This window comes from Acomys russatus, chromosome 4 (assembly GCF_903995435.1).
Source record: "Acomys russatus chromosome 4, mAcoRus1.1, whole genome shotgun sequence".
Lineage (NCBI taxonomy): Eukaryota > Metazoa > Chordata > Mammalia > Rodentia > Muridae > Acomys > Acomys russatus.
The window spans coordinates 7174794-7463151 of record NC_067140.1 but is presented as its reverse complement, the minus strand read 5'-3'; the positions used below and the strand labels follow the sequence as shown (position 1 = coordinate 7463151).

At 49.1% G+C, this 288358-nt stretch overlaps 2 protein-coding genes and 2 pseudogenes across 2 annotated transcripts; 2 read left to right on the top strand and 2 right to left on the bottom strand.

Annotated features, from left to right (window-relative positions):
• Window positions 1–17768: 17768 nt before the first annotated feature.
• On the bottom strand, window positions 17769–46210 carry Vstm2l (V-set and transmembrane domain containing 2 like). The gene is made up of 4 exons (XM_051143682.1): window positions 46033–46210; window positions 27428–27597; window positions 25760–25810; window positions 17769–18618 (listed from the first exon to the last, which is right to left on the bottom strand). The coding sequence occupies exons 1-4, from the start codon at window positions 46151–46153 to the stop codon at window positions 18352–18354; spliced, it is 609 nt and encodes a 202-aa protein (XP_050999639.1). The 5' UTR covers window positions 46154–46210; the 3' UTR covers window positions 17769–18351.
• A 23519-nt stretch (window positions 46211–69729) lies between these two features.
• Ctnnbl1 (catenin beta like 1) lies at window positions 69730–228542 on the bottom strand. Its single transcript, XM_051143681.1, has 16 exons — window positions 228418–228542; window positions 190213–190401; window positions 185601–185707; window positions 176746–176885; window positions 166192–166289; window positions 159063–159156; window positions 156359–156450; window positions 147907–147979; window positions 147623–147681; window positions 146088–146236; window positions 122239–122420; window positions 92738–92835; window positions 89949–90029; window positions 76857–76994; window positions 76625–76697; window positions 69730–69928 (listed from the first exon to the last, which is right to left on the bottom strand). Exons 1-16 carry the CDS (start codon window positions 228445–228447, stop codon window positions 69840–69842), a joined length of 1692 nt encoding a protein of 563 aa, XP_050999638.1. The 5' UTR covers window positions 228448–228542; the 3' UTR covers window positions 69730–69839.
• LOC127188307 (60S ribosomal protein L10-like) lies at window positions 134151–134790 on the top strand (annotated as a pseudogene).
• Window positions 228543–277150: 48608 nt separating the features above from the next.
• On the top strand, window positions 277151–277471 carry LOC127188352 (60S ribosomal protein L36-like; annotated as a pseudogene).
• Window positions 277472–288358: the final 10887 nt, after the last annotated feature.

Below are 288358 nucleotides of genomic sequence, written 5' to 3'. Positions count from 1 at the left end.
CAGCCAAGGCTATCACAGAGAAACCCTGTCTCAAAAAGCAGAAAAGAAAAACAAATAAATAAATAAAAATTAAAAACTGTCACAGAGAGATAGGAATAAGGGATAGATGGACAGACAGACACATATACACACAAATAAATATTTGTCACACACATAAACAAAAAAAAAATTCTTTTTTTCCAAGACAGGGTTTCTCTAGCCTTGGATATCCTGAAACTCGCTCTGTAGACCAGACTAGCTTTGAACCCAGAGATCTACCTGCATCTGCCTCCCAAATGCTGGGATTAAAGGTGTGTGCCACTATGTCTGACAACAAATTAATTTGGGGCGGGGGTGTCGAAACAGGGTTTCTCTGTGTAGCCTTGGCTGTTCTGGACTCTTTGTAGACCAGGCTGGCCTCAAACTCACAGTGATCCACCTGCCTCTGCCTCCCAAGTGCTAGGATTAAAGGCATGTGTCACCACACCTGGCTTTAAAATATTATTTTTAATATTTTTTAAAGATTTATTTATTTTTATGTGCATTGGTGTTTTGCCTGCATATGTGTCTGCATGAGGGTGCTGATCCCCTGGAACTGGAATTACAGACAGTAACCTGGGTCTCCTGAAAGAGCAGTCAGTGCTCTTAACCACTGAGCCATCTCTCCAGCCCCTAGATTCTGAGTTCTTAAGAAAACTTTCTCTGGGTAGTAGTGGTGCACGTCTTTAATCCCAGTATTCTGGAGGCAGCAGCAAGTGAATCTCTGAGTTTGAGGCCAGCATGGTCTATAAAGCAACTTCCAGGATGGCCAGGGCTGCACAGAGAAACCCTGTCTCAAACAAGCCCTTAAAGGAAGGAAATACTGCTGAATGTGGTGGCACACACCTCCAAACCTGTAATTCCTGAACGCAGGAGGCAGAGGCAAGCCAGTCTCTATATAGAGTTCAGGACGGCCAGAGCTATAGAGTAAGACCTTGTTGTGAAAAATCAAAACAGTCATGGGTCTGGTTGGAGGCCTACACTATCGTTACTGGATCCTCACTGGGACTACTGTCGGAAATCCTATTGTTGCCGTGTGTCGAGGAGATTCTTAATCTTTGAATCTGCAGGTCTGGCCCCTTCAGGTGTCCCAGCAGGTCATACATGGGGTAGATGTTGGGGTGAGGTCCACTCAGAGCCCTGGATCAGGGCCCACTCCCTTGTCCTCAGGGCAGGGCCCGCTCTCTCTCTCTCCCATGTCATCGAGCCATTGTGGCAGGGCCAGCTCTCCCACTCTCATGTGTCGTCAGGGCAGGACCCACTCTCCCATTCCCTGTCCTCAGGGCAGGGCCAGCTTACCTGCTCAGGTGTCATCATGGCAGGAATGAACATTTGAAAGTAAACGTATGTGAGCCGGGCGCTGGTGGTGCATGCCTTTAATCCCAGCACTCGGGACACAGAGGCAGGTGGATCGCTGTGAGTTCAAGACCAGCCTGGTCTACAAAGTGAGTCCAGGATGGCCAAGGCTACACAGAGAAACCCTGTCTCGAAAAAACAAAACAAAAAAGAAAGTAAACATGTGGACAAAAGGCTGTACTGCGTGAAACACTACAGCTTCTGTGACAAGGTTTTTTTGTTTGTTTTATTTTACTGAGGGGAGGAGAGGAATTTTGGTGCATGACATGTAAATCATAGACAGTCAATAAAAGTAAAACAAAAATAAATAAAATAAGAAAAGAAAAATCAAAACAGGGCCAGGCGTTGTGGCACATGCCTTTAATCCCAGCACTCAGGAGGCAGAGGTAGGTAGATTGCTGTGAGTTTCAGGCTAGCCTGGGCTACAAAGCGAGTCCAGGACAGCCAAGGCTACCCAGAGAAACCCTGTCTAGGAAAGGAAAAAAAAAAAAAGAAAGAAAGAAAGAGAAAAAGAAAAAGAAAAAAAGAAAAATCAAAACAAGCCAGGCCATGTGCTACATGCCTTTAATCCTAGCACTTGGGAGGCAGAGGCAGGTGGATCTCTGAGTTTGAGACCAGCCTGGTCTACAAAGCAAGTCCAGGACAGCCAAGGCACCTTCACACATACATACATGCAGGGAAATCATTAATGCATATAAAAAGTAATAAATATTTTTTAAAAACTCAGAATCTAGCTGAAAATCGCATATAAGGTATACCCAACATACTGATGGAGCCAAAATTGAAAACAGGCATAAACAATACCCTGGGCCATGGTCTGCAGGGAGAATTACAAGCATCCAGGGCTACTACACACACAACGCTAATGTTAAAAACCAATCTGAGGGGGCTGGAGAGATGGCTCAGAGGGTAAGAGCACTGGCTGCTCTTCCAGAGTCCTGAGTTCAACTCCCAGCAACCACATGGTGGCTCACAACCATCTACAATGAAATCTGATGCCCTCTTCTGGCCTGCAGGTGTACATGCAGATAGGGCACTCATACACTTAATAAATAAATAAATCTTAAAAAACAAAAACAAAAACAAAAACAAAAAAAACCAACCAAACAAACAAAAAGCAATCTAAGAGCTGGGAGTGGTGTCACACGTCTTTAGTTCCAGCACTTGAGAGGCAAAGGCAGGTAGATCTCTGTGAGTTCAAGGCTAACCTGGTCTACAGAGCTAGTTCCAGGACAGCCAGGCCTCTATTACACAAGGAAACTCTGTCTCAAAAAAACAAAGAAAATTGGGGCTGGAGAGATGGCTCAGTGGTTGAGAGCGCCACCTGCTCTTCCAAAGGTCCTGAGTTCAATTCCCAGCCAACACATGGTGGTTCACAGCCATCTGTAATGTGATCTGATGCCCTCTTCTGGCCTACAGATGTATGTGCAGGCAGAATGCTGAATACCTAATAATAAATAAATCTGAAAAAAAAAAAAAAAAAACAATTGAACAAACAAAAAACAATCTGGTCTGCTGATGATAATATCCGGCAAAGTAGATTATATAACAGAAAGTAGGAATTGGGTTAAAGTAAGTCATTATATTTACAATGAGAGCAACAATCCCACAATGATGGCGGCAGACCCACAACTGAACAGCTCCCCAGCATTTAGATGGAGTTCTTCTCCAAGAATTGTTTGTTCATAAAACAAAACTTCATGCAGGCCCGAGTCCCTTAATGTGGAGAAGGATGAGACGCGAGGACCAAGGAGATTAGAAAATAAGGTTGCTTACTAAATTATTAACCATCAAGCCATGGGCTAAATCAACGTAACTGCAACTCGAAGAGTACAGGCCCAGTGCACCCGGAATCACCAGCAGCGCATTTGCATATTAAATTGGAACATTTATATAGACATAGCCTAGAAAAAGGCCTTTATTAAAACCTGCCCAGAGTTAACGCTTTCAGATACCGCTGCCGCTGAGCAAGCAAAGCCTCCTGCAGGCAGAGTGAAGGACAGAGGCGAAGTGGGCTCAGAAACCCAGGGTGTGGGGCAAAAACCATAGGTAATGACCTTGCTGCCAAGAGAGAGAAAAGAGCGAGGGGGGTGGGGTGGGGGCTGGGGGGCTGGGGAGCTGGGGGGCTGGGGGGCGGGGTTTCCTGAGCCTTGAAGGCAGTTTAGCAAGAGTGCTGAGAGCCAGACCCCAATCCTAGCTCTGTAATTATTTTCTCACTGGATGACCTTGATAAGGCCTTGCCTATCTATCTTAAAAACAAAAACCTTTATGCTAATCTATTTATTGGGTGTATGTACCTGTGTGGACACACAAGCTACAATGCGCATGTGGGAGTCAGGAGACAACTTGCAGCTGTGGATTTCAGGGCTCAAGCTCAGATCACCAAGCTTGACAGCAAGCTTGAGCCATAGCGATGGCTTTATCTTTATATAGATCTTATATGTGTGGGTGCACACAAGCATGTGTGTGTACATGTGTGTGTAATACATGGATGCACGTGTGAAGCATGAATGTATGTGAATCATTTTATGGATGTATGCATGTGTGTGTGTGCCCATGTAGGCAAGTGTGAGCATGCATGTGCCATGGCACACGTGTGGAAATCGGAGGACAGCCTTGGGTGTGAGTCCTTACCTTCCTTCCTCCCTCTTTGTTGCTCGCCACTGTGACCACGCTAGCTGGATGCCAAGCTTCCTGTCCCTGCCTGCCGTCCTGCCACATAAGCTCTGAGGCTACACACACAGATTTTTGTAGGTGCTGGGATCCAAATTCAGGTGTCCTGCTCACATGGCAGGCACCTTACCCACTGAACCATCTACCCAGCCCTTTTCCGTTTTACTACTTTTTGTTTTGTTTTGTTGTTTTGTTTTTTTGAGACAGGGTTTCTCTGTGTAGCCCTGGCTGTTCTGGACTTGCTTTGTAGTTCAGGCTGTGGCCTGAACTCACAGCAATCCATTTGCCTCTGCCTCCCGAGTGCTGGGATTAAAGACGTGCACCACCACTCCCGCCCTGCCTGTTTTACTATTCCTTATTCGTCTGGCCATCCATCAGTCTCTCTGGAAAGAGGCGGTTGCCTAATTCAAGGCAGCGTGTGGATTAAGTGACATCCATCGCCCAGGCACTCTGCAAGCTGTGAGCACCAAGGGCGGCATCTGCTTCCCACTTCCCACTATGAAAACAGGAAGAGTGCTCAGGAGCCACAGGGCGGAAACGGAATTTACAGTTCTGGTTGAGATAGAGTGCAACAGTATGAGAGCTGTCTGCGCTTTGGAGCCGTGGTAATAGGCGCATGCTGTCGAAGTCGAGAGAGACTAGATAGTTCAGCTTACCTCGAGCTGTGATTGCAGTTTTAGAAGCTGTGAATATACATGCGTTTGCGACCATCTTAGACCCAAGACCACTGATTCAGGAATCACAGTAGCCATAGCCAGCACCAGGACCAGCAGCAACAATGGGGAATTTTTAAAGAAATGCAAATTTTTATGACCTGCTCCAATCCTGCTGGATAGGGCCCAGTAATTTGCATTTTAACAAGCTACTGTTCACCAGTGTTCCAATGATTCTGACACATGCTGTAATTTGAGAACCAGTGACCTAGCATGACACACCACAGGGAGGGATCAAAGCTTCAAGCCGGGTCTACCGAGTTCACTGCGGGCGAGATCAGACTAACCCAAATGGCAGAAGGGCTGGCTTGTTTCTTTCACCATAGCGATAGTGAGGACCACACATGGGAAAAGTATGGTGGATGCCTTAGAAACAGTGGAGTGGCCAAGGCAGGAAGGAGATGCTGAGAGACCAAGGACAGAGGGGAAACAATCCAGGATGGCAGTGAAATACTACAGATGATATAACAAGTGCACATTTTACAGTGGGAGGAAGGAGTTTGTATGCTTAAGCAGACAAAGGCAAGCCCTGGCCAATCAGAATGTTCCTGGGCTTCCTGTAAACCATGAATATGTCAACCGCCAGCTAGGAATGGGTCTAGTACTTGGCTAGGAATAGGAAGCTGAGACTCTCAGCTGATTTTCTTAATGATTTTGTTTGGCCTGGTTGGAATGTGTGCCAGGGTCAACTGGGCAAAGAGGCTGTCACAATCAAGATGGTGGTCAGAGCTGGAGAGATGGCTCAGGGATTAACGATACTTGTCATCTCACAGAAGATCCAGGTTGGGTTCTCAGAACCCACATGGTTCACAACCACCCATGACGCCATGTGATGGCTGTTCTTCGTTGTCAACTTGACTACATCTGGAGTTAACTAAACCCCAAGTGGCTGGGTACAACTCTGAGGGATGTTTTCTGAATTGAATCATTTGAAGTAAGAACACCCATTTTGTTTTGGTTTGCTTTGGTTTTGGTTTTTGGTTTTTTTGAGACAGGGTCTCTCTGTGTAGCTTTGGCTGTCCTGGACTCGCTTTGTAGACCAGGCTGGCCTCGAACTCACAGAGATCTGCCTGCCTCTGCCTCTCAAGTGCTGGGATTAAAGACATGCACCACCACCACCCGGGTTTAAGTTACATTAAAAAAAAAAAAAAGATTTATTTATTATCATATATACAGTGCTCTGCCAGCATATACACCCACAGACCAGAAGAGGGCATCAGATCACATTATAGATGACTGAGTCACCACATGGTTGCTAGGAATTGGACTAGGGACCTCTAGAAGAGCAGTCACTGCTCTTAACCTGTGAACCATCTCACCAGCCCCTTAAATTACATTTTTTTAAATGGCAAAAGAAGGGCTGGGCATGGTGACACATGCTTTTAATCCCAGCACACGGGAGGCAGAGACAGGTGGATAGCTGTGAGTTCAAGGCCAGCCTGATCTACAGAGTGAGTCTAGGACAGCCAGGGTGACACAAAGAAACTCTGTCTCAGAAAAAAAAAAAAAATGGCAAAAGAAAACCCATTTATACTGAAATGCAGTTCCTAAAAATGTCTTTTTTTGGGGGGGGGGAGGGAGGGAGAGAGAGAGAGAGAGAGAGAGAGAGAGAGAGAGAGAGAGAGAGAGAGAGAGAGAGAGAGAAAGAGAAAGAAAGAGCTAAAAATATCTTTTTATAGCATGGTATAGGAATAAATATGCTTTGATGGGTTTTGTTTGTTTGGTGCTGATGGAACCAGGCCTCACACATGGGGGCCCTGGTGTGTTCTATAGGAGTGTAGTCACTTTCTTGTTATGTGACAAGATACCCTGAAAAGCAATTATCTTAGTTAGGGTTTCATTGCTGTGAAGAGACACCATGACCAAGGCGACACTTACAAAGGAAACATTTAATTGGGGATGGCTCACAGTTCCGAGGTTTGAACCATCCTCATCATGGCAGGACGCATGGAGGCGTGCAGGCAGACATGGTGCTGGAGAAGGAGCTGAGAGTTCCACATCTTCATCCACAGGCACCAAGGAAGAGACTGTGTGCCACACTGAGTGTAGAGTGAACATGGGAGACCTCAAAAGCCCACCCCTACGGTGACAGGATTCCTCCAACAAGGCCACACCCACTCCAACAAGGCCACACCCACTCCAACAAGGCCACACCCACTCCAACAAGGCCACACCCACTCCAACAAGGCCACACCTCCTAATAGTGCCACTCCCATGGGCCAAGCATTCAAACACACGAGTCTAGAGGGCCCAGTCCTATCCAAACCACCACAGCAATCTAAGGGAGAAGAGGTTTATTTTGGCTTGCAGTTCTAAGGGACACAGCCCATCATGGCATAGAAGACATGGCAAGAGGCAGGAAAGCATTGAGACAGGAGCAGGAGACTGGCTGATCACATTGCACCCACATTCAGGAAGCAGAAAGATAGAACAGGAAGTGGGATTGGCTTAGTAAAGCCTGAAGCCCCACCCCCAGTAACCCACTTCCTCTGCATCTTGGTTAAGGTTTCTTCTATTGCTACAATGAAGAAACCATGACCAAAGCAAATCGGGGATAAAATGGTTTATTTGGCTCACACTTTCACATTGTAGTCCACAATTGAAAGAAGTCAGGACAGGAACTCAAACCGGGCAGGAACTTGGGAGCCAGGAGTTGATTCAGAAGCCATGGAGGGAGCTGGGCGGTGGTGGCGCACAGCTTTTATCCCAGCACTTGGGAGGCAGAGGCAGAGGCAGGTGGATCTCTGTGAGTTCGAGGCCAGCATGGTCTACAGAGTGAGTTCCAGGACAGCCAAGGCTTCACAGAGAAACTCTGACTTGAAAAACCAAAAACCACCACCACCACCAACAACAACAAAAACCCAAAGCCATGGAGGGATGCTGCTTACTGGCTTGCTCCTTGTGGCTTGCTCGATGACTTTCTTTCTTTAAAAAATAATTTATTTAATTTTATTTTTATTTATTTATTTTTTAAAGATTTATTTATTATTATGTATAGTGTTCTGCCTGCATGTACACCTGAAGGCCAGAAGAGGGCACCAGATATCATTATAGATGGTTGTGAGCCACCATGTGGTTGCTGGGAATTGAACTCCAGACCTTTGGAAGAGCAGGTGGTGTTCTTAACCATTGAGCCATCTCTTCAGCCCCTATTTAATTTTATTTATTGTGCATTGGTGTGGGGTATCAGATCCCTTTGGACTGGAATTACAGACAGTTGTGAGCTGCTATGTGGGTACTGGGAATTGAACCCGGGTCCTTTGGAAGAGCAGACAGTGCTCCTAACCACTGAGCCATCTCTCTAGCCTCAACGACTTTCGTACAGAACCCAGGCCCACCAAGCCAGGGATGGCACCCCTCACAATGGTCTGGGCCCTCCCACGTCAATCACTAATTAATAAAATGCCCTACAGGCTTGCCTACAGCTTAATCTGATGATGACATTTTCTCAAGTGAAGTGCCCTCCCTTCCAGTAACTCTAGCTTGTGTCAAGTTGTCATAAAAATGTTCAGCACATCCAGCAAGGCTCTACTTCCTAAAGGTTCACGCAACCTTCCCAAACGGTGCCACCAGCTAGGGGGACCAGCTGTCTAAATTCGTGGGACCATGGAGGACAGTTCCGATCCAAACCACAAGGCCCACTTCTGTACTCGCACAATAAGTTAGGGAATATAGCATCGGGCTTGGTAATAACCAGTTTTAAAGCAGCAGTGCCAGCGCGTGTGTGCGAAGTGTTCTGGGCCACCTGCAGAAAGCACTTAAGGATGATAGGAAGTCTCTCTGCGGTTCCCATAGTGACAAAGTCACAAGCTGCTGATGGGACAGTGACAGCTAACACGCATTTCTTTTGTTCCGCGGAGAAGGAGGCGCTGAGTTTTATACAAGGTTAGCAAGAATAAAGGTGCTAAGACTTTCCCACCTGATGTGGGGCTTTCCCACGCCCGTGTGCGAACCTTGTGTTCTAGCCACAGAGCACTTGGATGTCATAGTAAGAGCTCCCAACTGAGCCAGGTCTGGTGGCACAGGCTGAGTCAGAATGTCCACAGGTTCAAGACCTGCCTGGTCTATAGAGTTGAAGTCCAGCTGGGCCAACTTAGTAAGATTGTGTCTCAAAGTGAAAAGGAAAGAAAGCTGGGAATGTTGCAGCTCACAAGAGGTTGAGCACTCGCCTGCTGTGTGCAAGGTTGTGAAGACAATCTCTCCTGCTGGGGAGAACCACCCCACCCCCCCTCCAAGTCTAATCAAGACCTACATGCAGAGACTCCGCAAGTCTTTTTCTGAGACAAGTGATTTAAAAGGAGTGTAGAAAATGAAACCAAATCAGGACTAAATCAAGAAAAGAAAAAAAAAACTGTAGGATGAGGGAGAGGGTGGTAGCAGCTGGGGGAGGTGTGGGAGGACATGGCCCCAGGGGCTGCCTCAGTAGTGACAGCAAAGGCTTCTTTGGGAAGAGCACTGCTCAGCACGTGGGGAAAGGGATGTTGTCAAGGGGACTCAGACACCAGATGGTGCACAGCCTAGGATGCTTGCCAACCATGGCATTCCTTCATCCCCCCCCCCCACCACCACTTTATTTACTCCTGCGCCCTGATTGGTTTTCTTCAAATATTGATCTTTGTTTCAGGTGCAGATGTAATACAAGCAGCCAGCATCCGAGCTCCATCTTTTCTCTCCTGCTTATGAGAAATGACGGAGGCTCTCACCTCATCTGTCTGCTCAAACTCCTCACTCTGCACAAGGGATACCCCAGCAACTCACCAACCCAGTCAGGCAGAGAGGCAGGCTAGCAATGCAGAGTCCCAGGTCCCACCTTATCACCACCCAATGCTTGTGAATGAGAACAGTCTCACTGGACCAGATGCCAACATCAGGGCCTGCATGAATTTTCTGAGAAAACTTGGAAGTTCAAGGAGAGGAGGTGGGCTAAGCCTCTGAAGCTGTAAGCCAGCCCCCAATTAAATGCCTTATAGGAGTCGCCTTAGTCATAGTGTCTCTCTTTGCAACAATAGAACAGTGACTAAGACAGCTACAGGACCCTGGACAGTTCTGGGGGGAAAGTAAACATTCACAATAATTAAAAGCACAAGCTGGGCGTGGCGGTGCACACTTTTAATCCCAGCACTTGGGAGGCAGACGCAGATGGAGCTCTGTGAGTTCAAGGCTATCCTGGTCTACAGAGTGAGTCCAGGACAGGCCAGACTACAAGAGAAACCCTGTCTCAAAAAAAAAAAAAAAAAAAAAAAAAAAAAAGTAAAAATAAATAAATAAAAAGCACAATAAAGCCAGGCACAGTGGTAGACACCTTAAATCCCAGGATAATTCTAAAACAAAACAAAAACACAAAAACAAAAACAAAAAACAAATTGACTAGCATTCTCATTTAGCAGAAGACACTGGGCCAATACTATTAGATAAGAGAAAAGAATAAGTGAGTGTTTTCAGAAGAAATGCAGTTGTCATTTGCATGGCTGGGAGATGGATGGGGCAACCAAAGGGGAAAACACTGCAAATATTAAAAATTCAATATAGGGGCTGGGTACAAAAGGGAAAAATATAGAAGCCAGGCTGGAGGTGTAGTCAGTGGTGGAGAGTGTTTTGCAGGCACAAGACTTTGGGTTCAAACCCCAGCATAAAAAATACAAAATATAGAAGCTGGTAGCCTTCACATTTATACAAATACTGATACATTAGAAGATAGCAAAAGACTTTGTTGCAATGGTAACAGCAAAGAGGCGGGCGTGGTGGTGCACGTCTTTAATCCCAGCACTCGGGAGGCAGAGGTAGGAGGATCTCTGCGAGTTCGAAGCCAGTCTGGTCTATAAAATGAGTCCAGAGCAACCAAGACTACACAGAGAAACCCTGTCTCAAAAAAAGCCAAAAACAAACAAAAAAAAAAGCAATGGTAACAGCAAGAAAAGTGGCAAGTAATCCATTAAAAACTGTGGAAACTTAGAAAGACAACATCTTTTCTGTGGGATGAGGTTGTTGCCCATGATGACCTCAAACTCCTGGCCTCAAGCAATCCTCCTGTGTCAGCCTTCCAAGTGGTCAAGGAGGACAGGCCTTTGCCACTGTGCCAGGCTCAAAAGAAGATCTAAATGTTCTCTCAGCCATCAGCATCTCTTCTGAGAAGGATTTATTTTTAATTTTATTTTTGGTTTTTCAAGACAGGGGTTGTTTGTGTGTAGCCTTGGGTGTCCTAGACTCGATTTTGTAGACCAGGCTGGCCTCAAACTCACAGAGATCTGCCTCCCTTTGCCTCCCAAGTGCTGGGATTAAAGGCTAAAATATTTCAATATGTATAAAAGTTGTGCTAATAGTACAGAACACACCCACACACCTACCACCTTGATTCCCCAGTTAGTGTTTTTCTATATTTCACAATGCTATTTATATCAATCTAAATAACTAGAACACATATTTCTATTCCTCTGGTCATCATATTCTTTTTTTAAGAAAGATTTAGTTATTGTGTATATAGGCCAGAAGAGGGCATTAGATCTCATTATAGATGGTTGTGAGCCACCATGTGGTTGCTGGGAATTGAACTCAGGACCTCTGGAAGAGCAGTCAGTGCTCTTAACCTCTGAGCCATCTCTTCAGTCCCTGGTCATTATATTCTTAAAATACTTTTTGGAGAGGTACAGAAAAGCATCCTAAATGAGGAGGCAGAACAACAGGGTGGGAATGCTTAGACACACACACACACACACACACACACACACACACACACACACACACACACACACACACACAGCTATGCAAGCATTTGCTGTGCTAATTCATGAATTTAACAGAATCCCAAATGTGCTGGTTTGACCGAGATTGGCCTCCGTAGCCTCCTGTAACTGAATGTTTGATCTCTAGTTAGTGGAACTGTTTTGGTAAGGGTTGGTAGGTATGGCCTTGTTAAAGAAGGTGTGTCAGTAGGGGGTGCTTTGAGGTTTCAAAAGTTCTTGCCAGGCTTCTCTCTCTCTCTCTCTCTCTCTCTCTCTCTCTCTCTCTCTCTCTCTCTCTCTCTCTCTCTCTCTCCTCTCTCTCTGTCTGTGTGTGTGTGTGTGTGTGTGTCTCTCTGTCTCTGTCTCTGTCTCTATCTCTATCTCTCTGTATCTCTGTATCTCTTTTCTCTCTGTCTCTGTCTCTGTCTCTTTCTCTCAGTCTCTTGGTTGCTCTTGGTTTCTCTCTCTCTCTTTCTCAATCATCTGTTTGTATCTATCTATCTATCTACCTTTCTCTCTCTCTCTCTCTCTCTCTCTCTCTCTCTCTCTCTCTCTCTCTCTCCCTGTCTTCTCCCCTCTCCCCCTTTTCTCCTGCTTGTGGGTAGATGTAAGCTCTCAGCTACTGCTCCAGCCACACGCCTGCCTGGTGCCATGCTCCTTTCCATGACGGTCATGGTCTCACCATCTGGAGCTGTAAGCAAGTCCCTAATTAAATGCTTTAAAAAATATTTTTCATAAGTGGCCTTGGTCATGGTGTCTCATCACAGCCACAGAACGGTAACTAAGACACCAACTAAAACGACAATTGAATTTTGTCTGAACTGAGGATTAGATGGAGGGCCTTGTGCATTTGGAGGGAGGGCTTTCTAACTCCACAATTCTAGTTCTAAGAGAATACGCCACTAGGTTCTGGAGACAAAATGTCACACTTGAGCCGGGTGGCACAGTGGTGCACTCCTTTAATACCAGTACTCAGGAGGCAGGGGCATGAAGATCATTCTTGAGTTTGTGGCTAGCCTGGTCTACGTATGAGTTTTAGGCCAGCCATGGCTATGTAGCAAAATCCTGTTTCAAAAACAAAACAAAACAAAACATTATCAGAGAGGGGAGTAGAAAAACCACAGAACACATTGCAATGTGTCATGAAACAGTAATAACTGAAACAGTATGAAACTGACCCATCAGGTGGAGGAAGAGACCATGGATGTGGGAGCAAGCTTGGTGCTCACGGCCTCTTGGACCAGTGGGGGAATACAGGTGCTGCTGACAATCTAGAAGTATTAAAAAGCTAAGGGAAAAGTGAATTAGAGACACCAGCTCATACCTTAAGACAATTTAAGCTCCCAGAGACTTAAATTTATGTTTATATAATGAAAGCTAACTCAGAAATGATAAAGCAATAGAGAGACTGAAACTACTTAACAATACAAAATATTTGTCAAACAAGAAGTCAAGAGGAAAAGCAAGACAAAACCAAATTGGAAATTCGCTTCACAGAGATGCCACGAGTCAGCCGGGTGACAGCCACCCACTTGGTCAATAGTGAGACAGCCGAGACTGAGCTGTCAGTTTCCAGAGAGGGAGAGCAGCGGGGCTCTTAGACCATCAAAGAGCTGCTGGGTCAGGCTCACAGGAGTCAGTGAGGGGAGAGGACCCCCATCTTACCCGTAGATCACCCAGATCGATGCATTTGATTTTAAATTTGTGGGTGCACATTCACATACCATTTATAGCAATATAAATTGCTCCCACTTCTATGGAAAGTAATTAGCAGGAATTAAAACAGCGTCGGCGCTTTGACCCTGCAGTTCTAAGATATAGAGACACCTTACAGAAGCGCTCCTCTGCCTGTGCTCTGGCTCACACCAGATGGGATGCTCCAAGCAAGCTTGATCCTGGAGGCAGGAGGACCTGGCCTTTGGGAACCCTCTGGATAAATCATTCTCCATCCAACAATGGCATAGCCTACATCCACTTAAACTCCTGGGGAGGCTCCATGGCTAGCCTGTGGTTGCTCAGTACCTGTAGATGCTGGTGAGGTCTGAAAGCCATGGATTTAGAACAAATCCCACACTGAGTTCTCTTTGTGGTGTGTGTGTGTGTTTCCAGCCTTGAATTCCTGGGTTTACCAGGTGGTAATCCCAGAACTTGGGAGGCAGAAGAGGGCAGATCTCTGAATTCAAGGTCAGCCTGGTCTACAGAGTTCCAGGACAGCCAGGGCTACACAGAGAAACTCTGTATCCAAACCAAACAAAGCCAAACCAAAAACCAAATCAACAACAACAGCAAAACAAAACAAAAAAGTCTTGGGTTCAAGCAAGCCTCCTGCTTCAGCAGCCAGAGTGGCTAGAGGTCCACGCTTCTACCACCATCCTTAATGTCCAGATTACTCTTTGTGGCGTGTACATATGTGTGTGGATGCATGTGGACACCAGACATCTCAGTGTCCTTTCCTCAACTGGCAGGGGCTCGCCAACGGACTGGAATCTATTGATCAGGCCAAGTCAACTGGCCAGGGGCTCGGGGATCCTGTGTCTGCACCTCCCCAGCCTTGGCATTATAAGTGTGATCGTGCCCCAGTGTGGTTCTGGGGCTGGAGAGATGGCTCAGAGGTTAAGAGCACTGTCTGTTCTTCCAGAGGTCCTGAGTTCAATTCCCAGCAAACACATGGCGGCTCACAACCATCTATAATGAGATCTGGTGTCCTCTTCTGGCCTGCTGGCATACCTGCAGGCAGAATACTTTATGAATAATAAATAAATAAATAAACCTTGAAAAAAAATGTTGGTTCTGGGGCTCAAACTCAGACCTTCATGCTTGCACAGGAAGCAATTTACCAACTGGGCCATCTCCTCAGCCCAGGCTGTTCCTATGTTGGGCACAAAAAGCAAAGTGACTTGCAACTCCCCTCAGGGAATGTTGGGGTTCTTCTGAGCCTTCAGGACAGGCCTGGGCACCACCTTAGGGACTTGTCTCCAAGCCTCATTATCGCCATCCTGCCAGCCGCCACCACCAGCTGTGCCTAACCCTCTCTAGTTTTCGCCTAAAAATCACAGTGATGAATAGATAGGAGCCATAATTTCCCAAGCGCCTGCCGTGTGCTGGGTTTTGGCATGTGGGCACGGTGCTGCGGTTAAGACTATCCTGTTTCCTTTAACAGCTTTATTGAGAAACCCACACACCATATATTCATCCGCTTAAAATATCCTCTTCAGTGATTCAGCAAATCCACATAGTTGTTCAACTACCAGGACAACCGGTTTTAGAGTATTTCTATCAAACTATGTATCACGGTGTCCTCAGAGTTCCTGCATGATGTACTGTGCCTGAAAATGTTCCTTTTTCATTCCCAAGTAATATTTCACTGCCTGGCTAGACCACACCCTCTTCATCAGCCTCTCGGGGGGGGGGGGGGGAGGGTAGTTGTGCTGATGAGTGCATAGGTTGTTTCCCTTGGTGACTGCCATGAATATTTGTCCACAGGATTTTGTGCAGACATGTGTTTCTGGTTCTCTTGGGAGTGGGCCTGGGCCTGCTGGGAGATGTGGAGACTGACACCCAAAAGCTGCCTCATTTCCCCACCCTGACCCTCCCAACGGTGTGGGTGGTCTGTGTTCTGCACATCTCCCCAACATTCTTCTTCAGTCCTTTTGATGTCAGCCCCCCTTGTATGTGTGAGGGCAGCTCACTGTGGTTTGGGTTTCACTTTTCCAGACCCATTATACAGAAAGGGAAACTGAGGTCCTTGCTGGAGGCCTTGCAGCAAAGATGGGCAGGGGCAAGAGTCAAGTCTAGACATTTTCCTCCCCCTGAGATCTCCCAATGGAGCTGGAGCAAGGACTACAAATTTTCCTGTGGGAGAAGGGGGCTTTGAGAGGTGCAGATTTTGCTGTGACAAGCCCTGCACCAGTGCCAGGCACAGCGCGTTTGACTACAGCTAGTGGGTACTGCCATCACTAACACCAACAAGTCCCTTCTCCCTCACAGAGGGCCCTAGGCCTTCCAAGGCCAATATTGCTTTTGGACATTTCTGAGATGGATCATATTCTTGAATAAATGCTGGACACTGGCCAGATGACCACAGGACATGTCTCCCCAGCATTCCTCATCTGGGGAATAGACCTTGGATACCCAGATTCTGCAACAGGTGCAGGCCCTGCTGACTCCACAGCTGGCTAGTTATGTCTGAAGCCACCATTCATCCACCATCATACTTACCCGCCCCCCCCCACACCCACAGCCAGCCACCAATCCTTTCACACATACACACATACATCAGTCCTTCCAAAATCAGTCCATCCACCCACTGATCCATCCATCAGTCCATCCATCCACTGACCACTCACCTATCCATCATCTACCCACCCATCATCCATGCATTCTCCAGTCCATACAGTGTCTATCCATACACCTACCATTTACCTAGCCATCCATCCATCCATCTGTTCATCCATCCTGCCTGCCTGCCTTTAGCTGCCCTCCTCTGAACTGTGTTCTCATTTGAAAATTGAAGAGTAAATGAGATGTAATATGAATGATTTCATTTTTCAATTAAAAAAAAAGGAAAAAAAGAAAAAAAAAAGAAAAGAAAATTGAAGAGACAGGGCCCATCCTGGGGGTGCTGTGGTGATTCAAAGGTCTTGGGCCCCATTTTATCCAGGTAGTGCTATGGTTTTTTTCTGAAGATGCAAAGAAAAGGACCTGCTGGCCATACTGGCTTGAGAGGTCCATGTCAACACATCCTCAGCTAAATTCTCAGTGGAACCATGGCAGTTGGGATGCCTCCAGGCAGGCACGATAAGGGAGAAGGGGTTTGGAGGGGTCCAGTCATGCTAGGGCCAAGCACTCAAACTTTTAGGCTAATTAAGGCTCAACTACTGCTTTTTTTTTTTTTTTTTTTTTTTCCGAGACAGGGTCTCTCTGTGTATCCTTAGCTGTCCTGGACTGGCTTTGTAGACCAGGCTGGCCTCGAACTCACAGCGATCCACCTGCCTCTGCCTCCCAAGTGCTGGGATTAAAGGCGTGCGCCACCACACCCGGCTCTCAACTACTGCTTGCAATAGGGCGAACTGTGTATCCTCCCTGTCCCTGATTTCCTCTTGTGTAAACAGGGAGATGGAGATGATGGGCCTAGAAGAACGTGAGATCCTAAAGCGGACAGCCTGCAGCACTGGCCTGGCCAATGTTCCCAAGGCTCTCACTCTCCCTTGCTCCGGAGTCATGGAGCAGGTGCTCATAGCAGGAGCCCCAGATAAAGTACTCAGACGAAACACACTTCATCACACCCTGTAAACCCAGGGCTGGAGAAGTGGAGGCAGGAGGATCAGGAACTCGGGGTCGCCCTTGTCTACGCAAAGGGTTTGAGGCCATCCCGAGCTACACAAGACCACATTTCAAAACAAAACTCAAATATGTAGGTGCTGAGATATAGCTCCACCGGAGAGGATTTACCCAGCATGTGCAAGGAACCCCATTCCCAGCACTCAAAATAAGTAAATAAATAAATAAAATAAAACAAAATAAAATAAAATATTTTGTTTAAAGGGACAAGCACAGTGGGTGAGACAGTTCAGCAGGTAAAGGCAGCTGCTTCCAAATCTGACGCCCTGAGTTCCATCCTCCGGACCCATATGGTGGAAGGAGACAACTGACATCCTTCGGTTGTTCTCTGACCTCTGCACATAAGCCCCCTCCCAATAAAGATGGACGTAATAAAAAAGAAAGTAATAAGGTTACTTACCTGTAGGTTTTAAAACTAAAAAACAAGCCTCCTAAACTAGGGATAGTGCCCACTTCTGTAATCCCAGCCGCTGGGAGATTGAAACAACAGGACTGAGGCTGTCTGAGGCTCTATCTCCAAATCTGATGATGATGACAAAGATGACGACGACTATGATATTAGTGGAAGAGTCACCACTGGGCTCGCTCTAAGAGAGGGAATGGTGGAGGAGACCGAGGGCCGAGGTAAGGCTCTGCTCTGGGGTGATAAGTTTGCTGGATGGAAGCTACAGAGATGTTTACCCACATGCAAACATCCTTCACAGGTTCTTACGTATGCGTGATTGCCGCAGAATGCAGGACTAATTCCGGTGCTGGTATTCGCAGTGGGGTCGACAAAGTCTGCTTCCCTCACCCTTTGGGGACCTCTCTCCACAGCCGGCAGCAGCTCCAGCTCTGGGCAAAGCTGCCAGGCTCCTCTCAGCACCAGGACACCGATGCTTAGTGTTGTGACCCGATACTCCCGCCCCCCAAAGGCTCCCCTCCCAGCCCCAGCAAAAACACTGTTGGTTTAAACCGCTTTATTGGAGTTGGCTGGTACTCACAGGTTGGGTCATATACACAGGGCCCGCTCACCCCTAGGCAAAGCCCTGGGCCTCCCACCTCCCCTCCATCACCGAGGGTGGCCAGAGGTTTGAGCCAGTTCCGGGGCGGGGTGGGCCCAATAGAAATATTTACAAATCACCAGGGTGGGTGTCCCCTGATCGGGAATGGGGAGTGGGGTGTCAGTGGAGGGGGGTCCAGTGGAGGGGGAAGGGGCTGGGAGTGGGGGTGCCGGCAGAGGGGGGCTCCGGGAGAGCCTCGGGGGCCCTGAGCGAGCCTGCTGGTGCTAACTCTGCCTGGCGGGGCAGCCTCCCGCGTGGGGCTGGTGGGGCTCCGCCTCCCTGGAGGCCCCCCGCCCCCGACCCGGTTCCAGGTAGAAAGACGTGGAACAGGAGCGTGGGGCCCCCGGCGTGGCTCCTCACCAGGGGGCTGGTCGCGAGGACGGGGTGCACGAGGCGGAGCCGGGAGGGGGATAAGCAAGCAAAGCACACGCGGGACTCCTCTGCCGCCGTCGCTGCAGGGCCGGGAGGACTGCATGCGGGGCGGGAGGGCTACAGGCTGCAGGCCTCGGGCAGAGAGCGCTTGCGCAGCTCCCGGCCGGGCTTGGGCGGTGGCGCGGGCGCTGCAGGGGGCGCGTCAGGCAGCTGCAGCACCGAGTTCTCCCCGGGCTGCACCCGCAGGTAGGCTTTGACCTTGTGGTGCCGGGCCTTGCCGTCGCTGAAGTCGATCACGCGGCACTCGTAGGTGCCTTCGTCCGTGGGCTTCACCCGCGACAGCCGAAGCTTGTGGGAGATGTTGCTGCCCACCACCTTGACCACCTGAGGGCGACAGAGGCACCGTGAGGACCGGCCGGGGTCGTGAGGCCAAGCTGCCAGGCTAACCCTATCCTAGATACAGCCAGGGAGGGGACCCAAGGTCAGCGTCCCATCAGTTGAGCGGCAGGCTTTTGGACAAACGGAAGCAGTGCTAATGCCCACCCACAGGGTGGTGCGTGCAGCCAGTGGAATACTCCCCGGCAGTGAAGAAGGGTGACCCAGAACCTGTCCTGTAAGAGTTCCACACGGAAGCAGAGCACAAACCTGGCAAAGTTCCCAGGCTGTCCCAGTGCTTTTGAATGAACTGGAAATCCCTGCATAGGACGAAAGCCTCACAGCAGAGCTTGGGTGGACCTTGGGAGACTTGGCGGGGGTGAGGTGTGTGTGTGTGTGTGTGTGTGTGTGTGTGTGTGTGTGTGTGTGTGTGTGGTGTTCTACAGTGAATGTTTGGGCCGAGGAAAATCTGCAGGGGTGACCTCTCATTTCACCATCTGGATCCTAAGGATCAAACATGTGTTTGGCTTCGTGGCCAGCACCCTGCTGAGCCACCCCACCAGGCCAAGGTTCTAGTTCTTTAAGATAGAGGCTGGAGCCGGAGCCGGGCGGTGGGTGCCGCACACCTTTAGTCTCGAGGCAAAGGCAGGTGGATCTCTGTGAATTCGAGGACAGCCTGGTTTACAAAGCAAGTCCAGGACAGGCAAGCCTACACCCAGAGAAACCCTATCTCGAAAAACAAAGACAAAAAATAAACAAATGAAGATCAAGGCAGCAAGGTGGAAAGAAGATTCAGTGCTTGAGTGCACTGGTTACTCTTGCAGAGAACCGGAGTTCGATTCCCAGCACCCACATAGCAGCTCTAGCGTCCATGGGCGCCAGGCTTCAGGCAAACACATAGAATAATAATAATTAAACCTAAGGGAGGGGGGCTGGAGAGCTGGCTCAGTGGTTAAGAGCACTGCCTGCTCTTCCAAAGGACCCTGGTTCAATTCCCAGCATCCATATGGCAGCTCACAACTGTCTGTAACTCCAAGATCTGACACCCTCACACCAATGCATATAAATTAAAAATTGAGTAGAAAAACAAAAACTGAGGGGGGGGGGGCGGGAAAAGACTCAAGTGGACAACCGGAACACTACAGTTGGATACTCCTGGAGATGAAATGAGTGTTAGCTTGTAATGTTTTAGCTTTTTTATTGATTTGATTTTTTTTTTCTTTTTAAGATAGGATCTCACTATGTTGTCCAGGCTGGTCTCCAAGTCAGGATCCTTCTGCCTTAGCCTTCTGAACACTAGATTGTAACACCTCACCTAACTCCTGACCCGGTTTTTAAGTTTCATTCTACAATTGGGGCCCTACTGTCCTGGGTCAGGTACCGGCCCGGGAGACAGCCTATTCATGCCTGTGGGTCAGCCACACAGACTTTCTAAAACTCTGGGTCCCTCCTGTGCCAGTACTTACTCCCCACCAGGGCTACCTTTTCATTTCTGTCATCATGGTTTAGCCATATTCCAGAACTCTCTACGGGGGTGGTGGGGTGTGTGCCAACTCTGACTTTCTTTCACACAGTGCAGTATCAGCTGGCTCTGTTCCTTGCTGTGTGGTACCCATCGGATGGCCACACTGCGGCTTGTCTACGGCTTCCTGTTGGCTGGTATTCTGGCAGTCTCCAGATTGGCACTCTTGTGAATAAACGTGCTGTGAATGTAACTGCTGGCAACTTTGTCTTCCATGACAAGAGAAAAGGCAGTTGGGGTGAAATGCATCATTTGTGAGACTGGGTGATGGGTATGGGGGCTCTGATCTATTTTTGAAATTTTTCTACATGCCTATAAGTTAAAAAACAAAATGTTAAAGAGGAAGGAGGTTGGGGGTGTAAGGACCCTTCTTAGCCCTATTCCAGTAGAACTCAATCCCCAGCCATCATCCGGCGAAACTCACCCTTTGGATATCACACTAGCAGGCTGCTCAGCCACCCAGTCCCCTCCCTGAATATAATGTCCCACTTCTAAATGGCATCAGCTGCCTTGTGCCTGCCAATCCCAAAGTTTTGCTTTAGGACCCTAGTGGGTTCCCAGCTGGTCTTCCCCAAAGTGAGGGACCCTAGGGTCCCTGAGAGGGTGGGTATGGCCTGTAGACATATTTCCCAACCTGCACTGGGACACATAGCTGGGAATACACAAGAAGATAGAAAACTCACAAAGAGCAGCCAGTGCTGGACTCACCCCATCTCCTTTTTCCAACTGGAGTGGAGCCCTACTGCCATCCTCTTGTCTTAGTGTGCTTATAAACAAGGTAACCATGTTACTGGTGGGGAAACCGAGAGTCCAAAAGGAGTCTTGGCCTGGTCAGGAGCCCAAGTCAGTATGCAGCAGGGCTGGGAACTGACATTGTGACAGACCCACAGAGGCATCACAGGCCCAGTAAGCACCCCCTGGTGAAGAGCCCATCCTCCAGGAAGCAGGAAAACACGGGCTTATGGTACACGAAGCATTGGGGTGGGATACAGACAGAATGTCCCAAAGAAAAACAGGCACCAGAGTCAATGGTCAGGTGCTTCCTCCCAGTGTGGGGCTCAGCTGGAGTTCACTGTGCCCCGCTCACTCTATCACCCTGACCAAGGGCACAGAAAGACACCCGCGGTCCTGCCATGCTCTCTGGTGAGTTAGGAGAAGCCATTGCAAATGTGCAGCGGGAGTGAATTACCTCAACATCTGTTTCCCTCACGGATATTAATTATCCTTCATTTGTCAACCCTACAAGGCGCTAATGGAGTAATAATGCGCAGCGCTGGGAGCAGCCGCTCCTGGGGAGGGAGGCCTACGCCCTGCCTTCGAGACGCAGGCGACACTGGCACTGAGACCTCTGGCCCTGGCTGTCTGCCCCCTCAGCAACCTCCCAGAGGCCAACAGACAGTGGTGTCCTTCAAAAGAGTGACGTTTCCGTCAAGGGGTGGTGGGACAGGTGTTACAGTGCAGGATAATCACGGGCGCCCTCTCCATCCAAGGCAGAAGCCAGAAAGAGGCAAGGCTACAGTCCCGACTTTGCCCTCAGCACAGGCAAGGACCCAAACAGCAAACAACCGAGCGCTTCACCTTCGCAACACAATGTCTCCGAACCTCCCCAGGATCCCCGAGGGAGAAAACCAAGGCTCCCAAGATCAGGGGTGCTTGGCCACCCCCGGGGCGTGGCCTATGGGCAGAAGCCCCTCCCACTCCACTCACCAGCCCCCAGCACTCCGTATCCCAGGGGATCCTGCCCTAAGCCTTAGCAGCGGAGGCTCCCTTGGAAGGGCTATTTTGCCTCAGTCGATTGGGATGATGCAAGAGCCTGCAAGGTCCTTCTCATACTGGAATCGTGCGACTAGAGAGGCCAAATGACACACCGGCAGGGCAGGCTGGCTGTAAATCATAATCACAGCCCACATCGACAGGCTTCAGCGATTAAGCACCTAATCACGCCGAAAGAGCCTGACCAGGCCAGCCCTAACCGGCCGCCAGCCTCCTGCTGGCCACAACCACACACCCCAGGCGCTGTCCTCTTAGCTGGGCCAGGAGGAAAAGACAGGCCATCGGTGTCCATGGTGTGACCCTTGCCTCTGTGTGGCTCCAAAGAGCGACCTTGGAGGAACTTGGGGAGGGAGGGAGGTGTTGGTTGATCTAGCCAGGGCCAGGCTCTTCTCCACCTGGCCACTTTACCAGCCCTTGGGCAGGTTCAAAGCCCAGGGTGGGACCCTATGGGTCTGAGTACTTCCAGTTGGCCCTACTGTGGTCACCTTGCTCCACGAAGCCAATCCAGCCCAGACTCCCATTGCTCCTGCCCCCAAACATGTGAGATACCACCCTTGTATCCAGACCCCACCGTCTGCAGGAGTCGGGGACAGCCTCTGACCCTGCCTGCTGGGTCTTCAACAGAGCCTCCTCCAGCGTCTTTCCAAAGCCCACCCACGCCCACCCCCCTTCGTTTTCTCTTCCTTGACTGGCTGCAACCCTACCCATAGCTGACACAGCACAGACAGCCCTGAAAGCCTCAGCCTTCCTCTCCAGGGAGCCCCCAGGCCAGTGTCACCTCAGGCCACAGGCTCTCAGAGACCAACCATCCTCCTCCCGTGGCGGTGGCAGCTGTCATGTTTGCTTTTATCCCCCAAGAGTAGTGGATGTGCCCTTTTCCACTTGGGCCTGGGGACTGGGCATCCATGACTGGTCTTCTTGGAAGCATTCCTTGCCTACTGTGAATGCAGCCATCACCTGACAGGCTCAGAGAAGAAGGGCCATTTTTTTTTTTTTTTCTTTTTAAACTAATTGTTGTGAGTGTGTGAATGCATGGGTACATGCCTGTTTTGACATGTATGTGGAGGTCAGAGGGTAACTTGTGGGGGTTGGTTCTATTATATGGGCCCCAGGGGTCAACATCTGGTCCTTAGGCTTGGGGCAAGCAGCACCTTTACCCACTGAGTCATGCTTCCTGCCCCATAGGGAACATCTTAAGTCAGGATGCCAGCACCATCTCTACCTGCCAGACACTAGTGAGTGATCAGCTTTAAGGCACGGAGCTTTCCCTAGATCACAGCAACCCTTCCAGACCTCGGACATGGCTGACAACACAGGTACCCTAAGCTTTGCAGGGATCTGCAGGCCATAGGTGAGTCCTGGAGGCTGGGCCCCTCAGCCCAAGCTAATTCCAGTTTCTAGTGTTTTCTTACACCATCTTATTACAGAAACAGAGCTAGAAAGGAGGCAAAGCCAGACCCAGAGCTCAGCAACTGGTGCGCTACTTGTCAGCCCATGGTGTCCTCAGGATACTCAACTGTCAGTCAGAATAGCTGACCCTGAGTCTGGACCTCTGTAGCCCCGTAGGTTCAGAAGTGTCCCTCACTAACTGCTGGCCTGTAGTTTACCTAGTGGTTCATCAAAGGCCCAAAGATGGCCCAACAGCTAAAGCTTGGGATCCAGTCTAGCAAATTTAGCTTTTAGGTGGTGTAGGAATATGAGATCTGGGTCCTCTGGGCCCTGTGGTCCTCCACTCACTGCATGGTAACACCCATGTGTACAGACATGTTTGCATATGCATTGGTCTGAGTGTGTGGGACAGAGATAGTAATCAGTGACTAGTAACTGGGCACCTAATATGTGCCAGGCTCAGTATTGGGCCTCGAAATGCAACAGTGAACCAGGCCCATCCTAGGCCTACTATCTCTGGCGGAGACTGACATGAAAGCAATACAGGGGTAGATAATGACAGGTGAAACACACCCAGCAGGAAAGGGAAAGGGTACCTCCCTCGGCTGAGCAATGAAGGGAGAGACAGGAATAGGTTTCTAGGCAGAGGGCCTGGCCCATGCAAAGGCCCAGGGGTTGGGAGGGACCAGATGGCCTTAGGCATGGCAGAACGGTCACAGAGCCTTGAAGGCTAAGAAGAAGAGTTTGTACCATTTCCTAAGACAATAAGAACCTAGGCTGGCTGTCTTCCTCTGTCTGTCTGTCTGTCTGTCTGTCTGTCTTTCTTTCCTTCTCTCTCTCTCTCCCCCTCACTCTCTGGGGTACCCCTCCCCCTTTCCTTCTCTCCCCATGCTCATTTAATAAACCTCATATATCTTTAAACAAACAAACAAACAAACAAACAAACACCTAGGCTGTGGGTGTGCCTTTGGGTGTGGTCTGCTCTGCTTCTGTGTTTAAGAAGGCTGGCTTGTGTGGCTGTGTGACATGCTGGGCCTGGTACCAGACCCTGAAGCCTCAGCTCGTATGAGGATTATGGGGATGGCTGGGGGTGACTTCTCACTCCCATGGAGAACATTTATTTTATTTAACTAATTAGCATTGCATTCCCCTCTCATGAGGCTAGCAGCCTGGAATTAGAATCCTCTCAGTCAATTAGATAATTCTTTCTTTGCCAGAGCCCAGAGAAGCTCATGACATGGGACATGATCAAGGTGGAGGGTGTGTCCTCGAAGGCGCTGTTGGTCTATATGGAGACCTCTGCCTGAGAGTATGAAACAGGGGCAAGCCCTTGGCTGAGGGCAGGAGGGCAGGGCTGGCTGCAGTTCCAGTGCCCCATCAGAAGGTACCAGGGATGCCTTGACCATTCGGTCTCTCACTTGCTAGCCCCTCCCCTAAGTGGCTGCAGGAGCCTCCTTCCTGGCCTCTTGGCCACAGTGCCCTTACTTGTCCCTATGGCCACCATGCTGCAACCCCAGGGCAGGAGTACAGTTTCTGGTGTGCCGGTGTGCCGTACCTAACTGGCCTCAGAGCCCTGAGTTCCCCTATAATCCCTAAGAAGCTGTAGGAGACCCAGCCAAAGGGGAAGTGAAAAGGTTGCCCCAGGACACTTGGGTACCTGCACCCTGGGTGTGTTGCTGGTGAACTAGCAGTCCGGTCCAGTCTTGTGGCCACACACATGCCCAGCCAGAACAGTCCCCTCTACTCTATGCTGTTTTCCCATCTTATCGTCTTTCTCGACAATTCCTATATCTTCCAAGTTGGGCTTTCAGTTCTCCAACTCCACAATCACTGTCGCATGCTAGCTCCCTGGCGTCCCTGGTTTCCATGGGCTCTGGCAGCGGGCAAGAGGTTCAGCAATACTAGCTACGTTTCCAGTACTGTCCGGCCTCAGCTGCCCAGCCAGTAAAATGGACAAATGCAAAAAAGATCGGATGCCTAAGGCAGGTCAGTCCTGGGGTCCCTGCTCCTGGAAGTCACACCCAGGGACACTGAGATGCTCCAGCATCAGTCATGATGGGCCAAAAAAGAGCCCACTCAGCCTCTGGAGACCTTGTCACTTCCTAATGACAAATGGAGCTGAGTCAGGCATGGAACACCACGGAGGCACACCTGGCCTTGGCCCGCCAGGGGAGAATTCGTCTTCTCTCTCCTGTCATTTTTCCTGCCTGCTATTCAATGAACGAAAAATATCTGGCAAAAAGACCCAGAAAAAACATACAAAAAAAAACAAAAACAAAAACAAAAACAAAAAACAACCCACCAAGCTGGGGCACCTCTCAGGGCCCCTCCTACTTCCTCCATCTTTTTGCTCAAGTTCCTTGCTGAAATGGACCAAAACAAACAACAACAACAACAACAAAAATCTTTTTGTTACAGCTGCATCTTCCATTAGACCATTTGTGAAGCGTCATTATCAAAACTCACACTTATTTTGGTGGCGTCCTTCCCCGAGTCCTCCTGCTGAGAAGCTTTTAGCTGTTGGGAGAGAGAGAGGGAGGAACAGAGAGCAGAGACAGGTGTTAGGCAGGGGTGGGGGTGGGGGGAGAAACACCATGGAGCCAGAGGACAGGGAGGATCATGGTCAAGGGGGCTGGACTTCATCCATCACAGTGTGTACAGCTGTGGAAATGTCACCTTGAATCCCGATCACAGAGACACATAAACATTCTAGTCAAAATTTAAAACGAGAATAAAACTAAAGGCTGGAGTGATGGCTGAGCAGATAAGAACACTTGCTGCTCTTCCAGAGGACCTGAGCTTAGTGCCCAGTGCCCAGTGCCCAGCTCCGAGGGATCCAGCACCCTCTTCTGGCTTCCACAGGTACTTGCAACCACGTGGTGCACATACATACACTTGGGCACACACATGCACTTAAAATAATAAATAAACCCTAGGAAAAACAAGATTCTAGCTAGGGGTCATGAGGTCTGGAATTGGGGTCCCTCAGCTCTGTGTTTACTGGCAATGCACGGGAGGGGAGCCAGCTGTCTGGACCCATGAGCGTGTTTGGCTATAAAGGAGGTGTCTCCATGTGTACAGTCAATTGAAAAAGAAAAATGTGCGTGGCATGTCCCTAGAAGTCTGTGCCCGCTCTCCATCTGGGACTATGCTGGGACTTTCAGTTCACATACCTGAACCTGTATGCTTGTAGCAGATCCAATTGGATCCCCGGCCGTGTCTTGGATGCCTGTACCCCAAAATACCCCCAGAATACTCCAAAATACCCAAAAATCCTTTCCTAAGGGCTACCTCTGGACACAAGGATCTTCTACACCTGTGTGTGATAGACTGACGTATTAGGGACTTGTTAGCCCCATAATCAAGACAGACTTTGCCACGGACTTGTACGCAGGGTGTGCGTGTGTGCACATGAAGATGGTACACATGGGTATGTATACATCAGTGTGCTGCTGTACACTGATATATGTGTGGGTTGCCATTGTCTCAGGCGTCCCTGAAAGCAGACCTGACGGAAGTGTACTTGACTTACTTGGGAGGGAAGGCCCGGAAACACTGAAGGGGAGCTAGGGAGCCAGACACCTGAGCTGCCAGGAATTTTGGGGACATGGGTCTTAGCAACATCGACTCAGTCATAAGGAGAAGAGGCAGGCTGCTTATTTGCCACGCCCTCCTATCTCTGGGCCAAGGCTGCCCCCATCTGATTTACACACAGCAAGTGCAGCTCTTAAGAGAAAACTCTTAGAGTGGCAGGGGTGATGCTGGGCAGGTGGTTGGGGCTGTGGCAGTGTGAACTCAGGAGACTGCATGTGGAGAGCTGAGTGTGTATGCTGTGACCCAGTGCAGGGAGCCTGTCCGCATGGAATCATGGATGCTTAGGATGAACCGTGTGACCACGTGGGTAAGGCCCTCTACAAACTACTGCCAGTGTGATGTGGAGAAACAGTAAGGAGGGTACTGAGACCTACACTACCTATACTCTGAAGGAGGCTCCACGCCTCTGGCCTCCAACTCTCTGACACTAGGGGATGGCCTAGAAAGCAGCAAGGTGTTGTGGAGGACAGGGATGCTAGGCACAGAGTTCCTCAAGGCCCCCTGCAGCATCCCCCAGGGACGCATGTCCCAAGGTCTTACCTGGTTGGAGGCCCATGTCTGCTTGTCGGTCCAGTCCCGGTGGCTGCGCAGGTACCACCATTGGATCTCCAGTGAGTAGGACGGGGAGCCACTTCCTCGGAAGGAGCAGGCCATCTCCACATCCTCGCCTGTTCGTGCTGTCATGTCATGGGGTGTCTCTGTGAACAGTGCTGTGCGAGGGAACAAGCAGATGAAGGCTCAGAAACAGAAGCCTGCCCCCAGGGCGGCTGTAAGTGGGAAGACACTGTCCTGGGGGGACATGGACAGAAGGGTGATGAAGGAAGAGATGACTTAAAAGTGAGCCAGGAAGCCAATGTTAATTCTTCTAGATTTTTCCATTCACTCCTACCCAGTGCCCAACCCTGTGAGCCTTACTCTAGGGTATGGCAGCCCCCACTACCTTCTAAACTCAAACCCAGCCATAAGGCTCCCAATTCCTCTGGGGTACACCCAGACACCCAGGTCCTCCTGGGGTGGGGGTGGGGAGCCTGTCAGGCTCTTGTTCCTCTGCCTGGGGTCCTGCAGCTTCCCTTGGCTCGGTTTACTCCTCACCTCCTGCCTCGCTCCTCCTGTGGCTCATCAAAGCTCAGTTTCAAGTCACCCTTTGTGGGGCCCTACAATTCTTTGTTCCCTGGTCACCAGCTTGGCTGCTCCAGATGTGATGAGCAGGGAGCAGAGGAGAAAGGCAGCCACCCTGCCTGGCATTCCTGCAGGACCCAGCTCCCACCAAGTCTCAGAACAAGCAGTTGGAGAAGCCAGCAGTACCCCCACCCCCTCCCCACCCAGGTTACTATGCTGCACCCACCCCCACCTCACAGGCCCAGCACCCCTCCCCTCCATATGCTCTGGCTCTTCCCACCCCCCCACCCCACCCCCCCGCAAAGAAACTGTCTGAGATGCAATTAGCATGCCTTCCTCCTCTCAGGAGAGATTATCTCACGCAGAAGAAAGGTGGTAGATGCCTAGCAACTGCAGGTCACCTCAGGAATGTGATGTCTGTCAGCCCCCACCTCTGAACTATGCAGTCCCCAGGCCTAGCTCAGAGGGACAGACACTAGCCCCAGAGGGTCTCCTGTCCCTAGAAAGAGGGAGCCTCACTGCCCCCTGCCCTCCACAGGACAGTGGAGTTTTGTGTGATCAGGTTTGACAACTGCACCCATCTGGAAGCTTCTCTGTCTCTGCTCTGCACAAGGTACCCATGTGGAGCTTTGCTCCCAGCAACATCTCTGGGCTGAGAGAAAGCCTGGAAGGCCAAGGCTTATAAAGCTTCTAGAGAAAGAAAGAAAAAGCCTTCCTGTTTCTCTGTGGACTGGAAGGGTTGGCTAGGCCTGGGTACATAAACAAGACCTGCTTGAAACACGGGGGTGGGGGGGTGGACTGCTGTGTCATTGGTACACAGGCCTGGAAAGGCCATGGAGGCAGCTTGCTCAGTCGGAGGCAATTGGGGAAACTTCCCTGAGGCGGTGTCCCCTGGTCTCAACCCCAGTGCACAGACCATCCTGAGCAGAGTAGAGAGGGGCTTTAGGTGGGAGGTGGAAGCGAAACTACAAACCCATTATGCAGGGCGTGGTGGCACACGCCTTTAATCTCAGCGCTCGGGAGGCAGAGGCAGGCGGATCTTTGTGAGTTCGAGGCCAGCCTGGTCTACAAGGTGAGTCTAGGACAGCCAAGGCTACACAGAGAAACCCTGTCTCGAAAAACCAAAAACAAAGCAAATAAACAACAACAAACAAACAAACAAAAACCCACAAGCCCATTGCTGTAGCTACTACGGCCAGCTCCCCTCCCCCACAAGGGCTCTGGTCCAGCAACTCTCTGGTCCCCCTCAGACTCATCAGAAGCACCAAGGTGAGATGTGGTAGTGGGGCCTCCTTAGGGTCCCTCAGTTTCAGCCTCACAGTGAAGAGTCAGTGTGACAGATAGGGAAGCAGGCTCTGTGCATGTGACAGGGCATCCATGTTTCCCTGTCCACACAGTCAGCCACACAGAGCCGGGGGGTGGGGTGGGGGTCCAGTGTGCTTGGGAAATTCTGAGCTCACTGGGCCAGGAGGCAGGCTGCCCGTTCTGCTCTCACCTCAGAATGTCTCCCTAGTCTCCCCCCCTTTTTTTTAAACAACCTGACCAAATCCAATTCTGACCAAATCCAATTTTATTTTATTTTATTTTTTTAAAGATTTATTTATTATGTATACAGATTTTGTTATAGATGGTTGTGACCCACCATGTGGTTGCTGGGAATTGAACTCATGACCTTTGGAAGAGCAATCAGTGCTCTTAACCTCTGAGCCATCTCTCCAGCACCCAGTCTCCCCATCTTGAGCGGCAGTTTATCTTTCTGTAAGATAGGCTGAGACCCTGGGACATCCCAAGGAGTAGAATGTGGCGTGTGTGTCCTAAGGCTGTGCTCCGCCCTTAGGAAGGAAGCAATCTGGAAGAGCTTCCAGGAGGAGGTGAGCTGGGTGCAGTCTGATGGCAAGGGTGGAACTTAGGAGAGCAAGCTAGCTGTGGGAGCAAATGCAGACGGGGGGGGGGGGGGAGTGGAGGGGTGGGGAGAGGGAAGAGGGCAGGGAAGGGGGGGTGGGTCCGTCTGGGCTCTGCAGAATCACGACTGCAGGCTACATACTGCCATCCACCATGAGCCCAGAGCTGCACAGAACTCAACTCCAACACTCATCTGCTCCACCTGGCTACAGAAAGGAGCTGAGGAACGTGAGGAAGCTGACCACATCCACACAGAACTGCGCTCACCACCTAAATCTGGCCAGCCCACGTACCCAAGGTGGCTGTCCCGTACAGGGCAGCTGCCATGCTAATTGTCCCCATTTTTCAGATGAGGCTGAGGCTCAGGGAGGTTAAGGAATTTGCCCAAGGTCACAGAGTGAGTCACTGGTTAAACTGAACCCAATTTTAGAGGACTTCAAAATAGGAGCCGGGTCTAGACCATCTCTGAACACCCCCTTCCAAGCCCCCAGCCGTTCCTCTCCGTCCTGCCAGGCCTCAGCCTCCCAGGGGCTCTCCTCTTTAACCACCCCCAGGTTTCTTCCAGGTCAGGTGTCTCCTGAGGCCACAGTCGGTCTCCAGAACTGGTGTAATTATAGATTTTGGAGGGAAGATATTTGTGTTCCCCAGCCCCAGGACCTGTGCCCGCCTGGCTGACTCTCAGGGAAACTCAGGAAAGACAATTAAAACCAGTGTCCACAAATTAGGATTCTGTTGGAGAAGGAACAGGGGCTTGATTGAGCGTGACATCAGCTGCCTCTCTGCTGTTAATTGGGGCAGCGATACACTCATTAACCCTAGGCCCTATCGGGCATCAGCTGCAGGGACTGGTGCTGAGGCCTGGCTGAGACAGCCTTCGGCTTCGGGTAGACAGGAGTGAGCTGAGGCGGTCCTGTCCTTCAGCATCAGGCCCTTCCAGTCTGGGCCTAACCCCTCCACATAGCTCTGGCTTTGTCTCCAATCCTGTCAGCTTGGCCCTCACTGTGCAACCTGGGCCAGCCCCTTTCCTTCTCCGAGCCTGTTTCTTGGTCTGCACAGAGTGCAGGGGCTGCTGAGAAGACAGCGCAGGCAGCACGTGTGTAGTAGGTGTTCACTCAATAACACCACCAGTTGTGGCCTCTTTGCCCCAAAGGTCCACCTTCCAGAAGCTACTGGGTTCTTGCCCATCTTAGGGAATCATCCACCCATGAATGGGTGACCCAGCTTGTGTCCCTGCTGCTCTGAGCTCAGATTGCTCACACACACACACACACACACTCACGCATGCACGCATACACGCACGCACACACAGCCTTTAGCTCCTCTTGCAAGGCTGTGCTCAGTAGAAAATGTACTGTCGTCATGGTGGAGCTTCTGCCTGCACTGAGAAAATTTCTACATAAGTCCTGACAACAGCTCAGCAGACTGAACACACTTTGACTGTGCCACTACACACTTAACAATAGTCAAGGTGACAAGTGTGTGCTCTGAATATTTGGCTTCATTTTCCTTTTTTTTAATTAATTAATTTATTTATTTATTTTTATTTTTCAAGACAGGGTTTCTCTGTGTAGCTTTGGCTGTCCTAGACCCGCTTTATTATAAAACAGTCTGACCTCGAATTCACAGAGATCCACCTGCCTCTGCTTCCCGAGTGCTGGGATTAAAGGCATGCGCCACCACGCCTGGCTGCCTTCATTTTTCAAAGCCTTCAGTGGCTTCCCTGAGTCTTAGCAGCTGCCCCTAAGTGGACATTTCACAGCTTGTATCTGGACCACGCCTCCACACAAAACTTCCTGCTCCTGGGGTGTTCACTTCCTGCCACCTCCCCAGTGAGGTCCCCTCCATCACAGCTTTCCTGACCTCTTCACTCACTAGCCTGTTGTCTTTGGGCTTGTCTCTGAAGCTTGGGTCCCAGCCACCAGAATGGGGCCAGGCACACAGCGGGTGCTCAGTGGACCCACCATGCTTGTGTATATACTGGTCACAGTTCTAGTGACAGTCTGGGAAGAGTCTACGCAGTCTTTTCAAACTGCCCAAAAAAGCAAGGCTCAGAGGGCCCAGGGATACAGAAGGCAGGAAGCCCATTTTACACCCCAGTTCTTGTACAAGAGACCCTACTTCCTTCAGGCCCACTTAGGTGGACTCTCATCAGTCTATTTCATCAGGGAGTCCTGGTCCTCAGAGAGGGAGCAAGAAGGCACAAAGTCAGTTCACAGCCCCAGAGCTAGCTAGGAAATTCCCCCACCAGAGCTGGCATTTTATCTAAGCCCCCTCTTTTTTCAGTGTGACACTTGGAGGTCATTCTAGGAAGCCTGCTGGGTGCACAACCCAGAGCCGTATTCCCTTCCCCCCACCCTGGGTGGGGATAGGTGCTTTCCTGGTTTGATTAGTTGTCCTGTCTAACCCTCTCACTTAACACTGCTTAGAAAAGGAAACCGGAAGACAGGCAAAGAGGGCAACAGGGGCAGCCCCAGCCAGAGCCCCTCCTCCCTGGAGACAGGACAGTGCCTCTGGGCTCCACTCAGGGGAGACTTCTTCCTGGGCCACTCTTGGCCTGACGGAATGCCCACACCTAAAGAGGGAAGGAGTATAAAGCAAGAGGGCTGTCTCAGGTAGGACCGACTTAGCTGTGTGTTCCTTGTGAGAGACAAACAGGAGGAATCCTGTCCTAAGGCTGACGGAACATGCAGTGTGCTCTAGTGGGAAGATGGCTGCCTGAGCTTGTAATCAGACCAACTCTGATCTACCCCCACCCCCTCCTCAAAGAAAGGCTGTCTCAGAAAGGTCCTGGCCTTCAAGGAGTCCACGGGAGACTTCAGACACATACACCAGAGACTACTGGGTATGGGTGTTGTTCGGGGCATGCCCTGTTACTTCCGCCATGAAGCATAGCCTCCCCTCACCTCTCCAGGCTTGTCAGACTGTATGTGGAAACTCAGGAAAAGGCATAGAGTGTGGAGATCCTGAGGAAACGTAGGCATCCATCAGCATGGAGAGCCAGAGAAGGCTCGTAGCAGAGGGGACAAGCTTGGATTGCCAAACCAACAAGGCTGCGCAGTGATGAGAGACTCAGAGCAGCAAACGGCCTGTCACAGGCAGGTTCCTACACCCAGCTTTCGCGGGCGGTCTCCACTCCTCCACAGGGCGCCTGTACCACCGGCGCTATTATTTACTTAATATTTATTTTTCAAAGCATCTTTCCCATTTTACTTGAATAAATTCAGCTTAAAAGGAGACTTTTATTACAGCCATAAATGGAAAATCAGCACTGCTTGCCATCAGTAGAGGGAAACTGTAAAAAACCAACAGTGTGTGCGAAGCAGCCAGCGAGGCTGCCTGCCTCTGCCTCCAGTTTGCTCCAGAAACGGAGGTGGGTGAAGGGAAGGTGAGCCAAGAGGAGGTTTGCTACTAAATCCAGAGACATTCTTTCCCAAGCAAAGGGGCTTGGGATATAGGTCCCTCTGAAGAGTTGGGTACCCCTGGGAACTCCCAGCTTCCCAGGCTGTTCCAGTTTACTGGTACCACAATTCACACTTAGACCTCCAAAGCCTGGCTGGCACTGTGCCACAGACCCGAGCCTTCGCCTGCCACTGCCGTCAGTTTCCCCTCCACTTTGTGATAGCTGCGGTGCTTGGAACAAATGAAACAAAAACCAAGGTAGGAGACCCTTTGGTCTGTTCTGCTCCAAGCTGCTGCTCAAGGCGCTGGCTTCCCTCCAGAACAGAAGAACGCCGTGTGTGAGTTTAACAGACACAGGAGGGAGCAGAACACAGAATTTATGAATTTTGAATGAAACGGAGACTCTCAAGGCGGGATCTGTCCCTGTGGTAGCTGGCTGCTCTCCTGCACAGGAGCAATACCCACCCCAGTGGCTGTCCCCCATCCCATCTGATCCAAGGCCAAGGGCATCCCCATAGCCTGAGGTTCCTCAGCTCCTGTCCTCACAAGTATGGGTTGCACTGGCCTCTGTGGGAAGAGGAGCAGGAGGGAAGGGGAGGGGCCAGGGTGGAGGGGCCAGGACTCACAGGTCAGGGTCTGGGCTACAGCCTGATGTATGGCCATCTCTGAGCTCCGGTTCCTACCCACTTCATTGGCTGAGGGGCTTATTTTGATGAGGCGACAGATTAATGAAAGCAAAAGAGCTGTGTGATGTGTGGGACACGGTAGGTCCCCAACACTCACTGGTAGAATTACTCATTGATGAGGGTTAGACAGGAGCATGTTGACCCAAGTGGGGTCTCTGCCCACCCTGGTGTGTGTGTGTGTGTGTGTGTGTGTGTGTGTGTGTGTGTGTGTGTGTGTGAAGGTTGCCACAACCAATACAAATACATTGAATATTTAACTGTATGCCAGGTGCCCGGTGACGCTGCGTCTCAGTTTTCTGAGTCCCCAAATGAGAGCGATGACAGCGTCTACCTTAAAAGCTTTCTGTGAGATATAACACGGCCACTGTCTGATAAGGTGGTCTGCTTCCACGCACGAGGGCTATTTCCTTCTCCTTCCCCAGTGCTGGCTGGGATCAAAGGCATGGTGCCACTATGCCCAGCAGCCCTAGTTATTTTCAACCGGAGTGAACTTTACTTAAAATTCACCAACCCCAAAGTGAAGGATGAAGAGTCGTCGGGAGCCGTACAGTTTTGTACAACCCTCATTAGCTAGTCCCCGCACGGTCTCACCACACCAAAGGAAACCTTAACCAGGAAGCTATCTCCCTGCCCCGGCAGCTGCCCTTCTGTATGGCCGCTTTAGATTGATCTCTGCTGGATATGCCTGCATGGTAAGACGTAAGCTGTGGGCTTCTTTCACTGAGGACAGTGGCTTAGAGGGGAGTGGCAGTGTTCCTTCATACTGTGGGTTTTTGTGTTTGTTGTTTGCTTGCTTTTTTACATTTTTATCTATTTTACTTTGTATGAAGCGTCAGAGTAGGGCTTATGCCAAAGCATTGAAGCATCAGGGTAGGGCTTGGGCCAAAGCACGTGTGTGGTGGGAAGACAGCCTTTGGGAGTTGGTTCTTTCCTTCCAGCTGAGCTCAGGTGACCAGGCCTGGCAGCTTTACCCACTAAGCAATCTCACTGGCCCTTATTACACAAGTCAGTCCTTCCTTCTTTCCTTCCTTCCTTCTTTTCCAAGAGAGGTTTTTTTTTTTTTTTTTTTAAGATTTATTTTATTTATTACAAATACAGTTTCTGCCTGCATGTATACCTGCACAGATCTCATTATAGATGGTTGTGAGCTATCATGTGGTTGCTGGGAATTGAACTCAGGACCTCTGGGAGAGCAGACAGTGCCCTTAACCACCAAGCCATCTCTCCAGCCCCCAAGAGAGGGTTTCCTCTGTCCCAGGCAGACCTCCAACTTGCTGTGCAGCCAGAGATGATGACCTTTAACTTTTGATCCTCCTACCTCTGCCTCCCAAGGCCTGAGACTGCAGATGTGGGCCACCATGCTCAATTATGTGGTCCCGGGAACAAAACCTGGGGCTTTGTATATGCTAGGCCAGCACTCTATCATGCGGGCTATGTCCCCAACTACAAGTGTTTCTTGTTTTTTTGTTTGCTTGCTTGAAACAGGGTCTCACTTTGTAGCCCAGCTTGGCATGGAACTTTCTTTGTAGACCAGGCTGGAGACTCGAACTCTCGGAGATCCATCTGCCTCTGCTTCCCAAGTGCTGGGACTAACGGTGTGTGCCACCACTGCCCAACTTACAAGTGTGCCTTTAATGCAATAGGAATTGTCACCCGATTCCCATTACAACTGGAAAAGTGGCCCTTCTCACTCTCCTCTCCTTACTTATGGGGAAACTGAGGCACAGAGAAGGAAGGAGCCTGTTTATGTTTCCTGCCAGGCCACTCAGCCACTATGGATGCACCCACTGAGCAGGCAGTGCTGTCACCCAGCAGCTGGAGGCAAGGTTCCTCCCAAGGCCACCAGCACACATTAAGGGAGATGGCAGCAGAATTACAAATCTAGGGAGATTTAAGGAGAGCAAAAATATTCTGGCACTTGCAGGATTGTGGGAGTTGATCAGGCTTCCCCCGGTGGAATTCCTACCTCCTCCTCCCACACAGGCCAGAGGGAGGGAGAGGCAGGCAGGTGTGGGAGGCTCAGGGAGGAATGCCAGGGCCAGCAGAAGGGAGCCAAGGAGGCCAGAGTCCTTTTGGACTACAGACACTGTTTTCTTCTTTATCTGGCTGTCTTGCAGAGCCAGTAGAGCCTCCTTGTCCTGATGGCTAGCGGGGCTGGCTGTTGTGGATGAGGGCCGAGATCTGAGCCCCGTGGTGTGACGTCAAAGCCCAGGCATATGCCTACCTGCTGCCAAACAGGCAGAAAGGGGCAAGAGCAAGGAGGAAGGATGGTGCCTTCACTAAGTCATAGGAAGGGGCACCGTAGAAGCAGCCAAGAGAAGAAAAAAGAGCTGTGGGGAGACCAGAAGGATCCCCGGAGAGTCTGGGGCAGGAAACTGGGGGGGGGAGGGGAATGGAGGCAGTGGGGGGGAATGGGGGGCAGAGAGGAGGTGGCAAAAGAGTGAGCTGGGAAAGCATACAACCAAGGTGCTCCCAAGCAAAGCTCTTGGGCGGCTCAGCTGGCAGGGGCAGAGCAAGGACTGATTTGGGGCCACCCCTGCTCCCCACCCAGAGCCTTGAGTCTGTCAAGTCACAACCCCTGCTCAGCCTGCCCATCCGCATTTGGGAACCCTAAGGTGGCATCCGACGAGGGTTCTGAAGACAGAGGTGGAACTCCCACTACACTCTCTCACCACAGCCGACTCCTTGTTTCTTCATCTGTACAATGGGTGTGAGAGGCTCACACCAGCTCCAAGGAGTCCTGAAAACACTGGCGGTGACTTTTTTTTAACCGTTCACACGCCGACACAGAGCAGGTTCCTCATGGTTCCTCCCTCTCCAAGGCTCTGGTCTTCTCTTCTTTCAGAGAGGACTGGCCTAGCCTGGCTTCTCCAAACCTAAGGACAATTCCAGAATCAAGAATTTTGAGCAGAAGGGGTTCTGCCCCACCCCAGGGCCTTTGCACTTACCCAGGCCAGAGGCACACAGCACCAGAAAGCAGAGAAGAGAGGGAGGGGGAGGGGCATGCAGGACTAGGCTAGCGACGGGGGACCCCTGCCTGTCCCTCCCTCTCTGGGAATGCATACCCAGAGACCATTAGTGTGGCTTTGTTTTGAGTGCTGATTCCACTACCAAGAGCTCTGGCCTCAGGGCCTCCATTAGGGACCCTTTCCCGGGGCGATGACAGGCGGCAAACAGCTCCCCAGCGAGCCGGCAGTAATTGCTGCTGTCTCCAAGGCCGGAAATGATTTTTTTAAAGCCTCACAAAGCAAAACAGACACCCGACTGCATGCTTTCTGCCTTCCCACCTCAACCAGGAAACCAGCCTGAAGGTCTAAGCATTGAGCCCCACTTGAGACTCCTAAAGGCCAAGAATACGCTAAGGAAACCAGGCTGGGTGGGGACCAGGCCAACCATGCCTGTCGGAGCCTCAGTTTCTTCCTCTACAACCTAAGCGTGCAGAATGATGTCAGCCTGTGGCTTGGAGCACAGGAGACCTAGAGGACAGCCAGGAGGGAAGCAAGCCAGGCAGAGAAGGGCATAGGGACACGTCTGCAATGGGAGAGGAGCCTGGCACAGGCATGAACTGGAGAAGGACACACACTCCATGCACAAATGCATGTGTGCACACGCACCAGTTCCCACCTCCTTCCCAGACGATATTGCTGTCCTCCCCTGATGCCAGTGCCGGGATCACACAAAGCCACACTCAGTGAGCCTCTAACTATCCTCAGGGTCTTCTTGGCAGGTGGCATTTCCTCCAGTCTCCCACACCAGCCTGAGCTCCTATTCCACAGACTGCACCAGCCTAACCGAAGCCTTCCCCACTCTCCACCAGGGTGTGTGGAGACACCACTCAGTGCATGCTTTGCAAGCACAATGACTTGAGTTTGATTCCCAATGTCATAAAGTTGGGGGGGGGGCATGGTGCTTGTAATTGCAGTGCTGGGGAGGCAGAGAGGTAGACCCCTGGGGCTTGCTGGCTAGCCAGTGAGGCCTAATCAGTAAGTCTCAGGCCAATGAGAGACCCCTGTCTCAAAAAAACTAAGATGAGCTGTGTCTGAGGAGAGACACCTCAGGTTGTTCTTGGGCCTCCTGTACATGTGCACACTGGCATACAACTCCACATACATGCATCATGTATGCATGTATTCATACATGCATACACACATTTACTTGTGAGACCCAGGGTTAGATTCCCCAATGACACAAGGGGAAAAAAATACAGCTCACTCCAGGGACCAGCACGCAGGTCCTAGCATGCTCTCTAGACCCTGGCCATTGCTGGCCTTTCCAGACAGGTTGTACAACTCTCAGTTTCCTTACTAGAGTGATGAGGCTATTTCTCCTGAGAGCCAGGGATGGAATTCGGGGTCTCCCACAAGCTCCTTGGAAGTCTAAGCAAACCAGGTTGGGTTTGCGAGGCAGCGGTGGGTGGTTCTCATTAGAGTCAGAGGCTCGATCACTGAGGAAAGTAGGAGCCACTGGTCTGGGTAAGCTGTGGCCTTCCAAGCTTCAACATTTCGTTACTTAGTCATTCATCCATTACTCCTCATTCTCCTTCAGCTGACGTTTATTGAATACCTACTCTGTGTGGGCATTTCTGAAGAAGGTAATATATGTTTGTGGTTATGAGATGTCATTTGATGAGGGGAGTGTGTGTGTGTGTGTGTGTGTGTGTGTGTGTGTGTGTGTGTTCTAAGAGGGCATGTACAGTCAGAGAACAGAGGTGAGGGGCATGCAGAGAAAAGATAGGTATAGCAGACACAGAGAATGGGATAAGGAGACAGAGGCAGAGACGAGGGGGAAAAAACGGGAGGAAAAGTGACTGAGAACATCAGGGGAAAATGGGTCTTGGGAGAAAACAGGCAGATGGCAGCCACAGCACCTGGCAGGTGGCACTGCTGACCCCAAGCTGGTAGTTCCCCAAGGCCCCTTTCAGCTCCTGAGCTGACATCCCAAGGGTACCATGGAAAGTAGAAGAGGCTGACCCTGAAGCAAGGGCCACAGAACGGAGGGTCCCAGGCTGGCCTCTTGGGCAAGGAGGCTGAAGAATGGATAGGCTCCCTCCTAGCCTGCCCACACTCCCGCGACAGCCATCCAAATACACATTCCAGGCACGCCTTTAAGCTAAATCATTACTCCCTATGCTGGGGTCCCCAGATGGAGACACACAAGCAGCACACATGTTCACGGGCCCCAGCATTCTCCCTGACAAAGGCCTGCCAGAGTGCCTTGTGGGTTCTTTCAGGCAGAACACAGCACCCCCAGTTCCCTGGCATTCCATCCCCAATGACAGTCTCACAAGCCAGGGCAGGGAGCCAGGGCACTGTGGGGTTCAGAACCAGGGGCTGCCTGCACACACTGCTGGCAGGCAAGCAAGCAACAGAAAGCGCAGGAGCTTGGCTCTGTGCTCCTCGCCCAGGCTAAGCCTGGCTGTGCCCTGCCACAGCTCTGTGTCTCCAGGTAAATCACATCCGACCTCCTCTCATCATCCTGATGTGAGAAACCAGGTTGCCCTTGACTTTGTGGTGATGACGATGACCCACAGGGTGAGAGGAGAGCAGGGAAGTCTACAGAGAAAACACTGCATGAGTCTTGGGCTCAGAACCCCAAGACTCAGGCTGTGAGGGACCACAGCCCCCACCCCCAATTCTACTCACATCTGCAAAGCCTGGGCTCCGGAGGGATTTTTAAAAAAGAAGTCTAGCCTTTAGAGGCAAACTCAGCTTTGTTCAGGTGGGGAAACTAAGGCCAGCAGAGAGGCAGGCAAGTCACCTAGCAAGGCAGAGGCAAAGGGGAGCTGGGCAAAGCCACTAGGGTCTGCCCGCCCCTCTCCCACTCCAGTGTTTTCACTCTGATCTGGAAGAGAGGCATCAGACCAATGTCCCCACCCCAACACAGTGGTCTGGGAAGGCTCACCCCTCCTGTGTTCCTGAGGTGTGAGCAAGCACTCTCCCCAGTGGGAGCTCTCTGTCTCCTCTTCCACCTACTCCTAATCAGCCCGTGTGGCTACGTCAGATCTTTATGAACACCTGCTGAGTTCTGGCTCCCCCACCCACCACTGACTCAGAGTTGGGACATTCGGGAAATAAAACAGGATCCCCTTCCATGACATCCCCGTTTTTAGAAGTGGCTGGGTCCTGCTTGCACACCTGCTTGTGCTGGGGGCGCATTCTAGGCACTGATGTTGCCTACAGGTCAGGGCCCTTCCCTGGCTCCCTGCTCCCTAAACAGCCTCACAAAGTATACTGAAATAGTCCTTATGGGTACGGTTGTCTGACTCCCTCACAGACCCGAGAACTGCCCATGGCAAGAACCTTATCTTTCCACTTCACTAATAGTTTCCAGGAGCTAAATGTCCTGACACGAGGCAGGTGCTCAATTGATATCTGTCGAGCAAATGAATGAACAGTTTCTCACACTTGGCAGCATCCCCCATCACGGTATAGCCCTGGCATGCCCCCCAAAGCTGCCCATTCCCACTCTGGGGCCCGGGTACCGTCTGTACTATGATGCTCTTAATGGTTTCCTATAAACAAACCCACCATTTTTTTTTTTACTCTCATCCTAAGCAATCATATCTGTGAAATCACAGTTTTGATGTGCCGGCTATATTTTCCGGCCCACATTAAAATAAATGCATAGCTATTAAAATGTAAGAGGTTTGTCTGGGCTCTGCCTAAGTCCATCATCTCTCAGGGAGGGCCCAGGCTCACGGAGGCCCTGGGGAGACCTTGGGAGGGATGGAAACATCAGTTGGCGGGTGGGGTGTGAAGTAGAGCTGAGCGCAGCCCCCAGAGATCCCACTGGTGGCATCCAGGAAGAGGGGAGGTACTCAGTTGTGGGAGGGATAGGCTTGGCCTCCCACCGTCCTTCCCCCCCCCCCCCATTACTAGGGCGCCACAGGGAACCATCAGGAGGGTACTAATCCTATATCACAGATGGTCACCCGGTGGTGGCTTCCCTGTGTTTAACACTCTGCCGCTTCTTTGGCTATACCACTGGATCAGGGAGGAAGCCCACTTGCACCCCCCTCACCCACCTGGCAAACACGCTCCATAAGAAACCCAGTGGCTGGGCCCAGACTATGCACTGAAACGTGAAGTCAGCCTTACCCACCCCCCACCCCATGCTTGCTGTGGCCAGGAGCCTTGAGGAAACTCCAGTTTCATGAGATTGTTTTTTTTTTTTTACTGTAAACCATGGATTCCTTGTGCAATTTAAATTATTTCAGTGTTTTTAAAAATATACTAATGTGGATGGAGAAAGTGTGAGAATTTGGATCTCAAGCCTTTACCTTGCCATCCATCCACGCACCCATCCACCCATCCATCATTTTCTGCATCTCCCTGAGATGGCTTAAGATGCTTTTTCCACCACCACATCAACCCTAAAGTCTCAGACAGAAGCTGTGGAAGTGGGCTTGAATCAGGTTACCACTCTTTCTCTTGCCTTTCTTTCTTTCTTTCTTAAAGATATTTTGGCTACTTTTTAAAAAATTTTTAGGCTGTCTTGCTATGTAACCCTGCAGACCACAAGGAAACTGCCTATCGTCTTTGCTATCCTTGGTATGCAGCAAGGAGCAGAGTCCAAGAGGCCACCTGTAGCTCCCGTTTTGGAGGGGAAAAAAAAAAAAAAAAAAAAAAAAAAACCAGCCCCAGGAGTCTGTTTGCTGACAGGCAAGGTGTCAAAAGCAACTGGTGTAAAGGCCTTGAGGTAAACCATTTCTGAGGGCCTTTTCCCATAGGAGGCTGCGAGCCCTCAGCCCGGGCGGAGTGTTTATGAGAGTAATTGATGCATAATCACCAGTGCAGGGGACAAAGGAGAAGATACACATTTTTAACAACGTAACCTTCAGGAGACAGGGACTCAATTTTCTTCAGCAGTCCAGCTACCAAACCAGCCGGCTTATTGATGGCAAAATACCAACAGTTAGGTAAGGAACCCTGGGAGGTCGGAACATGAGCCGCATGTCAAATGGCCCGGAGCCCCTCCTCCAGGGCACCCCACAGCTTCTTCCCGGCGTCGCAGACCACCTCAGACCAGCAATCGCTCACTGGACTAAGAGCCAGGCCAAGCTGAGGGCTTTGTCTGCACTGGGGGGCATTAATAATTGACGGTGCTGGGCTGGGTCAGGGCGGCTTGCTGCAGTGGGTTTTCAAGGCTTCTCTGTTTAGATGACTCTTCCTTAGGAAACCAAAGCCAAAGCCCAAGCGCTTGGTGATTTCTACTGTATATCCCCCCCCCTCCCCAGCAGATATTGGTGACTAAGGCAGGCTTTCCCACCTCAGAGACCAAGGAGCTCATTAAAATGCAGATTGGGGGGGCGGGGACTGAGGTGTAGCTCAGTGGGATAGCTCCTGCCAGGCAAGTACAAGGCCCCCCCACCCACCCACCCCCACCTTGATCCCCCCCAGCACCGTTAAAAAAAGGGTGCGGCAGGTAAAGGTGCTTGTCATCACGCCTGACAACCCGAGTTCAAACTCCAGGACTCATATGGTGGAGGGAGAAAACCAATTCTAGGATGTTTCCTCTGATCTCCACAGCACACCTCAACAAAATAAACAAATGGAAAAACATAAAAGGAAGAAAGAAAGGTCAATGGTGGTGGTGGTGGGGGGGGCATATACATAACACACATACCCTGGTGGACTCCAACGAGGGCCTTCCTGTCCCCACCCAGAAAAATCACAGGACGCTCAGATGTGGACTCCAGAAAGATCTGCCACCTTCTTGAGCTTCTGGTCTCTCTTGGTGAAACACACTGTTTTACCAGTTCCCTGAGCAACTAGGGGGTGGAGGGTGGGGTGGCCCTTGGAATGAGGGCTATGCCAAGAAAGAAGTTCATTACAGGATTGGGCCGAGTCTGCCAAAGGCTGGCCTCAAGATGACAGGGCCACCAGAGCCACCTGCATGCCTTCACTCTGAATCTGGCCCTCTAGGCTTTGTACAGACTTGGTGACCTTGGGTAAGTCGTTGGCTCTGTCAGAACTCAGTTTCCTTGAGTTTCTAATGCCAGCCTCACACAAACGATGCTGGCCTGCATGAGTTCACAGAGGCAAGAGGTCTGAGGGGGCCGTATCTGGAACACGCAGTCAGCATTTCAAACACTATAGCTCCCTTGCCTCCCACCCCTGCTGGGAGCATAGCAGTGAGCTGGTCCTTTCTTATAAGGAAAATCAGAGCAGATGTGAGTTTCCCTATCCTGCCTCCAGTACTGGGGTTCAGGGTGCCTTCTTAGAGCCATGCACTATGCATTCTGTGAGCTTTTGCAATGCTTCCTTTGAAGGGGGGGTGTTGGGTGAATGCGGGAGGGGGCTCGGGAGTAAACAGACATCCTTGCTGACCTGCCAGGCCACCGGCAATCCGTGTGACAACCCCAGGGACAGACAGGTACAAGGCGATAGCTGATGGCTGGGCAGGACCGGATGGAGCTGAAGCCACTAGCTGACACCAAGCTAAGCAGTTGTGGCTCACAGGCTCGTCCCCAGGTATCCCCACTTTTATCTCCAACCTTTCATCCCGAACCCAGAGACACCATCCTGACCTGGCCATATTCCCTGAATCAGCTGAGGACACGTGGAGCCCAGGAATAATGAAACGACCAGGCTCCAATCTGCTAAACGGCAATTTCGGGCTTTTTTTCAGCACACACAGCTTTTATCAAATTGGTATTCTCCTCCTGAACACAAATGGCTTATTAGACATGACCCACTTATTCGCCGCGTCTCACTATCATTAATAACTGTTTCTTTTTGTGATTAAGTGAGTGGCTCCAGACCCTTCCTGTGGTGACAGGGTGCTGGGCCCGGCAGAGGGGCAGCTGTGGTGCTCCTTTGCAGCCACGACTTGGTGACTTTGAACCCCGGCAATGTCGAGAAGGCAGCCTGGCTCCCACAGAGCAGCCAGGCCATTTCTTGAGGGACAGAGCAGGAGGTCCCAAGGGGTGACCCGTTTACCCAGAGGCACAGTCAGGAGGGGGTCAGATTTCCAGCAGCAGGTCCTGTCTCCATCTGCCTCCAGCACCTCCCCCTGGGCCTTCAGGGATTGGTCCAGAGTGGGGATGGGGAGAGCACAGTGGGGGCCGTGGCCCCTCCGCACAGCAGGCACCAGAGGGCTGGAGGAGACTGTCACACAAAGGGAAGAGCCTGTTTGCTCAAGAATGACCCAAGTCCTGGGGTCTGGTGCCCCAAAGACAGAATTACTGTAAGCCTCAGAGCTCCATGTTCGTACCTCAGGGGATCTGAAACTCAGAAAGGGAAGTCCTTCTCAAAGAAGCCACCTAGTGTAAGTTTTGACAGTGCCAAGGAACTGGGCGAGCAGCGGGAGGAAAAAAGACAGGAGGAATTCCCAGTTTCCCCTGAATGGGAAGGAATGTGACAGAGAGATGAATGTCCTGGACCAAGTGTGGCTTCGCCTGACAGACCCTGGAGCCAGCCTTGGCTCAGCCACTATCTCCCTGTGTGACCTTGGACACCTCCCTTCGCCTCTCTGAGCCTTGATTTCCCATCTGCAAGTAGAGCATCAAAATAGTCTTCATTTACCGCCTCTCCAGCCAGGTCAGCAGAAATCAGGATGGACACAAAGGTATGTAAATGAAGCACTGAGCGAGGTTTCTGTCAAACAAAGTGGAGTGTAGATGCAGGGATCCTGAGAGTGGCTTTGCAAACCCCTCCCCCCTGAAGCAACCCCACATGCAGCACACCCTTAAAAGGCCTTCCCTGGGTTTCTAGCCTCCCGCACACCCACCTCACTCATTCCCATCAGAATAAATCATCTGGCCCTCAGCCCTTTGTTCAAACCTCCAAGCCTGGGCACAGAGAGCACAGCATGGGTGCTGCACAGCATGGGTGCTGCAGCCTCCCCTGGGGGACAGGACGGATGGGAGCAGGGTCTCCTCTGGTTTCATCTGTCCCTGCCCCATAATACTGCGTGGTTCAGGGGCAGGGGGCCTCCTCAGAGCTGCCTGCCTCATACCACTCAACTCTGCTGCTGCCAACTTGGGTTCCTGTGGGGAGAGGAGAAGCTTCAGGCAGTTGGGCAGGCAGTACTGGAAACACTTGCTTGCTCCCTGGTCCCACAATGCTAGAGTTGAGGGGTCAACATTTCAGTCCTCTGGGGGCAAAGGTGAGATGGGGTGCTCAAGATAAGGGTGCCCTGTAGAATTCAGGGGTTTTCTGTTCACCCCCAGAGACAAACAAAGCACCCTAAATTCCTCTTTACTCCCTGTCTCTGCCTGGAAGAAGTGACCTCAACTACTCCAGTGTATCCCAGTTGTCCGTCCCTACCTCCTCACCCCCCACATTGACCTTATCCCTGGGATGCCACCCACATGGCAAAGGAAGATGCCACCCAGGCTAGCAGGTCTCAAGCAACAGCGTCTGGCGCCCACCAGGACCATTTCCAGCGGTAGGAGGGATGGATCCCGATGAAGCGGACAAGGGCAGCTTCAGCATTAAGCCCACAAAGGAGAAAGGCATTCAGAGAGGAGTGGGTGGGCAAAGTGCGTGCACAAGTGTGTGCGTGCATGTGTATCCGTGTCTGCAGGCAGACAGACAAGAGTTGTGGAGAAGCGAAGCGTGTGTGCCCGGGTGCCAGCTGGCAGGGTGAGCCACTAGCCAGTGTCTGATGTGTATGCGTAGTGGGCACAAGTGTATTTACCAGCGAGGAGAGGCTCGGAGGGGGTGTGCGGAGTTGTGAGTGTGGGATGCAGTGAGCGTGGCTGAGGGTGTCCGCGGCTGGAGACATCTGTATGGTCGCGGAGGTGTGTGTATCCGCGTGAGCGTGTGCGCGCGTGAAGGAGGTCTTCTGAGAGCTGGGGCGAGAGCTAGTGTGTGTGTGTGTTGGGGGCGGGGGTTGCGCTTGCAAACCCTCCTCTCAAAGCTGTCCAGAATGGGGGCCAGGGTGGGTCCTCAGTACCAGCAGGGGGCGCCCCAGGACTCCGGGCCGCGGTCTGAGCCAGAGCAGGTTCAAGCCCAGCAACCACCAAGTTGGAGCGGCTGCGGCCGGGGTGGGGTTCGGTGGGGGGAAGTCCGTGGGGGCAGCGCGCGAACTCACCGTGTCCAGAGACGTGGTTGTCCCAGGGCGCATGGCTCGCGGGCCGCGTGGCGCCACCGAGTTGCAGGAAAAGTGCCAGGTAGTGGAGGGCGCCCAGCGCCGCGGCCAGCGGGGCCCCCATGCTGCGCGCTCCGGACGTGGGGCGCCGCCGCCTCACATCTGGGCTCCGCAGCCTGCAGAGCCTGCGCCCGCCGTGTCCTGCCTTGCGCCGCCGCCGCCCTCTCCCGCTGGCCCCGGCCCGGCCCCGGCTGCAGGCAGCGAGCGCACGCCCAGCCCGCCGCCTCCGACTGCGGGACTCTTCGCTTGCGCGGAAGGCCACTTCGTGCCGCCGCGCACCCGCCCTCCCCCTCGCTCCCCGCCCTGAGCCGGCGGCGGCGGAGGGATCCGCAGCTTGATTTATCATCAAAGTTTTGCCCAGGCTGGGATTTTTAAAGCGGTACTCGCAACTGGCTTCCCGCGCGGGAGCGGGGGTGGGGCGGGTCCGGGCGCGGGAGACCACCTAGGGGCCCGCCTTCCCCCCCGCGGGGCACAATGCTAGGGTGTTTGGAGCAAGAATCCGATGGTCTGGAAATAAGGGGCAAAGCATCCCACTTGCCGCTAGACCCGCGGGCTGGAGGGACCGCTCAACTTTGCCAGCTAGGCAGTGCCGAGGTCAGGGCCTGGCGGCGTGCAGGCCAGATGGATGGGGCCAGAGGTCGCATCCAAGATGAGATACGGGTGAGCTAGTTAAAGCTCTGGCAGCCTTGGGCTCCCCGCGTGATCAGGCAGGTCCCCACCGTCTGCTCCTCAAGGTCTTCGTCTGAGAAGTAGGGACAGACGCCACCTCCAGGAGCAGTAGTGAGGGTCTTTGGAGTTAGGTGTGTAAAACGGGGAGCGCCGCGGCGTCCACATGCCCCCTCTGTGGTTATCATTTATGGTTCACCTCTCTGGGACTCAGCAGTTAGTGGGGCTCCTAGTTTAGAGCTATTGGGGCTCCACGCAGTGAACTGGATCGCCCCCTTCTGGACTGTAAGGCTCTCCCTAGACGAAAGGTCTAAACGGAGCGTGTGTGTGTGTGTGTGTGTGTGTGTGTGTGTGTGTGTGTGTGTGTGTGTGAAGCATGAAGCCTCTTCCATTCCCAAGAGCGGCAGTCCAATTCCGATTTCTTCCCTGACCCTTTCACCGGGGTTGTTGCGACGGGAAAGGAGAGTTTGGGCTCATTTTAAAGAAGAGCCCATTGCTTCAGACTGCCTTCTCTGAGGTCCTGCGAAGATCTGGCCAAGGCCTCTGACCCCAGGAAGGGTCCCTCCTGCCGTCATTTCTCCTTCGCTTTCGCTCGAGTTCTTTCAGCACTGCGAAGGACAGTACCGTTCTTCATCCATCTTATAAGTACCATGGACAGCGCCCCGGGCATTTAGATGCCATGGTTCAGCACCGTGGACACCGCTCCCCACGCAGCACCAAGGGGATCCAGCCGCCAGCACAGCTCCCAGTACCTAAACTTTGGGAGACCCAAGAAGCGGAGGGACACACTGTGCTCGCTGCCTTTATTCTACCTTCCCATCCCTCTTTCCGATGTAATGGTGGATAGCACACTATGGTCACCAGGAACAGTCCAGTTTACTCAAAACCGTGCCCCATTCCCTGTCAGGTGATGTACTTAGAAGCACTATTTCAGCACCACGCCAAAAGTTCTTTCAGCACCACAGACAGGTCGCCTTCGGGATCACCTGGCAGTGCAGAGGGCTCTTTAAACAGCTCCAGAATTGGGCTCGAACCTGGGCTTTCTCAAAACACAGACTGGAGACAAATAAATACATTCCAAAATACAAAGAGAAGCAGACAGACACAGAGACTGAGTGAGGCTGGAGGGAAGGGATAAGTCATAGCCTCTCAGGTTCACCAAAGGACAGCCTCTAGGTACTAGATTTTAAATTTTTATTCGTTCACCAGTTGGTTAGCTTTTTTTCCCCTTTGAGAATGTTTCATGTAACCCAGGCTGGCCTTGAACTCACTACGTAGCTGAAGCTGGTCTGGAACTCAGTCTTCTTCCTGCCTTTATGTACCCAGTCCTGGGTTTACAGGTGGCATGTATCATCATGTCCAGCGCCTAGGAAAGATTTGACTTGAAAGGCTCATGATGGAATGACCACATAGCTGTCCAGGCCACATGCTCACTTCGGAATCCTGACTTGTCTGTGGTCGGACCACTTCTCCATCCTGAGTATGCTTTCTCTCTGTTGAGTTCTGGCCCGTCCCATTGCCCCCCATATGTGTACATGCCAAGGTCCCCTATGCTACTGAGTCCCTCATGAGCCAACATCTAGCCAATGTTCCCAAGAAATACCTGCTAGCTTCTCCCAGTCCCCAGCCCCTGTTGTACCACAGTGGGCCTGACACTGTGTCAAATAATCTAGTCACCCCCACTTGCCTTTGAGAAAATTAGGCCACATGGGCAGAAGAGTGGATTCTAGCAACTGGGGCAATGGTTAAGTGGGTAAGACACTTGCTGCACAGGAGGACATAAGTCGAGATCCCTGGAGCCCATGTAAAACGATTGGCAGTGTGCACCTGCCACCCCAGCATTCCTACATCTGGGGGCAGGGGACAAGATAACCCCGTAAAGCTCAGGGGCCAGCTAGCCTGGTGTGCACAGTTCAACAAGAGACCCTGTTTCAAACAAGGTACAAGGCGTGACTGGCACCCGATACTTGCCCTCTGACCGCCACCCAAGGGCACACGCATGCATATGAGCCCAGCTACTTGCTAGCCCTGATATCATAGAAAAGTTACTTCTTTTTTCTGCCTCAGTTTCTCCCTCTGTAATATAACAATGATAGTACCTCCTTGCACAGTCATCTACAGATGAGGAGGAAGCTGAGGCTCAGAAAGGTTGAACTTGCTACCCAAAGCAAGGCGATGCTTGAAGGCTGCTGGTCTAGGCTGCGGAGACCGTGCTCTCAGGCACTCTGAGCAGCCTTAACTCAACAACTCTCATTGCGGCTTACAAAAGTAAGAACCAGGTCCCCAAACAAGGTCCAAGTCCTTGGTCTCCCACATCAGGGGCCCTCCCATTGCATCACATCACTCCATTTGCATTGTCTACAACACCTCCTTAAACAGCAATTTAAGATTACAAATCATATTCATGTCTGTGACCCCTGAGGCAGGAAACTCGAAGTGTCTCCATTTCTCCCACTTTAATTAAAGTTCCAAAGTTTTGCATAAAGAGAACGAATGGCTTTACAGCTCCAGTAATGACCATCTAGGCCTCTGGAGCATCACTGGAGGGACCCCTGTCCCCAGCCACACCAGGTTCCACCATCCGTGACCCCTGAGGCTAATGTTCTCCTTTCATGGTCAAGGAGACTGAAAGTCAAGGAGATGAAGTCACTTGTGCAAGATGCACGGATGACTGGCAGAGCCAGATGCGGAGAACAAACTCCCAGGCTACATGCCTTCCTTGTGTAATTGTCTCTTGTCTGAATCCCTGGTCCAGATCCAAGTCACAGACCCTGTAACGACTGAGTTTCCTGAGGTAGCAGGTAGCCACACACCATCCCAGGAAAGTCTCCAGGAATCCAGCAGGGAAGAGCACCTTACTCACACACGAGGCTCTGGAATGCTCCAGGAGAGAGTAAACCTGCTGTCTCTGGAGACAACTAAGCAAGCATCTCGCAGTCACGTGGATGACGTGAGGCAAATATCACTGCTATTTCTCCTACGCAAATGAGGCTTGGGAGGTGAGCAAGTCCTTTAGTCAGGAAAGGTGCTCATCTCAAAGTTGCTCCAAGCAGGGGACCCTGTGCCAAGTCAGCAGAGCTCACTGGAGAGTCTCCACCCTCCCCTTGACTCCGGGAGGCCATCCTCCCTCCCCTCCTTGAAAGGTGTCACTTGAGCACTGTGGCTCTGTCAGTGGTAACAGCCGTAAGATTTGTCCTTTTAATCCAGAATCAATAACAAATTTCATTTAAAAATAAATTAAACCAGGCATTGGAAATCATTCACCGTGTGGGCCAGGGCCCTATAGAGCGCCGTCTAAATGGCTTCCTCTCGCTCATCTATCAATGTCACAGGGGGGGAAATACCTGAGCTGCCTGATTCATGGGGAAACGACTTAAATGTATCAGGACCTAACAATGAGCAATGCAAGCCGGAGCCGCGCCTTGCACACACCAATAACATGAGAGCGAGGCTTCACGGGAGCTTATCAAGACCCCATGGTCACTGGCTTTGAGGGAGCCCATTTGTAAGGGGGAACAATGGCTTTAGGATATAGCTGCCTAATTTCTAGAATGCATTACTGAGCTCAGAGGAGCAATGGAATTCTATTAAAGCCTTATCTGCCACAGGAGGGTATAAAACCGGCAGGGAAATCCAGACTTGGCACCAACATGCCTAAGACAGCAGCAGGGCTGACCTGGGAGACGGGTGAAAGAACGCAGAGATGGGGGCAGGGCAGGCGGGGCCCCGGGTATGTGGAAATATGTGCATTAATAGAACTCCAGTTGCCAGCGATTACGTTTACATCAGCGAATAAAACTTGGCAATAAAACATCAGAGCTGCGTCTCCGACAGCACCTCCATTTATAGCCTGTGTATTTCACTCATTCTAACAGGAGGCAGGGAACTCAAGGTGTCCCCATTTCTCCCCCTTTAATTAAATTTCCTAAATTGCTGCCTAAGATTTGAATAAAGAGAATGACTTATAGCTCCAGGAATGGCTATCGAGGCTCCTGGCCCATCACTGGAGTGGCCCCGGCTGTACCAGGTTCCATTATTGTTAAGGTGAAATATAGAAAGCCTTGCCTTCCGGGGCTCTGTAGAAGCCCGGGGCTTTGTAGAAGATGACACAGCCTCTTCTTGAGATGCAGGCCCAGGCCCGGGCCCAGGTCAGCTTTGGTTATCATCTCCCTGTGTGAGCTTGGATAAATTTTTAGACTTCTCTGAGCTTCACAGCTCCCCTTCCTCCATAAACACCACCATCCGCATCCTCATCCACCTGAAGTCTTTGATAATCGATCAGAGGCTAAAGTGACCCCCTCAGGTACATATCACACAAACTTGTAGTGCCCAGGCCACAACCAGAAATGTTGACATTAGTGTCCCAAATTACTCCAGTGCACAGCCACAGCTAAGCACCACTGGCTTAGATGGATTTAAAACAAAAACAAAAACAAACAACAACAACTCTGGCTGGCAGGGAACCCACTATATTCCTCCTCTGCCTCTCCCTGCCCCCCCACCCCCAGACAGGGTTTCTCTGTGTAGCCTTGGCTGTTCTGGACTCACTGTGTAGACCAGGCTGGCCTCAAACTCACAGCAATCCACCTGCCTCTGTCTCCAGAGTGTTGGGATTAAACGCGTGCACCACCATGCCCAGCTTCTCCTCTGTCTCTTAAGAGCAGGATTAAACCACACCACACACACCAACTGCTGCGTTTTGCTTTCTTGTGTTCTTTGAGACCAAGTCTCACTATGTAGCCCTAGCTGTCCTGGAACACACTCTATAGGTCAGGCTGGCCTTGAACTCAAAGATCTGTCTACCTCTGCTTCCCAAGCACTAAAATTAAAAGGGTGCACCACCACGCCCGGCCAGAGATTTCCTATTTTCTAAGATTCATTTTTTATTTTTAAATTACGTGTGTCTGTGTGGGTACCTGCACGCAGTACCGTGGAGACTAGAAGTGGGCATAGGATCATCCCTGAGAGCTGGATAAGCTGGCCCTTGTGGCTTCTGAGAACTGAACGTGGGTCCTCTGCACTGCTCTTAGCTGCTGAGCCCTTAGAGTTTTGAGATGTCTGTAGCTTTGGAATCTCTGGGAAGGCTGGCTGTGCCCATTGAAGCCTGCGGTTCACCCTGGGGAGAGTCTGTACAGCTTAGATGCTGGTGGGGGAGATATTTGACAATCTGCCAACTTACCAGTCTCCCCAGTGTGCCCAACATGTGTCTTAGGGCACATGTTAGGGTAAAGGGTGCTTGTCTTCTGCCCCTGACTTGTGATAATGGCCTTGCCTGCTCTTGGGTTCCTGGAGGGCAGCATAGGGGCTGCACTGTGACCAGCTCTTCTCTGATGACAGCTGTCCTTCCCTGATCCGTCAGAAGCTGGCATGAGCCCTGGAAGCCTCCACAGAGAGACCACGCACCTGTCACGTGAGCCTTCAGGCTTGTGGCCTTCTGCCTGCATGGCACCCTGGGGCAGACCCAGCCCTCCCACCAGAATGGAGCCTACCTTTATGAGTACTCTGCCTCCCCCAGGGTTCCTGGCCACCTAGGAAAGCTATGTTCATCTCCGAGCTTACTGTCAGGGCCAGGCAGGGGTGGGTGGAGAGAGATTGTCCAATATGGCTTCTGCCTTGCCAAGCTGGAAGCCCCACAAAGACCCCAGCTCCTAACTGAAAGAGACAGTTACTAAAACTGAAATAAAACCCATCTCCACTTGAACCTTGTATAGACTGGGAAACTGAGGCCCAGAGAGAAGAGGTGCCCATGGGCGTGGCACCTGCCAGCAGGGAACCAGAGCCAGGCTGGAAGCCAAGGCCTCCTGGTTGCATTCCAGGTTCTTTCCTCCATGTCACTGCCTGACCAGGAAGACAATTAATCCCTTGCCACCTCTGCAGCCAGGCAGCTCATCCAAACACACACAACTCTGTGACTTCCCAAGAGCCACCTGTAAAGCTCCTGGGACCCTCTGTTTTAGTGTCCCATAACAAAAATGCCACAGACAGGGTGGCTTAGAGCACAAGCCTTGAGTCCAAACTCACTGTGCTGGCTTGTTCTCTGGAAATGGTGTCCTTCCTGCCGTGTTCTCAGATAGCCTCTGCTTTCTGCATGCAGACAGGGAGTGAGAAAGAGAAGGGGGCAGGGGGAGGGGAGGTGGGGGGACTCCAGCTCAGCTCCAGGGATCTACCACCCCCTTTTTCTGGCCCCCTTGTGTGCATGTGTGCATGTGTGCACGTGTGTGTGTGTGTGTGCGCACATACAAAATACTGCAATTTCAACATATAATCATACACATCGCCTAATGAGGTGTGTCACACTAGTTCACTCACACAAGCATGTCTCACACTCAACACATCTCAGCTTGGATTGCCCTATGTAGGGGACAATAGTCATGTGTGACTTTTGATTTTCCTAATGGACAATGCAAGGTAGACTTTGGGGCTAGAAGGGACTAGAAGGCCAGGGTCTCCATATACTCACACAGGAAGAGAAGGAGCAACTGTCGAGCTCTGTGTGCCAGGTGCAGGACTTATCACTTTCAACTCTCATGCCATGGTGTGGCTGTTAACCTCGTTTGGTTGTGTCTATTGAGTTTCAGAAAGGTGGCCAGGGTCTACTGCCCCAAGTTCCTGTGCCCAGAACCCTCAGGTGGAAGCCAGGAGAAAATAGGGTCTCAGCCTTGCGGGACAGAGAGGAACAAATAAACTCTGTGAGTCAAGAAGGAAGTTATTCACACTAAGGATTGCTCCCTCATCTGGGGACAATTTATTTTGTGACTTTCTACTGCAGAGCAAAGGGTCTTAGACAAGCTGTAGAACCCCAGCCAGAGCATCCACAGAAACCAAGACTACCTCTGTCACTATTCTTATGAAGTCATGGGTTGTACAGTCAGCAGACACATGACACCCCCTCCCACCATGCCACCAAACTGTAGGCTTTGTTAGGGCAAAATGATGCTCCTCTCATTCCCAATGGCATCGTAAGGCCAGATGGAGCCCCTGCCCAGTCAGATCCAGCCTCCAGTAAAGGAGCAGAGCACCTCAGAGCAGTTTCTTCTACCTGACCTGAACTTGGGACCCGATGTAGAGTAAGCTGTGGTGCATGCCTGCCTGGATGGTTATTTTTGGATCATCACAGCTGTGGCTCACCAAGGGTGCAAAATACACCAGGCTTCGTGCCACATGGACATTGTGGTATTCCACTTAATCCTCCGGGGACTTGGTATGCAAATACTATCTTGCAGCTGGGGGAAACTGAGGCCCAAGGAGGTGCCCTAAAGCCTGTCTGATGGCAGATCCTGGGTCCAAGGTGGGTCTTCCTGAAGCAAACAATGAACAGTGTGCCTCAGAGGCTGGGTGCTGCCACTGAGGAGAGCACTTGGTATATCCTGCCCCACCTGATGCCAGGGCCTTGCAGGGCACTGCTCACCCCACCTCCCCTTTTGCACAAAATGAGCCTGGAACCTAGAGGCACAGAGCCGTGCATAGATGACAGACTTGATGCTTTGTGGGTCTTTTCATTGAAGCAGGGAGAATCTTTCTGTTCAAAGGGAAGGTTTGAGGTTAAGACCTCAGCTTGGTGGTGAAGGAAGTCAGGTTGGCCTCCTCCAGTGCTGGGAGTCAGTCCTCCTTCCTCGGTGGACCTCGGATCCATCAGGTGCAGGCCCTGTCTCCACTTCCTCTGAGCTCCAAGTCCCCCGTGCAGGTGTCAGCAATGGTCCCGGAAGGTTCCAAGCCAGTGTCCTCTCATCCCGTCTTGTACCTCAAGGCTGGAAAGGGCCCTCAGTCATCCAGCAAGCATCCCATTCCGTGTTAGAGACACAGATACTGTGTCCCAGTGACGAGATGGTTGGAACAGGTTCCAGTCTTTGCCAGCACCCACAATGAAATTAAGCTGCGGCAGAAGAAGAGCAGACAAGCTACCCTCTGATCCTGACGGTCTCAGTCCTTTGTTTTTGTAACCAGAAACAGCCCTGGCCATGCCTCCTGTACTCGTGGCAGTCTGCGGCCCCCTCCCCTGTAATTTGGATGATCTCAAGTAATGGTTCCCAAGCTTTGCAGAGGATGTTTCTGAATCTCTTGCCCCCAAGAGGCCCTTCAAGATGCCAGGCCAAGAGCGTCGGGGCAGTTTGGAGAACGGTCTTCAGAGCTACACGCACACCTTCATTTTTCTTTCTGTCATCTGTGGCCCAAAGTTGCCACCACTGCTCTGCCACTGTGGTGAGTGACAGGGCACACCACTGGCATAGCTCGTCTCCTTGCCTCAGTTTCCTAGTCTAGGAGATGCACCCCTTTCCCTGTCCCTCCTGAGCTGTTTAGAGAAGCAGACACAGTTGGTTGGAGGTCCACAGCAAGCAAGCAAGCAAGGCTGCGCCCTTGGCTTCAGATGCACTGACACCTCCTGAGGGGCCTGTGATCACTCCCATCTCCCTGATGGACAAACTGAGGCTGGAAAGGGGAGAAGCTTGGCCAGACCTATACAAGGGGTTCTTGCTGTGCGTACCCTGTTGTCCTCCCGTGCATCTCATCCTCAACAGTCACCTGCTTGCCCACCCTAGAGGAGTGCAACTCCAATTGCACATTTCCCCACACATGTACCAGAATTCTGCCTCAGACCAGCCCTGCTGTGCTACACGGAGACCGTCGCTCGCCTCTCTGAGCCTTCCTGTTTCTCCTTTTCTCAAGTGAAGACAATGACTCTTGTCTTAGGCTTTGCAAGAATTGAGATGCTCATGAGAAATGTGGTTCAGCCTTAGCACACGAGAGACCCAAAACATCAGCCATTGATTTGCCTGTTGTCCTTGCTAGCTCTAGGTCATTCTTTAGATGAGGCACTCTGATGGTTAGTGGGCTACTGCGTTGTACAAGTGAGGAAACCAAGGCCCACGGAAGGGCAGGGACTTCTGAGGTCACATTTACCTAGACAGGCCTGGATCTTGGGAGTCTCACTCCCCTTTGCCACCGTCCTCCATTTTGAGCTCCAACCGGCACTGCTGAGGAGCCCTGCCCCCACCCAGCTGCAAGTTCAAGTGTGTTCTCCTCGTGTCCTGTAATGGGCACTTAGAGTGAAATCCACATGGCCCCCCACCATGCTTTGAGCTCTTTCCTAGGTCATTACTGATCATTTTTCACCCCCATTCTCCCAGTCTTTGTCCTTCTGGTGGCTTCTAGATTGTTCCATGCCCTTTCTAGCTCAGCTCCATGTCCCTGAGGCACCACTTCCTGGAGGGCAGGCTCTCTTGCAAAGCCTCCTTGCCCCCTGGTCTCCCCTCTGCAGGATCCTGGGCCCCAGGATCTGGACTTCAGGGTCCCGCCTTCGAGGTCCCCAGGTGTGCCCAGGTGCTCACACTCTTGCCCAGAGCTTTGCCCACACCCAGGCCTCAGTAAGCCCCATTGAATGAAGAAGCAGAATGCTAGGCCTGGTGTCTGGTGCTAGGCATGATGGGCCTGATCCTAGACCCTGACTTCAGGGAGGTCCAGTCCCACATCGCTCTGAATTTCTGAACCTTGTTTTCCCTGAAAGAACAAAGGAGTTGGTAGGATGGCCTCTTACTTGCCATGGGATGGGAAGGAGGAAGGCTGGTGGCAGATCTGGGGCCCAGAGGTGGCCAAAGAGGGTTAAGCTAAAACAAGGACAAAGATTCCCATGGGCAGGGTGAGCTGGCCCTGTAGCTGGAGGTGGGTGAGTGGGATGCAGTCAGGAGGAGCCTGGAGGTCAGGCCTAAGACCAGCTGCAGATGGAGCTGGAGACACAGTCTACGGGATGCCTTAGTACTGTTTTGCTGGCCCTGTGGCTCTGAGTTGGCTCAGCTCCAAATATCCACAATCAAGTCTGGAAATGGAGGTGCAGGGTTGACCTGGCCTCAGTGCTCAGAGCTTGGGGCAGGTGTACATGTCTGTGGGCACTGTGTCTTCCAGGCAGGGTACACACCAGGATGACCATTCCCAGGATGGCTGCAGCATACCAAGGCCAGGGAGCCTCAGCCTCAGTTACCAGGTTTTATGGAGTACTGTGCCTGGGCCCTCACAGTCTGGGGTCCTGCCTTGAACCCTGAGGCCTAGAAGACAGAAAACTTAAGTGACCCCCCCACTGCACCTGCCTCTGCAGAATCTCCTGTGACCTTTCCCCTAACTCTCCCTCATCCCCCCTCCTTCATCCTCCCTCCTTCATCCCCCTCCCTCATCCCTTGCCTCCACACAGGGAGCCCCATCCTTTCCACGCCTCCCAATCACAGCCAACGGCCTCATCAATCATGTTCTCTCTAATTAACTTCTAATTTACCTCTTTAGTCAAATCTGTTTACAATCGGAGACAAGAAAACACGCAGCAGCCTGCGGTACGGATGAGGGGACCCAGCTCCAGGGACCATGAAGGATCAATCAGCCTTTGACCACGCAGCAGCCCTGAGGTTCCGCCTCCTTCTGAGGGCAGTAAAGGGCAGGAGTGGGGCCGCTGCTCAGTGCCCTTACACCCCCAAAGCAGGCATTCGGAGTCCCTATGTGCCTGGCCTCCCCATCCCCGGATACCCCTTGCTGGTCCTCTCCCTATCCATGGAGGGGCTCAGTGTAGCAGGGTTCCTGCTCCAATGGCTGTGTGGTCTCAGAAATGGACACCTCTGTGTTTCAGCTCCCCTGCCCCCTTGCAGAGTGAGGGAAAATACCACCCACTTCACAGGGCCACTCTGTCACCTGAGGCCCAGTCTCTACCTGGCCCAGCCTATGACCCCCCAGAGGGTGGGGGCGGCAATAAATAAATGCCTTCTTTGTTTTCTTTTTTTTTTTAAGATTTATTTTATTATTATGTATACAGTGTTGTCTGTTTGCCTGCAGGCCAGAAGAGGACACCAGGTTACATTATAGATGGTTGTGAGCCACCACGTGGTTGCTGGGACTTGAACTCAGGACCTTTAGAAGAGCAAGTGGTGCTCTTAACCACTGAGCCATCTCTCCAGCCCCAATCCTTCTTTGTTTTTATAGTTTGGAACTTTGAACTAATTTCAAACTCAGGGGAAAGGTCAGTGTGTAGCCAGCCAAACGCACTCTGTATTTTCTAAAACACAGTAGCCAGAATTGGGACATCTAGATTTGAAGTTACGTCCACACCATCTCAGTGAGAGCCTAAGGTCATGGGTTTGTTTTGTTTTTCATGTGTATGTGTGTGTTCATGCTTATGGGTGCACATGTGTGGCGTGTGGAGGCCAAAGGCAGACGTCGGGTGTCTTCCTTGCTTGAGCTACATATACATTTTATCTTTTGAGACAGGGTCTCTCGCTGAGCCTGGAATTCACCAAGTTGGCTCTGCTGCTGGCCAACCAGCGGGCCCCTGAGAGCCTCCTGTCTTCGGTTCCCTCCACCAGCATCTCGCTCAGCTGCTTTCTCAGAGCTCCAAACCCAGGTCTTGGTGCTCGCTCGCTTGGCACCCTACTGACTGAGCCATTGCCCCAGCCCCTGGGCTTGTTTTAGATTTCTGCATCAGCTCCTTGTCTGACCTGGACCTCACCACCCTCCCGCTCTGTCTCTGGGTCTAGAACGAGGGTTCTAGGTAGCATCCTATCCTCTGCCTGCCCTGTACCCGAAGTGCCTGCGTATGGAAACGACCATGGTGCCACCGGGGCCCACAGCTGGCTCCAGGACAACACATGAAGTCTGGGGCTTTGAAAAAGAGAAACCCTGAGATTTGGGGGGGGGGGTGGGGGGTATTTCACATGATCCAGTCAATGGGAGGATCCAGAAGAGCAGGAGACATTTTCTTGGGCCTGTGTCCAATGTCAAGGGACAAACAAGAGGTAGAAGGTAAAAAGCAAGGAGGAGGGATGATTATTAATGGCACAGCAATAATTCAAGCATTGAAGGAGGCCATCGGTGGGGTGCAAGAGCTCAAAGAACAGAGAGAGGCACCAGGGGCTAGGGAGACGATGGGCTCTGCTGGGGAGCAAGGGCCCCTGTGTGACCTTGGTCCTGCGGGGCTTCCGTTCCCTGCTTGCTGGTCATCAGTCCATCATTCATCGCCTGCAGTTTGCACCATCTCTTCCCTTTCCACATCATTGTTCCAGTTCTTCCCATGGTTGCTCCTACAAATCTCAGCTTTCTCGCTCTAGAACCATCTGGAAACCCTCCAACCACAGCACACATACATACATACATGCACACCCACACACATATGCATGCACACACAGATACATGCACATTCACACATACACACATATGCATGCACACACAGATACATGCACATTCACACATACACAGATATGCGTGCACACACATTCATACATGCAAGTCACACACACACATGCACGCACACTCACACATACACACACATGTACACGCACACATTCATACATGCATATTCATAAATACATACATGCATACATGTACACACATACACACATATGTATGCACACACATTCATACACTCACAAATACATACATGCATACATGCACACAACTCTCTTAAACACACACGTTCTCACACACTCGTTTGCTCTTTATCGCATTACTTTGCTTGTTTTCTTCTATAAGCAGTTCGTCAGGGACTGCTTTGGAGCAGTTTCTTCATTTTCTTAGTGTCTTCCTTTTCACGAGTTCCTTGTGGTGGGCCATGCCACCTGTTAGGTTAGATTTCGTCTCCCAGAGTCCAAGTTTGCACCCCACATTTGTTTGGACTTTAAGTCGCCCATCCAGCAGCGTCTACCTTGGCACAGCCAATGTGGAGATAGGGACCGTGACCAGCAAGGGCTCTGCTGTCCTGCCAGCGTGTCGTCACAGAGCCTCATGGTGGATGGGCCAGCAGGGTCAACCTCTGACCAGGACACTGCTAAGAAAAACCAAACTAACTGGGTGCGGTGGCGCACGCCTTTAATCTCAGCACTCAGGGAGGCAGAGGCAGGTGGATCTCTGTGAGTTTTAGGCCAGCCTGGTGGTCTACAGAATGAGTCCAGGACAGCCAAGAAACAGGGTTTACAGAGAAACCCTGTAAAACAAAAACAAAAACAAAATAATAATGATGATAATAATAATAATAGTGATAATGATGATGATGATGATGATGCTGGAGAGATGGCTCAGAGGTTAAGAGCACTGCCTGCTCTTCCAGAGGTCCTGAGTTCAACTCCCAGCAACCACATGGTGGCTCACAACCATCTATAATGGGATCCGATGCCCTCTTCTGGCCTGCAGGTGTACATGCAGACAGAGCACTGTTCACATAATAAATAAATAAATCTTTAAAGAAAAAATAATAACAAGAAAGAAAGAAAGAAAGAAAGAAAAGAAAGAAAGAAAGAAAGAAAGAAAAAACAAACTTCTGGAGAAAGGGCCTTGAGTGCCAGGCCAGAAGAACACTGCCCGACTGAGTCTCCCAAGAGTGTGTGACGAGCCATGTTGTGCCCACTCCTGCCAAGCCCTGACCTCCAGCTGTCAGCCTAAATGGCCCCTGCCTACCATGAAGTTCCTGGAAGGTTCTGGGAGCCCAGCCTTGTGCCCACACAGATGGCCACTGTCAGGTCCACGGCTTCTCCATGGCCTCTTGGAGCCTGGCTGGCTGCTGAGGGTTCTCATGTTAGAGACAGCAGGATCTTTTTTGGTGACCAGGGTGCCCATCTTGCCCAGAGGTCTCCACACAACAGCTCCAGTGGTGATTAGTGCTAGGAGGGGTGGATACTGGCTCAGTGCTGTTTGATCATAGTCCTCTCTCCCAGCTCTCTTCTCTCACCAGCCTGTGTAATTAGTGTCCAGGCCGCGCCACCTCAGTTCTGATAGAATTTGCCTTGTTTAATCGGGAACAGCATGGCTGGTCCTGATGGCTGCTTCCCGCCACCCCCCCAGAAAGAAAATAAGCATTTCCCTTCCCAGGCCCCAGGGTGCCCATCTACAGACCAAGGAGTTGCATTTTGCTATCTCAGAGCGGTAGCTTTGGATACAGGGCTGGCTGCACACCTACTGGGCGCAGCACGATACATTAAGCTGGGGCACCCCTCGCTCTGGGGTTGGAGGCAGAGGCGCTTCAATCCAAGGTGGCGTTTTTATTGCCATGTTCTTAATTGTAATTAGCATTTAATTAGTTTAATGATAATTAATAACACTAATAGTGTACTACTGTCCTTTGTCTGCGATGATGACATTGCTGGGTGACTATCTTGAGGAGCTGGGCAGCAGTGAGCCCTCCTCCTCTCCCCCCCCCTCCCCCCCGCCAGCTTCCTTCTCAACGTCATCTTCTGGTCATGTGTCCTTGTTGCCTGAGTCATAATCATCATTGTCATAATGGCCTCCCCTATTAGGGCAGCTCAGGGACAGTTCCGTCATTCCTATGTCACCGGACACACAGCACGGGGCTGGCCTGACGGACAGGCTGGTTGAGAAAAAGAATGCATAGTCAGACAGATGGATGGTGGGAGGCATGGATGAAGGCCAGCTTATGTTTCTGGGGACACAGCAGTCACCCCATCTTGCAGGGGTGTGTGGTGGCTCTGTCCTCTGGAATACAGGTAGAATTTGACAGTGAAGACCCACAAAAGAGGCTCTAGGGCCCAGTGAAGTCTGCGGCTTTGGAGAAAAGGGACCCTGAGATTTGGGGTGGGCATCACGTGCTCCGTTTAGAGGGAGGATTCTATGGATTTGGGGTGGGCATCACGTGCTCCGTTTAGAGGGAGGATTCTATGGACACTGTGACACGATGTGGTCTACAGATGTGTTGGGCCACATTCCCAGACGTCCTAGGTTATATGCAGCACTCTTAAAGGCTGGACATGTCTGAAGAGGGTCTAACCTACCAACAGCTTGGCTCAAAACAGCCCTCAGTATGTCCTCTGCCTCTTTGTCCCTGAGGTCACTGCCCCTCTGGAAGCCACCACCATGGCAGGACTTTCATACTGGCTTTCCTGAGCGGTAGCCAGCTTCCATCCACCTCCCAGGTGACTTTTTGTCCCTCTTACCCTCCCTGGCCATGGCCCTGGACTCTGCCCTACACTCTAGGGTGGCCCCCTGTCTTCCATGGCTTCCTTTTTGCCATCCAGTTTGGATCGGAATAGTTCCCAGTTAGCTGCTCCTGCCCTCCATGGCTGTGTCAGTGTTTCTTCCTCTGAGAAGCCCCGCCTGATGTCCAGGAAGGAAGGACCACTGCCCACACCTGCATTTCTGTGCTTGCTGCTGCAACAGGAAACAGAATGCCGGGATATATTCTGTCGGCCACTGCCTCCGGCCTCACTTGGAGCAGCTGAGCACGCCCTAGCGTCTTCCCTGAACTAAGGCTTCCAGAAGGATAGGCTGATGAGTCTGAGAGGGCCCAGCTCTGACAGGACCCTTCGAACCCTGCCCTGGCCCTCCCCCCCACCCGTGGTCCCTCAGGAAGCCCGTGCTGTCCTCAAGCCCAAGACAGCATGCTTGCCCTTCAGTCCCAGTCCAGGCAAGAGCAGGGACCCTCCAGCCATCATAGGCTGTTCCAGGAACCTCTGTGTCCAACTTCAGGTGTTTTTGTGTTTATTGCTCGGAGCACTTTAAGGATCATTGGAGACAAAAGCCAGAGGGACCCACAGTGGCATTTCAGTCTCTCCTCTCCCTCCTTGCTTGCACTTACCCCTCACACAAACCCTTCGTGGCCATTTTGCCCCTGTTTAATAGTGTCCAGTGAGCCCCCTTTGCAGGCGGAAGGTGATCCGACTCCTTCCTGGCCAACAAAACTCCACCAGCCCGGCCCCTCACTGCTGCATCCATCTCGCCTTCTCAACCACACCACATCTGTCTGCTGAGTGTGTGCAGCACACTCCTGCCACAAGGCCTGTGTACTCACTGCTTCCTTTGCCAGGAACACTCCCACCTTCCCAACAACCCCCACTATGTCAGTCTCAGCTCTGACCCTCTTCCCTGGGTCTTCTCTGATAATTCACAGCCGTGGTGACCCTTCCTTTCAGCCACTCTCATCTCCCCTCGACGAAGATCCTGCCCGGCCACCCTGTCTTCCACAGCCAGTGAAGTTGGCTGGTGGCCTCTCCTGAGGACAGTGTGGAGGGTTGGGATCACAGCTCACTGCTCTAGGATGGCTCTGTTTGCTTCTGTCTACGCCTCTGCCAAAGAGGGGGGAGAGGCTGTAGTGAGTCCAGAACCAGCTGCAGCAGAGATGGGGGGACAGGTCAGAGGTGTGGGTGGAGGCCTGTGATGCTGGGTACTGAGCTTGGCTTTGTGCAGGCATGCTGAACGGACACTCTGCTTCCAGCTCAGTCCGAAGAGGAAGGCAGCCAGGAAACAGCAGATGATGTTTGGTAAGGAGGTATAACATGGCTCAGCACTGAGTGGGTCTGTTCCATGTGTGCTAGTTCAGTGCCCTCAGCGGGAGCATGCGGAGCAGACCATTGCTGCAGAGTGCAGATGAGGAAACTGAGGCTTGGGGAGGTGAAAGGACTTGTTCAGAGTCACACAACGGGGGAGCGCCAGGGCTGGAATTTGAAAGGGCTGGCCAGTGCAGGCTCTGTGCTGTGTGGTCACTCCCCAGGCGGCCACCTGCAGACTCTGTGTGGAATCCTTTGAGTGGCACCTGCTCTATGCACCTTTCACTCTCCCCACCCCCCAGCCCCCGCCCCCCAGTTCCTGACCAACTTTCTCTTGCAGCGGCTAGGCCAGGAGCCTGTCCTCTGGCTCCCAGAGAGTTGGGGTGACAAGGAGGGAAGACATCTGGCTGGGTTGTGGATGGCCACTTAGTGGGCTTAACTGATGACTGGATGTCCAGGCATGTTGCCAGCTGAGTCTGTTCGCTTGGCTAGTCTTTCCGGCCCTACAGCCATTGGCAGTGGGCTCAACAGAGAGCCCAGAAGATCCCCCCAGCTAGCGTTACAAGGAGACCTGTGTGACCTTGTGCAAATCCTTGACTTCTCTGTTGCGAGTTTTATTTGTAAGGCTGGTGAGGAACCTTATAAGATATCATGGTCCCAGGGATGCGCAGTTCACAGACTTTCCGCTGGTGTTTGCTCTCACTCAGGGGATGTTTCCCACCCCAGCCTTTCCGTAGACTCCTAGTTTAAAGCTGGGCGTGGTTGACTCCCACTTATCAGAGAGACCGAGGCAGGAGATTTGCTGTGAATTTGAGGCCAGGCTGGGCTACAGGGTGTCAGGCTGGGGCTGAGGCGAAAGAAGACACAACCCCGGGCCCAGCACACATGAGAACACGGGGAAAGGGCTACTTAGAGACGCAGGTGTGCTGCAGGCTCACCACTGCTGGGGCTCAGTGCTTGCATCTACAAAATGGGTCAGCTCCGAGACAGGGAGGTGGTGCCTGATGAGGGATTGGCCCGGTGAACATTTAGTTGGTACTAAAGAGTGTAGCAATTGTGCGGTAGCTTGAGTGCTGTGTTTGCTCATCCAGAGTGACCTTAGCATAGCCACTTGCTCCTGGGTGGGTGGGTGGGGGGTCTATCTCTTCACTTGGAAAGCTGAGATTCCCTCAGCTCCTTTGTGTTGAAAGCTGCTGCCCCTGAATTCAGCTCCAGTAACCTAAAGGGGAGGCTACAGGGTTCTGGGTTCCCAGGGAGCCGACTATCAGTGACAAGTCAAGTCCCTGCCCACTGTGGCCTCATGCTTGTTCAGGTGTGGGAAGGAAGGACCAAGGGCCCAGGACAGAGTATACAAGGGTGGAACAATGGGCTCGGACTGGTCACCTGGGAGCCAGGCAGGGCCAGGGGTGGGTGGGTGGATTTATGGCAGCTGGCTGTCCCCTACAGCGCCTGCTTCTAATGAAATTTTATGGCAGGTGGAAATGATGGGACTTGGCAGCCTTAAAAGCACTTCTATTTATTCATTAAAGATATTTATATACTGAGCCAGCCTCTCCACCGCTCCACCTGGCTCCTGAGGGCCCATTGCTGTGGATGCCGCTGGGCAGAGCCTCCTGTGCAGAGACTGGCTGGTTCTGCCGCCGTCTCCCCACCCCAATCTTCAATGGCCACACACTCCCACCCCCACTCGTAAGACCAGGGCTGCCTCACTGGCCTGGGCTACACTGGTCCTAGGTGCTCCTTCTGTCATGTCACCTCCCACAGCACAGCCTGCATAGAGCTCCTAAGGGCATGTTGCTTTTGTTTTTTCAAGACAGGGTTTCTCTGTGTAGTCTTGGCTGTCCCAGACTCGCTTTGTAGACCAGGCGGGGCTCGAACTCACAGCGATCTGCCTGCCTGCCTCTCCCTCCTGAGTCCTGGGATTAAAGGCTAGGTAGGCCTCACCAGCTTCCAAACTCGGAACTCTGCTCATCTGTCTGCCGCTGTGGCCCATCCTGATTGGCCCCTACCTCTCAGTGAATCTGCTTTGGCCCATCCTGATTGGCCCCTACCTCTCCGTGAGTTCAATCTTCGGTGCTTTTTGGAGAGAGATGTGTCTTCTTTCTGCTTAGGACTTTTGCACCCGTGTCTGTACTTGAACCCTTCTGCTCTCGTTTTTCTATGCCCTGTCTCTTTGACATCGTTTGGAGCTCAGCTCGGGTCCTGAAGGGAGATCACACAGAGGCAAAGCCTGGCCACACCCCTGCTCTGCAGTCCCACCACTGGCACACCTTGCTTGCTTTTTTGACTCTCAGAAATTGTCCTGTGCATTGTTTACAAGTTTTACTGACTTCCAATTTGTCTTCCGGGTCAGAGATCCCTCAAGGTGGTGATAATACCTGCTTTGTTCCCATGTGGCACGTGGTGGCTGTTCAGTAGAAGGTGGCAGGATGGGTGGAGAAGGTACCATGTAGGGACACAAGATTAGTGTGTGGGGGATTCCCAAAGCTATCCGCTTGGTGAGGCTGATAGTGGGCGGGTATCTCAGGGGGCTGGGCTGAGCGCCTGGGTTTCCTGGGTGGGCTGGTTGGAGGCTGTGGTGAGGCACACAGTAAGGTTCCCTTACAGTCTGTTCCAGTGGCTTCTCCCCACCTGCCCAGGTCCAAGGCAGCTATGGACAGTCTGGGCTGACTGAGATTGGAGCTGCTGGAGCTGCTGGAGCTGCTTTCCCTTGGTCCCCACCCTAGGTGACTTTGTGAGGCTGGCTTTTGCCTAAGGATCAGAACTCAGCATCCTGGACTACAGTGGGCTGTTTCTTCTTTCTATAGGGATTGAAAGGGCCACAGGAAGAGGAGACAAGGCTTTAGCGACCCCCTCCCCGCCCCCCCCCCACCTTGTTCCCATGAGGACTGGCCACAGGAAAGGCTCATGTGACCATCACTGTAGGTGCAGGGAGGCAGGGGACCCACAGGGGCTGCAGGTGCCAGGTGCAGGAGGGGCTCTTCTGAGCCTCCTGAGCATCTAGCAAGGCTTCTGCTTCTGGTATGTTCTGCGCTACCCTTTAAAAATTTTTTATTTATTTATTTATTATGTATACAGTATTCTGCCTGCATGTATACCTACATGCCAGAAGAGGGCACCAGATCTCATTGTGGATGGTTGTGAGCCACTATGTGGTTGCTGGGAATTGAACTCAGGACCTCTGGAAGAGCAGGCAGTGCTCTTAACTGCTGAGCCATCTACTTTCTTTACTTTTTCAAAATCCCTTCCTTCAGGTGGAGAACTGTGGCTTTGGGATCAGGAGCGTGGTGGCTGAATGATTCCGTTTTCAGCTCTGCCCTCTACACCAAGGTTGCCCTAGGCCCGGCTGAAATGTGGATGGTGATAACACAGGGGCCTCAGAGAGGCCTGTGGCTTCTGGATAGAAATTGGGGCTACCAGCTAATAATACACCACACACCCTGCAAAGGCATTCTAAAACTCTGAATGGAGTGACTCACAAGAGAGTTGCAGGCCAAGTGCCACCAGAGCCCCACTGACCCACAGAACCACCTGTTCTCCAGGCAGGAGGTCACCATACATGCTGCTGGTGGACATGTCCATACAGGTGACAATGACAAATGCCCTCTCTTCTTTGCCTTTACAGCTCTCCTTTAGAATTTAAACACATGTACGGAGTGACGGTCTGCACTGCATGCTCACATGTTGGTGCCTTAGCCAAAGATCAGCAGCAAACAATGCGCCCATTAACCCGGCGGCTACATCAGGGCCCAGCTCTGCAATGAGGCTCGGCTGTTTGGCTGTTCAAGTGGGCAAGTGTGAGCCCTGTGGCAGATGTCAAACAGAAAGCAAGGGGAGGAGCAAGATGGACCTGGAGGGGACGCCTGGTCTAGTCAGCAGGGGCTGCTTCCAGGGAGGGGGCCGAGTGGTCAGGAGATGCATCTGGAGGGGAGATTGGCACAGGGCACCCTTATACGGCAGGCCTCTACCAAGGGCACGTTAGCTGATGAAGGTGAAGGTAAGTGGAAGACGCTTGCTGTTTTCCCTGGCACCGATAACTAAGGCCCACTGCTGTGATTCAGCCACTTTCCATGTGCACCGAAGAACACAGCAGATTGGAAATGGGGGCCTGCCTTTACCTCTGCTGCTGGGTAAGAAATCTCATCAAGAAGCCTTGCCTCTAGGAAAGCGAGTCTTGTCTCCCTGCTGACACTAAATTGACGCTTGTGGTAATGGCAGAAGGTGCCACCTGGGCACTGGCACTACTATGGGTGACTGAGGGATGCTTTCCAGCGCCTGGCCACGGTCCCCCCACAGAAAGGAATGCAGCCCGCATGTAAATCTCTCAATTAGACTCGCCCCTCTTGCTGCCACTAGACTCAGGCTTGCAGACCCCGCCACCAAGCAGCGGGCGAAGGAGGCAGACATGACCTCCCCCTCAGGAGGACTTTCTAGCTAAGGTTTCTTAGATCCTATCTAGACTGGAAAGGAAATACTGCCTTTGTGATGCTTTGCTCTGTGCTCTGGGACCACTCAGCCGTGGACACAGGATGGCCAAAAAAGGAGAGCTTTGGACTTTACCTCAGGAGCTGGCACCTCAGCCCATGAGTCCAGGGTTCTTAGCAGGAGGACAGGGGTCCAAGTTGCATTTAAAGGTCTCGGCTTTATGCAGTGAAGTATAGTTAGGGTAGACGTTATCCAGTTGGCCTCACAGTCCCTGGGGCTGTGCACTCTCCGGACACAGGGATTAGACTTTGTACTCCCTCTTCTCTCATACCCAACAGAAAGGGCCCACTCCTTACCTGTGAAACTCTGTGTGTGTGTGTGTGTGTGTGTGTGTGTGTGTGTGTGTGTGTGTGTGTGTGTAGGGATGGGGGACTGGGGGACTGAACCTAGGGCCTTGCACAGGGTAGGCAAGTGTTTTCATTTGAGAGACTAAGGGGGCTGGGTTCTGACTTATTTTTGGCAGAGGGGCTTTTAGAGCAAGGAGGATCTCAGGCAGCTTATGATAGGCAGGCAGGGCCTGATGGAGGGCTGGTGTCTGGAGGTCTATGAAGCCTGGCTCCCTGCGCTGGTAGACCTGAATACAGGTAATGTGTGACCTTTGGAAGCTCATGACTGGGCAGTGCTGTCCACATGTTGGGAAGATGGCTGGATGAAGGAGCAGCTCAAGGAACAAGGAGGCTCCTTATTCAATTTTTTTTTTAAACTAAAATTTGAACTCTGATACCATGTGTAAGGACTACCTGACTAAAAACCCAATACGGTTTAAAAAAAAAAAAACGAGAAGTATTGAACAAGCAATGATCAAAGGGGAACCAACTTTAGCTGGAAAAATCTGTGATTCCATAGGTCGCCCATACACATGCTTTGTTCTGTGGACTCATTAAAGCTCACATTGACAGAGAGACAACACACTGACAGATCGAGACCGTGCCAGCCAGTGCACTGGGACTGGAGGAGTGCAGCAGCAGGTTGTGGCTCACTGGCCACAGGACCTGAGCTCGGTATCGCCGGGAGACCTCAGTATTGGCTTCCCACAGCTGGGGATGGCTGGGCAAAACAGGGCTGCTGCTGTGAGAGAGCTACAAGTTCCAAGCAGGGGGCATGACATAGGGGCGGTGTGTGTGACTACGATGGCCACAGAGGTGATATAAGCAGTAACTGCTGTGTAACTTACTTCAGCCATGAGGACTCCCCTCTGAGGCTGACTGGGATGTTTGTGGGGGTGGGGTGGGGGTAAAGCTTTCACTTCACCTCAGCCAGAAGTAAGACCACACTTCCCGAGCCATAGCCATACAAGATGGAACAGCATCAAGGGTGTTCACCACATCTGTCATCTCTTCATTCCCATGAGCACTAGGGTACTGCCAGCCTGTTCTGGAGATGTCACAAGAGGTCAAAACCACACATCCAAAGGGTCACGGTTGAGGAAGGCAAGGGTCATCTGCTGACCTTACCCACACCCCTGGACCCTTATGCTTAAACCTCTCAGGAGCTTAAAACACCAGCACCGTGGTCATGCCCAGATTATTATTTTATCATTTGGTGTTTTTGAGACAAGATTTCTCTGTGTGACCCTGGCTATCCTGGAACTCACTCTGTTGACCAGGCTAGCTTTGAACTCAGAGATCTGCCTGCCTCTGCCTCCCAAGTGCTGGGATTAAGGCGTGTGCCCCTATATCCAGTCAAGAATAAAATCTTACGTTACACACGGTAATGTTCAAATTCCCATGTGAAGTGTTCTGGTGATTCTGTGGGAAATGCGTTGGAAGACCAGAGAAGCAGGTCAAACAGAGCGGTATCGGGTCCACATCTGCTTTGCCCACTTAACATGTGCAACTCAATGGTATTAGTGTGTGCGCCCAACATGTGACCACCCCACAACCGACGGCAAAGCCCTTCCACTACCCTGTGAGAAGACTACCCACTCTTTGACTGTTCCTCACCTGCATTCCCCGGCTCCTGGGCTCCAGGCAGCCACAGATCTAAGCTGTGTCTACAGACTTGCCTGAAGCGCTGTGGCCAGACCTCTCACCCTGCAGCCCAAAGCCCTGAGAATGTGCAGTGCTGGCTTCAGAGGGTTGTACACGGCTCCTACAGGTGCCACCACCAGCAGGTGCCTCCTGTCATCACCAGCCCCTCAGTGACAAATCTGGCTAGCCCACTGTCTACACCCTCCTCACTTGCCATGTCGTGAGTCAGGGTGTCTGTGGCCTCTGTGGTAGATTGGGACAGGGTTGGTGGGAGGCTTTTACACACATCAGCCCAAGAGTACCAAAACTAGCTTTAATTTGTTCAAGCCATACAACTGTAAAAATGATTTCCAGGAGGGAGCCAGGGGTCCACAGCACGCTCTGCCCAGTTCTAGAAGTTCTCCAACAAGCCCAGGATGCGCTTCTGCTCCGTCTCCCGGAACTCGGGGCTCCGACCATCCCCAATGTTCTCTGCGTACTCTGGGGGAAAAGGACAGGGGAGTTAGGCTGGACCACGGGTATGGTTCCCCGGAGCTGTATCTTTCCACACTGTCCCCAAATCTCAGTGTGCGACAGTGAGTCTGAGGCTTGAGAGTCACTGAGCATCAGCCCTCCATGGCAGCTACAGCCACGACTATTGAGGCTCTCTGTGGAAGGGTCTCGTCTTCTAACCCATCTGTCCTCACCTGCAGTCAACACAAACCTAACGGGTCCTGATGTGCTTCACTATCTGTGTCCCACCAGCCCCTGCTGTGGCCCTGACCCCTGTATGGACGGGGTGTGACTCTTACAGAAAGGCCCTGGGGAACAAGTGAGGCCTTTTGTTCTGCCACATGGGGTCAGATGACATTCTTGGCCTGTCTCTCATATGCCAAAGGCCAATTCTGACCTTAGATTTGCCAGCCTCCAGAACTTCAAGGATATGATTTCCTCCTTTCTAATAAAGTATCCAGTCTTAGGTATTTTGTTATAACACGAATATGCAAGAGAGATGCCTGTCATGCAAGCTCTGCCCTAGTTTGTGTTTTGCAGGGTGTAGACATGATCAGCAGCATGGTATCATGGGAGAATATTCTAGAAATGCAAGGTTTGAGGCCCACTCTGCTGCCTTCAGTAGCTGTGGTGTGTCTTGGCGCTAGACTGCCTGGCCGGCATGAGCAAGGCACCACATTCAATCCCTAGTCAAGCAAGCAGAAAAGAGGAAGAGGTGTGGATTGCCTTCTGCAATGCCTACTTTCCAGGAGGGTGAGAGGGCAAAATGTAAACAAAATACATGGTGGCTTCCGGAAGCTGTGAGGGGAAGGGAGGCCGGTGGAGGGCTGCCCAGGCTTGAGGCTGTGAGCAGCAGCTCCTGCTTGGTCGTCTGTGGGTCAGTGAGGCGCTCTTGGGGCGGTAACCAGGCCCTTGTACTCTGCTGTCTTGTGTGATCATTCTTTTTCAAGTCTCAGTAGATGCTCCAAGCCACTGCCCTGGAGGGACTTTATCCCAGACGCACAGGTCATAGCAGCAGCAACTGTGCCAAGCCCCTTGCTGAGCTATCTCTGTGCTATTCAAGGCTGTGAATGCCATGTCCCCAAGGCCACCTTAGCAGGTTTTCCAATCAGGCTGTTGCGGGAGGCAAGGCCAGCCCATGCATGGCAACGGTCAGCAATGGTCACACTTACTGGGTGCCAGGTTCTACAGACGTGGCTGATGTAACCCCTGCAATCACAGGCAGGCCGAAGGGCCAGTCCTGGAATTTACCCAGAATCAGTCTAAACAGTGCAAAGAAATAGGGGTGAATTGGTCCCCAAAGTGGCATTTGCAGACCTAAGCAATACCCTACCCTTGCCTGCTGCTAACCTCTGGGGAAAAAACCTGCTCCTGCAGCTTCTGAAAGCTGCTCCACAGGGCAGCCCTGGACAGGCTGCAGTGGTGAGGGCCTAGGTGGCTGGCACAGGTGTGGGTGGACTGGGGCTCTCAGAAACACATGCAAGCCAAGGGCAGGGACTGGACAGAGTCCCACAGGGAGCTGGCCACCCCCAGAAAGCAGGCAAATGGCCCAGCTCAGGCTCCTTCACTGTCTCCTCCGTCTGGCAGTTTGTATCCACAGCACAGTGGGGCCATCGCCTAGGCTCCCAGCCTCCATCTTTGTTTCTGGAGTTCTGGCTGGAGCAGATCTTGGTGCTGGTTACTGCCGGTTATTTCAGCTGCTGCAGCAGATGATAAATATTGAACAGATTCCTCCCAAAGGTCTTGGGGAGAGTTCTCTCTGCTGTGTGTGGAGGAAAAAAGAGAGATGCTAGCTGAAGGGAGCACTCTGGGGTGGGGAGGAGAGAGTGATGGAGGACCAGGGGAAGGGAAGGAGGGGTGGGCTAGACAGAGGGAGATGGCAGACATCAACTCCCTTCCCTACTTCCACAGCATCTGAAATGCTCTTAGAATAAGGGCTTTGATGGAGCTCTAACCCAGGCAGCAGTGCTGAACGCATAAATATTAAAGCAAACTTTAGACAGCAGGTTTACCACACAGACATGGAATACAAGCTGTTCTGTTTATGTTGAGAGGGAAAGGGAGGGGGCAGGGAGGGCAAAGGGAAAGCTGTTTTCCAGGCAGGGGCCTGGACCAGTGCACACAGCTTACTCAGAGCTCCTTATGAGATGCAGGATGAAGGAGACGGGAGGGACAGGCAGGCTAGCATGTTCATTCTGGAGACCTCAGTGACACACACCAAGTATGAGGTAGAAACTGCCAAGGCAGGTCCCTCAGGTCCATAGTGCCTGCTTGACAACCCTGGGGTTGGGGACGTGCTTTAGCAGGACATTTTGCTGGACCATGTGGCCATTTTGGCTGGTGGGTGAAGCACCCACTCGTCACTACATGGAAGCTGGACTGTACTGGCCACAGCTTTACTGCTGATTCCTCAGTCCAGGTTGCTGCTAGCTCCAGGTCCAGGAGGGAAGAGTTCTACCAATAAGCCCATCCTTGCTCCTAGATGCCCAATACATCTCAACCTTACAAGAGGTACCCTAGTGACATGTGACTCACTCATGTGCTGGGTGAAACCACTTAACCCCGGCAGCCTTGGTGTCCTTATGTGCTCATCTGGCACTCTATGTGGATCATCCTGCATTCTTGGGCTTCTGGAAGACCAGAGGTAACACATGGCAAAAGTGTGGCTACACCTGGCCTGGTGTCATGGTCCTGTAATCACAGCTGCTCAGGAGGCTGAGGCAGGAGGATTACAAGTTCAAGATCTGCCAGGGCTACAGAGGGAGACCATGTCTAAAAAAGGAAAGAGGAAGAGGAGGAAGAGGAAGCAAAATAAGCCCTAAAACTAAAACAACCAAGTCTAAGAAATGTGGCTAAGATAAGAGGGCATGTATGCATGTGCCTGTGTGCGCTCACAAGTGTGGGTGCTTGCACACGTGCGTGCAAGCGTGCGTGAACGTGTGTGTGTGTGTGTGTGTGTGTGTGTGTGTGTGTGTGTGTGTGTAGGGGACTGCTCTTACTTTGGGGCTGGATTTCTGTTGCAAAGAGGCCTGAAGACCCACATTGGTGCACGGCTCACTCAGGAGTGAACACACTCTGCTCTGAGGGAGCATCAAGGATGGAGGCAGGAGGCCACCACTCTCCTTGAGGAGCCGCAGTGGGCACTGCCCTTCTCTGTTCCTTCAAGGGCCTGTGGTCTTCAGGCCTGTCCGCCTGTTTGGGGATGGTTAGACCTGGGAGCGCCGAGTAAGCAGTCTGCAGAAAGCAGGGCTTTAATGAGCCATCAATTATTCCCGTATTCTTGGCACCCCCCCCCCCCAACAGAAAGGAGGGAGGAACACTATGAAAAAGGGACTGAAAACCCTGGGAAAAGTCCCCTGCTGGGCTTGCCTCATCAGCGGTTTCCTGAGACCTCAAGGGATATATCAGCTGTCATCCTGCCAGCAAAACTTAGGAAATATGTAGGCCATAAAATCAAAGAAAAAAAAGCTCTCATCTAATTAGTATGTTAAAAGAAAAAAAAAAAAAAAAAAAAAAAAGGAAGCAACCCAAACTGAAAAACAAAATTAAAATCAAAGCGGACAGAGTGATGAGCTGGCTGTGTTTATGAGGCTTTGTTTCTTCACTCATTTTCATGGTGACGGGGTAGGGGAGCGGCAGGGTCGGGAAGGAGGGCGGGCTTTGTGGGGTAGCCTGCACAGAGCCAGCCCTCATTCACAGGTGTGTCCTCTGATCTCAACACTGACCTCACACTGAGGGTCCTTCTGCACCTTGTGAGGGGTGTTCACAGATGCAGCATGGGCTCTTGGTCACAGAGCACTCACTGGGAGAGGCTCTCCCCGGCACGTGCGAGGCAGAGCTGGCCTGCAGGAAGGGGCTGAGACCCTTTTATTATAATAAGGCCTTCTCAACCAAGCAGTGGTGCCCAGTTCCCTGCCTTTAACTGTCGCCTGCACACTACTGGCTGTTGGCGAACAGGGCGACACAGTTACCAAACTTGCCATGCACCCAAAGAGTTAATAGCCTGCGACAACACCCACCCACCTGCTGGGATCTAGTCCAGATCACTGAAGCCTGGCAGGTCTCTGGCCGCCCCTCTTCTGCCTGGGTAACCTTGGGCCATTCACTGCCCCCCTACCTGTGTGCTGCCCCTTAGCTCTACAGTTACTACTCTTGGGTGGCACTTAGTACGTTATGATCACCAGACTGTGAACACCAAGGAGGAGCACACTGTCTCTCTTGCACTGGAGGCAGATCTGGGCCACAGCAGTGTCCACTGAGTGACTGAATTGTAATTGGTCATTGACCCATCTGTGCCGCTCAGATCTGCATACTCCATGGGGGTAGGTGCTGGGGACACAGTACCTAGCTAGCCAGGAGGGATCTTAGGAGACAGCAGCTCCATTAATCCCTAACAGAGAAACACTGTTTCTATTGGGAGCGGAGCGCCCCGCCCGGGAGCTAGGAGACACGGCGAATAAGGCAGCTACACGCCTTACATCACCGAGTTTCCATTTTAGTGCACGAGACAGATCAAATCAGTAAACAAACACATAAATAAAAACAACCACTGACTGTGGTCAAGGGCTTGGGAGGAACAGAGATGGAGAGGAGTCAAGAGATTCAGGACAGAGTATGAAGGCAGAGTGGACGGGACTTCCTGCAGGGCTGGGTGAGGAGAGAGCTGGGCTTGGAAGGAGGCGGTGAGATCGACTCAGAGGTGGGGGGAAGAAGCCACAGCAGAGAGCCCTGCCCAGACCCTCGGAGAACACACAGCCAGCACAGAAGCTGGCTTGACTGGATGTTTTGAATGACCGCAGAACAGTTCAGAAAGGAAAACATCCACCTACTACGTTTCAAGCTGCTACCAACACTTTTTCCTTCTTGGAAGCTTGCTGTTTTGACTAAAGGGATGGAGGTGCAGGGGGGGGGGGGGGGGGGGGGGGGGGAGGAGAGCCTAGAAGCAAGACAGCAGAGCAATCAAAAGCTCTAATTGAACACTTGGGCGTTGGAAGTAAATGGCATTTACAGACTGGAGGTGCAGTCGCCACGGCCCCACCCTCAGAGGAGGCTGGCTCACACTAGCAAATTCATGAGGCTCTGATACTGAAGGGAACACTCGGATTCCACACAGGGTTAGAGCCAACCCCCCGCGCCCCCCCCCCCCCCGTCTTCTCTTTGGAGAAAAGAGCAGATGCCCAGGCCTCATAGAAGCTGTCCATCATCAGATGGACACAATGGGTACCATGCCCACAGCCTGGCAGGGCTGCGCCAACCATATGGCTGGACACCCCATGCTTCCATTCACACTGTTCCTTCCTCCTGGAACGTCACTGTGTCAGCCCCACAGACCAGCTTCACGCCACTTCTCTGTTGAGGCCTCCCACAGGCCTTCAGCCGAGCCTTACTGACGGCAATGATGAACATAATTACCTAACGTTTTATGACCCTCATTTATTGAGACTCAAATAGCTCCCACAAACACCACAGCCACCTCCTTCAACCCCCACGGTACATGGAGCCTGCGTCTCCTGCTGAGGGAGCACACCCATTGCAGAGCCGGGAGGCAGGCAGAGAGCTGGCCCCACAGCCTTCTCATCCTCTCGCCTGCAAGGGGGGCGACTGAGCGGAAAAGCTTCTGAGTCAATGTAGTTCAACCCCTCATCTCAGCAGTCGGCAGATCAAGGTTCAGAGGGGGAAGTGGCTCCACCAACCCACCAGGACCCTGAACTGTGGAGTTACCATATCGAACATCTAAGGCCACCATGTCCCACTTAGCACAGAGCCGGAGCGGCCCACTGAGGTACTGCAGGCTGAGCTCAGTGTAGACAGTCCTGTCTTGTGACTGAGGCTCATCGGGTGACTGGAGGCCTCTCCAGAGCTACTCTAGGCTGGTCAGGTCCAGACAAAGACCCAAGGGCACTTGGGAGATGTCACAGAGAATGGGGGAAGGCGGGGTGCTCACCCTGAGTGCCCACTGCAAAGCGAGCAGCGCCCTGCTCAGCCTTCCTGGTCTTCTTGAGGGTGAGCAGAGCAAAGGGATGGTGCCGGCACAGGGCGAGAGGCAAGCCTTGCAAAGCGACCCCCTCAGAGGCTCCGCTCTGGCCCCTAGAACTCTAGCTGCTTCGTACCATGTCTTTCTTCTCTGCCCTACTTACTATATGCGGTTAAGAACCTGCCCTTGTTTTCTGCTTTGTTTTGGTTTTAGTGTGTGGGTGCAATGTGTGAGTACATGTTTGTGTGGGCGTGCATGTAGGGGCCAGAGGTGGAACTTGAACACCTTTCTCAGTGAACCTGAACTGACAGATTCAGGAAGACTGGCTGGTCAGCAAGCTCCAGGGAATCCTCCTGTCCCTACCTCCCGATGCGTGCCAGGCCTTGCACATGGGTGGTGGGGCTCTGAGCTCAAGTCCTCATGCTGTGTGAGGCGAGCACTGCATTAGCTATGCTGCCTTCCCATCCTGTGTGCATTTTAAAAGCCGCCGTCTCTTAGGCCTAGTGCTGGAGCTGGAAGAAGGGGAGAGACAGAGCGGCAGGCAGACCATCTGTGCTCGACACAGGTGACTTGGCATGGTGAAGTGGAGGAGAGCTTCTTGCTGCTTTCAGCCCAGAACATTCGGGGCACCAGTTGCTGGGGACACCAATGGGGTCCAGCAAGCCCGAGTGACCCCCCCTAGAGATGCAACCCAGGGGCACCCAACTCACCCTTGATGATGTGCCTGACGATCTTGATGGAGCTGCCGCGCATGTTCAGGATCTGATGAACCCGCTGGCGAATCTAGCAAGATGGCAAAGAGTGGGACGGGGAAAGAGAACGCCGGGGTACAGTGTCATCCTCACTCCACCCGGAAGAGAGGAGCTACACGTGAGGGGACTCCAGGAAGCAATGTGCTTCTCCCCACACAGGTGGCCAGGCAGACGGCAGGAGCCCTCCTACCTGGGGCACGTTGGCGTTGCAGACCTCGGCCATGATGTAGCAGATGTGCTGGAGGATGAAGAGGCCGGCATCCAGGCGCCGCAGGTAGAACTCGTCCTCCATGTCGCTGTCTATGATCTCCCCGCGTTGCACTATGTCCTGGAAGCAAACGGGCGCCGGGTAAAGGCTGGGTAGTGTGTGGAGAGGCAAAGGGCGAGCCTCCCCTCTGGTCACACTGACTGGCCACCACATAGCGGGGAAAGCCGTCGTCTCCACCTGCCCCCCTCCCTCTGTCCTGGAGCACCATTCTGGTACCCCTCGTCTATCTATGTGGACCATGGAGGCCACACAGGCAAGTTCAAAGCTTGTTTTTCCTGTCTGAGGACTTGGGGGGGGGGGCAACATGATCTCACTCACCTGCATATTCAACCCCAGGAAAACTGAAGAGACACAGCCTAAGCAAGCATCAGTTTTTCTCTTCTAAAATTGGGGGATTTTTGTTGTTCGAGATGGGGGTCTCTCTCTATTCTGGATTTCATTAGGTAGACCAGGCTGGCTTTAAACTCACAGAATTCCATCAGCCTCTGCCTCCCAATTCCAGGGGTGAAAGGCATGTTCCACCACACCTGACTAAAATTTAGTTTGCTTAAAAACATGCCTGACTGGAGCCTGGGAGGCGGCTTAGTGGGCGAAGGGTCTGCCACACAAGCACAAGGGCCTGAGCTCGGCCCTCCAGTACCCACGGGAAAAGCTGGCATGTGGGTGTATACTTGTAATCAGAGCTGGGGTGTAGGGGTATAGACACAGGAGGTGCCCTGGAGTCCACTGGTCAGACAGGCCAAGCTGACTGGTAAGCTCCTTGTCTCAGGAAAAAAGGTACAGAGTAATTACCTCTGACTTCCACATACATGTGCACACACGTGCAAATGCATTTGCACATACACATACTCACACAAAAATTAAAAATTAAGTGTTTGACACACCATGCTTGTACATTAGTCTGGGGCACAGTAGCACAGCGCAATGACCACATGAAGGAAATTAGTGGTTCTTTTCTTTTCTTTTTCTTTTTTTTAAAGATTTATTTATTTATTATTTATACAGTGCTCTGCCTGCATGTACACTTGCACACCAGAAGAGGACACCAGATCTCTTTGTAGATGGTTATGAGCCACCATGTGGTTGCTGGGAATTGAACTCAAGACCTTTTGGAAGAGTAGATGGTGCTCTTAACCTCTGAGTCACCTCTCCAGCCCAGTGGTTCTTTTCTTACTCCGCCATCATTTCTCTGTATCAGTTCTTTATAAAATCTTCTGGTCTACCTTGACCCTCCCCCCCTGCCCTCACCCGACTCCAGGAAATGAGCTGCTTCCACCTACCCACTCCTTACTCTCCCAATTGGGCCTTCACACACGACTTCTCTGTGAAACACACGCTCCTTCATTCTGAATCACAAGAACCTAGTCCCTTTCACCCGATCCTGCCTCAGTGTCCAGATGACAGCACTGGCACACGTGCCCCCTAGTGTCCCTGACGTCTGAGAGCTGTTTCGCACAGGTCTACCACCCCTCTATGCCTGCTCAGTGATGACAGGCTCTCTCTAAGATCTGCCAGACTGCCTGCACCCCTCTTCCTTTGCAGCCACTTCTTATTTTAAAAAACAAATCCCCAATGAAACGGGCTTCTAGAGATGCTATGCGCACACCACACCATTGTCCCGTTTATGGCGTTCCACTCAGCAGCTTTCACCGTTCACGTGCGCATCACTGTAGCACTTCTAGAATTCCACCCTTGCCACTCTGACCAACTGTGGACAAGCAGCACTGACTGCTGGGAGAATTCTTGCCCCCACATTGGCCTCATGTTTCCCAACATGGGCCCTGAGTGTCTCTCAGGCCCTATACAGTTGTTAAGCAACCTTTTCCATAGTCTTTCCTGATTACTTAAGGCTAGCACCTGTTCCTTCCTCCAAATCCCCTGAGCACCCGAGACAACATGGCCTCTCCCTGTGCATCTCTGCCACGGACTCTGTCATCATCCATGTTGATAGTGGACATCATAGTGGACTGTGAGCTCCAGGAAGCTGGGGGGGGAGAGCATGTGAGTATACTAAAAAGCTGCTGGGCTGTGAGCCCGGGAACGGAGAACAGAGGACACACGAGCCTGCTGCAAGCGTGGAGCAGTCTAAGATGCAGGCGCTGGGGCCTACGCTTGTGATGACAATGGCCCATTTCCTAATTCCCTGGCTATTTTTATGGCCATGGCTCCTTCTGACAGCACAGGTTCCTGTCACTGACGGAGCCCTGGGGACATGGGAACTGGAAGGCTTAGCACATGGCCGTCAATCTCCAGCAGGAGCCCTTCAGAGACCACTTAGTTGCAGATAATGCACTTCTTTATTTACCCGGGGGGCCAGCCTGCAGCAAGGCAAGGCTACTTTTCATCTCGGCCCCAAAGGCCTGTCCACAAGGCACAGAGGGCTGCAGGCTGCAGGCCCACTCTGCCGGGGATCACCAGCATTAATCCTCAGCCTCATTTAGTAGCCAGTTCCTTGGTAATCTGGTAATCGTTGATGTTCACAGGGCAGTCACAGCGCCGCTGGTGTCACAGCTTATAAAGAGCCTCACTCTCTTCTCACTCAGATCCTCACTTCCCGCTCTAAGAGGAGGCACAGGAATCAACCCTGACTTCCATTCACAAAGGTACTTGGTGCCCAGACCATGCATTTTTCTACATCGCCATAGAGGTTGAAGCCTTATTACACACACATGTCCTTATGAGAAAAATTAAAGGGGAGAGGGAAGGGATTACTAGTCCCACTGTAGAAGGCACACAGAGGGGAAATTGCTCATTATTACACAATTGCCTGTTAGCAGACTAGAAACTCCCTGAGGAGGGGATACTTGTCTGAACCACATGTGTGGAAATAAGTGACAGCAGAGGGTTCAGAACCTGGCCTTACTAGGTGTCTAGTAGCAAGGATATTGCCCCAAGGTAGGGAAGAAAGAAAGAAAAATAAAAAGGGGTGGGGGAGAGGAAAGGGAGGGAAGGAAGATTCTGGAGGGACTGGGACCCCTGCATCTGTCCACCCCACACCTAACTGTGCTGGGCACTGTGTGCTGAGCTGGGACTGTGGAGGTGGACATGTCAGTACACATTTCTCAGGTGCTTATAGCGTCAGGAGCCTAACGCACAGGACTGAACCATTTCTGAAGATGCCATGGATACAGGACTTACATACTGTGTGAACCCTGTGGGAACCCAGAGGCTGGACAAGGCCTGAGAGAGGCAGGAGAGGCTGAGCCTTTGAGCTGGGATCTGACAGGGTCTCAGCACATTCTGGACACAGGACAGGGTGGATCCCTGTGGTTTCCATGAGGCCAGCCTGGTCTACATAATGAGACCTTTTCTCAAAAAACAAAACAAAACAAAACAAACAAACAACAACAACAACAAAAAAACCAAAACCAAGACAAAGCAACAACAAAAACAGCCGGCTACAAAACAAACAGAAAGAATGGTGATGAGAGGTCACCCTGGCTTGCCTCGGAGGGCACAGCGGTGGAGTGCCATGCATGGAGAGAACAGAGGGATGGAACAGGGGAGTGGCTTTGTTTATGAGTTCCCAGTAAGCAGCAGCGCATATTAGTTCTGATGGCAGGAACACAGGAGGGGGTCTGAGCAATGACCACTGCGGCATCACCCACCCACTGAAGGGAGCAGGTGGGCCCCTGAAGGTGGCCTTTGGTGTCAGACAGTCACTCCTTACTCCTCACGGGCTCTCACACCAGCTCAAGCCAGGCCACCTCCAAGATCAGGCTGGCAGTGCTGGGACGCAGACCTACAACTGCACTCACTCTATGACCACACCAGTGACCAGCAGGCAGCGATTTCAGAATGACAAACGAAGATGCGATGGGGCACAGGGCTCCAGGATGAGGCTGGGCCATCTGCTTGTGTTCCCCTCAATGGCCCAGCACCCCGGCAATGCTTCCTGCCACGCTTTCCCTACCTACAACCTGCCCTTTTCACTGGATAGGACACTGTGCCCCAGGCTTTTCCACGCTGTTTTCTGGAAAGCACAGACCCGAGAGCGACACCAGCTCCACGTGCCCCTCGTCCCCTTTCCTTGGAGCACCTCCAACACCTGTCCAGTCAATGTTCAACTCCAGGCATACAGGCTTGGGACTGGAAAGTAGAAATTTCAAATGCAGTCTGAGAGAAGACGATATCTCATTTCCACGAAAGGCATCGCCATCACCATGCTGACTGTGCAGAGCCGAGGCTGAGGCTGGCTTCTGAAGGCCAGGTGTCCACCTTAGCAGCTTCAGAAGTGCCACAGAAAGTGGTGTGGAAAGAGGCGGAGCCCTTGGGATGGAGTCTTATTTAGCCTGCTACAATTCTGGGCTGTGGGTTTGGGAACACACAACACAAACATGTCCTCACTGCTTAAGGGGAAAAAAAAGAAACAGGAGTTTATACGCCATCCCAGTGGGAAGCAAGTAAGGTCGGCACAGTTCTTTCCAGGGCATCATCTCCAGTTCTGCTCTGTTTGCACGAGACAGCACATTGCTGCCTTTCTCTACCCAGGTCTTGCTATGGATGGACACGGGCGACCTAGGGAAGATTAACGAACTCTGATTTGGTTCCCCAGTATTTTAGTACCATGAAGTCAAACTAGACACGTGATAAGACACTTGAAGGGTGCCCGAGACTCCCAGATGACTGTCAGCACAGCGCTGGGACTTGTGTCTGAGGATTATAAAAGCTTAAGGATTAAAAGAGTTCACTGTGAGCTTCTCCATCCTGTTTCTTTCCTGGTGAATGATGCCTACGTGATGCCGGGTCTCAAGTATGGCAGTGACCATGCTCTACGGTCAGACAAGCAAACCAGCAGGGTGGTAGGGATGCACTGAAAACAGGTGGAGCAGGTTTCAAGCGTGACTGGATAAAAAAAGAGAATGCGGTGAGTGGTCTTCGCAGAGCCCAGCCTGCAGCCCAGCCTCCCTTCAGCACCCTGACACAGATACTCAGCTAACAGATCATCCACGGTTGAAGCACCTTCCCAGCCAGGCGTCAAGCTTTCTGACTGACTGAGGTGTGTGGATGGAGCTCGGCTGACAGCTGGCAGTGGTCAGGACAGCCAGTTCAAGAAATGGCTGGTGGCAGAGCCATACACTGCTACGTGAGCAGGGCATGAGAGCCAACCACTCAGTATCATCTTCCTGTCAGTAAATTAAACCTCCCTACAACAAACACACAGCCCCCGGGTCTGCTGCTGCCCCCAGGTCTGCTGCTGCCCCCGGGCAGGTAATTCACAAACAACCTGGGTATACAAACCAAGTGCTCTTTAGATGGGACTCTTTATCATTCAAGGGGTTAAGGAGACACTCCAAGAGTCTGGGTGCACATGCCACGCCCTTTCTCTATACATGTTGGACTACATATGGAACACGACAGGGGAGTTAAGATTTAAAGCCTTGTGCATGGGAAGTGAGAGTGGCTGCCTTCCGCTGCAGCAGGAAGTGCATTCTCTGCAAAGCCTTCCTTCCTGTGTGGCCCCCATGTAGCGGATGTCGCCTTCAGATTCCAGATGGGAAAGATCTGAGACACATCACATCACGTGACCATCGCAGACCTCCCGGTGGGAGAGAGAGCTTCATGCTTCTCTAGTGTCTTCCGCTAGTGTTCTCACTTCCAGCAAAAGTGACACAACTTCCCGGGTGCCAGGCACTGCCCTGGATGAGTTGCACTTCTTCCTCTGAGCCCCAAGAGGCGAGAAGAACTAGGGCTATATCTACATTCCACACTGGAAGCTTGGGTGCAGTGAGGGAGAGGTGGAGCCAGGCGAGGAGGCCACAAACTGGCTCCCCAGCTTGTACTTCCTGGCACAGTGCAGAAGAACAGACATCTTAGTAGCATGGACCCCCTCCAGCATTAGTGGATGAGCATCCGAGCACCGAGTTTGTTATGTGGGAGTTAGTGGGGAGTAGGAGCATTAAGCATGGGGATTCCTGGCCTGCCTTTCTCCCAGTAAAGAAGAAACTTAAAAGTGAGAAGAGGATGTTTTGTAGCCCAGCAGGAGAGTGCTTGTCTCCTGCCTCATGCTCATGAAGCCCTTGGGGTACAGCTTCAGCAACCCCATCATGGTGGCATACACCTGGAATCCCAGCACTTGGGAGGTACAGGTGGGGGGGGGGGCAGAAACTGAGGACCATCCTTGGCTACCCAGTTGAGTTTATTGTTAGGCTGGCATCCTGTAAAAGAAGGATGGGGGAGGGAGGAGAAAGTATATAGCTAGACCCGAAAATTCCCTATCAATTTGAGAGACAGAGAGAGAGAGAGAGAGGAGACACTCTGATAGGGTTTGTTTGTTCACTCAGTACAGGAGGGCTGGGATAAAATCTTAGATGGTAATTGAGTGAATGGCGCATTGTAAGTGGAACAGATTGTAGTTCCCAGCAGCATAAGCCTGTCGGAGGGTTGCTAAAATAAACAGATTCATCGCCAAAGATACCACGGAGGTGGAATGTGGAGCGGCAAGGTGCTATGACTGCAGCGGGCTGGTGTGGCTTCTCCTTCGGCTGCGGCTGCGTCTCCACTTTAAATGTTAATCTGTCTTTGGGAGCACAACAGACTCACTAGCTCCCCCCATGCCTCTCGCTGGTCACAAGCCCTCGAAATGCTCTGAGGCTGCCATTTCTAATCTGCCCTGATAGGCAGTGAGCTGTCTCTGGCTGATGGAAGGGGACAGTCATAAAGAGGCGCCTGTGAAGGCAATACAGACCCCTCTGAGCCTCAACACGCAGCCCCAACTGGAGAGGTGCAAATGCCCCCCAGGCAAGCCCTTCCTCCAAAAGCTTCTAAAATAGGGCATCCTGGAAGCCGTGTCTTCCTAGGTTGGGAAATAGTCTAGGAGTGTGTGTGTGTGTGTGTGTGTGTGTGTGTGTGTGTGTGTGTGAGCTCCAGGGCTCTCAGGCCAGGGTCCTCTCACAAGGAAGAGACTTACTACACATAGCACACTTGTATGAACCAGGTTCCCACAAGTAGCCTCACCCATCTTACAACACAGGACACTTTCCTATCTGTGTGTGGCAGAGCTCCTGCTTAGCCTGGGTTATACCAGGCTCCTCAGTACCATGGTGCCTTCCTTTCCCTAAAAACAAACAAAACCCCAACACCAACTGCTCATTTTGACAATGGCAAGCAAAGCAACCATTACTGAGAAGCAGAGTCCCCACCATAGCAGATGTTACTGGAGAACGCCGATTCTATGGGGGGGTGGGGGGGGAGTACACATGAGCAAATTCTACCAGTGAAGACTCCATCAGTTTAGAGGAAAGATGGACCAGCACCACTTGTGACAAGAGTTCTGACAAGCAGCCTCCTCTCATAAGCCAAGGACTATTGGTGCTGAGGCCCCACAGCATAGGACCAGCACTCTCACACTCACGCTCTCGCCAATGAGCAAACCAAAGCAGGGAGGTACCATGATGCCCAGGTGGCCTCTGATCTCTACCCCGAGACTGCTGTGCAGGACTGTGCTTGGACACCAAGGAGAAGCTCCAGGCATTCTCGGGGATGGGCTCTCCTAAGAACCGAGAGAGACTACCACTGTAGCTGCTTGCTATGTGACAGGCCTCCACACGCATCTAATGACTGTCTGTATACCCAAGCCCAGAAGGCTATCTATTGAGGGGTAGCAAGCTGCAGCAGGGGAGGGTGCAGACAAGTGTTCTGGGCAGATGAGACACAGTGGGTGTTTGTTTTAGCCTCACATTTGAGGGTCTTCTGCCCCAGTCTCCAGAATGCTGGGATTATAGGTGTGCACCACCATGCCTGGCTCCTGAAGATTTGAGACAGCATGGTCCAGGGAGGCACAACCGGCTTCTTCATGCAGTGATGGGTGAGAGATGTGGCAGGGTCTGGTACAGGTCCATCTATAAGCAGATGGTTTGTCTGTGTGTGAGTGTGAGTGTGTTGGGGCGGGGGTGTCTAAGTGAATATCTACTTAGTCTCTCGGTAAGGTTGAGAAAGGACCACAGAGCATATTCCTAGACCTAGGAAGACTAGTCAGGTGGGTGCTGTGTAAAAGCAAAAAGAAAGGCGGGTAGTCGCCTGCGATGAAACCCTTGGCAGTGAGAAGGGCGTTGGGGGATGCCACTGCAGGTAGAGCTTGCCTGATGCATGTGTGGCAGGAATAAGCAAATGACTTCCGAGGCCTGATTGCTTACATTTGTGGATGGCCCTGGAGTGTTCCCACTCTAGGGACCCCAGGGTCTGGGTTTGCACTTAAGGAGTCAGAAAAATCTAGGGGTGACATCCAAGGATGGCTGGCTGTTAGCCTGCAGAGTGTGGGAGGCTTTGGCACAGCCCTGATACTATCAAACCCTAAAGCTGGCCTGGGAGGGGGAGGCAGGCGGGGGAGGGCTTAGCTTCACTGGGTGAGGACTGAGGGTGAGGAAGGTGAACGGCACTGTAAGGCTAGGGGCAGAGGTGTAGATCCAGAATCAGATCCACTGACTTCTCTTGCAGTGACTGACTGGAAATGAGTGTCAGAAGCTGGTGGCACCAAAGGGGCTGCCATTGTGGGCGCCCAACAGAGGGAAGTAGGAGAGAGGAAAAGACACTATGAAGCCCTCCCCTCCTCACCAGCTTCTACTGGCAAATTCACTGGCTGACAAAGTCTGTGAGGCAGAGGCACTGGTTTAAAGATGAGCTGAGGGGAACTCTCAGCAGGATGCTCTCTCTCCTTTAAAGCTGCTTCCAAAGAAGCTTCCAGCATAGTTAGTATAATAGTGGCAGCCAGACTCACACTGTCTGCATCTTCACCGGGCGCTCAGGGTCACGCACCCCACACATTCACTCTACCCTTCACCCCCGTTTGCCCATATCTTTAAGTGAGTTCTGGATGCTGAAGAAACAGTTGGTCTGCTTAAGATATCAAGTCCCGCGGATACTGTTTCATTACAGAGTCCATCTTTTTCTTTGCAGGATAAAGCCTGGAATGATTTAACTGTGGCAAAATTAGCATGCAATTTGTAAGTCATTACGGTGCAAAGTATGTGGTGAGAACACTTTATTGAATAAACCTGCTGAGTATAATTTTCCCAGGAACTAAGAAAGAAAAACCTCTCTCGAAGGCTCTCCTCCCTCTTTCAGAGATCCCTGCCAGCACCTATCTAATTATGTCTTGCTCTGACGGCAGCTTCTGCACATTGAACCCACAGGGATCCTGGTCTTTTCTGGGCTTCAGCCTGTTTGGGGAGCCCAGTAAAATCTGCTGAGACAAGCGGCCGGGATATTTACTGATCACGAGGGCTGCTGCTTGCTGGAAGAGTTGGAAGCATTACATGGCCTTTAAAAGTTCAAATCTTGTTAACCAGGAGCTCCTGGGGTATGTCCAACCTCACGCTGGATCTCAAGGACACTGAGTGCGGCCGGAACACACTGGGCACCAGCCCAAGGCATGGATGGCTCTCTCTTCTAGTTACACACTGTCATAGTAAGGCAATGTGAGCTGACAAGGCACAAAAGTATCTAGTGCTGGAAGAGTCTGGAACACGCTTCCAAGCACACGTGTATTTCCTTAGTGCATACAGTGACAGGGCCATTGCTCCAGGGAGAGAGAGAGAGTATTTGCTCAGCATGCGCAAGGCCCTGGTTTCCGTTCCTAGCTCTGTAAGCAACAAGACAAGACATGTTTCCCCACCAGCCAAACCCCACGCTACTGCTGCAGTTACATCAGAAAGTACATGTGTATACTGAAGTGTTTCCAATGGTGGGGGAGTGTGTGGGTTTGTTGTTGTTTTTTAAAACTAAGTATTAGGGGCAAAAATGAAAATTAAGAAGAGATATGGAGGTAGGGAGATCCCCCCATCCTCCTTAACACCCAAGGTAGACACCCAACTCCCTCAGGAAGTGGTTCTTTCCACAGGCTTGGGGTGCAAAATGTTAAGACTAGGAAGGAGAACATGCTAGGCGGTGGCGGCGCACGCCTTTAATCCCAGCACTCGGGAGGCAGAGGCAGGTGGATCTCTGTGAGTTTGAGGCCAGCCTGGTCTACAAAGTGAGTCCAGGATAGCCAGGGCTACATAGAGAAACCCTGTCTCGAAAAACAAAAACAAAAACAAACAAACAAAAAAAGGGGGGGGGGGACCTCCTATAGAAAAGGAAACAAAAGGCTCCCTGCCTGCCTCCTGGGTTCTGGGCGTGGGCTGTGGCTTTCCTATTTGGCATTACTTTTACTATACTGCTACCCACCCAATTTCTCTAAGTACAAAAATTCAAACACCTTAAAAAATAGACTGGGGTAGTGAAATTATGTGTCCTCAGCCAGGAAGGGAGGGAAAGGCCTGGCTCTGGGCCCAGCTCCCTGCCTCTCCTCTTTCTCTCCCAGGGTCTGGCAGCAGACTGGAAACACCCCATCCCCACTGGGTGTGTGTGTGTAAGAACCACAGGGTTGCTAAGTTGCTCTCTGGATCCCTAGCCCGCCACAGCAGCACACCACTCCTGGGGCTTTAGTTGGCACATGGGCCTCTCATCCTTGGCCAGTGCCTGGTCCAGCATGGCCGGGAACAGGAGTCTGATCGACATTTGCCAAATGACTGTTTTCTCTCCACTGAATCTTGGTCAAGTGCAAACCACACACAAGTGCACTGCACTCAGAGCAACGGAGGTTTTTAGGGAAAGGTGGCGTAGACACACTGAAAAGCCAGCATTGGACTCTGTCATCTAGAGCAGTTAACCTTGCAGGCTTGGTGAAGTAATAGACACCCATTTCTTACTAATCTGAGGGTCACTGTCATCCAAATGTCTTAGAAATATTGTTCACACCAGCAGTGTTTGCGGGGTTCCCACTTGGTGGTAGGGTGTCTGTAATGGGAGTAGAGAAACCAGTTGCTTATGACTTAAGAGAGGGGACAGCAGGAGGAAGGAGTGGAAGGGAGACTGTGTTGCTCTACAACACGACACCCATGAGGCGGCTTCATCTGCCAAGACAGAGCCTAAGTGCTGGCAGCAAACGGCACTCACGGACGTGCCCCTCCTGCCTTGGCTCTTGGAGCAGCAAGAGGCTGCTGAGCACGAACGGTCTCGGAATGTTTGCCAGTGCCCAGCAAAACGGCCTTGGCACCAAGGAGACAGCTGTTTGTCAGGGCATGGCAGGGCCTGAGTCGATGGCACACAGCAGCCTGCTGGAGGCTGGGGGAGCGGCTGCAGCCGTCACTCTCCATCAGTGCTAATCAATTTCATCCCCTCTTCCATGCAGATAATGGATAATCTTTTGGGAAACACGCCAAGGACCTAAACAGCAACATGCAAGCTGCCTCCAATGCCCAAGTGCCTACTGGTCTTCCTTGGAGCGTCTACGGCTACCTCAAACAAAGCTCCTGGTTGTGCCAGCATACCATTCTGCTGAGGTGGTTTCTCTGGGACAACAGGCAAGAAGGGGGCTCAGGGAGAGGGATGCTGGCTTGCTGCGGTAACACAGAGACCCCATGGAAGACAGGATGCATGGCAGCAGCTTCTCCTCACTGAGTTTGCACTCAGCTTTCAGTCACTGTGAGGAGGCGTTATCCTCCTTTACAGATGTGATGGCAAGTTAGCTGCCCACATGTATTTCTGTCATTCTAATAGGTCTGCCCTCTCCTCTCTTCTCCCTTCCCAGAGGACAACTTCCTCTTAGATAGTTTTTTGTTGTTGTTGTTGTTGCTGTTTTTCCAGACAGGGTCTCATGTAGCCCAGGCTAGCCTCAAAATCACTATGTAGCTGAGGATAGCCCTGAAGTTCTTGTGTCATCCTGCCTCTGCCACTTAAGTGCTGGGATTAAATGCAAATGCCATCACACCCAGTTTACGTGGTGCTGGGGACTGAGCCCAGGGTTTCCTGCATGCAAGCTCTCTACCAACTGAGCTGTATCCCCAGGCCTTCTCTGTAGGCCTAAAATCCATTCCATTGTCAGAAACAGCAGTTACCAAAGGATGGCCCACTGAACTTGAGTGAAACATTAAGCTAAAAGGGACCTAGAAGCCACACAAGAACAGGGACAAGCCATGACTGGCTGTAACTTCAAAGTGGTGAATCTCCCTGCCAGGCTTTCTTCTGCCACTTAAAATCTGCTGCAGCAGGTTCTATCAATGGGCTGAGGCGGGGCTGGAGTTCCAGTGCTGTCATGGCTGCTCCCACACAGCCCTAGAGAATCTTCATTTGTGTCTGGTTGTCACTTACATAAAGAAAGGCTACTTTACTGTGGCACCCTATCAGTCACTCAGTGCCCTCAGGTACCGGATGGAATGAAGGCGTGGGCGCGGAGCGTGCCTCGGTCTCCAAGGCCAGCCCAGTGTCTAGAGACCCTGCCTTTATCTTACAGCCCTATCTCTGTGTGAAGAACAAAGTCTCTATTAATCAATCCGATCGATCGGCAAACATCTGAGCACTGACTAGGCTTAGAGATGCCAGGGAAGACACAGAGTGAAAAACAGTTCCGGGCTTCGGCTCTGCCTGGCGGAACTGTGCTTTGTGGGAGAGTGGAAGTGGCAAAGAAGCAGGTCACGGGGGCCACATTCGCCCAGCTCCCCTGGGGTGGGCGCCGAGCACTCCTGATAACAGGGCTCCAGAGCCTCAAGTGTCTCTTCGATGTGAGAAGTGAGAGATCCAAAAAACTAAGATCACATGGAAACTTAGGGTTCCTGCAGACTGTGAAAAGCAGGAAGGGCTCATACCGTACGGCGGCCACACACTGGGGAGTGTGTCAGAACACAGACAAATGTAAAAACTTGCCCTAATCAAGATATATGCTCTAGAGCCGAGTGTGGTAGTGCACGCCTTTAATCCTAGCACTGCATGCTTCTGCTGCCACCCTGCAGAGGGACAGACTGCATAGCTTCAAACTGTGAGCCAAAACCAACTCTTTCCTTAACTCGTCAGGCATTTGATCAAAACAACAACAACAACAACAACAACTGTAAGGGCTGCATATGCACACTGTAGTGGTCTTTGGCCTCTGGCCACAGCTATGCCTCTGCCCTGTCTGTCCTGTGTACAGAGGAGGCGCAAGAGGGGCCGAATGGAGTGGGAGTCAGGCATTGGCGAGAAGTGGGCGGGAATACGTACATGTTTCTCCCCTTCAATCTTCTTGTCGGCCACCTGCATTGCACCTAGATATTTAAAATGCAGCTCCATTAGTCTGTCAACCTGAAAGAGAGCCACAGGCAGGAGTGAGAAGGGAAAAGCACACTCCCACTTCACGCCCGCACTACCACTTCTGACACGGGGATGGACACGAGGGACACACCCAGAGCGGAGGAGGTGCTGGCGAGGACACAGCACACTCGCAGCATGCATCAGCTTGGACACATGCTTCTGCACAGAGGAGTGTCGGCCCCTCTGGGCCGCCTGAGAATCCAAGTTGTTACCAGCAAATAAATAAGTAAACACGTGAGTCCCTTCTTGCAAAGAGAAGGCGCTTGAAGTTACATACTTGATATTCACTTAGAACTTAGATTTCTTTCCTCCAACCGAAACCTTTCATGTTCAGATCTGCCCCAGAGCTCATCACCCCCCCCCCCCCCCGGCCTTTTTCTTTTTTTAAAATGCCGGAGTAAAATCTTTTTAGTTGCTTTTGAGTTGGAAGAGAGTGCCAGAAAAACTCCTTCAGAAACTTGAAAAAAAGACTTTGACGTCTGTTCAGAAATAACTTGAGTCAGTTTTCAGCTTAGCGGAGCCATTCTGGAACATGGCCTGGGGACACTGAGTGGGTTTGGAAAGGCTCACTTTCCCCAAGGTCCTTCAAAGGACAAAAGAGTGCCGCCAGGAGTCCGGCCAGACTTCTGACCTACCCGCCAGGCTGGCACCACCACGGCTCTTGGCAAGCAGCATTTTTCTGCACAAGAGCTGATATCATGTTGCTCCAACATAGCCAGAGGCAGTCTAGGCACATAGCACGCCAGCCCCACCCCTTGGCTGGTGACTCGTGACGTCATGCGCGTCCCTTCACATATTTCTATGGCCATGATTCCTTTACATCAGGTGAAAGGGAAGTGATGTCACTCTTACTACAAAGGTGTGGAGCCTGGAGCACAGATCTTCAAGTGATGTCCAGCGTGGACACTCTGGGACGCCCTGTGCTACAGTACATTGCTACTGGGCAGAACAAACAGCTGAAGGTGGGCCGGAAGAGGCAGAGCATGACCCCTCTGAAGGCTGTGCCCAGCCCTACCATGGATACCAAAAAGAATGCAATTACTGTGTGTTAAAAGGGGACTCCAAGCCTTCCTTCTCTACCTCTGGAGCTGCCTATTACATACAGTGTGAAGAGGTGCATGTGCTTTTGTACTCAGCAACCTGGGTTCAAGTGCCGTGATGTCTCTTAAGCTTCAATTCCCACTCAAAACCAAGTGGCGTGGACACTAGGACGTGGATACTAGGATAACCTGTAGTCTCACACAGCACGGTGTGGTTCCCTACTCTACAGCACTTAATAATGGTAGCTACTGCTGTTGTGTGGTCCTTCTGGGTTGGGATGTGAGCTGACGACATGAAGTGTGGTCACTCTCAATTAGAGTAGTGATCACCAGCAGCTTCCACGGGCCACCTGGGGCTGCTCAGCATTTTCTTGCAAGACCTATCTCTCCTCACCACCACCTAGAGCAGTGGTTTTCAGCCTGTTCGGTTGCAACCCCGTGGTGGTGGTGGTGGTGGTGATGGTGGTGGTGGTGGTGGTGGTGGTGGTGGTGGTGGTGGTGGTGGTGGTGGTGGTGGTGGGGGTGGTGGTGGTGGTGGTGATGGTGGTGGTGGTGGTGGTGGGGGTGGTGGTGTGGTGGTGGTGGTGGTGGGGGGGGTGGGGGTGGTGGTGGGTGCTGAATGACCCTTCCACAGGGTACATCTCAGATGTTTACATTACAATTCATCACAGTAAGCTGGGCGTGGTGGCACACTCCTTTACTCCCAGCACTCAGGCAGATCTCTGTGAGTTTGAGGCCAGCCTAGTCTATAAAGTGAGTCCAGGACAGCCAAGGTAAACAGAAAAACCCTGTCTCAAAAAAAAAAAAAAAAAAAATCATAACAATTGCAAAAACTACAGTTATGAAGTAGCAATGAAATCATTTTATGGTTGGGGTCAGCACAGCATGAAAAACTGTATCAAAGGTCACAGCATTAGGAAGGCTGAGAACCACTGCCCTAGTGAGAGCTAGGACTCCCACGGAGTCTTCTAGAGAAACACTACCGTCTCCAGTTTACAGCTGGGGAAAGTGAGGCTTAGAGTGGCACACGCCTTTTCTTTCCTGTGTGTGTGCGTGCGTGTGTGTGTGTATGTGTAGGCCCGAGGCTGTTGCTGTGTCTTCTTTGCTGGCTCTCCACTTTGATTATTGAAGCAAAGCCTCTTCCTGAGCTCACTGACCCCAGCTAGCCTTCAGGAGCCAGCCAGCTTGCTCTGGGGATCTCTTGTCTTTGCCTTTTGAGTGCTGGGATGACAGGTGGCTGCTGCCATACCTGTCCAGCCTTTACATGGGGCTCTGGCTATCTGAACTCTGGTCTCTGTGCTTGCATGGCCACGTCTGCAGTCCACGTATCTTGAAAGTAGCAAAACCAGCGTCAACTGCAGATGCTCTGAGTCCGAAGTCTGAGTTCTCAATCGCCAGGCTGTGCAGTGCACATACCACCCCTGACCTAAATGCTTTTATAATCTCCTCTTTCCCCAAGTGTTCACTGTTGTCATCCCAGAGGTATTGCATACCAAGGGGAGCACACTGAACAAAAGAATGGAACCTTCGAGGTACAATGCAATGGACCCAAATGCATGTTAGGGCAGAAGATCTGGCACTGGCACCCTTCAGGTATGGAGCTGTCTCCCCACCACTCTGCTCCTGGCACCATTCGTCTTCACTGTCAGAGTTACCCACCTTCTCGCTGTCATTCTCGGTAAATTTATTCAGAAGCCGGGTCCGCTGCTGCCCTCTCAGGTTGCGCAGGAGGGAAGCCAGGATCGAACAGACATGCTCTGGGATGGGAAGGAGAGGAGAGAACACACTGAGATCAGAGCAGTAATTATTACCTCTTCAGGCCAGTCTGGTCTATCTGAGGAGGCGAGGAGGCATCACTGAGGGAGGCTATTGATTACCACAAACTCAATGGTGTCATCAGGAGACAGAACTCATCTGGGCATGCCGCAGAGCTCCACGACCAGAAGGGATGACATCCTCAAGGACAGAGGGAGCAAGGAGACCAAAAGGAGGTGAGAATTTCTATCTTGTCTGGAATTAATTGACTTGTATTGTCCACAACAAAACCTCAAACTAATCCCCCACTTACAGAAATGAGCCGTGAGCAGAATACAGACCCCAGCCAGGGCGTGAGTGAGTGATGAATAAGAGATGGTCTGTCACTTCTCAGATTGCTTTGTAACTTTCCCTGGCAACTGCCCTGGAATGAAATATAAAGTGTGGTAGTGCCTGAACTCAGCTGCACCAACCCCCCAGCCCCACTTGATGCTGAGGGGACCTGGGAGGTAAGCATTCACACTGTGTCAGCCTCCTGAACCCCTGCAGCCCAGCGGCTCCCTCAGAAACTGCTATCCCATCCTTACAAAAGAGGGCAAGCACAGGACATGGCACAGGCTCCAGCTGTGAAGACAGCAAAGGCCCCTGAGAGACGGCTCAGAGGGTAAAGGACGTCTGTGCAAGCATGAGGACCTGAGTTCATATCCCTAGAAGCCACAGAGAAGCTCCGCATGTCTGTAACCCTGGGGCTTCTGCAGCGAGATAGGAGCAAGGGACAGGAGGGCTACTTGCCACACGCAGTGGCATAGCTCGGCTGGAAGGTGTGAGCACAAGGTAGTGTGCTGTTGCACATGCACAATAAATGGGGGCGAGAGACCACACCTACTCTCAAACAGGACTGGGGAGAAGGGTACTAGGAGCCAAGCCCGTGGCCTTATGCCTGTCATAGAATCATTCTGCCAGCTGAGCTGGGCGTCCAGCCCTCAGGCCTTTGGACTTGTGGTGGGACTGTTCCTCTCGCGTCCTAGGACTTCAGCTTGCAGGTGCCAAGGATAAGAATCAGAGTCACCCGAGCCAAACCCTCATCACAGGTCTCTATTGTAGGGTGTCACGTATTACATTATTAAGAATAGACCATAAGGAAAAAAAACCACGCAAATGTATGCCAGAGTAGGTGAATTTTGTTCACCATCTCTCTTCACTTAGAATATACACTGCCTGAATGAAGGCAAGGGCTCCAGTCTGCTTTGGTCACTGCTTACCACCAGCCCCATGCAGTCTGCATACCCAGCAGGTATTTTGGGAAGCCCTGGTGAATGAATGGAGAGGAAGCAGGCTGTCTGTATGAAGTAGAGCTGGTGCTGGGGGTAGGCCCCTGACAGACCATGCTAAGTTCTGGGGGTCTTTTTGATGCCTTCGGACCTCTAGACACAGCACCCAGCCCAGGTTCAGAGCCGTGCTGCCTGGCACGCTGAACACAAAGAACTAGCTTTTATGCGAGCCACAAAGTCCCTGCTCTAGAGAGCATCTGCGGGATAGCTTTGAAGGCACAGTTGGGGGGAGAATAAGGCCTCTGGGTGAGCCAAGAAAAAAAAGACCAGAAGGTGGAGTGTGGGAACACCCACAATTTCGTTATTCAAAGTTGAGTTGAGCAGGTTGGGGGCTCTGCTCCCTTCAGCTGATGGACAGGTGTGAGACAAGCCATAAGGAATGCAGTGACTCTCACATACTCAGGCTCGGAAGTTGGGAATTACTTACTGCAGCACCTGGGAATGACCTCCATGCACACACAGAAGGCAGCTGGCAGCCACAGAAGCAGAGAACGCCACTGAGAATGCCAGTTTTCAGACAGTATCTGAGACAATGCTCTCTCTGCACGGGTGGAAAAACCCAGGCCCAGAGCAAGGTGGCCCACCCCAAGCCAGCTGATGACAGAGGTCTGTATGGCGCCAACCTCAGATGACAGACGTGCCTGCTGCTCACCACTTAGCTCTGCGTGTGCAGGACGTGAGTGCTTGGCGACACAGTACCCTAACCCGAAGGAGTTCCTTAAGGGTAGAGAGAGCAAATCAACTATCACAGTGCAGTAGTGTGACAGGGCCGGTGACTTGGTAGGCACGTGACACTGGGGAGCAGAGGACATCTGCCTAATGCTTCCCACAGGAAGAAACAAAATTGAAAATCCTAAACCCTGGTAGCCATGTATAGAAGAGGGAAGGACAGGGACCGACTATGCAGAGGCCACTGGGTGGGGTGTTAAGCGCACGTGGGGAACAGTGATCCACCGTGACCACAGGTAGAGCGGGGCTGCAGAAAGACACGATCACATTAAGGGTTAGCCATCTCAGCAGCTCCGTTCCTCCCATGGACCAACACTAGGAACAGATTTCTTTCCTGATGATGATTATTATTTTTTCCTTATCAAGGTTCCCTCTGTTTTAGCTATTGGGAAGTTGAAAGAGGAACTCAGGGCAATCAAAGGAAGCAGCTTCCTTATTACTTTATTGCAGAAAGCAATGGATGCATGCGGTGAAAATTAAACTACAAAATGGCATAAATGTATCTAATATTTACAAGTATCTACATTAATAGTTTTCTTTTCCCATTATCCTCTCACTACCCTGCCCTCCCAAGAAAAAACTAAAAAGTACCTTGTTTAACATTCTCTAGAGGAAATTTAAATTATACACATATCTCCCCAAATATACCTACCCTTACTAGCACAGACTTATTTGTTAAATGGCTACCTAGAATGCCACTGAACTTAACTAGTGAGACATTCCTGGGCATTTTTGGCAGACTCCAGTTTGAGATTTTTTTTTCTTTCTGTTATTAAGGGCAATGCTATTCACATACTCTGGCATACTTTTGCATGTTTTTTCCTTATAGGATATTCTTAATAATGTAATATGTGACTCAACAGGTGACGACAGCATTGGCTATGCAAGCCCGGAGACCTGAGCTCAATCCCTGGAACCCACATAAAAGTGGAAGGAGAGACCTGACTTCCCAAAGCTGGCCTTACTCCACGTGCTGGCCTGACTTCCACGTGTGTGCTGGCTGTGGCACATGTGCCACCCCCAACATACTATATGTACACATACACAAATAATAAGGACTGACAAGCTGCCTTTTAAAAAGAGCACACCAAATGTACTGTTTCTCCAGACACACTGTTAAGTATCTGTCTCCCTACATCCTTCCCAAAAGGGTCCACTGCCCAAGAGAAACGATGACACCCAGGCAGGGAGAACCAGGCTGTCTCTTTGATTAACACAGTCTTATTATACACTCCTTTCCTGTGTATATGAAGCGGGTTCTGCAGGACACCCTACAATACTGAGACCTGTGATGAGGGTTTGGCTTGGGTGACTCAGAATCTTTTCCTTGGCACCTGCAAGCTAAAGACCTAGGACGCAACAGGGGCAGTCCCGCTACAAGCCCAAAGGCCTGAGGCTGCTGACCAAACACTAAGCCCCACTTTGTCCAGAGGCTAAGCACTATGTCTGAGGGCAGGGAAAGATGGCGGTCTGGCCCCCTTCTCTTTATTCAATAGATGGGGCGATGCCCATCCACACTGGTGAGGATAATCTTTACTCAGCCATGTGATTCAAATGCTAATCTGTGCCCCCAAAGCCCCTTCTAGGCACACTCAGATGTTTCCTCAGCTACCAGGGCTTCCTTTGGCATAGTCACGGGAACAAATGAGCCTTGTTTACTAACGTTTGGATGACCTTCCTGTGAACTTTTGTAATTTTGAGTTCTAAGAGATCTTTGTAAGTTATAGGGAAACTGCCTTCTTTGCGTAAGTTGAGAATATTTTCCTTAGTTTGCCATCTGTCTTTTGAAAAGTCTTAGAGTCAGGCTTAGCAGCAGGGTGTGTGTGTGTGTGTGTGTGTGTGTGTGTGTGTGTGTGTGTGTGTGTGTGTGTGTGTGTGTGTGTGTGTGTGTTTTCTACCTACCCCTGCCTCAGACGCTGATCTGAGGGCTGGATGCCCAGCTCAGCTGGCAGAATGCTTACATAACACGCATGAGGCCACGGGCTTGGCTCCCAGTACCCTTCTCCCCAATCCTATTTATCGTACATGTGCGGCGGCACCCTATTTTGTCTACATACTTTACAGGCAAGCTATGCGAAAGGTGCCATTTTTATCTTAGTCTTAGTAATCTGGAGCTGATGGCCCAGAGAGGTCACCTTGCGACCCCAAGCTTGAACGAGTAGAGTCCATATTATCTGACTCCAAACTGTAAGTTTCCCCTACCAGCCATGTTTCCCATAAACAAAGCCAACCCTCGGCTGTTAAAAGAGGAGACCACAGACCAAACCAGCCCGAAAAAAGGCCCCACAGGCGCTCACTGTGCCCAAAGGACAGGCACTAGGCAAACGTGGATTTATAAAAACCTACTAAAATGAAGCAAAAGGCAGTACGGAGGAAGGCATGAATAACAACCCGTCTTCCCTACTTTACTGAACTAGTCTTTCCAGAAGCAATTTCTTTCAGAGTCTAAATAAAGAAGAGACTTTGGGGTTTACGTAGTTTTGCAAATACTGAACTAGAGCTTCACTCTGCAGCCATTTTCCCCTTGAACCTGCCGACTAGTAGACTAAAAAGGTGCAAGGGAGTGTTCTCTATGTACCTTACCAAGCGGGCAGGGCTTACTGGGGCCTAGGGAGGGCGTCTGGAGCAGTGTGTTTCAAGTAGGGAAATACGGTTTATGGAAGGATCATTTTTGGCACCAAACCCTTTGGTACCAAACCCTTTTAGCATGCGTGCTCCCAGCTCAGCCCATCTAGGCAGGAGAAACCTTGACCATCGGCACAGTTCACTAAGCAAGCTGTCACCTGCCTGATTGATAGGGCTTTAAGCCAAGCCAACCCGAAGCTGCCCGTGCCCCTTGTACCTCTGTAAGCTCCGGCCTGTCACATGTCACAGCGAAACACTCCAGCCACTCCAAGTTTCAGTACACAGGTTTCATTAGCTACTAATAAATGTAGCTTCCCTAAGAACAGATTTCAGCCCAAGGTGGTGTCAATTTTTCATACACCAAGGAGATGGGGGGAGCTGCTGGCACGGAGAGCAGAGGAGATAACAGGTTTATCTGCTGGCCAGCACCGCTCGGCTGCTCTGTCATTTCGACAGGATAAAATGGAGGTGAGGGATGGCTATGGAGCTGTCAATGTGGACGTGCAGACGCGGCAGCTCCATGCAGAGGAAAGCACACACACAGACACCTCCTACCACGCACACCCACTCTGCACATACACGTGCCACACACACGTGCCACACACACCACACTACATCTATACACCCCACACCCTACACCTGGAATCCACAGTGGGGAAGGTCAGATAGATCTACATTTTTCAGTTCACTGGTGAGAGAAATGGGCACCTTGGTATCCTGGTGGAGTGTCAGAGCCAGCACTGACACTGTGCCTGTGTAACTCCCTGCCTGCTGGGCACCCTGCTCAACAGTCAGACAATTGGCTGCCTCCTTCACTAATTACTGAAATTGCCTGGAGGGGTGGCTCTGGTCCACCCTTCCCCCAGCTTCACTCTCCTCAGGGCCTCTCCAGGGCGATTAGCAATGAGCTATCTATGTAAAGGGCTAAAAGTTTGATTTTCCAGGGCAGTTAGAGAGTTGTATGATTTTTTCAGAGCTGGAAGGAGGTGGTGCTCTCTAGCCCACCTCCCCTGGGATTCTGCATATAGAAACAATGGCCTAGGGAAGGGTGTGACTTGCCTCGGGTTAGATGCACATTTGGAAGGGCACAGGACTCTAAAACTTGCAGCCTCCCTCCCCCAATCAGTCTACTGCACGGACTCTGAGTGCCCTCCTCTCTTAGACACGGCTCCTCGCTTCTCAACACCCAAGCCAGGGCTTTCCAGAATAGTACAACTGAGAGAGCCATTCCAAGTGGCTTTCTGTGTACACCATTTTGCAAAGAATTTAATGGATCAGTGTTTCTTAAACGTAAGTGAGGTCCAAAGCCCAACACACATTTGGTTAGCAACACCTCACTCAGCGAGAGGGGCTCCTGTACATCTTCCCTCCTGGGAGGCCTGCTCACAAGGGAGGGTGTGGGGTCTGCCCCAGACAGAGACAAGTGAATTCAGGTTTTTGTGTTGCTTGAAGGCCATCAAGACTCAGGTTCAAATCCTGTCCCCAGTACTCCCTAGCTGTGAAACCTCAGAGTGGGTGGGTGTTTTGTCTGCCTCAGTTTTCTTCTTTGTGAAATGAGGGTGGTCCATCCACCTATTCACTCTGTTGTCTCAAGGGAAAGGTACCCACTCATCAGATGGCAACCTGAGATGTGCCACACCACAAAGAGCACTGTGGGATCTCTCAGCTGTGCACCTGCAGAGAGCTCGGCTCTCTCTTTGCATACTAATCTGGGTCCACATCCCCTGCAGTGTGTTTGCCTGCCTGGGTCCTGGTGAGAGGATGTTTCCAAAACTAAAATGGAACAAGAGCAACCTCATTTTTGTCTTTTAATCCTACAACAAATTAAAACAAAGTGCTGGGGTGTGGGTATAAAGCCAAATAACACATGGTTCTAGAGGCCTGTAGACATCCTTGAGGCGGGCAGTCGCTGTCTTCAGGAAGCTGAAGGACACAGCACATCTAGGGAGACATGGACTTACCTTTCAGTAAGATGAACACATTTAGCCACAATAACCATTTATCAAAAAGAGAATATATAATTTGCAGAACTATAAAAATAACTTCTCCTTCTTGAGGTGTGCAAGAATGTACAGACCAATGACAGAGCATAGAGCATTATGGGTAGCTTCTATTTGCCAGGCACCATAGCAAACAGTGAACCATGGAGACGGAAGGTAGTTGGCTCTGAGGCAGTGTGCTGTCCTGTGAGCAAGGCTGAGGAATAACAGCAGAGCACGCCATTGCCTGACATGTAGGGGACACAGGGAACATGAGGAGGGGCCCTTAGCTCTGCTGGGGCAGGAATGAGAGGGTACAGTGTTCCAAAGAGCAGGTCAGAACTGGGCCTGGAGAAGCAGATCTCTACAGACGTGTGGGAGAGATCAGGGTCAGGTGTGTTCAATTGGCAACTGGGTAGTCTGAGCTCATTATTCGAAGCCGTTTGCTGGTAGGCTGACAGAGGCAGGAGAACAGTTTTATGGGCACATCTCATTTCTGAAGTAGAGATCTGGGCACACTGCTGAAGTCTGTGACGAGAGAGATATTCCTCACAGCAGCATGTCTCCCACAATAGTGTGTGTGTGTGTGTGTGTGTGTGTGTGTGTGTGTGTGTGTGTGTGTTACACAGCAGTTCCTAATTTCAATGTCCTCATATTCCTGTGCCTCCAGATCCAGGTGGGTGTGCTAGAATCTCTGGTAAGTTCCAGTGTGAATGGCAGGACAGGTCCAGGCTCACAAGAAAGGAAGGCGAGGCTCTGGCAACACAGCTGGCTAGAAGGGGAAGACTCTGGTGTAAAACAGAGACAGGAATTCCACCATGTGCAAGGTAGTGTCTGGGGACGGAGGTGACACACAGTCACCCTGCCCTTCAGATGCCTCTGAGTGACAGGACAGACAACAGAAATGACGGGAACCGATGGACAAGCCGTGACAGACAGACACTGGGCATATCAGTAACAATGGGACACCCACACCCAGTGCCTATATACATCAAAACACCAAGCTCTACCCCATCCAAGGTGCAATATGTTTTTGATAAGGCCATTAAAAACAAAAACAAAAGGAGGGGGAGGGAAATCACATTCAAAGTTTGAGAGGGTAGAAAATAGGCAGAAAGAATAGTGGAGCAAATCCTGCCCACCAGCGGCCTGGGAGGAATCCTGGGGAAAGGCTGCACTGATGCAGAGCCCTGAAGGGCAACGAGCGACTGAAGCCAAGGACCTGCGCAGGGAAGGACAGGCTAGACAAAGAGCAGAAGACACCAGGGTGGCTAGTGAGCAACGCGTGAGGGAGAGGCTGAGGCTGAGGCTGAGAAAGCCTGTGCAGAGCAGCAGTCAACCTGAACGTGGAACTATGAATAGTAAAGCTATGTCCTGAAGGGGTGTGTGTGTGTGTGTGTGTGTGTGAATATGTGTATGTGTGTGAGTATGAGTCTATGTGGGGGTGTGTGTTTGAGTGTATGCATGTGTGTGTGTGTGTGTGTATGTGTGTGACGCATGCGCATGCCTGGGTGTATATATGTGTGTGTATGTGTATCTGCATTGGAGGTCAGAGGAGTTTGGCTTTCTCCTTCTATTATGTGGGTCCCAGGGACTCGAGTAAGGATGTCAGGCTTGGCAGCAAGTGCCTTTACCTGCTGAGCCATCCATCTCAACAGGCCTGGCTGGCCACTCTGCAGCCTCAGAACCTCCACCTGCCTTCCAGCCGCTCAAATGGTTGGCCAAAGACAGACACACATGGGTCAGCCAGGGTTCTAACAGGATGGAAAACGCCCCCGTGCTCCACACATCAGGCCCACATCCCGTCAGATCCAGCCGGACTTCTTTAAAATTCAAGGCCACACTGCAGCGCTGCCTTTGTTTCTACTCCACACCCAAAGCCCTCAGTGCCTTGGTTTTAAGGAAACCAAACACAGTGCTGTTTTCATACACTAAATTTACAGCCATCCAGTTTTAGTACCGAGCCTGCTGCCCACCTCCCTTCAGCTACCCAGATGGACAGACATCCTGGTTTCCGCTAAGATCCTAGATGCAAACAGGATGTTCAAAATACCCTAATTAGATCGATCCCAGCCTCAGCAGTGGTGTGCTGGATGCAGATTAATCTGCTGTGTGGCCGGCACTGGCGCTGAAGCAGCAGGAAGCCCTGTCAGATCGAGCCACAGCAGTCCATCTTCTGCAGTTATTATTATTATTTTTTTCCCCTCTTCTTACATTTCACAATAATGGACACCTGCCTAGTCAGAGATGTGGCAAGGCATACAGAGTCACATGTGTGTGCTCAGTCCCTCTAGCTGAATATTGATGCCAGTCAGATCAAACTCTCTTGGAAAGACAGATGGGTCTGTGTAAGCGTCTATACATAGTCTCTTTAACACACACATAAAATACATGGATTCCTATTCTTATTGAACTTTTCCTGAATATTCAACACATGACAGGCATATGTGGGGGACTTAAGATGGTACCACACATGCAAATCTACCATGCATCTGTGAGCATTCTGCATGTCTCATGTCATTTCACTTTCACAATGACCTAGGTCACTGTGACCAGTGTCCCCGTTTCCCGACAAGGAATGAGTGACCCTGTCAGTTCTACAGTCATCAAACTCAGTCCTCTCCCCTAAGTGTTGAAGAGCCCCAACCCTGCTAGTGAGGCAAATAAAACCACAAGCTACTTGCACTTGACGAAGTTCTTGAAGTGGGGTGCCAGGGAGGATGTGGGGGTGCTCTCCACCCTGCTGTCTCTCAGAGTCTGTCACACTAAACACGGGACTTCCCAGACGGAGAGTAAGCTCCTCAAGCGTGGTGAGCTTCAGCCCTGTCTGTCCCTAGTCCTGCACTCACAGGCCAGTGACTGAATCCCTGGGAAGGAAAGAGGAGGAGATGACTCTCCGAGAGGCTCAGGACAAACAAAATCCTGCAACTTTGAAGCAACGGACCACAGTGGCGAAGGAAAAGGGCAAGCCAGACAAAGCACAAGAGGCTGGGGCACAGAGACAGGAAGGGCAGGCCGCTCACTGGGGGTGGGAGAGGGGTGGGGGTGAGGCGAACAGGCAAGTCTAAGAGGCATCAGCAAGGACCTGCACAGTGGCAGAGTAGAAATCTGGGCTTTGTCTCACGGGACACATGGTAGACAGCAGAAAAAAGCAGCGCTCAGATCTGTGTTCAAGAAGGCTCACCCTGGGAAGGGGCAGGGAGGCATCTTACAGAAACACAGGCAACAAACACAGCTCACTCCATTCAGATGTCCCTAAGAGTAAACTGTCTCTCTGCAAAATATGAAATAGCCAATGACCTTGCAGAGACTCTCAGACCCTGCCTTCTTTCTCAGGGAGGGGAAGAAATGTCGAAGGAGCTAGAAGAATAGCCTCCTAGTCCGCACCTCGAGAAAAGCTCTCTACAGGTCTCTTTTCCCACCCACATCCCACCCACAGCCTGGGGACCTTTTTCTTGACTATGGGGGGAGGGTGACTTAGATAACCTGAGAGTCTAGTTATCAAAAAGATGCAAACAAGTGGATGACCCAGCAAGAGGTCACAGAAACAAATGACCACAGAGACTTGGACACAAATGAACCTGGCAGCTCTATTCCCCATGGTCCAATTCTGGAACAGCCTATTAACAGAAAGAACGGAAAAGTTCATCCATATAACAGAATTCCACACAGCAGACTCTCGCACAGGGCACACAGAGGGAACGCCTTACCCAAATAACAAGGCGCTGTGTGAGCCCCAAGTGAGGATCTAGTTGAGGTTAACCTGGTTATGGTGGGAAATAAAAAGGAATAGTCTCTGAGGGGGCAGGGAGAAGGGTGAAAGGGGTTTTCTGGGATACTAGAATGTTCTGTATCTTGATTTGCCCAAACTCCTCACAGGAGCCTCTCAAGCTCTGTGCATCTTGGTCACATCTAAGCAATGACAACGTGAGGCTAATGACAAACACGCTGGAGTGTAACATATGCTGTTGTCTGCATCAAAAATAAAACAGATGACAGAGAAGCAGAAAAGTAACACACAGTGATTAAAAAAACAAAAACAAAACAACAAAAGAACCCCAAAACCAGAGCGTTAGCTAGCCCCGTGCCAGGTATGGCAGGGTGCACTGCACCTTTCTTTCACCTTTTCTATGTCTGAATTTTTTTAAGAAAATGTTGAGAAGGAGGCAGGAAAAGTGAGAGCAGCGTGAACCTGGGATATAAGTGAAGAGACTTCCAAAGGTGATTTTCCAAAAAGGAGTTTTTGTATGTGTTATTTGAAACTGTGAACGCCTTTCCCACTGAAGCCCGCTCTACCTGAAACATAACTAAAATTAACTAATATTCTCACTTCTGGGTTGTGACGAGACTCCACAGACACGGAGCGCCCACTGGGTGCAGGGTGCAGGCATTGGGGGCTGGCTCCCCTACCACCACCCTTCCCCTGGGACTCCCATCAACAGCCTAGCAGCACGTGGATTGGGGAAGCACTTAAGTGCTGCCTTGGTAAAACTGGAGCCGAGAATGGCAGAAACTGCTTCTTTGTGCTGCACTGCCTGGCTCCCAGAGCCCAGGGAGGGGCTGAACGGTGCGGCTTCTTATAGGCTCCCTAGGAGCCGTGCTCTGGAGGCAGTGTGGTACAGACTTCAGGAGAGATGGAGGAGCTACATGCAAGACCTACCATGTGGACACAGTGACCTGCTGGGGGTGGGGACTCTTCACCTGTAGTTTTCTCTGGCTCCTGCAGTGTGATCTGTCAGGGACACCAACCCTATATCTAAAGCAGCAGCAGTGTGACCTTATGACAAAGGCTCTGGGGGGTACTATTTGACTTCTGAACTCCAGTGCAGGCTTGGCCAAACTGCCATAAGAGGCCATCTACAAAGAACAGCAAGCAGAAGGGCACCCGCACTGGCCCACCTCAGGTTTCTTAGGACTAGAGTCCATTTCTTTCTTTCTTTCTTTCTTTCTTTTTTTTTTTTTGTTTTTTGAGACAGGGTTTCTCTGTGTAGCCTTGACTATCTTGGACTCACTTTGTAGTCCAGGCTGGCCTCGAACTCACAGCGATCCGCCTGCCTCTGCCTCCCAAGTGCTGGGATTAAAGGCATGCGCCACCACGCCTGGCTTAGAGTCCATTTTAACTATAGAGACTTATAGATTCCTTACAGGAGGACTACATGACTAAGTTTACATCAGTGATTTAGGCTAGATTGGCATTTGGGGCCTTTAGGAAAGGACATGCCCTCTCTGCTCTCCCTTTTCCTGCTCTTTGGAATATAGGAGTTGTAACCAGAGCACTAGCAGCCACCTGGGACCATAAAAGCAATCTTGGAAAGAGTAGCGCTTGGGGGGCACACTGAGAGGCAACAAACACTTCTGGCCTTGAGATAAGACCGGCAGGAAGCTGTCAGAACGGCCCTGCTGGCCTCTGGGCTTGTCTTACCTGGGAGAGACATCCACACCTCTGCATCCTTTTTGTTAGTGTTTGTGTTTCTAGTTCTCAGCAGTAACCCTCATCTTCTAACTGACCCCTCAACCTTAACTTCTTTCTTAGGACTCTCAAAGCAAAAGGAAAGACCACATGTCCTGAGCATCCTGAGGTTGGCCCTAAGCCAAGGGATGAGCACATAGGCGCTACTATTCACAGAAAGGAGCTCCACATCCCTACAGGGGGAGCCTCGGGAGCAGGTCAACTGCTGGTGAAAGGAATGATTCTCCTCAGGACACCTCCCATGGTTATACACAGACCCTGGTAGGAAGGACCAGTAAGCTTTTGCCTGGAGTTCAACACCTTCATTTTACAGCAGCTGTGGAGCTGAGTGCTACTGGAGACCAGTATCTCTGGCCTCATGGAGGCTTGGGCGAAGTCTCTGATGAGGACAGCCGTCGGCAGCCAGAGCTCAGCTCAGTTCCTTTTACTTTCAGAGTACTTCATCTATATGAAAGTGCACTGTGGCCTACGAGCTCTTTCAGAGTTTGGGAAGCGACTTATCTAGTTACTGTCGCTCTTTGCAATGAAGCACATAAAAACATCTTTAGATCCTAAAATGAGACAAACCGGCTAGGATATTTGTACTGTGACATTTTTCTTTTGTAAAGTGTCCTTGATGGTCAGCTTAATGCATTGTCAAGTAGCTCTATAGGGTTGATGAGGCACAGTGTACTTGCTTGGAATACATGCTTGGCCTGGACTGGTACCCAGAGACTAGGCACAGATGTCAGCAAACTCCCACCCTCCATCAGCAGACCTGCTCTTCCCTACTTGTACACCACAAGTACGGGGTTGCCTGGGGCAGCAGAGCTGATCATCACATTCCCAAGACATGGGAGCTGTTTTCATACTCCTGGACCCCCATTCCCTTCTCAGGAAGAGAGGACTCAATGTATCCTAAGCCATACTGTGGGGGGAGGGTTCCATGCTGTTATTAGAAACAGGCTGTGGGCTTGATGTCAAAGATTTCTCCCATGTACCGGACCAACCCTCTCACAGGTGCATAATGAAGAACCAGGGGGCAGCAGGGCCTGGGAGTTCAAGGGCAGTCTGGTTTGTCTACACAGTGAGATCCTGCTGAGAAAAAGAAGACAAAGGAGGGAGGAGGAGGAAAGGGAAGAAGCAGAGGAGGAGCAGGAGGAGGAGGAGAGAAAGGATGATCTGGGGATGGGCTGGGGAGGGAGGATGTACCTGTCTTTCTAAAGCTAGTCAGTTCTTACTTCTCCTCTTTCCTTCCTTTCTTTTCCTTTTCCTTACTTCCTCCTTATTTTAGGGGGATGCTTGGGCATAACCCAGGGCCTCACACAAACCAAGAAAGTGCTCTGTGCCCCCACCTCTTACTATTTGTAGCCACTTCTGTGTGAATTACTCTCCCTATACAGATGAAAACAAGTAAGGCTCAGAACGGCTCAGAAAGGTGGCAGAGCTAGCAAGAGCTTCCCCTTCTCCAATCCGCCTGTATAGGGGATGGGATTTCCTAGTTCGCAACTTCCTAGGGTCTGTCTAGTGAGCTGACTTGTAGGAACTAAGCGGAGGGCCCATTCTGAAGAGACCCATACAATGAATCACTGTGTCCCTTTGCGTCATACAAAGCAGATGGTTTCTAGCAAAAACGGACTTCAAAGTAATTTCTGTGAAACAAATGCTCCTTGCTCTGCTTTGGAATCCAAGATGCATTCCCCAGGAGAGTTCCCCAGCCAGCACCAGCATAAATATTGGTGAAGAGCGTGCTGACCAGCCTGGCAGATGAGGGCACGGGGGCTGATCTGGATCAGCATATTTGCCGCTACGGCTGCTTTTCTAGACTGCCCATAGCTGGCCAAGTGGCTGTCCTGTTCAGTGAGTCACCTCCATGAGGAGCATAGGACTTCTGCCCACGTCTAGGAAGCCTGTGCCCGCACCCCAGTGGCTCTGAGTGGCATGAGTGAATATGGTACAGGGGACAGCAGACTTTACTCTCCACTATACTAAAAGGCACAATTATAATCAGAAGTATATGTTTCCCTCCAGGACTCAGTTGCCCTGCCTACTCACTGAACTGTTCTTCCATTCCCTTTCTCTGTGTGGGTAGTTCTCAAGGTGTTGGGGGGGGGGGCGGGTGTTGCTAAGGGGGAGGAGCTCACAGTGGGAGATACTTGGCAGTTTTGCTTTGTGTTATCTGTGATGGAGGTGTTACTGGGCTCTGGTAAGTGGAGGACAGACATGTTGTCCAATGCCTTACACATGCAAGACAGCCCCTCACATCAAAGCGTCAACAGCGACATGCCTGAGATGTCCTGAGCTAGGCTATTTCTGACATCTAACTGTTCAACTATTAGTGGGCCTCAATGTTAACAAACACATTCCAGCTAGAAAAACAGCTCAATTCAGAGATCTCATTTTTAGTAGTTACTGATTTGATAAATATTCCATCATGTCTAGGGATGCCTTAAAATATTTCAGGGGAAAAAAAGGAGGGGGTAAGGAGCAGGGGCTGGAACCAGACTGGCAAAATACTCATCATCAGAATTGACTGATGGGCAAGCTCAGCAGATATGCCTTTTATACCTCTGCATATCTTGAAAATCCCCACAGTCTACGTAAAGAGCTACAGCAGATAAAGAGTTCCTAGTCACCCCACCCCTGGCCTAGTGCATGCCTGGCAGAGCTCAGTCCACTGGGATGCTGCTGGGGATAAGCTGGGGTAGAGTGGGGAGAGGGGAGGTGGTGAGGAAGAGGAGGCCGTGGAGAGGCAGGACAGGTGCAAGGAGGAACAGGATGGGGAGTGCCCAAAGCACAGGCAGTCAGTCCCAGAGGAGGGGGCAGGAAGCAAGGGAGGAAAAGGCATGCTGAGGCATGCTGGGAGGCACTGTGCAGCTCTGACATGTCTTGAGGGAGGGCAAGATGCTGCTGGGGAAGGCAACAGGGGCTGGTCGCCATGCTATGCCAGGGTTTAGGTTTCTAGTTTGTTTTTTCAAAACAAGGTTTCTCCATGTAGCCTTGGCTGTCCTGGAACCCACTCTGTAGACCAGGCTGGCCTCAAACTCAGAGACCCACCTGCCTCTGCCTCTGCCTCCTCAGCATCGGGACTAAAGACATGCCTTCTCTGCCTCTTTACTCTAGACCTGTAGTGAGAAGGCTTTAAAGGCTTAAGCAGGAGTGTGGCCAAATTCCTGTTTTAGAGGCACTGGAGGCAGTTCACTTGTCTTTTCTCTGGGACCCTGGAAGGAGCAAAGGACAGTTTGGAAAGAGGCAGGGATTCCCTGAGTAAACCAGTGACAGAAAAGGGTTGCTATCATTTGAGAAAGATGCTGAGGTGCACAGGGATAGTGTGCAGTTAGAGCCAAGACTGCACTCAAAAGGTGCCTGTATTATAGCGTTATTCGTAACTGGCATCACAAGTGGGCTCCAGAGTGGAGGGAAAATGAAAGGTCTGCCTTAAGGAGACCAACAAAGTAAAATCTACAAGTGATCTTGAAAAGGAAAATGAATTTAGTAGCATGCAGGTGACAACCACCATAATGATTTGTGGCTCCTTCCTTTCCAAAAGAGCCACACACGGTGACCAGAAAGAAGTGTCTGGCCCCTGCCCTTCTGGTCACCAGTGTGATCTTGAGGAGGACAGGAGGCGCTATGGTTTGTTGCACCGGCAACTCCTAGAACTGCACACTGGAATCCTGGCCTTTCTAGAGTCCCATGGCGATCTCTGTGCCTTTGTATCTGCTATTCCTTTTGCTTAAAAGCTCTTCCAGGTCTTGTCCATGTGGGAGGTTCCTATTCTCTTTCAATCTTGCAAGTTTTCTTGGGAATGATTTGTGGGTCTCTCCCCAGGCAGACCAGATATCTAGTTCTTCCTTTGGTGCTTACAGTTGTCATGAACTGGAACTTCAACTCCAGGTTCTAACAAAAGGCTATGCTTTCCCTACTACATTGTAGCTGAGACCCCTGCCAAGTGTAGAACTTTGAAAGGTACACCTAATTTAATATGAAATATGCAGAAAGAACCTGTTCAGAACATGGCTCATTATTCTAAAAATTAAAGCAAAGTTATAAAAGAATTTAACATCCAACATTAGCCAGTACCAAAAACCTGGTAGTGGCTTCCTGCCCTGCCACGCCAGTATCATTCAGTTTCCCTCTGCTGTCTCCAGAAATAGCTGGTTACTGCACTGTTGCCTTGGAGATTAGAAGTCATTTAACTTTTTGGTCTTGGGATATCTCCTCGAGAGGCTGGAACACAGTGTTAAGAACTGTGGCTTTAGCTTCTTGCTGCTAATTTAAGCTGTGTGCACAATTGAGGAAGTGCTTAACTTTTTGGGGTGGGGGCTGTTTTCTCAATAATAAAACAAATTAATGACACCCCACGCAAAGCTGGTGGTAGATATAGCATCTTGCGTATTACTGGAACACGGCAATACTCAATAAACCTGAGTCACCATGCACTGTCATAAGCAGCTGACACCTCAGGCCAGTCAGCCTGCTAACCAGCTAGAACATCGTCATTCCCAAAGCTAGCCAGCCAGCCAGCCAGCCAGCAGGCACACTTACTGTAACATGATTTATCACTAATCAATACATTTAAGGAAGTTGTAAACATGTTTTTACTGATTATCAAAATCATGCGCCTAATTTATTTTATGGTACCTTGCAGCAAATAAGGAACAAATTAACAATCATTTTCTTTCTACTTTGGAAATCAGGGACAAAGAAAAAGTGTTACAAAGAGGTGTAAAGAGTGTAGAAGAAATGAAGGAACCGGGGCTGGCAATCCTTATCAGCTGCAGCCACCACTGTGCCACACAAACACACTCCAGTCTCCTGAACCTAGTGGCCAGAGTCCCTTTCCTCTGGACCACTCTGGAATTTAAAGTGACTCTTCACAAAGAAGCACTCAGCTGGAAAAAAAAAAAAAAAATCAACCTTTACCAGGTCCAGGGGTCTCCAAAACCATCCCAGTGCTCATATGCACAGAGCCAGAACTAAGAGGAAAATGTTGCCTCAGGTGCGCCTGATACCAGAAAATAACCTCTGTTTGGGGATCTATTGTTTGGCTACTGGGAAAGAATGCTCAACATCTTTCTAGCCTCCTTCTTATGCTAATTACAGCCCATCAGCATCTGGACACCCACAAGCAAAATCAATCTGGCACCAGAAGCCAGCCAAAGACATTTTCCTACTATAAAAAAAACAAACACGGCTGAAACATGATTAAACTCACTGAGCATTTCCCCAGTAACCTGCAGGCTGCTGCACATAAAAAGTACATCTGATTCTACAAGGGTCCAGGAGGAAGGACTAACAAACACCTCACACCGGCAACCGCATTCTTTATGGGTACTGAACCGTATACACGTTGATTTTCTGTGCTTACCTTCCATATTCTATCTTCCAACACATTCAAGTGTTTCCACATTGAAAGAAGCCAGCAGAAAGACATCTTCTGTCTCTTAGGCCTTCAGCTCACTCCCTGACCCTTGCAGCCCCAGGACTTCCACTATATATAGAAGAGCCACCTTGCCAGGCAAACTCCCCACCAAACCAAATCACCTCCAAAGCGGCCACTCAATCTAAATTTTTCTTGCCTTCTAAAGACAGTAACACTCTTGCAAAAATAACCCCCAAGACTCTAGTAAAAACAGCAGTTACAAACCAGTATACACCAGATTCCATCTCTATAAAATCACACACACACACACACACACACACACACACACACACACACACACACACACACACACGATCCCCATCCCAATATGTATATCTGCGTATCTGAGTGAATTCTGTCCATTGGCTGTGACTAATTCTGGATGGAGGCTTGATTTTAACCTTTTCTCTATCCTTTTCCTAAATTTTCTTTACCATATTCAGAAACGGCAGCAGGATTTTTTTTTTTTTTTTTAAAGCACCTGGCATGTCAGGCAGCTTCTCTGGGCAGAGAGGGAATGTAAAGAGGATGCTCAGCGTGGCTGGGTGTTTCGGCCAGTGTCCTCAACACTGGCTGAGCAACAGGACCCTGAGCTTTAAAAAACGCTGACGCTTGGGGCTGGAGAGACGGCTTGGTGGTTAAGATGGTTGCTTCCCAACCATCAGGATCAGAGTTCAGATTCTAAAGCCTATATAACAAGCCCCCAGCTCAGGGAGAGAATCCACTTCAAAGGAACTGGTGGGGAGCGAGAGAGTGACACCCAATACCCTCTTCACAGGCTCAGGTATCCACCCAAACACATGAACATGAGGCCCATACAGATGCGGACATAATTAATTAGAACCTTTAATGAAATACTGATGCTCCAAGGCTCATGCCTCAGGACTTCTGGAGACGAGAGCCAGGTCCAAGCATTTTGTCAAAGCTCTTCAAGTGATACCAACCTATGGGGGTTGAAAGCTGTAAGTTGATGCCAATTTTGAAGAGGGGTCAACAGAGGGACAGAGCAAGGTTACAGAGTATCCCTAGGAGCCAAGTCAGCATGGAGCACCATGTGGCATGGAACACCAGCTCTGGAAAGCCCCAGGTAGGGAAGATATGGTGGGCAGATACATCTTGGGTCTGAAACCAAGAGGCAGAAAAAGTGAGACAGGCCAAAAAAGTTAGCACTGAGACACAGAGACTATTTATGTGGGAGTACAGAAAATAGGCACAGCAGGAAATGGCACCAAGCAGTTTAAATCAAGCTCTCTATAGGCGAGGGGTCTTTGCTTATGATTAAAAACAAGGCTGTCACAGTCTTTGAGTTCATACATGAATCAGTTCCGTTGAGTAAGAATCCCCAGCCTTAACCAAGAAGCTATTTGGAATTGATACCTGCTGGGGAAGGAAAAATTTGTTTTCTCTGATGGAGTGCCACTGGGTGTACCAAGCACTCGCTGGGACAGGACCTGTGTCTGGGAATAGCTGGTCAACATAAAACAGGCTCCACGTTTTTGTTTTTAATTGTGTGTGTGTGTGTGTGTGTGTGATGTTTTGTCTTATTGACTTTTTTTTTTTTTTTTTTGGTCTGTTTCAATTTTTTGTTTGTTTTTTTTTTTTAGAAAGACACAAGAGAGAACAGAGAAGAGAGAAAGCATGAAGTTGAGTGGGTAGGGGAGATGGGCGGAGCCAGAAGGAGCTGGGGGAGGGAAGGAATATGATCAAAATATATTGTCTGAAAACAAGACAAAACAAAAAACCAAGGCCAAACAAAAGCCAGCAAGACAGTTTTGAAACCACAGAAAAATGCTAAGTTCAGTTCCTAATAGGCTATGTGCAGCTCTGTGACCTTCTAAACTGACGGGTTCCCACACTTGTGTTCTCACCCATGAAGTGTGGGTAATAAGAATATGTGGTGAGGATTAGGCCAAGTGGGATGTGTATTACAGTGTACTAAGAATAAAACAGCCCTCGAATGGTGATGCCAGGAACAGCATCCCAGCAGAGATCGTGTTGATTTTAATAAACCATCGCTCACAGTTTCTAAGTAGTTTCTGCTGTTCCTTTATTTTGGGACTCCTTAAAACACTACAGAAGTAACCTATAATAGTCTGGCTATCCTTCTCAGTTGATGCTGGTATTTGATTCTATAAAGGGCATAATTACATACTAAACCATTATATAAAATTTAAGCGAGATCATAAACGTACACTGTCACATTCCTATTAATAACACTACAAATACATCAGAAAACATTCTATTTCCAGAATGAGAATTCACCTAATGCTACAAAAGGGCACAATGAGACGTGCAAAGGGAACAGGAGAAGTGTGCTCTACCCTCCCCTCTGGATCCAACACGGAATTTGTGATAAATTAGCTTAAAAGTCCAAGATAATGGAAATTAATGCTATACCTGTGACCTGTGAAAATTTGGGAGGTTCTTTTTGGTATGAAATAATAAAATTACTATCATAGCAGCAACAAGAGCTAACTCTAATGAGCACTTACTTGCGCCAGGAAGGTCTTGTGTCCTGTCCCTGGTGAACTCAGACCTCACACAGCTCTGCCTCCTGTATAATGCCCTAATTTCCCCTCTAAGTGCTACTCATCAGACTGGGATCAGAACGGAATCAGAGCACACTCCAGGGTGCAGGCACGGGGCTCTATAAGGTGCTGATGGTGGCCAGGCTGCCATCTGAGTCTTTACATCTGTCCCTTCTGTCTTTTCTATATGTGGCTTTCCCCGACATTACTACTCAGCTTCTCCCAAAGTGTGTGACTCAGGAGGCCACACTTCTAAGTTGAGGCTGTTGCCACCTGTTCTCTCCACCTGTTCCCATCAGGTGAGATGTGGAGCCCTCCTTCCCCCGTGTGTCCATCTTTATACCTCTCACCTTGCCATTGTAAATGTCTGTTTTTTTCGGTGGGCTGTGATGTGCTCCTCTCCCATTTTCCCCTTGTAACATAAATGCAGGTTTCTGTCTTGCTAGCTGCACTGTGGGTTTCTCCCATCTAGAACACCTGCCTGGCACAAAGAGGAACTATTGGCTTCCCTACATGAAAGAGCACGTGAAGCCTTGGTGACCTACTTTGGGGCATCACCCCTAGTGAAGGCAGGCGAGAGTGGGAGCTTGAGGCTGGGGCAGAGCAGGTCTGGCCTGTCAATCAGGCAGGGATGACTGTCTCTGAAGGAAGCCAACCCTGGCACCTGCTCCCCGAGGCTGGGGACCGCATGCAGGGCATTCCCAGTCAGTACTTTGCACAGTTTAAGGGAGAATTTACCAGTCCTGCTTGACTAAGGGGGGGATTTCAAGTTCAGACAAAAGAGATAACATGCCCAAGGCCATTAGGCAGCCTGTGTGTAGAGCTGGGGTCTAGACGCTGCCTGCAAAAGCAATCCTCCTTCTCAACCCTGTGCGGCTCCTGGACAGCCAACAGAGGATCCCCTCCCCCACCGCCCACCCTGGTGCTAGAAGAGGGTTTGAAGCTGACTTCAGCTCAACTTCTGCATCTGTCACTTAAAAGGTGCTTGGTAACTGATGTGACAAAGAGAAGAAAGAAACGGCTAATTGCTAGAGCATGGCGCATGTCTGTTAGAGGATAGCTTGCCTCCTCCCTTCCCTCAGAGGCAGCCTCCATTACCGTGGGGCGCTGTGCACACCGTGCGTGCAGCCTCTCTGTCTTCTAGGGGCAAACAAAAGAGTGTTGCACTCTACTTGGGAGACACCTGTGTGTAAATCCTGAAGGACTTGAGCCAGGGAGCAAGCCATGTCCCTCATGCCAGATGAGAGGAGCCCCAACCCAAGCCTGTGGCTGGCTTCAGCACCCCTGCATCCTGCCAACCGTGGTGGGGGCTGAGACAAGCTGCTGGAGGGAGAGAAAGGGAATTGATTCAGAAAGTGTTTGGTGACAAGGTTTCAAACACAACACAAGACAACAGAATAGCGGTCAGTCACGCTTAACGTCCTCAGACTTCCCTTCTCATTGTTCTGTTATGAACATGTAACTTGTGACTTCTAAGTTTGGGGAGAAGAGTTGAGCTTGCAAGCTCCCGCATGGGTTCTATGGAAAAGGTGGGGACCTGGGGCTTCCTGGTAAATCCTCTCTGGGAAGGTTTTTGTTTGATGTTCCACACAGGACTGACAGCCCAGCTCCAGGACCGGCAGGGTAGAGAAACCAAGCAAAGTCTGTCAGGCGCATACCTTAACTACTGAGATAGCAGCCGAGTATAAGCGAGAAGCCACCCTCGCAGCAGCAGCAGCACCACTAATGAAATTGGGAGCACATATAGTACTCTGTGCTTTTGAATGGGCAACAAGTCAAACTCCAACAAGGAAGGAATCCAAAGTGTTTCTGGCATGACTTTCCCAGGAGGCATCGTGTGTGTGGCCTCACAGCAGACTTTGGTTCTGAACACACCTTTGAGCACTTTGCTCATCCTCATACCAGAGGACGCTGCCTAGAATGCCTTGGTGCAGATTTGAGACACTGTGCTATGAGCCAGTGTTTTCAACCACACACTAAGCTTTCTGCTCTGATGGAAACATAACGGTTTAGTTATGGAAAACAAAGATTGCTAATATTTCCTACTACTCTTTCTCAGCATCTAAGTATTATTGATTTAATGTCTCTTTTGATTGTATTGTGTTAGAGTGTTTGATATTAAAAACTGCTGCTTGAGCCGGGTGTGTTGGTGCACGCCTTTAATCCCAGCACTCGGGAGGCAGAGGCAGGCAGATCTCTGTGAGCTCGAGGCCAGCCTGGTCTACAAAGCAAGTCCAGGACAGCCAAGGCTACACAGAGAAACCCTGTCCCGAAAAAACCAAAAACCAAAAACCAGACCAAACCAAACCAAAGCCCTGCTGCTTGAGTTGCTGTCTTGAGCATCATGCCAAGTCTTACATGTACTGTGGCTTGGGATTAGGAGAGACTTCCCAAGGCTTTCTGAGGTCGTCTTAAACACTCTTCTGCCACTGTGTACTGTGCACTCAAAAAAGTGGTATTTTCAGCCTAAACTCTGGAAAACACTGAATATGCTCTACTATCAAATATTCAGACAAGATTCACATCCATCTTTGTTAGTATACCAATTTGTTTTTGTCTTTAATAAATGATAAAACTATATATATACACACACAATTGTTTTAAAGTAACTTTATGATTTATTATCAGTGAATGTTGACATTTATTTATTGATCTATGTATCTATGTGTGTGTGTGTGTGCATGGGAATGCGGTACCTGTGGAGGGTGTGTGTGTGTGGGTGTGTGTGCGCACACGTGCTTGTGTGTAAAGAGCAAGTAAGAGTCCCTACCAGCATGACAACTGTCAAAGCACCGAACTACAACAAATCAAGGTTTTCTGACTGAGAACTCTTGTAACTACCCCAACAAAACAAATGGGGAATGGGCTGGAGTGATGGCTCAGAGGTTGAGAGCATTGGTTGCTCCTCCAAAGGTCCTGAGTTCAATTCCCAGCAACCACATGGTGGCTCACAACCATCTATAATGAGATTTGGTGCCCTCTTCTGGCCTGCAGGTGTACATGAAGGCAGAGCACTGTATACATAAATAAATAAATCTTAAAAACAAACAAACAAACAAATCAAACAAATGGGGAAGGCAGTTCAGGCTCCTGCGAGCAAAGACAAAGAGCAGTGACTTTGGGAAATGAGACTTGGATGAGAAGTAGAGAGAGCGTGAGTCCTCCTTCAGTTACCCACCCACTGGATGCCTGCTCACGATTTCATCAAGGCGCAGCAGCTCTGCATCCTTAGGATGGGAAATAACCCTGACCTGGAGGGGCTGTCAGCTGAGCAGCCGAGCAGATGCCTTCCTGTGGATGCTTCACACTGGGATGACTAGTGGGCTTGCTGGTGGTCCTGGCCCGTGTCACTATCTCCCTTCCTCCAGAAGTGCTCTCTTCTCTGAGGCATTTGCTCTGGTATCTTTAATAATAAAGTCTTCTTGTCTGGCGGGCCTTTGTAATTGCTAATGGAATTCTGTGGTTGATACCTGCACCTGCCGGGCTGTCTTTACTCCCATGTCTACTTCCTCCCTTCCTAAAACTACAAATTTGTTGAAGGCTGGGAGTGTCTGGCTCACTTATCACCTTTACACTCAGAGAGGACTCAAGAACTGGGTTCAAAGCGGGAGCTATTAGGGCTGCAGAGCAGTTCAGGGAGGTGACATGGGCAAACGATGCTGCACCGGAGAGGGCTGGGCGGAGACTTTCATGAGGTGATATTCAGCTTAGGATCAACGGGCACATGGGGACCGCAGAGGTAAGCATGGAATGTTGGTTTCTGCAGGGGCTGACAGGTGGAGTGTGGGGCTATCTGTGGGCAGCAGGAACAGAGAGAGTTGAGACAGGGAAGGAACAGGCCTGCTGAACATGTGGGTGCCATTAACCACGACAACTGGGGATTGGGAGACCTAAGAGGTGGGAGCCAAGGACAAATGGAGGTCAAAGCCTTGAGGGGGAACAGCCAGGCCAGTGCTGTGAGTGACAGACAGGTGATCAGAGCAAGCAGTAGGGCTGAGTGCAAGGCAGAAGCGGGGAATGTAGAGAGAGAGCCTGAAAGAGCAGACAGGCTCCACAAGACTGGCACCTCGCTATCTTTCCTGTGCACACAGGACCCGCCCCAGCCCACGTCTCTGCTCTATTCTAAGCACAGCTTTAATTCCAAACGAAGTTTGCACCAAAGGACGGCGTGCCATCTCGTGCCTCCCAAGGAGTCTTTAACAGTGCTTCCTCTTCCTCTGGGCTGGCCAAGGCCCCCTCTTGTCTGACTACAGAGAAGCTATGCCCTTTCTGTTCTGACCCTGGCAGGATCGGAGGAGTGCCATGGGAGCCTGGCCTGCTCTTCTGTTGTGTTAGAAGTCCAGGAGGCCTGGGGCATCAGCGTGTTTCCTGACACGTGAAGTCTACTAGAATCACTTAAGGCCGATCACTGACAACGGGAAAGCCTTCTTCAAAGCCTGACCTGTTATCAACCACTGTCACTGTGGATGAGGTGGAAATGCACGCACGCACATGCCCAGGAAGCGTGCCACACACCTACACTGCTTGGGAGCTCACCCCCTCAAAGCTCTTAACAGCCTCCAGGGGAACCGTGTTAAAACAGCGCAATTAACTAGAACGGCTACAAACTCAATAACTCACCTACCTAATGAGGCAATACAAGGAAAATTGGGCCCATTTTAATAAGAATTTAAAAGAGAGCTGGGAAGTAAAGGTCAGATGACATTTCTGAATCCCAGCTCTTTTCTCCTCCCTGCCTATGCCGAAGCAGTTAATACCAAGGAGACAATACACACTGTGCCATTCTTTATAAATCCAAGGAGGCAGCCAGTCACATTATTGCAGCCAAGGGCAAGTGATTCTTTCTGACCCATCCCCCACACTAAGTGCCTCCCCAGATCTATTTCTGAAGGTTTTATTATGCAAACCTGAATGGATTTCAATTACAATAATTCTTTACCTTCTCCACCCAGACTCATGAAAGGGGAACTCAATTACCAGCAATTTGAGGTTATAAGGGCAGTTTTGTGTCCCCCTCCCTTCTGGAGTCACTGCCACAGAAGCTCTCCTTCCTCATCTCCTCCTACTGGCTGCGGGGCCACAGCTGATTTAGGACACCACGATGTTCAGCATGGCCTCTCCATCAAGAAGGAGCTTTCCTAGGGGCCAGGGAGGTGGCTCATTTGGTCAAGTGCCCGTCATGCCCATGGATCCTAGAGTGAATCCCCAACATTCAGGGAAACTGCCCAGCAGGCGGTGCTTACCTACACTCCCAGTGATGGGGAGGCAGACCGGCTGGCTAAAGAGGCAAACTGCTGGTTTAGTGGAAATTTAGGTGGACAGCAACCAAGACCCCTGGCCTCTACATGCACCTGCACACACACAAACATGTATGCACACATACCATTCAGCCCTCCCATTGTCAAGCTCTTCCCATGGTTTCTAGAAAGGACTGGGTTATGTGGCCAAGGCAAGAGTACACAAAACGGCTGACAGTTTTGTTATGAGACAGAATTAACACTTTTCAAAGCTGACTGTTTAATTGTGGGATCTATGAGAGACATATAAATCCATCTCTCAGTATCTGGGAAGAGATTAGGCCCAGGATCCACCATAGATACCAAAATCTGCAGCTGCCAAACAAAGTCCCTTAAATAAAAGGGCAGCCTTTAATCTCAGTGCTCAGGAGGCAGAGGCAGGCGGTTCACTGAGTTCAAGGCCAGCCTGGTCTACAAAGCGAGTTCAGGATGGCTAAGATAACAGAGAAACCCTGTCTCGAAAAACCAAAAATAAATAAATAAGTAAATAAACAATTAAGTAAATAAATAAAAATAAAATAAAATGGGATGATATTTGCATATAACCCACCAACAGCCTCCCATATTTTTTAATTTATCAAGCCACACATAGCACATAGTACATAGCGCTGAGGAAGAGGTAGATGGATCTCTATGAGTTCATAGCCAGCCTCATCTACACAGCAGATCCAAGCCAGCCAAGGAAACCTGCCTCCAATCACTCAATCAATCAATCAATCAATCAACCACCCAATCATCTCTAGATCACCATAATATCTGCTGTAATGTAAATGCTATATAAGAAAGTGTTAGACTATATTGCTTCAGGAATAACACCACACACTGGAAAGAGTCTGCGCATGCTCACTACAGACAGTTCTTGTTTCTTACACTCCCAACCCACAGTTGGTGGAACTAGCCCACGGAGGCAGAGGCCATCAGAATGGCAGCCTCACTAAGTGTCATTCCCACCAGAGTGGGAGAGTCTAAATTCACTGTTTTATAGACGGGGCAGCTGAGGCTCAGCGAGAGGATTTAGGAATGTGCCCAAGATCACACGTGATTAGCAGTGAGCCACCTGTACCACACCAGGCTAAACTGCCACTGCAGCTGCTCGGGGGAGGTTCTGAGGTGACAAGCTGAGATGGTACCAGAACAGACTCAAGCCAACCAAGATGCGTGACAAGCCCAGAACTTGCTAAGAAAGAAAAGGGGGAATTCTGGGCGGTTTCCAGACCGGGGAACTAGCTCCCTGCCCATGATGCTTAATTCGGAGTCTGATCCTGCAAGAAGCTTGTGCTGGGTGGGGCCTTACCTATGATGAAGCTCTGCACATGCAGGGCCCTCCAGGGTACAGCTACTACCATCTCCAAGCCAGTGTGACAAAAATCCAACGTGCCCAGCAAAGCTCTTATTTCCACTTGAGAAGAAGCTGGATGGCAGGCCCCTGCTCCGGGCACACGTCACTGGCAGCCACCACTGTGGACTGCAGTCGGCTGTATGAGAGCCGCTCAAGCCTATGCCTGGCCTCAATGAAGTCTTCCAGGGGAGTTGTTCATTTTAGCAGGCACCAAACACTTACTGTGCACTTATTACGCATTAAACACCAAAGGCAGCGGTGCCCTCAGGTGACAGCGCACTGACTTAGGGGGCCAAGTCCTAGAACCAAGATCCATTAAGGAAGAGGATCTGCCTGAGTGCAGGGGTGCCTACTCTTCCTTGAGAAAGAGACATCTAACTAGGGATGACTAACCAACAGGTAGCCAGGCCAATTGATGAGAGCCAAGCAGTGGAAGAAGGGGCACGGTGGAAGCCTGAGAGAAGCCAAGCATCCCTAATGGCGGGAGGCTACGTGCTGGCGTGGCACACAAACCTGGTGCACTTGCATCAGAAGGGAGGGCATGGGCAGCAATTACAGCACAGGACTTACGCACAGGACAAGGCAGGGCAAGGAGACCTGGCAATGACATGCCCTGTCTAGTCCTCCTCCTCCCACTCAAAGCTTAGGGGCCAGTTTGCCAGGACACAGCAGCTGGCGGCTGGAGAAGGCACAGAGTGGTGCTTCGTCCTTGGGCCTCCCTTCTACTTCTGGGTGCTGCTGGGTAGGATGCACAGCTCATCCTCACCAGACATTACAGCCAAACATGCCTTCTAGGAGCTGTCTTACCAAGCCATTGCCCCCACTAATATAATGTTATCAGATTCCTGATGTGGGTGCTCTAAAGGCAATGTACTGTCACCAGCACACCACCGGGCACATTTTACAGCGGGAAAACAGCTGCTCACTGAATCTGTCATTTCTTCCTCTTTTCAGATCCCTGCACATCAACAAGAGCTGGCTCAGGGCTGTTTTCCTTTGCCTTCTCTTCACGCATGCTCAGAGCATGGTGTCAGGTCTCTCAATAGCAAGCCAGCAGGCTGGCCACAGCAGTGTGAAGGAAGAGCCGCTGCCTTATGAAGCAGCTTGGACAACTAGGGCGCAGACCTCTGAAGCTGAAGGCACAAACAGCTCAGCTTTTAGTTCACTAATCTCACTCCCTTGCTTTTTAGGTCTGGGTAGGGTGGGGTGGGGCAGGGCCAGGAGGAGGTGGCTCAGTTGGTAAGCGCTTGCCCTGCAAGCGTGAGGTCCTGAGACTGACCCCCAGAACCCATGTACGAAGCCGGGTTGTGCTGACATCAGAGATAGGAGGATCCCTGTGGCCTACTGGCCACGCTGGCTTAGCCCCAGGCCAAAGACAGACTGTGTCTCAAAAATCAAGGTAGACAGCTGCTGAGGAACAGCATCTGACGTTCCCTGACAACCACAAGTATGCATACACACACATACACACACACATAAAACCACGCAAAACTCACGCACTGATCCCTGTGCAAGCTGCTTTTTCATGAGAATGAACAAGGACACCACCATCACTTCCACCGGCTGTGAGGCCTAAAGGAGTATGTGAGTAACAGCCAACGAGAGCCTGGCAGGGCAGTGAACAGTGCCTGCGACAGAGCTGTCTAGATTCCCAGGGACCCTCATTCCTTCTTCCAGGGCCTTTTCCAGCTGAGTTCCACCAGGGAAAGAAAAAAGGCTGGCAGCAGGGTTAACTCGTTTACAGCTAGCTTGGTCAATAGCCGGCTGGAATCAGATGAGGTCTCTAACTCGCTCTCCTCTGCGTCACCTCTCTGCTGCCTCCAGAGAGTTCATCTGATCACTGGGGTGATGTCCAAGCTTGGCAGACAAAGCCAGGTCAACCAAGACACAGACAGGAGCGTGTGGGACACAACAGATATACCAGGTGTCTAGGCCAACTCTACCAAACACTGAGGGAAAAGTCACCCGAGCTACGGGACAGCCGTTCCTCTTGACAAGACCCAATGAGTTTTCCTAGCAGCTCAGGTTTCCCCCCTCTTTCGCACACACCGCTTCCTGTCTCTCTGTACCCTCCTTCACTTTAAAATAGCCATCCAACCATGTAAATTCTCGGGTGCAAGTGTCTGCTAGCCTCCAGCGGAGCTGTCAATGCCCATAAATCGCAGGCCTTCCAGACTGCACTGCAGCTATTTACTGGGGGAGGCACGCAGCAGGCCACCAGACAATACCAGGAAGACACTGGCCTGGCGGTAACTACCCTGGTTACAGCCTCACAATTCACAGCAGCATTTTGCCAGGAGTATGCTCCATCAGGGAGGAGAGACATAAAAAGGGGAACCTGGGCTGTAAATAGTTTATTCCAGCAATTCCTGATGTTGGCTGAATCATACTTTAATACAGAAATACATGAAAGCACCACTCTGGAGGTGACATGTGTTGCCACCTCATTACTCTTTTCAAAAGGGTCTTCCATCAGAGAGACACCGCACCACAAATTACAGTGGGGACCACAAAACCTTCTCACATGTGTACAGGCCAGACGGAGCAGAACTTCCAGGATTCAAACAAACACACAACAGAACCAACACTCTTGGTCTCTGGGCTGCTTTGCCACGCAGGGAGTGGGAGACAGAGACATAAACAGGTGCTCTTCCTCGGTGTGAGCCGCCCACCTCTCCCAGTGGCCCTCACAGTGAACGCTACCTTCATGCTCCTTCTCTGTGGTTCCCACTTTCTTGATCTTCCGGGGAGACTTCATAAAGAGTGGAAAGATGGTCCGTAAGCCAAGGATGTCAACAAACTTGTGGCAGTTCTCCGTGCCTTCCGGCCCAATCATGGCATGGTCCAGCACCTTCAGGGCACTGCTCCGGGAAATCTTCTTCTCCCTGCAAGTCAAAGGCATTCCATAAGAAGATATGTGTACACACACACACACTTTTTCCCTTTAAAGTGTACTCATTCTACCAGGGGAAAAAAATCCTCAATAAAAACAGAACAATTAGCCAGGTGCAATGGCTGGTGTGCGCCTTTAATCCATACTTGTGGAGGCAGAGGCAGGGGGATCGCTGTAAGATTGAGGCCAGTCTGGTCTACAAACAGAGTCCAGGACAGTCAAGACTATACAGAAAACCCATGTCTCTTAAAAAAAAAAAAAACAAAAAACAAAAAACAAAAAAAACAAAACCCAACCCAACAACAACAATAAAAAAAAAAAAAAAGAATGATTATGTGCTCACGGTAAAAAAAAAAAAATGGTTGCCTTATGATCTATCTAAACAGATTACTACTATATACGTTAATAGGGGGATCTGGAATAGGAAGACTTATTTTTTTTCTTTTTTTAAAGACAGGGTCTCTCCATGCAGCCCTGGCTGTCCTGGAACTCACACTGTAGATCAGTCTGGGCTCGAACTCAGAGATCTGCCTGCCTCTGCCTCCCAAGTGCTGGGATTAAGGCGTGTGCCCCTATATCCACTGGAGAATAAAATCCTATGTTACACAGGGTAATGTTCAAATTCCCACGTGAAGTGTTCTGGCAATTCTGTGGGAAATGCATCGGAAGACCAAAGAAGCAGGCCAAACGGAGCGGTGTCGGGTTCACACCTGCTTTGCCCACTTAACATGTGCAACTCAATGGTATCAGTGTGTGCGCGAAACATGTGACCACCCCACAACCGACCACAGAGCCACACGATGGACAGTGACAAGGATTTCACTTTCTCCACACCTTGAACACTTTTGAATTTTGGGTTCTAGTTATCCTAGTTGATGTAACTGTCTCAGAGTGTGTATGTCCGGGAGCAAACATGCCATGGTATGTGTGGGAGCCAGTTCTCCACTTCCATTATGTGGGTTCTAGAGACCCAACTCAGGTCTCCAGGCTTGGTAGAAAGTGCCTGTCCCCACTGAGGCCCATCACTGTCGTTCTGATCTACATTTCTGATAGAGTTGAGCATTTAATATGTTTGGGCATTTGTTTTTGGGAAAATGCTCACTTAGATGCTTTGCTCACCTTTTATTTGTTTGTTTGTTTGATCATTTTTTTTTTTTTTTTTTTTTGAGACAGCATCTCAATTGTATAGCTCTGGCTGTCCTGGAACTTACTCTGTAGACCAGGCTGGCCTTGAACTCACAGAGATCCACTTGCTTCTACCTCCTGAGTGCTGGGATTAATAGAGGCATGTGCCACCATGCCTGGCTTTCCTTACTTTCTTTTCTTTTTCTTTCTTTCTTTTTTTTTTAAGGTTTATTTATTATTATGTATACAGTGATCTATCTGCATGTATACCTACCTGTAGGCCAGCAGAGGGTATCAGATCACATCACAGATAGTTGTGAACCACTATGTGGTTGCTGGGAATTAACTCAGGATCTTTGGAAGAGCAGGCGGTGCTCTTAACCACTGAGCCATCTTACTTTCTTAATACTATCATTTGAAGAATAAAACTTTCAAATTTTGGTAGAGGTCAATGTATCTAATTTTGTCTTTTGCTGTGATATAAGGAACCACTGCCATATCCAATGTCATAAATGTTTACCCTGTATTTTCCTCCTGGAGTTCCTACAATTAGGCCGCTGATCTTTTTGAGTTAGTTTTGAATGTGAAATCAGACCCAGCTTTAATCTTTCACATCAGAATATGGGACTGTCCCAATATCATTCAGATGTGAGACTTTAAAACTGATGGTCTTTCCTTTTTGAGACGGGGCCTCATGTAGCCCAGGCTGGCCCCAAACTCCTCAAGGGCTGGGATTATAGGCACACACCACCACATCAAGTTGATTTAAAATCTGTGTTTCTTGCAGGGAGCAGTGTGACACATTCCTTTAATCCTAGTTCTCAGGAGGCAGCTATCTTGGAGTTGAGGCCAATTTGTATTCCGTAGTGACCTACAGGTCAGCCAGGGCTACACTGTGAGACTGTGTCTCAAAAAGTAAACAAAGAAGACGAGTATAGGGGTGCACACTTTTAATCCCATCACCCAGGAGGCAGAGGCAGGCAAATCTCTATGATGGCAAAGACAGCCTGGTCTACATAGTGAGTTCCAGGTCAGCCAAAGCTACATAGTAAGACCCCATCTCAAGAAATCCCCAATAAAATAAAACAATGTATTTCTGCTAAATTTACTTCTAGGTATTTTGTTATTAATATTGTTATAAATGGATTCCTTAGTTTTATCCGTTGGCTGTTCATTACAAGAAATACAGTTAATTTTTCTGTACTGATGTTATAATTTATATGTATCCTAAGTGCATGTTACAAACAGGTAACTCCTTTCTAGCTTGGATGTCATTTATTTCACAGCATTGCTCCACTCCCCTGTCTGGAACGCCAGTTCAGTGCCCATGACATTAACTCTTGCTACTGACTTCCATGGCTGGAGCACCCTCTCCATCATCTTTAGGTTCGGTGTTAGCTGTGGGTGGTCTGCAGAGTCTGTTACCGATGGTTACAGAGTCCCCTTCTATTCGCCACTGATGTTATCTCCATCATGAAACTATGCTGGACTTTCAAGTGCCTTTTCTGCATCTTTGTATTCCTTTTCCCTCTTTCTTTCTTTTAAAGATTTATTTACTTATTACATATACAGTGCTCTGCCTGCATGTACACCTGCACACTAGAAGAGGGTACCAGATCACAATATAGATGGCTGTGAGCCACCATGTCGTTGCTGGGAATTGAACTCAGGACCTCTGGAGGAGCAGTCGGTGCTCTTGACCTCTGAGCCATCTCTCCAGCCTTTCCCCATTTCTTGGTGCCTTTCTTTTTCCCACAGTGAACATTTGATTTGTAAAATTAGAAATGTTAAACAAATTTTAGGAAAATACCAAACTAAACCAAACCAAACCAAAGGTGATATTACCCCGGAAACCAAAGGCCTCAAAGCCATCCTGTTAGTGGCTATTGCTTTTGCAGATTTCTCCAGGGAGTCTGACTGTGGCAAAACGCCAGAGACAACTTACAAGGAGGAAAGGTTTATTTTGGTTCCATGCTTCAGAGGTTTTTCTGAACCTCTCATGGACCCACACAGCACAGTATGTCACCATGGGGCTGTGGCAATGGGGCTGCTCACCTTATGGTGGCCAGGAAGCAGGTGGGGGTGGTGCTGAAAGGCCCTCTACGCTCTTCAAGGACACACCCTCAGTGGCCTGACTCCTTTCTATGAGACCCTAGCACATCATGGTTCCGTCATCTCCCGACAGCACGCAGGCTGGCAACCACACCTTCAGTAAACCGGGCTCTAGAGACCTTTTTCCTTCTTCCTTTCTTCTTTTTTTTTTTTTTTCTTTCTTTCTTTTTTTTTTTTTTTTTGAGACAGGGTTTCTCTGTGTAGCCTTGGCTGTCCTGGACTCACTTTGTAGACCAGGCTGGCTTTGAACTCACTGAGCTCAGCCTGCCTCTGCCTCCCTAGTGCTGGGATTAAAGGTGTGTGCCATGCGCCTGGCTTGGAGACTTTTAAGATCTAAAAGTAACAGAAGCATAACTCCTTCAAATCTTACATGATTTTCTTTAGCACCCTGAGAGGTACAGAGAAACAAATCACTTGGTTCTTACGGAGGAAGGCCACTGTAGAACTGAGGCAGGGGGACAGGAGGAAGGCCAGTGTAGAACTGACAGCGAATCAACTACCCAGTGCACAGTGTTTACTGAGCACTTGCTCAGCACTGTGGTAGACACAAAGACATGACTTCTGCTCCCAAAAGTGGAGTCCATCTGAGGAGACCAAAGGAATGTGAAGTTATCAGGAAAAGTGCCCCTGTGTTAGGTTCTCTACAATACCTGCGCGGACACCTTTCCTGTCAAAGATGAAAGATGTCACTGTTCCCTAAAGCTTACATTCTGCAGGAAGCCAGGGGACATGGAGGTGTTCAGAGAAAAGCAACAGGAAAAACCAGGGTATGCAACAACTATTCCCATCTCGATTCTCCTCACCACAGGTAATCAGTCAGCAGCTCCTTAGAGATGACCTTCAGCCCAGCTACTGAGCAGGGGGACAGGAGGAAGGCCACTGTAGAACTGAGGCAGGGGAACAGGAGGAAGGCCACTGTAAAACTGAGACAGAGGGACAGGAAGAAGGCCACCGTAAAACTGAGACAGAGGGACAGGAGGAAGGCCACTGAAGAACTGAGGCAGGGGGACAGGAGGAAGGCCACTGAAGAACTGAGGCAGGGGGACAGGAGGAAGGCCACTGAAGAACTGAGGCAGGGGGACAGGAGGAAGGCCACCGTAGAACTGAGACAGGGGGACAGGAGGAAGGCCACTGAAGAACTGAGGCAGGGGGAAAGGAGGAAGGCCACCGTAGAACTGAGGCAGGGGGACAGGAGGAAGGCCACTGAAGAACTGAGGCAGGGGGACAGGAGGAAGGCCACTGAAGAACTGAGGCAGGGGGACAGGAGGAAGGCCACTGAAGAACTGAGGCAGGGGGAAAGGAGGAAGGCCACTGAAGAACTGAGGCAGGGGGAAAGGAGGAAGGCCACTGAAGAACTGAGGCAGAGGGACAGGAGGAAGGCCACTGAAGAACTGAGGCAGGGGGACAGGAGGAAGGCCACTGAAGAACTGAGGCAGGGGGACAGGAGGAAGGCCACCGTAGAACTGAGGCAGGGGGCCAGGAGGAAGACCACTGTAGAACTGAGGCCTGTTCAGACACTGCTCTGGCTATTGGAAACCAGAGGTTTATTGTTCTTAAGAGATTTGAGGAAAGGAGAGTAAAAATATTTTTAAATGCCTGAAGCAACGGGAATTACGTTCAACATGTTAAGAGGAAGAAAACACAAACAAAACAATGACAACAAAACAAAACTTCCCCCCCAACAAAACAAACCAAAAAGAGAAAGAAAACAGCAGCTTCATCTGGGAGAAGCCAGTGAGGGCATCAGACAGCCGTGGATGCCTGTCAGCAAAGGGGTGAGCAGCTGCCCTGGTAGCTGCTCTGAGGAACACAAGGTGGGCATACCAGGCCCTCCTGCTGTGATGCTGGTACCCACAGTCCCACCCACAGTTACTGAGAAGGTAAACACTAAAAAGGGCACATTTTAGAAGGCGGTGCATAAGCCGTGAGATGAGCAGGCTGGGGTGGCAGATCTTGTGGGCTGGAAGGACAGTTCAAAGACTATGACAGTAGCGTAAATAGGAAACAGAGAGAGGCCTGACTGCAGCAGGGCAGTGGGAAGGCCTACTTAAGAGAAATATAAAATTATAAACATCAGGAGGACGCAAACAGGGTTTGACATCCACTGGGAAGAACTTCCTGCCTCAAGATGAAATTCCAGCAGGAGGCTACACAAATAACATACTACTCCTTCTTGCTGCAGTTAGACTTCTGCGCTCTGCGTTACAGGCTGGGATTCACAGAGGTTACGGCCAGGGTACATAATCATGCGGGCAGAAATTAGGAGACAGAGCTACAGATGCGCACTGTTTAGCCAGGAGAAGGCATCCTGACTGCTGACCAGGGCACCTTCAGCTTCTGTTGAGCAATACACTGAGACCATTTCACAAATGACACGGGACTGCCTGAAATACTGAAGGCAAAGGAGCTGGCTGAGCCGAGGCCCCCTTTTTTCCCCTGCCTAAGCAAATTCAAGAAACAAAAGACTTTAAAAGCAAAGCCCTTTGTTGGGTAGGCAGCGCGGCAGTGCAGGACACGTTTAGAGGGGGCAGTAATTGCGTATTGATCACCATTTAGGCAAGCTGCATGGAGGTGAACTTTGGAATATTCATTGGGCTCAAGTTCAGGCTTTTAGCAATCAATAGCTGTTTGGCCTGACTTTCTTGGGTTGGCTTTATTTGAAATATTTATTCTACTGGAGGACAAGTAGTTTATCTTAGTCTTGTCTGGGTTCATCGGGTTGTCGATCATGCCAGGACCAATGTGAAGACCGGCCCCCTCAAGCTGGGTGCCTCTGGCCAATGGCTGGGGTCGTCTGCTGCCTATCTGCACGTGTGTGCCTCGGATGCTGAAGCAGTGTCTCCAGTTTGTAGTTTTAATGAGCTTGTTCTTTATCACACCCAAACACTTCATAGTGAACACAGATTCAGAGTATTATTTTCTTTGCTCATTTTCTCTTTCCTCAAATATTTATGAGACACCTAACAGGTGCCAGACATCTAGTGAAGAGCACAGAGGCAAAGCTCAGCTCGGGGCTTCTGGGGAGGTCGGTCTACACGGCCTGGAAACAAGTCGATGAGGGGTGAGGGTAGCCTGAGAAAGGTTGATCCTGCAGCCGGGAGGCCTGGCCAGGAAGGTGAAGCTGAAACTGCATCTCCCAGACAGGTAAAGAGTGAGCAGAAGGAAACAGAGCCTCGTGCAGGGGTAAGAGCAGGTGGACATCTGAGGAGGGGTGAGTGGGCTGCACCCCAGGGGAAGCCAGGCGACTGTGTGCCTTAGAAGGTTGAATTGCTCACATACAGGAGATAGAGAGGGGACAGGAGAGAGAGGGGACAGCGGAGGCAGAGAGCGGGGTGTGGAGGGTTAGACCAGAATGGTCTCTATAGGCTCACATATTTGAATGCTTAGTCAGCAGGGAGTGGCACTGTTTGAAAGGATTAGAAGGAGTAGGAGGTGTGGCCTTGTTGGAGGAAGTGTGTCAGTAGAGGTGGGCTTTGAGCTTTCAAAAGGCCATGTCAGGCCCAGGCTCACCTTCTCCTGGCCTGCAGAGATCAGGATACCATGAGTGCTGCCATGCTGTCATTCTCCTCGCCATGATGAGAAGGGACTAAACCTCCAAAACTGTAAATACTCCTCCATGAATTTATTTTATGGTCTTGGTGTCTCTTTAAAGAAATAGACAGTAGGCACAAAGAAAAAGGCACAGGGCAGATAAGCAGAAGGCAGGGATGAAAGGCACCAAGAGTTTTGCTTAAATCCAAGGCCACTCTGGGACAGGACAGTGATGTTCAGCTAGGACTTAATTGCATTTAAAATTCAGGAATCAGGGGAAATGTGAGAGAATCATGAAACTGATAGGCTATGAGTGAATCTCCTACGCAAGACGACCCTGAGGTAGTCTTTTTAAAGGTAGAGAAGAACAGTAGAACCCAGAAGGAAATGATCTGAGGACAAGCTAAGGAAGTAAAGTCCTTTCTCCAGAACTCTGGCTAGCTGGGATGAATTAAAGAGGTAACTGGGACTCTTTAAACTATGAAGCTGGTAACCGTGAGCTGATCCTGGCAAGAAATCTGGCTATCCGGGCAAGATCACTTCTGTTTGCTTTGGAATGCACATGACCAAAGTTCATTTCCTATAGAGCTCCCCAAACAGAAGACCATTTCGTGGGACAGAGCATTTGGCATTAATTAGATAGCCAGATCAAGACGCCTTTATAACTATAACAAAATGCCTAATGCAAGAATTAACTTCTAGGAAAAAGGTTTATTTAGTTCATGATTTTAGAGGTTCCAGCTCACTGCTTTGGGCTTCTTGTGGGGGCACCAGAGGGCAAAAGGTAAGAATATATAACTGCCTAAGTCCAGGGAGGCAGGAGGAAGAAGCTAGAAAGCCACACTCACTTTCAATAAACTAAGATCTTCCCATTAGACCCCACCATCTCTAATTAGCAGCACCCTGATGACCAAATCCATCACCACTGGGGGACACTCATCCAGATCATTATCCATGACCAGGGTGGTTTCAGGATATCAACACAATGTCCTTAAACACCGTCCGTAGTCAATTCACATGAGTTCGTACAGAACTGCTAAAACACATTTCTTCCCACTAGAGCCTAGGGACGGTCATGTGACTCTCTATAGCCAATAAGATATGGGTATGCCATATGCATCTTCAGGGGAGAAACTGAAAGATGTACTGTATCTCTCAGGCTTTCCCCTTTTACCTAGTGAACGGCACCTTGTGAACAGTGTGTCCCATTAAGCTTTGCCTCTTCCGCCAAAGATCCTGAATAAGGCAGACAGCAGAACTCTCAGGAGCCGGCCGCAGAGTGCCCTCTGCCCTGTACGCTGTCATGCACAGATTGCCACCCACCGTCATGTACACACACACAGTAGTAATATATTCAAAGAATGAAAAGACAAAGGAGAAGATCAACGGAAAAAGGACGATGCCTGATATCATCCTGGGCCCCTTCATGCACGTGCGCATGTGTCACACATGCTAACACCGACACCACCACCACCGTATACCACACCACATGCACATAAGTAAGGGGGGGTGAGGGTCTGTTCTGAGGGTGTTATATTATGGGATAGCTCAATGTTAGACTGCTAGCTCAACAGGCACAGGGTCTTGAGTTCAGGCCTCAGTACCACCAATATGTAAATAAGCAAACCAACGAAACTAACAAAGAGATGCAGATGACAAGGGAAAAGCCACAATACTTGAAACTCAATAAATACCCCCATAAAATAGCACCTAAAATGCCCCATGACAGAATCAGGAGATAAGGACATTAGAACAGCTCTTATCATGACATAGCGATAATGCAAACGGGAGAGCACCAACAGCGTCTTGTACTAACCAAAACTAATTCGAATAACTAGAGGGAAATGCAGTATCTGATAGACGGCAGCAGGGGGTGGCTGAAGCTGCACACTGCAGAAGAAGCTTGACCAGAGCAGCTCAAGAACTCAGGGTGTGATATAGGAAGAAACACATGGGCGTGAGCATCACTGAAAAATGATACTGGACAACCGTGAACAGTGGATGCACATGTAGTTACGTTTTTAATACTCAACTGTATGACTTTATTATTACACTTTATTATTTTATGATTATAAAACATAATCATAATCACGCATGTGGAATTATAAGCCCCTTGAAAGGCAGACGGGGGAGCAGCATTGTTTGTTTTTTTTTAAACTCTCATGGTCAAAATAATTATCTTCTTTGTTTGAAGGTACTGTCTCACTACTTACTACCCAACCTCAAAGTCATGATCCTCCTGCCTTGGTCACGAAGAGCACAAGCAACAACAAATACGTAGATACAACACTGCTCCTCCAGACCCACACCCCAGGGTTGACCCTTGCACTGTAACAGAACAACATTGTCCCCTCTCCTCGCCTCTGTACATGCCTCTTGTGTGTCCTTCTCCAGCTGTGTCCCAGCCCCCAGTTTGAACAGACGTCCCCCGCTCAACCATAGGCCATGCCTGGCAGGTGGCCAGGTGGGCCGCCCATGGGTCTTCTTCGTTCCCCCTGTTCTCAGGGTTGACCCTAGCACTGAGACAGACACCCCCACCCCTAGCTTCCCCTTCCTCCAACCTCCAGCAGCAGCAGGCATTTCCTGGGAACACACCAACTAAGCAGGCCAGTGAAACAGGCAACACACGGCAGAATACTCTCTGAAAATCCAGAGAAGAAACAGAAACCAAGGAACAAAACCCCCACCCAACAAAGACAAAGCCAGAACTCAGCACCTAGACCCATAATCACCCCAAGCCAGATGCCTAACAGCCAAGCACTATGACTCCACCAGAGCCCAGCTGTCCTGCCACAGCAGGCCCTGAATATTCCAGCAGAGCTGAAGCACAAGAAAAAGACCCCAAAAAACAACATTATGACGATGATAGAGGTCTTTAAAGAAGAAGTGAATAAATCCAGGAAAACACAAACAAACAGCTGAAAGAAAAGAATAAAACCATTCAAGGCCTAAAAATGGAACTAGAAGCAATGAAGAAAATACAAACAGAGAAAATGACAGAAATGAAAACATGTAGGAATGTGAACAGGGGCTATGGCAGCAAGCTTCACTAACAGAATATGAGAATCTGAGGACTTGAAGATGCGATAGAAGAAGAAATGGGTACATAGATTAAAAATCTAAAAAAATCCTGACATAAAACATCCAGGAAATCTGGGACATCATAAAAAGACTAATCCTAAGATCAGTAAGAATAGAAGGAGAAGAATCCAAGCTCAAAGGGTCAGAAAATACTCAACAAAATCACGGGGAGGCGGGGGGGGGGAATCTAACTTAAAGGATTTGCCTATAAAGGTACAGAACACCAAATAGATTGGACTGGAAAAGGAAGTCCCCTCACCACATAATAATCAAAACATCAAACATAAGAACAAAGAAAGACTATTAAAACCTGCAAGAGAAAAAAGACTAAGTAACATATAAAAGCAGACCTATTAGAATTACACCTGACTTCTCCACGGAGACTCTAATCTAGAAGGGCCTGGTCAGATGTCTTGCAGACTCTAAGAGAGCATGGATGCCAGCCCAGATTACCATACCCAGCAAAACCTTCAATCACTATAGTTGGAAAAATCAAGATACCATCTTCCACAACAAAGTCAAGTTTAGACAATATCTATCCACAAATCCAGCCCTACAGAGGTACTAGAAGGAAACTAAACCAAGGAGGTTAACTATGTCCATCAAAACACAGGAAATAAATATCGCACAGCAGGAAAACCAAAAGAAGGGAAACACACAGCAACACACACACACACACACACACACACACCCTCCACCCCCCAACAAAATAACAGGAATTAACAATCATTGGTCATTGATATCTCTCAATATCAACGGTCTCCATTTCCCAATAAAAAGACACAGGCTAACAGAATGGATGCACAAACAGAATCTACCCTTTGACTGCATACAAGAAAGGCATCTCAGTATCAAGGGTAGACAGACATCACCTCAGGGTAAAGGGTTGGAAAAAAAACTTTCCAAGCAAATGAACCTAAGAAGCAAGCTAATGTAGACATTGTAATATGTAACAAAATAGGCTACAAACCACAATTAATCAAAAGAGATGCGAAGGACAATGTTTACTCATCAAAGGACGTTTAAATTGTGTACCTAATCTTGATTCAACTTTGGTAAGCAATATCTAGTGAGAAAATTATTCATTTCTCTTAGAGTTTCCAATTTGGTGGTGTACAGATTTTTAAGTATGTTCTTATGAGCTTCTGGGTTTCCTCGGTGTCTGTTGTTATGTCTTCCTTTTGTTAATTTGGATATTCTCTCTCCTCTTTTAGTTAGTTTGGATAAGGGTTTATAGCATTTAAATTTATAGCATTTAAGATGACACTTCAATTCGTAATATCTATGCCCTAAACACAAAGGCACTCACATTTGTAAAGGAAACACTAGTACAGCTGGATTCACATACTGACCCTCACACACTGATAGTGGAAACTCACTATCCCATTCTCACCACAGGGCAGGGCACCCAGACAAAGACTAAATGGAGAAATGTTGGCACTAACAGACATTATAAAGCAAATGAACTTAACAGATATTAACAGTATTCCACCCAAACACAAGAATATACCTTCTGAGCACCTCATGGAACTTTCTCCAACATTAAGCATATATTCAGACTCAAGGCAAGTCTCAGTAGATACAAAAACACTGAAATACTCCTTTACCAGATCATCATGGATTAAAGCTGCATATCAACAACACAGAAACAACAGAAAGTCTATAAACTCATGGAATCGGAACACCTCTCCACTGAACGAAAAATGGGTCAAGACAGAAATAGACTTTCTAGAATTCAATGAAAATGAATACCCAAATTTATGGGACACAATGAAAGTGGTGCCAAGAACGTTTATAGCACTGACATAAAAAAAACCCCCAAACCAGTGATCTCATGCTCTTTTCCTCCAGTGCCACCGATCCTATTGTCATTATGGACCACAGCCCCGCCTGGTGTTACTGCTTATATGAACACGCTGTACCCAAAGTCTCCTTTTGCCAGGGTGTCCCTGATGCTAGAATCTGCATCTTTGACTTGAGACAGAAGAAGGCAAAAGTTGATGGACTCCCATTTTGTGGCCACATGGTGTCAGATGAATACGAACAACTCTATTCTGAAGCGCTGGAGGCTGCCTGCATTTGTGCCAACAAATACATCGTGAAGAGTTGTGCCAAGGATGGCGTTCATATTCGAGTGAGGCTCCACCCTTTCTGTGTCACCTGAGTCACCAAGATGTTGTCCTGTGCTGGGGCTGACAGGCTCTAGACAGGCATGTGTGGTGCCTTTGGGAAACCCCAGGGCACAGTGGCCAGGGCTCACATTGGCCAGGTCATTATGTCCATGCACGCCAAGCGGCAGAATAAGAGGCATGCGATTGAGGCTCTTTATAGAGCCAAGTTCAAGTTCCCTGGCCGCCAGAAGACCCACATCTCAGAGAAGTGGGGCTTCACCAAGTTTAATGCAGATGGATTTGAAGACATGGTTGCTGAGAAGTGGCTCATCCCTGATGGCTGTGGGGTCAAATATATCTCGTCATGGTCCCCTGGACCAGTGGAGAGCCCTGCATTCCTGAGGAGCTTCCACTGTGATGTTCTTCTGTACCCTAAAATCACGTTCAGTAATAAATCTCACATCAAGTTAAAAAAAAAAGTGATTTCATACTAGCAACTTAACAGCACACCTGAAAGCTCTAGAGCAGAAAGAAGTAAGCACACCCAAGAGGAGTGGATGGCAAGAAAGACTCAATTGGATGGCTGAACTCAATAAGATAGGAACAAAAGGAACAATACCAAAAGAATCAACGAAAGAATTGGTTCTTTGAGAAAGTCAATAAAACAGACAAAGTCTTATCCAAATTAACTTAGGGAGAGAGAAGATCCAAACTAATGAAAAGGGACATGACAACAGACATGGAAAAAACCCAGGGACTCCTAAGGACATACTTTAAAAACCTGTACTCCACCAAATGGGAAAATCTAAGAGAAATGGATACTTGTCTCAATAGATACTGCTTACCAAATTAAAACAAGATTATAGAAACAATTTAAACAGACCTATAACCCCTAATGAAATAGAAGCAGTCATTAAAAGTCTCCCAACCAAAACAAAAAACAAGACCCAGGCTCAGATGATTTTAGAGAAGAATTCTATCAGACTTTCTTTCTTTTTCTTTTTTAAAAGATTTATTTATTTATTTATTATGTATTCAGAGCTCTGCCGGCATGTATAGATGGTTGTGAGCCACCAAGTGGTTGCTGGGAATTGAACTAAGGACTTCTGGAAGAACAGTCAGTGCTCCTGACCTCTAAGTCATCTCTCCAGCCCACCTCTATCAGACTTTCAAAGAAGAGTTAACACCAATACTCCTCAAATTATTTCAAAAATGGAAACAGAAGAACATTGCCCAGTTCATTTTATGATGCCACAGTAACTCTGATAATCAAACTACATAAAGACTCAACAAAGACAGAGAATTACAGACCAATTTCCCTTATGAACATAGATGCAAAAATACTCAATAAAATACCTGCAAACCAAATCTAAGAACACATTAAAAAAACAAAAAAACCAAAAAAAAACTCACTCCATGATCAGGTAGGCTTCATCCCAGAGATACAGGATGGTCCAACATATGAAAATCAGTCAAAGCAATCAACCATATAAACAAACTGAAAGAAAGACCCCACATGCTTATCTCATTAGATGCTGAAAACCCCTGTGACAAATTCCAACACCCCTTCATGATAAAAGTCCTGGTGAGATTAAGGATACAAGGGGCACACCTAAACACAATAAAGGCAACTTACAGCAAGCCTATAGCCAACATCAAATTAAACGTAGAAAAACTCGAAAGCAATTCCACTAAAATCAGAAATAAGAGAAGGCTGTGGTCAAGATGTCTTATATGAGGGAAGAATCTATCCTCAATTTTAAAAATGTACATATATATGTATATATACATATATATTACATACACATATAGAATAGAAATATATTTAATAGAAAAAGACAACTTTTCTATTAAAAATCTATTAAAAAGATAACTGTGGTTTAAACAAAAAGAACACTCTGCAGTGGGATTTCCACCATATCCTGACATCAAATGTGTAACTGCAGCAGCAGGAAGGACAGAGAGAAGTGTTCCTGTGGGCTCGACAGCGCAGCTGGAGGGGCATTCGTGTGGGGGACCTCCTATTGTGGGAGAAGAGTCTTGTTGGGTTTTGAGGTTCATCCCTACACCCCCATTTAACCATAACCAAGTTCTTTCTCCAAATCTACTGGGGTGTGGCGGTGGGGGGCTAACTGGGGCTTCCACACATATGTTTGGTGTGAGAAGAGGGCAAGGCAGCAGACAGCACACAACTTATTCAAGGACAGACGGCAAAAGACCCTTGATGCTAACACTCAGACAAGGTTGTGGTGGTGATAGCACTAGGAGTCAAGTTTCAGGTCAAAGAGTAATCCTAGGTATAAAGAAAGTAATGTCTTAGTAATAAAAGGGCCAGTTACACAAAAGAGCATATCATCTGAAATGTTTTTAACTTTTTGTTCATTTGTTTTTGGGGACAAAGCTTTTCTGTGTAGCCCTGGTTGTCCTGGAATCCGCTCTGTAGACCAGGCTGGCCTCAGAATCCAAATTCAGAGATCCATCTGCCTCTGCTTTGCAAGTGCTGGGATTAAGGGTGGACGTTATCACACCTGAAGTAATCCTTAATGTTTAAGCACCTAAAATAACTTCAAAACGCAGGACCCAAAAGTGTACAGCAGTGAAAGTACAAAGGGCAACACCCACGAGACCTGCAAGCAACATGACACCAACTGTCCCCACCTGCCACAGCAAAGCACCCTGCCCCAGGCAGCAGAAGGCTCTTCAGACACACGGCGGACGAGGACTTGGCAGCATGACTGATCTGGACCCCACAAGGCTTTATAAATCCAGAAGGCTCTAGGTCACACAGTGTCCCTTCCCAAACCACAGCGTGATTGAAGCAGAAGTGAGGGCAGACAGTTGGAAAAGCACCAAATATTTGGGAACTTAACAACACATTTCTAAGCACTTCATGAAAAATGAAATCAAAATAGCATTTTGGATGAAATAAAAGTGAAAACACATTACAACAAGAGTGCATATGGCTGCCCTGATGTGTAGTTAGAGGAGAGTACAGCAGTGTACACATTAGAAAAATAACACAGCCCTCAAATGAGCAACCTCACATTTGCACCCTGAAAAGCCATGAAAAGAGCAGAGAAGTAGTCCTCCCAAGGTTACCGAAAGAAGAAAAGACCAGAACAGAAAGCTCCAAAACAAAAACAGAAAAAGGGTCGGGAAAAATTGTTAAACAAAAGCTGGTTCTTCGAGATCATTAAAATTGATAACACCAGCCGCACTGATCAGAAGAAAAAACAAAACAGAAAACCAAAAGCACAAGTTCTCAGACTGAGGAGTAAGCAAGCCTGTCACGACCAAGTATACAGACTCCAAGGAGGAGAGAGGGAAGACTTAACACACAACGGGTTTGTCAACAGACAAAAGCGGTGAATTCCTTGAACGACACAGGCTATTTAATTTACGCGGACAAAAACAGGTCACTGGAAGAGATAAATCACCATCAGAATTAAAATGTTTTCAGAGACTACTGTGGAAATGAAAAAGCAGAGCATAGGACAAAATACAATGCCGAAGCCACACGCCTGACAGGAGCCCATATTGATGATGGATAAGGACTGCTAGAGTTGTCATAACTGTTACAGCTTCCTACCACCAAACGGGCAAAGGATTTGAAGAGACCTGACCAGCAGAGACATGTGGAGATCAAACCATGCATTCAGACACCCAACACTGCTAGTCTTAGGAAAAGCAAATTCCAATTGTATGAAACATCCCGCACCACACACACCGTGTACACACTAGCACAGCTCCACTGAGAAGTTGACTAAGACGCCAAAGAGAAAGCAGGGCTCCTGGAGCTTGCACCCCGCCATGGGATTCAAAACGGCATCATTTTGCAAGCCGTCCGACAGCACCTTAAAAACCAAAGTACGCACCAGTTACATGACGGAAGCACTCAACTTCCCAGTATTGACCCAAGAGCAATGAGGGATATGCATGCCTGAAGCTTGCGTGTAATGTTCATTTCAGCCTCACTCCTAAGGCCTAAAGACTAGATACAAATGTACATCAGTAAGTGAGTCAACAACCTGTGGCTTATTCACATGATAAAATACTATTTGGTGGTGAAAAAGGATTAAACTACTGATACTTAGCAAGGATAAATCTCCAAACATTTATATTAGGTGCAATTGGTCAGCTGAGCGACCACTCTGCAGCAAAGGCACATACTGCATTACTCCATTTAAATTGAATTCTATAAAATGAAATCTAATAAATAATGGCCAGAGAGCAAATCGATTGTTACCTAGAAACAATGAGTCAGAGAGGAGGATTTATGGAGTGAAAGTGTACAGGGAGACACATGGGTGTGATAAAGACAGTTGCCATTATGCTGGTGGCAAGGGTGTGAAGGGCGGGTCTACGCATAGCAGTACTCATCAAATAGACACCGCAAATATGCGCCATCTACCCTGGACTGAAGAAGAGCTATCAAGTCAGACCGAAGGGCTTGGACAGGTCTGCCACCACTTCCTGTCAGCTAACCTGCTTTTACCATAGCACTCTCCGGTTATGAAGTGGTACCGTCAGCCTGCAGGGCTCGGGGAAAGATTGCTTTGTGCCAGTGAAGCATTTGTCTGGCTCCCAGAGAACAGGTGCAAACTGCTGGGATCCATCTAGGGCAGAACAGCGCTATTTGGCCTGTGGGAAAGGATGAACAAGTCGGCTGTGTGTATGTACAGCGTCTTCAGCCCGCGGCGGCAGCTGCCTCCAGACCTGCACGCATCTTCTGCCTGATCCTGAGAGACGGATCTTCTGCCTGATCCTGAGAGACTGGAGCTTAGTGGAGGCGCTAGCTTTTAAAACATGTGAAGGACAAGACTGAAAGCACAAAGTGGTCCAGATCTGCACATGCTCATCAAGAAGAAAACCATTGGAGAGCAGGGAAAAGACCAGGATCAAACCTGCAGGAGCCCCAGGCTGCCCTCTCTACCCATGTACCTGGCCAGAAGCCCTGTTCAGAATGGGGCCCACCGAGCTCCACTCTGCAGATGGCATGTCATCACCCCCTCTGTCACATTCCTGAGTACGGTAAATCTTACTGAAAAATCTCAGAGCAAAAATTAAACAAACAAGGATTGGTGATTCCTGGACGGATGGTCTTCTTTTTACCTGCACGGTTAATAACCGAGATGGGCTTGCCTTGCTCCTGCTGCACAACCCAGGCTGCACTGAGCACATCTCTGGGGAGCATGGTGGTCGCTTTTCCTTCTAACTGGAACAGGGTTTACAACAAAAGTAATAACCCTCACGTCAACGTCTTCAAGGAAAGTGACAATGTAATTCTTCCTGTCCCACCGGCTTTGCAGTTCTTAAAGAGCACCGAGCTACTCACATACAAGGACACACTGGTAAAAAAGTGCCTGGGGGTGCTGCCAGGAAGGCTGTTTGGAGCACAGACTAAAATTAGCTCAGATCTATTGGAATCTTCTATTTGTAGCAACCCTCTCACTAGAGAGAGAAATCTGTGGGGACTAAGGAGGAAATGGCAGATCCGTCTCATTTAGGGCATCTGGGGCAGCTGCAGTCCCACCCTCTTTTCTTGCCACATTTTAAACTGCATATCATTCTGCGGACTAGCCCCTCTGAATTTGATCATCATCTCTTTTGTTTGTTTGTTTTTATGCCTTTTTTTTTTTTTTTTTTTTTTGTCCTGAAACTTGCTCTATAAACCAGGCTGCCCTTGAACTCAGGGTCTCTGACTCCCAAGGCATTTGCCACCACACCCAGCCTTGAATCTTAGTTTCCACTCAACCATCTCTGATGGTAAAAATACCAGTTGCCTTGTGCTCCTACCTTAATTACTCTGCTGTCCACCAAAGGCCACCCCACACCCTCTCTGCTCACCAAAGGCCACCCCACACCCTCTCTGCTCACCAAAGGGCCACCCCACACCCTCTCTGCTCACCAAAGGCCACCTCACCAAGGCCACCCCACACCTCTCTGCTCACCAAAGGCCACCCCACACCCTCTCTGCTCACCAAAGGCCACCCTACACCCTCTCTGCTCACCAAAGGCCACCCTCACACCCTCTCTGCTCACCAAGGCCACCCCACACCCTCTCTGCTCATCAAAGGCCACCCCACACCCTCTCTGCTCACCAAAGGCCACCCCACACCCTCTCTGCTCACCAAAGGCCACCTCACACCCTCTCTGCTCACCAAAGGCCACCTCACACCCTCTCTGCTCATCAAAGGCCACCCTACACCCTCTCTGCTCACCAAAGGCCACCTCACACCCTCTCTGCTCATCAAAGGCCACCCCACACCCTCTCTGCTCACCAAGGCCACCTCACACCCTCTTTGCTCATCAAAGGCCACCTCACACCCTCTCTGCTCACCAAAGGCCACCTCACACCCTCTCTGCTCACCAAAGGCCACCCCACACCCTCTCTGCTCATCAAAGGCCACCCTACACCCTCTCTGCTCACCAAAGGCCACCCCACACCCCTCTCTGCTCACCAAAGGGCCACCCCACACCCTCTCTGCTCATCAAAGGCCACCCCACACCCTCTCTGCTCATCAAAGGCCACCTCACACCCTCTCTGCTCACCAAAGGCCACCTCACACCCTCTCTGCTCATCAAAGGCCACCCTACACCCTCTCTGCTCACCAAGGCCACCTCACACCCTCTCTGCTCACCAAAGGCCACCTCACACCCTCTCTGCTCACCAAAGGCCACCTCACACCCTCTCTGCTCACCAAAGGCCACCCTACACCCCTCTCTGCTCACCAAAGGCCACCTCACACCCTCTCTGCTCATCAAAGGCCACCTCACACCCTCTCTGCTCACCAAGGCCACCCCACACCCTCTCTGCTCACCAAAGGCCACCCCACACCCTCTCTGCTCAACCAAAGGCCACCCCACACCCTCTCTGCTCACCAAAGGCCACCTCACGCCCTCTCTGCTCATCAAAGGCCACCCCACACCCTCTCTGCTCACCAAGGCCCACCCCACGCCCTCTCTGCTCACCAAAGGCCACCCCACACCCTCTCTGCTCACCAAGGCCACCCCACACCCTCTCTGCTCACCAAAGGCCACCCTACACCCTCTCTGCTCACCAAAGGCCACCTCACACCCTCTCTGCTCACCAAGGCCACCTCACACCCTCTTTGCTCATCAAAGGCCACCCCACACCCTCTCTGCTCACCAAAGGCCACCTCACACCCTCTCTGCTCATCAAAGGCCACCCACACCCTCTCTGCTCACCAAGGCCACCCCACACCGTCTCTGCTCACCAAGGCCACCTCACACCCCTCTCTGCTCACCAAAGGCCACCCCACCCCTCTCTGCTCATCAAAAGCCATCCTATATCCTCTGCAATTGCCCTAAATCCACACACCACAATGGAGGTCAGGCACAGCACATCTCCACATCAGAACCACTTCTCTCTCCCTGTCAGTGTCTAAGCACTGCCCAGAGCCTCTGCACCTTTTGCCTTACATCATTTTTGTGCTCTGCCAACAGCTATGGGAGCACATGGGAAACTGGTTTTCTTTCTTTCACTGTGGCTCCTAGAGGGTAAGATAGGATGGCTGCCTGCTGCGTCTATCACAGCATGAGACTCACTCTCCAATATGGCAACAATCTTCTTCTTTTCCAAGATGTCTTCATTTGTTCTTTGGCGGTGAGAGAATCACAAAACTCCCCCACACCCCCAACAATTGATTCTGTCAAGACTATGAAATCCAGACAGCACCAGAATGAGGAGGGAAAGTCACCTGAGCACTCAACTGGCCCCAGCTGGTAGGAAGATGAAGACAAAGGCCTGAGAGGTGAGCACGGGGTGGCGTAGGAGTGAGAGGCCAGTCCAGGTAATATGTGCTGAAGGCTGCCTTGAACCTGGAGCAGAAGGAGGCAGGGAATGCCACTCAAACCAGAGCCCGGGCAGGCTCAGGAGGATGAAGGAAGATAGCTGAAGAGTTCAAGGTCAGAAGAGGACAACACTGGAGCATGGGACCTGTGCTAGCTTTATGGGCATGGGCAGAGCCTGGAGCCGCCTTGCATCTAGGTCTCCCTGACTTTGAGCATCAGTATCATAAATACTGGGAAAACCAGGACTAAACCTCTCAGGTAAGGGGCTGAGTGCTCACTCCACAGTCTTTAAGCAACTCTCTCTCCTCCCTGTGGCCTGTCCGTGGGATGAGCTAGACATCCTGCGTCAACGGTTCTAAACAGCAAGAGCATCCTCAGATTTTCTGGCTCATGTGGAAAAGATGGACTGAAAGCCAATGGTATCTATTGTTGTACACAAGAAGATTAGGTCCCTGCTCTCCGAAGCTCACAGTCCAAGCTGGGTATGGTGGCGCACATCTTAAACCCCAGAGCTTGGGAGGCAGAAGCAGGCAGATGTCTGTGAGTTCCAGACCTGCCAGGGCTACAGAGTCGCAACAACAACAAGAACAAAGCCTTTAAGATTAGTTGGAGACTCAGACAAACATGTCGGCTAGCCACCATCCGCTGGTGTCTGACACAGCAAACAAAGGTTTCCAAATCTAGAATTTAAGAGGGTGGATAGAAGACCAGGTTGGAGAGGTGACATGGACAGAAGGCTGCATCACCAGGTTCAATCATAAACATCAAGGGTGTTATCGGAGGAAATCAAATTTTACAGCATCTAAAACAGTCTGGGTTAGAGCAGAAAAGTGTGTGTGTGTGTGTGTGTGTGTGTGTGTGTGTGTGTGTGTGTGTGTGAGAGAGAGTGAGAGAGCATGTGGGCATATTCATGTGCATAAATAACTACCTCACTGGTGGTCCTTGATTATCTATAACCAGAAACTTAAAACTTTCTTAGGCATGTGTGAACAACTGCCAACTAGGTCATATTTGTTATTCAATGTCTGCCTTTTTCCGTAGCTTTTAACTTTCTTTCTTTTTTTTTTTTTTTTTTTTTTATAATTTATTTTATTTTATGTGCATTGGTATGGGGACAAGGGTGTCAGATCCCTTGGAACCGGAATTACAGACAATTGTGAGCTGCCATGTGGGTGCTGGGAATTGAACCCGGGTCCTTTGGAAGAGCAGACAGTGCTCTTAACCACTGAGCCATCTCTCCAGCCCCGCTTTTAACTTTCTTAAAGGCAATAATTCTGTCCTGTTTTCCATACAGGCCTAGACCGTATAGTTAGCAGAGTAGCTGTCACAACACTGTACCTTATCAACGTGTTGGCGCTATAGAATGATCCAACTTTATAAAATTTGGTTCCCCCTAAATCCTCGAAAATTCAGCACTATTTCCCTTAGTTTTATAAAAACAAGTAAGTAAGTAAAGTCAGAGGCATAAATGTAAAGCAACTCAACAAGTGTCCAGAGCCTGGGGATGAGAGCCAGTGGGTGTCCCAAGTCCACATCACCTCAGCTGGAAAGCCCATCCTCCCTCCCTCCCGCCTACCCGCCCGCCGGCTTGCCTGCTCCCATGCAGTGCTTTCTCTGCAAAACAGGAAAGTCCAGGAGCCCAGAGACTGAAGGAATCAGAGCGAAAAGGCATACTTAGGGGCAATGAAACCACAGAAACTGCCCTGGCCTTCTACTGTTCAGCATCCTAGTTTTGAATGGGTGTTCTCTAGACGGAGAACAACTTAAAAATAATAGAGAAAAAATTCCTTCCCAGTCAAACTTTCCATTTGGGAGTCTGAAGGAGAAAAACAATGAGAAACAAAGAACGTGGAAAAGAGACGAAAGGAAATGCTGAGTCTGTGAATGCTGCTAATTAGTTCAAAAGATGGAATCACAGCAACTTTAGCACTGAAAGCTGAGAGGTGGATCTGAGAGGCGCAGGCTCTGGCTCCCAAGTCCTTCGGAGCTCTTTAATTAGCCTCCCAGAACCTCAGCATTCCGGTTTGAATAATCCATATTTCTGGTTATTTATTCAGTTCCCCACTGCTACACATTATGGAGCCATATGCTGCAGGAATTCATCACTTCATGTCTGCACTCAGCCATCCAGACCCTGCCAGTTCAGGCCTGTAAGCAGCTTGGGGGAAAGTCCCTGGAGAGTGCAGCTTTAAGGTTAGAACATCCCAAAAGACAAATTCTTTCCATGCTGTCTGCCGGGAAGATGGTGGTCATTTCAACAAAGGGTGGGCAATTAGCAGGGGAAGAGATGGACTCTCAAGAAAGGAGAGCCAGAGTCCACAAACAGTGAATGTCTCTGAGCAAGTTCCCATCGCTCTCTCGGCACTTTAAAAAACAATTTGCTTTTAAAAACAGTTTCTCAAAAGAAGATTTTTAATCAATCCAATGTCTAGGATACACTAGACGACAGCCACACCTTAGCCCATCACAAACCTTTGACAGAAAAGGAATTTTAGAAATACGTCGTACACTGCTGATCCCCAAATCATTTAAAACACAAAACTAGTCATGTGTAGTTTGTCATGATAGTGAAACACTGGAAACAACCTCAGTGTCAACAACAGAAGAGTAAGTATGTCCCCTGTGTCCTGCAAGTGGTTATTGCAGTCTCATGGAGATTATGTCACAGAATGACAAATGTCATGTTAAGTTAAAAACAAAACTATGAAACAGTGTGACAGGACTAAAATGTTAAAATCAAACAAACAAAACACCCACCAAGATGATGATGATGATAATACAAAGAGACAATATCCACCAAAAGATAGGTTATGCTTGGGTGGCAGAGTGGGCCATTTTAGCTTCAGGGAGGAGTCCTCCCTTGGTTATTTCTTTGTCAGCCTGACATTAAACAAAAACAGTATCTAATAATATTCTAATAGAACAGGCTGAATGTCTACAATCTAGATTACACTTAATACATATATGCTAAATTTGTAAGAGATTTTCAGAGACATGTCTGCTCAGAGCTGTGACTGAGTGTGATTAGAGGTTTCAAGATGGCCGACCCTGCCTCAGTTCCATGAATTCTTTAGTGGCTAGAAAATTCCAAATGTAGTTTGCAAGCACCACCCAGAGCCTCTCAGTTTCAAAACGCTGTCCCTTACTGGTACTCCACTCTGGTCACCTCCTCAGCAACTCTATTTTCCTTTCCAGACACATTCCTCAATAAAAGTCATCAAAACAAGCCATTGCCCCTTTTCATTTCCAAATTTAAGATTTTATAGAGTAACTGAGAAGTTGAAGCAGTGTTGTCTTTAAATAAAGCAAAAATAAAAAAGATATATTAAAGGAAGTACTAAATCCAAAGTTCTAGAACCATCATTCACTTTCTCATATTTCTTGTGCTTAGGTACACACCATATACAGAATTCATTACTGAATGAATAAATAGGAATATTTTGCTGTCAATGGTGGAAATATAAACAGAGAGGTCTATGGAAGATACAGAGAAAACTGAGCTAAGTTTAGAGACAAACAAACCTAAGTTTAGAATGTATCGATTAGCTTTCCCCAAAACCAACAAAACAGAAGGAACAAAGCACAGCCCTCAAGGTGGTGGCCACATTACCAACTGACTCCCAGCACACAGACAATACACGCCTTTATTTGCCACCCCTCATTTCAGAAAAGATCAGACACATTTAGACCACATTCCCAAATGAGCATCATTATGGATGAATCAGGAACCCGAGTGACTAAAGGACCACAGCTACCCATCCTAACCCAGGCTGCCAAGGAGAGGCAGACACAGGCCCCAGTGAGGAAAAGGACCACAGCTACCCATCCTAACCCAGGCTGGCAGGGAGAGGCAGACATAGGCGACAGGGAGAACTGGGACAGACCTGAGCATGAGGTTCATGAGCTGAAGGCCCTCTCCCTTCAGGAAGCGCTCTCGATTGGAGCTGAGCATGAGGCAGGAGCAGAGCGCATCGAACAGGTTCTCCATCATCTCCTGCTCCTCGGCTGTGCTGGGGTTGTGTCTTTTAAACACCTGCCAGGTAAGGAGAGTAGAAAGAGCCATCAAAAAGAACACTGTTGTATCCACCACCATCCTACAATTTCCAAAGCCTGTGTCTCATGAAAACCCCACCAAAGAAACAGAATGCTACAAATGAAGAAGCTCTTGTCAGTTTCCAGTTTAGAGACTTTGTTTTCTGACCTGTGGGCACTAAATAACTACATATTAGTTCACATAAAAACAGTAAACACTTAGCCAAGCACCAGGCCCACGAGTGACTGACAGCTTCAAGGAGGCAGATCAGCAAAACAAAACAGCACCCCTCAATCCTCTTCCACTGTGGAATGACAGGAACAGACAAATCCATGACGGACGCGCACAGTGAAAGAAACAGAGAGGGAACACCTCTGAAACCACAGTTCAGGCCCAAAACCAACTCCGGGCAGAGAACCCTGCATTCTTGATCCCGCACAGTCCAAGCTCACCAGCTCCCCTCCCCTTCTTAATGCACCCACAGCCCAGAGCAGCCACTCCCATCTCAATGTGAAGAGGTAACCTTCACAACATGGCTGCTGAACCCCCTCATTCAAGCAGGGGCTCAAAGTCCCAGGAAGGGATCTGGGCAGTTCTGCAAGCTAGGGCTAAGCAAGGGGTGGGAGAGCCTCGGAGCTGGGCAGACGGCCCCACAGGGCTGCAACCAGCGGCTGCTCAGGATGAGGCCTGGGTACCTCATGGGGACAGCAGACAGCAAACTACCACAAAGCTCGAATTTTAGGGTGGAGGCCAAGCCACTCGGTGGCTGGCACTGCAGGGAAGCTGTACGCAAACTGCCATCTCAGACACTCAACACTCTTCAGCCTGTATCCAAATGATCTATTTTCAGTGCTGTTTTGGAATACACAGATAAGGCTTGTTAGGAGAAATCTTGACGGCATTTCCAGAATGCCAGCAGGGTAACATTTCAACTGCATTTACATTCCTTTCATCCAGCAAATGGCAGTTTCCAGTTTCCAAGGCACTCCTTGCCTGCAGTGCCACAGCCATCCCTACTGTCCCCGTGACCACAAGCCCGCGGCGCCACTGTGGCAGAAATGGCTCTCCTTGAGCTCAGCTGGAGCCCAAATGAACAGACTCCCGTAGGGATGGACCAAAAGGGAAGGGGCTGCATGATGTTGGGAGCAAGGCAAACGAACACAATTGGTCCATCTTAGCCTAAAGACAGAGGAAAGCTCGCTGCCTCCCGGTTAGCAGTCAGAAGAGGCCGCACAGGTTCACAGTGACCCTTGACCAGAAAGAGCCAGTGACCGAGAGGAGGCAAACCCTGCACACCGCGTGGCCGCTCCTTCCCACTTTTTCCACCTCCCTCTTACAGCGGGCCATGGGCCTTCACAGCACACAGGAAGCTGAGGGATTACTCACGGATAACTGCTGAAGAAGCACATCGATTCCATCCAGCTCCCCCAGCAATTCCCTGTTTTCTAAAAGAAGGAAAATAGAGGAAGAAAAAGAAATGAAGCCAACTGTCAGATTTTACAGCCGTCTACCACTGATCCATCAGCAAACAAAATCAATACAGCTTGACAGAGTACAAAAGCTGCACAGAGAGCAAGCGGAGCAGCCAGGCGATGCCGAAGGCAAGCTCGTGGGCTATGAGGATCTGAGTGTGGCTCCCAGCCCGGCCCCATCTGCAGGAGGGAGCTCACCGTCATGGTCCTGCAGCAGGATGGCCAGCACTTCGCTGCAATACAGCTTGTTGGCATCGAAGGGCATCTTGGCCTGTGGGAAACAGAAGTGAGAAAGTCAGTGAGGCATCTTGCCCCCTTTCCAGGGCAAACTGTTCACCCACTAGAGACGAGGAGGGTAGAGGAAAGGCGGGTTAAGGGAGAACATCAGCCTGCTGTGCTCAGAGACCAGACACAGGTATTTCATGGTAAATGGCAAACAGACACGGTAGCCCTACCCAGTGCATGGTGTACCCTCCTCCATGGGGCCGACCTTGTGCTCATATTTTAAGTCCAGAGACTGTGTATGCCCAAGGCAAATAAAAGAAAGTTTTGAACTTATAAGATTAAAACATATGAAACTCTAATTTACAAGTCACAACCAGAAAAGGAGGCTGTAAATTAGCCGATACATGATCAGAGAAGTTGAAAAGAAAGCAAGCTCTTGCTCACATTAGCTAAAAATATTTATAACGAAGTAGCTCCTTTTGGAATTTTTTTAATGTTTAAAATTTAATTTGAAACCATAAACCTATCTGCTTGTAGGCCATAATCTGCCTACTATTTAAAAAGGAAACCACATTAAATATGCAAAAATGTGTTAATATTTTAATACCTAAATTACTACCCACAATTCTTTGCCTGCTGTGCTCTCTGCAGCCTGAAGACTCAGAGGGAACACGTCCACTGCAGAGACCATCTTTCATGGCCGTTCAGTTACTTCCGCTGCAAGACTCCAACATGGCACCATCGGCTGCACCCTTGGATAATGGTGCAAGCCTCACAGATGTTTTTATTTATGGGAGCCAGTTCTTTGAGATACAGGAACACAGACAACAACTTTAATCAGCACAAGCCCTGCTTTGTATCCAGGTTCTTGAAATGACAAATAATTTCTGTAGCTGCAGAGGACACGGCAAGTGTTCACACTGAAGGTAGCACTTCCATCACCTCGCGCCATTCACAGATCTGTTTGAACATTGATTTTGTACTTAGAGAGGAAGAGCGGCGGTGGCTAATCAAGCCAGCAGCCAGCGCCGGCTCGGCTTTCTGTGCACGTCTCTCTCCCTCATCAAGCCAACGTGCACCCCACAGGGCTTTAGGAGGGTGGCCGTGTCTGACCCATCTCGGGTTAAAAGACCCATAAGTACAAGGTCGACACATGCTGGCTCCACTATATGCTCCCCGGGCAAGCTGGAGTCTTATTTCAAGAAATCTGTAGAACAGCCGGAGCTTAAGTACAGTCCATGGTATATTTCACCTGAAGAGAGATGGTTTTATACACTCAAAACAGAGGTGGAAAGCCAAACAGTGGGCATGCGTCAGAATCAAGGCTTCTTCAAAAACATTAAGTCACTCAAATTACTTAAGCCCCCAGTGTTATGATTAGATTTTAAAAGCCAGGATATTTTGAAACAGGGTACCCTTAAGTGACGGAAGGCCAGTGACACTGGCTACCATGACAGTGGTCTTTCTGGGCTGCCACGCCTCTTGTCCTTTACTGACTTTCATAAACTTCTGCCTCCTAGTTAGTAGGGAGTCTTTTTCTTCCTTCTAATAACTATTGGGCACCTGCTATGTGTAAGATAGAGAATTAAACACCACAATAAACAGAGGTGAATTAGCTGACCCCTGTCAACCATTATGGAACTTTCTATACTACCTATGTACCACAAAGTCTTTGTTTCCAAAGAGAGCTGAGGTAAATGGGTCGGGGGATTGAATTCATCACAGGTTATGTTGAGATTTTCAGGGAAAAGCTGGTGACACTTGACAGCTGTGGAGTACTGCACACACTGCTCAAGGTCCCTCTCCTAATGACATCATAGCTTTGTAGAGCTAGGTTTGCTAGTGGCTATTATGAAGATCAGTGAGGATCAGATGAGGAAGGACACTGCAGTTGTAGTGACTGGAGCATTTAAGATGAATCAATGATGCTTTCTTCTAATTTATATGCGTTTCCCCTTCAAATAGCTACTGGATTGCTAGGACACACACACACACACACACACACACACACCCTTGTATCTAACTATCTAATAAACCATCATGATAAAAACAAAATTACTGAAACAATAAGAATACAGAGAACCAGTAACAGGATCTATATGACCCAAGTAAAGTTTGGTTTCTCCACTATAAAGTGAAAATTAAAACACAATACTTCTGGACAGCAGTTTGAGGCACTTGCCATGACATCCGACAACCTGATTTTGATGCCTGAGACCTCCACATGCAGACTGTGATGAGCATGTGCATATACTAAATAAATACATATATGTAGTATATCCTTTTAAAAAATAACCCTTCTCAGCTAGGCGTGGTGGCTCATGCCTTTAATCCCAGCACTTGGGAGGCAGAGGCAGGCAGATCACTGTGAGTTCGAGGCCAGCCTGATCTACAAAGCGAGACCAGGACAGCCAAGGCTAACACAGAGAGACCCTATCTCGAAAAACCAAAAACCAAACCAAACCAAACCAAACCAAAGCAAAACAAAACAAAACAAAAAAAACCCCAAAACAAAAAGCCCCTTCTTTGGAGAGTTACTGTGAGAATTATGCAGGATAATATAAAAGCAATATGGACGAAGGCTTCTGGACTTGAGAATGCGTGAGCTAGAGTCTTGGCTCTAACCACTCACCGTGATGTGCTCTCCATGTGGCCGTGCCTCCCTTCTGAAGTGGCCGCATTACATGAACTGTGCTGAATGGGCAACCTAACAGGCTCCCAGCATGGAGTCCCCTCACTGAGGACTACCTACTCATCTCCAACCCAAAGTGAAAACTAAAAACCTCAAATCAGGATTATATCACTTTTTTTCTTAAAACAGAAGAACTGGCACAAGGGAGAGATCTAATCCGGAAACCGAAATGTTCAGGCAGGACAGCTCCCAGCCCTGAGCCATGCTGCCAGGAGCTTGGCAGGAGGAGGCAGGTTGGAGTGAGCAGGCCCAGCTTATTGGCCCTCCTGTCCACTTTCATGGGGCTCTCTCCTCATCTGAAAACTGGGGGCAGCTGCGTGCTTTTGGCAGGGCTGTTCATGAGGGTTAGAAATACGTGTGCAAGGCTCTAGAAGGGCCTTTCACATGTGGTGAGCAGTTGAGGCAGGAACGTCAGTGTCGGCGGGTGGAAACATGGAGATGGTGGCGGCAGTGACACCTCAAGCTGGGCGGGTGGGAGGAAGGGCACTAACTCTTCAAGTCTAATCAAAGATGAAAAGTACCAAGGAGATGTGACTCCTGTTTGAGTCCCGGCCAGAGATTCCACAATACAAACTGCCAAATGGCACGGACATTTAATCAGAATGAAGAAGGAGAAGTCACTGGGCAGGTCCTGTTTCTTGGAAATTATAACATAGGCTGGGAGGACTTGCAGCTGGCAGCGTTCTTCCATCCGGGAGCCAGATGATCCCGAATCTAAGCTGTCTGAGTAATTGCAGAGTCAAGCCTAGGTTTGTCTCAGCATGGACGAGCCCTGAATACAATTAAACTTCACCTTGTTAGGAGCCGCTGCTGCTTCTTTACAAAGTAGAAAACAATTATGCTATCACCCGCAGCCAGGGGCTAGAGGTGATGTCTGCAGCTCACCTCAACACAGGTGGGGGTGGGGTTCAGACACATGCCAGCCCCTCACAACTGTTAAAGCAGCCTCTGTGGGTCACCTGCGGCTGAGGAGCTAGCATCAGCTGGCCATACTGGCCGCCGCTTAACCTGCCTGGTTGTGAACTGCCTAGCTCATGCCGAATGTGGCAGTGGGGCCTGGAATGCTGTAACTGGAAACTCAGTGGGAATCCTAATTTCATTTCTTTAGGAAACTTCTGATCTTGATGTTATTTTCAATAGAACATGGCGTCCTAACATTTGTAGGCTCCGAGTGAAAAAACTGACATATGATGTAGAAGCTCTCCTGCTAGAGAGAAACTTGTCTGTTCGCTTGCTAATCATTCTAATCCTAGTCTCTGCAATGGGTCTTCTCCTTAGGACAAACTAGTGAGGTTTGGTTTGGTGGATGAAAGAAGGCCCCATTACTATGGCTGCATGCTGCTAGACTACCAGCCTGAAGCATCTGCATCTAACGTGCCTGCCACCCATCGGCCCCTCACTGAGAACCACGGAAGGATCCCTGGATAAGCACGGATCACCAGCCAAAGTGGAGGGTTTGATCCAGCAGCCTTGACACATAAGGAGTGTAGAATTTCAGCTCTGAGACTCCCCTTCCATCACTCACCATGAGGGCTCGCTAAAGCAATAGGCTCAGCCCAAGCGCTGAAGATTAACTGCACCTGGGGGGATCTAAGGAACTGCAAGGAACCACAAAAAACAAAAAACAAAAAACAAAAAACAAAAAACAAAAAAAGAGTGGGGGAGATGCAATAGAGAGAGCCAGGCCCCGGTCTTCCATTCAGGATATCAGGTTGAGGAAAGCAGCCTGCACAGGAAGTCAGCTGGGTGATGAGATCACCACTTCTTTCTAGATGAACTAAAGGTGTCCCGCCAGTGTGTGTCACTGCTGTGAGTGAGTGCTGGAATCCAGACCGGCTAACTCCCAGGAGAAATCCTTTAGGAAAAAAACCTGCAGGGAATGATCTGCAGCAACCAGAACGCCGAGTGGGCTGGAGGCAGAGCAGCATCATGGGAAGGTTCATGAGAACACTTCCGGGGTGTGGGTTAAATCCCAGCGCCAGCCCCACCCTTAGCATCTGCAGGTCTTGACTTTTAGTTTTTTATCCACAATAGAACTTGCACACTTCCTTTCCATGCTAAGAAGGGCGCAGGCTACATGGAAGAGCGGGACTCAGGCTGTCTCACCATGCTGTGTATATTTGAAAACACAGGAGGGAAAAAGGCGTCACGTCTAGTGGAGACAGGGACATAAGCGAAAGAGAGGTCTGACGTTTTGATCTTTGTAGGACAGAAGACAAGCAAAGGAGCTATGCAACAGATAACAAGGCTAGCATCTCAGAACTGAGGAGTGAAAAGGCCAGACTGAGCCGGGGCAGTGGTCTCAAAGCAGGCAGGAAGGTGGGCACTGAAAAGGGAGTAGCCATCGCACTGTGCCAGTCTGCAGGACACGAGCGGACGAGAGGGTTCACCTTCTAGAGCCCAGGGGACCTTAGTGAGAGACAAACTCTGAACCATTCCAGGACCGCGGTTAGGATATACTACAGAGGGACGGTGGGATGTGCTGGCCGGTTTTGTGTCACATTGACACAAGGTAGAGTCATCAGAGAGGATGGAGCCTCCGTTAAGAAAAGGCCTATATAAGATCAGGCTGTAGGCAAACCTGTAGGGAATTTTCTTAACTAGAGATTGATAGGGGAGGGCCCAGCCCACTGTGGGTGGGGCTACTCTTAGGTTGGCAGTACTGAGTTCTATAAGAAAACAGGCTGGAAAAGCCATAAAGTGCAAGCCAGTAAGCAGTACCTCTCTATAGCCTCTGCATCAGGGCCTGCCTCTAGGTTCCTACTCTGTTTGAATTCCTGTCCTGACTTCCCTTCCATAATGTGCAAGTATAATCCAATAAAATCTTTTCATCTCCAGTTTACTTTTGGTCATGGCGGTTCATCATAGCAAAAGTAACCCTAACCAGGACAGTAGGGCTGGGCTATGTCCAGGCAACCTGGTTTTTAAAAGTTCCACTAGTGATTCTCAACCCCTGCTGAAGGTCCTAGCTGTCTAGACGGTCACAACTTAAAAGCACTCTCTTTAATCCCTGCACTCAGGAGGCAGAAGCAGGTGGATCACTGTGAGTTTGAGGCCAGCCTGGTCTACAAAGCAGGTCCAGGACAGCCAAGTCTAACAAAGAGAAACCCTGTCTCACAAAACAAAACAAACAAACAAAAAAAGCGCTCTCACACAGGTCTTCCGTCACCTCATGGGACCTCAGTGGTCCCCAGAGAAAGAATCTATCTTTTCCAAACAAAGCATGCCTGAGAAGTGAAGGACCACTGGCTGCAGGTACACAGCTCCCAAGGGAGGACAGGCTCTGGGTCTCGCCCACCCAGGACTGTTTCCAAGGCTGCTGCGCTGCTGAAGAATACAACATGCACTTTCCTGGGCTGGGGAACCAGGAAGTCACCTTCTTGCTGGCCTCACTCCAACTTGGCTTGCTTGTATGAGTGTTCCATGCAGCACAGGGTTTTTCTAAGGGAACTTGTTTCCCAGTAAAATAGCCAAATAGCAATTTAATGTTTAAATACCGGAAACCTTGAAAATGGTTTTAGATAGCAACAAGGCTATTCCTGTCCTGAGGATTATACAAATTTCTGTGGCCTAAGGCAAAACTCAATAATAGCTTACTAAAATAGCAAATGGCCTACAGACTAAACACCCAAAGGTCTCTGTTTCTCTTCTTATATAGCCAATTCTGAGAGAGAGAGAGAGAGAGAGAGAGAGAGAGAGAGAGAGAGAGAGAGAGAGAGAGAGAGAGAGAGAGAATATGTTATTATGGCAAGTTGTCCCCTTCAAGGGACTGAGGAGTTTTAAAAGAATGATCTTCAAATTCATTATTAAGGCCCAAGGAACAAAAAACTTGTCCTGACTTCACATAGACAAAAGCTATTAGATTATTTTGTGCATTTTAAGGTTGGTACCAACAACTCACATTCCACTACCCATCTCATCTCATTGGTCGTGAGTCTTCTTTCTCTGCCCCTCCTCTCCAAAGTATTGCAAATGCTTAGAGAATGGAAACACATACTGAATGCTAAGGAAGCAGGTGGGAAAGGAACTGTACTTGGAACAAGTGCAGCTTAAAGCCAAACTACATCCAGACTCAGAAGTCCAAAGGAAAACACAGAGGTGGCAGTGTACGAACTAGCTGGATACAGGCCTGATGGGAAGCAGGCGAGGGCTTGCAGGGGCTCAGTGCGCTGGGCTCCACCTGGCAAGTACACCCATCTCCACTGATAGCACCCCTAGGCTTAGTATACTCTGATGGATGTGTGCATGTCTGCATTATGGGCTTACGTGGGCAGGGCTGGAGAGACCTGGATGTTGCATACCCTTCCCCTCAGCCCTGCCAAGAAAAGGAGGGCAAATCTGGTGCACCCCAGACTTTCTGGATAAGCCATGACTACTCCAAGAATCACCTCTCCTTTAGAGACACACAAAGGGCCCTTCTTACTCAGCCAGCAGAGGACCACTGCAGTAGCACATAAGCCACTGCCTCCTATTACACAGTTGGTCAAGCTAATAGCTTTGCCCTCCGTATCTCATTTACTCTATGGGATAGCACTAATTGTTAAAAAGACGGTGACACCATGCAAAGAAAGAGAATGAATTCAATAGAACTAAGGACAAAAGATGCAGATATGAAGCTAAAAGAAATTAATACGAGTAGCTGTTGTTTTGATGCAGGCTGGCCTGCACCTTGCTATGTGGTAGAGGATGACTTTGAACTTCCGGTCCTTCTGCCTCCACCTCCCAGGGTGAGGATTACAGGTGGGACCAGGCATCCTACCCACTGAACTACTTCCTCAAGCCTGTGAATGGCTGTTAAGCAACCAGAAGCCAATATACATGCTTTGATTTAAAAATCTAAATTAAAATACCGTAGCATCAGTTTTCACTTCTAAGTGTGAAAAAAGCCTTAAGTTGGATAATGCCCGGTGTGGCAAGGGAGCAGCAAGAAACCGTCTCACAGCAGTGGGGCAAGCTTGACAGGCGACACCTACCTCAAACATCAATGCAAATGCCCTTCAGCCTGACATTTCACTTCCAGGGGTCCACCACACAGACAAGCCAAGTGCACCCCAATATTTACTGCAAGCCGCTTACAACAGGAAAAGTTTGGAAATGGAAGTATGTACATTAAAGTGAGAGCTCAGGGGTGGGGGAGGGGGGATGCATTTGAGTTGTTAGGGTGGCGGTGAGCAGGCACAAGGCCCTGGGTTCAAACCCACCACTGCATAAATTGGGCAGGGTGGCGCACACCAGTAATCCCAGCACTTGGAAAGCAGAGGCAAGAAGATCAGAAGTTCAGGGTCTCCTGGGCTGCAGGCCAGCTTGGGCTACACGAATCCCTTTCTCAGAAAACTAAGAATTTTAGTACGTCTGTCCAGTGGAACACTGGGCAACCATTAGTTCAGTGCAAAAAAAAAAAAAAAAAAAACCAATCTGCATAAGGAAATACTATATAGCTCTTTTTATGTCGCATACAACGCTGTCTCCTATATATGCATGGAAAATTTTGTTAAAAATAGATGCTTTTTAAAAGCGGAACTCGAATAAATAAATTAGTGAAAAAAAAAAATAAAGATGGTGCTCAAAAAGACTCCTTGAAAGCAGATGGAGAACAAGCAGCTGAAGGATAAGAAGTACCAGAAACTTCCCCAACTAGACCACACAGCGGGGCTGACAATGTCTATCAGCACCGTGGCACCAGCCACATCCAGAGCAGAGACATGCGAGTGGCAGGGCCACTGGTCCGCTTACCTTCAGCCTCTTCAACAGCCACTGCAGAAGCCCCTGCTGGGCAGCCTCTGTGCACATCTCCGGACGGAACTCAGCCATGTTTTCCACAATAGCTGAAGGAGACAGAAACCAGTCACCGGGGAGGGCAACTCTGCTTCCACTGGCATCAAGCTTGCTCCCCACGACAGACGTCTTATTCCCTATCCCACCTTCCCGTATTCTCCCCCGCCAGATGCTGTTGTCACTTTTAGATTGATCGGAGAGTTGCTATGTTCTTTTTCTTCTTCAAGTTACATTACAAGTAAAAGTAACTGAAGATGATGGAATTCACAGAAGGGAGAGGTCTCTGTGCTATCAGAGGCAACTCAGAGCAGAGCTTAAAGAAGTGGGGATAGCTGCTAGGCAAGGCCCACTTAGCCCCAGAGGTCTGCAGCTGGTCAGGGGCAGGGCAGAGCCCCCTAGGGCAAGGTAGGCTCTCCTTCCCTTCCCCCTCCTCCGTCACCACCCCTCCCCCCTCCAAATCATGTGGAAACCAGGATACTGCCAGGGAGGTGAGATCTTAATTGAACAAAATAATGTGTGCAGAGGGGAAAGGCCATGCCTGCAGAGGGAGCTGCTAGGTTCCGGGAAGCAGATAATTGGTCCTGCTATCTCCTACAACAGTCAAAGTATGACTTAATGGGAAAATTAAAAATTAGGAGGCCACAGGAAAAAAAAAGCTATTAGATGATATGATCTCAAGAAGAAAGGCATCACAAAACCACCACTGTCCTTACCACATCAAGTGCTTCCCTTCGCTTCAGGGCCCCTTTGCTTCCTATCTCAGGACGGGTCACTCTCACAAGGCGGATACTGCTGTGTGTTCCCTAGGCACAATGTCCAGAACACACCAGGCCTGCATTCTGAAGGCAAACGAGCACACACCCCTTGCTCTTTCACCTAAGCCAGGCTCATCACAGGCCAGTGACAGAACAGTGGGCACTCACTGAGGCAGGGGGACACACACGCTGGGAGTGAGTAGCAGAGAGAGGGACCCAAGAGATGAAACAGTCTCAGTCAACTCATTCATTCTATCTCATTCCGCTTATACTTTACACAGTTTGCCGTTACACACAGGAAACAAAAGCACACTTCCTGCCATGGCTCACAGGACCTTCCAATCCTTGGACAGGCTTACTCCTCTGGCCCCACTGCCCCAACCCTACCTCCTGCCCTCATTTTCCAGCACAGCCTCAACTTAGCAAGACACCTCCACTCACTACTCCACCAGCAAAGGGTGCCTGACGTCTTATTCAGCCCCAGTGAGCTCCCTTGCAACAGTGTGAGGCCCTTGCTCCCAAGTCCCATGCTGCGTTCACTGGCTCTAATTATAGCCTTTGTCACCAGCACTCTTTCCTCTCTGTTCTGGGCTTTCCCATCAGACCGCCCGTGCATTAGCCATGCCTAACTCCTCCTGATCTGTCCTAGCTTCTAGTACCTGGCAAACCAGTGCCTGACAAACACTGGGCACCAACCGGGGAGTGGAGCAGGACTGAATCTGAGTGTGGTGGACGCCTAAGAAGAAACCAGACAGATCTGCCAGACCTGTGCTTTCCCCATCACACAGGGCCTTCTTCTGAGCAGCCAGCAATGACTTCTGATAAGCTTTCAACGTTACAAAATCCAGCCCCCCACCACAGGCTGCTGTGTTCTCCTCTTTCACTCCCTGGGGGCCCATCTTCCCTCTTCTTTACAATAAGCCACACGGAAGAGTCTAGAACTACAAGGGAGATCTGCAGTAAGCACAGAGGAGCCGGGAGGGAATCTAATCTCATCCAAACTCCTGTTTCTGCTCAGCCTCCTTCACTTCTGGAGCTCTGCTTGCGAGGATGCCACACTGCTTTAACACAACAGTGGCCAATGAAGAAGCGGCCTGCCCAAAGGCACGATTTTAAATAGGCCACTGGCTTGGTAACTTTGCAAAGGAAGAAGGAAAAGGAGAGTAAAGGAACCCGCTGAAGTGAACAGGACAGAGGGGCAGCGGACAGTCACAGTATCTCAACTCACTTAACAAAGCTGCCTGTGCTGAAGACAGGGAAACACTAGTTCTTTTCAGATCGAATGAATATCTTTCCTGTAATGTTCACAGTCGAGCAGATACCTCGGCTCCACTGAAGGAAGGTAGTAAGAGAAGCTGACACAAAATCAACAACAAAATTCAAATTCAGCTTCCTTGGGGGCAGGGGTGGGGGCCCCACAGGGATTTCATTTGAACTTTTGGGGGGCAAAGGTTTTGACGGAGAGATAGCTCAGTGGTTAAGAGCTCAAACTGCTCTTGCAGAAGATCTGGGTTTGGTTTCCAGCACCCACACCAGGAGGCTCACACCACAAGTAATTCCAGCGCAGTGGATCCAACAGGGATCTTCTGGCCTCCACGAGGATGTGCAAATATTCCCCAACATACATATATACATAATTGAAAACAGTAAAATTTAGGAGCCAGCATGTTTTCCCTTGGAAGTTTACCTACTTAGTGGATCTCAGCTCTTAGTGCCTGTATTACCAAACCAAAGCTGTGGTTATAGGAAATATACACATGGGTACTGATTTCTGAAAAGGCAGTTTTGGAGCATGGGAGAAAACAAACAAACAAACAAACAACAAATAAAAAACATTTGGTTGTTGGCTGGCCTATATAGGAAAGACAAGCAAACAGCATCTCCCAGCTTGGGCGCCTGCCACTCACCTAGGGTGTTGTGGACGCCATCAGCCTCCTCTCTCACAGACTCATCCAGGCGTTCCAGATTCTGCACCAACAGGGCTACCACCTGCCCGTCCACCTGCAGGGGCATGGAAGCAAAGGGAGAGAAGGACATGTCACAAACCAGTCCCCAAATGTCCCTGTCCCCATAGCCACAGCTCTCTGATTTGAATGAACCAACTCAGTGCAGAATTGGCAGCCTGCAGCACTCTCAACCTGTCACCCCTTCAAGGCACCCCAGGCAAGGAAGGAACAACGTTCCTAACTTTGGGGGGGAGAGGTATGCAAATCAGAGGTGAAGGACACAAAGGAAAACTCAAGGTTATAAAGCTGATGAATGCAAGGTTCTTATGTTCATTCTCCCACCTCCCCTCCCCCAGTCTCTCTGCCTCAGTGGTACCTACCACATGGTGTAAGCTCAGGGCATGAGGCCTTTGGGCAAAACATGTTTTTAGGCCACTAGAGCTACAGGATAGGAGGGTGTGCTGGTTTCTCTCTGCTGACCTTAAAACTGTGCTCAACTCTAACATGCTAAACTTACAAAACCATTAATTCTGAAGAACGCCTAGTTCCCTCTTAAAAAGAAACAGTAACACCATCATGCCTAGAATACATGCAATACATAAACTATTGTGTCTCTCAGTTGATTCACACCTTTTGAGGTAGGTAGGAAAACCCACAGTAGCTACATAATACAGCCAGCAGCACACAACTGCCAAGAAGTGACAACCAAAGTCAGGCTTCCTTCTAGAATCTCAAAGAAAGCCTTTCCTGCCTTATACTGCCATCTGTACAACATAGATTCTAGGGGACTGCCTGTAGGTAACCCTAGGGCATGCAGGCAAAGAAGGAAGAAAGGAAGGAAGGAAGAAGGGAAGAAAAGAAGGAAGGAGACCCTAGTTTTCTCTCCCGGGGACGTGACTATTCAGCTAAGACTGTTGCGATCAGGCAGCCAGGAAGACTTCCCTGCTGGTTACAGCATCCCCTTCCCAGTGCCTTGTTTGCCTTATGTAGGAAATGAGGATAAAGAGGAATTCTGTAGCAATCACAGGAAAATGTTGGGGTGCTGCTTTTGATTAAAGGAACAAGGCAAAATGTTCAGGAGCAAGTTTGCATCTGCTTTATACCCATTCCATGTCACTCGCCCCACTGGTGAAGAAAAAGCCAGGTTCCTGATAGCAAGCCCCTTACCTCATGCAGCCCGGCACATGTCAAGGTCTTGAGCAACTCCGCACATAGCCCATGATATGCCTGAGAAACCTGACCTCACCAAAATAAACGTATGCACACCACTGGGTGCACCATGACGTGCTGACAGACAGTATTCCACGAACCCTGGCGTAAGGCTCACAACGTTCACAGAGCATACAACAAAGGCTCAGAGAGGTTAGGTGGCCTGGCCAGAGTCACAGACAGGGCAGAAGTGACCTACTCTATTACTTTGGTGAGAACAGGAAGGCGGAAAGAAGGAAGGAGAAGGCAGTGAGCATATGTCAGCAACATTTCCCAAGCCTGTGTAGAAAGCTGCCACTCCCCAGCCCTGCTTCAACAGAACCTAGCAATGGCAGCAATGACAAGAGGATCAGGTGCCAAATAGGGCCTCTCTGTCCCTTCTGGGTGACACTTGGAGGCAACATTTGAACATGGAGAAAATCTGAACTTAGTGACCAATCTGCACATCCAACCACTAGTGAATGGTGCTTTGTTGTTACTGTTTTTGTTTTTAGAGACAGGGCTTCTCTGTGTAGCCCTGGCTGTCCTGGACTCTCTTTGAATCCCAGGCTGGCCTCGAACTCACAGAGATCCTCTTCCCTCTGTGAATAGTGCTTTTTAAGCTCACCCCTGTGCCTTGAAGGAAGGAACAGGGAAGGAGCCCACTGGAGAGGAGCTGGTACCAGACCTGGGAGGGCTGCAAGCACACAAAGACACACAATTCTGCCAGGAGACACACAATCTTGCTCTCAAGTCTCATAGCCAACGAGAATGCCGAAGTGTTTCCCTTAATAAACTGAAATTTTTGTGCATGGGAAAGAAAACATCTGGGGGCGAGTACAGACCATGTCACAATTTATTTTTTCCTAAACCACCCTGACGGACATATCTGGCCCAATCCAGAAGCGGTGAACAGCACAGCTGTGCAGGGCAGCGCACGGCTTGTCACCCCTACCCTACGTCGCCAGCTTCTGCGGCCCATGGCAGCTTTCTCTGCATTATCTGTCTCTTTTCTTGATTCTTAGTTGTGCTTCCCAGCTCTGCTGTCTGGAAACTGGCAAGGATGGTGGCGTGAGCAAGGCGCTTAGATCCCAGAGCCGAGTGGAAATGGATGATGGGTGTCTGGCTGGAGTAAAGTCTTTTTTTCTTGTTACGGAACTCTCACTTCTAACAGGCAGACTTTTTAAGCTTGCAAAGTGTGAAACTCGATGTTTAGTTGGGTTAGATGCAATTTTATCTGATTGCAGGAGGGCCGAGAGCAGTCAAAATACGTTTAGCTCCAAAAACCCTTAGAAAAGTATTTGTATTATGCATGGCTCTGGAGCCATCCAGCAAGGAGTACAAATTAGCATTCTGCCTACTTCCTCCAGCCCTCGGGCCTACCTTCAATTTTCTGGACCTGTGACCAAGTCTGAAACTAAAAACAAATCCTGCTTGGGGATTAAAGCACCAGCCAGAACAAGCCTGGCCTTGGAAATGAGGACTGTCGGAGGCCTGGCATTTTCTGATAAGTCGCCGGGTTATTTCTGCTTGTTAGCAGGTCCCCAAACAGCAGGGCTCACTCAGGCGACATTCGAGGGCATGATCAGACACCTTTTCCCACTTGAGCAAAGGGGAAGGATGTAAGGAAAGAGGAGGAAATAGGGAAGCTGACAGACGAGAGGGTCTGGAGAGGAGCCCTTCTGTTTCTGGGCCACTCGGCAACACTCAAGAGCCAGATTGGAGTTCTACCCACTGTGAGCTTCGCAAATGTCATGCTTGAAAAAAACAATAAAATAACCCCAAACATGTGGAATCTTGATCAAATAAGTTTTGAATGTCATAATGCTAAAAGCAGGCCTCCTGTCCCCTCTTGAGATATGGGCCTCCATTCCTGCCCTCCCACTCACGCCCACAGCTGCCTGTGCAGTGGTTCTAAACATCTAGACAGACACTTGCCAGTCCCCTGTCTCCGGTCTGTCCGATGCAGGCCATCTCTCTCACAGCGGCCCAACAGGGAGCAGAACTGGCTGCACTCACCAGGTGGCCTCTCTCATGCTCCCCTGTGCCAAGCCCACTCTCACCTTAAGCTGCCCTGTCCTACCCTGCTCTTGGCTGTTTTGAATGACTGGCTTCTTCTTATACTCGGAACTCAGGCCTTTCCGGAGAACCAGACCTAACTTGACCTCCTGTCACTCAACCTCACGCCATGCCATTTTCATTCCCTGCGTGACTGTGATACACTGTGGGTGGTTTAACCTGTGCCCCCATTTCTTGCCTCACCCTCTGAAAGCAGAGAGGACCCCGCCCCCAACAGTCTTGCTTAGAGCTACAAGCATCCAGTTTTAGGATCAAGAGCAAGTCAGCACGCAGTGAGCATCACATGAATGAAGACCTGGTGAGTTTTGCTTTGGGACAAACAGAGAGAAAAGAGAGAACACAAATGGAAGCAAGAAGGACAGGATGCAGAGGCTTACACAGCAAGCGAGCATCAGGAGACCCTCAGCTTGGCTGCACCCAAGCAGCGCAAATCGTATGGCAAACCAGTCCAAGGCTCAGGACTGATGGAGGGCAAGGATAGGTGTGGAAGGGAGCCCCTGGACTCACTACATAGAAGTCACACCTGTGAAACTACAGAAGATGGGTCCCAGGCAGTGTCACAGCTCAGTCCCTCTTTAGCCTGCTCTGATATGACTTCTCTGCACAAGCTGAAATCCTGTGACACCTGGCCCCCAGACCTGGCCATCCCTACCCTCCATCCCACAGAGCCTGCCTTCTCAACATCCTGCCGGCATCCTCACTACTGGTTTTTCTTTTCAAGGAAACCTCTATCTTTGAATGTCTTATTTAGAGCCATGTCATCCAAATGCTTAAAAATAATTATTCAAAATGCTTTCTGAAACATTTTTTTTCGAACTGAAAAATGTTTAAGTTCGAAAAACATCCACAAACATGTCACTATGTGGCAGATGATGCTTGTCATCGTCACCTGACATTTACAAAGTGTTGGATCTCCACCAGTCTTGGAAAATGGCCAGCAAGTAGCGGATGCTCTGTAGCTCTCTCAAGACCTCACTGACTCACGTTTACGCTGTGTTACAGACACGAATGTTAGTCACCTCCACTGTGCAGACGAAGTGCAGCGTGGAAGGCGGGGCAGGCACACTGTGAGTGGCAGAGTTGGAGAGCCCTGACCAGTATCCCGGTGGGATCACAATTTGGGAAAGACAACCTGATCCACAGAAGCTATAATCCAATGTGGCAAGTTCCCAGGGACACAAACTCTGCTGAGGAGATGAGATGGAAAAGCTCCAGAGAAGGCCAAGGCTGGAGGAGCCTTGACGAGATGCTGTGAAGGGTCCCAGAAGCCCAGGGTGGCACTTGCTGCAGACTGTCCGCTGTCTGGTCACTGCACTCACAAAAACCACCACATGCCTGTGGAGGGGTGAGGCAGGGAGTTCTCACCAATGCAATAAAGCTCCCATCTATGATCTCCAGAGAAGTCCATCTTCTAGGCTCCTAAATTGATTTGTTCCAAAGCACAAATACTCCCTTTGTGTATACAGAGCAGCAATGAATGTGATCCAAAATTTAAAACCCCAAAGATTCTGAAGAATGCCAGAACAGCACTTTCCTCACAAATGTGCTACTCTATTGCTGGGGACTTCCAACTGGGAAAGAGACCAAGGCAATAACTGCAGACTGCGCACCACAATAAATCCTGCCATGTGCCCTCTAGCCCCGGCTCCAGTGATTCCAGGCTTCCAATATTGGCCCCAAATTAAAACTATGAAGACAACTCAACCCTTGTGATATGAGGACACTTATCAAACTTCCTCCTTAGTGTGGCACAAGGGCGAGGTGACTGGAAGCCCACCCGCTGGCTCTGCTCACTGATATTTACTGATGGCTTCTGAGTGGTTAGCAGACAAGCAAATAGTATATTGGACTCCAGAATGCCCGGTGTTTGTAATTCACAAAAGCCCCACCAGGATAAAGCCGTAAGAGTCAAAAATCTTAAAATAATATAATCATTAAAAAAAAAAAAAAACTCAAACAAACAGGAAATCCTGCACAGCAGCTACCCAATGGCTCCCAAGCCTGGGGACGAACTGTTTCCTTCTAGACAGACAATAAAATCTGCGAGACGCAGCCTTTGTTGGTGGGCTCGGCAACACGGAGACACAAAGGGGGCTTTTGTGTGAGCTGCCGCTTCTGTGTAGGTTCACAGCAGCCGCCTGGCTAGCTGTTCCCCTCTCATCTTCTCCATTCACACAGACGAAGGATGGTAATTAAAACCAGCCCAGGGACTAGGCAGGAAGGCGCACACAGGGCCACCATAATTAACCTCTGGAAGGTAAGACTGCACAAATGACACTGTGGGGACACAGAGCAGGAGGGAGTGCCACAGCCTTCCTACAAAATGCTCCTCAAAACAAAAGGCCGCCCCGGCAGAATCCTTCCCTTTCTGTACAGTGGTTCCAAGGAAAAATAAAGGTCTCAAAGCCCATCAGAGTGGCGGCTCACTCTAGGAAGGAGCCTGAAAGGGAAACGCCATAGACATTGCCATGCTGGCTGCACAGGGCCCTGCTGGACTCCCGCCAGGCTCTGGGACAGCGCTTCATCCCCAGTGGGTTCACAACCCCTCCACTTACACCACAGCAGCAGGAGCTCGCCGTGGGGAAGCTCTGGCCTTGAGAACCTTAAGCACAGGGGTAGGCTGTGCTGCAGAGGCAGCCCCCACGCACCCGGCTTCCCAGTCCCGCTCGCTACCCTCATTCCACATGCATATAGGTGGGGCCTGAAGGCAACTTAATGGCCCCTGTGTGTGCCTATCACGAATGGCTGGCTGCAGTGGTTTCTGAGAAATTAGAGACTGCCCAGAAAGCAGCACTTGTCACCATTCTCAGAGAGAAGAGGCAGGAAAGGGTAAAAGAAGGAAAGAGAGGACCAGAGCCCCAGAGAGTGAGTGGCCTGAGCTCCCATCAGAATTAGGGTAAGAGGCTAGACCAGACCCACCTCCACCACTGGCTAGCAGTGGGGCCCTCTCTGATTATGGGTAAGGATCAGAATGTACAGGCTCTTGCCTCGGTGGACACAGGCCTGGCTGAGGGTCCCAGCAGGAGGAGTCCATACTTCTCTGGACTTCCTCATGGCAAGCCGGGACCTGGCGGGATGGGGTTGACTTGGTGCTGCTGGGTAACGGCTGAGGACGTGAGTGAGCTCTGAGGCTTTGCCTTGGCGTCACACACATGGTAATGCAAGTCTTTAATTCAAACACAGAGGAAGCAAAGGCAGACAGAGATCCTTGAGTTCAGATCTCTGTGAGTTTGAGGCTAGCCTAGTCTACAAACCAAGTTCCAGGCTAGCCAGGGCTACACAGTGAGACCCTATCACAAACTAATTAAGACATGGGCATGGGATGTAGTTTTTGCCTATAAGAGATCTCAGGTTTGGCTCTTGTGTTTTTAACATTCTCCCAGCCTCCCTGATGATGATGACGGCCCATCTTGCATAAAATAAGTAACAGCCTCCATCTTTGCTGCAATTTTAAAGCTCAAGACAGAAAGCAAACACCTGTGAGATCTCTCTGTCAAAAGGTTAGTAGCAACCCCATGAGTGAGGGCTAGACACGGAATGGGAGAGAGAGAACAGAGAGCACAGGCACGCTGTTCTGCCTCTGGGCCTCCGCTTCCAGGAGGATGGGGTGAGGAACAAGCAGGGCTAAGGGGTGAGCAGAGCCCTGTGCGAGCACTTGGTTAACAGACACTGGGCTCCTCTCGTCCCTTCCCTCCCAGTCCCACAGAAGCATTTCTACTCTCACCTGCTCCACCTAGCCTTATGGCTACCGCCCATGCACAGTGACAAGGATGAAGGCCAAGGCTGTCATAGTCCCACAACACCTGAGGCATGGGCCACTTACCAGAGCATCGATGAGAACTTCTGCCCCTTCTTCACTCTCGTGGAGGGTGTCTATGTCTGTCAGCTCCTGAAGCAGATCGACCACGGCTATGGACACATGTGACGAGCGTTAAGGACATGCCAGGCACATTGAAGCCCTGCTGACATCTTGTCCAGACTTTTGGCTCCCCTTGGAGCCACCCGGCCTCCTTCAGCGGGTCTCAGGGAAAGTGGCTGAACTGATCCACTTAGAACTCAGTCTTTAGGTCTACTGTATTTTCATAACTTCCAAGCTTCAAGCGGCTCGCCTGGGGAAGCCGCACGTCCAGCACCTTTTTTACCCTTATTCCATAACTCCAACTCCCGAGACGCAACATGACTGGACCTGCCTGGCACAGCGCAGCACCAAAGGCAGGAGAGGTGACTGTGCCTACCAGGGAGTCTTCAGAGACCCGCGCAGGGCAAAAATGCTCAGAAATATCAAGGAAAGGGTTTCCCCAGGGCAGCACTGGGCCCCAGCCGCACTCCCTCAAGCCACAGGAGGGTGAGCAATGGGGCTGGAAGGACAGTGGGTGCTTAGGAGTGCATCCTGCTCTTGCATAGGACCCACCCCATCGAGTAGCTCACAACTGCCTATAACTCCAGTTCCATTGGATCCAATACATTCCTCTGGCTTCCACAGGCACAGGGATGCACGCATGCACGCACGCACGCACGCATGCATGCACCCATCCCCCAAAGACAGAAAAAGTAACAGAATCAAAGCATGGGAAAAAAGAGGAGAAAGAGAGTGACTGAAAACATAAGCAAAAGAAAACATGGAGAGGAGAAAGGGGGTGATCCTTGAAACTGGAAGGCAGGACTAAGCTTTCTTTCCCTAGAAAATGAACATTTGTCTGTCTGTCTGTCTGTCTCTCCCTTCCTCCCTCCCTCTCTCTCTTCTTCCCTATCTCTCTCACCTCCCTGCCTCTCCCTCCCTCGTTCCCTCTCTTTCTCTCCCATCTCCTTCTCCCACCCTCCGTCCCCCTCTCTCCCTCCCTCCCTTTCTCTTTCCCTCCCCCTCTTCCTCTCCCTCTCTCTCCCCCCTCCCTCTCTCCTCTTTCTCCCTCTCTCTTCCTCCCTCTCCCTCTCTCCTTCTCCTTCCCCCTCCCCCTCCTTCTCTCCTCTCTTTCTCCCTCCTTCTCTCTCTCTACCTCCCTCCCTTCCCCATCTCATCTCGCTTGGATAGCCTGCATTTACTGAATGCTCATGATTAATAAAGCACTACAAAGTGGGAAAGACAAATCCATTCATTGTTCTGGTCCTTAGTCTCCTCCTCTGTGAAAGGATAATCAGAGACATTTTCAATCATATACTATAGGCAGTAAGCACATGTATCGAACAAGAACATAGACCATGAACTGTATATACCCTGACCTGAGCCAGGATGTTAGGAATGACTTGCTAAAAAATGACTGGACAGGGAGCAGGAGAGAGATGGCTCATAGGTTAAGAGCGCTCACTGGCTGCTCTTCCAGAGGTCCCAGGTTCACTCCCCAGCACCCACACGGCAGCTCACAACTGTCTGTAACTCCAGTTCCAGGGGATTCGACACCCTCGCACAGACAAATATAAAACCAAAACACCAATGCACATACAATAAAGTTTAAAAAAAAAAAAAAAAAAAAAGACACTGGTCAGAAGCCAGGCAACTAGAAAGATAGAGCCATGCAAGGCAGAAAGCAAAGCCACAGGAACAAGAGCCCAGGTGCTAGAATCCACAAAAACACAGAAGAGGAGAGGGCAGAAGACAGGGGGAAAGTTGTAATTTGGTGAAGGAAAGGCTGCCTAAGTGGCTGGAGAGTCTGGCTCTATGGGTAAGAGCACTTGCTATACAATATAAGGACCCGGAATGGAAGGGAGATGGGGGGGAGTGGGGGGGGTAGGGGGGCCATGGGGCTTGCTGGCCATCAAGCTGGCTGGCTCCAGCTTCAGTGGAAGACCCTGTCTCTTAGGAACAAGGGGAGGGGAGAGGGATGGAGCAGGACTCCCAACATCCTCCTGTGGCCTCCATAAATGTGTGCATAGGCACGCACACGCCATTCACACAGACACATACATTTTCATTTTATCTATTAATAAAATAAATAAAATAATTTGCTTTTTCAAGACAGAGTTTCTCTGTGTAGCCCTGGCTATCCTGGAACTCTCTCTGTAAACCAGGCTGGCCTTAAACTCACAGAGGTCCCCCTGCCTCTGCCTCCCAAGTACTGAAATTAAAGGCATGCATCACTACTGCCTGGTATTTTTTTTTTTTTTTTTTTTAATAGGAAGAAAAGGCAGTGAAGAGGCAAGCTAGGTCTGTATGGGGTACAACGGCATGCTGTAAGAGCTGGGCTCAGGGTGCACAGATGGTGAGGAAGGGTTGGGGCTCGGCCTGAGGGGGTGACCCACTCCAACCAAGCTGGTCAAGCCAGGACAGTTTCACTAGCCACAGAAAGAAAAATAGAAGAGGCGGGACACATTGACAAGAATGGTGCAAGTGCTGACTGGTAACTGATGGCCTAGGGATTTTATGAACATCTTTTGCTGAAAGAAAAAAAAAATTGGAGGTTTACTGACTAGATGACCGACATGAATAAGTAATTAAACTTTTTATGTCTCTTTTACTCTTAAAGGTGATATTTACCCAAACCACAAAAGTGCTACAGACAGGATAGTAAGCATAAAGGTCTTTGAACAAAAATCTTTCACATTTTATAAATGAAGTAACCAGAAAGATGTTGACATAAAAGACCATGGGTCATACTTGACATACAATAAATCCAAATACACAAGTCATTTTCAATTAAATTTTTAAAAAGCTAATGAATTAATGCCTAGGAACCCAGTGCTACCTGCAAGCGGGATTAGTAGTTTGTCCTCAGTGAAAAAGCCAAAACAGTCACCATCATAAACATCATCACTGGACCAGAGGCCAGATACTGAGTTCTCACAGCAGTGCTACACAGTAAAGAGGGTTCCTCATTTCGCAGACCAGAAAGCTACAGTGTAGAGTGCTTATTACACCCACAGTCACAAGAGCCAAAAGAGCACGCCAGCCACTGTCCCTGATCGCAGTCATAAGACCATGGCATGCAATTCAAACACGAATGGACAATTCTGCTTTACTGACATTGCTGTAATCACAGGAAATAAAGACCTGGTGTTTATTTCTACCATAAATTATTAAAAGTCTTAGGAAAAAGGATAAAATGTTAATAACTCCTCATCTAAGGAAGCCCCACATTTAAACTCCCTCCCAAGAAGTTCTTGTGTATGATACCCGTCCCCATGCTTGCTTAATATGCTCAGCAACACTCTAGCCAGCATCTACCAATGCACCCGTTCACCCATCTATTCACCTACAACCCATCCTTTCTTCCCTCCCTCCCTCCATTATCCTTCTCACCCCTCCATTTATCTACTGACCTGTCCATCCACCCACCAACCCTACAGCCATCCACCCATGCTCTGCCCACCAGATGCTATTTCCATCCACCCACTGAAATCTCCATTTATCCACCACAGTCAGCTGTCTATGGGATAAGGATCTGAATCAAGTATGCATTAGCAGCAGCACGAATGATTGTTTACTAATTAGCATGTGTACTTATAATAACAGACTACTCAAGACAAAGTAGAATACAGACAGTTAACAACTTACGATGGTTTGGTTTTCGGTATGTTGACTTTACTGATGTGTAAAAGGATACGCTTCAGTGGAAACCACGCTTAGACTTCGGGGTTTTGACCTACTCCACGCTATTAGCAGGCAGTACAAAACTCTGCCTGATGCTGGGCAGCAAACATGAGCTATAGCTCCTGGCTGCTAGCCTATCCTGAGAGTGACTGCCCCATATTCCACCTATATCCCTTGCTAGACTACATGTGGGTGATCATCTCTGCCCAGCTCATGTCCCTGTATAACTCTAAGAAATAAAGGAGACAAGACCTACCAAGGTCTCCCCAGAGAGCCCAGAGCCATCACTGTGGACTTCATTCTTCTGACGGCATCTACAGACTAAAACTAGTGTGCTGTGGTCTCTTTTCTGGGTCACACTGAGACCTAACTTTTGTTTTGCTTCTAAGATCTTTGGGGTGCATCTTACTTATCTTTGTTTAGGCTGACGCCATATACTAATGTATCACATTAAACCTAGGACGTAAGTGGGAGATTCGATAATGGAGGTGATTTTATTTGGGAACCCACTGACTTTCTATTTTTTTTTTTTTTTTTTTTTTTTTTAACCAAGAAAAGTAATTTCATATAATGTTCTAGTAGATTCTTTCCCTGGCTTTCTTTCCTGCTTCATTTGAGAATAAGCTATTCACCGGTTCTAACAAACATTTTATCAGATCCACCATTGATTTCATAAAAATGCTCAGCTTTCCCGAAAAAGCATTTCAGAAGCCAGGAAGGAGTCCATAATTGTGACCATCAACTCCTAGGGAAAGTGATGACCACAGGAAGGAAGGTCACTTGAAGACCAGAAATAGAAACAAGGACCAGAACTCAAGACGGACGAAGAGCGCTCTGCCACAGGCAGACACTGGGCACTGAGCTCTGCCGCAGGCAGACACTGGGCACTGAGCTCTAGCACAGGCAGACACTGGGCACTGAGCTCTACCACAGGCAGACACTGGGCACTGAGCTCTACCACAGGCAGACACTGGACACTGCGCTCTCCACAGGCAGACACTGGGCACTGCGCTCTACCACAGGCAGACACTGGGCACTGAGCTCTACCACAGGCAGACACTGGGCACTGCGCTCTCCACAGGCAGACACTGGGCACTGAGCTCTACCACAGGCAGACACTGGGCACTGAGCTCTCCACAGGCAGACACTGGACACTGCGCTCTCCACAGGCAGACACTGAGCACTGAGCTCTACCACAGGCAGACACTGAGCACTGCGCTCTACCACAGGCAGACACTGGGCACTGTGCTCTACCACAGGCAGACACTGGGCATAGGTGACAAGCTTCCCCACTGTAGTTACAATCTCAACTGCATAAGGAAAAAGCTTTCCCATCTAAGTATAATAGGAAAACAGACAGCCTGTCTCTGAGGATGACTAAAACAGCCTGTTTTGTTTCGATAGCCTTTTTGTCATGTTGAGTAAAAAGGCCACCCCACTTCCTCCCCCTGTATCTGCCCACTCACAGGGCAATATGGTTGTACAACATTGAAGTGGAAAAGACCAGCTGGGCATGAACAGGCCCCAACACAGAGGCTTTTGGACAAGAGTGGTGTTTACTTCTGTTGTGTGTTTTGCCTCTAGATATTTGGTTTGGGCCTGAATCCTCCTTAGCATTTGTAAAAAAAAAAACTGTTAATCTTATTAATATCCACGGAGATGTGTCCACAAGGAACAAAGTTATTAAAGAAGAAGAAGAAGAATGAGATGCACAGAGCAGATGGCTCTTTAAAAGTCACTTAAAGAAGACAAGCCAGCATAGATTCAGAGGATATACGTGCTTTAATGCAACAAATACGGTTTTCTTTAATAAAAATGGCGCTGTTTCCTTTGTGGGCTGGGCAGTGATTAGATATAGATGAATTAATGCAGATGGATTTCAAAACCCAGACAAACAAAACAGCAGCACAACTCCTCCAGACAGTATCTGGACTCTTAAATTTGTATTGACTCTACATTAAACCATATGGAGAACACATACCCACCACTGAGTGCCCACTGGGTAGTGCCCATAGGCACCAACACACCACAGAGGAAATGGACATAGCAAAGCTTAGCCACCTTAACCTTTGGAAGGCAAGGGCTGACTCACAGCTACAAACAAGATCAAAAGTTACAGTAAGGTGGCTCTATGTTTTTTTAATTGTCACTTTAGCTGTGTACTTTTAAAACTAATCTAAACATGCTCTCTACAACATGTCAACTGACTCTAGAAATGGGGGTGGCTTATCAGTGGACATTATCTAGGAAGTCAGGTATACATGAAGGAAAAAAAAAAAAGGCAATTCTTCCTGTTGTAATTCTGAGTTTGGGAATATCAGAATGAGACTAGCGCCTAGCAAAGCAACAGCTCAAGATGTGCACGTCCTGTTAGGCAGCGCTAGCAGGAGAGCAGCCGAGCAGGAACCAGCTCCCTCCCAGTCCAATTAGAAAAAAAGCCCCTTGGCAGCCGAAACCTTCCCAGCCCTGTTCTTGCTCATTACTGCTGGGTCTATAACCCACGGCACCCTAGACAACAGTGCACACCCTCTGGGATAATATGGTGTCTCAGTCAGTTGGTTCCACTTTAGCATTCCCAGACCAAACTGCTCAAGTTCACTTGATCCCTGTTCGTCTAAGAAAAACAAGCCTGCTCCTTTTCCAAATTCCCACAGTAATTCTTCACAAAACAGCAAGGACAACTCTACAAGTTCTCCCAGCTTGCAAAAGTCTGAGCAAATACTTACAAAACAACGGTAGGCGCCACTCCCTAAAACTGGTCCACAGAAAAGGAGCCCTCCAGTCACCAGCAGGCAAACACTAACCCAACTCTCCCTTCCTGCAAACCCAGTTAGCATCACAAGGAGATCTCTCTTTTTTCTGAATCACAACAGCAGGTGCGGAGGCAGAAGGGACGGAATTCTTGATCCGTCTTATTAAAGGGCAGGTGACCAGGAGGCACAGTTACCTTCTTCTTTCCTTCTAAATAAAGAAATGTGTGGCCCTGCTATCCTGCTCCATCTGTGATGAGTCCAGGCCCATGGCATTGGAGGACAGCAGCTCCCACCGCCCAGATAGAAAGCACTGAAGCAAACCCACCCTCGTGCCCAGCCATCAGAAGCTTCCAGAACCTGACCAGCCCTAAGCCAGGGATGATGCTCCCCTCCTCAGAGCTCCGAGGACACCTCCTGAGCAACATGCTCCATGCCCTTAGCCACTGGGGCTGCCTCTTGCTTCTAAGTAGTGTACAACATGCTGACATTATAATGGACGAACCTGAGAGGAGCTAAATCTACCAAAAAGACTCAGCACGGCACACTGACTGGGCACTCGATCGATCAGTCGAGAATGTGGCAAATGACACAGTAACAGGATACTTGCGAATCTGGTGATACAAGGATGATTGTTTCAAAACTTGTAGCAGAAGGGAGTGACCACCTACCATCTGTAATTTCACTATTTTACTTTCTCCCTGTTTTATTTCTCTTTGTTCCTTCAGGCAAATAAAGAAAACCTGGCTTTCACCAGGCAGAACCAAACTGTTGTTTTAGTAATACCTGAGAAAACTATCTTTCACACCTTTGCTTTTATTTTTCTGTAGAAACACTCCAAATGGCTCACACCCAGTAACAGGGTAGGGGGTCATTGGCACTCTGAGATGCTCAAATAATTTATGTTTTAGAATGTTATTTTCAAGTGCAATATTTTGAGAGGGCAGCAGTCGTTTGGTTCCACCTCATACTTTCTCTAAACACATTTAAAGTAACCCTTCATGCCCTGTAAGGTGGGTCCCTTCCCCCTCTGCATCCAGCCTCTGGGGGGCCAGGCGCAGACAGCTGAGGCGCCCTCACCAGCAGCGGTGGTGCGGGGAGCCAGGCTCAACTCTGCTGCGGCTTCTCACGGTTGAAAGCGCTGAAGGAGGAGGCACAAGCTGTTGCCTCACATCCGCTGCCTCTTAAGGTTACACCAAACCAGATTCAGATCCAATTAAAATCCCCATTATTTATGTTTCCTCTGAGAAGGACAAAGCAAAGATGACCTGTGCTTGCTGGGAACACAACCAGCCACGTATGATCCTGGGTGATAAATGAAGAGTTAAAAGAAAGATTAAAAATTGAAGTCGTGACAGCCATGAAATTGTTTATTCATGGTAAGGTGTTGCGGGCAGTTACAGCTGTAGAACAGTAAATTGTTAACAACCGTTTCCTGAAGAATTTCCATTATAGATCACAGATAAGACAAGGAGTGGTGGGGTGATGGAAGAGATCGCCCTCTGACGCAGACAGTATGTTAGCTGCAAGTCGGGAGAGACTCCTCTTTCCCGAAATCACTTTCAGGAAAACTTGTACTTTGAAGAGGATGACATTTACCCTAATTGCTGCATCTAATTAAAATTAAGGTAATTAAAAATATTTCGAATGCACTTTACATGTGATGTAGGGCATAATTAAAAATCAGATTTTAAAAAATATCATTAGGGCTGTGGGGTGAGGGCTGGCAGAAAGGAGGGGAAGAACGGTTCGGCTCTGGGGAAACAGGAGGGAAATGGCAGTCTGTCAAAGACATTCTAGGGAGATATGGTTCTTCCCTTTTTAAAGACCAGGACGCACCAACTCGAACATCTGTGCCCTTGTCTTTCCCAAGAGCAGGGATGTCGGGCAGCGTGGCTCATGTCAGTCTTCTCCTCAGCAGGAACGGCCAGTGAATCAGAAATGTCAGCAGCTTGCAGCACCGCCGCTGTTGTTTTGAGTTAGCAGGGAGAGAAGAAAGAGAGTGGAGTTTCCAGAAACAAAATAAGTCATTTCTGTCTTAATATGCAGAGTGGCAGGCGACTAAGCAACTCTGTCAGGGCGTAGTAAATCCCACTGGGGAGATAGCAGGTATGCTACAGGGAATGCAGGGGCCAGAGATGTGAATGCCAGCCTTGGCCACCAGTTAGCAGTCCGACAGAGTTCAATCTCTAGAACTCACACTAAAAACAAAAAACAAAAAACAAAAACAAAAACTGGGTGCAATGGGGTGCACCTGTAATCCTAATAATGGCAAGACGGAAGGTAGAGGGAACCAGCTTCTCACAAGTTTGCAGGCCATCTCACTTGGCCTATGTGGTGAAGGTGGAAGGTGCCTGGGGGCTGGCTACACATGAGGTTGTCTTCTGACCTCCACACATGCACTGTGCCCTGCCCCCCCCCCATAAATATATACACACAAAATAAAAACATGATAAATAACAAATGAATCAACGAGGCAACAGGCTAAGTTGCTGGGACTCTGAAACCTCCTAGTCAATACGTAAACCACAGACCACAGCTACAATGTCTGCTCACTGAACCTCTCCTTGAGTAGGCCACAGCCTTGTAACAGGTACCTGCAACAGACTGAACAGATGTTTATACCCCGCCTCCCCATTCCTCTGCTGAGACCTAATTTCCAGTGTGACAATACTTGGAGGCAGGGAATTGGAGCACTGAAGAGGCCCAAGGCCTCACAGCTAAGATCAACATCCTTATAAAAAGACTCGGCAAGCTCCTCACCCTCGCACCAGACAAGGACTCAGCGAGAAAATGGCTATCTAGAACCAGACACCAGAATTGCCAGAGCCTCGCTGGACTGTCCAACGCCAGAGCTAGAGGAAACAATTCCTTTAGTCGCTTATGAGCCACTTGTTCACGGTGCTTTGTAACAGCAGCCCAAGCTGCCTAAGATAATACCCAGCATGCTTATGGGCTAATGCTCCCGGAGCCCCTGAAGAGCGGTGCTGCCGAGGCCCGGCACTGAGTTCACATCTAACAGCACTCAGGAGTGGACCGCTCACTCCGAAACCAGCTGACCCAGAACCCCACAGCAACCCCTGGCAGTCGTCAACCCTGGGATGGGCTGAGCCACTCTTAACGGTAACAGTACATGAAGCATCAGAAATGTCTTAAGATTGCCCTCCAAGAAGCCACATTAAAACTGTTCACTGATTTATTGCTGGGAGAATTATCAGTCGGGAAGGAGCCTAGTCAGACAGGCTCTCAGGAAGAGAGCTTACCAGAAAGATGAAGATCGCACGAAGCAGGGGCAGGCTTCCCGTGAATACGACTCAAGCAGACTCACTCACTACATTCGTCTCTTACCTTTGGAAATCTGGATGGAAGCAGAGCTCCACTCTGTTTAACGAACATAACCCCATGCACAGCACATAAAACCCCGACACTGTAGCGACTGCACACATGACCGCGGAGACAAAGCATGAAATAAATGGCTTCGGAAGTTACACGGAACATCACTAAGTGCCTACTGTGTGCCAGCTCTCTCTGATTTCTTCAGTAACACTAAGCTTTTTACTGAAAACGAGGCCAGGAATCAAGCCCATCTTGTCTGTTTATGTCTAACGCTCGGCCAACAAATAGAAAATAGTATTTATTGGGCATCGACACCCAGTCTCTTTTAAGGAACTGGAAAATAGTAGTGGACAAAACAGACAAGCTTCCCTATCGTCTGGACATCCTGACAAGCACTCTGCCATGGTTCACTGGCTCCTCCAGCCTCAATCCACAGAGCCATCTGTTAGCAGAATGATGTCTACATCGACACATTCAAGCCCGTCTGGCCCTGCCTCAGGAAGGGGCCTCCAGACTCTGATCTGGAGAGCTAATGCTGCTGCTGTGTTCTAGCTCTGACAGAGACTGAGGCAACTGAGGATCTGCCCAAGGCATGCTGTATAGACAAAGCCCGGACTCTCAGACGAGTAAAGAGCAGTGCACACATCAGGGTGGGGAGAACTGGAATGGAACCACGCAGCAGATGTGACGGCAGCCATCAGCAGGGACGGCAGGCACAGTAACCGGCTCTCCCGTGTCAGCCTTCCACCCACACAGCTCTGAAGGATATCTGTATTATCGTGTCCCAGCAGGCCGAGAAGTGACTGCACAGCACTCAGCTCCACTAGAAGGTGGTACAGGTCAGGCATGGTGGCCACCACATGCATCTCTTGAATGATGTCATTGAGGTCCAGCTCGGATTCCATGAACCTAGGAGGGGAGAACAGGACAGGGTCATGAAAGGCAAGGGCTACTCTTGGCATGTGAGGGCAAACAGCAGCACAATCTAGGCCGACAAATCTGTCAAAATGTCTACAGCAGACCAACCAAGAAGTACACTCATCCAGACATCATACTGTCACACAATTTCCTTGGGAAATCGATTTCCTCATTACAAAAATCAATCTTGGATTCAGATCTCATTACAGGGGTCCCCTTACGCCTACAGCCACAGCTGCCTTTTAAGGCCCTCGAAGCATTCTGCAGCAACAAATGATCTGTCTGCCAGTCCTATGGATTAGCCACCATTACCCCTTGGGGTACAATTCACTCTGGGGTCCTGGACTGGCTATGTCCTAATCCAAAGAGGGTTTCTCTTACTCCTCTTCAGATCAAGAGGCAATTATTCTCCTCAGCCACCCAAAGGAAGAGACTGAGACACTGCAGCCTCTTACTAGCCATCCCCTCTCTTCACAGCACCTCTGGTGAGATGAGAGACAGGTCACAAGTCAGGCTGGTCTAGTCTCTGACATTCCACAATCACCGTCCCTGTCACTCACAGGTCTACTCTGAACCTCCTCACAAACCTCTGCCAGACACGGAGAACAGGGCTACTGTGCATCCACTCTTTCCACGTGCTCTCCCAGGAAATGTCCAGAGGAACACAACAGGGATGTTGGTTCCCAGAAGCAAATGAGCTAAAGCAAGTACAGCACCTGAGCAATGCCTGACCCCGAGTGATTGAGAGGACACGGATTACACAGGCTCCGGAGCCAATGGCCTGGGCTTGAACCTGGCTCAGTCACTTTCTTGGTGTCTCTGTGGCTCAGTGTCTTCTTCACCTGTGAGTGGGACAGTGGTGGTGTCCAGCCTGCAGGGTGCTGCCGAATGAGAGTCAGAACACACAGGCGCTGAGAACCGTAGACTCTGTGCGCACTGCGTCTATGCTGGGCCAGTACTGCCGCCTCGGGTCCAGCTTCTCTTCCGGAATGGAGCTTTAGGAAGACAGGGACTCTAGCTTTTGTATCCTATATCCACAGACGCCCGGCTCATTAAGTGGAAGCCACAAAGAAGGGGCAGAAGGGGGGGCCTGTGGAAGCCTTGAGGATCCCCTTCTTCTTGATGCTGAAGGCTACGCTGACACTGGAATGCAGAAGCCATAAAGAGCAGAGCGGGGAGACTGTTTCGTTGAAACAGCCATAGTTGATATCCCTTTGTCATTGTTTTTCCTCTGATTATCTCTACACACACACACACACACACACACACACACACACACACACACACACTAAAAAATATCACTTCTTTGCACAGAAAACTGAGACAAGAAAGGCAAGCTGTTTAAAAGTACACAGAGGTTGTCCATAATCCTCTGAACCAAAAGTATCCATGGATGTATTCCAGTAAGTTTGGGTCATTTTTCTCAATTCTTAGCCTTTACCCACAAAGCAAATCTCTGGTCTATGCTCAATTTTACTGCTGCTGTTAATACCCACTAAACATCCTTTTTACAACAGGAACAGCAATTCCTGACAAAGTGCTGTTGACTGGTCTCCTTCTCCTAAGATGCACTCCCCCGCCCCTGCCGCCCCCCACTGATCGCACCATTCTCCCCTGGGTGCTGAGCCTGGCCCTGGCTTCCAAATCCTTCTCCAGATGGAGCTCCAAGAAGGGACTGCCAATCAATCACAGAGTGCGTGGGAGACAGTTTATTGGAAATTCCCATTGTAAATCATCAATTTTAAAAAGCTGCGTAGTACACTAGCTTGTGTTGTTGCTGTGCGGCAGTTTATTTAAAGTCTTCCCTTTCTCAGGCATTCGGAGAGTTTCCATTCCCCCATAACAAATGGCATGTGGCTATGCACAGCCACAGTCACTGGGTGGGGCAAGTTCCCAGGAAGGAATAAACTCCGTCAGAAAGGTAACAACCCTGTCTGAAGAGCTGTCCCCTTTTCCCCTCTCCCCTCTTCACCTCTCCCCATCTTCCCCTCTTTCCCAGCAATAGCAGCTCCTCAAAACTGCCTCCAGTGCAAGACAGCAAAGAAGGCTCTTCAAAAACTCTGCATTTCTGATTTCAAAAAGAATGGTTAACATTTTTCTGTTTACTATTTCCATTTATCCTTTACCCATTTTTAAAGCAGGGTCTTGCCTTAGTTCCTGGTTTATAAAATGTTCTCTATACTAAGGAAATTAATCTCTGTCACATTAGGAAAAAAAAACCAAGAAGGAAATTACCTCTTAATTTATATGCTATGCTCTTTTTGACATATTGGCATGCATTTATTTATTTATTTATTTATTTATTTATTTATAGACATAAAAGCTCTCAAACACCCTGGAAGTCACACTTTTGCCTTTACCAACTCTATCCCACATGTATATTAGTGAAGTTTTTCTGTGGGAAGGTCAGATATTTTATGTCTTTTGAAATTTAACTTGCTATAGGGCAAGGTCAACTTTACTTTCCATGGCTGCGTGGTCTGCTGCTGCCACCTCCGTGATCTGCTCTTTCCCTCACATCTGAAGAAATGTCATCTATCACACACTAAACTATGAAGCACACTTCCATCTGCTTCTACGCTTTGCACTGTCTCCCTGACGCGTCCACATATTTCAGAGCCTCCACGTTCCCACCCGGCTACAGCTTTCATCTTCTGTTGTAAAACAGGCCTTGTTACTCTTTTTCAGTTAAGCTTTCTTGCCTGCTCTTACCTGCTTATTATTCACAGTAAGTTCTTTAATTACTTTATCAAGATTTCCCAGTGTCCTTCTTCTGTGCTTGCAAACAGATTATGTTTTTAGACCTCTGAGGTGCGGTCCCGCTCAGAATTATGGATCTGGAAGGCTTGTACAGGACTGGGAGTGTAAGTCCAGTGGCAGGGCACTTGCCTGGCACACACAAGGCCCCAGGTTCAATACCCAGCACCACAAAAGGAAAAGAAAATTGCATCGATGTCAAGCATCAACATGCCGGGCAAGCCGGCAGTCTCAAAGGACCATTAAGTGTAGAGGGGCTTGATGACGCGATGGCCCTGGCTCACTCACTGGGGACCACAGAAACTACTGCGGTGCCTGTCACAAGAAAGGACAAAGGCAAGAGCTGCCACAAGCATTACTGTGACTTGAGCTTAAAAGACGACAAGACAGAGTCTTCGTGCTGACTAGATGACCCTGAAGCTCTGTGACACCTGTTACGGAGCCATACTTCAGGGGACAGAGAAACTGATTCTGGGAAGTAACCAAGACTTCAAGGAGACCCACACACCCTCATATGAGAGAACCTACAGAAATTCTTTTTCATCCTTAGGAATCTTAAGAATCAGAACTGCCAAAAGATGGGATAGGTTTTTTTGCAAAGTAAGATCTTTGTCACTAGAAATGATATAATAAAGTAAAACACCAGGCAGATGGATCCTGGTGAGTTCAAGACCAGTTCGACCTACATAGTGAATTCCAGGCCAGTTAGGGCTATATAGTAAGACTCTGCCTCAAAAATAAAATAAAATATCCCACTATGTGTATTGGTACATGTCTGCAATCCTGGCACCCAGGAGGATCACAAGTTCAAGAGCACTTTGGCTAGACAGTGAGTTCAAGAGCAGCCTTGGCCACACAGGAGGCTTTGTCTGAAAAACCAAAAGCCGGGGCATTACCCAGTAGTGGACAATTTGCCTACTTGGTGCAGCGTCCTGGTTCCCACTCTTAGAACCAGTAAATATATAGGTAAACAAGCAGACAGAACAGATTCCGAGGCTTGGACAACAGGAGAGAGATACTGTTCCTCTCAGTCCAACTTTGTAACTCTTTGGAATATATGATATTAGCTCTAAACTTTTAAGATTTAGAAGGTCAGAACATTATTCAAACAAAGCAAACCAGCAGAGAAGCTAACTATAAGTAAATCACAAAAGTCCTACCAGGCGCAGTGCTACATAGGAAATGAGACACAGTGAGAAATGCTTGGACTCAAAAAAGACTGGCCTGAATGTGACCACAAGTTCCAACAAGCACTCACCAAGCCTATACAGGTGCCAGTCACTGGCTTAGGTACAGAGAATACAACAGAAGAAAAAAATCAGCCCGTGTCTCAGAGCTGCCCGCCTGCCATGACTACAAGCCTTCCATCACACACTAGTAAGCTCGGGAAGCCCAGTGCTGCCCAGAGGCAGTGTGGTCAAAGACAGACATTAACTACGTAGATCTTGATGTCCTTATCTTCCTGGTTGAAGGATAGTGAGGATTTAAAGAAAGAATACATATAAAGTGTCTAATAATCTCGTTGGCCCACGGCAGCTGCCTTGAGTCTGTTATGTTATCAACAAGACAATTCTCTTCTGTTTCTGCTGACCATGTACGGCCCACTCACTTAAAGCACACACTACTGTTTGCAGAAGGCTGTCTTCAGGGAGCCAGCGCGGCTTCAGCAACACGTGACTCACAGCCAGGGTAAAGGTCAGGTGAGAGGCGATGGAAAAGCAATAGAGCAACATATTAAAACAGTAACCAGGCAGAGATGAGGTCATGGACTCCATCTGACAGGACAGAAAATGCTCTCCTGGTCTGCCCATGCTCATTTGCTTCAGACAAGCAAGATGCTTTCCTTCAACCATGAGAGTGACTAGGAACAAATGACCTCAGTGTTCAAACCACAGCACTACAAAACCTGACAAGTCCGAGCTGCAGGCACATCGGCAGCCACCACCACTGCTGCAGAGGGACCATGACAATGCTGCCACCCAATTAAAACAGCTGTTCTCAAGGGGTGGTCCCCTGATGTGGCTGAGGCAGCGGGAGATCAAAAATGTCTTAATCCTACGCACTATTACACCTTTTCACACTTTCACCAGAGTACACACCATGAAGTTTTCCCAAGGTCTCTCTCTCGTGCGCACATAACTCTGTGTGTGTGTGTGTGTGTGTGTGTGTGTGTGTGTGTGTGTGATGTCTATGACATAGGCAAGAGTGTGTATGTACTATTGTGCATACCTGCATGCATACACAGAGGCCAGAGGAGGATCTCAGGGGTCCCGATCTGTCACTTTCCATGGAATTCCTCTGAGGCTGGTGGCCTCAGTGTCCAGCGATTCTCCTGTATCCTCCTCCCAAAGTGCTGGTGCTACAGGCATATGTACAGGCCTTTCACAGGGATGCTAAGGATTTGAACTCATGTCTTCACGCTTACGTAAGTGCTCCTATCCAGCGAGCTGTCTCCCCAACTCCTAGATCACTACCTTGATGGCCAGTAGAATATGTGTTTGCCTGTTCTTGTGTTTGCTACAATTTTCCTAGAAAAGCACTTTAGGCTGCTTTCGTTTGAGTGCAAAGGTAGCCACGAGACAGAAAAAGGCTGTGAATCACTACACTAAATGATTCCATCCCTGGGAAAATGAAGAGGAGAGCTAAGGACTTACCACAGAAGCAGGGGGGATGGGGAAGGAGGGCGCTGTCGTCTGAATCTGAACCGCAGCCAAATGAAGAACAGCATTTGGGAGGGAGCGATCAAAACGACGCTCACATGTACAGGAAAATAAATCTGAATGTTTCTGATCTCAACTGGAAAGTCTCATTCAGATATGCAGGAGCAATTTTCATCTTAATTGCCCTGTGCTGATCTGGAGAATTACGGGAAGACACTGTGCCAGCAGAACTCAAGGTTAAAGCACAAGACAGTTTCCTAACTGTTTTTTTGACACAACTAAAAAAGTTCTTTATGTGTAATTTCAATTTTTATATGTACGGGTTTTAAACTAAAATAGCACATAAACTTTTTTTCTAAATGGAAAACACTGTTTAAAGAACATAAGCCTCTTTCTGAAGAGCAGCATGGAGACCAGTGGTACCTAAGGAGAGGAAGGTGGCCATGGTTACCACCATTCTCAACTTCAGGGTGATGGGCACCAAGTGCACAAAGGAGATGCTGTCATTCCAGGCACAAATCGGATCTCACATTTTCAGTGTTGTCAACCTGCAGCAGTTTCCCTCTGGGGGGTCCTTGGCTTCCATGCCATGGAGATAGAATAAAGATGACAAAGATGGCACAGGAGTTCTCATGTTTACTGAGCACCTGGACCCCAGCGGGGACCACACCAATGCCAGAAGCAACAGACGAAACACAATTAACCCCCAAGAGCAGGAGCCCAACATAGAGAAACAAGAAAGCAAATAGCAAAGGTATTAAAGAGTGGTCATGTCTACTGAAAGAACGTGGGAAGAAAACGCAACTAGAGGGAGAATAAAAAGACAGAGCAGGTAACCTGGAGTTGCGTTCAGAGATTCCAACTGCATGCCCTTTGGTCTGGGCATTCAGTGTTTAGGTATCTGTCTTACAGGAATATGCCTGCACAAAGGCATATACAGAAGAAGGTCTACCCAGTACTGTTTATCAAAGCCAATGTTCAAATTAATCTAAACTGCTAGAGAGGGCCCAGCAGTTGAGAACACTGGATGCCCTCCCTTCCAGGGGACCAAGGTTCAATTCCCAGCACCTACAATCACCTATAACACCAGTCCCAAGGGGATTCAACAGCCTCTTCTGAGATCCAGGAGTACCAGGCACACAAGTGGTACACAGACATACACACAGGTAAACACTCATATACATGAAATGTTTAAAAAAAATTTTTAATAGCCTAGCCAATCAATAAAAAAAAATAACTAAACACATCATGGACTTTCCTAACCATGAAATACTGTGCACCAGCCAGAAATAAAAAGCAGATACACAGGCACCAATGGGAAAACATTTTCTGTATATAAACCCAAATTTGTGTAGGCTAAATCTTTGTATAGTATAAAACAGGGCACGGAGAACAGTCTAAAGGCATCTTCAGCTGGAGGTACCGGGGTAGCAGTCGGGTCAGTACAGTGGAGGGACTTCCAGTGCTTACCCTGAGTGTGCACGGAAACTTCTTTGTACACTAGCATCAGTGTGAGTCGTACCTGTGTTACTACACACACGCAGTGTGAACTGCTTCTGTATGGTGGAAGCACAATGCCAGAAAGCTGGGCTGTGACCTAGCTGCTGTCACAGAGGGCTGCGTTCTCCCTGCCACCTCTTCAGACACAGAAAGTGTGTTGCACTGCCTCCCAGGCTTGCTCTGAAGACTCTCTGTGTTTTCGCTCTACCTCTCCTGTTTCTCATCTTCTCAAGTGCATGCATGCATGTGTGTGTGTGTGTGTGTGTGTGTGTGTGCACGCGTGCGCGCATGCGTGTGTGTATGCATGCACAAGTGCATGCATCCATGCATCTGTCTGTATGTGACTATATGTGTGTTAGTGTGTCTCTGTGTGCAGACACACATGCCATGGTGCACACGCAGATATCAAAACAGAAGCCCAGTGCTGTCCTCACCCTCCAGCTTGTTTGAGATGGTCTTACTTTCTGCTGTGCACGTCAGGCTAGCTGGCCCAGGAGTTTCAAGGGATTCTCCTGTTCCGGCTTCCCCAGGGTTTGGGAGTTCCAAGTGCGCACACTCAGGTGGCGAGCACTTTACCCTCTGAGCCACCTCGTTAGCCCTGCTTTTTTCCCTCTATGCTAGCTGCACGTCTAACATGAGGCCCAGCACAAACACTGCCTTTCTTGCGAGGGCCTTAACAAAGCATTTGCTCCTTCCTCCCCTATGCTCCCACAGCGCTCTGCTTACATCTCTACCTGTGTACTTCCTTCTACCTCACATTAATAGTCAGTCTCCCTAGTAACCTACAAACCTGAGTGCAAGGATCCAACCATCCAATTCTTAATTGCCTCAGGGCTTTGGGCCTATTAAAATTCATTAAACCATTTATCTGGGAAGGGAGAAAGACAGGGAAGAAAACAGAGATTTAGAACTCTAAAATCTATACAAATCTGTAATCCTTTTTAATTGGGATTCAAGATTGAAAGATCCCAGATCCCACACTATGGCAGCTCATAGTAAAACACATATCAGGAGCATCTACTGGGTGCAGGAGCAGAGACTGGAGCTTGCCACTGCTCTCACTTAACCTTCCCAGCAACACAAAAGAAACACCTGAAGGTAAGAAAGACACAACACTTAGGGTCACGTGTGCTAGTTCCATTCACATTTGTCTGTCCCCTAAGCTTGGGACATTTACTCTGCAATAAAGCTTCTACCTGGCAACCATGGGTGGTGGTGTCTTGGGGGCACCGAAGGAACGGTGTAGGAAAGAGTTAACAACGTAGGGCTGCTCTTTAGGAAGGCTGCTCACAAAGCTGACCCAGAGCTGGTGGCTGGGGAGTGGGCTTCTGAGCCATTCCCTGAGTGCTAAGGGTGCTAGACCAGCCCGGAGCACCCAACAGCTGCTTGCTTTTTGGAAGTCTAGGGCTGCGGTTCTAGCTGTCTCAGAATGAGGACCTGATCAGTCCTTCTCAGATCAGCCTCCCAGGACACCAGGGCAGGTCACTGTGGAAGAAGCCTTGTCTGCTCTCTCTCAGTGGAGGAGGACAGGAGGTCTGGACACAGACTTCTCTAGACTCTGAGGATGCGCATCTCCTAGCCAACACCTCTGTGGACTCCTGCTGTGATAAACCACAGCCCTCAGCATCACTGACTCCAAGGCCTCTATGTCCTTCCAGGGACGTTCCAAACATACAAGCCACATTGGGATTCCTGATCAAGTCACAAAAAGCCAGCAAAGCAAATAACAAATTCAAATTAGAAATCAGGGCGCCGTGGAGGAGAGGGGGTCAGCAAAGCAGAGCCTTACTTCTCCGGATTGTCTGGAAACTTGATCCGCAGCTCCTGGTTTTTGTATGACCGCTTTTCAAATGTGAGGATCATCTTCTTCACTGAGCTTTCATCCAGCGGCTCCTCCTAAAACAGGGGAACAGTTTCAGTGCGCAGGAACCTCCCATTCACAGTCGCTCTGCCATGGACCTCCGTGGGCTCATCACACAGCACACACTTTTCCTGCCCAACTAGAATGACAGTGAGGGGCATCAATCTAGGTGTCGCATCCAATGCCCGGCCTCTCCACCAGGAAGCTCTGACTCAGGCAGTAAGGACTTGCCCAGCAGAGGCTTCTCAGGCACACTGTGGGTGCAGAGTAGGCAGCAATGCTGGGTACTTTTAGTCAATGTTTATCTCGTCCTTCTCCTTTGATGCATAGGCAAGAAAGGGTCAGAAACTAAGAAGAATTTGCTCAAGATCAAACCCAAGTCAGTGTCAGAGGCCCCTAGTCTCTTCCTCACACCTGCGGTCACAAATCAGTCTCCAGGTTGAAGCTGCACTACTGTCTGCTGGGAGGGGGGAGGGGAGTGGGGGGGGGGGTAGGGAGGGGGCACTTGTAAGGGATGAATGGCAGCTGGGTGTTACACACACTGCTTCACACTGTCACACGTTTCTGTGCTCGGTTCTTATTAACTATGGAAAGAAAAGTCAGATGGGTACTCTGGAACACTAGTGCAGCATCCAGGACTAGTTAACCTTGAGCCAGATGTGGTACTGAGGCAACAGGACCATGAGTTTGAAGGCACCGTGGCTACATGGACATGGGAAGGGAGGGAGGGAGGGAGGGAGAGAAAAGGAAGGAAAGAAAGGGCGGGAAGGAAGAGGGAGGTTGGTTGGGATTGCTACAAGTCTAAGGTCCAGCTTGGCCTACATTATGAATTCCAGGCCAGCCACAGCTACCTAGGGAGACTCTGTCTAAAAATAAATGAATAACTATTAAATATAAGAAATAAAGCATTTTTGGTAACCTTGCTCAGAAGAGGCATTAGAAAACCGATACCACTGTTATTTCATACACTTCAGAGATGCCTAGAAAAATAAACGAATTGAATATTATAGGTTGAGGGGATGGAAAAAGGGCTCAGAAGAGTTCTTCAGAGATTCTGAGTTCAGTTCCCAGCACCCACACCAGGTGGCTCACAACCACCTGTAATTTTAGTTTCAGGGGATCTGATGCCCTCTACTGGCCTCCACCAACACCTGTGCACACACACAGGCATACACACAAACGAATAAAGATAATTATTTTAAAGCTCTGAATCATTTCTTCCTCCCCCTTCCCACCAAATAACCTCTACAGAAATTTCAGTTCACTTTCCAGTTTAAATTAATGTGCAGCAACACCCCCTGCCTCTCTAACACTTTCCCAACTCCCAGCTTCTCTCCTCTGTGGTAATGACCATAAGTCACACCTAAAAGCAATAAAGAAACTGCTTTTAGGAGAACTTGAAATAGATCCTTCTGGAAAGCACTGAATCATCCTATAATTCTGTAAGAACTCAGAAATGCTGGCTATTATTTTATTATGAAATCTCAATGTTCTTCCTATATTGGGTTTTAAGTGGGAGAAACCTATACATTCATTTTGAGCATGATGCATTTCTTAGATTTTATCAGCCGCAGGATCTGGAAGCACTCCACTGGGCTCTTGCCCCTCCCTACGTCTACAGTGCAAGAGAGCTTCCCCAACACGGTGAAAACTGAAGTCATGTCTGCCTTGCTTAGGACTCGGGGCTTAGATTCCCTCCAGACTAACCACACAGCAACACAACTTTACTAGTAAGTCCCTGAAGGCCTCAGCAAACCTAGCTCGCCTCCTCACTTATCTCTCCTAAACGCATCCACTTGGCGTCTAGAGCCAAATCCCAAATCCTTCACATGGCCTACAGAAGGAAAGCCTGAAGGACCTGGCCCTGCTAACTGCTCCAACTTTAAATCAGGCCAGTCGCTGTGGCTGGAGAACCATGGCAGCAAAGGACCCAGGTTCGATTCCCAGCATCCACATGGCAGCTCACAACTGTCTGTAACTCCAGTTCCAGGCATCTGATGTCCTCTTCTGGCCTCAGGGGGTACCATACATGCACCTGTACTACAGCCAAACTCCCTGGACAAATAAAATAATAAAAATTTTAAAACTGAAAAAAAAAAAAAAAATCAAAAGACCAGGGCCAACATAACAGCCTGCAGATACCTGTGCCTGCCTGTTCACTGCTGCTTCTTTAGGACCTGGCTCACAGCAGGCACCCAGTAAAGATCTGAACAGAGAGACAGGGGACTGGGATGAAAATGTTTGCTGGATCTTTCAAGGTCACAGAATGACCTGAACAAACTGTGTACCTAAAACTGTTTGGTGAACTCCAGTAATGAATAATGACGCTGCTCTTAACAGCAAGAGGCACAACGTACCTTGCATACCAAGAGGGTTGAAACAACAGAAGCCTGGTTTCCAGGGCACGGCTAACTCGCTTTCCAGCCTCCCTCACAGCCGCTGCTTTTCTTTCCCTCACTAACATCTTGACCACTCTGGGGAAACCACGTTCATGTGAGTGCAGCTCTAGTAGAGTTTCCAGCATGCCCACCTCTCCAGGGTCTGGCCTTCCCTCCTCTAATTCCTCTCCAACACCAGGGAACCAAATTATCAGTCTTAGTCATCAGCCTCAGCACTATCTCCAATAGCTCAACGTCAGAAGGCAGCAGGAGATTTCAGAAAGATGAATGCTGGTGATGTAGCAAAAAAAAGGACAATAATATTTTACGAGCCCACGTGACCACAGGGGCAAGCGCCACTTGCTTTCCATCAAACGAGACTTTGGTAGCGGTGAGAAAATAACTCCCGGACTTTTAGCCTTCTGTGTGTCATTTTTACAAAGTGATCTCTTTGTCCCTGCCCCTTAACAGAAAGGCCTTCCTCCCATTACATTTCTGTCTCCCAGGCTAGAAACTACTTACTCGTGACAGCCACTGTCCCTGTCTCCCAAAACCATCTACACGGGACTTCTACCTTCCAATTAACTAGTGCTACAGGGAACAGACGGAAGCAGAGGGGGAGAGGGAGCGAAAGCTACACAGGCTGTGTGAACCCTGCGAGGTGGCTGCTCTGTGAGGCAGTTCAGAACTCACAGCTCTCTCTCGGAGACTCCCCAGATGTCGATATATATATATATATATATTTTAGGGACAGAACCCCAGACAGCACTGGTCCAGACCTCAGGGAAGAGGGAGCTACTGTCGGAAGACAGAAAAGACCTGTTTGGAATATGAATCGAGTTTTTTTCTTCTTCTCAGATTCACGCTCCTGCCTCATTTTTAAAAGCCAAACTTAGCGTCGTGTCTTTGAGGGAACTGGAAAACAGCTGGCTCTTAACAATCCATTTCCATAATTCATATTGAACAAAATGCCAGAGTGAAACAGCATATAAGGTAACACTTAAGGATTTAAAAAGACACAAGGTAAGGTCATTCTGTTTTAATCACTGATATTTTGCTTCTGTGCTGCTCTGCTCCATTCATTTACTCATTCAATAAATATTTATTAGGGCCTAGGAAGAGCTTGGTGCTGCTCCGCGGGCCAGAAACATAGCTGTGAACAAAACAGAACCAGGCCGTTTTCATGGGAGGCCGAGGGGGGAGGGGGGTAGCCTACGTAAGGGAAGGAAGGATTTCAAACTTCGATTCAGGCTATAAAAACAATGTGCAGAGCCAAGTGGAGTTGAAAGTGGCCCCCAGGGCCATCTCAGAGAGATGGACATCTCGGAGGAGCAGACACCTAACCTAGACCTAACTGGGAAGGACCCAAGCACAGGAGGCATAAAGAGAGAGTATTCAACATGATGTAGGGCAAGACTGAGGACAGCAGCTCAAAGGCACTGTCTTCCTTCAACTGCTGCAGGTCTGAGTGGTGTTTTTTTGGTTTTTTTTTTTTTTGAGAAAGATCTTGCTATATTGCTGGGGCTGGTCTTGAACTCTCGGGCTCCAGTGGTCCTCTTCCTTTGGCCTCTGAGTCCTAGGACTACAGGCAGGACTCAGATACCTGATCTAACAGCATGTGGACCTTCATTCTCAAAAGCCCTACTACCCCGTGTGACTGACAGGACTTGGCACTTCTTTTAAACTACAGACCATATTTAAAAATGATGGGTGGCAGGTGGTGGCACATGCCTTTAATCCCAGCACTCAGGAGGCAGAAGCGGGTGGATCTCTGAGATCGAGGCCAGCCTGGTCTACAGAGTGAGTCCAGGACAGCCAAAGCTACATAGAGAAACCCTGTCTCAAAAAAAAAAAGGGGGGGGGGGGAGCGGGATGCGTATTCGACATGTCATCAGAATGGCTGGTCAGGGAGCTGTCTAGCTTCCTCCTGTCAACACCAGCACCCTTCCTCTTTGTCCCTGTGATGTTCCTCAGACTGCATAAATCCTTTTACAGACTCAACAATCCCACCCAACCTTTGCCCTAGTGCTTTGAAGCAAGTTTTCTTAACCACATTCTACGGATGAGACCGGGAGGCTCAGGGTGACATTCTGTCCCCAGTTATGCCACAGATGATGTGTCAGGGCCACTCTCCTGGCTCCCGCCCAGCTCTGGCTCCCTACCTCCTCCTCTTCCTCCTCGCCATCTCTGTCAATAATCTGCAGCAGCCTTTTTTTGTCATCGTCTGTTTCTTCAGCCGCTGTGGCCTCCTCTTCACGATAGCGGCCACGTTCTCGAGGGCCAGTTTGCTTGCGACGTGTCTTCAGTTCCTCTTCCTCATCATCCCGGGGTCGTTTTGTGCCCCTGTTGGGCTGAGAAAAAGAAAAGAAACACAGGATGTTAAGGCTGGGAAAGATGGGCACAGACATCAAGCATTCTAAAAGCATCCAAGGGTCCCCTGATAGCCAAGTGCCTAGGTTTATCACCTTCCCCACACAACAGTGAGGCTCGCTCTATGAAGTTTCAGACCCTTAATGGTTCTGCAAACACACCATGACCAATGGGCTTTTTCTAATGAGGCTGCACCACTTCACAAGATTCCCCATGTATATAGAAATCGTGAGGGGAAAAACCCCGGACATGGAGGTCCTGACTTAGACTCACTTTCCTTGCAAGTCTCCAACCTCATTCCTCAGCACACATCTTAGACCAGTGTCTTTCTCACAGTTCCTCAGTTCAGACAGAGAATGGTACAGATAACTTCCAAGTCTACTGGACCTCAGATTCGACCACAAAGGAGAAGAGACAGGCAGAGGCCAGGCAAGGGTAGGCCACTCATCAAGAGAGCACACAGCAATGGCTAAGAGGTGAAGGAGAGGGAGAAGTCTCGGTGGTATTAATCAGACAAACACAAATTAGCCCATGGCTATCATCTGTGAGGACAGCTGAGGAGGTGTGGAGAAGAAGAGGCCCAGTGAGTGCCCTCCTGGGGGGCGGGCATATGAGTTAACACGGCCATTACAGAAAGCAGTGTGTCGGCCCCTCAGAAAACTGGAAATAGAATGACCACCATATGACCTGGAGGTCTCTAAAGCAAGTGAAGCCAGATGCCAGAGACACTCAGTGTCACACTATTCACAAAAGCTACAAGACAGGAGCAAGGTGCCCATCTGCAGAGCACAGTTATGCTCAGGTAGAAGACAAGCTGTCACCAGCAATGTGACTCTGTGCACATACCAAAACTGGTCAACCCGGAAGACATTTATGCTGCGTCAGATGCCACATGCTCTCACTTATAGAAAAGAACTCAGAAATAGTCACTAAAAGGATGGTTAGGGACAGCTGGAAGAACTAACTTTAGTCATCTAGGGAGCAGAATTTTATATATATGTGTGTGTGTGTGCACGTGTGTACGTACACACACACACACACACACACCATGTATCCTTCAAAACTGGAAAATACAGTTTAAATTTTCACCACAGAAAGCACTCAATGATAGATCTGTTAATTCACCTGGTTTAATAAGTCTATATTGCAAACATATATCAAAATACATTGTGCCCCATAAACACAGAATTGTCAACTAAAAATAAAATAAAATAAATGCTGCAAAGATGACTCAGAGCTGAAGCTCTGAGTTCAGGTCGCAGCACACATGTGAGAACAGCTGTGCATCTCTGCTCAAGCACTTGGAACCCCAGCAGAGACACGAGGCTCACAGTGCTGGCTGCCTACCAGCCACACTCCAGGTCCAGTGACCCCCCCCTCCTCTGGCCTCCACGCACACACCCCTCCCCCGAATATAAAACACACGCAGTTGTATGTTATGTTGTGTTTGAATGTATTTGTGTGCACGGGAATGCAAGTGCCCATAGGGTTGGAAGGCAGATGTGGAGGGAGGAGGTGGGGAGGTGCTGATGTGGGCGCTGGGGACTGGACTTGGTCCTCTCCAAGGGCAGTACATGCGACTCACCAAAGCTTTCTAGCCCCAAAGATGCTTAAACAATAAAAACTTGCAGAAGTGAAGTACTACAAAAGGTGGCAAGGCTTTAGGTCAGGGAACTGTTACTTTTCCTGGTTCCTAGGGGACCCCTGGGGCTTCACTGTTTCTTTGCCAACACAGGGCACAGAAGCCTTCACACTGTGTCCTACGACATTAGAATAAAGCAAGGCACCACTAAAATGTACTTCCGATGTGAGGAAAACACCACGGCAGACACCAAGTGGCTCCACTCTGCTCAGCTTGCCACTGGCTCAACTCTGGGCATTTGGTCTGCCTCCCTCAGCCTTAGCTCCCTCAACGCAATTGAGGATCACAACCCTTTCCATGTGGACTTTTAGAGGGAAAGCGCTCTAAACTACAACAGGACCAAACAAAGGCAGTGACCACTATGAGGCCATCCATGTGGTTCTGTCTCCCCCCGACAAGACATTTGAGGTGGACTCCATGAATTTTTCCTTCTCCAGTGACAACTGCACCTAGTGATAAGCTAATGCTGCAGTGTGGGTTGTTACTGCCAAACAAGAAAACACAGTGCTCGCTGACGCCGTGCTAAGGCGTCAGGTAATAACAGACAAGCTTCCATCACGAGAATCACACATCTTGCCTGTGACAGCCACTGAATTGCACCACGCCAGGGGTGCAAAGTCATTCTCTGTCCACGTGAATCCTGAGGGGTGCACATTCCAGGTGCCTCGGTGAGTCTGAGCAGACGATGGCGCTTAGAAAACTCAAATTAGACAATTCAGTTTGTAGGTGCCACCTGCTATTTTTCACTCTCTTCTGAGTCTCCCTGGGACACACCCAATTTCCCTAAGTATAAAAACCTAGTTTTGTCATTACTGTTCTACCCTTGGAGTGGGGGAGGGGAGGCGCACAGGCCAGCAGCTAGACCTCAGGAGAAAGCGGTAGATGCACTCATGTGGGAAGCGAAAGGGAGGTAGTGTCATCCTGAGAAGCCAGGCTGCAAACACAAGTCTGTGGCTCCCCAGCAGGTAAGGAACTCCAGCCTCCTGGGAGCACGACTCTTTCAGGCTCATAAAACAAGGCCTGCTGCGACTGTGATTACTGCGAGCCTGCTGCAGCAGCCAAGTCGAGGCATGAGCTCCAGAGTACTCCACACAGAGGACACTGCAAGACAGAGAGAAAAGGTGGCGGCGGGCGGGGGGGGCCCACAATTAATAGGACGAAGCTAGATGCCATCAAGAAGGGCAGACTAGAAACAACAGCGGTCTTGTTGCCCTGGAGCCCACTTCTTTAAAGGTCAGGGGAGGAGTTCCCGCCTCGCCTCCAATAACCCACTGAAATGGCACTTTCCCTGGGCAGAACTTTAATCCACCACATCCCTGGGGACCAGAGCGGTTAAGAGTTTTGTTGTATAAGCAGGGAACGGAATGCCTGGGGTGCCAGCAATCTCTCAATAAACACTTGCAGAGACAAGCTGATCCCTCCTGAAGTAGCACACTGGAGGGGGTGCCTATCCACCTTGGTTATGCAACTCTCGGTGACACGGTTCTGAGGGATTTAAGTGTGCCCACAGATATAAGCCATGTAAGATCTTGGTTAAATTAAAGTGGCACTCCTTAAGTCATTAACAACAACAACAACAAACTTGGCAAAAGGCGTGAGATCAGGTGGTCCAGCAGCAGTCCCAGGCTTCCAGTTGGCTGCTGCCTAAATTGGGTCATGGGGAGAGGCAGGGCCAGTGTGAATCAGGTTCCAGAACCTTCCTGCCTGGTCTATCTCAACACGACACATACAGCCTCAGTTTCTCTTGGGACTGGCCTGGCACAGCAGAGTCTGTTCCCAGGACCTTCACCAGCACAGCCACAGCCACCCCCTTCTCCTGTGGGAGGGGAAGCTGTCAGACAACAGAGGCCCTCGGTGGAGGCCCTGGGAGGTTTTATTTCAACGTTTTTCCACTCAGAGGCAGGAACTTTGCTCTTTACTCCTATTCTCAACCTTCAATTGTCTCTTTTCAAGTGACAACGTTCTCACTAGATGCTCCACACATTTCTGAGATGCCAGTGCTGACTTCTGAGCTGGGATGGCTCCTTAACAAGTAATCACTGAGAGCTGAGTGGTCTGAGGCATTGTGCTAGGTCAGGGCAGACGAGTGAGTCCAAGATGGATGCTGCCTTGCTAGCATCTCACAGTTCCAGACTGGGGGCAATCAAATACAGTGTAAGCCATTGGCACAAGTATTGTTAAGAGCTACATTTTTAAAGGTAAAATTAATTTTAGTAGGTACTTTATTTAGTACAATATACCGTAAAATAAGAATTTATTATGAAGTTAATATTTATAAATGCTAGTTTACTTTTTTTTTTAATACTAAGATCTTGGCACACATCTCACGTTTACGCTCAGCACAATACAGACCAGCCCCATGCCATGTGTAGAGCTGCCGTCATGCTGCTCCCCATAAAAGCCTTAGCAGAACCGATTTCCAGAGACAATGAATGCAGTAGGGGCTCTTACAGTTCTAGAAACCCCTCAGTCATGAAGCGAACGCTACCCTCACCTTCAGTTAGACTTCTTGACTACATTTCTCCAATAAGCCCCCTGGGACAGCAACTGATCACCCACAAACACAACCCTGCATGTGAAGAAGCTCAGAGCTGTCAAGAGTGATCTCACTGCAGCGAGTCAAAGGACTGTTGCTCCAAAGGGAGAGAGTAGCCCAGAGGCCTGCCGGAGGTCAGCGGCTCAGGCCACGCACACTCTCCTGGGTCACACACAGCCAATCTCAAGCGGGTTAAGCCATTCTTAGCAGTCACCTCTGGAGATTAATCTGCTCTGGTCCCTGAGAGGTATGTGGCATCCCTCAGGATGAAGGACTGACAGGAGCAAGTGTTGATAAAGCCATTTCTCTGGTCCTGCAGCCCACGCGACTAGAGGGAATGATTAACTCTTAACTTGTACTGCTCCGGCCTATCAGCCTTGAAGTGCTTCTCCGGCCTTCTCTGTGCAGGCCTACTCCTGCAAGCACAGAGAAGGCTCTCTGGGCGCTTGCCACCATCAAACCACATGGGCCATGGCCTTTCCAAGACACAGAAGGGACTCAACTCTCAAAGCTTACAGGAGCCCTCAAGGTGACACATATGCCTGAACCTTTTAGTACCCTTACGGCACACGTGGGTGTGGGTGTGGGTGTGGGTGTGTGTGTAAGCACTCTAGTGCACACTTCTCCATCTTTTCCACCCCAACCCCTGGAAATGGAAATCGAGACATCACTATGAAAGAGTTAAAAAAATTAAGTAAGCAAACTGCCTGCAATACTCCCCGTGTACCCAGACAATATCCAACCTAAGCTTTAGGTTTCATTTCCCCCTCTCTATTTTTTTTTTAATTAAAAAGCAGTGAGAAGCCGCAGCTATAATGAGGGGCTGTGGGAACACACAGTTATATTGGACTCAAAGTAATGTACCATAGGAAGAGGCTACATCACCAGAACGAAGCCTAAATTAAAACTCCACTATGAAACCCACTCCATTTCCCCTGAACGTGCAATCTGTATTATCACATTTATGGTCTGTCTCGACCTCAATTAGACTTAGGGGGTGGGGGTGGGGAGAGAACTTCTATAGTAAGCAATAACGGTATCATTATGATAAATTATGAAAATATACACTGCAATTATTAATGCGCAGCACATGTGCCCTGGGATACAACAGTGCACATGTTATGTGTATGTATCTAAAGACAGTGCAGCATTCCGAGTCACCTAGCTCTGAGATATAAGTCATGAAAGATGCTTTCACAGTGGATGGGGGCACAGGGAAACCTCACCCAATTCCATATGGGAGCTAGGAAACATCAACAGAGGCCTTCTGTGACCTGGAAATAAACCAGGATTCTTCATCTAGCCACAAGGAGCTCAGACAACCTCAGGAGAGGGCCTACTGTGTGACATGCTCCTGCTCAAGGGTTAGAGGACAGGAAGAACTCAGACGCTGGAGGTGGAAGGCAGAAGTATCTAGTAGGAATTCCAGCCCAGCGGGCTTACGAAACCCGTCCATAGTGAGCGAGAGTGCAGAGCTAATTCCCGGTCCCGCTCTCACCCAACATTAATTGGAAATGCGAGAAGAGAATGCTGAGGACATCGCTGGCCAGCTGGCAACGCTCCCACTGGCCCCCGTGGTAGAGAGAGCTGTGGTTAGCAGCCATCCAAGGGCCGGAGCCAATGACCCAGCCCTGTTTTAACAATGCTACCCTAAACGGAGAATGGGTTTGGAGCCAGGTTTTTCTAAGTTCAAACCCTGTCCCCTCTACTTAACAGTTCTAGAGGGTAACATAACTATAAATGGAGGTTAATAACCCCCATCTCATAGACACTTCTGAATATTTACCTGCTCATAAAGGTGATGTTTCTACAGCACAGGGCATGGTGTGGCCCATAGAATTCTCTGTCCTTGTGACACTTGACTCAACATCAGCAAGGCTGACATAGAAGAGGCTTTGAACATTAGTGGGCTTTAAAATGTGGATTCCCGGGTGGGAGGTGTGGCTTGGGGGTAGAGTTCAATCCCCACTATCACTGGGGAAATAATAGCAAAAGGGGAAAAAAGATTGCTTCTAACCCCAAACTATGTAGCAGGCAACCTTCTTCCATTTGCACTTTTGTCAGCCAATGACAGGGGAAGGACACAATAAGAACAAGCAAATGACTCTCTCTCTCTCTGATGGTCCCCCCCCCCCCCCCCCCCCCGTTGGTTTGTTTTGAGCACTGTTAATGAAGAGTTGACTCTGTGCCCACTCTACAGGAAATGTCTGGCCTCACCTTGCCACAGTCCTTCCCAGAGACTCTAATCAGTTTGGGATCAGGCATCCTCCATGTGGCCCAACCGTGATCTACTTGAAGTCTGAACCTCTTTGAAATCGTCTCTGGTCTGGGCAGATGTGGGTTGGGACTTTCCCAGCACCTCTGTGGCCCACACTGTCCTCCCTAAAGGTCCCTCCCCATCTTTGGATCTTTCCTGCTGACTGACAGCCAGCCTCCTTCCCTGGTCCCTAGTCCTTGCCCTTGAAGGACAAGTCTAGCCTGACTCTCGCATATGGGGCTGTAAAATTAAGCATTATTTGAAGACAGCAATCCTATCTGCTTCTTCTTTCCCGCAGCTTTTTCTTCCTCGGGATAAATGCTTCCAATAGGAAAGCGGGGGTGTGCAGCACAGAGGAGAAAGGGGAGCATACACATAATTAAATTCCTCCCACCATGACTTTGGGATTTCATCATTTTAAAATGTTCTAATACCCTGTGAGATAATTAGACATTTGGAATGTCGCAGCCCGAGCTTGGGGACGGATTGGTCTAACCAATCTGAACTGTTCGGAAATCATCGGCTGTTAACCTCTCCTGATTACCTTTTGTCAGAATAGAAGGTAGTTTTCAAACATTCCTTCTTACCAGATGGTAGTAAGTGGCCTGACCCAGAAGCTGCAGACGAGCTGCAGTAATGAGTTCCCCCTGCCTGCGCCGACTACACATTCGCTGCTGACATTTTACAGTGAGGACTTCTGGCTCAATCAATATTTACAGGAATGAAACCTGCCAAAGTTAACATCAGGGCTCCCTTGCAAATTTGCTTAAGGCACAACTGAAAAGGCTCATAGTCTCTTCCACTGCAACTACTATTGGCCAAAATTCATAATTAGAGATCAAAGCAATCAGAGACAGAAAATCCCACCCACCGAAGAGCTGTAGGGATGCCTAAACAGACCATTTTCCTGAGTCTGTGTAAACTGAATGCTGAACCAGCAAGAGAAGCCAGCAGGCCACACTTTGAGGAAAGAGCTAAGTGTATATATAATTTACCTTTACAAATTCACGAGAGTTAAAACTTGAAAAAGTTCGAGAATTGTGGCTATCTACTGGAAGGCTGCACCACCAACGCAGACGTCTACCTGTACTTCGGAAAGAAAAGGACAGGTACCAAGAACTCCTCAAACCCTACAGAAAAGTTACCCCAAAATATAAAATAGAACCCCCAGCTATTCCCAATCGAACAGTCAATAAAAGCGCAGAGGCCACAGCAACTATTGGGCAATTTAATGTCCACAGTGAGGGGAAACACTGAAGCATCAAAACCAAAGGCAAGATGGCAGACTAGAAGTCCCCTTCCTGTGACCTGATAAAAGAGAAAGGTCAGCAGAAAGAAAAAATAGAATCTACTCTGAAGAGAGGAAAAGAGGACACGCTTCAGAAATGTGCGAAGGGCGCTGCTGGATACCTGCAAAGTGTGGAGAGGGTAGGTGACACATTAAAGAGACACTGACCCCAACACAGCTCCCGACAGCAGCTTCTGGCGTGGGAGGGGCAGTCGAGGACTTTATGGTAAGCCTGGGGCTCTGCTGAGGAGACACTCGCTGACCTACTACCTCTCAGAAAAGCACAGCAAACTCACAAGCCTTAAGACCAGTTTCCGGGTTAGTTAGACAGTGGTCTCTAGCAGTCAGGTCGCCAGTGAAGAGAGGAATTTCATTTTGTCTCTGTGTGACTGGCTCGGTGGGCAGGGACATGACACCATCTTGAAAGAGAACCTATTGTTTGAAGCTGTCCTACCTTGGAAGCCGGAGAACAGAGGAACAACCACGTGTCTGAGAGCCTGCAGTTAATTTACCACAGCCCTCCTCCATGAGAAACAGCCTTGGGAGTCTATGGAGAGCAGGAGGCCCAGAGGCTGACAAGCCCAAAGTGCAGGCTACAGGACATGTGGCCTGTGCGGTGAAGTACACAGGGAAGGGTAACTCGCCCTTAGCTGCCAGCAACAGGCCTCACCAGCTAAGACCCCCGAGACACAGCTCAGCAGTGGACCACAGAGCTGCCAGTCACTGCCCTCGAGCCTGAAGACTGATGCTCCAGCAGGCTACACAGAGCTGCATTCCAACAGCAAGTGATAACCACAGTGGAGGCCTTGAAACCATGAAGACTGCCTCTGCTTGTGCAGATCTCAGGGCCATGGCTGCTTCCCATATGCCCAGTGCCTTGGGAGACACACACACACACACACACACACACACACACACACACACACACACACGGACATTGGCGACCCCAGGAGGTGTGAGAGAAGTGTAGTCAGCAGCAGCCCTGGTACCCAGAGAAGGGAAACGGTCTGAGCTAAGACAGTTCTGGGGGACGTCGGTCATTTGTCCAACATTGGCTCAACACCAGCATAAGCCACCGCCAGGAAGACAAGCACCCAAAAGTCCAATACACCCTTGCCCACGGGCGTTACCAGCAGAACCTGTGCACTGAGGCTTCAGGAAGACACTGCCAACACCTGCTTACCTTCTTTCCTGGCTCCCGTGCTCCTCACACTTTCCTGTGCTACTCTTCCTGTGGTACTTTTTTACTTTATATTTTAAAATGCTTCTTATTCCCCCCTTCACACTTTCATCTTTGTTTCCACCTCTTTGATTATTGAGCAGTCGTTTTTCTTTCCCTTTCTCCACACCCAAAACCTTCCTCCTACCCTCCCTTTCTCCAATACATGTAATAGAACTATAAATTTATCTTAAAGGATGTCTTAGTGTCTTCTACTGCTGTGATAAGACAGCATGGCCAAGGCAACTTATAAAAGAAGGTGGTTTAACTGGGCTTATGGTTTTAGAGAGTGGGAGTCCAAAGGCATTGCAACAGGAACAACTGGGAGTTCTTATCTTAATCCACAAACCGGCAGCGAGTGACACACTGGAAATGGCATGACCCCAGGGACACACTTCCTTCAACAAGGCCACACCTCCAGATCCTTCCCAGGCAGTTCCACCACTGGGAACAAAGTATTTAGACATATGAGTCTATGAGGGCTGTTCTCATTCAAACCACCACATTGGGATTTGTTGTTTTTCTTTGAAATAAGCAAACAAAAAAACACTCATGTGTTTTATTTTCTATTCCATTTTTTTACATTTATCAATTTGATTTTCAAACTTCCTCGTTATTGAGAAGATTTCCTTTCTTTCTTCTTAAAATTATTTTTAATCTCCATGCCCAATTCTTTTAATGCTCAAATATTTAAGTGAGTGGCTGCGGGCACATATCTGCACTATGTGCCCAAGGAAGACAGATCAGGGCATTAGATCTACAGATGCTCTAAGGCACCACCAGGGTGCTGGGAACCAAAGCTAGGTCCTCTGCAAGAGCAGCCAGTGCTCTTAAGCACTGAGCCATCACCCCAACCCCTTTTCTAACTTCTCACTCTTTCCCGTTCAAAACGCTCTTCCTCATCCCTCTCTTTCCTCCTTTCATTTACCAGTCTTGGTTTCTCTCTTCCCTATCTGCCTTGGTTTCTCCCTTCCCTATCTGCCTTGGTTTCTCCCTTCCCTATCTGCTTCATCCCATTTACTTCCACATCCACCCGGAGGAATTTTAAACTTCATAACACAGCCCATTTTCTCCTTTTTAAAATTTATGGTCATTGGTGGCACACTAGCAGACTCCACTTCATGTTATGTGTATTTCCATATCTTGCATGGTTTGCTGCTGCTGCTACTGTAACAGTCTGTTTCCTCCCTACTGAGTGGGGCTCAGGACTAAGCCCTCAAATGTATGCTGATCAATAAGGCTGCCCAAATAAAATCAGAAGAGAGATCCAACCAATTCAAATGCCACCAGCACCCCAGAGAAACACACACACACACACACACACACACACACACACACACACACACACACCTTCAATGCTAACTCTTCAATTACAAAGTTCAAAGGCCCTAAAACAGGTATAGTAGTGATGATTTCAAAAGGTTGAATTTACTAACAAAATGACCTAAGAGGACACAACCAAAGATAGATTCAATCCAGATCTTGATGAGGAAAGTCAGAAACATACAGGAAAAAGTCAGCAAAACAGATGAGAAAATAAGTAATGTGGATAAAAACACAGCAACATGGAAGGAAAAATTCAGCAAGGAAATTGAAATTTTGGGATGGAAAAAAAAAAAGAAATGTTGAAAATAGAAACCTCTAATGAATCAAATTAAAACAACACAGTGGAAGACAACAAAAACAGACTTGAGCAGGCAGAGGAAGTTCTGACGCACAGGCAAGGTCAGGGAAAGACTACATTCAGAGCCCAACAAGGAAAAGAGAAAAGCAGCCATGTCCACAACATCCAAAAGCTTTGAACTATGACAAGAGAGCAAACTGGGACCAAGTCAAGGAACTAAAAATGGAGCTAAGATCAAAGACTGAAGACACGGAAAACCTATTTAAGAAAATGAAATTTTCCAAAATCTAGAGAAAGAAACAGACATTAAAAAAAAAAAAAAAAAAAAAAAAAGGATTTTAGAACCTCAAGACAAACACAACCAAAGAAAAACTCTCCATAACATATCATAACCAAGATAACAAAAATATAACATAGAGAAACATTAAAGTGGTCAACTTATCTACAAAGGAAAACACATCAGAAATGCTTCAGATCTCTCATCAGCGACTCCCAAAGCCAGGAAGGAAAGTATGAGGTAACACATTCCAGGTCCTGGAAGTAAGCAGCCACCAAAGAAGATGCTACACCTAGCAAACATCTTTCAGAATTTACAGTAAAATGAGGAAGGCAGCTCGCACCAACCAAGCCAGCACTGAAAATAGTACCAACAGCACACTAATCACAAAGATAGTCCGAATCACAGACACACAGGGAGGAACGGACTTCTTAAGAATAAATGAACGGACAGGCTAGGAAGAGATCCACATGTCCAAGAGAGCAAACCGCCAACCTCCTCATGCTAGTGGGGAGAAAGAAAAGAGCAAACAGTGACCCAACACCAATAAGAAGAGCGAAAGAATCCCAGGAGTTACAGACACTTCTTAACAACTATCTTAAATGTGAAGGCCTCAAAACACAAAGAGACTCAGACTGGCTGAGTGTGTTAAAAACTAGGTCCATGAAACATGGTAAACTGGTAAAGACACAACCAGCTGAGAGGCAGTGGATGGAGACCAATCTACCAAGGGGGTGAGGGCTGCAGACATGCTGACATAGCTACTCTGCTGACAGACTTAAAACTGGACAGAGGAGGTTTTATTTTTAATGCCACTCACATTAGGAAAGGAGGCAATTAGTCAAGAATCTGTAACAACTGGTATGGGGGATGTAGCTTAGGTCGGCAGAGTGTTCGCCTAAATCTACACAGCCGCATAAACCACGAGCGGTGGCACACATGTCACCCCAGCACTTGGAAGGTGGAGGCAAGGCAGAGTCAGAGAAGTTCAAGGATACCGTCAGCTACGTGGTGAGTTCGGGTCCAGCCTGGAGTGCTTAACCACCTATCTTTTAAAAATTAAAATTAAAAATCTATAACAAGTATACATGCACCAAACACTGAGGCTCCCAATTTTATCAAGCAAATATGAATGAGCATAAAAGGCCATATTGAACCAGATACAACAGTGGGTAACTTCACTACCCCACTCTCATCTTTATCATCTTTTTCTTTATCATTTGCAGGAGTGTGTGCATGTGTGGAGGTCGAAGGACGACGTATGGAATTCAGCTCTGCCCTTCCTCAATACTGGCCCCAAAGCGCCGTCACCCGCTGAGCTACCTCACCAGCCCCATTCTCAGATAACTCCCTGAAACTAAAGGCAACAAAGAAACATCAGAATTAAACTGCACTGAAGGTACAGATCAAATGCACCCACAGACTATTACACCCACAGAAGTGGACTCTCCGGCTTCTGAGCAGCACGTGGAATGTTCCCTTAAACAACTGCATTGCAGGCTTCAAACAATCCTAACAAACACTGAAGAGTGGAGATCATTTTCTATATTCTATTAGATCATAATAGAATAAAATCAAAAATCAATAACTATAAAAAGAGCACAGCTGGTGGTAGTGAGGCAGTGGCAGGTGGATCTCTGTGAGTTTGAGGCCAGCCTGCTCTACATAGTGAATTCCAGGACAGCCAGGGCTACACAAAGAAATCGTGTCTTGGAAAAAAGAATAAAAGAAAAGAACACAAGTATTTGGAGACTAAAAAACACACTCTTGAAAGACAAATGAAGAAAGAAAAAAAAATAAAAGAATTCCTTGAGGCAGGACTAGAGAAATGGCTCAGTCTGTAAAGTGCCTGCCACACAAGCATGGGGACCTGAGTTCAGATCCCCAGCACCCGTGTAAAGAAGTCCATGTGCACCAGTAATCCCAGTGCTGAGGTGGGGGGCAGAGCACGATGGATTCCTGGACCTTACTGGACAGCCAGTCAAAACTGAATCACTGAGCTCCAGGTTCAGTGACAGACCTTATCTCAGAAAATAAGAGAAAGACATCTGATCTTGGCTCCAGTCTCTACACACACCAGCACACATGCACACACAAACGCACATATAACACACACACACACATACACACACACACACACACACACACACAAGCCCTACCATCAAATGAAAATAAACACGGCTTGCAGAATCTTTGGGATAGAACTAAGACAGAGATGACACGAAATTACAAAGCTTCTACACATTAAAGGAAGCGAACACCATAGTGAGAGCTAGCCTTCGGTACAGGAGAAACGTGTGCTAACTATACATTGTACAAGCGATTACTACAGAATGAACTATAAAAATTATATACCAAAAAAAAAAAAAAAAAAAAAAGATCCAATCAATGAATAGGCTAATGAACTGAAGAGCCAGTTCTAAAAAAAAAAAAAAAAAAACTACAAATGGCCAACAACAAAATACTTGGAAAAGTCTGATGTCCTTAGTCACCAGGAACAATGGAAACAAAACTGCTTTGAGATCCCCTCCCACCCCAATAAGAATGGCATGGCTACCACATACAAGTAGCAACAATGTAGGGAAAAAGAACCCTTATTCATTGCGGGCAGAAATGTAAACTGGTTTAGTCATTATGGAGATCAGTGTGGAAATGGCACCCAAAAAACTAAAGCTAGAACTGCCATATGACCCAGCTATACCACTCCTGGGCATTTACCCCAAAGCCCCTGGATCCAACCACAGAGCCATGTGCACACACACACCCACACTTCCTGCCGCTCTGTTCTCAACAGCCAGGAAATGGGAGCAATCTAAACGTCTATCAACATACAATGCATAAAGAAAAGGGTACGCATATGCACAATGGTGAGTTATTCAGCCATAAAGAAAAATGAAATCCCATGCTTTGCTACAATGCATTCAATGGGAGATCATTATGTTAAACAAAATTAGTCAGACACAGAAAGACATCCCACTTTCTCTCATATGCAGTCTAGATTTAAGAGAGAGAAAGAGAGAGAGAGAGAGAGAGAGAGAGAGAGAGAGAGAGAGAGAGAGAAAATACTGTGAGAAGAGAGGAAGGAGAAAACAATGGGAGAGTAATACAATACTTGAGACATGAAAGCAAGAGGGACTGTGTGAAGGAAGGAAAGCGATAAGCAGGAGGGAGCCACGAGGGAAGGGGAGGGCATAAGAACAGAGTATAGTGACATACATGTAGGAAGTCTATTACCATAATGAAACCTAGTACACCGTATGCCAACTTGACAGATGAAAAGTAAAGTCTTCAATAAAAAAGGTCAAAAATCAAAGTTACCAACAGTCCCCCTTATGATCTGCAATCTGATTGGCTGTCAGGTAAGGCGGATGTGATTTATGATTCAGATCACTAGTCATGAAGACTACACTTAATCTAATTTTTCCTTCCCCCCCCAAAAAAAAACTTTTATTCCTTGTTAAAACCTGAGTATACATTCATCTTCCTTCCAAAGGCTGTGTAGGTTTCTTTCTAGAAACACAAAGTATACTTTAATGTCCATGATTTACTTTGACATCTTCTCTGATTAATTCTGCAGCTACATCAGAAAGCTGAATACTGATTTGGCTTCTTTATCAACACTAACATAGGCAGATCCTTGTAAAGCCATTGCAAGGTAAAACATCTCCATTTTAGCAGACTTATGAATATGTTTTGTCAGCTACACCAGAACCATCATCACTCATTCATTCACTCCACAAGTATTTACTGAGCTAATAGAACTTCCACACCGCTCTATTAGGAGCTGCGGGGAATGTTCAACAGCAGCCACAGCAATAACAACAAGGCAGCACCATCCGCAAGCCCGAACACAATACAGACAGCCGAGGACCAATGCTCAGGGCAATCTGGCTTCCAGCAAATCATCTTAGACTCACATGACCTCAAATTAACACGACATACTAATGCTACATTATAAAAAATATTCTGCCTTTGCTCTGCAACCTCCAAGTCGCCCTTAGGAAGACAGGATAGTAAGATCGCATAAAATAAGACAGAGTATAAACAGATGATCACAAAAGGAAAAGCACTGAGTAGCCGGTCTGCATATAAAAGTGGTCCAACTTCATGAGATCAGGGAAGCGAACATTAAGACTATGACAGCAGACTGTCAAAAATAAAAAAGTAAACCCTGACAGTGTAAGTGCTGATGACGATGCGGAGGAACCGCGGCTGACGCTCGTTCATGGGGAACCGTGAGGGCAGAGCTGACTAGTGACACTGAGGAACACTAACACTCTTCAACTATCCCAGCACACCCGCGCGCACTGGGGAAACCCTCCAACCACAGAGTCGGCTACACAGAGCTCACTGGGGGACACGTGTGGTAAGAAAACACTTGCATGGTTAATGTGATAGTGGCAGCAAAAAAGTGCATGGAATAAGACAAATTCACACAGGACTGGGAAGGGCGAGGGGACAGCATGGAGGAGGGCCGCACCGTGGAATGAAACTGAGGAAGGAAATGAGGGAAACCTGGAGCATATGCTATTTGTTTTTAGAAAGATCTGAACTGAGTTTGACAAAATGGCATAGTTGCGCATGCAACTTAGGGGAGAAAGGGAAGACCACTAAGAGCTAGCAGGGCAGGCCAGCGCTCGCTGCGGTCCTTTGGTAAGGTGACTGACTGCTCAGGGGTCTGCAATAAACATTTGTGGAGCTAGGGTCAACTTACACAAGAGCACAGAGGGGGACAGCTGGGTGGATCTGCAGCAGCAGATCCAAGCTTAGCCGTCTGCTAAAGCTCAAAATGGCAAATATGCACAAAGCAACTTCTGAGAGAAAGTGACTCAGAATACCCCAGTCAGAAAAGAGTGGAAGGTTCTAGTAAATCTCAAGCTCACTAAGTCAGCATCATGATTGGCTTCAGTGCTTTGTTAGGAAGATGCGCAAGGGCAGACTTCTAAAACCTCAGCCTCGAGCACGGGGCACATGGCTGTAACATCAGCACTTGGGAGGTTGAGGCAGAAGGATCGCCTTGAGGTTCAGGCCAGCCTGGGCTGTGAGAGTTAAGGCCCTGGCTCAAACATCAAAGCAAAGAAGGAAAAAAACAACAACAACAGCAGATGAGAACCAAACTCTGTCAGCTGCATGGAGGTGAGGAAACCACTGGGCCTGGAGAGAGGCACTGCACGTCAGAGAGCACAGGGGTGAGAGAGGGAGGGCCTGGAAACTCCAGCAAGGGACCCTGGAAAGCAGGGTCTGAGCAGAAGTCACACCCTGAGCCACCAAGTGATGCCTTCTTGGACTGGGAAGATGACGCATCAGTGCTATCAGGAATGTCAGGTCACCTTCCTTCTGGATAGAGAACCTCCACTCAGCCAGGAGCCCCAGCCCAAATGATGTCCTTGGCAAGTCCTCCAAGAGCTTCATTCAGTAAGGCTTCTGAGCTCCCTCAGTGGTAGATCAGACCTACACACATCCTGAACAGTAGGTACCCTGGAATCCGACTGCTGCTCAGCACCCAACAGTGTTTGCTCCTTGTAGGTACCTGATCCATGCTGCCTAGTCAATGAGACAGGCTTTGGCTTCAACACACACATACCCCTAAGCTGAAGACACAGGAAAGGAGCCCAAGCACCACTAGTGTCCAAGGAGCCTGATTCCACACTGCGTCAACAGCCCTGCCCTACCCCATCTTCCCTCCCAGCAGGAAATCTATATTCTGAGATTCCGGTTTCACTACTGAGCCTTACTCAACCTAAATGAAAACTATCTTTCTCTCTGGCTGCTTTTCAACATGATAATTTACCATAAGTCTGTTTTGTTTATTTTTTAAAGATTTACTTATTTATTATTCTGCCTGCATGTACGTCTGCAGGCCAGAAGAAGGCACCAGATCTCATTATAGACGGTTTGACCCACCATGTGGTTGCTGGGAATTGAACTCAGAACCTTTGCAAGAACAGCCAGTGCTCTTAACCTCTGAGCCATCTCTCCAGCACACTATAACTCTTTTAAGTTTAAAAAAAAAAAATGTTTTATCCATCCTGCTGATGAAACTTCGGAAGCGGCATAAATAGGAGCCGTGATCACAGAATGGACTCAGAATACCTCTACAGCTCATATTTTGTTTTAGATTTATTTTCTAACCTTTTTAAGGTTCCTATACTTAAAAGACAATTCAATCTGATAAATAAGTGAGTATTAAGTACATAAATTCTTATAAACGTGATGGACAGAGAAAGAGCGCACACACACACACACACACACACACACACACACACACAATCCGCCTCACCAGACTCCCAGGACTTGCACACACAGACCCATGCTAGGAGCACAAGGTTTAGACACGAAGGAAACACAGACAAGCATCACCTTCCAGATGCCTGAGATCTTGTGAGAAAGGCAAGCAGAAGAGGATAGCTGAGTCCCCTGCTTGGTGCTGTGGCTAATGTGGACAAAGGGAACAACAGGACCATGAGAGGGGACATCTAGATCAGACCAGAAGCCAAAGCCACCTCGTGATTAAATGGGAGAGGGCGGAGACACTGAAGACCCAGCCAGGCTGCCAGGACTGGCCATTTATTGGTAATTAGTACAACTACGCGACTTCTAGTGTTCCGTGGCCTTCAGAGACTGCAGCAGAGAGACGCCGGCTTTCTATATTCCTGTGTTTACTCACACAGTGCCTCCCTAGGTCTGCTGTGCTAGAAGCTTAACACACTCATCTCTTAGTGCCAAAATGCGTGGAGAAACTCAGACAAGCTGCCTGGCCCTATCGCTTACAAATGAATAAAGTTGAGCCTGCCAGCCTCCCAGTGCCTTCTGTGTCACCACCCCAGAAGCGACCCTTTAATGCCACACTCGCATCGTGTCTGCCCGATGCCATCACGTGGTAGCCAAAATTAAAGGCTCTTGTGCTGATTTTCTGCCACCCAGTTAGCCAGGGGAGTGCTGCCTATCACAATTCTGGTTCCCAGAGAGTCAAGAGTCTTTGTGGGGATTACAGAGACCCCCTGGAAGAGAACTCATGCTGAGCCTCAGGTTACCTCCCCCAACACCAGTCAGCTTCAAGGCTTTGAATATTAACTAACACACTGACATGAGAAAACTACTGCAATTACTTCTGACACAGGCACAGGTGTGACGGCACACCTGTCAGTTCAGCACTTGGGAGGCAAAAGCAGGAAGATCACAAGTCTGAGGCCAGCCTGGGCTACATAACAAGACCTTATCCCATAAAACCATTAGCCATTTTAAACCACAGTTCACGTACAACAAATTCACTTCTTAGGGTGACACAAATGCTTTATGAGGATGAGAGGTTTGGGACATGTGCATTTGGCACCAGCGGGCCCACACAATGGTTCTGAATGTTATATGGCACACCTGTCACAGGTAATTGCACTGACAGAGAAGTCTCCAGCCACAAGACCACTGCCTCCAGCAAGAGATGATTCATTAACAAAAGTGGGGCAAAGAAATCTTTAAGATGCCTCTAAGATCACCGCTGAGACTGAGAACTGCATTCTTCCTTCAAACAGAAGAGGCTGTTGGAGGGTAAGGCGTACATACTTCCAGAAGGGTAGACCAGAAGCTTAGGACACTTAGAGAAGATGAGAAGGGAGAATGAAGGCCCAGACATGACTGTGACTACAAATCTAACCACTTTATTAATTTGTTAACTAGCGTTTGTTTCCTCATCTGTTGCTTGAGCCTTCTTCTCACACCTTTGTGGTCTCTTTAAGATCTCGGCTCTGCTAACACAGGAGCAGCCCCCACTTTTATTTTATTTATTTATTTATTTTTAACCTGTGGGTCTTGTGACACCGCAGCAGGGAGGGCAGCATGTTAAGCACAGCATGACTGTCACCAGGCTCTCCAGCACCCGCTGCTGGTTTGCCTCTCAGCTTGAATGAAGTATGGCTGCATCTGCCCAGACGCATGCCTGTTGATGAGTCCATCACGCACAATGAAAAAGGATGGCCTCCTGTCTGCTGTGGTCTAAGATGCACTCTAGTCTCCTTAACAAAAAGGTTTTCCTATTGTATAGATGGCCGGCGAACTACAAAAGTTAGCAAAGTACCTCCACTCCCACTAAAGAGAAGGCTGGTGACAGAGTGATCTGATCAGACCATCCAGGGTCTAAAAACACTTCTCTAGAAAAGGAGTGTGCTGGCCACCTGGCCCTGTGGAAAAGGACTGCAAAGGACCAATGGCTGTGGTTACCTGCAAACTGCCTGTGCCAGGCTTGTCTCCACCCCCACCCACCACCACACAGGGAGGCTGTAAAACAGATTTCAAAGTGACCTGAGACTAGCAGCTACTGACTTCAGGAGCATTTGCAGGTCCTCAGCTTCCTGGCAGGAGTACCTGGTAGACAAGAGAGACACTAGACATCCCTCACAGACAGGACTCCACTGTGGCTGGGGAACAGGGACATAAATGTCTTCTGAAAATACAGAGTGGAGTAATTGTTTTGAACCGTCTTAGCCCGCTTGGGATATCAAATTTAAAACTGACTGCCTCAAAAAATACAAAACAAAGCAAACAACAAAGGGGGAAAAATGGCCTCAAACAGCGTGAAGGCAACATGCATGGTGCAAAGGCACCAATTCGGTTTCAGGGCTTGACTTCATGATAAAGGGCGGCAAATGTTCATAAGCAGGTTTCTTTTGTGGGTGAATCTCCAGTCAGTTCCAGCCAGCTCAGAGAGAGCCATCAGGCAAACTACCCATTAGCTGTCACTTTAGAATGACTTCAGAAAGCCAGCCCCAGAGCTCTGCTGAGATCTTTTCAACAACCTCTTACTCTTGTTTATAACATCTGTGTTAAGGCAGCCTGACATTAATCCTGCTCACTTGTCTCAGACTGAAATTACTCAGAAACTTGAGGCTCCTGGTAAACACCCCAACACCAGAGGCATGCTGCCTCAAACAGCCTGAACACACAGAAACCAGCCACCTTTTAAAACAAAGCCACACCCTGAGTCTTGCTGGATCTTAAATTTCACAAAAACAAACAAACAAAAAAACAAAACAAAAAACAACAAAAACAAAAAACAGAGGCACAAAGATCACAGATTTGTGGGGTCTGAAGAACCCAGAAAACACTTCCTTCAGCTTTTTTACTAAGTGACCACTCAAACTGCACAGCCACCACCCACTGTGGGCCTGCTCTGGGTCATAAATGGGTCACTTTCCTTCCAGCCCCAAACAATCCTTCTGGAAAGGTAATACTCCTAGTACCAAGTGGAGGAAGTGGGGCTGCAGGAGACAGCTCAGTAAACTGCCCAATGTCAAAGAGCTGGAAAATGGTGGTGACAAATTCAATCAGGCCAGGCAGGCAAGGCCTTAGGGCATTGTGACACACCACGTGACAGGAACAGCCTGCCTCACCTGGTTTCTGTGTTTGCTGTACATCTGCTCCTGGGGCTCCTTATATTTAAAATGAGCTGACAGCAATGATTTAGACATGTGCATCCTAGGCCTGCATGAAACACAAAACACCCAAGAAACTGACGTTAAACTAATCGACGGATAGGGAGGTGGACAAGAGACGAAAATGGACTCTGGTGGCCAAGCTACCTGCATTTGCTGTCACTAGTGTGTGACCTTGGACAAATCACCACAATCTTGGAAAAATACCACTCTACTGTTGTGAGATAATATGTGAAAAATCCAAACTCAGAAAAAGTACACAACAAACATTAAACACGCACGCACGCACGCACACTATATACATATTGTGGGGTGAGGGATGAGTGAATGAATGAAGTTGCCATTAGTGAATAAATTGGGGTGTTTCATACATTGTGGTTTACCAGCTCTCCAGTGACTTTTCTACAGTCCTGTACATGTGTGTACGTGTGTGTGTTTGTGTGTGTGTGTGTGTGTGCCAACCAACACAAAATAAAAACCAATTTTGTTGTTTTGTGCAGGCTCATTTCTGGCCTATAAAGCTGGATGCAGAGAAAACAGCAATTATGGCCCACAGTGGACTTACAGTAAATCTCTGGCAAATAAATGAATCAATCGATCTCTTGCTTTAGGGTCAGAGGCAGCCCTAGTCTTTAAAAGAAATGCCAATCAACTCTCGGGTTACTAGAGGAATGGAATTGAGCTTTTGTGAAGACCATCTGCTGTTATTTAAGGCAAGCTTCCTATGAGTAAGGCCAAGATCAGTCACCAACACAGCTTAATCTACGCTTCATCAGGAAAGAGGAAGCGAGGGGCTGGGGGTTAGCGCAACAATGAAGGGCACGCCTAGCATATGTGAGGCCCTGGCTTCAATCCCCAGCACCGTATAAATAAGTGAAATAAATGTTTAGGAACAGAAACAAAGGCTGGAGAGATGGCTCAGTGGGTGAGAGAGGACCTGATTCAAACAGTTAACACCCACATAAAAAGCCACGTGTGTACTGTGGTACCAATGTTGTGGGGGACAGAGACCAGAGGATCGCTGGGGTTTGCTGGCTACCTGCCTAGCTCCAGATTCAGTGGACGACACTGAGGTAAGAGTTAAGAGAAGTGACTGAACAGGATACCCAGTGTCTATCTCTGGCCTCTACACAGTCACACATAGGTATATGCCCCTTCCCTATGGGATTATCCCTATAATCCCAGCACTGAGGAGACCAAGGCAAGAGAACTGGGAAAAGGCAGCTGGAGAGATGGCGAACCACAACGAAGGAGACACCCCAGTGTATTCACTAATTACCGACTGCGCCTCCATTCACTCCCCCACCCCTCACTCCATCCTTCCTTAGTCAGGGATATTTACTGAGCAGTCGCCCAATGGCAGGCTCTCATCTGGCCACAGCCCTTGAGGACCTCAAGGCCATGAGAAGGGCATGTATACGTAACCAGGCAAACTCCCTTACAGAAATGATAGCTGTGACAGAAAGAGAGCACAAAGCCAAGCAGCAGCGGCACTGCCTTCCCAGTCTCCCTTGCCTCCGTTGTTAGCTACCTTCCTCCATTGCTGGGAGTAAGAGGACTCGACCTTCTGCTCCCTGGGCGTGTCCTGCAGAAGTTCCAGGAGCCTCCTTTCCTCATCCGCCAAGTGGGGATGGACCGGCACACCCACACCAGACAGCCCAGGGCTGGCGCTCAGCAAGCAAGCTCTGACATGGAAGTCACGTGCTCTCTTGTTTTGGGGTGGGTGACATCAGTGCTCCTCTTTAAGCTGCTTGTCAGCTGCTGCGATTTGGGAACATCACCCCTCTAAGTAACCCTCTTCTTCCATAAATACAACGACAAGCTGCCAAACGAAGGGCACGCTGCCACTGCTGCAGAGGCGACAGAGCCCTCAGGCCCAGCTGCACAGCCCTCAGCCCATGTTAGCCTGCCAGGCTCAGTTTCATACCCGTGAGAAAAGTCACGTTCACTGTGCTCAGCCATCAGGAAGTTCACCCGGGCAGAAGGGCCTCTGCTCCACACAAGGTGAAGCAAGAATAAAAATTGCTTTTTTAATTAAAATAGGGCTTCCACAACCTTCCGCTGACAATCAGAGCTACCACACAAAGCCCAGTATTAGACAGCTAACCATACTCCACACTGCTGGAAGGGTGGTTTGAGGCACTCAGAGGAGGGAGGGGAAAGTTACTAATTTAAACAAAATGTTTAATCTTCCAATTATGGGGCAGGCTCCAAGAGGATGGAAAGTGATTTGCAATCTTCATTATGGAATCCCCACGCGACCATGGCACAAGTCATGTCAGCCAGAGGCAGATGCCATCTCTCCTTCCCCTCTGAGCCTTCTGTGTCCTTGCCAGATCTGAGAGGATGGAAGAAATCGAACAGAAGAAAAACGTACGTGAAGCATGAAGTGTGGCTCTCCCTCCAGTTCATTATGCTGGGCGAGGCAGAGATGCCCAGGGAGAGGCTGGCAAGGTACCATCACGTCCTTCCTTCAGCAGGCGTGCTGAGCAGCCCGAGGCCCTCTCTAACTGTGCCGCCTTGCAGAAGTGCCCACCTCGGGTGGTGCAGGAGCCATTCTTTTCCCTTTTTTCATCAGGCCTGAGAAGCATGGAGAATCGGAATGGAGCCCGGCAACGGCACCTCTGGTCACAGGAGAGCTGCTCCTCTGCAGACAGGCTTAGCCCCTGGCTCATCTGTGTTACCTCTGCCCATTCGGATCTCTGTGCTAAGTCGGGGGGGAAAGTCCTTGCCAAGCAACTCTGACAAGTCTGATGGTGGAATTCCCAGGAGAACAGTGGAGGCAGCAGAGGCAGGCAAGTGTGCCCTTTGGCTAGGGACAGGTCCTTTTTGAATTTTGAAAACAAGAAGTAGCCACATGTGGACATTAAATCCACTTACACAACTAACTGCCAGAAAGAGAGATGCCTGACTGGCCCCCCCCCCCCCGCCCCGCCAGCTGCAAAAGATGTGCTGCGAGTCCTAGGAATGGTGGTGCCCCTAATTACCCACTGCAGCGTGAAAGCCAGCTTGGAGGGGATGGCAGCGGATCTGGGCAGATCAGCAGCGACATTTAATCAGCAGCCCCTGCCATCTGCAGCTGTTCTGCGGGAGTGCAGGGTTCACGGTTCCAAAGCTTCCTGCGAAGCGCAGCTGCTGGGGGTCAGCTGGACGGTCCTGAGGACTGCCAGGCCTGCTTCCTTCATGCTCTCAGGCCAGGGTACTCCATAAAGGGCACTCTGCCCACACCCTGTGCCAACCCTGGCACTAGGAGAGAGCTGCTTCTTGATTAGGCCACAACACAGATGAAAATGTGCAGGAAACAACAGAGGCGGGAAAGCAATTATCCAAGGGAGAACATGGCATCAGCTGCGGCCTTACAGCACAAAGGTGGATTCTGTACCCTTTCAACAGCCATGCCGACCAGACTGCCCTCCACAGCCTCTCATCGGAGCCAGACTGTGTCACTCCACAGCTGAAGAGCCCTAATGACTTCCCACTACACTGAGGAGAATTCAGTGTTCGGTCTCTCCCTCCTCCGGGCTGGCCTCAGCCTTTACCTCACGCATCGAGCTCTAACCGCTAACTCGAGGAGACAAGCTTAAGAGACAAGCTTGCTCCCGGTGCAGGTTGTTCCCTCAGGCTACACTGCCACGCATACAATTCCTCACATGGCATCGCTGAGTTCTTAACTCAAATACTATCTCCTCAAGAGGCCTTCTAGAACCTTCCCAAGTAAGTAACAACCACTGCAACAGTTACAGTAGTCATGGTTTCCCTTTACACACATCTGGATCAGACCTGCATACTCTTATTTACTTGCTCTGCTGGCTGACTGTCTGTCTCCCTCCCTGAATGTAAGTGAGATACAGACAGGCTTTGACCAGAGCCTAGTGTAATACTTTACATGCAGTTGGCATTTAATAAATGTGTAGAACGATTAAAGAACAAAAGGTTCAATATGGACCACTAATCCACATAAAATTTACTAACCCCTGAAAATCTGGATTGGCTCAGAGCCTGACTCTAAGCATATGCCGCAGTGCCCTGGAAACAACAGCAATCAACACCCTCTCTCCTTGCCAAGTCCTAGTAAATGACTAAGAAACAATAACAAAAGGAGACAGAGTCAAGATGGAGAAACTGCAGGCTGCTCAAGAACTGGAAGAACTGAGGGCTTCCTGGGTGGGGCTTACCCAAACCATCCTCCCACAGAAGGCTCAGGTGGGCTGGACACAATGACCACCAATGGGCTGTGGCCAAAACATGGGTCTTGAAGGTCCAGACAGAGAATACATCATCTGAGGTGGCCCAGGTCCATTCATACATAGTTCTTGATGCTGGGAGCCAGAAAACATACATGAAGACCAAGTCTAAAAAAGATATCAAAGTGTACACAGGCGTGCCAAGGGGAGCAGGAGGAGGGGATGCCAGAGAGCCACAAGTACAAGAAAGGTACCAACAGGCCAGGGGTGGTCTCTGAGTCTCTGACGGCTGTGATGTGGGTCTCATGGGCTTCTGGGTGTGTAAATACCAACCGGGGCTGCAGCAAAGGCTCAGATGTTAAGAGCACTTACTGTTCCTACTGAGGACCCAGGTGCAGTCCCCAGCAGTTACATGGTAGCTCAAAACTATCTATAACTCCAGTTCCAGGGCATCTGATGCCCTCTTCTGACCTCCAGGGACACTAGACACACATGGGATACACAGACAGACACATATGCAAAACACCGCAAAAACATACAAGATAAAAAAGTAAGAGACTTTAAGGATAAAGCAAGCACAACAGTCAGAGAGGTACATGAAAAGCTCCCCTTCAAAAAGAGATATGGCTAGAGGAAGGCCTGTTGATCAGTGCTCTGGTGCCCAAGATACCAGTGACAGGCAAAGGAAAATGCCCTGAAGAAACAAAGTCAAGCCAGGAATGATTTCCAGACCCTTACAGACCTCAACGTCTTGTAGAAGAGTTCTACCAAAAATAATAAACCCTATCCAACAACCACAGTTTTCTGTGACGCCTGCCACTAAAAGAAAAAAAAAAATCTATTAAACAATGCCACTAAGGAATGCCAGCAGACACCAAGGAGAAGAGAGAAAAGTTGTGAAAAGTGGGCACAAGGTCTCAACACCTGCCCCCCAACTCCATGCCATCAGGCAGCAGTCAAAGCTCTCCCAGGCCAAGAGAAAACCTGTACACAAGACAGCATGCACTCCTAGTGGCAGCCCTGAGTGCACAGTGTAGCCTCCTGAACAAGGAGAAACACATATGCTCATCTATGTTAGGAAGATCTGCACTAAGATGACGGAAGAGGATGGGAGGCGTGGCCATGGACAGAGGTCTGCCGTGAACCCCTACCATGTCAGCCAGGAGCTGGGTCCTTAGGCAAGGGTACTTGCCCACCTGGCCTCCAGCCTGCCCACATGTGTGGCAGAGAACCTCCCGACTCGTCCTCGCTCAGAACTCCTGCCTCACTTCTGGCCTCTGAAAGCCTGGGAAAAATCTGTTCCTGAAGAAGCGCAGCACACTTTCCAAAGACAGCAGGCAAGTGGGAGTCGGTACGATCCGATACAACCTGCTCCACCTTGGAAACCTCATTACGGCCTTCTTTCGGCAGCCACCCCCAACTAATCAATAGTAATGTCGTTCCTCGGCCTCTTTTATCGCTGAGCACTGGGGCTCTGCTGAACCTTTGGTAGGTCTATCTTTCCCAGCCAACGGCTGCACTCGTTTCAGCTAACTGAGCCGTTATGTGACATCAAGATGCTCAAGAGTTTCTTTCATCATTAGTTTGAGATTACAACGAAGCACTGTGTGCAAAGAGACTGCTGAAAGGCAGCCTGGTAAACCCAGAGCTGCAAAGAAAACAGCCTTCCGACAGCCACGGCGCCGTGCTGATACGCAGGGGTGGGCAGTCTAACAGTGCCGTGCTGATACGCAGGGGTGGGCAGTCTAAGCGGGAAGACCTGTAATCACCTCTCGATTCTGGTCACTAACACAACAAGCAAAGGGTGCCATAGCCAGTCACACCTGCCTCTGGGATGCCCAGATTCGGATCCTCCCCGGGTCAGTTAGGGACTCCACACCACAAGGCTAAAGCCCAGGGGCTGAGGTAAATGATGTCCTTCCACAAGGCTAATATTTCACTGGGTACAGTAGTAACATGTCATCCTAGCACATGGGAGGCCAATGCAAGAGGACTATGAATTCCCAGCCAATGTGAGCTACATAGCTAGACTCTGTAAAAAACAAAAACAAAAACAAACAAAATCCAAGGGCTTCGGGTGAATTGGCAAAATACTTGATACAAAAACATAAGGACCTGAGTTCCAGGCATAGTGGCCCAGCCTATAGTCACAAGGCTGGGGAGGTGGACGTAGGTAGCCCTGGAGCTCACCAGTCAGAAGATACCCAGCACTGACATTGACTCCTGTAGCCTCCCCTCCCCCCAACACAGAGAGAGACAGACAGACAGCCCGCCCAGCATCCTGCCATACACGCACCAAAAAATAAAAGTCTCCCTAGCTCATTTCCTAGCATCCAGAACAAGGAAAACGCATTGTCTACTTGTCAGCCTGCAATGGAGCTGCGATCCGAAGGTGTACAGCTTCAGAGCAGTCACTCTGGAACTCTATGGAAAAGAAAACGGCTCTGAGCCGGGTGGTGGTGGCACACACCTTTAATCCCAGCACTTGGGAGGCAGAGGCAGGCGATTCTCTATGAGTTCAAGGACAGCCTGGTGTACAGAGCAAGTTCCAGGGCAGCAAAAGCTACACAGAGAAACCCTGGCTCAAACACACAAACAAAAGAAGGAAGGAAGGAAGAGAGAAAGAAAGCAAAAAGAAAGAAAGACAAAGAAAATGGCTCTGAACGACTCAGGTGAAAAGATCAGTAGCTGACTGAGGAGAAGGCAGAGGCAGCTCAGAATCCAGGCTTCATCTTCTAATTCCAGTTTCTCCTCAGAGCCACAAGACTCAGATGAAAACCACCCACTTCCCTCAGGATGACTTGGGGGGAGAGACAAAGGAAGGGGTGATTTGCAAATGAGATTCCTGGCACCTGCTAAGCAGAATCTGTGATTTCTCGGTGCCTTGAAGGAGACCTGGGGAACAAATTGCCGTGTTGGAGGCATAATTCTTGCTATCAGTGACTGCTAACTGTGGTGGGGTAGGGCTGCACTCTAGCCTACTGAGAATATGCTACGCTGTGCAAGGGCGGGTGACAAACTGTTCTCATTTCGCTTTATTCAGTTCTAAACCTAAATCTCCAAGGGACCAAAGATCTTGGGAGCACTGAGGCAACTTTGAAAAACTCAAGACAAACTTGTTTCCCCATAGCATGTTTGTCTAGAATATCAATAATAAAAACCAACAGCTCCCATTTACTGAGAACTATACCACCCGCACTGCCTCATTCGATCCTGTATTTTTTATTTTAATTTTTTAAGAAACCTAGATGATAGCTAGGCCTGGTGCCACACACCTTTAATCCCAGTGTTCAAAAAGCAGAGGCAGGGAATCAGGACAGCCTGGTCTACATAGAAAGTTCCAGAACAGCCAAGGTTATATGGTGAGACCTTGTTTTTGTTGTTGTTTGTTAAGATGAGAGTGTTTCTAAAAATAGATATCGTTAGATGATCCCCACTTGAAAGATAAAAAGCAAAGCTTAAAGAGGTTAATTAACTGGCCCAAGGTCATGTAGCTAGCACTCAGCAGGACTGGGGTTCAAAGGCAGGCCATTTGACCCACAGTCGGGATTCATCTGCCATGCTAAACACTAAAGATACTTCACAGACTTCCAAGTCTTTCCTCCCACGGTGCTGACAAGCTATTTTGAACCATCACATTCTCTGATGCAATCATTTTTATATAGGAAAACTTCTATTGTGCTCAAGCTTACACACTCAATCCAACTGAAACAGTGACACCTACCGCGAGTACAGAAAGATACTGTCTTCCCCAATTTCACTCCCAAAATTAAGGAGGCTGTTCATTATGACCCACCCCAACCATCTTTCTGAAGTGGGGGGCCTGGGTCTACCTCTATGCCTGGAGAAGACCATTCTGTCAGCATACAAAGGAGATAGACCTTCATCTACCCATGGCAACAGTGTCATGTGATGAGAGCAAGCCTGCCTGGGAAGCACTGGTGTGCCAAAGCCACGCAAGGCTACAGCTACAAGGTGGTGGTTCAGACAGCAAGGACAGAAAGATGGCTCTTAAAGACACTGCCCTCCTCCTCTGGGAAGCCTCCATCCCATGTGTGGAACTGTTTGGGTCAGGATGTCACTAGACCTTGCTGAAGTCTGTGTGACAGCTGGCCCTGGGCGCAGGGATCTCAAACCTTCAGAGCGCCCAGTAGAATGCAAGCTCCTCGTGACTGAACCGTGACAGGGCCTCTGCCTACCGAGACTGTGCGTGAGTCGCTCGCCTGTGCAGCTGCCTTCTTGGCTCTGGGAAGGAGTTGGCTCTCAAGCTCACATGGTCCAGGGGGAAAGAATCTTTCATCTCCTGGCCCTTTCATCTCTGAGAAAGAGCCCCACGGCTTCTTTCAAGTCAGCTGAGCAGCTGACAGCCCTGACTAAAATGCAAAGTTGGGCATGGGAGGAAGCAGAGAATTGTGTGATAGCCGAACATCTGGCCAGAAGCTCAGTAGGCACAAGAAATGTTGATCAGAGCTCCTGGGCTAACAGGTAGCTACAGAAAGGAGCTGAAAAAAAAAAGAATGGAAGAGTCCCTCTGAACGGACAAGGCTATAGTCACACTCCAGTAAAAAGTTATGAACAAGAAATCACTGGCAGAAGTGGGCATAGGCATTCTTCAACAGTATGAGCTTTTAAAACCAGTTCTCTGCTAACTGCGACACAGACACTAAGAAACAATGACAATTAAATGAAATGCAGGAGCCTACACAGAACACTGGACTAAAAATGGAACATTAATGAAAGAGCTGGCAGCACCTGAGTTAAGTCTGACATTTACTTACACAGACACACACAGACACACACACACACACACACACACACACACACACACACACACACACACACACACTTTTTAAAAGAAGTAAATTAGGGGCTGGAGAGGTAAGTCGTTGGTTAAGAACACTGCTGCTCTTCCAGAGGATCTAATTCCCAGTACCCACATGGAAGCTCCCAACTGTCTGTAATTCTAGTCCCAGAGAATCCGATGCCCTCTTCTGGCCTCTGGAGGGCACTGCACCCACAGGGTACACAGACATACAGGCAGACAAAACAGCCATACACATAAAATAAATAAACTAATTAAATAAAAAAATGTAAGCATACATACCATTAATCCCAGCACTCAGGAGGCAGAGGCAGGGGGACCTCTGAGTTTGAGGCCAATCTGGCCTATAACATGAGTTCCAGGACAGCCAAGGCTACACAGAGTGGCTGGAGAGAGGGCTCAGCAGTTAAGAGCACTTGCTGCTCCTCCAGAGGACCCGGGTTTGGTTTCCAGCACCCACTTACTTGGCAGTTCACAACCTTCTGTAACTCCAGGCTCTAGGTAATCTAATGCCCTCTTCTGGTCTCTGAGGCCACAAAGTATACACTTGGTATATGGACATACAAGCAAAGTACCCATATACAGAAAATGCAACCAACATGGAAACACACCTGTGAGTATGTCTATGAGGGAGTTTCCCAAAAGTTTTAAACCAGGAGGAAAGGCCCCCCTTGAATATGAGCAGTACCAGCCCGCAGTCTGGGCTCCGGAACTCAGGGTGGGCACTGAAGGTTTACAGCCTGGCCTCACCCCCTGTTTAATCTCCCAGCTTCCTATGTGCTTGTACGCACAGGACACGTGCTCTCTCGCTGCTTCCTGGCTGCTGGCCAGCCTCATGCTTCTGCTGTTGTCCCTTCCCCCACCAGGAAGGACTCTACCCCTCTGAAGCTGTGGGCCAAAATAAACTATTTCTTCTTTACACTGCTTTCAGTCGGGTATTCGATCTCAGCAACAGAAAAGTAACTAATATAAACTGTATTCCCTAAAACCGTGAGCCAGAACAAACCTTCCATCCTTTAGTTGCTGCCTGCCGAGCATTTGCTCTCAGCAATAAGAAAAGCAATACACACCCCATCCCCAAACAGCCATCACTTGACACTGAGGATGGGGAAGATGTGCTGCTAGATGCTGGCTCCCTCCCCTGAGTTTACAGGAGGCACAGGAGCATACTGTATATTCTGTGAAAAGAACGAGATGGAGGAAAGACAGATGAGGAAGTTGTGGTGGGAAGAAATGAACTTAAGGGAGAAAAAAACATCAAGAGATGAAATAAATGGGCACGTCAATGAAACTAGCTCTTTATCTGTTATTTATAACCATCTTGCTAACAAAATTAACTTGGAAAAGCATCAGGCTGTCATGTGAAAAGTAGCCTCTTTCAGTAATAGTCTCAGGGTTAGAACACAACACGGGGCTGCCACAAAAATGAAGGATGCATTTTGAACACCAAGTGCTCAGGCTTTCAATAATGCATCTTACACGTACAAGAATGACAAAAATAAAAAGCAACAGAAAAGGCTCAATTACAAACTCCACCTTAAAAGGGAAAAAGCAGGTAGCAAGAAGTACAAATGATCAGCATGTACAAGAAAAATATGCTCACTCAAATAACTTTGAGCTAGCATTTCATGTGCCTACTAGATAGATGGCGGAAATGTAAATCACAACAGGCAGTGCTACCAAGACTACAGTAAAACCAGGGTGCTTGTGTGCCTGAGGGCGTGACTCCACATGAGCGCTGAACAATGTATCTTACACGGGATACACGAAACAGGACCCCTCTGTCCCATGCTACTCCCCCAACTCCCCAAACACCCATAGCACAAGTTTGCTCATACAGTTGGCAACTGACTCTTCCCAGCTTCCTCTGTCATCCACAGAGCCCATCCATCACAGCTGGGATTCCAATCTCTCTCTTTTTCCAATGAGCAAACCGGATCCACGCCCTCCGACCCAGCCCCTCTCCAAGCTTCTCTGACGACCCCTTGCACTGCACTCCTGGGGTACTTATGTACACACTGAATTTTTCAAGGCCCAGGATCAGGTCTCAGTGATTTTAACACATGAAACCCTTACCTCAGGAGATAGCACAAAGTAATTACGAGTGAAAGTGAAAGCGGAAATGCCACATGGACAAAGAAGATACACACAATATTATCTCTAAGAACAAAAACCCCCGCCAGGCGTGGTGGCGCACGCCTTTAATCCCAGCACTTGGGAGGCAGAGGCAGGCGTATCTCTGTGAGTTTGAGGCCAGCCTGATCTACAAAGTGAGTCCAGGACAGCCAAGGCTACACAGAGAAACCCTGTCTCAAAAAACAAAATAAACAAAACAACAACAAAAAACAAACCAACAACAACCACCAAAAGAACAAAAACCCCGATACTACCTAAATATCCAATCACAGAAAAATAATTTAAGGGAATATGGTCTATTACTCAGACCAAAAACAAAAACAAAATACATACATATGTTAGAGAGCAGCATGAAAGCTATGTAGAAAAAAATGTATGCTTAATTACAAAACAGAACATGAAACAGTATATATACAATAATTATAGCCATGCAAAATATATAAGATCATGGAGACAAAAAAAATATTCAATGGATTAGGATAATAGTTTTTCTCTCCTAATTCTTTCATACAAAATTTGCCAGTTTATTACCATTAAAATGTACTTCAAAAGAAAGAAATGGAAGAGGAGCAAAATACAGATCGCTAGAAGCCCCTCCAATCCAAGAAAATGCTGGTGTCACCCACACAGGACAGGAGGAGTGGGTGTCTGCAATATCACTGAAGCCAAGGGTGTCTGACCCCAATCTGCCTCAAGGAGAATTCCTCTGGCAGTGCAAAGCCAGCCGTCCCCACCAAGCCAATCTGAACTAAATGTGAATTCTTTATTGCAAAACTTGAGAGGTAGGAACTTTTCCCAGACATCCGCGGGAGGAGTATTAATGAGAGTGCCCTGGGTTCAGACCTGCGCCTATGCGGCAGGAACTTCTCAGCCGAGCAGCTGCTGGGCACACTTCTTGATGAGATGTCTAAGCCTGAAGGCATCAAAAAAGTCCATTTCCATATTGGGAACATAACTGGTTTCCTCCTTAAGCCTTCTTCCACCACCTCCTGTCCATGTTGTAATTCTCCTGTCTTCTCAAATGAATTGTTAACATCTGTCAACGATATAAGGCATACACTGAGGCACTCTCCTGCCTATTACTAGAAGAACCAATCTCAGCAGAAAATTGCAATCTTCCCACTGACTTGGCCCAAAAATGAAATTTAATAAGCATGCAAAAAAAAAAGTTAAAGTTTTAATAAACATTTCTTATCACTGTATGATACTTTTTCTTGCTCACCTTAGACCCTGGGTTTTAGGAATGGAAGGAACCAGAAGTTGTACAACCTGACCTCTTTTTATATCTGACAAGAAAAACGATGTGCAGAGAGAGAAAGTGACTTGTCCTGAGTCACCCACATGAGTGCTGATAAAGGCTGGATAACAACCCACATCTCCTGGTTTCCAGCCCCAGCTCCTCCTCCTCCATCAGGCTTTTTCAGCTACTAGACTCCCTGGAGCCCTTGGCCTGCATAATGAGTATCGCAGAATTTTAAAGCTACTAGGGACTCAGAGAGTCGATACTTAATCCCCTCATTAGGCACACAAGGAAACTGAGGCCCGGAGAGACTTAAGTCCTTTGCTCGTGATCCTGAGTGGCACGGAAGAAGTATAGCTTAAGCTGAAAATTCTGCAAACCCACACCCACAAAAGCAAGGGCTGTGTAACCGCAAAAAAGCTTAAAAGGGACACAGGATCGCAGACCAGCGCGCCTTCGTGTTCAGCCCCTGACCAGCAGCTTCAGCATCACCTGATATCTGACTAGAAACACAAAACCTCAAGTCTCAGGACACTGAGTCAAACTCTTGGGTTGGGAATGGTCCAGTCAGATGACTTCGCTCCCTTCTGTCCCCACGCAGGGAGCTTCGGTGCTCAGGTGAAGCGGGCTTTGCCAGTGTTGACTACAGGCAACAGTGTTTAGAACCTATGTTTTCTTCTGCACATGCACGTGACATCAACTGAAAGCGTTTTAATCCTAAAACATTGTGGGAAACATGCTAGGGCGTTCAATGCTGGCTCTGCTGCTGGCTGGCTCTTTGAGTTTGACAGACAGGGAACTTGCCTCCCTGGCCTCAGTTTCCCTTTCTATGAAGCAGTCACGCGCCATCTGCCTTTGGAAGGTGTGCTGAGAATCATAGCTGACAACATATCTGCCTCTGGCACTCGGCAGACAGACCGACCAGCACGGCGGTCAGGAGCTCCAGCTATGGAACGGGGCTGCCTAAGTGTACTCTCTGGCTAGGGACCTTCAGTGAGGCTTCAGTTTCCTCCTCTGTAAAATGCGGATTAAAACAGTTCCTTGCGCTGGGTGTGGTCATGCAAGCATTTGATCACAGCATTCTGGAAGCAAAGGCAAGCAGCAGGCAGATCTTTATGAGTTTGAGGCTAGCCTGGTCTACAGGCCAGCCAGGGTTACATAGTGAGACCCTGTGGGGGGTGGGGAGTGGGGGCTAGGGGAGTGGGGGGGAGTTCCTCCTGGTCATGAAGCCCTAGGTCTGTCCATGGCATACCATACACCAGGTGTGGTGACGCACACCCGCAATCCCAGCATTTGGGACGTGGGATAGGAGAGTTAGAAATTCAAGGTCATCCTAGGCATCAAAGTGAGTTTGAGAACAGGCTATTCCAAATAAGACCCTGACTCAAAAACAAAGAAAGAAAGGGAGGGAGGGAGGGAGGGATGAAGCAGGGGGGGGGGGAGGGAGGCAAGCTCCTCTAGGGCTGTTATATGAACTTACTGCAGACACAGGTAGATAATTACCTCGTGTTGGAGTATCACTGACTTCAAGGCACTATCACCTCCACAGGCTCATCTGGTCCTCAAGATTTCCCACATGAGAATGGACGTGCTTGACTGACAGTAGGCATAGGTTATTGTGTAGTTTAAAATCTGATTTCTGTCTCAATGTTGTGCAAACGCTGGCTGGACTTCTTGCCAGCCAGGGGAGGGAGAGTTAAGAGGAGTTAGGAGAAGAAGCAGGGGACTCAGGCATGGTTAGAGGTCCACGGCAGATCAGGAGGAAGGAGCTGGAGCCGAGGAAAGAGGAAAGCTACGAAATGCAAGCCTTCGCTGGCATGTTTTGCCGGGAGTAAGACCAAATAACATAGAGGGTTAAGAATAGACATAGCCGGGCGTGGTGGCGCACGCCTTTAATCCGAGCACTCGGGAGGCAGAGGCAGGTGGATCGCTGTGAGTTCGAGGCCAGCCTAGTCTACAAAAGCGAGTCTAGGATAGCCAAGGCTACACAGAGAAACCCTGTCTCGAAAAACCAAAAGAAAAAATAAAATAAAGAATAGACATAAACTGCTCAAGATTGTGTTGTGAAGCTTAATTTTAAACAAACACAAGAGTCTCAATTATTTGTGTGATAGCCGAGTTGTTTTATAAAAATAACTTCAACAACGGGTTATAGACTAGACCCCATACTCCACCACCTTTTCAGACAGGAACAGAAGTGGACGCTGCTGAAAGGAACAGAGCTGCAAACACAAGACCAAGAATCTGGAGACACGTCAGTCAGTGCCTTGGCCTGAAACTTCAGCTAGGCCTGTCTATCAGGTCTGCGTTCCTGTTCAAGCTACTGGCAAGCGGGCTGAAGGAAGGCATCCGTATCGCCTCTCCAAATGCAAGACTTTCTCTTGGCCCATAAGGAAGTCTTACAATGCCTGTCATCTGCCCACATCTTCAGCTTCCTTGCCTTCTGGTGTCCTGCTCACTCACCGAGTTCTGGCTACATGGCTCTCCTCTGCTCATCTGCAGGGCCTGCAGCCCGTGCTCACAGCCGCTGGGCCTGCCTTCACCATTCTGCCCTATCACATGCCTGACTTCTCCTCAGCCTTCAGAGCGCCAATGCTGGCTGTGGCTGCCTTCCCCAGTGCTGGCTGTAGACGCCTTCCCTGGCCGCTCAGACTACGGAGCTCCTGAAGGGCGTTAAGTACAGCAGTGCAAGTCACAACGAACTTTACATATAAGTTTAAACTTTGAAGTTGGCACAAAATGTAACTTTAATAACCTATTTTCCTTAATCCAATCCATCAAATATAATCTACATAAAAATTAAGATATTTCATTTTCCCACAATAAGGCATTGAAACGCACGTGGAAGTGCTCAGTGCAGCAGGGCCACACTTTGCGTCTCCAACGGTCATGTGCAGAGCAGCCCCCAAGCATGCTCCCATCGTCACAGCAGATTCTGCTCCGCAGATTCTCCCTTCACAACACTTCCAGCCACCGACATTTCTTGTTTATTTGTACTCAGTTATCCTCTGGTGACTCGCCCACCATATTTGCCTTTCACACAAAACCAAAAGCCTGGTCTAATTTAGTCCACATTATATGCTCAGTGGACCCATGACCACGCACATAGCAAACGTTGAAGAAACACCTGTAGCCAAAGAACGGAACTCTTCTGGCAGGATGGCTCCAGATCGGAACCAGCGACTGGACTAGCCGGCCCATTTCTCCCAAACAGCAATTCCCATTACCGTCCTTGTTTAGTCAATTACAATGTTATTGTTGTTGTTGTTGTTGTTATTATTATTATTATTATTATTATTATTAATACAGTGCACATTCAATCACATTACAAATGGTTGTAAGCCACCATGTGGTGCTGGGTATTGAACTCAGGACCTCTGGAAGAGCAGTCAGTGCTCTTAACCACTGAGCCATCTCTCCAGCCCCCCAGTCCCACCCCCAATTACAATGTCTTAGCGAGAAAAATATGGCCTCATATCTGTTGCTTACAAATTCTTTCTCACCAGATGTGATGGCTCACGCCTTTAATCCCAGCACTCGGGAGGCAGAGGCAGGTGGGCAGCTGTGAGTTCAAAGCCAGTCTGGTCTACAAAATGAGTCCATTGAGAGACCCTGTCTCAAAAAAAAAAAAAAAAAATTCTTTCTCATTATGTCAGGAGTCTCCATGTCTAGAGTCAGTCTTTTACATATTGGCTAAGGGAATACTATTTATGGACTGTTTTACTCTGCAACAAACTGGTCTAACACTGTGTTTGTGGCTCTCCAAACACAGCTTTTCTGTCCTGGAACTCACTCTGTAGACCAGGCTGCCCTCGAACTCAGAGATCTGCCTGCCTCTGCCTCCTGAATGCTGGGACTAAAGGTATGTGCCACCACTGCCTGGCACAACTAGGGTTTTTTTGTTTGTTTGTTTGTTTTGTTTTGTTTTTCAATACAGGGTTTCTCTGCCATCTGTATAGCCCTGGCTGTCTTAGAATTCACTCTGTAGTCCAGGCTGGCCTCAGACTCCAAGTGCTAGGATTAAAGGCACCACAACTGCCTGGCACAGTGTAAATATCTTAACAGCCTCACAACAGACCATGAGGTAGGAAACATGAGGTATTTTGTTCAAGGTTACAATGACCAGTTAGTAAGAAAAAAAGAGATCGCAAGCAACCTGGGCATCCAAATGCAGACCTTATTTTTGGGAGGGGGCAGGGATCACTATGTGGCTGGCTTGTAGGCCTGGCTGGCTCTCAGTCACTGAGATTAAAGGCTTACATTGCCAGAAGCTCAGGCTCACAGCCACACTTTTAAAAATCAACACAAATAGGTAGGTTGGCTTAAACTGTACTTTGCTTCACCCATAACCGAAAATATGATCAGTCAATCAATATGAGCAAGGCTCATGTAATCGACATAAAAATAAAGTCTTTAAAATCTAATGCCATAGCCGGGCGGTGGGGGCGCATGCCTTTAATCCCAGCACGTGGGAGGCAGAGGTAGGCGGATCTCCATGAGTTTGAGGTCAGCCTGGTCTACAAAGTGAGTCCAGGACAGCCAAGGCTACACAGAGAAACCCTGTCTCAAAAAAAAAAAAAAAAAAAAAAAAATCCAATGCCATTTACAATTACAGTACTTCCTAATTACAGTTCACAAGTTCCAATACTTTTGCAGCTAATGGATACGAGGCTAGACACAAGGAGCCTGGTGAAGCAGTCAAAAGAGGGCAGAGACTTTGGGTTTGGAGCCTGGACACTTGAGCTTTACGCAGCTTGTAATTGTTGAGTGACCTCGGGCAAGTTCTTTCTTCTCTCTGGGCGTTCCCCACAAATACCCAGAGTACGGAGCTCAAAAAGTCTCTTACCGACCATGCTCCTCCACTTTCTAAACATCGCAAAGGAACATTCTGCACTTACAAATGACCTTTCACATATATCCATTTTATAGATTAAAAAAGAGGAAGGAAGGAAAAGAAAAACTGAGGCTCAGCGTCGGGGGGAGGGGGCGGAACTTATCCAAAGCTACACCGACAGTTGGTAAAGAAACTGAGGCTCAACGCCGAGGAGAAAACAGGGCTCTCCACAATTGCTTCAAGCCCTATGAATTGGTAGAAACGAGACCAAAGAGGAGTTGAGGGAAATCAAGGCGCCGTATGGGGAAAGGAGACCAAAGGGCTCAGGCTGGAGAGGGATGGACTCAAAACGGTCCACGAGGGCTTCAGGGAGTGCAGAGCAATGACAGGATGCAACCCCGGGTGGCATGGGAGGGAAGTGAGGGCCAGGGACCAAGAGGAGGCAAGATGGGACTCTGGCCCTGCGACCCCGGCGGGGATGAGGGGCCCTCCAGCCCAGCCAACTTCACCTACCTGGTAACTTAAAAGTTCACCCACGTCCATGGTTCCAGACCCAATCAGCACAGGGTACCCTGGTTGCCTCCACTCACTCCCGAACCATGGGCCGCTCAGAGGCTTTTCCTGACACACTGCCGTAAAGTGCCAGGCCTCAGGACCAATAGAATAAAAGAGCGCGTGGCCGGCGGGCCCGCCACACTGCCGTAAAAGGAAGTGGTGCCGTAAAGCACGCTGCGTTTTCACCACAGTGCTTCTGCCCGAATCCTGAAGGAGAGGGCAAGGGGTGGGATACTTAGGGGACCATCCGGATGCTGGGCATTTCCTGCGCGTACCCTTACAAGGCTTCCGGCGACTGGCAGCTTTGTCCTCATTTCACAGATAAAAAAGCTGAGGTTTGGCCGGGCGGTGGTGGCGCAGTCTCAGCACTTGGGAGGCAGAAGCAGGTGGATCTCAATTCGAGGCCATCCTGGTGTACAGAGCGACTTCCAGGACAGCCAGGGCTACACAGAGAAACCCTGAGCGCTGTCTCAGAAGAGGGGGGGGGGGGGGGGGGGGGGGGAGGAGAAGAAGAGGAGTGGAGGGGAAGCGGGAGAGAGGAGAGCAGAGGTGAGGGAGACTATGTTGAAGTGTGGGTAGTCCTAATTGAGATGTTAAGTGTGAATCAAATGCACCCTGGTTTTTGTTTTGGTTTGGTTTGGTTTTTGGTTTTTCGAGACAGGGTTTCTCTGTGTAGCCCTGGCTGTCCTGGACCCGCTTTGTAGACCAGGCTGAACTTGCGCTCCCAGCGATCCACCTGCCTCTGCCTCCCTGAGTGCTGGGATTAGAGGCGTGGGCCACCACGCCCGGCTTGCACACTGTATTTTAAAAACTTGTACTGATTACCTTTTATTTTTGAACTTGTTGCTCCAACAGAGATACATTATGAAGTGAATTTGACTTTCTTCCTACCTGTTAAATGTACTTAGTAGATATACTGAAATTGTGTGTGGGGTTTTCATTTTTGGGTTCTCATTAATGCTACCACTGTTGGCTCACGAAATGGCACCTGGCCGTAGATTATTGTTAGCTGAGAAACCTTTACTATCACGTGTTCCTCTGAGCTTCTGTGTGTTCATCTACACAAGACTCAGTGGCAATTGCATGGTCTCCTGTCCACCCAAGTAGTACTAAAAGGCCTGCGGGTCTGCAGAGGTGGCTTAGCTCTTAGGAGCATTAACTGCTATCTGGACGACCCTAGCTAAGTTCCCAGCTCCCATGCTGGACAGCTCACAATTGTCTGTAACTCCAGTTCTGGAGGATCTGATGCCCTCTTCTGGCCTCCATGGGCTTACACACACACACACACACACACACACACACACACACACACACACACACTGTTATAAAAAGAGGTTTCTGGGGAAGGAATTTGCCCATTATTGAAAGAGTCGAGGAGTTTGTCTTCTGGGATTACAAGAGACTCCATTCAGAAACCCCATCCAACCACCTCTGGCTACACAGACCTTGTCATTCCTCAAACTGTCCTCTCCTTGTCATCTTCTCTGCTAGCGCTTCCTCCACTGTTTACAGATCTCGATCTGTCATTTTGTACTTGATGGTTGACATTTTACTTATTGACAGCCTTCGTTAACTGGACTGCAGACTTTCTGAGAGTTGCGCCTGAGTATGTCATCTTCACTTTTGTGTCCTCAAAGCCCAGAACAGCACGTAATAGGGAAGGTTTTCACCATGGGCTCCGTAAGCCTTGCTAAGGAGAATGGATTTTAGGCTGTCTACGTTGGGAAGTTGTTGAGATGGTTCAAACAGGGATGTTTTCTGATTGGGTTTCTGTTTCTAACGGTTGGCCTGTGGAAACTGCTTTTTACAGACTTTATTTGCATGTCTTTCCCCTCCCGTTAGAGCAAATGTAAACTGTGACCTCCACGGAGACATCAGCTTGGAAACATCCACGGTGGAGTATTGTGTCATGAAGATCAACACATAAGGGTGGGCGTGGTGGCGCACGCCTTTAATCCCAGCACTCTGGAGGCAGAGGCAGGCGGATCACTGAGTTCAAGGCCAGCCTGGTCTACAAAGCGAGTCCAGGACAGCCAAGGCTACACAGAGAAACCCTGTCTCAAAAAACAAAACAAAACAAACAAACAAATAAAAGTCAACACATACTACAGATCACAGCTGTCATTTGCTGTTCCAGAAAACCAGTTGTTAAGTATCTACCTGGCTCTTGGGCTAGCCAACGTTCCCCCCACAGCTAGACTGGCCAAAGTACTTCCTGTCTCCTCAGATTCCAATTTCCTCCTCTATAACATGACTCATTCATTTAACAGGTAATCAGTAAGAACCTACTCAATGCTAGATACAGCTTGTGGCTCTCAGGATAAAGCTCTTGTGCGCATGTGCTGGGGAGGGATGCAAGCATGTACGTGCAGTTGTGGGTGGGCATATGCCATGGCTCATGTGTTGAGGTCAGAGAACAACCTCAGGGGTGGATGCTCACCTTCCACTCTGTTTGAGACACGGTCTCTTTGTTGTGTGCTGCCTCATCCAGAAGGCTAACTGCTGCACACGCTTCCGGGGGTTCTGTTGTCTCCACCTCCCATCTCAGCAGAGAGCGCGCTACAATGCATGCTGCCATGCCTGGCTTTACATGGGCTTTGGGGGTTTCAAACTCAGGTCTTCATGCTTTCAAAGCAAGTGCCTCACTCACGGAGCCATCTCCCCAGCTCCAGGGTGGAGCTTTTTAATACAACAAAGCCTCTTCCTTCTGGGAACATACAGTGTAACTGGGGGGGGGGGGGGGCGGGGGATTCTTGTACAAAAAAATAGTGTCCAGGGCTCACATCCTGGCCATGTTGGTTATGCTGCACAGATGTCAGTTAACATTCCCTGGCTTACAGCTTGTGCCTGCACCAGCACGGGAAGCTCAGGCCAGGGCTCCGGGAGACCTGAACTGCTTCCAAGTGTGCACCTGTCCTGTCTCCACCTGCTTAGTCCTCTCCAGGGAGCCTCTGCTCTGGTTCTCTTTTGCCACCTGCTGACGCACTTGATAAGGAGCCTCGCCCTGTCACCGTTGCTCTACACAAGGCACTGTTCCCAGGTACTCCAGTGACTGCAGGTCCCCAGAGGGGCTGTAGCATCTACTTGGATCCTCACAATAGCAATGTCATACTGCACCTTGCAGAAACGTGGGGTACAGGTCGCCACTCTCCAGGTCATACCTGTTTAGGCTGGAAGGCAGTTCCGCTTGACTCCCGCCTCTCATCTCTTCCCTCCACAGCATCTCATACCCTGTAAGTGCATACATTGCCTCTGAGTCAGACCAGGCACCAGACACTGTACTGATGACCCATTTTATCACCTGCCCCCAGTTGTCACATAAACCCTCCCAGATTCTTCCTTCTCCTGTAGCTCCCTTATGCCCACTCCTTCCTTCTTTCCCTCCCTCTCTCCCTCCCTCCCCTCCCTCCTCCTCGGTACTTTATTTCACTTCTTCCTTCTCCAGAAACCCTACACTTTAACATCATTTTCCTGTTACTCAGTAGGCACAGCGTTGGGCCAGCATACTCCAAGTCCTAGATCAGGCCCTGATCTCCCAGCCCTACACGAATAAGGTTTGCAGCAGTCTTTCTGAGTAGTGGGGTTAAAAATAGCTTTTATTTCTTTTCTTCCTCTGCCTTACTTTAATTTCTTTTTTAAATTATTTTTTTAAAAGATTGGGTTTATTTATTTTATGTGTATGAGTGCTCTGTCTTCATATATACCTGCACGCCAGAAGAGGGCACCAGATCTCATTACAGATGGTTGTGAGCCACTATGTGGTCGCTGGGAATTGAACTCAGGACTTCTGGAAGAACAGATAGTGTTCTTAACCCCTGAGCCATCTCTCCAGCCCCTACTTTCTCAATTTCTATTTGTGCCAATATTAATTATTACTAACTTAATAATAAAAAAAAATCACTGTTATCATCACAGTATTCGTAAAATTATTTGCAAGCCAGTAACTTGAGCTTTGCCAATTGCATGCATCCGTCCTCTTTCGGATGCCTGCATCTCCCCAGCACACAGCTAGCCACCAATTTCTCTCCATGACGAACAGCACTGTTGGTGTGTTAGGAATAGGTTTTTATAGCATGTATTATATTTTATATGTACAGCTATGTTGTACGGTTTTATTTCTAGCTCCACAGTATCCCAGAAAAGATTTCAGATGGCTTACAAAGACACTTGACTCATAGCCAGGGAGCATAAGTTGAAAAGAAAGCATCAGAAAAAGGAAAATATAGGGAAAAAAATAAAGGAGAGACAAGTGAAATTAATACTAAAGAATGCTTCGTGTCCTTCTGGCATGCTCTGTGGGGCCACGTTTCAGCCATTTACTAGCAAACACTTAGCCAGAATCTTTTGCCTCTAATGCTGTCCAGCTCACGTAGTAGTTTTCAAATGAATGCATCTGCAGAGTAGTTTTGGAAATTGACCCCAGCAGTGAAAGACCACAGCCAGTTAAAGGCCTTGGACTAGTTAGTGGGCAGAGGGAATGGGCAGGTAGCACCGCCTTTATTTGTTTTCGTCCTTTATTCCTTCCTTCCTTCCTTCCTTTACTACTTAGATTCGTTTTCTGTGCGTGAGTGTTTTGCTATATGCATGTATGTACGTCAGGTGCGTGTGTGGTACCTGCAGTGGTCCCTCAGATGTCAGAAGAGGGCTTCAGATCCCCTGGAACTGGAGCTACAGGTGATTTCGAGCCACCATGTAGATGCTAGGAAACCACACCCAGGTCCTCTGCAGCACCAACAAATGCTCCTAGCTTCTGAGCCATCTCTCCAGCCCATGTTGGAGGTCTACCTTCTTTTCTTTTTGAGACAGCGTCTCACTATGTAGCCCTGGCTGGCCTGTAGCTTACTTACGTAGACCCAGCTGGTCTTGAACTCACAGAGATCTGTGCACTTCTGTCTTCCAAGTGCTAGGATTGAAGGCGTGTGCTACCACACCCAGCTATTGTGGGTAGTTTTTAATGGAGGAACCTAGTACAAGATGGCATTTTATCACACAAAAGCATGCATTTATTCATCTTAGAATTATTCCAGCACTGTTTCACAGTTTTCTGCAAGCGGGACAATCACAGAGTTCTTTATCACCAAGTGGAAAGCTGGGGACAGTGCAGCTATGCTACCCGTGAGGTCTGTCGAGCAGCCTGACCTGGACACTCGTAGTGCGCCAAGCCCAGGGCAGTCACAGTGAGAGATGTGTATGTTCTCCTGGTATGTTTACACTCAGAGAATTTCATATGTATAAACAGTGAGATCAGATCACACCAGTGGTGCAGGATATTTGATCCCAATGATTGTGAACTGTAAAAACTTGTCTTTTGTTTGGAGTGGTTGAGACCTAACATACACCTTTAATCCAAAAAGCTATCTGTACACAGGATTTAATAAAGTTAACCCTAGGGTAAGAGGTGGAGCAAGAAACCAGCTGACAGGGATTAAAGAGTAGGAGGGACTTTGAGTTAAGGGGGAGTTAAGACAGCAAGTAGGAGTAGAGGAACTCTTTAGCTCTTAGCTCTTTGGCTCTGAGCTCTTAGCTCTCTAGCTCTTGAGCACTTCAGCTCCTTGGCCTTTGGCTTTTTGGGCTTTGAGCTAGCAAGCCTTTGGCCTTGGGTTTTTGGCATTTTCCTCCTGGGCAGTCAGCTGAGCTAGTGAGTTTTGGGGGCCTTTTCCATCTGCTGTGCGCTGAGTAGGAGGGTCAGCTGGGTGCTTCTCTGAGCTAGCACGTTTTTCACCACAGCATCTGGCTCCTGAGTCTTTATTGGTAAAATAGAACAACCTGGGATTTTCAATTAAAACTACACACCAACCTCCTTGTTGAAAGGTTTTCACTGCGTTTGTTTGTTTGTAGGGGACACAGAGTGTGTGGTGTGTGTGGGAGTCAGAAGACAACTTGCAGAAGTCAGCTCTCTCATTCCACCATGTAGGTCCCCGGGGACTGAACTCAGGTCACCAGCCTCAGCAGCAAGTGTAATTTACCCACTGAGCCACCTCACCAAAATTTGAAATGAACATAAAAAAATATATCTTTTAGAAACTTACAGCCTGATGCAGCTATGGTGGTTTGAATAGGTATGGCCCCTATAGATTCATGTGTTTAAATAAACGTATGGCCCACAGGGACGGGCACTATTAGTAGGTGTGGCTTTGTTGGAGGAAGTGCGTCATGGGGGGACGGGCTTTGAGGTCTCCTATGTTCAAGCTCTGCCCAGTGTAGAGTTCTGTCTCCTCCCGGCTGCCTCCAGATCAAGATGTAGAACTCTCAGCTCCTCCAACGCCACATCTGCCTGAATGCTTCTATACTTCCAGCCATGACAATATAGGACTAAACTTCTGAAACTGTAAGCCAGCCCCAATGAAATGTGGCTCTTTGTAAGAGTTGCCTCAGTCATGGTGTCTCTTCACAGCAATGGAAACCAGCTAACTAAACCAACATGACAGGAGTGCATCTTGATTTCAGGAGGGTGGGGAGGATTGCTACTGGCACTGGCAACCTTTTAGTCTTTGAGCTTTTCTCGTAGGCACTTGGTAGAAAAGTTAGAGAGTCAAGGCTGATAACTGCTCTGGAGGCCCGCGCTCAGCTCTGCCACATTGTGCCTGTGGCTTGGGCCACTTCCTTTACCTCTCTAAGCCCTTTTCCATCTGTACTGCACAACTTTGTAAACTCTGGCTGGGGACCCGTATGAGTGTGGGACTCATGAAAACCCTAGCATTGACAAAAGCTATCTGAATGCACAATGACCAAAAATCAGTTCGGTCACAAATTCATAATGGATTTGAGCTACCTGTGGCAGCACAAATCTGTGCTGTGTCCCGTGGCTTCGCCGCAGCCTTGGTTCTGAACACACAACTTGTCACTGAAGGCCTGAAAACCTTGGCTCCGATTCAAGACTCCTGGGTGCTATGAATTACAGTGCTTTTACTATACAAACTCTTACGCTTTTATAGAAATGTGATGGTTTAATTACAGAAAACAAAGAGTTTTTAAAATATATATTCTTATCACCATCCCTCATCATACAAGTGTCAAATTAGTTTATCTTTGGATTATATTATGTTGGAATGTTTGATTGAAAAAAAAAATTACTATTTGAGCTCCTGACTTAAGTTTCATAAAAGGAAATCATTAAACGAGTTTTGGCTTCAGACTAAGGCAGAATTTCCAGTCATTTCTGAAATGGTTCTAAACCTGCACCTGACATGCATATTTACATGAGGTGGTATTCTCAGCTTTGGTGAGAATAAAGTCAAGATGTCTGTCACTCAAGGGCATTCCTCTATTGGAGCCCCACTCACTCTTAAGAATTCATTCTCAGGGGGGCTGGAGAGATGGCTCAGAGGTTAAGAGCACTCATTGGCTGCTCTTCCAGAGGTCCAGAGTTCAATTTCCAGCAACCGCATGGTGGCTCACAATCATCTATAATGTGATCTGATGCCCTCTTCTGGCCTGCAGGTGTACAAGCAGGCAGAGCACTGTATACATAATGCCAAATAAATAAATCTTTTTTAAAAAAATTCATTCTCATGTTATTTAAAGAATTCTTTATACTTATTGATTTATCCTTATGGTGGGGAAAGGTGTGTGCATGTTCCATGACCTGCATGTGGAGGCAAGAGGGCACCCCTGGGCATTGGTTCTCCCCTCCAACATTCACATTTTGGGGATTAAACTCAGATTCTCAGACTTGAGGGGCAAGCTCCTTCACCTGCTGGGCCATCTTCCTGTCTCTCTTTCACTTTTTTTAATAAATCTATATTCTTCTAAAAGTAAAATCAGCCCTGAATAATATTAAAGATGTTCAACATCCTGCAGTGGCAAAGATTTAACTCTATGTAAAAAAACAAATATGCACATAATCTCATTAGTATGCAAATTTTCTTTCATTTTAATAAATAGTAAAATTATATGTACACCAAGGAATTGTTCACAAATAAATTTCTTTATGACATTTTTCATCAGTAAATGTTTGATTTTGTACTTAAGGATATACCTATACACCAGAGGGTTCACATAAACATTCCTCAGACAAAAGAGGTCACAAGTAGAAAATGTTTAAGTCTCTAGAACCTGGAGAAAAATGCCAGCCTCTAGTAGTCCAACTTCTGCAATTAGCGACAGTGTGGCTATTTATTTATTTCTGTATGTTTGTGTGTATTTTGTGTCTTTGTTCCTTTGCGTGTATGTACACAAGTGCACAGAAGCTGAGGTGGACATCAGTGTCTTCCTCACTTGTGTTTTGAGACAGGGTCTCTCACTGACTCTGGAGCTCACTGATTCAGCTGGGCAGTGATATCCAGGGGTCTGCCAGTCTCTAGCCTGCCTGCATCAGTGTCCTGCAGCATCCTGCTCTTGTGAGGTACGTACACTGGGTGTTGTTGTTATTGTTGTTGTTGAGACAGGGTTTCTCTGTGTAGCCCCGACTGTCCTGGACTTGCTTTGTAGATCAGGCTGGGCTTGAACTCACAGCAGTCCTCCCGCCTCTGCCTCCCGCATACCGGGATTAAGGGCGTGCGCCACCACACCCAGCCTGCACTGGGTATCTTAACTGGGGTCCTCATGCTGTGTGACTGGCACTTTACCCACAGAGCCATTTCCCAGCCCCTTTGTGAACGTATTTCTTGGTTGCAACAGTCCCATGAGGGTTTTAGACAGCTGCCCTTCCATATATCAACTCAGGCTTCTGTTTCTTGGTACTTTGTGGCTTCCCTGTCTCCTAGGGATCCAGTCGGTAGGTGAGTGGAAGGGTCACTGAGAGTTGCCTCGCCTGTGTTTCACCCTGTTCTCTTCCCAGGACAGCCACATGGTTACTACTCACAAGAAAGGTCATGAGATGTGGTCCCTCCACGGGCCGCAAAAGAATGATGGGACCCGGTGAGTTCTTAGCCTTGGCTACTCACACTGCTTGGGGCCACTGAAGACTCAGCAAAGGTGATGTGCCTAGTTCTGAGTAGGTGCCCAGTCAACATGAGCACATGAGGCCACGTGAGGCCACGAGAGGCCACGAGAGGCCACAAGCTATGTTTGTGCAGGAATCATGTGATGTCTTCAGCCCCTAAACCATGAGCTAGGCAATGGGCTTCGGTTTGATCTCTGATCTTTCAGCACATATGCCTCGAGATTAACCTCTCTATACAGATGAGGAAACCAAGACCCAGAGAGGGTGAGTAGCTGGCCCGAGGCCACACAGGAGGAGCCGATCCAAACCCAAGGAACAGTAGCTCAACAACCTGTGCTCTTCTCACCACATCACGACCCCAGTGGAACACAAAGAACACATGCGGGTCTGGACCACAGGATCAGGCTGCTTTGGTGGCTCTTTATAAAGAAATATAGCAAAAGGAATAATATACACAGACCTTACCCTGAAAGGTTATTCACAAAGCAGTAGCAAGATAGTATTGAACATAGAGTCTCCTATTTCACTGTCCTGCCTGCAGCCCCCTGGTGCCATCCCTCTCCTCCTGCCTGCAGCCCCATGGTGCAGTCCCTCTCCTCCTGCCTGCAGCCCCCTGGTGCCATCCCTCTCCTCCTGCCTGCAGCCCCCTGGTGCAGTCCCTCTCCTCCTGCCTGCAGCCCCATGGTGCCATCCCTCTCCTCCTGCCTGCAGCCCCATGGTGCCATCCCTCTCCTCCTGCCTGCAGCCCCCTGGTGCAGTCCCTCTCCTCCTGCCTGCAGCCCCATGGTGCAGTCCCTCTCCTCCTGCCTGCAGCCCCCTGGTGCCATCCCTCTCCTCCTGCCTGCAGCCCCCTGGTGCAGTCTCTCTCCTCCTGCCTGCAGCCCCATGGTGCCATCCCTCTCCTCCTGCCTGCAGCCCCCTGGTGCAGTCCCTCTCCTCCTGCCTGCAGCCCCCTGGTGCAGTCCCTCTCCTCCTGCCTGCAGCCCCCTGGTGCCGTCCCTCTCCTCCTGCCTGCAGCCCCCTGGTGCCGTCCCTCTCCTCCTGCCTGCAGCCCCATGGTGCAGTCCCTCTCCACCCATCCATGCCTCTTCTATTCCAGTTCAGTTCTCCCTCATTTGTGTCCTTCCTGTACAAATCCACTGGTCTCTGGGTTTCTTTCTTCCTTTCTTCCTTCTTTCTTTCTTTCTTTCTTTTGGTTTTTTGAGACAGGGTTTCTCTGTGTAGCCTTGGCTGACCTGGACTCACTTTGTAGACCAGGCTGGCCTCAAATCCACAGCAATCTGCCTGCCTCTGCCTCCTGAGTGCTGGGATTAAAGGCACGCACCACCATGCCCGGCTCTTGTTTGTTTGGTTTGTTTGTTTTTAAAGATTTATTTATTATGTACACAGTGCTGTATCTGCATGTACAGCAGCAGGCCAGAAGAGGTCATCAGATCCCAGGATAGATGGCTGTGAGCCACCATGTGGTTGCTGGGAATAGAACCCAGGACCCCTTGGAAGGTCAGATAGTGCCCTTAACTACCGAGCCATCTCTCCAGCCCCTGGTCTCTGGGTTTCTTGATTCACCTCTGCATTCAGCACCCCAATGGGTCTGAGAAAGACCCCACTGAATCCTTGTCTCTCCACACTTTTCTTCATTCACCTAACAAAATATTTTATGCTAAACTGTAACATTGAGTCTGGTGGCAAAGACAGGCAGGAATCTTAAACTCATACCAACAAACTCAGAAGAAGAGGAAACCGGATCTCTGAGTAGGGACCAAAGGGAAGCTGAGCCAGCCTAGGGGATGGTACCAGGCTGTCCAGAAATGTAAAGGATAAGTAGGGATTATATAGGTGGAAGTGAAAATAGGCAGCAGGGCCAGATGTACAAAGGCTGGGTTGAGGGAAAGCATGTTTGAAGAGCAGAAAGGAAGCCAGAGCTGCTAAGGCCAATGGTAGGATAGAGAGTGGGATGAGGTGAGGAAGCAGAGCTGCCAAAGTGCTGGCCCACCGAGGCCCAGGAGAATGGAGACAAAGATTACTTAGTCTTTACCTCCAAGAGCAGAAACAAACCCATCAGAGAGCTTTAAAGGATGTGTCTACTAGGTGAGATGCTATTGTCCTCACCTGTACCCTGTATCCCAGCATCTCAATAAAGAATTAGGAACCTTGTCCTAATGGCTAAGGACCTCAGTCTGGCAGCCTGGTAGCCCAGCCACTCCCTCCTCGGTCAGAAGACTGAAGTACAGCCAGATGCTCTCTGGCACCTGAGGCCCCTGGTGGCTTCATCCCTAGGTACCCAAAGTATAATTTGCTTACCAAACCCTCTATTGTCCTTTTTTCAGTCTTACCCATTCTCTCTCTATTTCCATGAGTTTCCTGGGATCACCCCCAGATAAACCCCATACCCCCAACCTTCATTTTATACTACCTAGACAGTCCTCTCCCCCGCTCCCAAAAGAAGCCAGTCTGCAATAAAGACAATGTGCCTGAGAGGGAGCGGGGAGCAGGGAGCAGGAAGAGCTGCTATTTAGGCTAGAGAGCCACTAGGGTAGCAGCACTGGGCAGAGCGAGGGATCCCATCAGCAGGACTCTGAGATGCCACAGCCATGTTGAGGAAGGGAGGGGGCTGTGAGAAGCACAGCCCAAGCTTCTGTCCACCCTAGCAAGGAGGGCAAGGGGAAAGGCCAAAAATACATATGTTAATATTTTTACACGTGTCATAGAACAGCTTGTAGCCAGCAGATTTTGTGGAACTCTCTGCTGTCTTTTCACCCTGCCTTGACACATCAGACTCCAGAAGAGCCCAGCTGCCATATCCCGGGGAAGCCAGCGTTTTCTCCTGTAGGGCAGGATCCAATAACAGTGTTCTCATCCAATAAAGGAGGCTGGCGCACAGGGACAAAATATTGAATTAAAAACAATACCAGAGCCGCCGAGCTCATGCCACCCCTGAACTGCCTGTGCATGCTTTTGCTCTGCAAATTGGTAACGGGAGCCCCAGGGAAATACTGTCCAGGAGAGGAGGGGCTGAAGAGGCAGAGGGAGGAGAGAGATGCAGAAAAGTCCTGGCCGCAGCTGGCTGAGCCAACATCAAGAGCAGGGCCAGGATTCAGCTTCAGAAGCCTGGGCCCTGGCTCTGGGCCCTGGCAATTGTCATGACTCCACCGAGACGCCAATGTTCACTCACAGCTCTGAGTCAGCATGAGTCCACCATACTGATGGGTTCTGTGACCTTGGGTGAATCCTCAGAGACCCTGCACTTCAGTTGTTGTTGTCACAAGACCTCATCCAGTTCAGCACTGCGTGTAGCCATCATTTGATTCCAGACACCGACCAGCTTCCAAGGCTCTGAATAGTTAAGCCATTTGCCCAGGCTCACACAGTCCGGTATAGCCAGATCTCAGAGCAAAATGGTGGGACTTCTGCTATTGTCTAGACGCTTGGGTCCTCCCAGACTCTTGCCTTGAAGCAATTCCCCATTGTGGTAGATGCCCATGGGAGGAGCCCACGCAAACAGGATTAGTGCCTCTCTAAGGTAGGGCTTCTATTATGTGATAAAACACCATGACCAAAAGCAACTTGAGGGGAAAAGGACTTATTTTATCTTGCATCTTATAAGTCCATCATCCGGGGAAGTCAGGACAGGAACTCAAGGCAGGAACTGATGCTGACGACAAGGGGGGAAGTGCTGCTTACTGGCTTGTGCTTCCTGGCTGGCTCAGCCTGCTTTCTTATAGTGCCCAGGACCACCAGCTCAGGGGTGAAACTGCCAACAGTAAGCTGGGCCCTTGCACATCAAACACTAATTAATAAAATGCCCTATATACTTGCCTTGAGGAGTCCAGCCGGGTGTGGTGGCACACACCTTTCATCCCAGCACTTGGGAAGCAGAGGTAGGTGGATCTCTATGAGTTCGAGGCCACCCTGGTCTACAGAGTGGGTTCTAGGATAGCCAGAGTCACACAGAGAAACCCTGTCTCAAAAACAAAACAATACCCAGCACTCAGGAAGCAGAGGCAGGTGGATCACTGTGAGTTCGAGGCTAGCCTGCTCTACAAAGTGAGTCCGGGACAGCCAAGGCTAACAGAGAGAAACCCTGTCTCAAAAAACCAATAAAACAAAACAAGTCAATGATGAATCCCTCTTCAAAGATATGTCTAGGTTTGAGTCGAATTGACAGAACCAACCAGCACACCTTTAATTCCAGCACTTGGGAGGCATCTCAGTGAGTTTGATGCCAGCCTGGTCTACAGAGTCAGTTCCAGGATACCCAGGACTGTAAAGAGAGACCTTGTCAATAAACAAACAAATAAACCAGCATAGTGCCTTTATAAAGAAAAGGTCAAGGGGCCAGATAGATGGCTCATGTGTGTAAGATGGTAAAGGTATCTGCCACCAAGCCTGATGACCTGAGTTCAATTCCCAGGACTCATATAATAGAAGAGAACTGACTCTTAAAATTTGTTCTCTGACCTCTTCACTCATGTTTATGCCCTGTCATATGCTTCATCCATTTCATATATATATATACACAAAATAAATAAAAATAAAAGAGGGCCAAGTGATGTCTTGGTCAGTAAATTGCTTGCCATGCAAACATGATAATATGAGTTTTAATTCTCAGCACTCATATAAAAGTCCTTTCTGGACAATGAGCATCTATAGCCTAGTGAGGGGAGACAGACAGGCAGATCCCTGGAGCCTCCTCAACAGCCAGCCTGACTGAATCAGTATGCTCCAAGTTCAGTGAGAGACTCTGAAAAACATAAGGTGGTAGAAAACAATTAAAGACACCCAAATATCAAACTCCTGCTTCTCTGTGCGCTCATATGCATAATACGCACACACACACACACACACACACACACACACACACACACACACACACACACACGGCCAATGATTGACATCTCAGTGCTTACTAAGGTACATAACAGAAGGGGATCTACCTTTCTCCAAGGGGGCTTTTTGTTCCTTTGTTTGGTTGGGTTTTGAGACAGGGTATCTCTACATAGCCCTGGCTGGCCTTGAACTCACTATGTAGACCAGGCTGGCCTTGAACTCACAGAGATCTACCAGCCTTTGCTCTCAAGTGCTGGGACTAAACACATACACATGCACCACCATGCCAGGCTTGCCTTTTTTTTTTTTTTTTTTTTTTAATCTTACTGTCTTAATTGAGGTTTCTATTGCTGCAATGAAACATCATGCCCAAAGCAAATTGGGGAGGACAGGGTTTATTCGGCTTACACTTCCACAGCACTGTTCATCATCAAAGGAAGTTAAGACAGGAGCTCCAGCAGGGCAGGAACCTGGAGGCAGGAGCTGATGCAGAGGCCATGGAGGAGTGCTGCTTACTGGCTTGCTCCACATGGCTTACTCAACTTGTTTTCTTATAGAACCCAGGACCCCCAGCCCAGAAGTGACCCCACCCACAAGAGGATGGACCCTCCCTCATGAATCACTAATTAAGAAAATATCCTATGAGCTTGCCTACAAACCGATCTGACCCTATGGAGGCATTTTCTTAATTCAGGATCCCTCCTCTCAGATGACTTTAGCCTCTGTCAAGTTGACATAAAACTATCCAGCACACTTCTTCTTCTTTTTTTTTTTTTTTTTTTTTTTGGATAAGATCTTTCTGTGTGTAGCCTTAGATGGCTTGAAAGTCAACAGGCAAGGGCCAGGATTGGTGGCGCATGCCTTTGATCCCAGCGCTTGGGAGGCAGAGGCAGGCAGATCGCTGTGAGTTCAAGGTCAGCCTGGTCTACAAAGTGAGTCTAGGACAGCCAAGGCTACACAGAGAAACCCTGTCTTGAAAGCCCAGATAAATAAATAAAAAGAAAGTCAATAGGTAGACATGTTTGAGAGATCTTCCTGCCTCTGCCTCCCAAGTGCTAAAGGCTTAGGCCACCAAAGCCAGCTCAAGGTGGCTTTATGAGGTATTACTCCTGATACTCACCGTCCAAACAGTTTCTTTCTAAAAATAATTCTGATACTTACTGTTGATCTTGAATGCAAATTTGGTTGAGCCAACAGGCATCTCAAAGATTACTAAGCACTCCTGTAGGTGTTCGTGTGTAGTTTTCAGAGACAATTAGCTACTTGGGAAGACCCATCGTGAATGTGGGCAGCACCATCCAATAGAATGGGGCCCAGAGGAGGCAAAAGAGGAAGAAGCGGGACAGTAGAGTACTGACATGCTCGCTGGCTGGCCCGTGAGGCGAGCGGCTTGACTCCCTGAAGCCTCCCTTCATGGTGGTGTACCTCACCTCAGCCCAGAAATGACTAGATTGACCTGGACTGAGACCCAGGAAAGTACCCAGAATAGATCCTTCCTCCTTTAACGTGGACCTCTCAGGTCACAGCGATGACGATTCTGACTAAGATAGTGGCCAACATGTCTGCACCATGATCTAGAGAGGAGAGCTCAGCTGGGGTTCAGAACAGAGCGAAGGTGGTAAGTATGGCACGTTTGATGAGGTAGAGCCACACAAGCCAGTGAGATAACTCAAGGAGGGTGGGTGGGAAGAGATGGATGGAGGTGGGACCATGGCTCAGGCATACCCAATGCCTTGCTTGAGGTAGACCATGGGCAGGATGGAGCGGCCTCACAAAGCTATCCTCACAGCAGAGAGGTAGGTAGGGAGAACAGCCAGGTTCAGGGCAGGCTGGAGCTTGGGAAAGCATTGGCTGGGGTCCATTTCTGTCCTTATGACAGAAATTCAACTGGAATTAGTTAAGGCAAAAGGGAAACCATACTGACTCTGGGTGTTTAAAGACTAATAAGAGTTTCTGTTGGGGGCAGGACCTTGGTGACCTTTGACCTCCAAAAGCAGTTGCTATCTACTCAGAGGTAGCAGGGCCACACATTTTCCTTCCTCTCACAGGACACCCTGACTCCTTCCACACATGACTACTGGTAGGTAGCCTCTGGGTTTAAGTATCACAATGCATGATGCCTTGGGAAGAGATAGACTCTGCCCCTGGTTTGGAAAATACAGTGGAAGAAGCTGGGGATGTAGTTCATTGGTAGAGTGCTTGCCTAGAATGCGCAAGGTCCCGAGTTTGAATCCAAGCACTGCATAAAAATGGTTGTGGTGGTGTACACCTGTAATCCCAGCACTCAAATTGGGGAAGCAGGAAGCTCCCGGGTCATCGAGCGCCAAACCGGAAGTCCACGTTCCTCAGCGTCCACAGGTCAGGGCTGTGTCACTTTCTGGGCAGAAGAGAGTGAAGTGTAGGGTCAAAGGAGCTGAGGGTTCTCAAACCTGAGCCAGGCAGAAGCCACGCCTGATTTGGAGTGAGTTGGTGACTGCTTGGAGAACAGCGGTAAGGGAAGCTTGGAAGTCCAAAACCGAAAGTCAGTGGCAGGAGCCTGGTTTGGTTTGGGCAGACGGAATGGTTTCTTCAAGAACAGCGAGCACTGGCCTTTGCAGAAGGACACTGTGGTGGGTGGAGCAGCCCAGAAAAGGTGGCCGCAGCGATCCACACTGACACACCAACACACTGGTGGAAGCTCAGGAATTCCAAAGTTGATATTACAGTGTTACAGCCCTTCAGTTAACCCTTCCTTCCCCAGAATAAATGACAAGCCAGTGACCTAGACAGTGATGGCCCTCTTTATTGCAGTAAAACCGGGACATTATAAACCTTGGGCAGTGAGAGGGCTTTGGGGGCGGGAGGGTGGATGTGTTTGATTCGCTGGGGCTAGGAGTGCCCGGGGTGCTTCATTTACGTATGCAGCAGCACAGTCCAATCATAAGAGGAACGAAGCCAGGTGTTCCTTTAATCCTTTAATGCACTGGGGAGGCAGAGGCAGGTGGATCTCTGTGAGTTCTGGGCCTGCCTGGTCTACAAAGTGAGTCCAAGACAGCCAAGGCTACACAAAGCGCCCAGGTCAAAAAAAAAAAAAAAAAAAAAAGAAGAAGTAAAAAAGAGGAACAGTTAGAGATACAGATAAAAGTCCTTGGTTGAAAGCTAAGGATCAAGACATCTCATTAGCATGGAGGAAATTCCAGGAATCCCCAGGTGCACACTGAACAGTTTTCTTTTGGAGGGGGGCTGTGTATCCCTGAGGGCTATGTGACACTCCTTAGGGGTTCTGGGGTTTCCCCAGATCAAGCAGAAAAGGAGGGAACCGAGCTGAGGAAGGAAGTTGGTCATTTTAGCACCAGGCTCAGTGGCTACGCATTTTGCCCTTGACTGCAGGGTCCAACACCTTCCTCCTGGTGCTGGAGGCTGGGCTTGGACACATGGGCATCAGGTAAGTGCAACCTTACAGTAGGCAGGCAGTGGGCTGTGTGAGCATTAGTCTTAATTATCAACTTGTCGCGATCTAGACTCACTGGGAGGAGGGTCTCTGAGCTCTCCGCAAGCACCACAGCCAGCAGGGTTTTGATCCACACAAGGCAAGAAGGAAACCCAGTTCAACGTGACCCAGCAGCCAGTGTCAGTTCAAGCTTCTTGAGTCTGACACCAGGCAGGTATTTTAGGCATATTTAAGCACAACACAAATTGCAAGGGGGAAGGGTCCCTAATGACAATTAGTTCAACCCTATGTATAGAATAAAGCTTAAGACAAGGTGACATTGAAACTCTTTTCAAAGTGCATGTGACCTCCTCCATGACTGAGATAAAATACGAGTCTCAGCTAGCCAGGTGTGGCCTGGTCCTACAGATAGCACAGGGTCCTCGGGCTATCAACTGCATCCGTTTCTAGTCTTCTGGGTGAGACATGGGTTATACAGCTCTCCCTTTGAAGAGGCAACGCGGTGTGTTTAACGCTCCTGGTTTCCTTAGTGTTTATCTGTGAGCACAGGGACCTCCATGCCCCCACAGGCCTCACTAAGGGTTGTTTAGGTCAGCTGGGGCCTGTGTGTGGAGACTGTCCTGACCGTGTTAATGAATGGAGGCTAAAGTGAGCGGCACCATCCACCGGCTCTGGGCCCTGAGCTGTAGAAGAGCAGAGAACGCAAACTAAGCAGTAAGCGTTCTTGATCAAGAAAATGCAGACTTTACTATAGGCCAAACAGATGGAGGCATTTCCCCAACTAAGGTTCCGTCTTCCTAAGTGATCCTAACTTGTGTCAAGGTGACAAAAACAAAACAAAACAAGACCTAGCTAGCAGAGTGTGGCACATGTTGTTATTGTCAGTGCCTTATATGTATGTATGTATGTATGTATGTATGTATGTATGTATGTATGTAACACCTGAACTGAAAGCTTTTTCCCTCCCCCTGTCCTGGTTTCTCTGTGTGGAGCTGTAAGAAAACACCTTGACAAAGGCTACTGGGACCAGAAAGTGGTCCAGCTCACAGTCCATTATCAGGGGAAGTCAGGGCAGAAGCTTGGAGCAGCTGGTCACATCCTCAGTCACGGGCAGAGAGGATGTGTTCTCTCACTGTGATCAGTGACTGATATTGGAAGGACCAGCCCACTGTGGGTGGTGCCACCCCTGGCAAGTGGTCCTGGGGTGTGTGTGTGTGTGTGTGTATGTGTGTGTGTGTGTGTGTGTGTGTGTGTGTGTGTGTGTGTGTGTACATACACACACATATATGTATATATATATATACACACATATATATGTATACGTATAAATATATGTATATATGCAAGTTGAGGGACTAGAGAGGTGGCTTGTGGCTGAGAGCACTTGCTGCTCTTCCAGAGCACCTGGGACCGAGTCCCAGCATCCACGTGGCAGCTCACAAACATCTGAAGCTCTAGTTACAGAGAGGACCTAATTCCCTCCTCTGGCCTCTGTGGGCACCAGGCACGCAGCAAGGCATGCAGACATGTATGCAGGCAAAACACCCACACATGAAAATTAAATTAAAGAGAATTTTAAAGCAAGCTGAGCAAGCCCGTAACTAGCGTTCTCGACAGTCTTTGCTTCAGTGCCCAACTCCAGGATCCTGCCTTGAGCACCCGTCCTGCCTTCCTTCAGTAATGAACTATAAACTATAAGATGAAACAAACCCTGTCGTCCCCAGCTGCTTTAGTCAGGGTGTTTATCACAGCAATAGAAAGCAAGCCAGGACACATATCACTCTCAGCAGCCCTTCCGTTGTACTGCCAGAGCCCTGCGATGTATCACCCTCACTCCCAGAAACTAAAATCTCAGACATTAAATGATGTGTCCAAGGTCACTCAGGCAGCAAGTAGCTGGGCTGAGGTTTGGGTTGCTGCGCTGGGTTGCACAGCCTGCTTCCTGCGCCCTCAGCTTCCTCAGGCCCCTCTGCAAGCCTGAACTATGGAAGCAACGGCATCCAGCTGGAAGGCCTTGGGGCTGCAGAAAGGAAATATCCCTCTGACAGGTTAACACTGAGAAATTCAGTTCTGAGGTGGGATGGCTGTAGGAGTCGCCCATTCCATGGCTCTGTGCCCCAACCCCCACTTCCCAGTGAGACAACATGAGAACTTAGTTTTACCCATTTGCTCACGGGCTGGTTGCCACATTACCAGACGTTATACACAGATACAGCCGTGTTCAGCAGCAAAGCAGTGACTCTTTCCTTCTGAGAAACAGCAGAATTTTTTCTAGAAGCCCTTAGGCAAGCATTCCTCACATCTCACTGGGCAGAATTGCTCCTGTTTCCAAACTCATCGCTCACTCTGCAATTGGAACCGCGTGGCTAGCCCAAGGCCGCCTGCAGGGAAATGACCACCCTTCCAATTTGAAGTTCTGTTTGAGAGAGAAAAGAGCAGTGACTTGTTCAGTGTAAGCAGACAAAAGTGGGCACAAAACTTTTAATTTTCTTCTCACCGCCCCCCCTGCAATACCTCTCTCCCCAGTGGTTGCCTTTTTTCACTATCATTTTTTAAAGTCAGCACATACTCAGTATACACCCAGATGGGGTTCACTACAATTTCATCTGTGAGTGCTGTGTGCTCCACTGTCCTCTCTTACTACTCCTCCGTGCCCACTGGTCCCCTTCATCCTTCCAAAAAGTCTCCCTTCAACTTTGATGTCACACACACACACACACACACACACACACACACACACACACACACACGATTCAGTATGTGAGAGAAAGCATGCACATTTGTCTTTTTTTTTTTTCTTTCTTTTTTTTTTTTTGGTTTCTCTGTGTAGCTTGGCTGTCCTGGACTCAATTTGTAGACCAGGCTGGCCTCGAACTCACACCAATCCACCTGCCTCTGCCTCCCGAGTGCTGGGATTAAAGGCGTGTGCCCCCATGCCCGGCTTGTCTTTCTTTCTTCAAGTTTTTTATTTTAGACATTTTAGAGTGTGCACGTGCCACAGGGCACTCACAGAGATCAGAGGACAACCCATGGGTGCCAGGTGTAGGAGTCAGTTCCCTCCTTCCACCGTGTGGATCCCAGGAATTGAACTCAGTTTGTCAGGCTTGGCCATGGGCACCTTTACCTGCTGAGCCATCTCTCTGCCCCAAAAAACTTGTCTTTCTAAGTCTTGTGTATTTCACTTAACATGCTGATCTCCAGCTTCACCTGTTTGCTCTCAAAGGATGTATCTTTCATAAATACATACAGTGAGTTCTAACCCATTAGCCTCTGTTGTCCTTCTTCTTCCTGCTTAGACTCCCAGTGGCTACGCCATTAAATAGCACCCCCTCCCAAGGAGCCATTAACAGTAACTAGCCCCTCAGGAAAGAATGGGGGGCTCCCTGCACCGCCTCTGTGCACGCTGGAATGTTGCAGGGCCCCATCCTGTGCTGTGTGTTTATGACTGCAACAGCCATGCCGTCCCTGAATGGCAGTAGCCATTCCTCCATCCCCCAGCTTTCGACTCTAGCTTATGAAACGTGCCCGTGCCCTTGGCAGGAGAAGGCATTGTTTTGCTCTTCATCATGAGTGAACAGTGTCTAGCCACATTTTGCTTTATCCAGTCTTTTGTCGGTGGACCTCTGGGCTGGTCCCACATCTTCACCTACGGTGGATAGCACAGCAGTAAACACAGACATGCAAGCATCTCTACCGTGTATTGGCTTAGAATCCTTGGGGTATGTTCCCAGGAGTGGTATAGCTGGCCATAAGGACATTCTATTTTAAGCTCATGAAGAAACCTCCATGCTGATTTCCACAGGAGCTGCCCCATTTCACAGCCCACCAGCAGGGAATAAGAGTTCATCCCTGCCCCCCACCCCCATCTTGGCCAGCATTTCTTGTCATTTGCCTTCCCAATGACAGTCATGCTGACTGGAGTGAGGTGAAATCTCAAAGCAATTTTGATTCGCATGTCACTGACAGCTGAAGGTGTTGAACATCTTTTCATATATTTATCGACTCTTTGCTCCTGCCCCCGCCCCTCCCCCACCCACAGTTTTTGAAACCATTACGTTTATCATATGACTGATCCTTGAAGTCCTCAAGATGAACCGGATGCTGTAACAGCCGCCCTCTTGGGTTTAACTGTTGTCCTTCATGGATCCTACGTTGGAACCTGTGACATTTGACACTTTTTCAGTGCTTCATTTGCCCGGCCCTGGGAGTGTTTCTTCTCTCAGGCTTGGCACCCCAGTTTTACTTCCTGTTGCACTTGGCAGGGCAGCCATGTTTGCCAGAGGTCCACTTCTGAAGGTGGTAGCCCTTAAAAGCTGCAGGAGTAGCAAAATGTGTGCAGCTTATTGGACACTTTTCCCAAAGATGCCATCCCCCTCGCTGCTGTGTGTGTCCCCTTTAAGAACTCCAGTTCGGGCCAGGTGGGTGTGGTGGCTAATAAGAGCAAGGAGGCTCACTGTGAGTTTGAAGCCAGCCTGGTCTACAAAGTGAGTCCAGGACAGCCAAGGCTACACAGAGAAACCCTGTCTCAAAGAAAAAAAAAAAAAAAAAAGAAGAAGTTGCAAACACTGCCTCTCCTGGGCAGTCCTCTACCACATCCTCTCATCAGGCTGCTCTTCTTATCACCCAGCCTGTTTCCCCACCTGTGTAAGATGCGTCTTTCTTAAGGCGTGTCCGAGAATTAGGGTAGACAATATTTCTGGGATTATTATCAGTGATCTACCTGGAGAGAAGAGAGGGAGAGAGGTCAGACTGAGCAAAATTTAGATTCTAGCAAGAAGAAAGCAGAAGTCCTTCCAAGATGCCAGCACCCAGGGCCCTCTCCCATCACCCCCCCCCCACCCCCAGCTCTCCCAACAAAGTCATTTTTCATCCCCAAAGTCATTTGGCTTAGAGCGAGGGGAAAGAGGCAATGGCAGGGTCTGTATTGTGCTGGCCTGGCCACCATTCATCACCCGAACGACAGCAACTCACCTCCCACAAATAAAGTTATGACAAGCGTCCCCAACCCATTCTTTCAGCCGTAGCCTCCCTGTTTCCATCATCTCTGACATTATAAGCCATCAGCCAAGCTGTTTGTCACGCCTCTGACAGAGCCTTGGCAAGACGGGCAGGGGTCCATGCCAAGGTATAGCTGTGCTGGGTGCCCACGCCCACTGCCACTAATGCCCACCCCCATTACTGCTGGTGATTCTGGCTATTCCACGCTTGCTCCGAGAGAGTGTCTCACCCTGTGGAGGCAGGAGTCCAGTCATGTAGCAGGACTGGCCAGGAACAGGGCACGGCTCCTTATTTAATCAGCCAGCGAGCATTAGTGAATGTCCCTCCTGTACCCAAACCTATGTCCATGTGGCCACAAAGAGAAGTCAAGAGCATTGGTGGCCTTATGGAGTGTCCAACCCCAAGGTGGGCAGAGAGCAAGTTGTGTTGATTGGCAGTGCAAAGATACTGCAGGGACACTGGGAAGAAAGAGGTGGCACCTAGGGCTGGGTGTGGTGGCACACCCCTCTAATCCCAGCACTCGGAAGGCAGAGGCAGGCAGATTGCTTTGAGTTCAAGGCCAACTTGGTCTACAAAGCAAGTCCAGGACAGATGAGGCTGACACAGAGAGACCCTGTTTCAAAAAACAAAAACAACAACAAGGGAAAAAAAAAAAAAAAAAAAAAAAGAGGTGGGACCCGGGAGACTGAGACAAAGGTGGCATTTCGGCTGAGACCTGCAGAACCCAGAGTAAAGACACAGAGAACATAAAGAAGGCTGTGAATGGCTCCCTCTGTCCTCTTAGAGCACAAACCTCACCAACCTCCACAAGCACCAAAACACAGAGGTGAGCAGAGAGCAGGAGGGCAGGGGCCTAAGGGCCTGGATGGCAGAAAACGCGGAGCCGGTTCTACATTCCTTTTCGGGAGCTGTTGTAAACGACCTCAAACCACAAGAATCCATTTGCTTCTGCAGACCTGGCTGTCTCTGGAGTCCTTGAGGGGTGGCTGCTGTTTTGTGGCTGCTTCCTGGCTTCTGGTGGCTGTGGACAAACCTAGGCATTCCCCGGCTTGTGGATGCATTCCCTCCCTCACTCCTCTACACTCTGTAGTCCCATGGCTGCCCCACATTTGCTGGGTCTCATGCCTGCAATCCCAGTTTTCAGAAGGTTGATGTCAGCATGGCTGGCAGAGTGAGGCCCTGTCTCAGAAAGGAGGATAAGGAGCAGAAGAGGCTGGTATCAGCTCAGGACCCCCAAGTCCAATTCTCAGCACAAAGGAGATTTAATTATACCAGAGGGATAGAGGGCTAGGAACAAGAAACAAAAACAGATGATAGAGCGCAAGGGAGAAAGAACCTTGGTTGTGGAAAGAACCAAGGGAGAGGGGACAGAGATATTTGTTCCCGAAGAACAAAGGATTGTGTTTGCATAGACAGGAAACTGCCATGGCTCATGGGAAAATGGCAGTTTACAAAGGTAAAGGGGGAAACCCCATCTTAGGATGAGGTGTTTAGTTTTAATTGGATGTGTTAATTAGGTGAGCCAAAGGGAGCTTTTGACTGCTGGACTTCAATACTTTGATAGCTGGACCTTGGTAGTCAGCCTCAGGTGGAGGAAGTGGCCAAATAAGAGACTAGACATTGGGGCAGAGCTTTAGGGATATAATGGTTTTTAGCAAGGCAAAGAGAACCAGAGAACGGCGAGGCCTGCTAGAGCTATGCCCAGCATGCTCCAGCTGGCCAAAGTCCCTGCAGGGAGATGAGGGGAGTGAGGGATCAGAAAAGCAGGGAAGGGAAGAAGAAGAGTCCTGTCCATAGTCCGCCCCATCTGTGATCTTCAAAGACCCCACTTCCTACAAGGCCATATTCATGGAGACCTGGGATTAAGACTCGGACATGTTGGGGCCAGCACTATTCAGTCAATCGCAGACCCAGAGGCCACATTCTGGAGACATGGTGGCTTAGTGTGACTGGAACCTAAGACTGGGCCACCTCAGACCTGCCCCTACCTACCCTTAATATCTCTGGGCCTTGGTCCACAGACTGCCATGCAGACTTGCTCTTCCAACTTCTTAGGGCTACGTCAGGATAGAATGCAGTCATTCCCTCCAGGGGTTGGAAAGAAGGCTCACTCAGTAAAGTGCTTGCCTCACAAGCATAATGACCTGAATTTGATCCCCAGTAGCCACAGAAACAGTTAAATGCAGGACGGAGCATCTGTGACCTCAGAGCTAGCAAGGCTGAAACACACAGGCCTCTGACTCCCTGGCCAGGCAGTTTTGATCTACCCAACTGATAAGCTCCATGTTCAGTGAAAGATCCTGTCTCAAAAAAATATATTTTTTAAAAATAGTTTTGAGATTTTAATACCAGCATTCAGGAAGCAGAGGCAGGCAGATCTCTGTGAGTTTGAGGATAGCCTGGTCTCCAAAGCGAGTCCAGGAGAGCCAGGACTACACAGAGAGAGCTTGTCTCAAAAACAAAACAAAATAAAAGTATAATTGAGGAACATACCCAACATCAATTTCTGACTCCTACATGTGCACATGTACACACACACACACACACAGACACACACACACACACACACACACACACACACACACACACACACACGGCACCAGCTCTTCCACTGCTGTGTAGAAGTCAGGGACAGGAAACAACCCAAATCATCTTAAGCAACAGAAGACTGTATTAGCTTTTGTCCTGTGAAAGTCTAAGCAGTACCCAGGCTCCAGATGGTGCGTTTAGGATCATCACATCCCTCCTAGCCTCTGGGTTCTGCGCTGCATCGAAGGCCACTAATGAACCTGCCTTCCTACCACGCATGCTAAGTAGCCATCAGAGGAGGAGGGAAGCAAGCCCCAGGCACAAGGCAGATCAGGTGGGATCCTTCCCAGAATCAGAAGCATGAAGACTGGCGAGGCTAATAACGGGGCTGTTTGTCTGTCTTTGACAGCTCATGGTCCAGGCTGGTGGGTAAAAGTTTGTTCTATGAAAATTGGCCCCTTGGGGATGAACAAAAGCAAACTAGAGGGTGTGGGAGGGAGGCTGCTTCGGGGACTGGTAGGTGTTGAGCAGCTGTTGTCCTGGAAGAGCCCTGGTGGCTGACAGAAACTGCTCCCTTCACAGAGGGGAGCAGAGACTGTCCCCAGGCAGGTGGTCCTCTCCGCCCCATGTGCTTGCCACTTCTTACTTGCCAAGCAAGGGCTTCCTTTATAAATGAGGCATTGCTGGGCGTGGTGGCGCACGCCTTTAATCCCAGCACTCGGGAGGCAAAGGCAGGCAGATCACTGTGAGTTCAAGGCCAGCCTGGTCTACAAAGTGAATCTAGGACAGCCAAGGCTACACAGAGAAACCCTGTCTGGAAAAACCAAACTAAATAAATAAATAAATAAAAAGGCCTCAACATTGCAGCAGACCAGGGGCTTTCCTCCAGGCTTGTCCCAGACCCAGGGGTCCCTAAAGAAGTGACAAAAATTGCTAAAGTCTTAAAGTAGAAACCACTCTTGGCTTGGAAAAATCTCAGAGTTCTGGAATCCTGCATGCCAGAGCTGAGAATTCAGAGTAGGTGTCCTGTCTAAAGAACTCAGCAGAGGCGGGGCCAACTGGCCTAGGTAGGTTTCTCCTGCTGTGATAAAATGCCACGACCAAAAGCAGCTTGTGGGAGGAAAGCGTTTGTTTCACTGTACAGCTTAGGAAAGTCAGGGCAGAAAGTCAGGACAAGAACCCAGAGGCAGGAATGGTAGCAGAGACCACAGGGGAGTGCTGCTTACCAGCTTGCTCCTCTCAGTTTGCTCAGCCTGATTTCTTCTACATCCCAGTACCACCTGCCAGGGATGACACCACTCACAGTGGACTGGACTCAATATCAGAATCATCAAATCAAGAAAATTCCCACAGGCTTTCCTACAAGGCTGATCTGATGGGGGGGGGGCAGGCATTTTCTCAACTGGGGTTCCCTCTTCTTAGATGACTCTAGCTTATGTCGAGTTGAAAAGACAAATCAAACCAACCAATCAACCAGCCAAACAACAATGACAAACCAAAGACAACACTTGCTCTTCACTTGACTCCCTTGACTGAGCAGCCTGCATGGACAGGCCACCTTCCTCTAGGAGGTAGGGTAAGCTCCCAGGGAGCTGGGCTCTAGAGTAGAAGTAACCAGCCCCTCCAGCAGTGTGTGTGTGTGTGTGTGTGTGTGTGTGTGTGTGTGTGTGTGTGTATTCTCACCTTCTGTCTTGTTTATGGCAGGATCTATTTGTTGTCTGCCACTGCGTTTGCCAGGCTAGCTGGCCCACAAGTTTCCAGGGATTCTTCCATCTCAGCTTCCCATCTCACCACAGGAGTGCTGGGATTACAATATCCCTTACAGCCAGGCAGTGGTGGCACACACCTTTACTCCTGGCACTTGGGAGACGGAGGTAGGATGGATCTTTGAGTTCCAGGCCAGCCTGATCTACAGAGTGAGTTCCAAGACAGCCAGAGCTACACAAGGAAACCCTGTCTTGAAAAAACCTAAAACAACAACAAAAACCAAATCCTCATTACAGTATCTGGCTTTTTATATTGGTTCTTTTCCATGGGTATCTGAGCTCAGGACTTTATATACTAAGCCATCATCACAGCCCCAAACACACCTTTGAGAGACGGGCTCACGTGGCAGAGAAGATGGTGGGGCATATTACATGAATTATTAAGGCCCCTGTTACGGCTTAACTTACTGTTTAAGTCTCCCTCGTAGCCAGCATTTGCTACTTTGTGGGTTCCTTAGTCTTTTCCATCCTTCCCCAACCTTATAAGATAGGGGAGAGATGGGGGTTTGCCATTATTGTTAGACTACTTCCTGCTGATTGGGGGTGTCAAGTTCCTTGGGGCAAGGTTGAGCTTCATCTTCAGGATATTCAATTTCTTCTTCATGTCTGTTTGCTCAAGACCAATTGACAAACTGCAACCAACTACAACAGCAGCCAGCAACCCACGGCGGCAGTAGCAGCGGCAGCAGCTACCACAGCCCCTTTCATACCTCTCAGCTCCCCAGAATGCCAAATGTCATAACTTGCAGAAACAATCTGCAACTGGCAAAATCACAGCCCTGCTAGGAGGGCACGGGGCGGATCATGGTCAGCTGCTGTGAATAGTCTGAAGCAGGCCCATATCTCACACCTGGGATTAAAACGCATTCCTATAACATTTCTGTGTTTCAAAGAAACCAAAAATTCTCACTACACTTCCTCCCTCTGTCCCCCAAGTACTAGGATTACAGGCAGGAGCCACCGCACCTGGCTTATGGTTTAGATATGAAGAAAAGCATCCCTATAGCGGTTTGATGGAGAATGGCCCCCATATGCTCGTTTATGAACACTCAGTCCCTAGTTAGCCGAACAGTTTGGGAAGCACAAGGAAGTGCGGCCTTAGAGGAGGAGGTGTGTCACTATGGTAGGCTTCAAAGTTTCAAAATGCTCACCCCAGGCCCAGTGTCTCTCTTTCTGCCTCCTGACTATAGATCAGACATAAATTCTCAGCTACTGCTCCAGTGCCATGCCTGCCTGTTTGCTGCCATGCTCCCTGCCATGATGGTCATGAACTCACCTTCTGAAACTTTAAGCCCTGGTGAACTTTTTCTTTCATAAGTTTCCTTGATCATGGTATCCTCATGTATCTTATCACAGCAATAAAAAGTAACTAAGACTCCCCTCCTACACACACACACTCCTGGACCCCCCCACACATACATTCCCCTTGATACCCCCACACATATACATACTCCTTGACAGCCCCCCCATATATACGTACTCCTTGAGACCCCTCCCCCACACACATTCTCCTTGACACAACCACCCCCACTGCCACACATACATACTCCTTGACACCCCCACACACATACATACTCCTTGACATTGGCCCCACACATACTCCTTGACACCCCCCCCACATACATACTCCTTGACACCCACACACACACACATACTCCTTGACACCCCCCAAATATACGTACCCTTGACACTCCCCCCCCCACATACATACTCCTTGACACTGGCCCCACACATACTCCTTGACACCCACACCCACACACATACTCCTTGACAATGCCCCCACATATTCCTTCACACACACACACACACACACACACACACACACTCCTTTGCAAAGGGTTCATGAGCTGAAGACTTGTTCTCTAGATAGTGAAGCTATTAAACAGTGACTGCAATGTAAGTGCTCTGATGTATCGGTGGATGACTCCATCGAAGGATTTCCTCATGTGGTGACATTATGGAAAGCTGGCAGAAGCTAGGAAATCGGGCCAGTCTGAAGGAAGTAGGTCAATCTGCCTTTGAAGAACAGAGTACATCCTGGACTTCCTGTTCACCTCTCTTTGCTTCCTGGTCCAGCTAAGCTGAGCAGCTTCCTCCATCCACCGTATCCTTTTGCCACATTTATTCTGCCTAAGAAGAAACAGTCACCCTACACTGAAACTGAGATATTGATTTTTTTTTTCCTCAACTATTTTGTCACAGTGATGAAAGCTGACTAATACAAGAAATGGGCACCAAGAAGTGGGATTGCCACCATCATTTTTCCAACATTGTGCCTTTGGAGCTGATTGGTGAGAGAAAAATTGCATAAGTTTGGATTATAATCACAAACCTCTAACTCCAGCCCTTAGGGACCCAAGCTAGAGGATCCAAGCTCAAGGCTAGCCAATGCTACATAGTAACTTCAGGGCCAACCCAGGCTACATAGCAATACTGTCTCAAAAACAAAGTCTTAGAATTATGTGTGTGGAGCTTGATGAGAGATTTGTGGCATCTTAGAAGATTTATAAGAATGAAACGGTGGTGCCTGTTGCTGAGAAGGGTTAGGCAAGAACAAGGAGTCTGCAGGGAATCTGACTAGAAGTCATTCATGTCACACTCTGCCAAAGAACACGTCTGTATTTCAGCATACCCCAAAACTTTATGGAACGCTAATTCAAAGGTGACCAACTAATTAATTTGGTAGGAAACTCTAAGGCAAATCAGCATTAAGGCTGTGACTTGGGTACTGGAGACTTTTGTTTTTGGTTTTTTGAGACAGGGTTTCTCTGTGTAGCCTTGGCTGTTCTAGACTTATTTTGTAGACCAGGCTGGCCTTGAACTCACAGAGATCTGCCTGCTTCTGCCTCCTGAGTGCTGGGATTAAAGAGACTTTTTTGTTTGTTTGTTTTGCTTTTTGTTATTGTTGTTGTTGTTTTGTTTTGTTTTGTTTTGTTTTGTTTTGTTTTTGAGACAAGGTCTCTCTGTGTAGCTTTGGCTGTCCTGGACTTGCTTTGTAGAACAGCCTGGCCTCAAATTCACATTGATCCACCTACCTCTGCCTCCCAAGCTGGAGATTTCTTTTAGCCAGATTTACAGTGAGTTTTGGGAGCCAAAAGCAGGACAGAGGATCTGAACATTAACAGTTTGTTCAGAAAAGTATTGAGGAGTCCAGAAACATGGCTGCTCTGGCAAGGGATCACATCCAAAGACCCTAGGTCTCTGTGATCCGACTGGAATGCAGACATGCCCTCAGTACACACTTTTAATCCCTCTGGCTGGTATATAGACACAACACATCCTTAATCCCTCTGGCCAGAATACAGACCTGCCTTTAATATACACCATTAATCCCAAACAATGATGTCTAATTAAGGGACAGATAAAGTCATGAATCACAGAAAGATCTGACAGAATGCATCAGAGATAGGCTACACCTAACTCTCACAAGAGAGACTACCTAAACGCAGCACAGAGAGAGAGAGAGAGAGAGAGAGAGAGAGAGAGAGAGAGAGAGACAGACAGACAGACAGACAGACAGACAGACAGACAGACAGGACAAGACAGGACAGGACAGGACAGTGGAGGGGAGGAGAAGGGAGTCTGTAGAGACAGTACAGTAGAGTTCAGTTGAGTGTAGTTGAGTTCATGAAGTGGAGAAGTGGTTTTTCCAAGTAGAGCAATTCAGTGAGAAGCAGAAAGAAGCCAGTTTGAATCAGTCAGCTAGGAGAGAAGTTTTGAACCAGAATGGCTGAGCTGAACCAGCCAGCCAAAGTTCAGAAAGAGTTAGATAACAGGCCAGGTGTGGTGGCACACACCTTTAATCCCAGCACTCAGGAGGCAGAGGCAGGCGGATCACTGTGAGTTCAAGGCCAGCCTGGTCTACAAAGTGAATCTAGGACAGCCAGGGCTACACAGAGAAACCCTGTCTTGAAAAACCAAAACCAATCAAACAAACAAAGAGCTAGATAGCATGAGCTTTTTTCAGAAGTAAGCCTTAGAGGCTAAAAACATTCTAAGTCTAGGATAGCAGATAGAGGGTGGAAGCCAAAACCTTCAAAGTCCAGACTTGCAGAAGATTAGATTGTACAGAGGCTAGAAGCTTCCAGGCCTAGGCCTAGGGATAGTTAGATAGAAACACTCTGGGCTCAGCCCAAGCCGTGTATTCATAAAGCTCTTGTCTCATCCCTAGTCTGAGTCAACAAAAGTATTTACAGAAAAGGGGTATGATTAAAGTTGGGCCCAAGGGACGTATAGTTGCTGGGGAGAGTGGGTTAGGCCTTTAAAAAGAAGCCAATGCTTTGGGACAACAGGAAATAAGCTTGGGGAAACTCAGGAATCAGCAAAACCTCCTCCTACTGAAGATTCAATGGTATGAAAGTGTAAAGTCTGACTGGTTCTGTTTTGAGATGAGAACTCTGTGCCACTCTGTATCCATATCTAGGAAACTGTGGCTTTACTTCTCTGTGTCCGGCCATTCTGGCACTCAGAAGCCACTGAAGCTACCATCCCAGTGGGTCAAACTACTGCTCAAGGGATGGCAGCCCTTGGTGTTGTCCATGTGGTGCTGGTTTTGCAGGAGTGTGAAACGGGAGAGTTGTGAGGTCAAGGAGGCTTCCATTTGGATTTCAATGGAAGGACTGGGAGGCCAGGAAATGTGTGGTAGAGCTCAGGCTGCGGTGGAGGCTCCAAGAAGCTGGAGGTACAGCTGAAGGAGGAGGCAAGGATGGAGGGTAAGGCTGCCCGAGCCTTCTGAATTCACAGCACAGCCCGCTTGCCCTGGATGCTGGGCCTGGAGCTGACGGGCTGAGTGTTTCCCTGCTGACTCTTGGTATTATTTGGTATGCATGGCTCTCCTTTGGTATTCTCCTATTCCTCCCTTTTGGACTGAGGCTGTGTAACCCTGTCCCACAAGCATATGATTTTATAGGGGCTCACAGTAAGAGTTTTTAGTCTCAAAAGGGAGTTTGAACGTGGAGTTTTGAGAAATGTTAGAAGTTGAGACTTTGAGAACTCCTGGAGAGAGACTACAGAGACTCATCAGCACTTTGAGGTGGCTGTGAGCCTTAGGTGAGATTAGGTTTTGGATATGAAGTGTCCCCCAAATAGGTTTTTGGATCGAAGGTTCAGTCTCCATCTGTTAATGCTAAGACATCAGTGTATCATGAAGGCTCTGAACTAAACAATGGACTCACCCATCGATGGATGCATAATTGATGTTCTTATTGGTGTTGAGGGTAGAAATCAGGAGGTAGGGGTCTTCTAGAAGGCCACTAGAGGTCACTCAAGGGTGAGTCTTTAAAAGGTGGATCTTGTCTCTGGACCCTGCTTTCCATTCTCTGTCTGCTTCCTGTCTGCCAGGAGGTGAGCAGCTTTTCTTCCATTGTGATGTTCCTGCCTCACACGGGCCCTTAAACAACAGAGTCAGCCGACCATGGACTGAAACTCCGAGATGAATGACTTTTTTCTCCTTTTGGTTGACTTGCTTGGGAATTTTATCATTGCTAACACAGCACCCCACCCCCATACAAACTTCTAGCTCATCCCCTAAAACATGAATGTAAGCAACTCTTTGCCTCAACTTTACAGATGGGAAAACTGACAGACAGGGCATAGGATACAAAATGTATACTTTTCTCTTGATTATACAAATGACCAAGTAAAAGGCAGAGGCAACAGCTATGCATCCTGGACTGACATTGCTCATTCAGCTGGAGGGAAGCTTTTAAGAATCAGAGGCCAGTGCCAGGTGTGGTGGCACACACCTGTAATCCCAGCACTCAGGAGGCAGAGGCGGGCATGTCTCTGTGAGTTCAAGGCCAGCTTGGTCTACAAATTGAGTCTGGGACAGCCAGGACTACAAGAGAAACCCTGTCTTGGAAAAAAAAAAAAAAAAGAATCAGAGGGGAAAATGGTGAAAATGAGACTTTTAAAAATAAATATAATTATTTGATTTAAAAGACTGTCTTTTTACTCTAAGTTCACGTTCTTCCTTCTTTGGGGATATTTAAAATACTGTCCCTTTATGGAGTCACATTAATGGTAACAGGTCATTGCTGGACTTAAAAAATGTTTTATTAGGTAAAATAAAAACTTAGTAATCAAACATTGGTGTACACACACACACACACACACACACACACACACACACACACACACACGGGATCTAGAGAGGTTGCCCAGTGGTTATGAGCACTGGGTCCTCTTCCAGAGGGATTAGGCTTGATTCCCGGCCCCAACATGGCAGCTCACAGCCATCTGTAACTCTTAATTCCAGAGGATCCCACACTTTCTTCTGGCTTCCACAGGCCTATCAGGCAGGAATGTGGTGCATAGGCATGCATGAAAGCAAAATGCCTACATCCATAAAATAAACCTACAAAAAAACATCTAAAAATATTTGGTATTGCATTGACCCCTGAAACTCCAAAAAACAAGTGACTGAGTCAGAAGCTGTGGGTCCAGGTAGTGCTCACCCCCCCCCCCCACTTTCCTTCATCCCTCTTTCCTGTTCTTTCCATGGGGAAGCTCAGCAGGCTCAGAGAGCATCTTCTTTGTGCAGGCACCTTTTATTATCTGCTGTCCACATTCGTATGCAGGCAGCATGGGGTCTTGTTCACATGCTCACCTCTGCCTGGCGAGTATACGTGGGAGGGAGGGAGGGAGGGAGGAAGGGAGGGAGGGAGGGAGGAAAGGAAAGAGCCACAGAGCCTGGGAGCTCAGTTTGGAGAACATCAGTCTGGTGTGACTGGTCCTGTGGATTTCTCATGCCATCGCCCTTCATCATACCTGTGACGTCAGCAAGCAACCCAGTGCATAGTACCCAGCACAACAATAACAGTCCCCCCGCCCTAAGAACTTACCTCTACATCCCATCCCACGGCTGTCCCAGAAATCTGTTCTCTTACTCCGATCACATGGGCACATAGGGTTTACGTGAGAGCCAGCACCCACCCCAGGGCCATGCTTTCTTAGGGGTGTTAGTGGTTGGTAGACTGGTGGCCAGTTTCTCAGCCAGCTACTTAGGACTGAGCCCTGCTTGCACAAAGCAGTGTCTGCTGGCCTCCTGGCCTCTGACCTCTCAAATAACCTTCCTTTACTTTGTTTCCAGTTCTTATTCTGGGGTAGCCTACCCAACATAGGCTGGGGCACACCCCCTAAAACCTGTTCCCTCCTTTCCTTCACTCTCCTGCTGATCCCAAGTCCCCTGCTGACTCCTTCAATGACTTCTACAGAAATGCCCCTCTGGCCACTCTCTAACCTCACCTGGCAGACAAGCTGGCAGCTCTTGACTTCGGTCCAACCTAGCCTGAGTTCCAAGAAATTTTAATGAGGAGCCTTGGCCCTGGCACTGCAGGGCCCAGGTGTTTCGCAGGCCTGTGAGGGCTGGTGGGAAGGGCCGCCTTTAAAGGAGTCTGGGGTGATTAAATCACCTGCTATCTCCCTAGCCCCTCCTTTTGTTCCTTCCTAGATGCTGCCTCCAATCTATAACAGACTCCCCCTGCCCCCCCCCCCCCCCAATTTCTCCCGCCTCATTCCTCCCTCCTTGCTACCCTGCAGCTACTTTAGCAGAAGTGCTGACTGGGCCTAACCAGAACAGCCCAGTATCAAAATTCCTCACAGGGGACTCACATAGCCTTTTCCTGCTATAAGACACTTCATTAGGAGACTAGTGTTAATGATGTGTCATGCTGTGTTTTCAGAGAGGTCTCTCTATGTAGCCCAGGCTGGCCTACCGGTCACTATGTAAGCCAGACTGGCTTCAAATTTGTGGTGCTCTTCCCACCTCAGTTTCCCCTATGCTGAGATTACAGGCTGTACCACTCTGCCTGGCTTAGAATTCTTTCATAAAAATGCTTATTCACATCTGGGGAAAACTCTGAGCAGAGGTGGAACCTAATTAGAAATGTCATATGATCACCACCACCCACCCATCCATCCATCCATCTGGTCCGTCTATCCATCCATCCATCCTGGGATACAGAATGTGGCCCTCCCCACCAGGACTTTGCGTTCCAGCAGCGACTGTATCAGTCAGTGTGGAAGCAGGAGCCACTTTAAGGAGTCACAAAAGAGGAACTCCTGGGTAGATGGAAATGGAGGAGCCAAGAAGCAACTGAAAGCCGGGAAGAGTCCAAAGACCAGCTGTGGCAGAAGGCTGCCACCACGCTGTGCCTGAGAGATGTGTGTGCACCGTCTAGGAGAGGGGCTCCCTGGTGGATTGTGGAGCTCCCATAAGCTGGACACCCAAAGAAGATGCTTTTATAATTAATATATAAGTTATAAGGTAATAAGGTATAATAAGGTACCAGATATTATGTTGTAGAGGAGTTTATTAAATGAGCATAGGGGGGGGAGGAAAAGGGGGGAGGGGTACCCCTAGAGAGAGAGACAGGGAGGAGAGAGAGAAGAGAGAGGAGAGGAGAGAGGGAGGGAGAGGGAGGGGAGGGGGAGAGGGAGAGGGAGAGGGAGGAGGGTCTGTTCTTCGCCCGCCCCCATGGTAGGTAAGCAATGACATCATAAGTAGGCAGACTGGAGCCGAGTCCTAATAGATGCTACTCCTGCTGGCCCGAAGACCCTACTCTAGCATTCCTCCTTGCCTCCTGAGTAAGGACTAGGAGTCAAGGTTGGAGACAGATGAGAAAGACTCAAGAGGGGACAGAGCAGAGCATAGAGAAAGCAAGGGAGAGGTGTGGCTTTGCTGGGAGAATGCAGAAAAGTGAGTGGTTAATTGGAGTTGGGCTTTGAGAAATGAACAGGAGTTTGTTAAACATCAGGTTAGAAGAGTGTGGCCCAAGTAGCTGGCATAATGTACAGTAAATCCCCACTATCCTTAGGGGTTAAGCCCAGTGGATGCCTGAAGCCACAGGCTGTCCTTGCGAGTCATACATACTGACATAGGATGATTGTGAACAGGCATTTTTATTCAGACTCAGGCCACACACTCTCGTCCCCTAGGCCTGTGTCCAAGGCTCAGCCCACGGGCATGTTGGGATGAGCTTGAGCACCCGCTGAGGCCAACCTTACTTTTAACCACCAGCAGACCTGATGGTCCCTCCTGGGCCACCATTGAGGGGAGAGCCCTGACAGGGCCAGCATCTTACTTACTCAGCACTAGCCATTACTTCAACAAGTACCCTCCCAGCCCAGTGCTTACTCTGACCTGCTGGCCTTGAGTCTTTGGCGGGCAGCCAGGGGGAGGGGCTGGGAGCGCTGGACCGAGCGCATCCAGTTTCCATTTTGCTCTAGTTCCTGTTTGCAGTCCAGATGCCTTCAGATCTAATTCCGAATAAATAATTGTGCTGAGTAACCCCGGTCCCTTGGTGATTAAGTAAACAGGCCGAGGCGGGTGGAAATTGAATTAGTGCAGTGTGCTCAGCCATTATTACTCACCCTACTCATGAATATTAATGAGGGGTTATTAAGAAATGTAAATGCTGCCCCAGGGGGGCGTAGGGATGGGGGTAGGTGGTCAGGGCCAGAGGACAGACCCTTCAGAAAGCCATGTGATTGAAGGCATTTTGAAAATTATGTCGGATCTTTCTCTTCTGTGCCGTGGCAACATTTCCGGGATGCTTCGCTTTTATTAAAATGAGGAAAGGGGAACAAATTTTAATTTGAGGATAAAATTAGCATTTTCCAAGCAGCCTTGGCAGCGGTGAGGACATATTTTGCCAGAAAATGGACATTCAGGGCCAGGCGGGGCAAGGTTGTGTTGCTGGTGAGCTGATAGACGATTCGTTCTAGCCGTTCATCTCCAGGCAAGGGAGTAAACAAATTAATCTCTGGGCAGGGAGCATGCCTGAAGATGCTGGAAGCCTATCAGAGCCAGCAAAGTCTTCCCCGGGAAGCCAGAGGTGTCCTCCCTGTGGTGGCCCAAAGAGGTCAGGTTCTGGTCTGAGGTCACACTGGGAAGGCCGGGAGGTCTGGCTGAGTTTTGTAGCAAGATGGATGGAGGAGATGGGTTCTCCCAGACACACTGGGCAGGGGGGTGGACCGCAGAGGTGTAGCCTCTGCTCCTCGCTCCTCTCAGCTGACTTCCAGGGTCCTGGAGGTCTGCACCCTCTGGCCCCAGCTTCTGCCCCCCCATCACTCTGTCCCCATCTCTGCTGCCAGATTCATGTCCACCCTTTGCCCAGGCCTTGCTTTCACTCCGTCACCTTCGGAGGCAACTACCTCCCTTAGCCTGAAGATTACACTTCTCTCCGGCCATGATCTGACCTCAGTTTAAACTCCTGCTGCTCCCTGCAGTTGCAATTGGATGGAGAGAAGGGAAGGAAGGAAGGAAGGAAGGAAGGAAGGAAGGAAGGAAGGAAGGAAGGAAGGAAGAGATGGAGAAGGAAGCAAATTGTAAGTACCAATGTTCCAGATTTGCTAAGGCTTTACATAACACTGCTGATTTGGTGATGAGATCGACAGCTGCCATCACAGCTGTCACTGCAGAGGACTCAGAGCTCTCTCCAGGTACAGCACTAGGTCACCACGGGCATCAAAGCTTGACCTCTGAGCTGCTCCATCTACTATGGAGCTAAGGATGACCTTGAACTTCTGATCATCCTGCTTCCCCCCTTCAACTGCCCCCCCCCACCCCACTAAGAGCTGAGATTCAATTCCGAAGACCCTCATGGTAGGAAGAGAGAACCAACTCCTGCAAGTTGTTCTTTGACTTCCACGTTGTCAGTCACTGGAAGGAAAAACCTCAAGGACACTCACCACACTTCACTCAGGCATTCCAATACCTCTTCTAGCCTGCTGGGTACCGCTGTAGCCTGGTCAATGGTTTCACAGGTAAGGCGCTCTCTCTCTCTCTCTCTCTCTCTCTCTCTCTCTCTCTCTCTCTCTCTCTCTCTCTCTCTCTCTCTCTCTCACACACACACACACACACACACACACACACAAATGCAATTTTAAAAACTTAGTTAAGGGTTATGTCCTGCAAGCATCCAAAAGAAAGCAGCAAAACAAAAAAGTGAGAGGTCTGGAAACAAGCCTTGCTCCATCTTGAAGAATCTCTCCTTCCGGCTGAGGCTCTAGCTCATGTGGGCACATGCTTGCCTAGTATGCGCAAAGCTCTGGGTTCCATTCCCAGCACAGCCTAAACTGGGCGTGGTTGTGCACACCTGGGATCCCAGCACTCTGGAGTTTGATTCCGGGGTGGGGGTGGGGACCAGAAAGTTCAAGCTCATCCTTGGCTGCATAGTGAGTCAGGCCAGTCTGGGATATGGGAGACCTTGCCTCAAAACAAACAAGGATGAAGATGGGGAGGGAGGGAGGGAGGTAAGGAGGGAGACAGGAAGGGAGAGAGAGAGGGAGGGGGAGGAGGAGGGGGAGGGAGGGAGATAGTAGAGAGAGAGAGCGGAGAGGAGAGGATGGATATAGAGCGAGAGAGATAGAGAGATCTCGATATAGACTTTGAAAACACAGGTAAAATTCACCTGCTCTCTGCACCCAGAAGAAGCAAACAGACGATCAGAGAGCCAACCATGCTGTGCTCCCCCACAATACTCCCTAGATAAAGCTGACATCAATCCTGTGGTTTTGGCAGACATCCCCACCATGAGCCCCTGAGCTGCCAACAGGAGCCCAGATGTGGGGCTCGGGGACTCATCACACACCCCACTCCCCGACAGGAAAGAGTGGATCAGATGTAACTCATGCATTTTAACGACTTCTCCAGCATGCCTCGCTCCACCCGCTCACTTGCAGGGATAAAGGCTGACAGGTGCAGCCGAGTTAATCAGAGTGGATAATAGAGGAAGAGACAGGAATCGTCGGCCAAATTGCCGCCCAGAAAAATGGGGCAAAACCATGAGAAGCAAGTCAAAAGTGTCCAATTAAAGTGTGGTGGCGTTTAAAGGGTAAGAACCAAGGCCCTGAAAGTTCTAGTAGCACCGTGCTCTGGGCACCAAGGGTGCCCTCGTTCCTGAGAGCCATTTCTTGTGGTTTACACATGAATTCCTTTATATCTGAATAGATATTTTAATGCATATTACAAAAATGCAAGTAGCGTATAAAACCTGCTATTTCATGCATATTATTGCCTAGAATGAGTCTGAGAAGATATTTTATTGCTACTCAATTAAAAGAAAAAATTTTATTTTTATAAGGAAATGAAAAATATGGTAAAAATATGATGTTGGTTCTGTGTGTGTGTGTGCGCGCGCACATGCACTCATGTCTGTATGTCTGTGTGATCTATGTGTGTATGCATATATGTCTGTTTATGTATGTATGATCTGATCTGTCTCTCTGTGTGTGTGTTCATGTCTCTGTATGTGTCTGTGTGTATGTCTACATGTGTGTTTATGTTTTATATATGTATGCTTAATCTATGTGTGCGTGTCTCTGTGTATGTCTGTATGCTCTGTCTCTCTCTCTCTCTGTCTGTGTGTATCTCTGCATGTGTGTTTGTATGTATGTGTGTCTCTCTGTTTATGTGCATATGTCTGTATATATATATTCATATATACATATGTGTGGTCTATGTGTATGTTGTTCTGTGTGTATATGTATATATGTATTATCTGACTCTGTCTGTGTGTATGTCTGCACGCATGTGTATTTGTCTATATATGTCTGTGTGTGCATCTGTATGTGTGTGTCTCTCTGTGTGTATGAATATATGTCTCTATATATGTGTATGTCTGCATGTATATATGTTTATATGATCTGTCTCTCTTTTTCTGTGTCTATGTGTATGTCTGCATGTTTGTGTATGTCTGTATTTGTCTGTGTGATCTGTCTTGTGTGTGTCTGTATGTGTGTGTGCCTGTGTGTGTATCTGTACATACATGTGTGTGGGCACACAAGCCTCTGTATACATTCATAGGCATGGGGAACATGTCAGGTGTCCTGGTCAATCACTCACTCTTCCATCTTATTCCCTTGACGGAGTGTCTCTCACTGAATCTGAAGAGCCAGCAGACCCTACTGATCCTCCTGTCCCTGCCCCACAGCCCTGGGATCATAGGCACGGAACCTATATTATAAACAGCCTTGCCCAGCTTTCTTATGTGGGTGTCAAGGTTTGAACACAGTATACAGTCTTAACCACTGAGCCATCACCCCAGCTCCTGATGTTGGCTCTTATGTGAGCAAAGCTTAGGAAAGAATATTTGAATTCTTTGTTACTCAAAGTGGGTTGCATGGGACAGTAGTATAGCACCATACAGCCGCTTGTGAGGAAAGCAGATGTGAGAGAGAGAGAGAGAGAGAGAGAGAGAGAGAGAGAGAGAGAGAGAGAACACTTTTCCCCACACCTACTCTGCAGTAACTGCATTTTAACAAGAACCCAGGTGTCTTACGTACACATCAGCACACACACTGTTTTAAAAACATCCATCCTCAGGAAGAATGGACAGGTAAGAGAAGGCAGCCCCTCAAGCCCTGCACCAACAGCTCCATCTGGCAGCACCAGCTCCTACCAGCTTATCTGACTCCTGCCAAGGCTCTGAGATGCCAACTATGTCGGCCTGCACTTGATGTCCTATGAAGGAGAATGCCAACCTTGAGGTGAAAGATGGCAAAGCAATGGCCACCCTGCCCTCAGACACAGCCAGAGCCAGTGGGGCTTTAGCTAGCTCCTCTGTACTCCCACCGTGACCCCTGTACCCAAACGCCACCCTTCAGCCTGTACCCTGTCCCTCACCTGCTGGGCAGTATGCATCTGCAGAAACATAGCAGCCAGCACCATGGACTGGAGCTGCCACTCCAAGCCAACCAGTAGAGGCAGGGCCCCTGCAAAATGTGGGCTTTGGGGCTCAAGGTGGAAGGAGATGTCACTCTCTCTTTCTGCGGGAGCCCAGAGCCCTGTTATCATTGACTTTAACTTGGTGGGTGAAGATTTGCTGGTGCCATGTCCCTAAAGATTGAGGAACAAAGGCACTAATTCTGTTATAAATAAAAATAGAAGTTGCCCCCCCCCCCCAAAGAGAACATAAGCCACAAGTCTTTAGGGCAATGAAGACAGTTTCAGACGTGGTCCTGGGGGAAAGAGCAGTCCATTCTGACCGTAAGATCCTCAGCTGGGTGGGTGTGGTGGGCAAGCCTTTACTCCCAGCACTCAGGAGGCAGAGGAGCAAGGAGCAATGTGTGTGAGAGGCCAGCCAGGGACTACATAAAGAGACTCTGCCTGAAAACAAACAACAAAAACCAAAGGTAAGTCGAACCTGCAAGACACCACGTCACATCAGCCAGCAGGAGATGACGGACATGAGGCTTCGAGACAGTGCTAGGGAAGACGGAGGAACCAGAGCCTCCTGCTCTGCTGGGGACACCCAGAAACAGCAAACGTGTGACTCCCATGTGACCTGGCAGTTCCAGTCCTGAGATGTAAACTGCAGTAAAACCGCATCTTCACACACACACACACACACACACACACACACACACACACACACACACAAAGTGTGTACACAGACGTTTATAGGAATGCTACTTATAACAGTAAAAAAAGGGGGGGGGGACAAGCCACATGTCTGTCAATGGATGAACAGTAGGCAAATACAGAATGCACCCACAGGAGGGTGCAATATTACCTGCAATAAAAAGGGAATGAAGTAGTGACCCACGCCACAGCATTCTAGTAAGGAAAAGAAGCCAGTCGCTGAGAACTGCACATTGTAAGGTTGCATTCATGTACAGTGTCCACAACAGGGAAAGGGATCAGTGTAGAGGGCATACCTGTGGTTGCCCAGCACCGGGGAGGAAGCAGGGAGGGGAAAGAAAGTCTATGAGGCAAGAGCCAGGAGTGACTGCTAAAAGGCATGAGGGCCTTTGGGAATGGTGAAAATGTTCTAAAGCAACTATGGTGATAACAGCCTACAATATTCTACAACTCTGTGTGTGTATGTGTGTGTGTGTGTGTGTGTGCGCGCGCGCGCGCGCACGCAGGTACATTGCATATAGAGGCCAGATGCCTACCCCAGGTGTTATTTCTCTGGTACTTATCCACCTTATTCTTTGCGGCAGGGTCTCTCCCTCACCTGAAAGGCATAAATTAGCCCAGGTTGACTGGCCAGTGACTTTCCTGTTTCCTCCTCCACCCAGTGCGGTGCTCACAACTGTGTGCCATCACATCTGGGCCCGGTGCTTATGCAATAAGCATATTGCCAGCTAAGCCAGCTCGCCACAATACTTAGTTACACATTTTAGACAAAGAGGCTGTGTGGAACGGAGGCATAATAATAGCTCCTCAGAGATGGCCATCTCCTCGGTCCCAGTCCCCACAACTAAGTTAGTTATCACAGTGAGAAGGAGCTAAGTTTCCTGTGAGAAGAGTAAGGCTTCCATTCTACTGGTTTTAAATGAGGGAGGTTTTCCCGGGGGGGCGGGGAGGTGGTGAGAGGGAGACCAGATGGCAACGCAATCCCAAGGGACCTTGAAAGCAGAGGCAAGAACTAAAAAAGGAGGTATAACATGGACTTGTGGGTACCACTGAAGTCCCGGAAAGGAAGCTGTGAGCGCAAGGCTCCCTCTCTGAGGTTGCCAAGGAGAGGAAAGTTGTTCTCAGGACTAGCCTCGGGAGAGGAGCTCACCGCTGCCGGCACATTGATCTAAGCCTAGCAAGACAAGTCCCTCTTCTGAGATGCTAAGCTTGCGGTCATTTGCTGCCATAGCAGCAGCAGCAGCAGCAGCAGCAGCAGCAGCAGAGAATCCATACGTGTAATGTGTGACTTACATGAAAATAAAGCCGTTTAAAAATGGCTATTGCCTTAGGCTGCAGAAGTAGAACGTGAGCTCCAGCAGGAGCAAGGTGACTTGCCTTATAATCGAAGGCAGACGGATGCCACACGTACTCTCCGTTATGTATTCTATGGCGAAAGTGGGAGGAGGCCTGGGGTGGGTTTGAAGGAAAGTGGTAACATGCTGGGTGAGGACTTCCAGGGGTAGGGAGTCTTCAACTGAGAGAAGACTGCTGTCGGGCAGTTCTTGTTGGTGGCTGTTGTGGGACCCAGACGCAGGTTGTTTAGTGGGACACAGGGCATGTCATTCCCAGATCCAAGGCTCAGCTTAAGATGAACTTGCTTTTTTTCTTTAAAAAACAAAACAAAACAAAACATTCTATTTGGGAGCTAGAGAGATGGCTCCGTAGTTAAGAGCACTTACCGCTCTTGGAGAGCACCCAGGTTCAATTCCCAGCATCCACATGGGGACTCACAGCTATCTGTAACTCAGTGATGTCCTTGTCTGGCCTCTGTGGGCATCAGGCTACACAGACATACACACAGGAAAAACACTCATGCACATAAAGCAAAAACAAATTCTTTAAAAAACATTTTATTTGCCCAGGCATGGTAGCTTTTAATCCTAGCACTCTGGAGGCAGAGGCAGGCAGATCTCTGTGATTTCAAAGCCAGCCTGGTCTACAAAGTGAGTCTAGGACAGCCAGTGCTATTACACAGAGAAACCCAGTTTTAAAAAAATATAGAGATAGAGATAGAGATAGATGATAGATAGATAGATAGATAGATAGATAGATAGATAGATAGATGATAGATAATTTTTTTCTTTTAGACAAAGCATGTGTCTACTTAGGAAATATAGATAAGCAAGAAAAAAGGAAGGCATGGGGCAGTCGATGGCTCACCAGACAAAGGTGCTTGCAGTCAAATCTGATCACCTAGCACACAGACCCAGGACCAACATGGTGGAATGAAAGAATGGACTCCCCCAAGTGGTCATTTGACCTCTACATGTGTGTACTCACACACAATAAATAAATGAATGTAATAATAATAATAATAATAATAATAATAATAATAATAATAATAATAATAATAATAATAATAATAAATGAATGTAATAATAATAGTTATTATTATTATTATTATTATTATTATTATTATTTTAATAATTTAAAAACTAAACAATCACTCAACATTTTGGTGCAAGATTATGGATGCTTCTAGTGCCCTGCCCCACAGAAGGGAAAACCCAAGTCTGTCAATGTCATTGTCACATTCTCAAATGTGTCTCAGGACAGATGACCATGGGGTGCTTGCTGAACTGATGTGTGAGCTGTAGACACAGACATTTTTAATTCACAGCACCAGCGCCTTCCTAGCACACAGCCTCTCACCTGTTCCCCCACTACTAATCTCCCGGGAGCGTCTTTCCAGTTCAATAAATATACATTTTTATCCTGGATGTAATGGAGCTGGCCAGACTGCAAATAGAATTCAGGGGGGCTGTGAACTCAAATGGGTGGGAAATTATATTCTTATTTTCACTTGCCTCAAACTGAAATTTCTCATTTCCTTCGATTTCAACATGGGCAGGCAAGCTAAGGAAGAGCTGGTGTGAGCTACGGGCAGACTTCCCGCAATGCTGTTTGCACTCACCACTGCTATGAGAGGACACTGACTCTCACACCTGCAGCTAGATCTTGCTGGTGAATATGGTAATTAGGAAGGAAGTTGATTACCATATCGGGGCTTTTAAAGTGTGCACCTGTGCGTGCATGCATGCATGCATGTGCTTATACGTGCTTTTTTTTTTTTATTAGCCCTTACAACACTTTGACAATTGTTCTCTGATGCTCTTCTTCACGGAAGTCTTAAGCATCTTATGTGTCTAAAACGATTATTCTGAGGAATAATCATGCTATTCTTCACAGCAAAAAAATTAAGAATCCATGATCTAGCCAGGTCTGCTGGTGCACACCTGTGATCTTAGCACTTGGGAGGCAGAGGCAGAGGATCACCCCGAGTTCAAGGTTATTCTCAGCTAAGGTTTAAGATAGATGTGGACTACATAAGACGCTGTCTTTAAAAACAAAAAACAAAAAAAACGATTCTTTGGGACTGGCAAGATGACTCATCAGATAGAGTGCTTGCTACGAAAGCCCAATGACCTGAGTTCAATCCCTGGAGCCCACATAAAAGGCAAAAGGAGAGAGTCAAGGCCATAAAGTTGACCTCTGACCCCCCCCACATGCCCCCAACCTCATCTACATATACAACGTATGTATTTTTGGCAGGAAGGGTACAAGAGCAGTCACATGCCTACCTGGGGGTAATATCAGGAGGATGTGCACTGGCCTCCACCCTTTCTTTATCTTTTCAGCAGCTTATGCCATCACTTTCCTTCCTTGATCCCCTTGCAGCTGACTTGTAGCTGTGGTGGGCAGAAATACCTGGAGAAAGCAGGAGCCATCAGTGCGGATAGGGAAGATCCTGTCCCCAGAGGCTCGCAATTGCCTAGCTGTACTGGAGGCACTTGTGTTTCCCTGGGGAGTATCTAGTGGCACAAGCCACCCACACAATGCACGGGGGGGGGGGGGGGGGAGCAATAAACAAGGGTGCTTCCTCTCCTGGACCTCATTGCCAGGACCTATGTGTCCACACAGGGGACTCTGCTCCCTGCAGTGCTGGCTCCAGTTAGTCCACAGTGCTCCCTGCACTACTGAGAGCTAATTGCCTCTAAGAGCCTGGGCTCACTGGAGGGGAAAATGCAAGGCGGCCTGACCTTTGCTGGGCTCAGCCATCCAATGGCTTCCTACCCACCCACCCCGCCTCTTCTTCTTCTGGCATGACTGCTAATGGATGGGGGAGGAATGGCTATGGTGACTCACCCAGTGCCAGCAAGGCACAAGCTTCTAGGAGTTTGCACCAACACAGGCCATTGGGCACTCCCAAGTGTACAAGAGGCCAGAGCTTGAGAAATGGGGGTGCAAACATCTAAAGGAAGCTAGGGTGCTAATGGGAGCTTGACTCCCCACCCAGCACCTGAGCTCAGAGTGGGGAGAGTAGGTCTCACACAGCTGTCCGGTGTGTGTCAAGGAACAGAACATATATTTCTTCTAGCAGATATAGAGACCCTGCAGACTGTGAGAGAAAGAGGGAGCCCCCTGAATCTATCTATTCACCTGAGGCTTGAAAGCAGGCCTTTTAAACCACTTGTAATGTACACGCAAGTAAAGATTCATCTAGCAATACACCTAAGCGTGTGTGTGTTGGGGGAGGGGGGAAAGGACTGCTCAGTGGCTATGAGCACTTGCTGAGCAGACATGAAGATTTGAGTTTGGTTTTTTGTTTGTTTGTTTTTTGAGACAGGGCTTCTCTGTGTAGCCTTGGCTATGCTGGACTTGCTTTGTAGACCAGGCTGGCCTCAAACTCACAACAATCTGCCTGCCTCTGCCTCCCGAAGGCTGGGATTAAAGGCGTGCGCCACCACACCTGGCAGTAGACCTGAGTTTGGATCCCCAGCACCTGTGGATAAAACCACTTGGACTTTTACAGGCAGGTGTGACCGGAACTGTGCAGGACAGCACCTTTGGGTGTCTTTCCAAAGCATTCCCAATTATTCCACTCAGGAGAATGCTTTTACAGAACCATCGTGTCTTTTTCTGTTGTTGTTGTTGTTGTTGATGATGATGATGTCACATAATATTCCAGTGTGTGGATAGGTAGCTGGTTATTTACCTCTGTGCTGTTCAAAACATTTGAAGGGCACACATCATTTCTCTTGAGTCAGCCTGTTAGTATCAGGGTTGGTGGAACTCAAGACAAGTTCAATGTTAATGTCAGAGCCTGACACTGGGGCCCCAGCATGCTTGCTAGATAAAGTACCTACGGATCCTCAGACTAGACAGGGGACATGGGGCTGGAGGGCCTGGAGCCCCACGGATCCTCAGACTAGACAGGGGACATGGGGCTGGGGGCCCAGAGCCCCATGGATTCTCAGACTAGACAGGGGACATGGGGTTGGGGGCCTGGATCCCCAAGGATCCTCAGACTAGACAGGGGACATGTGGCTGGGGGCCTGGAGCCTCACGGATCCTCAGACTAGACAGGGGACATGTGGCTGGGGGCCTGGAGCCCCACGGATCCTCAGACTAGACAGGGGACATGGGGCTGGGGGCCTGGAGCCCCACGGTTAACAGTCCCCAGAGTCTGAATGACAAGTTCCTCCAGAAACAGCAGACCCCAAATCAGGCTCTGACAACTCCCTGCCTGACAACTGAGGCTGTGACAGAGGACACAGGGTGGGGACATGGTCCTCCTCTAAGGGAGAAAATGATGAAAGAAGAAAGAAAGGAAGGAAGGAAAAAAAAAAAAAAAAACCGAGGCAGGCGATGTGAAAGCAGAGAAAATTGCCAGATACAGTGAAATATTAATTCACTTGAAGCCAGCCGTTCCCCTCTGTTCCCCATGTCCCTTGGTCCCCAGCAAATTTTCAAATTAAAGTGCTGAAGGGTCCTTCTCTCTCCTCACCCCCAGGTGGCCACAATTGGCTGAGAGAGAGCACTGTGGACAGAATAGAATCTGAACCAGTGCACTCATGTCACCCCAGCCCCAGACAGGCCCCCTACCCCAGCCTGGCAGGAGGGTGACATCCCCTAGCATGAGGTAGGCTTGACCCTGGCAGGGCAGCAAGGAGGAGGCAGGTTAATGAGATTTGGATGAACCTGCCGGCTCCATTTTGTGAGGGAGAAGGCTCAGAGTGTGGCTAATTAAAGGGAGCTGACCTGTGAAATGAGCCTGGGGATGGGTGGCGGGCCAGGAAGGCTGGCCAGGGAGGATGGCCCTTCAGCTTTGTTCTCCCTAGGAGGGAGATGGGGCCCAGAGACTGGGAGAGGTTTGCCTTAGGACACTCAGCCCACTCAACTGGAGCTGGATGCAGAAGGTGGAGGTGGAAAAAAAAAATGGTTCAAGAAAAGAGGAGATGGATGAAGAGGCAGAGGAGGGACCTGGAGAGGTGGCTCAGTTTAACAAGAGCTTATCTTGCAAGCGTGAGGACCTGAGTTGTATTCCCACCACACAAATAATGCTAAGCACTCAGGGGAGGCTTCTACCAGGCTGCAGGACCCAGGGATGGACAGCAAATGGCTTATCCAACGGCATTAAGCTAGCCAGGTATATCTGACCTCACGCTTACAGCAGCACCTCCAAGGTGCTGAGGGAGAGGCTAGCTGGCACACACTGCCGTGAGGCAAATACATATAATACTTCTTTCCCAGTACAAATTGAAAGCACCAGCCGGGCGTGGTGGCACACGCTTTTAGTCCCAGCACTCTTGGGAGGCAGAGGCAGGAGGATCGCTGTGAGTTCGAGGCTAGCCTGGTCTACAAAGCAAGTGCAGGACAGCCAAGATTACACAGAGAAACCCTGTCTCAAAACAAAACAAAACAAAATAAAACCCAAAACAAAAAACAAAAACAAAACCCAAAAAACCAAATTGACAGCACCTATGACTCTCCCACCTCAGCTGCACCTGATAAACCCTGACGTGCCCAGAGCAGGATCCAGGGCTTGGCATGAACTTGACAAATCACCCTAACACGTGAAACAGTGCCTATAAATAAATATTGGATGTTCTGGATGTTCCAGAAATATTTGTCTGAGGAAGGAAGGCATGAAGAAATAGGGGAGCCCTCACAGGGGAGGAGCTATGTGTAACGGAACCTGCCGCAACGTTTGTCGACTGACTTCTGAAGTAGTCTGAAGGACTGACCCCCTAGACCCCAGGGCAGGGGTGCCGAAATGGGGCAGGGCTGGGCCAGCCAGTGCCAGGTTCAGACAGGGAAGGGGTCATTCACTCGGCTAGCAGCCTGTCTTCTCTGGCCACGCCCACCTCCCCAGCCTAGCCCCTCCCTCTCCCTTCTCCTTTTCCTTTCTGAGATGAGACAGTGAAATGATTTTTCTACTTGAGCGGTTTTCAATTTAGATTAAGAAAAATGCAGGCTGCAGTCACTCAGCAAGAGCCCCAACAGCTTTGTCCCTTGGGGGACTGGGGGCTGCTCAGCCGTTGGCAGAGCACAGCTGGCTGCAGAGTTGGGGCGGGCGGCTTTGGAAACAGTCAGCTCGGTCCTCAGCCTCCCCCGACCCATCCCCCCTGGCTTGGTTGCCTGCCTTTCCCACCAAAGGTCTAGGACACATAATGAGATAGAATCCAACAGCCAGACTCCGGTCATGAAGCTGTGTGACCTCAGGGAGACGGCAGGCCTCTCTGAAGCCGCCCGCTCCATCTAAAGAGAAAGTCCGTGATAAACTTTCTAAGCTGGTCCCCGCCTCCCACCGGATCAAGGGGCCTGCCTCTTCCAGCCCCACAGCCTGTGGAAGAATGAACAGAAGTGTGGGCGGGAAGAGGCTGGCTGGGTACAGCCAAGTAGGCAGAGCCTCAAAGTCCACCAGGGTCAGGGCAGAAAGGGGGACGGGACCAGTGTGCTGAGAGGGAAGGAGGTCTATCTAGCATAAGAAGACATGGAAATCTCCAGGATGACCCTCGAGGGGCTGGAGGTCAACTGAGACACACCCGAGTCCAGGTTATCCGTGTATGTCGGGGGAGTGGAGGAAGGCGGCCTTGGGTCTCAACAAGGGCCACAAAGTGACAAAGAAACGTCAGCAAGCCGAGGCACAGCCGGGGCCGTGGGCACCTAACCAGGCACACCAAGTTTGTGCGGGACATGATCAGGGAGGTGTGGGGCTTTGCACCCTATGAGCAGCGCGCCATGGAGCTGCTCCAGGTGTCGAAGGACAAGCGCGGGGCGCTCAAGTTCATCAAAAAGAGGGTGGGCACATCCGGGCCAAGAGGAAGCGGGAGGAGCTTAGCAGCATGCTGGCAGCTATGAGGAAGGCAGGGGCCAAGAAGGACTGACGCCCCCTCCCTCAATAAACGTTTGTGCTCAAATGGCTGAGAAACACTTAAAGAAATGCTCAACCTCCTTAGTCATCAGGGAAATGCAAATCAAAACAACTCTGAGATTCCATCTTAAATCCATCAGAATGGCTAAGATCAAAAATTCAAGCGACACCACATGCTGGCAAGGATGTGGGGAGAGAGGAACACTCCTTCATTGCTGGTGGGAATGCAAACTAGTACAGCCACTTTGGAAATCTATCTGGTGCTATCTCAGAAAACTGGGAATAGGGCTTCCTCAAGACCCAGCTATTCCACTCCTTGGAATATAACCAGAAGATGCTCCAGCACACAACAAGAAAATTTGCTCAACCATGTTCATAGCAGCCTTATTCATAATAGCCAGATCATGGAAACAGCCTAAGTGTCCATCAGTGGAAGAATGGATAAAGAAACTGTGGTACATATACACTATGGAATACTACTCAGCTATTAAAAACAAGGAATTCCCAAAATTTGTGGACAAATGGATTGAGCTAGAAATGATCATAATGAGTGAGTTAACCCAGAAGCAGAAAGACTTAAATGGTATATACTCACTTATATCTGCATACTAGCCCAAGGGGCAGGTCCCATGAAAGTCTTCACTTACCAGGAAACTGGGACAGAGGGGAGGACATCCTATTGGGACTCTAGATGAGAGAAATATAGGAGATAGGGAAATAGCAAAGTAGAAGGATCCAGAGGGTCCTAGAAACTTACAAGAAGAACATTATGATAGGCAGATTTGGGCCCAGGGGTCCCGCTCAGACTATGGCACCAGCCAAGGACAATACAGGCTGTAAACTTCAAACCCCTACCCAGATCTAGCCAATGGACAGGACGTTCTCCACAGTTGAGTGGAGAGTGGGGTATGACTTTCACACGTACTCTGGTGCCTCATATTTGACCATGTCCCCTGGAGGGGGAGACCTGGTGGCACTCAGAGGAAGGATAGCAGGCTACCAAGAAGAGACTTGATACCCTATGAGCATATACAGGGGGAGGAAATCCCCCTCAGGAACAGTCATAGGGGAGGGGAGTAAAGGGAAAATGGGAGGGAGGGAAGAATGGGAGGATACAAGGGATGGGATAACCATTGAGATGTAACAAGAATAAATTAATAAAAAAAGAAAAAAATAAATAAACGTTTGTACACACACACATACACACACGCGCACACACACACACACACACACACACACACAAGAAAGAAAGAGAAAAAGAAAAGAAAACGAATTGTTTGCCTCAAATGTCCTCTTGAAGCTGGGTGTGTCTGTAATCTCAGTGCTTACGAAGCAGAGGTAGAAGGCTCTCAAGTTTGAAGCCAGCCTGGGCTATACAGGGAGATACTCACACATAGACAGACCATCATGTAGATCCTTTTTTTTTTTTTTTTTTAATTTGTTTTGTTTTTCAAGACAGGGTTGCTCTGTGTAGCCTTGGCTGTCCTCCACTCTCTTTGTAGACCAGGCTGGCCTCGAACTCACAGCAATCGGCCTGCCTCTGCCTCCCGAGTGCTGGGATTAAAGGGGTGCGCCACCATTACTGGCTCACGTATGTTCTTCCTACAACGCTTCCAAGTCCAGGTGTGCTGTGGGTCACCTGCCACCAGCCATGAAGCAACCTGCCAAGTCCCTTTCTATCAGATGACAATTCCAGCTGCCAGCTAGACCCCAGCCACTCCCAATGGACTTCTTTATTTTTACTCTTTTGCGAATCCATGAGCTGCTCAGAGGAGGCTCTGTGTCATCCAGTGCCCCTCACTACCAACTCCCTGTAGGAACCTGCAAACAGCAGGTGCTCAACAGTGAATGAGTGAGGAGCAGGTGGCCAGCCAGAGGCCCCTGACTACTGCCCTCCATGTGCTGCTTTCCCAAGTGGCCCTATCATTATCGTGTTAGGGTCTGGCCGCAATTAGCAAATGCTCAGTGCATTTTAAAAAAGATTTTTTTTTTTATTTTATGTGTATGAGTGCTGTATCTGCATGTACACCTATCCCCCTGGAAGAAGACTTTAGAGGGTATAGATGGTTGTGAGCCACCTTGTGGTTGCTGGGAATTGAACTCAGGACCTCTGGAGGAGCAGACAGTGCTATTAACCACTGAGCCATCTCTCCAGGCCCCTCTCAGTGCATTTTTATTCTCTACAGCCTCTCCCGGCATCTGATCCATGCCTTCAGGCTCATGTGGGGCCTGTGGGGAACAGAAACTTTTCATTTTGAATTAATTTCAAACTGTATTTTTAAAAAGTTGCACAGAGCTACACCCCAAAGGCCACTTCGAGGTGCCAGCCTTGCCTGTTTCACCCCGTTCTTCCCTAAGTGCTTACAGATGCCTGCCTCTCTAACATAGATGAAAACACATATTACTATTTTAAAAAGGACGAGTGACCAGTGAGATGGCTCAGCAGATAGAATGAGTGCTGCCAAGCCTGCTGACCTGAGTTTGATCCCTGAGTCCCCATAAGAGAGAACAGACTCTTGCAAGTTGCTCTTTGACTTCCACACATATTCTCTCTCTCTCTCTCTCTCTCTCTCTCTCTCTCTCTCTCTCTCTCGCTCTCTCTCTCTCTGCCTCCGCCTTTCCTAGATTGATTGATCAATTAATTAATTAAAATTTAAAAAAGTACTTGAGGGCCTGGGAGTGTGGCTTAGTGATAGAACAGTTACCTGGCATGTCAGTTTTAAATCCAATCCCAGAAGCTACTGCAAAAAGAAAAAAAAAGGAAAAAAAAAAAAAGAAGAAAGAAAGAAAGAAATAGGCTAAGGGGGCAGCCGTGTGGCCTAATGAATAAGGCAGCTGACTTTGGATCGGAAACAGGGTTGGGATGTAGCTCGGCTGGTGGCCCTGGGCCAGTTCCGCATAAACTAGATGTGGCAACGCATGCGCCTGTAATTTCAGTTCCCAGGAGGTGGAGGCAGGAGGATTAGACATTCAAGGTTAACCTCTGCTACGTATCAAGTTCAAGTTAGCCTGGGATACCAGAGACCCTGGTTAAAAAGGAGAGAAGAAATAAGAAAGGGAGAGAGAAGAGGAGGAAGAGGAGAAGAAGGAGAAGGAGGAAAGAAGAAAAGAAGGATCGGATGGAGGGACAGAGGGACAGCAAATCTTTGAGCCCCTCTAGGCACCTCCCTGCAGAGGTTACTTTTCCCACAGGAGTGTCCTTCCATGTGGCTCTCTCACTTGCTTTGGCTCCGGAGACACTATCAGAACTCTGGCCCTGTCTGGTGAGAAGCTGTTGGCTTCGCACTGTGTTTTTCTTTTGCCTTGGGACCGCTGCAGTCCAGCCCAGGGTAGTCCCAGCACAGTTCAGAGGACAGCATGGCATCAGAGCGAGGCAGGGTCTCTCCACACAGACAGTCAGGATAGGAAACAGCAAACTCCACTGGTCTGGAGGAAGGGACACCCAGACACAAAAGCATTTGTGGGGTTCCCACAGATACACAGAGATTTGAAAAGCCAGGCATTAGCCACAATAACCCAACGAGGTGTGGCTGCATAGCCCCATTTGATGAGAAGGAACAGGCTTTATGGGCTAAGGTGCTTGTCCAAGGCTTCTTGCTTAGGGAAGGGGCAGAGGTGATTCTGCAGGTTCCTGTCAGAGATGACTTCTCCAGACAGAGCTCCTTCTGTTGCTCCCTCTCCTCCTGACAACCCCATTCCTGAAGGTTTTTTTTTTTTTTCTCAGCTGAATGCCAGCTGGCTCTGTGAAGGAGTGAGCTGCAAACTGGAGGTGTTACCTGCTAATGAAGGTGCCGGCAGTAACGAAGGCATTAGCTAATATGGATTAACACCTCTCCAGGTGTTGGCATATTAATAAGGGATGCAGGAAGGGCCCAAACCACTTAGAGGGCCAGAGGAACAGAACTTCAAAGGCAGCAGAGTATGTTGGTCCACAATCCCCTCTGCCACATCGTGAGGCAGGCCCAAGCTCAGACACAGCGAACGTGTTGTAGACACACAGTGAGCACATTGTAGGCACGAAGGCACACAGTGTAGGCTCACAAAGCTCGGTGTTGGCCAAGCTCTCCCTCATCCATCATCTCTCCCTCAGCCTTTAGGTCACCCAGCAAGGTGAGATTCTCTGTCTCCATTGTTCCAATGGGAGCTGAGGCTTAGGTTAGAGGGATAGCTTAGTTATCAAGGTCACATGCCGGGGACTGATAAGTCCCTGCCTTTGCTCCTCCCAAGGTCTCCAAACCCCCAACATAGGTAGAGAGATACAGTGATTTGAACGAGAATGCCCCCCATAGACTCACATACTTAAATTCTTGGTCTGGAGTTAGTGGAACTGTTTGAAAAGGATTAGGAGGTGTGGCCTCATTGGGGGAAGGTGTGTCACTGGGGTGAGCTTTGAGGTTCAAAAACCCAACATATTCCCAGTTGAGTTAACTAACTCTCTCTCTCTCTCTCTCTCTCTCTCTCTCTCTCTCTCTCTCTCTCTTTCTCTCTCTCTCTCCCCTCCCTCCCTCTCTCCCTCTCTCTGTATCATGGTTGAAGGTTCAGGATTTGAACTCTCAGCTACTGCTCTAGCGCCATGCCTACCTGCCTGCTGCCATGCTCCCCGCCGTGATGGTCATGGACTCAAGCCCCCAATAGACCATTTCTTCTATAAGTTGCCTTGGTCATGGTGTCTCTTTTACAGCAACAGGAAAAGTACTGAGACAAGAACCAGACCAACTTCAGTCTCATCTTTGCTCTTCTTGGGCATAACAACTCAGACCCCAGGAAGACAGAACCGAGGCGAGGCTGGCTCGTGACTACCCATTGCATTAGTAACTATTCTATTGCTGTGACATAATAGCTAACAAATGTAGCCAAAGGAAGGAAGGAAAGAAGGGAGAGAGGAAGGGAGGGAGGGAGCGAGGGAGGGGGAGGGAGGGAGGGAGGAAGGAAGGAGATGAAGGGAGGGAGGAGGGAAGGAAGGAAGAAGTAGGGAAGGGAAGGGAAGGAAGGGAGGGGGGAGGGAGGGAGGGAGGGAGGGGGAGGAAGGGAGGAAGGAAGGAGGGAGGGAGGAAGGAAGAAGGAGGGAGGGAGGAAGGGAGGGAGGAAGGGAGGAAGGAAGGGAGAGAGGAAGGAAGGAAGGGAGGGAGGGAGGGAGGAAGGAAGGAAGGGAGGGAGGAAGGAAGGAAAGGAGGGAGGAAGGGAGGGAGGGAGGAAGGGAGGGAGGGAAGAAGGGAGGGAGGAAGGAAGGAAGGAGGAAGGAAGGAAGGGAGGGAAGGAGAGAGGAAAGAAGGAAGGGAGGGAGGGAGGAAGGAAGGAAGGAAGGGAGGGAGGGAAGAAGGAAGGGAGGAAGGGAGGAAGGAAGGGAGGGAGGGAGGGAAGGAGAGAGGAAAGAAGGAAGGGAGGGAGGGAGGGAGGAAGGAAGGGAAGGGAGGGAGGGAGGAAGGGAGGAAGGGCCCAAAGTTGTGCCTCCTAGGTGATTCCAAATTGAGTCAAGTTGACAATGACTATTAGTCATCACTTGTCAACTTGAAACCCAAACAAATCACATATGTGTTTGTATATGTGTGTGTGGTATGTGTGTATGTGCATATACGTGGGTATATATGTGTGTGTGTGTGTGTGTGCGTGTATACATGCTCTGTGTGTACGTGTATATGAACTTGCATGTGTGTGTATGTATGTGTGTTCCGGTCCCAGAAAGCAGCATAACTTGACAGCTTTGGTCATGTGGCTCTGGCTTCAGAGTGAAGGATAGAAGAAAGGAGTTACAGACTCTCCTTCTGAGATTAAGAAAAGCTGCTGAGACCAAGCATATGTCAGGAGTGTCCTTGCATGGAGGCTTAGAGACATCATTGCATGAATTTGTGGAGGCAAACCTGGATTGCCTTGGAGACCGCAAATTGCTGGAGATGCCAGAGTCATGGGTTACCTGCCGAGGAGAGCTGCTAACAGGGAGTGAATCCAGCCCAAGAGAGAGATGTGTGCTGCAGTCAACAAGGCTGAAAGGAGTTGGAACACTTTGACATCAGACATGAAGATGCAGAGTTTGGGGTTTGCCCAGCTGGCTTTGGCTTTGTTTGGTCCAGTGTTTCCTGACTGTGCTTTCTTTCCTCCCTCTTAGAACGGTATATGATGCATATATATTCCTGTCCTGGATACACTATACATATCTGCGTTATGGGCGTATCTGCGTTATGGCGTATCTGCGTTATGGCGTATCTGCGTTATGGCGTATCTGCGTTATGGCGGGACTTTTTGGACCCGCCAGCAGAAGGAGAAAGACCCAGAGACTTGTTATTATTGGTAAAATCTGGGCAGGTTCTCAGCTATTCTAACACAACAAAACCTTGCCTATGTCCCTGCCACATGGCTCTGTCACCTCCCTCTCACTCTGACCCATCACCTATTCCTTCCTGAATCAAGCTAGCAAATCCCCCATGTCTGATTCTTCTTCCAGAGATCCTCTCTCAGGCCAGAAGTCCCCCTGCCTTTCCTCTTCTGCCTAGAAATTGGCCATGAGATCTTTATTAAGCCAATCAAAAGGTGAGAGAGGAAGAGTGTTTACTAAATACGAGGCAAGTGACGAGCCATAAGTCCGGACAGTGCTCAGCTCTCTGCTGGTTTAGCAATTTGACATTGACTTGCCGAGACCCTTCAACATGCCCTACTCTTCATGTCCCTAAAGTTTTAAAAGCTCAAACTCTCTGAGACTCATGGCAATCTCTCTCTCTCTCTCTCTCTCTCTCTCTCTCTCTCCCCTCCTCTCGCTCGTCCCATCCCTCCTCTCTCCTCTCTCCTTCGTCCCCTCTCCCTCCCCCTCTCCTCCCTCTCCATCTCTCGTCCCCTCTCTCCTCCTCTCTCCATTTTTTTTTGAGACAGAGTTTCTGTGTAGCCTTGGTTGTCCTGGACTCACTTTGTAGACCAGGCTGGCCTCAAACTCACAGTGATCCTCCTGCCTCTGTCTCCTGAGTGCTGGGATTAAAGATGTGTGCCACCATGCCCGGCTTGGCAATCCTTAACTATAATCCCCTATAAACTCAAAATCAAAAAGCAGATCGCATACTTCCAACATATGAGAGTTGCCATGCTCATGGTGTCTCTTCACAGCAATAGAAACCCCAACAAAGACATGAGTACATGCACAAGTGTGTGTGTAAACGTGTGTATTCATTAGTGTGTGTTTGTCTGCACTAATGTGAGTACTAGTGTATGTGTGTGTATGCACTAGGGTGTGTATGCACATGGGTGCATTAATGGGGTGTGTGTGTGTGTGTGTGTGTGTGTGTGCGTGTGCCTTGTGAAGGCCTGAAAGTAATATCAGCTCTCTTCCTCAATAGCTCTGTATATTATTGAGGCAGGCTTTCTTGCTGAGCCCAGAGTTCACTAAATCCAGCTGGTCCAGCCAGCCAGCTTGCCGCAGGGATCCGCTTCTGCCTCCTGAATGCTGGGATTACAGGCTCCACCCTGCCCAGCTTTTATGTGGGTTCTCTGGATCTAAACTACAGCCCCCATGTCTTCTAAGCCAACTCTTTATCCAGAGGGCCATCTCTCCGGCCCATAAAACGTACCGCTTTTAAACCATACGTTCCATTCCTCAGACACATGGTCACCTCACGAGCAAAGTGCATCCGGCCCAACTTCAAAAGTCTCCATCACCTTTAACAACCCCCACATCTCCAAAGTCCAGAGTCTTCTCTGGGATTCAAAGCAATCTTCTTTTTTAGAAACCTTTTTGAAAACTTTTATTTTTTTAAAAAAGCCCCACAGAACAGAGACGTTTCCACTTCAGTGTGTTGATGTGTTGCCTTTTCCAGTTTGTTTGCTGCTCTAGCGCTCTAAGCACTTTGCGTTGTACATGGATCTGAAGCAGCCTGGCAAGCAGGCAGGAGGCACATCAAAAAAGGGAAAAAGCAGACTGAATGCAGGTCGCATCTGTGAGCATGTTATACATTTGGAAATTGCAGTCTCAGTACAAGTATTGCAGTTTATATTTGAAAGGCACATCTGAAACTGGCCTACCTGGCACAACAAGTTGCTATATGTGTCACATCTAAAAAGTTTTGTTTACATAGTGTGGAATTGGCAATTCCTTGCTCATACTTCAGGGCAGAAATCCAAACCAAAAGAAGTATTTTTCTCTATCATAAATCTAACAGCTTCTTTCATGTACTGTTTGCTAAAAGCCTGAAATAGGGGCTAGAGAGATAGCCCAGTAGCTAAGTAAGAGCCCTTGCTGCTCTTGCAAAAAGACTAGGCTCAGTTCCCAGCATCCACGTAGTAGCTCACAATCACCTATAACTCCAGTTCCGGGGGATCTGATGCCCTCTTCTGACTTCTGTGTGGGCCCGGTGTGTATGATGCACATTCATACATGCCTGTAAAGCACTCACACATAAAACAAAATAAAAGAATCTTTTTTAAAAGCTTGAAATAACTAACGATACCAGAAAATCCATCCATATTATATCCACTCAAAACGTATGAAAACGGTAACTGCTTTGCCCAATGAATGTGTCCAAGGGATCTAATCGTCTTCTGTCAGAGGCCAAGACACATAAGCTCCCCTCAAGCAATGACTGTCTAGGGTCTCTATCTTAGCTATAGTCCTGCTGCTGTGAAGACGCCATGACCGAGGCAACTTATAAATGAAAGAGTTGAACTGGGGTCTTGCTTACAGTTTGAGAGGAGGAGCAGAGTCCATGATCATTATTAGCAGAAGCATGGCAGCAAGCAAACAAGCATGGCTCTGGAGATTACATGTCGAGACAACAAAACCACATGACAGAGGAGTGGCGGGGGTGGGGCGGGGGGAGGAGAGAGAGAGAGAGAACTTGGGATGACATGGGCTTTCAAACCTCAAAGCCCATTCCCAGTGAGAAACCTCCTCCCACAAGAGCACACCTCCTAATCTTTACCAGACAATTCCGGGAATGGAGAATTTAAATAGACGAGCCAGTGGGGCCAGTCTCATTGAAAGCACCACGGTTTCCTTGCAGGGAACATGATCCTTCACAGCTTTCCTGAGCCTTGTGTAACCCTCCACGACGCCATAACTCTTGCTGCCTGCAGAAGCAGCACCTTATGAATAATATTTCCAAGTTCTGCTGCCAGCTCAAGAGGCAGCCTCCTCTGACCACAGCTGTGGCCTCCATGTGCCTTGGTAGCTGCACCCAGAAAACCATCTCCCTAGGTGGTTGTTTGAGCGTCAGGGCACCTTATTCAATAGCATTCTCTACTAAGGCTTTAATGGATGTGGTCTTGCTTTGGGGTGCCTTTCCCATCATACTGGTAAAGACCACAAAGCTTTTCTGTAAAGATCCTGATCTAGCTAACAGTTATACTTGCTTTCTCTGCATCCCCCGCGCCCCCCTCCCCCCGTTTTCTGCACGTTTGACCCTTCCACCATCTGTCCTTGACGAACCTTCCATTGGTCATCGCTCTCTGCTCTCACTGCAGAGCTGACTAAAAGCAGTGAGCAATGACCGTGCGGCAACCTGGATGTTAAACCATCTTGGCGTTTCCTCCATTAGGCAAAGTAGTCCTCTACATATGAACCCCGACTCCTCACATCTTCAGGACTCAGGCAGAATGCATCGGAATGTATTATGAGCGGCTTCTAGCCCTGTTCCCGATAGACTCTTTATTTCCCTCTGAAACCACTTGAGCCCGTCCTTTACCGTGCATATTTCTCTCAGCAACTTGGTCTTCTGAACTCCTACCAGAAGGGCCCAGTAATTTCTAGAGTCTCTCTAGCCCACGGCTCCCGACTTTACCACTCACAAATTCCAAAGACCTAAGAGGCACGTGGTTAAATTTCTCACAGCAAAACCCTCTGGCCAGCACTGTCTTCTGTATTAACTACTTCCTGTTTCCGTGATAAAAATACTGACCAAAGCAACTTAAGGGAGAGAGGGCTTCTTTCGGCACACAAGTCCACCACAGTAAGACGGCACAGAGGCAGGGGCATAGTGCAAGCCAGTCACATGTGTCCCTGGTCGGGAAGCAGAGCCGATTGCTGGTGTTCAGCTCCTCTGCTCCTTTCTTTTCCTTTTGATTCAGTCCCCAGCCCATGTGATGGTGGTACCCACATTTAAGGTGAGTCTTCCCTTCACGGTTAAACCATTTTGGAAAGCTCCCTACTGGCATGCCCAGAGCTAGGTCCAAACCTAGCCAAGCTGTCGACAAAACATAGCCATCACATTCCCTGTCTCATGTGCATTTCCTGGTGTCAGTCAGTTTTTCATTACTGTAAAAAAATAAAAAATAAAAAAATAAATGCCATCCATGCACAATCTATCAGGGGGTTCATCCTTGTTTAATCTCCTCTGAAGATATCCTCCCAGACACCCCAGAAATCTGCCTCTGATCTCCTAGATGTCTGCTAACCCCATCAAGCTTACAGTCAAGGCCAGCTAACTCCTGTTCCCTCTCTTCAGACTCAGCTCAGCACAACCTTTTCCTGGAAACCTTACCACTTGGATGAATTGTCGCAGGACACTTCCTGGGCTCCCGCAAGACATGAGCTGCGCCCTGCATCTGTGTTTTGCAACGCACTCATCCCAGACCAGTGACTCCTGTGTCCTCGGTGCCATGGGCCATAATGAAGGAAGGAAGAGGGCTGCCAGGATCGCATGTGGAGTGGGCACGTGAATGACCCCATCACTTACAGAAGGGACTCACCAAAGCCGATTCCGTCACCTGCATTAACTAGATAAGATTTACACAAAATGTGGTTGTGTGAAAGGAAAACAAGACATCTATTTTCATTGTCTAAAAGCCCTAGTAATACTCCAGCATCTCTCACAAGTAGCTGGCGTTTATATCTTCATGCGTCTCTGCATGCAACTGTGTGTGCCAACAATACCTGGACCAACCTGGTGCGTTTCTATGACATCTTCCATGGACCAATGAGTCCTGC

What these genes read in the sequence shown, in the direction of transcription:
- Vstm2l (XM_051143682.1), bottom strand. Translation starts at nt 46,153, where the DNA reads ATGGGGGCCCCGCTGGCCGCGGCGCTGGGCGCCCTCCACTACCTGGCA. An exon ending in CAACCACGTCTCTGGACACG is followed by an intron (nt 27,598 to 46,032) that starts GTGAGTTCGCGC and finishes TCCCTCGCACAG; the next exon opens with CACTGTTCACAGAGACACCC. An exon ending in AGACATGGGCCTCCAACCAG is followed by an intron (nt 25,811 to 27,427) that starts GTAAGACCTTGG and finishes CTCTCCCAACAG; the next exon opens with CTAAAAGCTTCTCAGCAGGA.
- Ctnnbl1 (XM_051143681.1), bottom strand. Translation starts at nt 228,447, where the DNA reads ATGGACGTGGGTGAACTTTTAAGTTACCAG. An exon ending in CACAGAGAAGGAGCATGAAG is followed by an intron (nt 92,836 to 122,238) that starts GTAGCGTTCACT and finishes TTCCCATCCCAG; the next exon opens with AGCATGTCTGTTCGATCCTG. An exon ending in AGATTGAAGGGGAGAAACAT is followed by an intron (nt 76,995 to 89,948) that starts GTACGTATTCCC and finishes GTTTGCTTCCAG; the next exon opens with GACATAGTGCAACGCGGGGA.